This window comes from Rousettus aegyptiacus, unplaced genomic scaffold (assembly GCF_014176215.1).
Source record: "Rousettus aegyptiacus isolate mRouAeg1 unplaced genomic scaffold, mRouAeg1.p scaffold_m13_p_5, whole genome shotgun sequence".
NCBI classification, from domain to species: Eukaryota; Metazoa; Chordata; class Mammalia; order Chiroptera; family Pteropodidae; genus Rousettus; species Rousettus aegyptiacus.
Window position 1 is genome coordinate 106441159 of NW_023416308.1, and position 286836 is coordinate 106727994.

The 286836-nt window shown below is 46.4% G+C and overlaps 4 protein-coding genes and 2 pseudogenes across 6 annotated transcripts; 3 read left to right on the forward strand and 3 right to left on the reverse strand.

Moving 5' to 3' along the window:
• Window positions 1-2609: 2609 nt before the first annotated feature.
• Window positions 2610-2728, reverse strand: LOC118603440 (annotated as a pseudogene).
• A 6517-nt stretch (window positions 2729-9245) lies between these two features.
• Window positions 9246-14001, forward strand: ACCSL (1-aminocyclopropane-1-carboxylate synthase homolog (inactive) like). The gene is given in 10 exon segments (XM_036221604.1): window positions 9246-9336; window positions 9788-9858; window positions 10203-10272; window positions 10519-10585; window positions 10686-10689; window positions 11224-11269; window positions 11369-11510; window positions 12770-12912; window positions 12999-13152; window positions 13922-14001. Coding segments are annotated over 10 exon segments (789 nt in total). The 5' UTR covers window positions 9246-9324.
• A 3614-nt stretch (window positions 14002-17615) lies between these two features.
• ACCS (1-aminocyclopropane-1-carboxylate synthase homolog (inactive)) lies at window positions 17616-32795 on the forward strand. Of its 3 annotated transcripts, none has more exons than XM_016146833.2 (15): window positions 17616-17758; window positions 18948-19238; window positions 20479-20538; window positions 22383-22453; window positions 23552-23621; window positions 24110-24176; window positions 26146-26243; window positions 26761-26838; window positions 27579-27679; window positions 28636-28725; window positions 29917-29962; window positions 30061-30202; window positions 31726-31889; window positions 31975-32128; window positions 32266-32795. In XM_016146833.2, exons 2-15 carry the CDS (start codon window positions 18948-18950, stop codon window positions 32361-32363), a joined length of 1530 nt encoding a protein of 509 aa, XP_016002319.2. In that variant the 5' UTR covers window positions 17616-17758; the 3' UTR covers window positions 32364-32795. The 3 variants fall into 3 exon arrangements, 2 of the variants coding, with proteins under 2 accessions (XP_016002319.2, XP_016002320.2); XM_016146834.2 differs by having other exon boundaries at window positions 31726-31868; XR_001597154.2 differs by lacking the exons at window positions 31975-32128; window positions 32266-32795 and adding an exon at window positions 30604-30733 and having other exon boundaries at window positions 29917-30202; window positions 31726-31837.
• A 2793-nt stretch (window positions 32796-35588) lies between these two features.
• On the forward strand, window positions 35589-155175 carry EXT2 (exostosin glycosyltransferase 2). Its single transcript, XM_016146832.2, has 14 exons — window positions 35589-35887; window positions 45168-45733; window positions 46705-46794; window positions 51935-52051; window positions 59838-60033; window positions 61859-61998; window positions 64591-64684; window positions 94995-95126; window positions 116004-116193; window positions 124475-124641; window positions 144124-144267; window positions 145994-146122; window positions 147910-147992; window positions 154361-155175. The coding sequence occupies exons 1-14, from the start codon at window positions 35687-35689 to the stop codon at window positions 154497-154499; spliced, it is 2388 nt and encodes a 795-aa protein (XP_016002318.2). The 5' UTR covers window positions 35589-35686; the 3' UTR covers window positions 154500-155175.
• Window positions 59403-59518, reverse strand: LOC118603734 (annotated as a pseudogene).
• Window positions 155176-171441: 16266 nt separating the features above from the next.
• ALX4 (ALX homeobox 4) lies at window positions 171442-209328 on the reverse strand. Its single transcript, XM_016146830.2, has 4 exons — window positions 208740-209328; window positions 180854-181164; window positions 174939-175067; window positions 171442-172631 (listed from the first exon to the last, which is right to left on the reverse strand). The coding sequence occupies exons 1-4, from the start codon at window positions 209197-209199 to the stop codon at window positions 172302-172304; spliced, it is 1230 nt and encodes a 409-aa protein (XP_016002316.2). The 5' UTR covers window positions 209200-209328; the 3' UTR covers window positions 171442-172301.
• Window positions 209329-286836: the final 77508 nt, after the last annotated feature.

A 286836-nucleotide genomic window follows, 5' to 3' on the forward strand; every position in this document is an offset into this window, starting at 1 on the left:
GTAGGTCTCCAGAAGGTGATTTGAGCAAAGACTTGAAGGAGGCGGGGGTGTGAGCCAAGCAGGTATCTGGGGGTCAGAGCAGTGCAGGCGTTGGGAGCCCAGCTAGAGCGAAGGTCCTGAGCACTGTCCACCCTGTGTGCTTTATATTATAGGCTCATTTTGCAGGGCAGACTCCTGGGCCCAATCGTAGACCTACTGAATCAGAGTCCCTTAGTGAAGCCCAAATATCTGCATGTTAAATGAGCACCTGCTAACGTTGGAGAACAGTCACAAGGCAGGGTGTTCTCAGACCAGGGGCCGCTGTGGGCCTTGCCTCTGTTTGCTTCAGGGAAGGCCGAACAGGAGCTAGAAACACACACAGCTAAGGGGCAGTTCTACCTGTCCTATCGTTTTGGCATGTCCTCTTAGCCTTCAAATCACCCTCTGTGAGGTAGGTTTTATGGTCTCCCTCCCTTTAACAAGGAGAAACTGAGGACCAGAAAGGCTGGTTGGGTCTTCCCAGGACCCTGGTCAGGTAGGACTGGGAGATTAGAACCAAACCTACTGGCTTCACTTCGAAGCTTCTTTGTCAAGTTGTCCCTCTGCCTTGGGCTAACCCATTTCAACCTGCTCTCAATCATGGCCTTCCCAGAAACGGGGAAAGTCAGTAACTCGTTTGTGATTTAATTGAAACTCACTTGCTCCATTGGTTCTCAAACATTGGTAAGTATTCAAATCATCTGGCAATCTCGACAGACCTTCCTGGCCCAGGCCCTAGCCTACTTCCGAGAGCCTCTTGCTCTTTCTTAGCAATCTAGGTAGTGCCGATGCCACCAAAGTTTGAGAACCACGACTCCAATGCATGGTGCTCTCCGGTGTGGGTTTTGTGACCCTTACTCTGTATTGGTGCCAAGAAAGTTCATTTTCAGTAATAGGGAGCTCCTGGGGAGATCTCCTTGGAAGGGAAAGGGTGGATCTTTTAGTTGCCCTTGAAAGCACTTGTGTTTAAAACCAGAACTGCAGACCCAGAGTAGTAAGCAAGCTTAGTGAGAGGAAGAGGGTGGTGAGAGGTCTCTGAGCCCTGATGGTCAAGGAGAATTTCATGGGACGTAAGCATTTTAGACCAAAGAAGTGAGTGGAAACAGAGACAAAGGTAAGTATTGGTGGCAGGATTGGGCAAGCTATGGGGTGTGATGTGAAAAAGGGCTTTGGACCCAACATCACCTGGGGCTTCAACTGGGTTCTGGACCCCCAGTGGAGTTGGGTCATCTATAGACTTAGCGGGCTTATGGATCCCCAAGAGTGAATGCCGAGCCTTGAATGTAAGTGTACTCTTCCAGAAAGAGGTCTTGATGAGGGATGGTTAAGAGGGTGGTGGAGTCTGAGGGTAGCGGACTTGGGTTTGAAGCCTCCTGTCCCATATTACTTGAGTGACTTCTTTTTGAGCTTCTGTTTTGTCACCTGTAGAGTGAGGCTAGTGGAGATGCTCTCCCAATAGCATCAGTGTCAGGATTAAATCACCTGTGTGATTTAATCACACAGACCTTAAACCAAAGCCTAGCTCATGGCAGTGCTCAGTTAGCCGTCACTGATAATATTGTGGTTTTGGAGGGTTCTGTGTGCCCCAAAGTAACTTTCTCCAGTCTTACTTGTTCTGAATATATTGGGGGACCTTGTTAAATTCAATGGGCTGTAATAAATGATGTCTTTAATTGCTCTGTCTGAAAGTTGGGGATACTTCTTACCTCCTAGCATTTAGAGTTAAGTCAAAACAAAGCTGCATGGGGATGGGGCTGCTGGCTGGTTGCAGGCTCACTCACTAGCTGAGTGGCTGGGTTGAAAACAGCGGTCTAATGTTTACAACCAAACTCTGGCTAGCATATATGTGCAACATAGGTGTTGCTGTGTTCTAATAAAACTGTATTTACAGAGACATGAGGTGGGTCCCTATTCTATAACCGTACTAATTCTTCTCGTAGATAGTCCATTAATTCCTTGTGTCTTCTCGGTAGGCAGTAAGAATCTACAGATAGCTATAATCAAATTCCCTATTTCTAGCTCTAATTTATTTCCTTGCCTAATATTCTTGGCTGAGACTTCTGGTGCAATATTAGATATTTAAAACTGACAGTGAATGAATGGCTTATCTTTCATTCGGGAGTTCAGAGAGATGTCTTATGTTAAAGAGGTATCCAGTCATTGTATTAAGTGATCTAAGCCAGGAATGGGTGTCTTTTTAGATCAAGTGATTTTTATCTCCCCAGGATCTATTAATGAAGTTAATATAAATTGTAGAATTTAACTATCCTTCCATTCTTAATATAACCCCACTTGGTCAGAAGGTTATTTTATGATGCCATTGGATTTGTTTGCTAAGTGCTATTTAGCTGTTAAGTATTGATTATCTAATCATCCATGAGGTTCATCCATAGTTGTTCATATAAACTTCAAATTTAATGTCACTGTTTATTTGATTATAAAACGTGGATGCTAGAACAGTGTTATTTACATTGGAACAACATATTCCTTTAGATATATGGTAGAATTCCACTGTGCCTGATGCTTTTTTAGGGAGTTAGCCCTTTGATAACTTCTATGGAAATTGTTTATTTTATTTTAGTATTTTTTAATGCCTACAACACCTGGTATTCCTAAGTGGTCTCCCATCCAAGTACTAACCAGGCCCGACCCTGCTTAGCTTCTGAGATCAGACGAGATTGGGCACAGTCAGGGTAGCAAGGCCATAGACAACATTTCATTTTATTTTATTTTTTAACACCTACAGCACCTTGTGTTCCTAGGTGGTCTATGGAAACTGTTCAGATTTTATTCCTCATCTAGGATTAGGACTAATAAAGTCCATTTTAAAACTAAATTATCCATTTCATCTAGACTTAAGCACATCCATAGAAGTGTTCAAAATAGTCTTTAGTCCATCTCATTCTCTGCATGTGTTTCTCCTATTTTTCTTGGTTAGATTAGCTTGTGGTCTTTTATTATTATTTAAGAACTGGCTTTTCATTTTCTTTACTATAAAATAATTATGTAACTATCCTTCTATATACTTGAAGCCTTCCCCCATACTGGCCTTTCTACTGGAAGGGCTAGCATTGGAAATAAATTTATTTAGCTATTTATATCCTCACAGCCTTAATAGCTATAACTGCATTTTAAAAACCTATTTAAGTATAGGTAATTTCATAAGTATATTGTTTGATCTTTGGCTAATAATGATAGCCATGTAACTGCCACCCCATCATGATATGGTTGCTGCACCCTATTTTAGTCAGTTTCCCAACCTCCTCCCTAATCAACTACTGTTCTGATTTCTGTTAATACCAATTACTTTCGCTTGTTCTATAAGTAGAACTGTATAGTATGTACTGTATCCGGTTTCTTTAACGCAGTTTGAATTAATTTTTAAAGGCAAACCTACTTGGTTGCGTAAAACATTCTCCATAGTAAATTCAGGCCCTCTAGAGGGAGGAATTGGTACTGCCTGCTGAAAGAATGACCCTGTGATGGTCACAAGATTCCAGGCTGGGAATGATCTCTCGGTATATTGAAAATAACATTTCACTGTCTTCAGATTTCCAATGTTGTTGAAGTCAGTTTTGGCTTATTATTGCTTAAAGGTAACTTATTGCTTTTTTTGGGGGGGGCTACTTTTGAGATGTTTATCTTTTTTGTAGCTTCACTGTGATATGTATTTCTTTATTCTGATTTGCATTTGTGGGTCTTGCATCCATGCTTTGTTGTCTGATTATTTGGCATTGATAAAACATCTTATTCAAACAGTTTCTGCAGCATTTTTCTCTTCATTTAGAACTCCAAAAATATTTATTATGTGTTTTGCATGTGTATATTTTAGATCTTATATCATCTGTCTCTTTCTCTTGTGTCTTCATGGCACACTCTAGAAAGTTTTTTCAGCTTCTTCCAGGTCACTAACTTTCTCTGTACCTGTATCTAATATGTTATGAAACCCTTCCATTGAAGCTTTTCAGTTTTTTGTCACTGGATTTTAACCTCTAGGATGGCTTGTCTTCTTTCAAATCTGTTGTTTCAATTTCTACTCTTCGATCTATTCCTAGTAGCTGGAGTCCAGTAGGTCTTTTTGTTGTCTGCTGGTTTTAGCTCATGCAGTTTGTTCATATGCCTGGATTTTCTGTGTGCTGAACAAAATGACCCTTTGAGAAATGCAAAGACTAAGGTAAGAATTCCAGAGTATTTGTTTCCTTCTGTCTGAGGACTTTGAGTCATTCACAATACAGGATGGCAATATTGTTGAATGCAGTAATCCAGCTTTAGAACTTGAAATTTTCTGTGCATTATGCTAGGAAGCCAGGTTGCAGTCCATGCAAAGATTGGTTTTCTGCTAGTTCACTCTTCTCAGAAGTTCTGAGCTAAAGTGGGAGGTCTAGGCTTAAATCCTTGTCTTCACTGAGCTTCAGTTTCATCACCTTGAATTAAAGCAAATACCTCCTCATCTACATGTGGAAAAAGTGTTGCCCAGACAGGGGAGATAGTTCTTCCGCATTCCACAACTGGTGTATAACCACTATAAAATAGAATCTAGGCTTCTCAAGGCTGGTTTTACCTGAGCTTTCAATTTGCATCTTGTATATAGGGATTTATATCCCCAAACACCCTGCTTACCATGCATGTTAAAAAAAACTCTACCATCCTTATCATACTTGCCATACTAAGAAGGAAGAATCCAAATTAAGAAAGAATACCGAGACACCAGGGGAGGCTGGCGCATGGCACGGGGAAGGAAGGCTGGAGGGCAAGACCGAGCCAGAAGGGATTGTAGATACTAGGAAAAGTAGCATTGGAAGTATCCTGGTCTAAACAGTATAACCACGTGCTGGATCACAAATTAACAGGAGACCATCTTCTTCCTAGTTCATTTCCCATGTTCACTTCCCAGCTTCTACTGTTTGTCTGTCCTTCAGCTCTTATCGGAGAGCTGTTGGCACCAGCTGGGCCGGTTCTAAGACACCACTTCTAGCTGCTATAGAAGGCCCCTGAGTGTGGCTTGAGAGGTAGATGCTTGGAAGCCGAGGAATATTAAAACCCAAGGTATGGGCAATTACACTCAAGAAGAAGGTTGGTATACTCCAATACCAGACAATTTGTGGAACAGCATTATTCGCAATAGACTTTTTCTTTAGAAAAGACAGGTCTTGAAAGAAATCCAACTGCCAGGTGTCTTCATGGCATTGCCACATTTTTCCTTATATTAGGAAACATTTTACAAGGAAACAAGTTACTGGACTTGGTCCCCATTTTCTGCTCCATAAACTTGCCTGGTGAGGTTCTCATTCCAACTATTTTAAACAGGCTCCTTCTTCCAATAGCCTGTTGGCCCACTCTGGCCTCCAACCTCCCTGCCCCATCTTGATCCCTGTTTTCTGTGTACCTAGAGCCTCTGGCAGAGAGCTAGGTGGGCGAGACAGAATAATGGAACCTTTGTAATAGCAAAGACTTCCGGGACAAGAAGTCCAAGAGAGTCCCTAATCTAGCCTGAATTGGAATAACTGCTTAAATTTTGGACTGTGTGATAGTGTAGCTGAAACTACAAAGGTATCATATCTTTTATTAAGGTGACATGGAACAAAGATACTAATTATCAGAGCCCATGGTGATAGCTACTTTCCTGTTCAATGGAGGTCATCTCTACCATCTCGATTCCTCAAGACCAACATGGATGCCACCACCTTTTAGAAAGCAAAATCAAAGGAATCTCACTTGCCCCTTGAACTACTCCTCTATGCTTATCCCAGTGTCTGGAATGACAGTGTGTCCTACTTACCCCTAGGGCTGAGTGCCCACATCTAGGGGTGGCAGTTCAGGCAAGAACAAAGCTTTTGCTTGTGGATCAAAGGATTAGTCCAGGCATAAGAGCTTCTATTTGTTCACTTTCTAAGCTGTGTGTTACCAACACTGGTGAGTTACAGTTGATAAAAGGTAGGCATCCCAAGTCAGAACTTGGTACATCTTTGGTCCTGTGGCTTCATCAGGCTGTTACTCTGTCTTCCAAGGTCAAAGTCCTAGGCCATGGCTAATGTGTTCACTGACTCAGCAACATTCTCATGGATGTGCCTCTCCCACTAGTTACCTATGTGCCAGGCACTGTGCTAAGGATGTAATGATGAAGGCTGACCTAGCCAGGTACTGAACAAGTAAACACATTATGTGTCATTTAGAAGAAGTACAGGTTGCTGTGGGAACATCACGAGCAGATTGAACATAGTTTGGAGAAGTTGGGCAGAGTGTGTAGTACTTTGATGTGCTGGTGCCACAAACCTGTGAAAGAAATAACCAAGATGTGATATATGTTGGTCAGGGGACTATGACTTAGAAGAAGGACTTAGAATATGGAATTTTGTGGAAGATACATGAATTTAGATTTTTAGAAAAAGAAGGATTGGAGTCAGGGATGTGAGGACTGTCTTATGAAGGAGTGGTCCGCAAACTTTTTGGCACCAGAGACTGGTGCTCCTACGAGAATCTAATGCCTGATGGTCTGAGATAGAGCTGAGGAGGTGATGCTAGTGCTGGAGAGTGGCTGCAAATATAGATGAAGCTTCACTCGCTAGCCAGGCGCTTACCTCTTTCTGTGTGGCCTCGTTCCTAACAGGGGGTTGGGGACCTCCATTGTAAAGGATTAATGATAGCTATTGGCTTCAATTTTACTTACATTATAGCTTCTCGTTATCTAATTTTCGTTTCCTTGATTTTTTTTTGAGGCTTTAAAAGACATTTCTTAGATTTTAGCCAGCATTTTGTGTCCCTTTCAGACAGAAGGTTGGTCTGAATAGTCAGGGGTCCTCAAATTATGTATTGTCCTAGGTACGTATTAGAACTGAAAATTCTCAGGCCTCATACCCAGACCTACGGAATCTAAGTCTGGTGATGAGGTCGAGCCATCTCTGCCCTGACAAGCCCTCCAAGTGATTTTTGTGGGCTTTAAAGTTCAGAAAGCATGCATCCAGCTCATGGTTACTAGTGATAGAAGTCTAAGGCAGTTGCCACAGTGAGCGGGTTGAAGGCATTTACAAGAAGTAACGCAAGAAAGGAGGATAGGAGGACTGAGCGTTGACTATCTAGCATAGCTAACTTGGGAAAAACAGGCGAAAAGAAGGGCTGATGTTCTAGAATGGGTTGTCGAAATTTGTAAAAGCCCAGATAGTAAATATATTAGGCCTTGTAGGTTATATAGTTTGTGTCACAACTATTCAATTCTGCCATTGGAGTACAAAAGCAACCATAAATAATACATGTAAACCAAACAAATGTGACTGTGTTCAAATAAAAATTTATTTACAAAAAGAGGTGGCAGGCTGGATTGGGCCCTTGGGCAGTAGTTTACTGCTCCCCTATTCTAGCAGAATGATTTACTCAGTATTCTTTCCCTTCCGTTCCCTTTCCTTTCCAGTATCAGAATCCCCTTTCTTCCTTAGGATCTTAGAAAGCAGGCATTACTCTGGTTGAAGCACAAGGTGGAGAACTTGGAGCCTTTTCCTCACAGTGATCCCTAAGGCTCTGCCTCAGGACACATTTTAATACCAAAAAGCATTGGGGCCATTTAGACATTGCTCTTGAATGAATGGGTAACTATTACTGAACCAATTAGGGCCTATAACCAAGGCATGGAGGTGGGAGGAATCAAAGGCCAGCCTGAGAGCAGGCCTGGATGTGAGGGTCAGGGGGAGTTTCCTCTGCTGCAGTGCAAGTCCCCTTTCTTCTCTGCAGGTTCAAGGCAGCCTGTTGAGGCTAAAACACCCAGATTATGAGCTCCCGATTGGACACCGACTATAAGAGCTGTGGCCAGATAAGCAGCCGGGGCCTCAGAAACCAGAGCACTCACACCCAGCTGCTGAAGATGATGCTGTGCTTGCAGAAGACCATAGAGGACTACGTCGTGCAACTGAAGACCCAGCATCCACAGCAGGGTCTGGCCGCTGGAGGAGCAAAGGCACAGTCAGACCACCAGGGAGCGGGAAGCCATCCTTGTCCATTTAATGTGCCAGGCGGCCAACCTCTTACACTCTGAGGCCACTGGTGGAACGGGGCTCCCTTCCCTGGGCTCTTGTGGTGATGTTGGAGGTGGGCAGCAGGCCCAGTCATCCAGGTGGCCTGACCAGGGAGGTCACCTACTGAGTGATTTGGAAGCTACATTCATCGGCTGCGACCTGTCCAACCGTGGGATTGACATGTTTATCTTATAGCACTCCACCTTCCAGGACTTTGACAACTACCGAGAAACAAATACCACAAGGATAAGAATGCCTTGGTGAGGGTGGGGTGGGGGCATACTCCCAAACCCTAGGATTTAGAGTCCTGTGCCAAGTACTGTGCTCTCTCACTTACCCTTCCTGGCCCCAAAAGTAGGTGCTGTTATCTCCTTATAGATAAGAGAATGGGCGCAGAATAAAGTGTCACGCCAAAAAAAGGTGAAGAGCCGGGTCTGGGTTCCCTTCCTCCTCTCTGCCTACTTTCCTTACATCCGTGCTCTGACCCCCTGGGAGTCACTGTGGTCACAGGCAGAGGTGAACCTACCCACATGGAACTCTGTCTAGTAATGACTGCCTGCAGTCAGCCATTGGGAAATGAACTTCAATAATGTTTCTGGAATCACTAATGGATGCCCACTTTGGGTGGTCTGGGAAAGCGTCTTAAAGGCTCTATGGTGGTGATTGGAGGCTGGGTCCTCCAGGAGGGAGAACAGCATTGTGAAAGCTGTAAGATGGGATATGGCAAGAGGAGGGAACGTGAGCACTGCGATGAGAGGTGTGGATGGGCATAGGCCATTGTGAGGTGTGAGGATGTTTATTCCTTGGTGATAGGGAGCCAATGAAAAGCTTCTGGCAAGGGAAGTTTGCAACAGATCTCCAGCCAGAGGGTGGAGGACCGCATGAGTCATACCTTCGCTTCTGTTTCTAGCTAAGTGATCTGTGGTTGGTGGCCATGTGCTTTTCTGAGTACAAAGCGAGTTAGGTAACCCCAATAATTTGAAAAGCCCTTACAAGGAAGTGGAAATTGCAGAGAAGGGTATGAGGCAGTGACTGTGGTGCTTAAGGATCCAGGCTCTGGGGCCAGGAAGGTAGAGTCGGCCCATCACCAAGGTCACGTGACTAGTAGGTTATTCCACCTTTCTGAGCTTCACCCCCTTTAAAGCAGTGAGCTCTCCATGTGAAATTGTCTAGGGTGAGTACTTCGTGACATGTTTTAAGGAGTCCATCTAGGGGCCAGGCAAGAGGACTGACGTTGGATTCCTTCCACTTCCAGGGCATCGTTAACCTTGGTGTCAGTGAGAACAAGCTCTGCACTGATCTCATGATTGAAAGGGTAAACCAAGTTCCTGGCCATGCTGGGACCACCAGCAGGCTCAGTCCCCCTAGACTGTTCTTCAGCACATGGTAAATATAAGTCTGGGATTTAAGAGTTTGGGGAAGAAAGTGGGGGAAATAGCTTCTAGAATAGCACATCTGTCCTTCCGAATTTGCTGTGTTCAAGGTGTCTCTGGATGGGTTTAGGGTGAGTAGGCTCCCAAGGGAGCCTCGGGCCCAAGTGTAGGGTCAGGGAGGTTCTTAAACACTTTTCAGTAAGTAATCTATTTGTGTAATCTGAGAAGATTGGGATCCCCATTCATTCAGGAGCATGCGGCTTGTGTCCTCATTGTCTTTCTGGGAGGCCCTGTGTTATAGGGCAAATACCCACACGCATCCTAGGAGCAGGGTGAAGACTGATGGGTTTCTCTGGTCTGGTCTGTCTGTCCTTACATTCTATTTGTCAACAGTTAAGTCGGAGTGACATGAACTATATTGAAGATGACCTTTTGCCATATGTCGAAACCAGAGGACTTCCATAGTAAGTAACCTCAAGATCTGTGGTCTCCTGGCCCACAAGCACCTGACCTAATGCAGGGAAGGTCTCAAGATGCTGGATTCTTGGTTGGCTGCCTCCTTGTTTCTTTAGATAACAATTGTAGAAAATACCTAGAGGACATTAGGAGGCAGCCTGGTGTAGTGAAATAGTACTGCCCTATAATTCAAAAGTCCTGAGTTCTCGTTGGAGTTTATTATCTGTTCCTGGGAAGTTGATAGCCATAGTCAGTAATGCTATGCACTGTGACATGACTGGATGCTTTGACCTTTGGATGACAATGAATTCTAGACCTGGGAACCACAAGGTCTCTCTGGATCTGTTCACAGCCTGCAGGAAGAAGTGGCCCAATTCCTGACCTACTACTGAAAGTCACCTATCCAGTTTGATCCAGAAAATATGAGTCTGTCTCCCAGCCTCACTGCCATTCTGGAGGAGGGCTGTTTTCTTGAGGGACTCACTGTGTTTTCTGGACGGTACAGGGAGAACATGTAGAGACCTTCAAGACAAGGACATAGTGAAGGCCAGTAGGTCCCAGCTGATGAGGATCCTGGTGCCCATCCCTCCAGGGGAGGGAGACAAGAGGGCTAGCATTTCTTTCATGGGGATTGGTTTTTGACTCCTGCCTACTATCATATTCTTCAGGTGGTGATTCTAAGTAGCTGCTGGTCTGTCTTCTCTGCACTGGCCATGGTTCTGTGTGATTCAGGTGGTAAGTCAAAGGGCTCTGCTCTCCCTCGGAGAAACAGCAGCACATGGCCACTGGGCTGAAAGGAAGATGAGCATCTTGACTCAAGATCTGTCCCCTATAGCGCTGTGAATCTCTGATATGATAAGAACATCTTCCTGCTATGTACCTAGGACAATACATAATTTGAGGACCCCTGACTATTCAGACCAACCTTCTGTCTGAAAGGGACACAAAATGCTGGCTAAAATCTAAGAAATGTCTTTTAAAGCCTCAAAAAAAAATCAAGGAAACGAAAATTAGATAACGAGAAGCTATAATGTAAGTAAAATTGAAGCCAATAGCTATCATTAATCCTTTACAATGGAGGTCCCCAACCCCCTGTTAGGAACGAGGCCACACAGAAAGAGGTAAGCGCCTGGCTAGCGAGTGAAGCTTCATCTATATTTGCAGCCACTCTCCAGCACTAGCATCACCTCCTCAGCTCTATCTCAGACCATCAGGCATTAGATTCTCATAGGAGCACCAGTCTCTGGTGCCAAAAAGTTCCTGTTTTGTCTAGGAAGGACCTCAAGTCTACTTTTCCCTTTACTCCATCTAGCCCTAAGTATTCATCCTTCAAATATTTCTCCATAATCTTGATTGTACTCTCTTCTCTCCAGTTCGCCTGACCCCAAGAAGACCCATGTGATCTGGGGCCCCAGTTAGGTGAGTCCCGGCTGCTTGTTATTGGGTAGGAAAAGGAGGGGAGCCAGCAACAGCAGGCAGATGAACCAGGTATTCCCTCCCCTAATTCTCATCCCCTAGGATTTTGGGATCTCTGGTTTTCATTTCGGCGCGCTGTACACCCAAAACAAGAAGGTGATCTCTGCCATAAGCACTCTTGGCGTCTTCCACAGCGTCTCTGGCATTGCCCAGTACAAGCTGCGTCAGCTTCTCCATGACAGAGGTACTGTGCGCCACCCAGGTATCTTGGCAGACTCATGACTATGGAGAATTCCTGGGTCTCCTTGGGCTTCTGATGTGCCTTCTGTACACTGACACCCTGTTCACTGTCTTGGGTTTTATGGTGGAGGACGAGAAGTTTGAAGGAAGGCAGGATGCAGCTCAGCTGGTACAGTAGGGTGTAGACAGAAGAGGAAGGTGCTGGTCTAAAACACAGGATGGGCTTTAATTTTGGGCTGCCTGGTAGCTCATGTTCTGCCTGGAAAGGGGATAGGCAATCCTACTGTGACTTAATCAAGATGGGAACTTCAGAAACCTGATTTCCATCTCTGACGCCCTGCTTGCTCACACAAAAATTGTGAAGAAATGCCCTGACTCCTTAAGTGTGACTTGATTTCGTCTTCTAAAGTGGCCAAAGGAGAACTCCAATATGAGCAAGTTGGTGTAGCTACGTCTGTGGCACCCAAATTTACCTGCCCACTTTGATCTCACGTGAATGCTGGCTTCAGAGAGAACTTCTTTTAATGCAATGGCCCAAACTTAGACGAGGCCCCCTTTCTTTAATTCCTTGTAGTAGAGCAGATGCCAGGCTAAAGGATTTAAATTAAGAGCTGGGATATAATGAAATATATGAAAATAACCAGATAAGCTGGTTTAGAAAATAATTTCCTTTCAACTTCAGGTGAGTGAATGAGTAAGTAGGAGAACTCCAACTAGACACTTCCCTACATGAGACCAGGCCCTTTGATATTTGGCAGAAACCAGGCACCCAGCCCCTTGAACACTGGTTCTCAATCTCAGATGCACAAGGGAATTATGTGGGCACCTTAAATACTGATGTGCGAACTTTACCCCAGAGGTTCTGATTTAGACAACCTGGGGCTGCAACTGGCCCTCAAGCATTTCTAGGTTCCTCAGAGTCCACCGTGTAAGGCTGTAAGGCAGGAGGTAACAGGAGCTGTGAGTGCTCGCTACTTGCTCAGTTGACAACAGCAGCGCAACCCAATACAGAGGAGAATCTTCGAGTCTCCGGAGTGCTAACTCAAACAGAACACTCCTACTGGTTTATCGAGAAGCCCGATGTCTTCAACAGTGCTGTAGGTAGATTAGTGTTGGGAATGGATGCCACCAGCTCAAATATAATAGAGTCAGTCTTGGATATAAATAGTTGTCGGGAAGCTCAGATAGGGAACATTTGGTAAGGAACTCTTGGCCGATTTCTGCCACAAAATCTGTGAGAGCATTCTTCCCCCACCCCTCCAGAATGGATTGACAAAGTCTTCCTGCCTACCAATCGTTCCCGGCTGCAGGCAGCTCACAAGTACATCACCAATGAGTTGAAGGCGCTGAAGATCCCTTTTCTCAGTCGTGGCTCTGGTCTTTATATCTGGATGAACCTGAAAAAGGTGAGCTCTAGGGGTGAGGACAGGAGTTCTTGGGCAGACTCTGCTGAGGAGTCTCAGGCTCATCCCTGTCCCTCTGCCTTGCCTAGTACCTCGACCCGTGCACATATGAGCAAGAGGAGCTGCTCCATCGCCGCTTCCTGGACAACAAGCTGATGCTGGGCTCTGGCAAGGCCTTCATGTGTAAGGAGCCTGGCTGGTTCCGCCTCGTCTTTGCAGATAAGCCCTTCCTCCTGAAAATCGGTGAGCAGTGCCAGGTTCCCAATCCTGGCATCTTTCAAAGGTGCCCCATCTACTTCTGTAACCTAATAATTGAGTCTTCCTTATTGGCTTTTAGCAACCTACAGCTACAGCCTGTTTACCATAGAAGGTTTACTCTTTCATATTTTAATTAAGTTCCTTTGCAAACAGTGAGTATAGGCACCTACTGTTGAGCAGGGCATTGGGACTCTAAGCTGATCACAAGTGGCACTTTGCCCTGTGGGGCTTGAAGTCAAGTAGGCGAAAGAGACAGGTAGATGATCATGGAGGTCCCTGTATGTTATCCTGCGGAGATTCTCCTCTGAAGGTTGTGGAGAACATGACATTCATTTAACAATGATCTCTTGCATCTCACCACCTGCTGGACACTGTTGTATCTACTGGGAATAGAGCAGTGATAAAGGAACATTGATGCTACAGAAATAGATTTTGAGCTAATGTGTAGAATAGACTGAGTGAAGGGACACTAGAGGCAATAGAAAACTTGATGATGTCAAGGCCAAAGCCAGGTTACAGGATTTGATATGAGACAGGAAGGGTCTGGCAGGCAGATGCTGTGACAATGAAGCTGAAAAAGAGCCATTGGGGATGAGATTGGTAGACTTGGAAATCTATTTCTAAGAAGGGCAGTCAGAAGTTCAGCATCTCTGACAAGAGGCTCCATGATGGTCTACCGTGACCTGGGAATGTTAGGGGACCACCTGACAACCCACTAATTCTTTCTTTCTCTGTCCCCATTTGGACCCTCTAGCCATGCATCGATTTTCTCAGGTACTAGAGCAGAAACAGGAGCAGACAGAGAAGCAACTGAAGGATGCTCTAAGGGACTAAGCCGTCGGCCTCCCAACCAGCAGCTCCAGATCAACACATGCTCAGGAAGTCCCTGACATAAACCTCTGGTCTATAAGGCTGGGGACTTGGCCTGGTGCTTGGACAGAGAAAACAGTAGGCTTCTCCAGAAATTAGCTCATCTGGCCCAGCCATCACCTTTCTTAAGTTGTGCATCTGTCATTTTCAGAAGCCTTTCCTCTTTTTGTTCTTTGCTAGCCATTGTGTGTGTGTAAAATGCTTTCATGAGGGTCAGAGTGGGAAAGCCTAGAGAAATAAAGCATTCCCTGCATCTCTATTTACATGGGGTTATTCTTATATTCTATTACCTAATAAATTCCATATTCTCTTAAATTCCAGGCCTGTTTTTTTTCTTCTTCATTCTTCGTAATCATGTTGGGGGGAACTATTTAATTTTTTTGTCCTTTTTACTTTTAAATTCTAAAGCAGGTTATATATGAAGAATACTGTGAATGTAAGTTCACTGGATGAATTTGGGAGCTCATGGGACCGGAAAGGTGAAGAAGGGAACCAGAAAGGCTCTTGGGAATCTCTGTAATGGGAGACTGAAGGCAGTTTAGCATACACATATACACACACCTATATACATATCATTGTATATCCTTGGAAAAGACAGCCTAGAACAATGGCGGCCAGTGCCCCCCACTTGTAAGACAGGCAATAACATGAGAGACCCAGGAAGAATCATCTCCTGACAGTGACTGTGACCTTGCCGAATTCACTTATTAGCCTTTATTGTTTTGGAGGGAATTTATTTATACAGTCATGTTACCTATAAATGAAAATTGTTTTTCTTCTTTTTCAGCATTTATCTATTTTTCTATTCTAATTGTATTGCCTGGAATCTCTAGTACAATGTTGAAAAGTGGTGAGAGGAGACATTCTTGTCTTGTTCTCACTCTTAGCAGGATTGAGTTCAATCTCTCACTCAAGCATAATGTTGCTGTATTTTTCATACTGCCCAGTACTAGGTAGCAAAATTTCCTTCAGTTCTAGTTTGCTGAGTGTTTTACCATGAATGGGAGTTCAATTTTGTCAGATGTTTTTACCTGTACCTGGAGAGATATAATTCCTTAAAATTATTAATGTGGTAGGTTACATTGACTTTTTAAATGTTAAGCCAATGTCATGTTCTTGCCATAAACCCCATATAGTTATGATGCATCATCTTTTTATATATTGTTGGATTTTATTTGATATTAAGAATTTGTGTGTGTGTGTGTGTGTTAAAATATACCTAACATGAAACAAACCATCTTAACCATTTTAAGTGTATAGTTCAGTGGCATTAAGTGCATTCACATTGTTGTGCAGCCGTCACCACCATCCATCCCCATGACGCTTTTCATCTTGTAAAATTAAAAATCTATACCTATTAACCAATAATGCCCCATTATCTCCTTCCCTTTGCCCCTGGCAATCACCCGCTACTTTATGTTTCTGTGGTTTTCATTACTCTAAGCACTGCATATACGGAATCATTACAGTTTTTGTCTTTTTGTGACTGGCTTATTTCACTCAGCATAATGTCTTCAAGGTTCATTGGTGATGCAGACTATGTCAGAATTTCCTTCCTTTTTGCGGCTGAATAATTTGTTGTATGTATATACAACATTTTGCTTCTCCATTCATCTGTTGAGGGATACACGTTGCTTCCATGTTTTAGCTATTGTAAATAATGTTGCTATGAACATGGCGTACAAATATGTCTTTGAGATCCTGCTTTCAATTATGTTGGGAATAACCTAGAAGGGAAATGGCTGGGGTATATGGTAATTCTATTTTTAATTTTTGGAGAACCCTCCATACTTCTTTCCACAGCAGCTGTATCATTTTACATTACCACCAACAGTGCTCAAAGCTTCCACTTTCTCCACATTCCTGTAAACACTTGTTTTCTGTTTTTTGGATAACAGCCATCTTATGATCGTTAGTTACATGGCTTATTATTTTCCCATTTTACTTTTAACCATTTGTATTTTTATTTAACATGTGTTTTGCAAACACCATATACTTGTATCTTGGTGTTTTATCCAGTCTGATTTTTTAATTGGTCCTTAGTCATTCTATTTCATGTAATTATTAATATGGTCGAATTTAAGTAAACTATTAGCTATTTTCTATTTGTGTCATTTTTTTCTTGCCTTCTTTCAGATTAATCAAGCATTACTTAGTATCCCATTTTATTGTCTTTTTTTGTTTGTTTTTTTTTGTACCTTTCGATTTTTAAAAACATTGTTTGCTCTAGGAATTGTGTGTGTGTATAGTATATCTACATGGACACAGACACACACACACACACACACACACACACACACACACACACAATTTCCAACGCCTGAAGTGAGAAATCCACAGTCCTTATCATAGTTTATTTATAAAGATTCATGACCTGACCCCTGCTTGTATCTCCAGTCTTTCTCCTAAACCTGGCAAGTTCCAGAGGTGTTGGATTTGTACTGTTCATTAATGTTCTACACTGACTCTAACCTTCAAGGCCCTATCGAAATATTCCAATTGCTCTAACATCCCATTGTCCAACTAGCTAACTAGAACTTATCGTTCAGAAGTTAACCATCACTTCCTAAGTGTTCTGCATGAATGGATGCATGTGTAGTCCACATGTTTGTGGGGTGGGGTTAAATCTTCCTGCTGTATGCTTCCATGGCACTCAGCAATTCCTTTCTTAACAGTTATCACATTTGTATGTCTGCCTTCCAGTCAACCGTGCAGGCCCACTGTTCGATTTGCTCATAGCTGTATCCCAGCACTTTGTAGAGATCTGGCACAATACAGGCGTCAATAAGACTACTTACCTGAATTATTTAGAATTCTATGACTTAAATGAACAAAATGCTGAGGACAGCAAAAGTCATGAGAGTTGCTCGAGGTCACAATGTTAGTAAGTGGCAAGGCAGAAGTGAAGACCGTTGACTGGTCAGAAGACAGTCAAGTTTCCCCAGCCATACTTTTTTTGGAGGAAACCTGCGGCTGTCCTTTCAGGAGGCAAGACTTCTACTTAAGGCTCTGCGCATGCCTGAGCCCCGGATAGTCTAGCTCACTGCCAGAGCCCCAGAATGTGTAGGGTCCGTGTCAGAATGAATTCAACAAGTGTTCTGTAGATCGAAGAAGGGAGAAATTACAAACGCCGGGGGAAAAACTCCCATAGGGGAAGGATGTTGTAAGGACACCCTCGCTTTAATATGTTCAAAAGCCACAACCGGGCATACATTTTCCAAGAAACCTCAGTGGCTCTAGCGGCCTCAACGTTGGGGAATTAAGGACTAGGGATTAGGGCGCCCCCACTAGCCAGCTGGGGAGACCACGGCCAGGAGGCAGCCCCAAGCGCTCAGGCCACAGAGCGCGGAGGTGGCAGCGGGCCGCCTTCCTCTGGGGGTCTGGGTCCTCTACCCATTCCCCTCCTCCGGCTTCTCCTCGGGTCTGGGCGGTCAGCGGGCACTGGGAGGGTCTGGGAAGCCCTGGTCCCAGCGGTGCCACCGCCTGTGCGCCCCCTATCGTGCAGGCCACACGGAGGCGTCCTCCAGCCTCGGTCGCTAGGGGGCGAACTGAGCCCCACCAAACCCGAAAGCCACCGCGCGCGGAAGTCTCTCGGTCCCCAGTCCCGGTGCCCTGGGGCCGCGTCCCCCGCACATAAAACGCCGAGGGCGGGTCCTGGCAAAGGAAGCGACGCTGACCGCGCGTCTCCTGAGTGCCCGCGACGCTCCTCCAGCTCGGCCAGGTCGGTGTGATTCCCGCTGTGCAGACAGGGAGCCCTGCCTTTGTGACGGGCTCGAGGACTCTTGCAAAAGTTTTCGTCTTCCCGTCTCGAAGCCCTCTGCTCGGATCACGCTTCCTCCTCCTGGAACCCGGAGCGGTCCCTAGCGAGGGTCCGCCGCCTGCAGAGGCGCTGGCGCTTTTCTGTTCGCCACGTCCGCCTCGCTGCGAGATCCGAGGCCTGTCCCCACTCGGGGGTCGGGCTGTGGACTAGCCGCCGCCCCGCCGGGGCTCCCGCGCGGCACAGGACGGGTGTCCGGCTGCCCCCGAGCCCAGGCTGTGCCCCCGATCCCCTGGCCTCCGCTCCCTCCAGGCCTGGGCTCTGGAGGGACCGAGGGGAGCCCAGCCAATAGGGAAGGACCCCAGAGGAGACTTCGTGGAGCAAAATTGAACCGGGGAGCCCCCAAGGTCCCTAGTTACCCGGTTATTTGTGCATTAGGAGTGGGGAAATCTACGAAGAGTTATATAATAACAGATTTTACTAAACTTCGACTACGAGCCAGGATTTGTTTGAGCGCTTTATCTACATTGACAGAAATTCTTATACCCTCACTGCTACCCTGTGAAGTAGTTATGATTGTACCCATTGTACAGTTGAGTTAGCCGCTTAATTGGGAAGGAAGAGGGGGCCCTGGAGCTCTGCCTGGGCGCCTGCACTTGTGGAGATCCGCACTCTCCACCCCTCAGACCCCACTCAAGGCTTGCTTCAGACCACATATAATCTCATCTCCCTGCAGTCACCACAAGGTCCCTCTTCCCGCCCGCCGGACTCCAGGCTCTTTCTGCTTTAAGTGAGAAAATTTTAACCTGGCCTTTCAAAACTATAGTTAGCAAAAATGGAAAAAGACCATTGGTGACCCCTTAGGTTGCAGAATGAAAAGCCCGCAAAAGTAAAACAAATTAAAGCAGCTGCATAGTAAAGTCATGTCAAAGTAGCAAGCTCAGACCCTGGCACGGAATAAATCCTTAACAGAATTTACCCAAGTGATTGCATACATGGTTACAACTAGTCAGGGACACAGGATGCGATTAGTATATAAAATTAAAGGAAGAGACAGAGCGGGGAGAGGGCCCCATGACTCCCAATTCGTTTTTGATGCTTGGTCCCATGGAAGGGACTCCTCGGGCATTGAGTGTTTTTCTTTTTTTTGCAGATGTCCACCCTCCCTCAGAAGGAATCCAAGGCACCTACTGCCTGTGTGGGCCTAGCCTCCACACAGGGCCTGGACAGCAACTGTGGGGATGGTCTGGGAAGGGAATGCTCCAGAAAACTTCGCCAGAAGCTGCCAGAGCTCTGTGGAGTGGGTGGTCCCACCACCACATTCTCCTCTTATAGCTCCCACCTGTCCTCCAGAGGAAGCGTCATTAAATGGTTCTGGGATTCAGCTGAGGAGGGCTACAGGACCTACCACATGGATGAGTATGATGAGGATAAGAACCCCAAGGTGAGTGAAGCCCTCCTCTCTAAGGGGCTGTAGGGTGGGATACCCCACCCTGACCCATAGGGTGGCACCCAGCTTGGTCTCGTCAGGTTGGACTTATAGTCCTCTGACCGCCAAGAGGGCTTCTAATGTGGCTTAGGGAGGCCCCAGTTTATTACCTGGATCAGAAAATGCCCCAAATCAAGGGGACCTTGATTTGTGAAGCAGGACTTCAAGAACCATGAACTGCTCTAATATGAATTCTGACCCAAAGTCCATTAACTATTCAACTTTAGAGCTGGGACAAAACTAGGGCTCGGGTGACAACTGTTTCACTTACGGGTTGTGTATTCTTGAGATAATTTAACCTCTTGGAACCTCAGTTCATCTATAAAATGAGATAATGACGCCTGCTCTATAGAACAGGCACAATTAAACGAGATCAGGTATGTAAAGTTATTAGCACAATGCTTCCACATAGAGCATGCAGTAAATGGTAGCTGCTATTTTTATGAATGTTACCAGTTATATGTTAATATGTATAATTTTATAATATATTTATCTATTTTAATAATTAATGTTATTATAAATTATTGTTAGTAATAGCTTCAGAGGACAGAGAACTGTCACTAATAACCCTTTAATAATTTTTATTTGTCAACCATCTACCCAGTGCTAGGCACTGTTCTAGATGCTGGGGTTATGGCATTGAACAAAAATAAAGTTTCTGCCTTTGTGGAGTTTAGAGTCTAGTTGAGGGGAGACAGACAGTGAACAGACAAAAATATATATATACATATATATAAATACGTATATATATATATGCTGATAAGTGCTGTAGAGAAAAATAAAGTAGGGTAAAGTGCATAAAGAATGATGGGGTAGGCTGGGCATTTGCTGTTTTATGTGAAGTGGTCACAAAAGGCTACTTTAATAAGGTGATATTTGAGCGGATACCTGAAAAAAGTGAGGGTTTGTATTAGTTATCTTTTGCTGTCTAACACAGTACCTGAGCAGCTTAAAACAAACATTTCACAGTTTCTGGGGTTTGGGGAAGGTTTCCTGGAGGACATGACGTTTGAACAAAGCTTTAGAAACCGAGAGACGGGATCGGGGAGCCGAGAAGAGGGTGGGGACTGAGCTAGGTCAAGGAGGAGTGTTTAGAAGGTCGAGATTGCAGAGAGCTCCTGCTTTGCTGCTTCCTTGACATTTAATTAGCCCCCCTCTGCCATGCTCATGCTGCCTCTGTACCTCTCCTCTCCAGGGCATCATTAACTTGGGTACCAGTGAGAACAAGCTCTGCTTTGACCTTCTGTCCTGGCGGGTAAGCCCCGGTGCACCTCTGGGTGACATCACCAGCTCCAGGGGCTTGTCTTCTCTTGGACTCCCTGGGATGCTTCCCTCACAAGAGCCTCCTGCTTGCCTCAGCAGTCCTGAGAGTCAGGAGTCCTGGGAGTCAGGAGTCCAGGTTCTAGATCTGCCTTTCGGGGCAACTTTCCATGTGGTCGTGGGCTAGTCACTTCCCTACCTTGATCCTGTTTCATTTCTTCAGGCTCTTCCCTTCACTCAGTCCCTCCAGCCAGCTGGGTCTCTGCTTTCAGGGGAATCACTCAGTGGTGCATGGTCAGTATTGAACAACTGGCTCGGGATGCCACACTGATTTGTAGCTTTTGTTAGTTCCCATAGTGCAGATACTCCTACCAATGGCCAATATGGCCATTTTCAAGCCACCAATGTGACATCACTGCATGCAGAGTCGGGAAGAGAGGCGCGGTGCCACACTTGTACAATGTCCCCCTTCCAGACACATAGACAGAAATAACCTCAAGAGCACAGATAATAGTAAAATGGGCAAACGTAATTAGGAGCACTATTGTTTCCACACTTACTACCTTTGTTTTTAACATAATTTACTTATGTAATTTATATATAATTTGTATAATTTAATTTTTCAAATGGCCGTTTGGAACACCGCCTTCACAAAGCTTGCAAAATTTCTGAAAATTTAATAATCAGATTTCTTGAGCTGGTGCAAGCCATGTGTAGCAAATCAGTGGAAACACCTGGTAAATGTGTCTCGCGAGACCTAGGAGTCAGAGTTGGGGATTGTAGAGAGAGTGATGCTTAACCCAAAGGGATGTGTCCAAAGGCAACAAATTCAGTCCCTAAGAGGAGAGAGGTATAGGAAGGGGCTTGCTCCCCAAAGCAGCTCCCCGCCCAGGTGGCTCAGTACATTCCAATAGAAATAAAATGTGAGCCACGTATATAATTTTAAATGTTCTATTAAATAAGTAAAAAGAAATGGGTAAAATTCATTTTAATAATATATTTAGCCTAGTATATTTAAAATATGACCATTTCAACATAGAATCAATATAAAAAATTATCAATAAGATATTTACATCCTTTTCTCAGATCAAGTCTTTAGTAACCAGTGTATCTCAGTTTACTAGCCACATACTGAGTGTTTAATAGTTACGTGTGGCTAATGACTTTCATATTGGACAGTGTAGCTCTAGGGAATGAAGGAGAAGGGAAAGGCTGGAGTTTATACACGCGGCTAATTACCTCTCTTCCTTTGGTCCCCCTGCCCAAGTCCCCTACCTTTCCTTGCTATTGTATGCGTGATGACCTGGGAGTCACTAACTCAGCACCTGGTCAGGGTAGGGGTGACCTAGAGATGGCCACATCTTCCAAAGTGTGAGGTTGAGCTGAGCCTGCAAGAAGATAGTCGCCTGAGTCCCTCTAGAAGTTGGAGCAAGGACTAAGGTGACGGCACTGAATTCTGGGGCCTCTTCTGTCACCCCGTGAAGGAGCTGAGTAGCACCATCTCCCAGCACTGCCTCTGCAAATCCACTCCTCCGGTTTTTTAGATAGCAGTATGGTATAAAGAGCACTAGACTAGGAGTCAAAAATCCTGAGTGTTGTCTCATCACTGCTGCTTGCTGGCTCTGTGACCTTGGCTGAGTCACCTCACTTTTTTGAGTCTCTGTTTCCTCATCATCAAAATGGGCATGAGAATACTGTCCCATTTTCACAGTTTCTTTGATGGGGAGACCAAGCCCTTGGCTTTAGAGGCCCTGGTTCCAGGTGGATGTGGGTGGCAGCGCCGGCCCTCAGTGTGAGGGTGTGCAGCCCTTAGTCTTGCTCTTCCCTCTCTGCCCCCAGCTGAGTCAGAGCGACATGCTGCGGGTGGAGCCGTCCCTGCTGCAGTACCCTGACTGGAGGGGACATCTGTTGTAAGTAGTTGCCGTAGGCCCGTGGTTCTCAATCCCAGGCCGGTTTTGCTCCCCAGGGGACATATAGCAATATCTGGAGACATTTATGGTTGTTGTAACTGGGAGGGGAGGTGCGACCGGCATTCGTTGGGTAGAAGTAAGGGGTGTTGCAACAAAGAATTATCAGGCTCCAAATGCCGATAGTGGCAGGCCAAAGAAACCTGCGCTAGCCTGAGGGCCTAGTCCTGGACGTCTGGTGATCTTGGGGTCTCCTGGAGCATCTGCACAGAACTGGCACCTCTCCACCCCAATTCCCACCCAAGCTCAGGAGCACCCTAGCTTGGTTTCTCTGGGTCTGAGGCATGGGGAGGGTCTTTGGGTGACACGTCTTTGTTCCCATTTTCTCAATAGCTTTAGAGAAGCCAGATTCAGCTTAAGGGGAGCTGGCTGGAGCCTTCTCCTACTGGTAAGATGGGAGATGGTAAACGACGCTAGAACGAGTTTGTGCTTACTGAGCACTTACCAGGATCAGATGGTGTCCTGAGGGCTTAGTGACCGAGTAGGTCTTCATTCCAAAGCACGTGGTGTTCTTACAGTAATTAGGATGGTGGGCCCTTGAGTGAGACTACTGGGCGTGAGTGTGGACTGTACATACCACTAACAGAAAGTGACCTGATTCCTACAGGTCTCAGTTCCTTTGTCTGTAAAACTGTAATAATAATAACAGTAGTTGCATCATAGGGTTGTTATGAAGATTAAATGAATGAAATTCTCCAAATAACACCTGTGTAAGGTAAATGCCCAATAAATATTAGCAATAATAACTATGATAATAGTTATAGTAATAATATTTGTTATTATTAGCTAGATCTACATATAGAGGCTGCTGATTGGGTGGCGTCAGCTGTCCTAGAACTGAGAATGGAAGTTTCTGTGCCTGCGAGTAGTGTTTGGGCTGGGGCAGTGGGGTGGGGCGGGTGCCAAGGAGTGGAGGCAAATACCCATCACGGTGCCCTCTTGGGAAACAGGGAAGGGTAATGGCAGCTGCCAGAGGAGCTTCGGGATGTACTGTGGGTTGAGGACCCTCTGACAAGCACTGCCCATCTGTCTTATCTCCAGCCTCAGGGAGGAAGTGGCCAGGTTCCTGTCTTTCTACTGCAAGAGCCCCTCACCCCTTAAACCGGAGAATGTGAGTAGCGCCCCCCTTCTCTGCTTTATCCTGTTCTTCTGCTCCCTTCCCCAGCTTGTGTCTGGCCGGCGGTAAGGTGAGGCTGGGACCAGCCTTTCACTTGGTTTTGATTAGTTCCGAGTGGAATTAGGAACGCCCCCTCCCTTCTTTCCCCCTCATCTGAGATACTTAAAGTTTGGGTATAATTTCTGCCCCACTTTGTGCTGCGGCCCTTCTTTGCCTACATGCCTTTGCGTAAGACCCTCCGAGTAAGCAGCTCCCTCCTCTTTGCTCAGTAGAGCCAGGTCCTCAGGAATGAGCCAATGAGCCGCATGAATGAACTTGACTATTAGTCAGGAAGGGTCTGTGGCTTTGTTGTGACAGGGCCCCAGAGGGCACTGAGTTGCAACCTGGCTCTCTCCCTCCATGCCATCCTGGGACAGAGGCTACAGGTTCTTGATCCTTCCTCAAACAGATTCATCTTTGTCCCATCGATGTGTCGCCCTCAGGTGGTTGTTCTGAATGGCTGTGCCTCTCTCTTCTCCGCTCTGGCCACCGTGCTGTGCGAGGTGGGGGGTAAGTGGATTACAGCCCGCTCAGCAGTGGGAGCTGTCCCTGTGCCTGCCGTGCCCCCGGCTACGTGTCCTCAAGGGCTGCATCAGGATGCTTTTGGCCTTAATAGTCTACTAGCCTACAGGGGGCTTAATTCAGCGGCTCGACAAGACACCCAGGCATCAGCAGTTCCAGGTGACGTCAGCGTGGTGCCAGAGTTCTGGGTTGTCTCTGTGGCGACCTTGGCCTTCCCCCATGCTCACAAATGGCTGTCGCATCCTCACATAGCAGCATGTCCTAAAGCAGGAAGGAAGGGAGGTTGTGCCTTGCCTGTCTCTGTTTCATCGGGAGGGGGAAATGGGGATATTCTTCCCAGAGGAGTCCCAGCTGAGCTCCTCATGCATCTTAATGCCCAGAACTGACTCACAAAGGGGAAGAGAATCGTGTTTGGTTAAAACCAAACTTGGTTTATCCTCAGGTCTGGGGATAAAGGCCCACCCTCCCTGGACTTATTGCTGGTCATATCTAGAAAATATGGTGCTCTCTTAGCAAGGAAGAGAATTGGAACAGCTGCTGAGTAGGCAGCCAGAATACCTGCTACAGGTGCCACAGTTCCGTGGAGAACACATTGACTACCGCTGTGGTCAGCGGTTTTTAAATGCCAGGAACAGAGGCCCAAACACAGCTTAGTTAATAATGATAATATTATTGACCGCATACTACATTCTAGGCACTGGCCTAAGGCTTTACACTTAGTCTGTCATTTAATCCTCACAACAACCCCTGTGAGGTAGGTTTCGTGGTTATCCCCATTTAAAAGATGAGGAAATTAGGGCACAGGGGGTGAAGTAACTTGTTAGAATCACACGCAGAGAGAGGTAGTAACCAGGATTTGAACCATAGGAAGAAGACTCATTGGCAGGATATTATATGCAAGTTCCTACGATCTAGAGCAATCAAGGGCGAGATCGGCATCAGGCTTTATCTGTCACTGGGGTACGCCGTCTCCCTGCCCCTTTTTTGATGCAGGGCTTTCTCCGGACCTTCCTTGGCTCTGGTGTGGCCCCGTGGTGCTCACCCAGGCCCGATTCCACGCGACCTTTCTATTCATGGGCACGTTCTCATCTCACAAGCGTCTGCGCTTCTGAGAGCTAAGACTTGAGAGAGAAAACGTGTTGGGTTTCTTGCCAGTCACTGGATTGGCTCCCTTGGGTCATCTGTCTACCTCTGGCCCAGTCTCTGTGGCTGGGGAGGGGAACATGTAGGACAAAGTCTGCCCCTTCCAGAGCTGTGGGGGAGGAGGGTGGACTGTGCTAAAGAGAGGCTGGGAAGGGAGAGCAGCTTGACCCGATGGGTCCTCTTCAGAAGTGGATAAATGCCTTCAGCTCTGTGTTAGAGAAGAGCTTTCAGGCATCTCATCAGCCCTCTTCCACAGCTAGAGGCTCTGCAGTCACCCCGTCCCCACCAAACTGTCTCAGCCTTTTGTTTGAATGCCCCAGGCGTGGTGAACTCACTCCGCCTGAAGCCGCGTATTCTATCTCTGGGCAATTTTGTATGCTGTCAAGTTTTTCCACTTCTTGAGCCCGGATCATCATCACCCTATAGCTTCGACTCATGGATCCGAGTCTCCTTGGGGTGACTGCGCCTGTCAAGTGCCTCAGCGAGATCCTCAAAGCTTTAGTTTCCTCACCAGTAAAGATGATAATAGCACTTAACCTCATTGAGTGATTATGAGGATTAAATGAGATAAAATGCAAATAAATGTTTAGCATGATTCCCAGCAGGCAGTAAGTGCTCAATGAGTGTTAGCTTCTAATTATTAGAAAAGGGACTGATCTTGGTAGATCCAAGCTTTTTTGGGAGTTGAAAGAGGGAGTATTTCCTAAATGTTCTCCAAGATCATTGAAGGCTTGGAGAGGCATGGGGCCAGGGGCCAGGGCATCTGGGCATTCCAGCCACAGGGTGACAGATCTTGGCCCACTCCTGCCCCCAGAGGCTTTCCTGATCCCTGCCCCTTACTATGGAGCCATCAAGCAGCATGTGTATCTCTATGGCAACGTTCAACTGGTCTGTGTCTCTCTGGACAGTGAGGTAAGAGTTCCTGGAACCCCAGGTAGGACCTTGACTTTCCTGCAGGCCAAGACTTTCCTGAATCTGAATTTGAGGATGGACATGGGATGAAGTCCATGCTGAGGGCTCAGGGGTTATGGCTGAAAGGGGAGTAGAGGCTTCTGCTCCCCATGGCCTGTGCTTGGGTTCCCCAGGGGCTCCCCATCTCCCAGCTCTGAGATCTTTGAGGTTGATGAAGAAGCCAAGGGAAGCCCCAGAGAGGCCACACCGAAATGGTGGGGTAAGGAAGGGGCAGAGCACACCTCAACATGGAAGTCCTTGGACCTCAATCAGAGGATCTCTGGGGCCTCTTCCTGAAACCTGAGTGATAAGGATGCCCCTGATATGATGGGGTGGGGGTGGCTGGTGGTGAGGAGGGAGTGACCCACCTGTATTTTTCCAGAGACTCTTCCAAGGGCGATGGAGAGGCCCCCAGAGTTTAGGTTTTTTGGGGGGCTGGGGGAGGTTCACTAAATTTGACTGTGGATCTTTTTTCCAGGTCACTGAGCCAGGCACACGCCCCTTCCAGCTCACAGTGAAGAAGCTGGAGATGGCCCTGCAAGGAGCTAATTCTGAGGTCTGGGGATCAAATCAAATCCAAAGCTGGGAGTGGGTGGGTCTGAGTAGGGTGCAGGGTAGGGCTGGCACTCTTTGATGGGGCTAAGGGTAGACACGGAACCATTCTGGGGCTTAAATAGGAGCCTGCGCACAGAGGGGCTTCTCACTACGGGAGGACTCTGAGACCTCGGTGTACAAAGAACCAACTGGGGAACTTGATTAAAAATGCTACCCTCCCCAACTTCGCCTGACTCTGATTTAGCAAGTCAAGGGTGGAGCTTAAAAGTCTGTAGTTCAACAATCTCCCTGGCGATTTGAGGAGGTAGACCCTCTCACTTTGAGGGGATCTGAGGCCCCCTGAAGAAAGGCAGGGAGCAGTAGTCCTCCAGTGGTTCCTTTCCAGTCTACTTTTCAAAAATCTGTCAATTTTTTTTTTTTTTAATCATAGTCATTACGTATTCACTGTGGGAATCTTAAATGTGCAAACCCCCACCCATAATTCTACCTACAAAGGCAACGTCTACTGGCATTTGGGCATGTTTCTCTCCGGGCTTTTTCTCTGTGTGTGTTTGTTTTTTTCATGGCTGATGCTGCAGGCGTGGTTTTCTGCCCTTGTGTGCTCCATGTTGGGTGGTGACTAGGGTCCCATCACACCGTCCTGGGAGCCTGCCCAGTGACCAGCCCCGTACTGTGGGACCATGTGGCTCTCGCCCTTCTGGAGGAATTGAGGGTCTTCTCCTGCCCCATGGACTGTTTCAGGGCGTGAAGGTCAAAGGTCTCATCCTCATCAACCCCTGGAATCCTCTGGGTGACATCTATTCTCCAGGAGAGCTGCAGGAGTATCTGGAATTTGCCAAGAGGTGAGACATTCCACACACCCTACAGAGCATTTGGCAGGTCAGGGTTCTGACGGGGGCTTTGGGGGTCCTTTCACCCTGTGTTCTCCTCTGTGGCTCCCACTTTCTTTGACCTCCTCCTGGCAGTGCAGTGCGGAAGTACCGGTTTGTGGAATGCTAGTTCTCTCCCTTCTTTTCTTTTCTTTTTTCTTTCTTTCTTTTCTTTCTTTTCTTTTCTTTTCTTTCTTTTCTTTTCTTTTCTTTTCTTTTCTCTTTCGTTCTTTCTTTCTTTTTCTTTCTTTCTTTCTTTCTTTTCTTTCTTTTCTTTCTTTTCTTTTCTCTTTCTTTCTTTCTTTTCTTTCTTTTTCTTTCTTTTCTTTTCTTTCTTTCTTTCTTTCTTTCTTTCTTTCTTTCTTCTTCTTTCTTTCTTTCTTTCTTCTTTCTTTCTTTATTCTTTCTTTTCTTTTCTTTCTTTTCTTTCTTTCTTTTTATAACAACAGCTATAGTGTATTGTACACTCTAGGGGCCAGGCACCCTGCTAAGCACCTCACATGCTCCATCTCACGTAATCCTCCCAATGGCCTTGTTTGGTACCCATACTGCATACCGTTAGTACCCCCAGTTTGCTGAGTCTTAGAGTGGGGGTGGAGCCAGACTTGAACCTAGATCTGTTTGCATTTAGCTGTCTTGCACTTAACTGTGGGGTGCCCAAGGGCTCAGCTTCTTCCCTCCTGGGCTTCAAAATCCCCACTGTCACCTGCTTTGTGTGTGTGGCTTTCTGTGTCTTTGAAAAATATAGTCAAATATCCAGATTGTTCCTGGATAAAGCAAGTTTGGTAACCCTGGGCTAGACCGGGCTCCTCTGGATTTCTGATTCACTGCCCACCGCACCGCCCCCCCCCCCCCCGCCGGAAGGGGTGCTTCTGGCCTGTAAACCAAGCTCTCTCCTCCCTGCCACCTGCCCCCACCCACCCGCCCAGGCACGAGCTGCACGTGATGGTGGATGAGGTCTACATGCTGTCCGTGTTTGAGGACTCAGTTGGGTATCGCAGCGTCCTCGGCCTGGAGAGGTGAGGCTGCCCCACCAGAGCTGACGTCGCCACCACACCCACCCCACTCATGGTGCCCTGGCCCCTCTGTGGCACTGCCCACAGGACACGGCCTGCCCGAGGGTGATTCCTCTTCCACCCAGCTGATCCCACTGTCCTCAGAGCCCGTAGCGAGAAGATGAGAGGGTCGGGCCAGATCAGTGGTTTTCAAATTGTTCCGTGGGGTTTCCGAGAGCTCCAAGCAGGATTCCTCGAAAAGCGGGTGGGAATCTGGCCATTGCTGTTTTCTTCATCCCTGTAGTAGCTTCAGCTTCATTATTTCATTTACTCATTCACTCACTCATTCAGCAAATATTCCGGAGCCCCTTGCATGTATCACACACTTCTGGCTATTTGGGTTTTTTTTTTTTTTTTTATTAGAATTAGTTTGAGCCAAGAATTTGTGGCCAAAACACCTTCAGAAACACCTGGACCAGGTCATCTGTAAAGTCTGTGAATCTGGCATTCAGAGATTCTAATGCTGTATCTCACACAATCTCCCGACAACCCTTTCAGCCCTGCGAAGTCCTTCCTCTCAGCTAACCCTCCCAAAGAGCTGCCAGGTACATGGAGCATGAGCTCTTACTCCCCTTCACTTGTGGATTAGAAAAGCAAGACACACGGAAGTAGTGACGTGTCATCTACTCTGAGCCAGACACCGCGAGGTGCTGGGGATACAACAATGAACAAGGAAGACATAGGCCCTTTCTATGTGGAACTTTTAGCAGCTAAATATACAGATAGTCATTTCATTAAGTGCTGAAAAGAGAAGTTTCTTAGGGAGCCGTGAGAGGATTGGCCTGGTCCGCTGGGAGGTGGTCAGAGGTCTGTTTGAGGAACCAACACTTGAGCTATGCTCTAAATCAAACATTTTAAGATCCAATGGCAAATACTTTAGGCTTCACAGGCCACATGGTCTCTCTGTCATTGTGGCCCCAAAGCGGCGTAGACAGTACACACATGAAAGCGTGGCGGTGTTTATTTAAAAAAACAGGCAGCAGGCCACATTTGCTGACTCCTGCTCTAAGGAATGTGTGCGAATTGGTGATTCAAGAAATGAAACCAGGGCTTGACTCAGAACCAGATTCATCTGTCCATCTCCTCATGGGTTCAACCAAATGGGTGGGCTCCTGCGGGTCTGTCGCCTCTGTTCCCACGTTGTGCTCTCTGCAGGCTGCCTGACCCCCAGAGGACCCACGTGATGTGGGCCACCAGCAAGGTGGGTTCCTGGCCGGCCTTGAGGGTGGCAGGGAGGTGGGGGGCACTGGCTCCCTCCATGGAGGGCTGGCTACTGCCTCAGGCGCCTCTCTCCTGCAGGACTTCGGGATGTCCGGGCTCCGCTTTGGCACGCTGTACACGGAAAACCGGGACGTGGCCACTGCAGTGGCTTCCCTCTGCCGCTATCATGGCCTCAGTGGCCTGGTCCAGTACCAGATGGCACAGCTGCTCCAGGACCACGGTGACTGCCTGGGCCTAGTCACCTGAGAATCTGGGAGGGTCGTAGTCAGTCTGGGACTGGCCAGGGATCAAGGATGCTTTGAGCACTAGAAGAATTTAGGGTGGTATCTGAGAGTTCCAGCCATGGGCCCAGGCCAAGTTCATGCCCAACTCACTTACATCCCGGCTGCATGGCACATCCCTTCTCCTCCCCGAGCCTCAGTTTCCTCATCTGTAAAACAGGGATCATAACGGTACCTGTCTTGTAGGGTTAATAACTGTAATTTGTCATTCAATTAGAATCGTACCTGGCATATAATAGGCATGGGTCAGTGTGAACTCATTATTATTAGCTCTGAATATTTAAAAAAGAGCGGATGCTACTAAGGAAAAATGTTCTAATGGGACTCTCTCTCTATGCAGATCTATCTGTTCCCAGGTTCAGATAGCAAGTTTAGATAGCAAAGGGGACCTGTACTTGCCACCATTTGTTGAGCCCTACCAGATGTTCTCAACGCGTCTTCTCACTTGTCCCTCCCCAGAACCCTAGGAAGTAGGTATTCCTGTATTTTCCCCATTGTTTTTATTTATGAGGACAATGAGGACCAAAACCTGCACACCTGCTGTCATGGCAAAAACTTTTAGAATAGTGACAGCATCGAGCGTTGGCAAGGATGCAGAGCAGCTGGAATGCTCCTGCACTCCTGGTGGGACTGTGTAAAGTTAAGCACACACTAAATGGCCCAGCAGTCCTACCCCTAGATATTTCCCCTTATGGTCACACAAAATCCTCTATGTGGGTGTTCATAGCTGTTCTGTTCACCGTCACCCAAACTGGAAACAACCCAGATGTCCTTCCACAGATAAATGGAGAAACACACAGAGGTACGTCCACACAGCGGAGTGCTACCCTGCAAAGGTATTAGGCCGCGTGGAGGAAGCCAGCCTCAAACTGCACTATTACTGTATATGATTCCACTTTTATGACAGTCTGGAAAAGTGGTGGAGAACGGACCAGTCGTTGTGGAGAAGGGGATGATGGGACTATAAACAGAGAGCGTGAGGTCATTCTCTGGGGAGAGGGAACTGTTCACTATCCTCTGGTGGTGGTTAAAACAAATCTATACGTGTGTTAAAATTCATGGAACTTGACGCCAAAAAAAAAAAAAAAGTTAATAAAAAAAGGAGGATGAGGGAGGTGAAGATGCCTAAGGCCCCACATCTCATCACTGGCCACCTGGGGTCTGAGCCTCTCAGCCTGTGTGACTGAGAAGCATCGCTCTGTGAGTGGATTAGCCTTTGGTTAGGGTCTCTGCCTTCAAAGGGACTTTGTCTGTAGGACCTGGAGCTGTCAAGGTCAAGTATCAGATTTAAGGTGCTTTATACCCAATACTGAATATTCCCATCACCCCTCAATCAACTGCTTAGAGGAAGGGCTCACCTGGTCTTGGCAGCTCACGGCCTTTTTCTTTTCAGCATTTGAGACTCACAGGGCAGAGTTCAAGGTTGATGGGAGACTTATCTTTGGGATTCTCTTTCATCCAGACTGGATCAACCAGGTATACCTGCCGGAGAACCACGCCCGGCTCAAGGCCGCCCACACCTATGTCTCTGGAGAGCTCAGGGCCCTGGGGATCCCTTTCCTGAGCCGAGGGGCAGGCTTCTTCATCTGGGTTGACTTGAGGAAGGTAACGCAGGCGGAGCTGCAGGTGGGGAAGGAGTTCAAACCTCCCTCTAGCAGGTGAAGAACGAGGGCATCTTCCTCAGCATCCTGAGCCCTTTCTTTCCTCCCAGTATCTGCCCAAGCTCACCTTTGAGGAGGAAATGCTACTTTGGCGCAAGTTTTTGGACAACAAGGTGCTGCTGTCCGCTGGCAAGGTCTTTGAGTGTAAAGAGCCCGGGTGGTTCCGCCTGGTCTTCTCAGACAAGGCCCACCGGCTTCGCCTGGGTGAGTAGTCTGCCTTCCCAGCCCCTTCCTTGCTGTCCCCTTCCTTCTGACCCACGTGTGGCCTCAGCCACCTCAGCTTGTTCATCCCCACCCACCCAGCCATCAATGCTGACAGAGCTCTCACCTCCCTTTCCCAGGGATGCAGAGGGTCCGGCAGGTGCTCGAGGGCCAATCCCAGAAGGCAGAAGACCCCTCTTCCTATCAGACCCAGGAGCCCAGAGGCCAGCACAGGTGAGCCGGTTGTTACCTCGTGGCCACTGGGCCTGGCAGTCACTGCCGACTTGGGTCTTCAGAACTGCAGAGACTGACTGTGAATGAGCCATTTGCCAGGAAGATTGCCTTGCCCATGAAGAAGAACTGTTTGTTCCTTGCTTCTTTTGGTGGGAGTGGGAAGCTCCTTAAGTTGTGGCTCGACCTGACCATTCCCCTCCCCCTTTATTAAACAAAACTGGGAGAAACCAGAAGCCTCTGTTATGAGTGATTTACAGAACGGAGGAGTCGTGACTGCCCTCAGTTCCCTGTGGAAGTGAAAAGAAAACAAACAACCTGTACCACCTTTTTAGTAAGACTTTTATTCTTCCTCTGCTGCCAAGGAAACAAGTCTAAGGAACAACGCATATGAGGAAGTATGCCCCCCAAATAAAAAAGAGTGATAATTTCCAAACTACAAGGAGAAAGGAGTGAATTCTAAATATTCACATTGTGTTGCACACACTTGGGATATGTGAGCCTAATGCACACCTACCTGGGGCCTGAGACAGGTGAACAAGACCATGTGAGAGTCAGGAGGGGCGCCTCTGACTCTGAGATGCTCTTCTTCCTCTTCTTTCCTGGGAAGAAGCCACCTTCACTGATGATCTCAAATCAGAGTGACTTAGTCATGACTGTGGGGGGAGACACAGGGCTGGACCATGAACTGAGGCTGCTGTGGAGACCAGCTGACCCAGGCTGGCCTTTCTATCCTAAGAATGCAAAAGGCTGCCTACTGCATTCCCAGGGGTGCTTTAGTTCAGACCCAAAGATGCTTTCTGTTCTGACCTTAAAGCCATTTGTTGAAGACCCTTCTCTGGTGCTGATGCTCTTGTTTAGGAAAGCCGTCTCTTTCCTTGCTCCTCTTTTAAGTGACTGTGGAATCAGTGTTTCTTTTCTATTAACCATGTTGTTTGGTTTAGAATTTGTTTTCCTTTTTCTTTCTAACTTTCATTCATTCATTCCACTTCCCTGTCTTCTTGAATACTGTCTATGTGCCAGATGCTATGCTGGGTTAATTACATGTGTTATTTCTAATTCTTAACAACTCTGGGAAGCTGACATTATTATCCCTCATTTTAGAGAATAGGAAACTGAGTCTCAATGAAATGGAATGATAGGCTCAAAGTCACATAACTAAAATGTAACAGAGCCAGGAATCAAAGTGAAGTTGGTTTGGTTCAAAATCCTGTGCTCTTTGCACTCAGATGATGCCACTTTCCTCGGAAGCCACGCCCTTTCTAACTTTTATTTCCATTTCCTGACCCACTGAGTTAGCGGGTCTTGTGCCATCTTTGCTTTGTCCTGTACTTTTCAATGAAGTAATGTAACATCTTTCTACAGCCTCTCCTCTATTAAGCACTGAGTACTAGGACACTTTTCTACCTTCTCGGGGATTTCAGGTAGGTCCTGGCTCCTATTTTCTTTCCCACTCTTCTCTGCAGTCATCTTCTCCTTTAACATCTTGTAGTTTCTGATATCACAGCTTCTGTACCTTCTCACCTCTAATTACGTGCATGGTTTCTACCCCTAGAAATGTAATCATACTGTTTTAGCCACACTGGATTAAAAAAAAACACTTTCTCTTTCTGATTGCTGCTTCTTCTTGATCACATCTGTGCCTTTGCTCATGTCTTTTTCCTTTGCTTCAATTGCCCTATTCACCTCTCTACTTGTCAAAATCCTAGATATCCTCCAGGACCAGCAAAGATACCAGCTCTTGCATGAAGTATCCTTACATCTTCCCAACTGGGCGTGATTGCTTTCTCTTTTGAGCCCTGTGGCATTTTCTTTATATTCTCTGCCACTTTCACCCTCTTCTTTGGCTCATCTTACTTGTGCATTTGTCTGCTTTCTGTTGATCTCCTCGAGCGTCCGGGCATTCTTTTGTATTCACTCAGAAAATACTCACTGAGCACTTACTATGTTCCAGGCACTGTGCATGCCTGGGGTTGTAAAGTGAATAAGATAGGTAGGTTCTTCAAAGGCTGTGCCTGATATAGGTCTTTAATGCAGGAAGTCTTCATTTAATTAAAGAATGAATGGTTAATTAAAAACATACACATATACATTTAATACAGAAAAAGACAAAGAAGAAAGCAAAATGCTCTCCAGTTAGTTCTCAAATGGGGTTTACGTGTGCTAAATTTCCAATCATTTATGTGTGCGTGGAGGTGGGGAGAATGACTTTTGAGGGCAGGGCAGTGCTTTTACGGATGTGGAGACACCGAATGTGGGTCTCCTATCTCTGGAGTACACTGGTCCCAATCTCCCTGGATCGGTGACAAGGAGACATTAACTCACGAGAATATTTCTGAAATCGCTATTGCTGCAGGAAGCCCCATGGATAGTTAAGCTGTAATTGTCAACTTCCACCAGATGGCGCTAAGATATAGTTGGGACCAGAAATGGATTTGGATTCTGCAGCCAGTACCAATAAATTGCATAGGTTCAGTGGGGTCGTTTCATTAACCTCAGTAACATTATGCTGACTTTTGATTAACTTTTTTAGGGTTTACTGCTACCTTATGACAGGATTTTACTGTGCATCTGGAAGGCTAAATCATGTAAATAATGCAGAAACAAAATAAAAATAAATCTCTCTCCCCCATTTCTGCTTCCACAATTTCTCCAAAACTTAAGTGGATTTTTTTTTTGGATTCTTTCCAGAAAAAAATTATACATATGCCTGAATATCAGCATGTACACATATATTTTATCTTTCCTGTTTGTCTTTCCTGTTTGTGTAGCTACTTTTTTTTTTTTTTTTACATAAAAGAGATCATACTTGCACAATTTTAGTCCATGCTTTCATGTGAACATATCTTGAAGATATCTCCATACCAACATATATATGCATTCTTGCATTATTCCATTCTAATCATGTTTCATTATTTGGGCTGTGTCCAGTTTTCTTATTATTAGAAACAAAACTGTAATAAATATTTTTGATAAACATTGTTGAGAATATTTGTAGGGTAAACTCCATACAGAGGGATTATTACTGGGGGAAGCTTACTGCATTTTACATTTGATAGGTACTGCCAAATTGACCTACAGGAATGTTTGCACGCTCACCAGTACTGATTATAATAAAACATTTACATTTTTGTCAGTTTTATAACAGTTTTTTAAGTCAAGCATGCTGCCTCGTTGTTTCGGTCTGTAGTTTGTTATGAATGAGGCTTCTCAGCTTTTAATTGAGTTTCTCTGTGGAACCTGAGCTTGGCACGTCTGCTTGGAGAAACCCTTAAGTGGTGTCCAGACTCCTCCTGGCCAGCAGGGGGCGCGGACCCGGACCGCTCCCGCATGCGCAGTGCGCTCGGTGTCAGACGCCGAGCCCGGTCGCAGGCGCCGAACTCCCCGCTCGCTCGCTCGCTCGCTCAGCCCCGGCGCGGGCGGTGGCGGCCGCCGACTCGCCGCAGTCTTACCCCTGCAGCCGTGGCCCGCGCCCTGCGGCATGAGCCAGTGACCGAGCGCGGGGCCGAGCGGGACGCAGCCGTGGCCGAGGTAAGCGAGGCGCGGGAAGGCCGGTGGGCACCGAGGTGCAGGCTCGGGCCTCCCCGGGCCGTGGCGGAGTCCGGCCCTGGGCAGCGGGGAAGCACGGGCGGTGCGGAGGCCCGAAGTCTGGGAGAGGTGCCCCGGACCCCCGCGGGGTCGCTCTCGATGATTTACCACTTTGGGACCAGTTTGATTGCCGCATGGCTTTCACCTGGTCAACCGCCGCGCTTGGTTCCCACCTGTATCCCCTTTCCACTCCAATCGCCTGTCCACTCCTTTCATTTTTTCTGGGACCCTGCAGCTTCCTTTTCCCGCGGTGTTCACCCTCCGCCGCGACCTCTCCCACCTCCTTCCCGTTAGCTGCAGGCATCTGTTCCCTCCCACGGGGATTTCTTGTGCCTTGGGTGCTCTGGTGGCCTGTGGCATCCTGAGCAGTGCCGGATGCCTGGGGCAGGGTTTGATGCCCCAACCAGCTCCGAGAGAGGACTTGGTGGGGAAGGTGGCCACGGGTGCCTTGGCCCTGGGCATGGACTCGAAGCTCAGGGGCTTTTGGAGTTTTCTTACGGGCGGTAGGAACTAGATCTATGTATATTATTTTGGAACTCAAATAATTGCTTCTTAGGCCAGTTTTAAATTCTAAGACCATGGAGTGCTCTAAAGAAAGAAAAACTGGACGTGGCTTGTAAATTTCAGAGCTCAGGGGCTATTCACGGTAATACAATATATGATTCAGCTTTCATCATTTCTCACTTCCTCTGACTTAAGTCTCTTGGTTGTGTGTGCTGGTATGAATGGATTAGATTTTTGTTAAGTAACTCTGGCCTTGCTAATTAAGGAGTGAAAAAGGTTGTTCTAATCCAGGCTTTTAAAGGTAATCAAGAGAAGCAGCTTCACATGTGAAGAGCCCAGGCTCCAGGCCCAGAGTGTTGTCCTCCAGATCCTAGCACTGGCATTTTCTAGTTGTGTGTCATTGGGGAAATTACTTAACCTTGCTGTTGCATTTTCTCCGTCTGTAAAATGAGGGTAATAACAGCTTGTCACATGTTACTGTTAGGAAGATTAACTAAGTTAATACAAAGTGCTTAAAACATCCTGGCACAAAGGGGCACAGTTTTTTTGTTTGTTCGAATTGGAAACTATTTTTAGGGCTGGTTAGCCATTATATAACTTTAACTATAAAGAACCCTGTCAGGTAAGGCAATGAATTTCCGATTTTTCTGCTTTTGCTAGCATTTGGTTCCTTTGTTTACGGGCACAGTTGTGTTAAATTTTAGTGTAGCAGTGACCCTAGGTATTCAGCTATGTGAGCTTTTCTAAAAAAGATTAAAAGACTCACTCAAAACATTGGACTAAGTGAATTGCATACAGCCTAAAGCACCAAGGAAAGGTTATTCAGGCAAATTTTAGGAATAAATAATTCCAGGAACAGAAAATGCATCTCATCTGGACAGGAGAGTGAGTTTAAAAGATTTTTCCAGTGACTCAGTGCTTGACAGCCAGCCAGAGGATTCCAGTAATTTGCAGGGACAGGTTTGAGGCATTTCAAGGAGGGTGAAGTTTGTAGGGCTTTGTTGTGAAATTCTTGTTTCGATCCAGGTAACTGAATTATATGCGACAAACATTCATCAGTAGGAGATTCCTTTTGGTCTGTCCTCTTCAGGGAAGCTCATTGCTAGGGGATAGGAGGGTACTTAGGGTACAGAAGAAGATCAGTTTGTGGAAGTACCTTGCCATCCTCCCCACCTTCGGAAACTAGAATCCAAGAAGGAAAATAATCAGAGTTATCACCATATAATAACTCAAAACTTGGACTCTGAACAGTGTGTGCACTGACGGAACTGGGGAGGGTGGAGACATTCATTCAACAGACATTTACGGTTACGTGAAATGAGTCCTAGACACGGTATTAGATGTTTGGGATCCTGAACAGGGAAGAAAAACTCTACTAGGAAATAATAACCAACAGAGGAAACAGACTTATAATTACTTAACTAATTAATATGATATGATAAGTGCTGTAATGAAATATGTAAAAAGTATGTGGATGCTCACAGAGAAGTTTCTCTGTCTCTGAAGTATCTCTTAGGAAGGGGCTTTTTTCTTCTTTTCTCATTCTTTTCTTTTTCACTTAAGGCTTTTCACCTCATCTATTGAGTTTTTATTCTACCTCAGGCTCTCACCATCTCTCTCAGCTGTTAGGAACAGACTGGTGGAAGCTCGCTTAGCCTGTGGGGCGATACCTCAGAAATGTGAGTTTACTTCTCTGGGGACAGCCCTCAACCAGTAGGGGATGGGCTTCGGTGGCTGAAAGCCATCTCTCCCTATCCTTCAAAGGGACAGTTCTAGGGTGTATTTTTCAGAGGGACCCTAGCAGGACTGAGGTCCATATGCCCCGCTCAGTATGGTAACCAGCTCCACAATGCACCCTAATGGCTCTGTTCTTCCCTGACTCCTTACTCCTTCATTCTGGCTTTCTGGATTCACCTTCTGCAAGAAACATGCACACAAGTCACTTTTTCTTAGTTTGGCAGAACATAAAGTAAGACAGCTGGTACTACAGGTGCCTCTAGAGAGCGAGCCCTGAGACTAGTACTGTGAAACTGGAATCACTCATCCTCAGATGCCAACAAGGACCCCTTGGCTGGTGCTAAGTGAGGTGTCGATAGCCGCGGTACTACTCTCTAGCATCACAGTTGTAAGACTCACCAGCAGTGGGTTGAGATGAGATTGAGGTAGAAGGGAAAGCAGTGACCAGTGCAGTAGTTCTAGCATGTGGACAGTGGTAATGATAAAGGTAGCAGAAGTGGGTGGCTCCTGTTACCTCCCTCACAGGCTTTGAGGTAAGAGCAGGCTCAGATCAGCAAGGTGTCAGGACACACTGTGGAAGACAGAAGTCTCCATGGCAGCATCACCTGCGGCTGGAGGGCAGACTGTGTTGAAAATCAGGCCCAGAATTTAATCATAACTGGCAGAATTGCAAAGGACGTTGAATCCACAGCCTTGACAGGTTGCTTCTGCTCAAGTCAGGGGTGAGACTTGTGATGGAGATATTTGGGTGGAGGCACTGAAGACTTTGAACTCCCAGATTTCCTTAGCTCCTCTGAGCCAGCAGGAGTTTCCATCTCTCCGCTGTAGAGAACAGCTTCTGCTTGCCTGGACCCTGTGCACAGATCTCACTTGGGGCACATACCTTCCAGGATGGTGCTTATCCTCCTCAAGATCTGCCTCCCCATCCCTTCAGATCTCAGCCTTGCCTCAGCAGGCATTGCTTCAGCAAGTACTGTCCTGCTATGGGTAAGTCGTTTTAGTATTGAAAGAGTTGTAGGACCTGATTTACATGGACCAGCTGGAGTCGGGGGAGTGCCGCATACAGCGTGGCCCTGGAAAATAATCCTGAGTGGGAACGGTGGGACATTGAGAAAAGAAAGACAGAAAGCTGGGATCGGGAGGCCCACTATCCGCTGATGATGGAGTAGAGAGCGATTTTATTTGTGCAAGTTGCTTTTATACAAGAGCATACATTTGCTGGCTAAAATGAGATTATCCCACCCAACCTCCACATTGTACTGTAATCATTTCCATTTCCATAGGGTAACCCCCACCCTACACAGCCCGCATTGTTCTCTGATCAGTTCCTACTTCCCATTCTTAGGAGGATTCATAGATGTGAGGCAACCCTTGGTTGGCCTCACAGATTGCAAGGACCTTGTCAGTTTGCAACCCATTCTCCACAGGAAGCACATGTGGGAGTGAATCTTGAGGGTGTTACACCAAGCTTGAGGGTACTGGTGGACTATAAATCTGGAGGGGAGAGACTGTTGCCTTGGGGGTTCTCGCATCTTTCAGGATTTAAGGACCTAGCAAAGATGACTAGAGCCAGTCTTGATATGCTGCTGAGTTGGCTCCTTGAAGCTTGGACGAGGCAATGGCTGATGTCAGTTGTTCTCAACTTGGGGTGATTTTTGCCTCCCCAGCTGAAATTTTGCAACGTCTGGATATATTTTTAATTGTCACTATTAAGGATTGCTTCTTCCTTCTGTTGAGCAGCGATGCTCCTAAACTTCCTACATTGCACAGAACAGCTCCCCACAAAAAAGAATTACCTGGCCCGAATTGTCGTTAGTGCTGAGGTTAAGAAACTCTGCCTACATTAAATGAGGTGGAGGTGCCAGAACGGTCTAGGCGGAGTACTGAGGAAAGGATCGGAAGGAGATGGGAGGTGGACATTTGAAACATTTATTTCGTAAGGCCAGAGATGCGCTACCTCCCCAAGTTTCTAGGAAGGCACACTCCCGTCACTCGGTAATATGGAATGTTCAGTAACGGGACCACTTTGAGAAGCTCAGTGTTGGCTGTCCTCTGTAGGCCAGGATTGACTTTAGGAGGTATGACCATGGAACTGGGTTCCCAAGCATCTATGAGGATAATAGGATTCTGAGATAGCAAAGGCTGTTGGTGCCACTGACCATCCGAAGCAAGGCAGATGCAATACCCATGTGGGCGTCCAGACCCAACTCACAACCTGCGTGTTGCGAGCCACTGCAGTACAGATGGGTGGCTGACTAGGGTGCTGCTTGACTTGTATAACCAGGAAAAAGGAGCTGTCTCATCACCTAGTTTTCAGATTTGAGGGCTCAGACCCATAGCCCGTGGATTGAGAGGGAGGCTGGTTCTCTTTGAAGAGGGATTTGCAACATCCCTGCTGCAAGTACAGACAAATGGTCCCTCTGTTTTTTCTCAAGGGAACCTCAGCTTTTTTGTCAGACTAACTGTATATCAACGAAAGAATAATATCCAGATCTTTTGAGGGCTGTCGACCACAGGCTCTGAGCTAATAATAGTACCAGGCAGGCCTCAATCAATAGCGCATAGGAGTTGGCAGATAAATGCCCAAGTTTTTCATCTTCATGAGCAACCAGACTAGTCTACGTGGTTCCTCAGAGGGTTCCCAGAAGCCCTAAGGCCCCTGTCGCCCACAGCAGCGACCAGCTTAACACATTCCTTATTGGCCTTCCTGTGTTTCCCTGTCTCTTTCTCCTTGCTCGGTCACTCTGGCTTCCTGAGATCACCTCCATCTTTGTCTTTGGTTCTTTATTTGGGGAGGGGCAAGGACAGATGGACTTGCGCTATGATAGATAGGACGCAAAACATGATGCCTGGGACTCTAATGTAGTGGGTATCAGCCCCCCTCTTCTTTCCAGTCCTTCCAATAACCACTTGGAACTCTGGAGCCAGGTCATACTCCTGCGAGGAGAGTTCCTGTGGCTCTGGGTCCCCCACCAGCACTTGGCGGTGTTGGACTCTTACATTTAACTATGCGGGTGGGTAGAAGATGTTTCATTGTGGTTTTACTTTCCCTGACCATAAATGAGATCAAATGTCTTTGCAAATGTTTATGTGCCATTTTTGTTTCTTCTTCAGTGAAATTTCTGTGTAAGTCTTTTGTCCAGTTGTCTATTTTTTGTTTTGCAGTTTTTTGTTTTTATTGCTTTGTAGGAGTTCTTCTGGTTACTAAGCCTTATTGGTTGTATGTATTGCAAATATCTTCAGGTTTGTAGACTGGTATCTTTCGATGAAAAAGTTCTTAATTGTAACCCTGAATTTATCATTTTATTTTTTTATGGTTTGCACTTTTTGTGTTGTTTTAGAAATCATTCTCTGCCCAGAAGTCATAGATATTCTCTGTTGTGTTCTAAACATTTTATAGTTTTGTCTGTTATGTATAGCTTTTTAATCTGCCTTAGATAGATTTTTCTTCCCTCTGGTTGCTTTTATTATTTTTCTTTGGCTTTCTTTTTAGTGGTTTTACTTTGATTTATCTATGTGGGGTTTTCTTTGTATATATTTTGGTTGGAGTTGAGGATTTTGAATCTGAGTTGATATTTTTCATTATTTTTAGAAAAAGCTTGATAGAAGACAGCTGGATTCTCAATATCTGCTTTTGCATTGACTGTTTGCAATATCACACATCAAGTAGCCTCTGGAAAATGAAAGTGAAAAAAGTCATGTCAATATTATTATAGACCCTTCGAAAGGATCGTGGGGAACCCCTGGAGTCCCAAAACCACACTCTGAGAACCACTAGTCTAAGATTTTGGTATTAAGATCATACTAGCCTCCTAAAATAAGCTGTAGAGTATTCCCTCTTTTTTATGAACTCTGGAATAATTTGTGTAAAATTGAAATTATTGTTTCTTGAATGTTTAATGTTAGTAAATCTTCTGGGTCTGGAATTTTCTTTGTAGGAAGGTTTAAAAACTTTTGATTCATTTTCTTTAATGTTATAGAACTGTTCAGGTTTGCTATTTTTCCTTGTTTTGTTAAGCTACACTTTAAAATATTTTTTTTGTTTTTTCTCAGTTTTCAAATATATTTGCATAAGTGTATTGGTATCATCTTATTTTTTAAATATAGGCAGCAGATAGAGTTATGGTCCCCTCCATTACAGATGTTTATTTGTGCTTTTATTCTCTTTAGTTTGATTAATCATGCCAGAATAACGTTAAATGTCCATTTTATTTATCTTTTTTAAAAAACAACTTTTAACTTCGTAGAGCCTTTCTATTTTATTTTTAAATTTCTGTTTCATTTTTTATTTTCTTCTATTATCTTTGGGTTTATTTTGTTATGAAAATGTCTTTTCTTATAGTTAATCTGCAGCTCATGAAAATTTGTAAAGCTCATGTGTAAGTAGATTGTATTTTTTTTTCTTTAACCCCAGTTTGTTTGTTTTTTTTTTTTAGCATGCAGACTGTATTTTTTAAACTTTAGGTGACCCAATATTGGGTCTTATAAATGACCTAGTAGGTTATGGCCAGAATTTTTTAGAAAGCAATAGAATAACAATAGAAAAATAATAGTGTTCACCAAATGTTCTATGGCTAGTACTGTGTACTAAGATTAAATGTTGTTTTGTTAAACTTTCATTTCAAATACATATATGCACACACACATCTGTGTCTGTATTGGGTCACAATATAAAATGTGTTTCTTTTTGTAGATTTTGCTTTAAAAAAGAAAGTTTGAAAGTCACTGTGTTAAAAGGTAGTTTGACTAATTTTAGTAAAGATGTTAGATCTGGTTGCACGAAACAAACATCTATCTGGGGAGCTTGCTAAAAGGGCAGATGCTTTGACTCTATTTTAGACCTACTAGTACAGACCTCCAGTGCTGGGGCCAGACTCCGCTTTAACAGGCTTCCTGTGTGAGCCTCAGCCTTTGGGCGTTTGACAACCACTGATTCAGGATGTAAACAAACCTGAGGAGCCTGTGGGAAGTTCTGACATGGAGCAGCGGAGGGTGCAGCTCCTTGCATCCTTTCATCCTGAGACCTCCTGTCCTTGAACTCTAGGAGGGACACTTAAAGTGGCAAGAAAGCTGTTGGAGCGGGCAGAGCTGGAGGTAGTAGGGGGTGAGGGCAGGCTGGGAACATCCTGTTGGTTGGTAGAATGACAGAAAAAAAATGAAATAGCGCTCATGTCTGAATTTCTGTCATAGAATCAATAAGCACGTGTTGAATGGCTGATGTGTATGCTCCAAAGATGAGAATCTTTAGGCTTAAAATGTATGAGCTTTCCTACATTAGTCTGTGGTATGCACATTTCTTATGTTCTAGCTCATGGTCTTAGATACAAACAAATCATTCACGACTGTCCACATTTTATCCAAAAAGCTGGAAATGATTCTAACATTCACGGCTAGCCAGGACCTCGCTAGTTAGGCAGGAGGCAGTTTTACAGTGTGGGCAGTGACTGGGGAGAGCTCTCTTTAGCCAAAGTAAAAATGGTTGATAAACCCTATGATGGTCTGTGAGCTTTCCAGTTATTTTCCTTTATATTAATAGCTTTTCTGAAAGATTAGTCAGTAGAATCGGACCATTTTGTAGATTAGGACTTTGACATGTCGAATGCCACAGTAGCTTGTGTAACATGGCAAGTCTGTGACATATGATGCAATCACACTCAGGGCTCTACCCTCCCCACAGGGTATCTAGGCATCAGATGGGTGAGGTTTATTTGGTAAGGATCTACAGGGGAACTCTGCAATTTCAGTTGAGGACTAAAAATTTTCTTTTATCAGTCGATGATCCTTACTGGCTGTTTCATTTAGCTATGGCTGGGTAACAAACCAACCCCAAACTTAGCAGCTTAAAAGCAACTACAATCACGTAGTTGCTCAAGATTCCGCCGTCCACGTGGAACTTGGTGGATGGCTCTTGTCCGCTTCACATGGCTTGGCTTTCACTGGGGTCTCCCTGAGGTTGCCTTCAGTCAGGAGCGCCACCGCCTTAGAGATGGCAGCTGGGTTCCAAGAGGACAAAAGCAGCAGCTATAGGGTCGTTTAAGGCCTGGGCTCAAAAGCCCGAGAATGTCACCTCTAACACATTCTCTTGGTCAAAGCTGGTCATAAGACTTGCCCAGATTCAGGGGGAAGGGGGATAGATTCTACCTTTTGATTAGAAAAGTCGTCTGCACATTCGCCGAGGAGAAGAATGGTTGGCATCAGTCTTGGAAACCGATCACCACACTGGCCTTTCTTCTGCTCCCTCTCTCCCTAACCTCCCCTCCGTTCCTTTCCTCATTCCTTCCATCTGAGTTTGTCAGCCAGCGCCTTCAAATACAACGTCGGTGTGTATTTTATTTAAAGATTACTCTTTTCTTCTCTAATACCCTTGCCACTTTATTGATATTTTTCTAGTGGTATTTTTTATATTTTGCATTTTGGTACAGTTCCGTTTGTGTTATCTTCCTTAAGAGAATGTAAGTTCTTCAGAGGTGGCGTGTTTGCGTTCTTCTTTGTTTCCTTCGCAGTGCGTGATGGGTGCTCGGCAGAGAGCTGAATGCATAAATGAATGAAAACAGATTTTAGAGCAACTGTCAGTTTGTCCAGACAAAGCATCAGTTTATGTTACGCAGGTGTTTAACAACAACAAGACAACTGTCTTTAGCTATTCCACTTTTGATTTTTCTTTCTTGGTCAACACCTGTCTTCCTAGGCTCCACACATTTTCAGCTCATGCTTTCGGTGAAGGTATGTTTGTAGAATATAGTTATATTTTTATATTTCATATCAATATTTATATTTAGTATATGTAGTATTAAATATTAAAGATATTATATAGCATATATTTATATATGCAAAGGATGGTCAAAAGTTTCTTTTTTATTATTTCATCAAATCACTTTAGGGAAAGAAATAGGTATATATTAAAAGTCAAATAGTTCTTTCAACTATCATTTGCTACCCTAAATATTTCTTTTTTTTTTTCATTTCTGTGCCTGGTAACTAGGAGTGTAAGGAAGAGGCTGTCTGTGCCATTATGTGTGCGTCGGTCAAGTACAATATCCGGGGTCCTGCCCTCATCCCAAGAATGAAGACCAAGCACCGAATCTACTACATCACCCTCTTCTCCGTTGTCCTCCTGGGCCTCATCGCCACCGGCATGTTTCAGTTCTGGCCGCATTCCATTGAGTCGTCAAATGACTGGAGCGTAGAGAAGCGCAGTGTCCGGGACGTGCCGGTGGTCAGGCTGCCGGCCGACAGTCCCATCCCCGAGCGGGGCGATCTTAGTTGCAGAATGCACACGTGTTTCGATGTCTACCGCTGTGGTTTCAACCCAAAGAACAAAATCAAGGTGTATATCTACCCTCTGAAAAAGTACGTGGATGACTTTGGCGTCCCAGTCAGCAACACCATCTCCCGGGAGTACAATGAACTGCTCACGGCTATCTCAGACAGTGACTACTATACCGACGACATCACCCGGGCCTGCCTGTTTGTCCCGTCCATCGATGTGCTGAACCAGAACACGTTCCGCATTAAGGAGACGGCGCAAGCGCTGGCCCAGCTCTCTAGGTAGCTAGCACTTTTCAGACCTGAGCCAAGTGCTTCAGAGAATCAAGGGCAGGGCAGGGAGAGGAGCATTTCTTTCCCTAAGCTGGCTTCCAGCTGCCTTCTCTTTTCTCATGGGATGGAATGTGGATGGGCGACTGACTGGTAGTGTGAGCCCAGCGGCCCCTGCCAGTGAAGAGCAGTCTGTCTGCCATCCGTGCTGCTCCTGCGGCCTCCCAGCTTCTTAGAGTCTAAAAACACATGAGGATGGTTTGTCTTCCTATATTTTTCCTTTTAAATTTAAATACTTTCCCTTTCTCTTTATTACTCTCATAATGTATGTTCACTTTAAAAATTACTGAAAATGCAAATAAACAAAAAGAATATAAGACTCATAACCTTGCTTCTAAGAGGTAATCATTATTTTAATGTTACTTTTCAGTTTTTTATATAAAAATATACACATATGCATTATATATACATTTTTGTATATAAATATATACATATGCATGTTTATATATTCACTTTTGTCAAGAATGGGAGCACACGGTACATATTCCCTTGCTACCTTTTTCTCTTAATATATCATGAATGTATTTTCAAATAATTTCATATTCTTTTACTGTGTAATTTTAAGATTTATATAGTATTCCACACGTCCCATAATTTATTAACCAGCTTTTTATATATTTTATTTCTTTTTGTTCCTTTAACCAAATGGTAAACACTCAGAGAGCTTTCAGATTTTCATTCCCGCAAGCTGTTCTGTGAGGGACAAGCTTCAAGTACACATCCATCCATTGTTCCTTTTGAGGGGCCAGGCTGGTGCCTGACCTGCTGCTGGGATTTCTAGGAACTCACTGTGTGTGTTTAGAAGTGGCCCTAATGGAGACTGGGAATACTTGGTACTTGTCATTCAGTAGCTGATTCTCGTTTTCGTTTCTTCATCAGTGACATGACATGTGAATTCTCCTCCCTGTTTAATTTCTTAATAGGTGGGATCGAGGTACAAACCATCTGCTGTTCAACATGCTGCCTGGAGGTCCCCCAGATTATAACACAGCTCTGGATGTCCCCAGAGACAGGTTGGTGTATTTGACATTGTCACTTAGTGGGTTTCTGTTCATATGAAGTCATATTCCTAAGCCTACTGGGACTTACTTTGTAATCAGAATTTTTTTCAATAAAAAATTGCCCTAGGCATTTCCTTTCTCAAGAGACCTGCTTAACTCCGTTGTGGAGAACCAATGAGAGCTGCTGTTCTAGCATAGCGTCTTAAAAACTATCTTTATTTGTTAATCTGGGTTATGCCGTCCTGAGTGCAGCACTCCCACCCCCCAAAGGCCTGGTTCATGATTAGCAAACTCTCTGAATTTGGGAGCTTTTGCCAAAAGTAGAGCCACAGCTTGCTGAGGGAAGAGGGCACGGGTGAGCGAAAAGGATGTTTAATGCCTATAATGTCGGGAAATGCAGCCACTCCGATTATCATTTACTCTGTTGTTTCATTCACTTCCTTCCTTCCTGTTTTTCTTTCCCTCTTAACCTGCAAAAAGCCTTTTTCCCTTCCTTCCTAAAAAACCTTCCAAATATGCAGATGTGGCTTAGGGGGCGCCGTAATTGCATGGTTATGATTTTGAGTTCTCTTACTATATTTACCAGCCATTTTGTGCATCAACGGACTCACTTTGGCTGGAGGCTTCCTGGAAAGCTCAGGAATGAGGTGCTGCGTCAAGTTCTTCTCCTAGTCCTGGGGTGAAGGCTTTGAGGAGAGCAGATAGTCTGGGCCCAAGATAAGAGTCTTGGGCAATACTCATGGGACAGGATTGTTCTAAGTTTATGTATGAACGCATTTATAACAGATTTTATTACAGTTGATGTTTAACTCTTAAAATCATAGATACTGAAAAAGGTGAGCAAACAGCCTGTTGTGTTTTCAACGTTTTAGGAGCTAATGTTGTTGTTTCTGAAAATCTACACTTAGTAGTACTTTACCCCAGAAGAGTAAACCTAAGCTCTCTTTGGCTCTAAGGATTATCTAGAGTCAGTGTTGTGTTTCTATCGGGAAATACAGTTGTCACTAGAAGAGAGGGACATACCAGGACCACTCTTCGGCTTAGGTGTAGAAACCATTCCAGACGATAGAGGGCAGTCAGGCCACACAGATTCGGTAGAAACCAGCTAAACACAAAGCGATCCCCGATGTGGCGCTCCGCACCGGTGTGCCTGAGTGGGCTACTGTTTTATGGATTCGGTTGTTCTGGGAAAGGGAAATCGAGAAGGGAAGGAAAAGAGCTGCTAGGAATGCAATGTCTTCACCTGCTGTTCTGGGTTTATTTTGAGAAGGGCTTGTTTCTGTTTGGGACATTTTGCTGTTTGCTGACATTTTGGTATATGTATCTGCGTGGGAGAAGGATTTTATTTTTATCAAGTGCACATGTTTAATGGGGTTTCACTTCTCTGCAGGAAAGTGTCAAGTAGTCAGGAGAAAGTTTAAGTTTTTGCTAGTTCTTAGGTGTTAAGGATTAGGAAGGTTAAATTGTTTTCCCTGTGCACGTATTTTTGTAAGTGATTAGAGGCAGTCCTATACCAAGTAATGAATCACTCTGTAGTCCTTATCTTTGCATATGGGAAATTTCATTTTAAAACTTAGGTGGCCTTCTGGTTGAGGTAAGGAATAGTAAATTTGTTTGCTCATTTTTCTTATCCTTTGTCCTTGCTCCTGATTTCAGAGGAGGCAAAACCATGAGTATGCAATGGTTTCAGCAGGAGCTGCAGATCAGATTATTCAGAAATTAGGAAACAGACGGGCTAGATGAGACTGCTTGTTTCTTAGCTCTCCTGAAAACGAAAGTCACAGGTGTGATTACTTAAGAATTTTCTCAGGGAAATGCAAGAAGGAAACGTCTGTTCAGTGAATATGTCTTTTATACTGCTTAAGTCTGTTTTTATTTCCATTACAATTTAAAAAAATTATATACATGATATACCTTCTTTGTAGAAGGTTGGAACAGTGTGCAAATGTATAAAGAGTACAGTATAAAAATGTGCTTTTAAACCCTCCTCTCTTTTCATTCCCTTTCTGAAAGGTAATTGCTGTTCTCCAATACCATGTATTTTTCTAGTCTTCTTTCTTTGGATTTATGCATTCACACACACGCGCGCGCGTGCACACTCATTTTATTTTAACTTAAATGGGAGCAAACGATACCTCGATGCCTTGCTTTACTGATCTTTGTTTTCTCAGATGTGTTCTGTGATATTATTACTACCAGGGGTTTTCGTTGTCCCGTCTTTGCACATATCCCTTAAAAATTTCTGTTTTGTGTGGGCGAATATTTGTTTATGTATAAACTCGTGGAAAATTTCAAACCTGTATTAAAGAAGAGAGATTAGTACAGTGAACGCCAGGTCCCCGCCAGCTTCGGGAGTTGTCACCACGAGGCCAGTCCGCATTCATCTGTGCCCCTTGCACTCCCACCAGAGTATCTAGGGACGAACTCCAGGCGGTAGATCATTACACATGTGAACATTTCTCCTTGAACCTCTGCGTGATAGGGCTTTTTGAAAAACCTAACTACAGTATTGTTATCATACCTAAAAAAAGTAGTAGTAATTTTAATGTCACCAAATATTCACCATGTATCTAGCCATTTCAAAATTACTTGTCTCATAGAATTTTTTTTTTTTTTTTACAGTTTAGTTGATTCAGTAAATAAATATGACCAATAGAATTGGTCAGCTTCCCTCCCCCGCAAACCTGAAGCTTTATATTTGAGGAATTTGCGGGCCCGATTGCATGCATGGTTAAAAGGAAGCAAAGGGTAAACTTGCAGACTGAGTTTAGGCATTGCGAATACTCAGATAAGAGGAGGAGAACTATGAGAACGTCTGAGGACATAGCCACACTAGGCACTGTGGAGTACATGGGACCATGGGAGGCTTCAGTGACAGATGATGTAGATCCAGAAGTCCTGGCAATGCTAAAAATGCCGGAGAACACTGGGTGATATAACACTTAGACCGGCATTAGTCTGATTATCATATTAATACCTTTTTAAATGCAGGTTTTCTATCCAGTCTCTTGCAGCTTTGAAACTGATCTCTGATTTTGGGATATATAATGGGAAAACAGAATGCGCTTCCCAGAAATTCACTTTTCAGTCAATGTAAAACACGTGTTCTGTAAAGCAAAGCATGCTTACAATATTTTCTCCATTATAGTATTATGGGAACATTGGCAGAAAAAGATAAAGTGACTTAAAGTTGGAGCCTTGTGAATAGCAGGGCTGCTGTGAGGCCTGTTTGACTAAATGCAGCCATGGCTCTTTCCGAGATCACAAATGGAGATCACACGTGTACAATCTGTGACATAAGACATGCTTCAGATTGCATGCTTTCCTACTACCAGTGCATAGCCCCTCACCCTGCCCCCCCAGGGACAGAATAACAATAAAAGTTAGTGTGATTTATACCTGCTTCCTTTCTCACCACATAAGCAAACCCCTCTCCTCTGGGGCTGTGGGTGTAACTACCTAATCACCCACTGCCCCGGCTTACCTGGACTGTCCACTGCCTGTATTATATTGGATCCATGTTTGCATCTCTGCACAGAGGTCATGGGGGCCCATACAGTCTGCTTGCCATCATGATCATGGAACCTGCCCAGATTCATGCTGGATGGATTCATTGCCGAATGCTAATCAGGAAAAAATAAGACCGTATGTTTGGTGCTAAGGATAGTCATTAAGTTTTACGGAGCAGACTGGCAGCTGGGAAGATTTTCAGCCTGCACATTACCTCACTAACCAGTTCTTGGTTTCACAAAGCTTAAACAAACAGATTGGGACTCCCAGGCGTGGGCTGAAAATCTTTGAACTTTAGCCGGTCGTGTTAGGAGAAAACGTCCGCTGTCATCAGGGCAGGGAGGGGATTGGCAGCAATCAGCATTGCAGAAAATGTGGTTTCTCAGTTTCGACATTTGGCTCAGACTGTGTAGTGTGTGGAACTGGCAAAACTCTGCCCCAGTAAGTGATTTTGATGGGGTTGGGGCCCCAACGACAGGATAACAGTAAAAGTTGGTGTGATATACACCTGCTTCCTTTCTCTGATGAAGTGTCGTTGTACTACTCGCTGGATCCAATTAAAACAGCGTGTTAACAGCTTTCTATTTTAAGGAGAATAAAAGCTAGGGCATGCAAACTGCCAGAAAAGCACTAAAAGTCCAATTCTGGATTCTGCTTCCTGGATAGGGAATTGGGTTAAAAAGACTGAGTAACTGGAGGAGACGGTGATCGCTGGTCGAGGCTGCGTGATTCACACATAGCTCTGGGGGAACAGCGGGCAGAACTGCTTACAGCAGGACTTGGAGAGAGGCGGGGGCATAGGCAGTGTGAGACGCGATACTTTGCTGTCACCGCTGCTTTCTGTGCCCATTGTCTCCTGAGATTCTAGTCAGTGAGTTGGTAAGTGGCTGCCCAGCCAGTCTTCCTGCGCAGGCCTATTGTTACGCCTGTTATCGCACAGGCACCTAAGAGTTGGGTATGACTTTGTCTTCTGAGCTGTGATGTATTTTAAAAAAATGGAAAGGAAGGAAGGACTACGTAGGATCCCAGAGGCAGACAGGTGACTCAGGAATAGAATGCAGCTGATGTCCAGGAGATATGAGTGCAAAACATGTAGCACAATGTCTTTATAGAAAAATGACTCTAAACATTAGTTGTTGATATTACGACTCCATTAAACAGGTCCTTGAAGAGTGTCATTTCATTCAACTCTGTTTCATTATAACATTGATGAGATGCAGTAGGAACTTAACTCTTGTTTGTATCAATTAGCCCAGCGGTCCCCAACCTTTTTGACACCAGGAACCGGTGCTCTTGTGAGAATCTAATGCACGATGGTCTGAGGTGGAGCTGAGGTGGTGATGATAGCGCTGGGGAGCAGCTGCAGATACAGATGAAGCTTCGCTCGCTCACCCACTGCTCATCTCCTGCTATGTGGCCTGGTTCCTAACAGGCCATGGACGGGTACTGGTCTGTGGTCTGGGGGTTAGGGGCCCCTGAATTAGTCTGTGGTAAAGTCGGTTTCATTTTATGTCATTTCCTTAAAGTCACAGAACCGGTCCATGACATTAAGATAGGACTTAACCATACTGCTATCCCTTTCCACGGAGCTTATCAGAATGAAGACTTTTTTTTATTGTTTGACAACATTTTTTGCTTTCAGGGCTCTGTTGGCTGGTGGCGGTTTCTCCACATGGACTTACCGGCAAGGCTACGATGTCAGCATTCCTGTCTATAGTCCGCTGTCAGCCGAGGTGGACCTTCCAGAGAAAGGATCAGGGTAAGGTGCCTTCAGCACAGGCAGGTTCATGTGAGGTTCATCGTGGGGGGTATCACAGCAGTCAGCATCGAATATAGGTGAGGGTCCATGAGTCTACCATCTTCCTCCCCCCAACCCCAATCCTGTTTATCCTTCAGTATTCTCTATCCCAGTAAATTTACACTGCTATCTACCAAGCTTTCCAAATCAGAAATGTGTGTGGTGTCCTTAACTCCATCCTCTCCCTTACTTCCATATCAAAAGAATAAGTCCCGTTGATTATACATCCTAAATATTTCTTAGATCTGTCTTCTTCTCCATTGCCTCTGCCCCCACCCTGTACCAGGTTGTCATCATCACTCCCTCGGATTGCGGAAATGGCCTCGCATTTGGTTTCCCTGCCTCTATCTTGCTGCCCTCCAGTCTGACTGTCGGCTTTACAGTGCCCTTGGGGATAAAGCCCAGACTCCTTAAAATATCCTTCAGCACCCTCTGTCACATGACCACTGTCTCCATCTTTAGCCTTTTTTTCTCTTTTGGTTCTTAGAATGAGCTTTGTTTGCTCTTAGAGTTTTTCTGGGCTATAAAACTCCCTTGTCTGGAAATCTTTTTCTTCATTTTTCATCAGACTAATGCCTTATTCTTTAGTTTTCAACCTGAGTACCTGTGACTTGAGGGGCACTTTCTCAGCCTCTGGCATGGCCCTTCTGCTTTATGCTCCCATTGCAACTTGCGGTTCTCCTAGCGTACCACTCATTATGCCCCTTTGTAAGGACTTGCTCAAAGCCTCTCTGCTTGGGATTTTGTATGAGTGCAGTGAAGCTGGTGCCTCTGTTTTAACTGTCATGTCCTCTGTTCCTGGCACATAATTGGCTCGTATTATCGATACGTGAATGAGTAAATGAAAAGAACTGACAGCATGGATGTGTGAGGCATTTCGTCTCACCTCTTTTGCTGTAGTCTGTATAAAGTTGTGCTAATTCATGGTGAGAATCTCAATGAGCTTTAAACAAATGTGACGATAGTAACAGTATTATTTACATGTGTACCAAGTGCTCATGTATGAAGGTGACCGATTCGTATATTGCCACACTAGCAATGTCATACTGTCTGAGCACACTTGTTGAAGATACTGTTCTTTTTTGTATGATCTTGAATGATCTTGGCGCTGTTGTTGAAAATCAACTGGCCATAGAAATGGGGGTTTATTTCTCGACTCTCAATTCTGTTCCATTGGTCTATAGGTCTGTCCTTCTGCCCCTACTGCAGGGTCTTCATTGCCGTAGTGTCGTAGTAAATTTCGAAGCTCGTAAATGTGAGTGCTCCAACTTCGTTCTTCTTTTTCAAAGGTTTTTTTTTTTTTTTTTTTTTTTTTTAGCTATTTTAGTTCCCTTGAATTTTAATTATTATTTTTTTAATAATGCAACTTGAATAAGTACAAATAAAAAATCATCTAAACTCTGTGCTTATACACCTACAAAACTAAAACATTTACAAAGTAAACAAGTCTACAAAACTGATAACACTCAGATCAGCATAACACGATAGCTTGGGCTTTTTCTCTGAAACTGAATCATATTCTTCCAGGAGTTAATTATGGTTTTTTGGGGTTAGCATGCCTATACTCTTGCGTGCTGGGTAATGATGTGCTTCTCACTACCTCTTTTTCTATTTGAACAGGAAGCTTTTTATAGCATATCGTGACTTCATTTATCTTCATCTGGTACAGATGCATGATTCATATTTTTCTCTCACATTTTATTATGAAGCTCTTCAGATAACAAAATTTTAAAAATTTGTAGTAAACACTTATACCCATCACTCAGATTTTGTCATTAGCATTTTACTATACTGTACGTGATTTACATTTTAAGTCTTCCTCTTTTCTCATTAGCCCACTAAATACAAATTTGAACATTGAAATATTTTTAGTATTATTCATCATTAAATATGAGCAAAAATATGCATAATTTTTTGGGGGTCATTATAAAATGAAAATACAAAAATAATGCTTATACAGAATTTGTAACTGGAGAAAGTGGTATAGTTCAATGCCATGTTTCGAGATTGAATTTCCGTAAATTGAGAAAGGGTGATCTGTGTTAGACCAGTTTGTATTCTTCAAAGTGGTACAAATTTTTGTCATTTACATAGGATCTTAATTTGGCACCTTTATGTAGCACAAGATATGAATAACCATAATAAGTAGAGAAAAATCAGTTGGAGTTGAAAAAAAGATTTATTCTTCTTGCTGTTTCCGTGAGCATTTACTTAAATTTAAATCACTTGTGTGATTTTTGAAAGTTTTATTCTAACCCTTTGCTTTCCACTCCCTTTTTCCCCATTGAAGTTGTTCTGAAAATTGTTTTATTCAGTTCAGTTCACTTCAGTTCAACTCAAATCTTTAATGAAGCCTATTCGGACCAAGTATGTCTAGGCTGGTGGTTCTCAACAGAGGGGATGGTTGAATTTGTTCCCCTGGGGACATTTGGCAGTACATGGAGCTATTTTTTTACTGTCACGTCTGAGGTGGTATGTCAGGGTTCCCCAAGATCACCTCCAATTTCGATGATTTGCCGAGAGGACTCACAGGCGTCAGCATGTAGTTGTACTCATGCCGTGATTTATTACGGCAAAGGGATACAGAGCATAGTCCGCAAAGGGTAAAGGAGCATGGGGTGAAGTCCGGGGAAACCAGGTGCAAGCATCCAAGGGCCCTCTCCCAGTGGGGCCACACAGGATGTGCTGGATTCCCCCAGTAATATGTCGTGACAGTGTGTGTGAAATGCCGCCCACCGGGAAGTTCGTTAGAGACTCAGTGCCCAGGTTTTTTATTGGGTTCTGATCACATGGGCAGTCTGTGCTTGGCACGTGCCCAAATTCCAGACTCCCAGAAGGAAAGCAGGTCTTCAGTGTGAAACATATTGTTTGTACAAACAGTTTGGGCACAGTTCTTTTTGGTTCTGGGGATAGTGGGAAATCTCCCAAAAGTGGAGTGCCCATATACTGGCCAGGTGCCAACCTTTCAAAGGACAACTGTCAGGCCTGCTGTGTGACCTCTGTGCTGCACAGGGTGCCCCTGGCATCGACTGGGTGGAGCCCAGCAATGCTGCTAAACCTCTTCAGTGCTCAGTGCTACTCCCCACAACAAAGAATGATTGGGTCCAAATGTCAGCAGTGCTGCTGTTGAGAAAGCCTGGGACAGGCTGAGTGAGCGATGAGAATCAGGCCTGTCAGGTCCCCTTGGCTGTCCTGGGCCTCTGCCTTTCTTAAGACTGCTTGAAATAAACTCTGTTATCTAATCTCTTTAGTATAATCTAGCTCTCATATATTAGTTTAAGATTCTTAATTTCCTTCAGATTTAAACCAAAGAAGAAAATATACTGAAAAGAAAAAGACTTAGTAAACAAAGAAGAAATTACTCTGAACAGTAAAAATTACTTTCAAAAAATTAGTTCAGAGATTTAAATTGCTATATTGGTGGTATTTTCTTAATAATTAGTCTAATTATTATGCATAATTAGACTGAAGCTGAGGAGATCCTTAAATATATCACCTAAAGTATCAGTCAGTTTCCAAAGTTCTCTGGTTCCAAAACTAGATAAACAGTGTATCTTCGAGTAGAGAGTTCAAGGCCACACTGGGCATGATCTTCCCTCTGCTGGCCAACTGGTGGATTTCTACATCCCAGCTTGATCCCACTCTTCTCCCGCAGCCAGCAGTTTGGCCCTGCAGCTGTGGTATTTCTTCTATAAATAATACTCCCCTCCTTCCCCTACATCCCCCCCCCCAAAAAAAAAAGTCAAAAAATAAAAATAAAAAAATAAGGCAAAGACAAGGCTCCAGACTCATCATCCTTTTCAGGGACTTGGTAGGAGGCAGGGTGGGTGACCTCACTGCCGCATTTTGGATTTGTTGCTCTTTGTGAGAGTTACTTTTTAAGGGAATTCCCACATCTCTTGAGGGCTACACAGAGTAGCGAGAGCTTTGTTTTCATTTTTATTTTAAATCTCTCTCAATATTTTTTCAATGGGAAGCTGAGGGTTGTTGCTATTGATAGCTTCTTCTCACAGCTGTGTTGGCCTCAGCTGGAATTCTTGTCATTTTCTCTCTGAAAAGAACTAAATTGGGAGTTTACAACTGTTACTATTGAGGGAAACTTCAAGTTCTCAGCGTGATTTTACTTAAACTTAGATGTCAGCACTGCTGGGAGGAAGCAGGAAAATCATAGCTAGTGATTTCAGTCCTCAAAAGAAAAACAAATCCACCTTAACATTTCGTTTGTGTAAAACTAAAATGGGCAAATGGGCACAGCCATCCGTCAGGTCAGGGAGGACCAGGATGCAAGCAGAGGGCACGCTGTCACATTCTTGTTCACATCTGCACATTTACGTTGAAAATGGATTAGTGGTGGAGTAAGGATCCAGTGGTCCTGGCGACTGAATGTCTGAAATAGAACTTTGTTTCTTAACAGTGAAATCTAACCCAGAATCCCTCTTTACTCGAGAGTTTCTTTGAGCACCACACATTAACATCTGTATTTATTTCTTTATCTGTGTAAATGAATCTCTCGTTCTCTAAATATATGCGTATTAAAAACCGTGCATTCATATCGATGCCTCTAATTTCATCCAGGAGCATTCTCGTTTTCTCCGTTTTCCATATTTCTGACTCCTGTGTCTGACAGTGAGAGATCTGGTTCCCGTTATCCTCAATGTCTTTACTTATTTGATCAACCCTCTCGTATGTAACCAAAATTCCGTTCCTGCTGCCGCCCCCACCTCGCCGCACAGGTGCCCTCATCATCCCCGCTCAGACTCCAGCATCCCCCACATGTTGTGCTTCTGCTGCTGTCTCCTCCCCACCTCAACCCCCAGCGTAGACACCCTCCTCACACTATTCGGGTTCCAACACTGGATGCTAGGGTGACATTACCATTCCGTTACCCTCCCACAACTGGGGCACCCTTTTCAGCCTTCCCAGGCTTTAACCCTGTTTTGGGATTCCCAGATGCCCTAACCTTCCCAGGCTTTAACCCTGTTTTGGGATTCTCTAACCTCACTGGGTCTTCAGCATCCCATGCTGGGTTGTCACAGCTACCTCTACCCCTGCCCCCGGTGCAGAAATCTTAGTCTCCCTTTTAAAACTCTCCAGCCCTGTGCTAGGCCACCTCCCTGCTCTTTCCCAAGTAGAAGGTCTCACTCTACAAGGGTTTCAACACTCCATGTGGGCCACCCTGTCATGTAGAAGCACCCTCTTACCTCTAGGACTCCAGCACCCTCCCGCATGAACACCCTCTTGGATGCCAACGTGTCTATCCGTACTCTGGGCAGTATAGAGCATCAGTTTTATGCTACCGGCTCTACTTGAATGGAAAATCTACAGCAATATCCGTCAAGTACCAAGTACCAGCATCTTAGGAATTGGAAGGATCTTTAGAGGCCAGGTAGCCCTAACTTTTCATGATAATTTTTTAATGAAAGGTTTATTAATTTGTAATTAAAAAAAAAAAAACTTCTTACAGTCCATTTCATTTTCAGGTAGCTTTATCCATTAAGGTGGTTTTCCTGCTTGTCTTGTGAATTTGACTAATGCTTTCTCCAGTTTAAGCAGACAAGTTTGATTACAGAAATACTCGAAGGTGATCTGAGAGTGATCTCTGTAAGTGTTCATCCATCACTAAGTCATCCCTCTGAAAATGAATGCTTTCACAAAAGAAAAATCGGTGAGGCTCAGAGCCGGAGTAGGATTTGAGTCTGTTTTGGGATCTAGAAGGAACACTCTTGGCTATAAATATTTGGTATATTGTGTAATAACTTGTAATTTAGGGGGAAATTTCTCAGGATGAGCAGAACCAGTCTGTGCAGCTAATCTAAACTGCCTCTCTGATAGGTTGCTGTTCTTTGTCTTCTCTCCACTTAACTTTACCCTAACCTCTGGGTCTAAACTGCCATCGAGGGCAGGCGAGGAGGTGGGCTGTCAGGTACCCACGAGCCGTGTATGGCCACAGAGCATTTGAAATGTGGCCAATGTGACTGAGGGACTTAATTCTAAATTTTATTTTATTTTAATGAATTTTAAAGTAAAGGGCCTGATGTGGCCAATTGCTATTGGACAGTGAAGTTCTAGGGAACTGCGTCTTCCTTTCTTTCCTCACTGTAGTGTGGGGAATGCCTTTTGCTTTTAGTTCAGCTGTACAAAGAACTAGCAAGAGAAATGGTTCTGAGGTTTTAAAAGCAATTTAGCTGTAGTGTGTGTTGCTCTGTCTTCTGGAGTTTGTTTAGCTGGTCTGCCTGGCTAGGCCAGAGTTCCCTTTCTTCACTCATTGCTCTGTGTGTTTTGGACCTGAAGCTTAACGCCTGGTAAAAGATGACAACCTCAGTAGAGAATGATTGGTTTATTCTTTGGCAGTAGATGTATGAACCTTTAAATAAGTCTAAGAAACTAAAGAAAAATAAAACAATTGCCCTTCCTTTCTCTCCAAAGCAAGACAAAAAAAAAAAAAAAAGATTCATAGGTTTTTGGTCCTTTCTTACTTACAGATTTATATCAGCCCGCTTGGTGACATTGCATATGAGATGTGTAGCCCTAGTATTTTCCCTGGTCTATACCAGTTAGAGGTAGATTTAAGTAAGTACTACTTCTAGATATGATGGTATTTCATTTCTTCTTGAAACCTGCTTTATTTTATTCTCTTCTTTGACAGTAATCTCAACCTGTATAGTGTTTATGCTCTGTAACCTCTCTGTCTTCTGGGAATCTTACCTTCCAGGAGGAAATTACTTACTCTCTGGTCACCCGACAATCTTCCCTTCGACTTCTGGCTTACTACCTTTGGTTCACGTTTTTGTCTCTTATGGAGATCTAAATAGCTCTAGACCCTTGGCACTCTTATTTTCTAATAAGCATCCCTGCTATCCAGATGTTAAGAATGGTTCCATCCTCTGGTGAAGATAGTTTTTTCTACTCGTTCTCAATTACCAGTTCAGTCTTCCTAATGTCCAGGTGTCTTTGACGATGGGAGCTCCCTTCCCTGGAGTGCCTTCATAACATAAGGATGCCATTCAACAGCCAGGAACAGTCTTTCATCTCTTCTGGTTTTATAGCCGATGATGCCCATTAAGTTCCCCTTTTATTTGAAGGATGCAGCCTGCTCTCAGTTCCTTTTCTGAACTCAGGTATAACTAATGATAACATGTTGATCTTTCTTCTAATCAGTCAACCAATGAGTTAATTTCTCTCTTTTTACATGCGCGCGCACACACACACATACACACATTTGTAGCATGCTCTGTGAGCTTGGCATATTATAAGCATTTCCTCAAAACATTAAGGACTTTTCTCAAATTAATTTTTTTTTTTTAATTATTTATGCCTACAGCCCCTGGTCTTCCTAGGTGGTCTCCCATCCAAGTACTAACCAGGCCTGACCCTGCTTAGCTTCCAAGATCAGACATCGGGCTTGTTCAGGGTGGCATGGCCATAGACCATGGACCATGGCTCCACTGGGGCGCGAACCCAGGACTCTCTGCATGTAAAGTAGATATGCTAACTGCTACGCTATGGAACCATGTCCCCAAATAACATTTTTAACAATTGCATATTTCAGCATGTGAATGAGTCATACCTTACTTTCTTATGATATTTTAAACATTCAACAATGGTGCAGAGTCTAATTTCCCCCCAAAAGCAAAGGACGTGAAGACCGGTAAGAAAACTCTGCCGTACCTTTACTATCAAAGCTTGTGTTACCTTGACTACCATTCCAGCTGCAGCTCTCCCGCCATCTTTTTTTTCTCTTTTATAGTCCCCGGCGATACTTCCTCCTGTCCTCCCAGATGGCTCTCCATCCTGAGTACCGAGAGGACCTGGAAGCCCTCGAGGCCAAACATGGAGAGTCAGTGTTAGTACTAGATAAATGCACCAACCTCTCCGAGGATGTCCTTTCTGTCCGTAAGCGCTGCCACAAGCACCAAGTCTTCGATTACCCCCAGGTGCTGCAGGTGAGTGTCACTCATTACCTCTCCAGAGGCTTGGTAGAGGTCACCTCCGCGAGGTAAAATTGACCCTGACAACGGGAGTTGTTCTCCCCCTGCAACTAGAATTCCCCAGGGGGAAAAGAAGATGCGCCGTTGCTTTTCCCTGGGTCCATGGAGCTTCAGGTGCTTCGCCGTCTGACATGTCGTTTGTGCAAGGCTCCTCGGCCTGTGAGTGTCCATACTCCTTTCAAAAATTCATTATACTTCAGAAATGAAATCTGATAGCTATACAAAGAAGCCACATAGACAAAGCAGGCAAATGTATTTTGTTTTTGTGCCTGTATTCATTAGCCAGCCCAGGGGGCAACTTGAGTCCGCTGACTGTGTTAGCCCACAAGCCCACAGTCAGCTGTTCCTGGGAATGGAAGGTTTTTTATTTTTTTGTTACCGTTTTGTCTTTTGGGGCTTTGCCACCCGTAACAGGTCCTACTGGTGGCATGTCCTATACTTAAAATCATGAGAGTGACACTACTTCCTTACCCAGAGGCACAGCAGTCCTTGTAGGGATGTTTTATTTTATAAGCAGGATATTTGAAATTCCAAGGGCACGGGGGCTAGGAAAGGAGACGCTGAGTTTTGTTCACTTAAATATTTAAAGCGTAGACAGGTTAGTTTAAGGAGAAATATCAAGGAGCTGGTGTGATTTATTTATTTATTTATTTTTATTATTATCTCCAAAGAGAACTGGCCCATGCTGAGATTGTTAAAATACTTTCTCTCAAAAAGTGCTGCATCGCCTCTGGAATGTCTGACCGATAACAGTGGTGATGTGAACAGGAGTATTTTTAGTAACCTTTGTCTAGACAGGAAAGATGGTCATCAGCGCGTGTGTGACCGCATCTGGGCGCCGACTCTCCGGCCGGGCCGAGCGGGCCGGCTGCACCTCCAGGCGCCGTGACTGGTGCTCTTCGTTGACTCTTACTGCTTTTCTCATTTATCCGCAGTGGAGTTTCTCCATGTTTTTTTTCTAAACTTTCCTTTTCTCTAACTTTAAAGATGACATGGTGTTTCCTTAAATTTTTTTTTTTCTTTTTAATTTTTTTTTCCTTCTGAAGAGGCAAAAACTGGGAGAAATTGAGTATTAGACCCAGGGTCTTTTGTTATTTTGGTTTGCCTATTACAACTACTTTTTTCTCCTGTATGTCTCTCATTTTCCCAAATTTCCCTCACGTTCAGGGAGTGAATGGGGAAGAACTCTCTTGAGATTTTGCTTTTTGTTTAGTTTATTCTTTATATCTGTCTTAATGTGTTTTCAAAAGCGTTGCATTCATGAAGTGAATATCTTCCGTATGCAAAGGATACTGCTTGTGCCATGGAGGGTAGAAAGATGAAATGAGAATGACATTTAATAACATTCCCTTGAGGGGGTCCTCTGGAGACCCTGATATGGCCAGACAAAATACTTCTATTACGAGGCGGGCTGTAGTAAGTACGACGTTCAGCCTCTGTGCTGCGATGAATTTACACGGTATGCTAGGGCTTCAGGAAACTGGTCCGTGGGAGGTCATATTGCTGAGTGTCCAGAGGAAGACTTGGATCTGGGTTTCGAACATTTTCAGAATGCCAGCAGTGGAGGCATTGAAGTAACACTGAAGAGTGGAACTGCAAAACATTACAGCCAATTAAGCTTTTCAGGTTTTACCGGTTGTGAGATAGCATTTTTGTGTCAGGATGCCTCAGTATTGCTTTGCCTTCAGCCCTTGGGAGAACTTCATGGTCTACAGGGATCAGAGTAAGTGGGTTAGTGAAACTGGTTTGTAATCCACTACTTCTGCTTGTGTTCCTACAGGAAGCTACTTTCTGTGTGGTCCTTCGTGGAGCTCGGCTGGGCCAGGCGGTATTGAGTGATGTATTACGGGCTGGCTGTGTCCCAGTTGTCATTGCAGACTCCTATATTTTGCCTTTCTCCGAAGTTCTTGACTGGAAGAGGTGGGTGTTACCTTCTAATAAACTTTACACCAGTCATTCTGCATGTATTAGATTTTAAAAGCCCCACAAGTAATTGTAATTGAGAACTACCCTTTGAGACTGTTATGCTGTGTTTTCCAGCAGGAGAGTTAGCCCATCGGCCTAGAGCAGAGGTTGGTAAACTGAGGCCTGTGGGCCAAATATAGCAGATTGCTGGTTTTTGTAAATAAAGTTTTATTGACATACAGACATACCCTTTCATTTACATATTGTCTGTGTCTATTTTTGTGCTACAGTGGCAGAATTAAGTAGTTGTGACAGAGATTATATGACCCACAAAGCCTAAACTATTTATTCTCTGGTCCTTTACAGAAAGCATTTACCAACCCTTGGCCAAGAGCAGTGGTAGAGACTGCAGAAAATACTCACTTGGAGACTTAAAAAAATGCCTAGGCCCTATCCTTGGGAATGCTGGATTTTAAAGACCTCTGGGTATCATTTGTAGCCCTAGTTGAGAACCATTGCTCTAGAGTCTTTACTGAATTTGCATAATGTGACCAGCTGGAGATGGATGTCATCCACACGGATGACAGCCTAGAAACGTCCCCAGTGTAGCCATGCACATGCATAGGTCCTGCTTGGTCATGGCCGTCAATGCTGTAATTAAAAGAATAGCCTGCAAGGCTCATGCTGTTTTATTTCCCTAGGACTTTGGAGGTTAATGATTACTGGAAATTGGTTCCTTTTGTATATCTTTCTCAGGCTTGACTTGGTCTTAAATGCTTAATTGCTTTCTCCTCTCTCAAGTCTGGTCACCACAGATATTTGAACAATTTGGCATTCATTCATATGTACAGTCATTTATCTCACGTTGATTGGAGAGCCTACTGTGAACAGTGCAGTCTCTGCTCTTAAGGAGGCTAGAATCTCGTGAGGAAGACAAATCAACAATTACAGGGTTGTGTGACAAGTGCTATAACAGATGCTTGCACAAGGGACAGTGGAAGGTCGGAACAGAGGAGGGGGCCTCATTCAGTCTGCAAGAGGAGAGTATGCGATTCTTTCTGTCTGGGAGCAGTGCCCTTTGTTTGCCAGCTACTGTGTTAGGTATGGGGATACAAAGCTGATCATGATCAAACCTTGTCTTCAAGAAGCCCATAGTCTGCTGGTGGAAGATGGATAAGTAAACCGGCAATAACCAAATACTGTGATGAGACGCAGCCCTGGCTGCGTGGGGTGCGTGAAGAGTGAGAAGGAGACAGAGGCCGTTGTGGCAGTGGAGTTGGTGAGGGCAGTGACTCTGAGCTGAGTCTGAGAAGATATTCCTATGAGAAGCTGGATCTGCTCGGGTAGTTGTAGTTATGGTGCAGTGGTAGAGGGTCTGGATTTGGAGTTAGAAGGCCTGGGTTCACGTAACCAGCTCCGTTACTGGCTAGCTTTGTGATCTTGGCAAACCATTTAATCTTTTTTGAGCTTCAGTTTTCCCATCTGTATGGTCGAAATCATTTATTTGTTTAGCAAATATTTATTAAGTGCTACCCGTGTGCGCTAAGCAATGTACCAGGTGCTCAGGATATGCTGGTGAGTGGAACCAGTCGTGGTTTCCATCCCAATGGACTAGTCTACGGTGGGGAGGGGAGTTTGGATTTTAATAAATTAATCTATACAAATACAATTACAAATTCTGCTAAATACCACAAAGTGTAAGTCGTCGCCGAGTCCTCCTTCCCTTACTCACCACATCTAGTCTGTTAGCACATCCTGCCACTCTCTCCTCTCATCCCTTGCCTGGGTTTTGCAGTGGCCTCCAGCTGCTCTCCCGGCTCCTGGTCTTGCTGTGTGTAGTTTGTTCTAGCGCTTTAGGCAGAGTAATCCTGTTGGAACACAATCAGCCCATGCCAGCTTTGCCTGAAACCTTCTGATGGCTTTCTGTCTCAGTCAAAGCCCAAGTCCTTACTCTGGCCTGCAGGACCCCAAGTGCTTGGCTGCGACGCCCGCCCTTCTGTTTCTCTTCATCTCCTGGTGTTCTTCACCTTCCTTACTGTCTGCCGGCCACACTGGCCTCTTTGCTGTTGCTGGGACATTCCTGACAGGTGCTTCCTCAGAGCCTTTCGCTTGTTAGTCCTTCTCCCTGGAACACTCTTCTCTCAGGTATTCTCATGGCTCCCTTGCTCCCAGGCCTGCCTCGTCCGTTCCGTTCACTGTCATGTTACCAGGACTTCAGGGGCTCCATAAATAACTGCCGAGTCAGTGAGTGGATTTGGGCATTACAGGATAGCTAAAGAACGGGCAGTGGAGGGCGAAGGGGTTTCACACGCAGAGGTGTGCTCAGGTGACTGAAGGGGTGCCCATGCGGCTAGAGCACACCGATAGATGGGAGGGAGGACGAAAGATGAATGCGGTAGCCGGGGGGAGGTGAGGAAACAGCTGGTGAGGGAGCCCCTTCGAGAAGGCTGGCCACGAGGAAGGGAGAAGGAAGAGAGACTGCTCACGGCAAGGAATGTGAGGCTGTAGGTTTGGGTGTTGTTTCTGCCTGTGAGAATTAAACAGTGTATGTAGATGTGCTTTGCGAAAAGGGCCGTACATATATAATTGTTTTGCTGTCATCTATAGGGCATCTGTGGTTGTGCCAGAAGAAAAGCTATCAGAAGTATACAGTATTTTGCAGAGCATCCCCCAAAGACAGATCGAAGAAATGCAGAGACAGGTAAGAGGCAAGCAACCCTGAGAGGGAGGTGACCTGGGCGATGTGAAAGGGTGGCCCTGACTGCTCGGATATAGTGACAGCAGCTGGACGTGTGAGTGGGGTTCGTTCCCTCCACTACATCAAGCAACCAGACTGAAAAGAAGAAAACAGAATTAGGTGAGTTGGTCCAGCGAGGTTTGATAGAATAACTCTCAGATTTAATAAAGCTTCCGAAGTAAGCCTCCTGTGATGTTAGGCTCATACCATTGCAGTGTGTTGAGCACACAAAGCTGAGCCTCTTTCCACAACAGGTGCTAGTTCCGGAGGCTGAGACAGTGACGGAAGCTGGGACAGTTCAAGGTTATGCATATGAGTAGCTGTTGACCTTCAGGATGTTGTTGGATAAGCTGGCCTGGGATCCCCGTTCACAGGGCTTCCTCGGCCCTGGAACATGTTCGTGATCCTTCCCCCCTTTCCATTTCTTTTACCTTCTGCGACCCCTTTCCCTGGGCGGCTCGTGGTGGTCTAACCCTAACTTTAAGGTCACTCCGCTGGGCGTCCCATTTCATCCTACTTCCCTTTCTTTCTCCTGAAATGGGCTTAAATGTCAAGCAAGTTTTGAAAAAAATTAGAAAGACAATCTGATATTGGTACTCTTTTTTTTTTTTTTAAAGGATTTAAAATTATTTTTATTGTCTGTGTAGAAGATGAGCAGCAAAAGGGGTTTGGAGAGTTCTCAGGATTAAGCATGTAATCGTCACACGCATCTTCCGTTTTCGGTTTGGCATCCCCTCCTTAGTTGTCCTTGTCCAGAGAACGGGTCTCAGGCCTCTGTCCTGGTGAGGGCAGGAGGGCATCTGGGCTTCTAACAGCTTCTTAAATGCGTTTCAGGCCATCCTCCTGCCTTTAGCCCTCTTTTCCTCCCCCTTGGGGCTCGGCAGTGGCCGGCTGAGAATCATAGAGCCGTTGAGAAGGAATGAATGAAGTTCATTTAAAACAGTGTGCTTTTAGGTTACTTGAGTTCAAAGAGCACACTTGGAGTCAGAAGACTTGGGTTTGAGCCCTGGCTTCGTCCCTATTAATTATACAACCATGACAAGTCACCAAAGCTCCCTGGGCTTTCATTTCCTCATTTATGAAATGAAGGGGTTGGCTAGATCATCTCTCATTTTCCATTCAGCTGTTTGAAAACTCTATGAAACTCTTGTCCTTAGCAAGACCATTACTCTCCTTGACAACAATAATTAAGTGGTCATCTCTTCTTCTCCTGAACACCTCTAGACATGAGGGGCAGTTGCCTGCTCTTTCGGTGATTACCCTACATATGTCGGCTTCCAAAATAAGGTAGTCTTGGCACTTTCCTGCTTCCCTTTCTAAATCTCTCTTTGCTTCCTGTTGCCCTTTTTCTCTGTGCTGCCTTCAGGACTTCTAAGGCACTCCAGCGCAGTGCCCCACGGGGACTTACGCCGCCCCCCTTCTCCGGGTATTCTGTGTTCCAAAACTGACCTCTCTTCTTCTCCCAACCCCACATTTCTAGACTGGATTGATCTCACCTAGAGGTGAGAGTATCTAGTTGAAGTAACTCCCAGGTAGGTAGGTATAAGAATGACTGGATGCCAATAGCACACCCTCCTCCCAAGTCGTGACAGCCCAAAATGTCTCCAGACATTGCCAAATGTCCCACGTGGGAAGAAATTGCTTTGCTTGAGAACCACTGATCTATTGGTAGTTAAGGTCTCACCTCTCTAAGATTAGAGGGAGCTTTTTTGTTCTGTAGGACCCTTTCCAGAATATGCGGGACATTTTGCCCTATTTACATTTTGCCTTGATTACGGCTGTCAGTTTAACCTGACCTTGGCAGGAGGAACTGAAAAAATAGCATACACCTGGTTCTGAAGAGTTTCTCACCTTAGCAAGTTCTCTTCAGGGAGGTCAGATTTGGATCTTTTTGTAAGACAGACATAAACTTTTAGGGGAAATCCTGTTGCATCGGAGTTGATACCATGGAGCCTTTGGTCGATCCCTCAGAATGACCTGAGACTGAGGAACAGAGAGAGTGATTTTCTTCCTGCGCACCTCAGAACTCGCTTAAGGAGCTGCATGGACAGTTGTGGCCAGCAGAGGTCTCCATCCACTTTTAAGTGACTCTCTCCATCTGATTGTTTCAGTGTGTCCAAGAAATCCTAAGTGCCATTGCTTCACACTGACATTGTCCTCCTAGCTGCTCTCTCTGGAGACTAGTTCTTTCCAATGAGGAAGAAATAGTGCTTAGTGCAGGACTTAGCTCTCCCTAGATGGAATACGGCTGAAGTTTCTGAACTGACCTCAAAACTGGGGGTGGGATCTTGGTGATGAAGGTATTGCAGCAACATTTTGCAGCTTAGAGTTCAGGATCGGAACTGATCTGACTAATCTACAATCTGACTGATGTATACTGTGGCCCAAGTCCTTATCATGACTTGAGAGTTAACATGTACCAAGACAGAAAGATATTTTGCCTGGCAAGAAGTAATTACATTTTCCTCCTGACCTTAGAAGTGATAGTGAAGCTGCCATAGAGTTAAACACAGACCAGAGCCTAAAGTAAGAGCAAGCTGTAGTTAAGCTAAGATTTCTGAAGAAAGGTACAACATGTGTCTCTGTTATCTACCCCAAAGGCCAACAATGAGAGTGCCAGCATACATGGCATTGGACAAATGAGGGGTGGCTTATAGGGTTCTTTTGTAGGTAAGTTAAAAGCCAGTTCCTTCAAGTAGAGGATAATAGTTATAACAGTATAAGGCCAACTAATTAGTCTCTTATTGTTCTATGAACTCAGTTAACTAGTTAATTTAGTGAAGCCCTATTAACTTATTTTCCCCAAGGGGAAATGATGGGAGATAATAAGAATCTGTGATTGTCACTCACAAAGGCCTAATTCACCTTGGGGATATATGAGTATAAACACAAAGAAGGTTAAGAAGGTGGTACAGATTTTCCAAAAGTCCATTAGGGGTCTGAAATGAAAGAGAGAAGGTATGGGACAGGGGTTAATTTATCGGGGAGGTAGCATTTGTGGTAAGATGAAGAGTCCCATAGCCACCTTTTTCACAATGGAAAGCAAGGAGTATGCAAGGAAAAATATTTTTCTGTAGTCACATGGAGCATTCATAACCCCAGTCTCTCATGAATCACAATGAAAAAGAAAGCAATCTAGGATCTTGGAAGGCCGGGTAGACACTAGCCTGTGTAGTTAGAACTGTTTGTGTGGATAGGGGGGAAGGTGTAAATGGATCCCCAGTTTATCTGTTGAGTGGAGTTTCCAAACATTCTTTTATTGGTCAGTGGCTCCACCAGCAGTGACCTCTAACCTCATCCACACTAGGAGGTGGAAGTCAGGAGCCTGCCTTGCCTTTGAACTCTTCTTTGTACTCAATCGACTAGGAGCCTTTGAGGTGGCAGAAATAGTCAGCATCTTCTTTTCACTCTCACCTTTAATGCTTGCGTAGGTTACAATATCAGTTTCCTTTCAGTGTGTTCCACTAGCTCATCTCAGGTTTGCCTTCATATTTCCCTTCCAAGCATACCAAATATTTGTGCTGCAGAGGAATACTTGAAGATATAACGAGCCGATCAGGAAAAAGACAAAAACCCTTCTTATTTAAGAAGACAAAATCCCAGGCACGTGGTACCCCTACCTACCCAGACTGTAGTTAGGCCTAGCCATGGTAAAGGGGAGGGCAGAACAGACCACAGCACAACAGATGTGTACACACACACACCAGCGTTTGTGCACTTCCTTCATAGGAGGGCCCCTAAAAGTCGGCTCTTATTTTATCTTATTTATAAATAATTTCAACACATTGAATTTTTCGTTTGCCATCGCCGTAATGGTTTGAAAAGTCACAAGAGGAGAAAGTCTATAAGTGAGGATCTCCGGGATGGCCCATCTCTGCCAGTCTGGCATGAATGGAAAAGGCGGGAGAGCTGTTTTAAAATAGAACTCTCGGCACACGGACATACTGCAGACAACTCTGCAGGCTGCGCCATACCCTGGGCATGTCACCGTAAGACGGCAGAATCCCTCGAGTCAAAAAAGAGTACGTTTGTTCGTTTTTCATATTTTGGATTTCTGACATCCAAATGAATCTTACCAGTAGTTTGAACATCGAGCATAGTTTTTGTGTCTTCTCTTTAAAGCTATTATTGATGGGGCATTTACAATGGAGGAAATATAGAAATTACTGTACTTGGTGGTACCCTTGAATCTTTAATTAGAGGTTTAAATTGTTTAGCTTATATATATTTATATATGTATGTGTAGGGGTGTGTGTGTGTGTGTAGGCTCATAGATTTTAGCAAGTTCCCTATCTAAAATTTGTGTTTTTATTTTTAATAAGTGTTTTGTGATTCACTTAAAGGTGTCAGCCTTCAGATGTGTAGGAAGCTCCGCAGCCCAGGTGGGCACATTCTTTGAGGGTCCCCCGTGCTGGAGGCTTGATTGTTGTCCTTTGGCAGTTATATAGCAGTCTGTGTCCATTTCTCCCTCACTCCTCCACCTGCAACACACCAGTTTACAAAGCACAGTCTTCGAACAGAGTAGTGACATAGGCAAAAGAGTAAGCTGGATTTTTTTATTGTGAGGAAACGGAAGATAAAAAGACGTAACGTAACCCTCGCAAGACCACGCAGTGTGCGAGGAACAGATAGGGAACAATCTATTTTGCTGCCCACAACTCGATTCAAATCGCTGCGTGGCCTGGACTGAGGCTGAAAATCAGGATGCACTTCCCAATAATTCAAGCTAACTGCTTATTGGATAGCCTTCTTTAAAAAGTGGTTACTTGAGACATTCTGACCGGACACATCTCTGGAAATATGTTATGAAGACTGTGGAAGAAATTTCACTTCTGATTTTTAGGTTCTATATTGTAATGTCTGTCATTCTTACCCCCGCGACCGTGAAGTTGAAAATTTTTTATATATATAAACTGAACTCTCCGGGTGTGTTTTGTGAAAAGTGCCTAATATTCCCTGCCTCCCTTCCTCCCCCCACCCTCCAGTCCCAGCATGCTATTCCAGGCTGTGTTTCCCACACTGCTTTGGTACTTGCCCCCAAAAAAACTATTGGGTCACTTACGCTTAAACAAAACACACTGACCTGATCCCTGGAGTCCTTCCTGTGAAACAGACAGCCGTGGTTCAAATCCCAAGCCAGGCTCCCTGGCCAGGTGGGAGAACCTTGGGGATGAATGTAATCACTTTATGGGATATTTTGAATTTTGTAATTTTTTTTTTCAAAAGCACTGTGTATACTCTGTGTTTGAGTTTTCCTGAATGTATAAATCTATACTGTGAAGGACACTGGCCAATATATATTGTTTAAAGCAGCATGAAATAAGGACTCATTTAGTTGGAACTCCTAAAGAAGAGCATTTTTATGTATTTCAACTTTTTTTTCTCCCAACTATAGTATTAAGAACCTTATTGGAAAAAGACTTTCGCCAAGTATCTGATGGGAAGCCAAGAAAAGCATTTTAATAGAACTGTCTTAAATTTATAGTGCACTGGGGCCTATAAGTAAATTTTCCTGTCTTTAAGGTTTGAGCTGATTTGCAGTTATTTTGTATAGCTTCTGAGATTTAAACCCTCACAGTCCAGATGGAGAGACCATAAACTTGCTTTCCTTGGCAGCCTTGGCATACCGTGTCCACGGGCAAACATGAGTGAGTAGTGTATGGAACTTAGTCTGTAAATGCTCACTTATCTTACCTTAATACCAGTTTTAATTGTTTTTGTGACTTTTCCTAGAGCCCCCCCTAAATTTAAGAGAATTAGAGTCCTTAATTTTATAATGCAGACCAATCAAATAAATATGTATTAAGCACCTGCTTAGTTCTTAGCATTACACATTATTGAGGGAGATCAAAAAAGTGGGGGACCCCATTTTTAAGAAAGTCCTCAGGGTACTGGGTACTGTTTTCGGTAATATATAGATTAAAAGGCCAGGAGTGCAGTGCAGTCAGTTGTGGGGGGAGGTGGGGAGAGGGCAGGGGGAATGCGTCTGGAGGAGAAAGGAATCTTGAGGACTGGGCAGTCTCAGGGTGCAGGGGAGAACCTCTCTTAGGGTGCTGACCTCGGGATGGGGCGGAGGGGGAGGCTGGCTCTGTGACGCAGACTCAGGAGGTAAGATGCAGCAAGGGGGGGTGGGGTGGGGGACACTGAATACAAGCAGCGGAGAACCCCGTAGAGAATTAGGAGGAAAGGATGACTCGAGAAGAGTAACGAAAAGATGTGTGATGAAAGGGGAAAGTAGTATCAATTAAAAAAAAATACCAAAGAGCCGGAGGGAACCTTAGAAATGATTCAACACTTTCTTCATATTTTACAAATCATAAGTAAGCCCTAGAGTTTAAGTGATCCTGAGAATGAATTGTTAGGGCGAGTTGAGCCTAGCCTGAACCCAGGTCTCCTGACTCCCATTCCGATGAGTTGTTGGTTTGTCGTTTTTTTTTTTTTTTTTTTTTTTGCGTTGTCTGCTGCAGTATTTTCCAAACTGAGGGTCATGATTCATAACATGATCATGAAGTTAAATCACTGGTTCATGACCTGTATTTTATTTTTTGAAAATGAAATAGAAAAGAAAAGGTCAGCATATTACCTAGTAAAGGCAAATGTTTCCTGAAACCTCTGTCTCGGTTATATGTGTAGTGCGTTGCAGTAGAAAATGTGTTTACAGTTCTCAGTGTGTGGCTCTCAGTCCAAAAAACTGAAACAAGTTGGTAGTGGAGAGCACATGGGCTTTTGAGTGGAGAGACCTAAATTCAGGTCCTCAGCTCTGCTGTCTGTCTACCAGCTTTGTGAGTGTGGCAAGCTACTTTACTTTTCTGAGTTTTAGTTTTCTTATCTCAGACCTGGGGCTAATAATACTGTAGGGCAGTTGTATGATTCAGAGAACTCATTTACTTAAAGCATCAAGATTCTGGTCTGCCTGCTTCATTCTGGCAGTGATTTGGGACAGCTCTGCCCGGGTCTGTGTTTGAATGTTGAAAGTAGCCTCCTGGTTTGGAGCTTGGTCTTAAGGAACCGCAGTGAATTACCAACAGGGATGTATTATGCATTTGCTTCTGGGCTTGGAAGCTGGAAACAGAATTTATTCCTGTGGGTTCTGGTATACTTTCTACATCTTGGCATGGAAGGAGGCTCACCTCTCTGTTTTTCTATTAGGATCAGAATGGCTTATTAAAATCAGTGGTTTTCTAACTGGCCTTTAAAAAAAATTCATTGGCACATTCAGATAACGTACCATTACTTTTCCCTCTTTCCAGTAAGAAAAAATTTTGTACTAAGTCTTTTTTCCCCCCTCTTCTCATGTATTCTCTGCCCAATCATGATTTTATTCATTTTTGAAATTAAAAAAATAAACTTACGGAGAGAAGTTAAAACCAGAGTTGACATTTGGGTGGCAAACAGTTGAAGAATCAGAGTTTACTAGGTATGCACTAAAAATAAAGGAAATTTTTATGTGCATTGAAGAGGGCCAGTGAGAATCTTTTAGAAATAGCCGATGGTCACATCCTACTGACAGGAGAATGAGTTCTAGTATATGATCTCCCGCTGCCCTCTGCTTCTTCCCTTCTCCTCCTCCGGCTACCTCTGCCTCCCTTCCCCCATTCCCTTCTGGCCAGCTCCATCCCCTGTTTGAAATCCCGCTGGAGAGCAGAGACTGAGAGCTTCATCCCAGATGATTTGGGCCAGGGGCTAAAGCACCGCCATAAATCTGCAGCTCATTTTAATGCCACGTTAAAACAGTGTGAGCGGCTGGTTTCCGTGGCCCCTGCCCTCTTTCTTTATGGGCTTCTTCGGCTCTTCTTTTTAAAGAGGCCCTGCGGAGTCATTTTAAAGTTCTTATCAGTTTGCTGACAGTTATATGGGCCTTTCTGCTGAGTCCAGGAGCTCAGGCAGGCGTGTGAAACTTCTGATATTAAAATTGAAGAAAAATGCCAGGCAGAAGGGATTGGGTGGTGCGACTGTGATTTGGAAGGAAAAGACTAGCAAGATAATTAACCTTTGCAGGTCCAGAACTTCGCCATTAGCTGAATAAATTTCTCTTTGTTAGTAGGGGCAGGGCAGTAGGGTTAGGCAAGGGAGGGTTTTGCAAGGGCTTTTATTTTTATCCCCTGATTAGAAATACCACTCTGTTGACAGTTCGTGCTTTCAAGCTTCAGCAAGTGAAGTGGGCAGCCCTGAAGAGTTAGGCGGAGCCAGGTTTATAACGTATTTTTTTTTTCCTAAAGGCCGTCTGGCTGGCTAGACCTCTGCTTACATGTCTTTGCCAGCTCCAGCTTGCTGTCTCTGTGTCCACAGCATCACCGTTATCGAATTTAAAGGGACTTTCATCAGTCTGCTTTGCTGCCCCTTTTAGGCCAGCTTGCTAACCCCCAGTAATCCTCTCAGAGTGCTCCATGGAAGCGCCAGGCCCTCTGTTAACGTCAGCTGCCAGTGCTTGGCCCTTCTTACCCTCTCAGCTGCGGAGAAATGGACTGGAAGCTGCTCCTCCCTCTCCCCTACCACTTTTCCTTTCTCTCTTTGCTGGAAAACTCTTGCAGCAGACAGCTGAGGGGAAGGAAAAACCATTACCTGGATCCAGGCCAATAGCTCGATGGGAGCTTCAAAATCTCTGGCATCTCCTGATCAGAATGTTTTTCCAGGCATTTCAGAGAGTGCATCCCTGCCCTCCTTCTGCTCTCACCTTTCCAGTCTTGATTTCCAAAGGGCCCGGGGTGGGTCGGATACACCCCAGAATGTGTTTGGTATCCACCTGCTCTTTTTTCTTCTAACTAAAGCTTTTAGGAAGAGGTTAGTAGAGCGAGATAAGCAAAATCCAATGGTTCTATATATTTTAGCTGCTGTGTACCCTTTTGGCCCAAACACATTATTTTTCCTTTTTCAGATAGTTTTGGACATGAGCAGTTTTGCAAGTGTGTTCAGTGAAACTGCCATTTAACTTGAGGTTGAGACAAAAGCAAGGAATTTTTGTAGTAAGTTAGTGAAATTATATAGCTGTTGATCTAGGATTGATGATTTTCATTGAGCAAACAATAAAGAATACTGGTCTGTTTGATTACTCATGTCGCCCCTGTGGGGAGAGTAAGTAGGTATAAAAACCAAATGAGCAATAAAACAAAATAAAATGCCCCAAACTCTAATGCAATAGAACTACTTTTTTATACATTTCTGGGGACTAAATCAATATCCTGTAATTAGTTAAGAAGTTTAATGAGCTAGGCGCTATTATTTACGGTATAATTTTAACAAACTAATTCAAATTTTTAACAAATAAGTATATTGGAAGTTCTTAGTAAATATATGACTATAGATAATCATTACACAGTCTTTACAAGGAGTCAGGGTAGACGGATGGTCCTGGTTTCTTTCTGGGCATCGTGGGTTAGAGAGCTCTCTCTAAAGTTATCCATCGGTTAATCTTGCCTAATGAGTCCACTAAGTGGGGTGTTGCTTCATTAAATGGCTTCTCTAATAAAAGTGTTAAATCAGCTTATAGTAGAATTGTGTGACTCTTTGGAGTTTGTTTCCCACAGGGTGGGACTGTTCATGAAACATTTCTGAGAAATAATTGCTCGTTATGGGAAATGCAGTGCAGCTTTTGTGAATTCATTGTATACCTACTTAGGAAAATATCTAAGTTTGTTTAAAGAACAACAACTTGTAAATTATCAAACGTTGATATGTTTAGTAAAGAATTCATTGTTTTCGAGTCTTCAGTAAGGCCTAAACTGATCCATAGGATTCTGCTTATATTTAGAAATATTAATATGGATTATTATGTATTTTTATGTATTCTGTCTCCCTCAGCCTTGCAGAGGCCGAGAGAATTTGGAGTTGCATACTTATTTTTGCACGGCATAGTTTTCAGTTTGATAATAACACAATCTTATAATTCCACACTGCTGTCCTTGAGAATGTAAAACAGCAATCATGTTTATCTTTTTTCAAAGGCCTTTAATACTGCATTGCTACAGAAGCAGCTTTACACACCATATCTGACAGCAGTGTTACCTCTTTCTTTGTAGTGTAAAGGCTAATTTGTTATATTTAAATGTGCACTTCCATTTTATTAAGGACTCCAGTACGTTTTATTACAAGGAGCAAGTGTTTGAAGTCCACATAGGTATTGAAGTATTTTTAGCTTTCAAGTTAAGTTAACCAGGTGTTGATGATGTTCTGTATGTATCACTTGTATTTTAGAAAGATCTTGGGATTTTTTTTCTTTTAAGCTGCAGACTGAGCCTTGAGTTTGGCGGTGAGGCATCTCGGCATCTGATGGGAATGAGGAGACCTAGAAGCTGGTGACAGACTGAAGGGTCAGAATAACATACTCAAGGATTGCAGCGCAGTGCAGTGGGAACAGTGGACCTGACTATACCTCCTTTAGCTTAGATTAACCACAAATCAGTGCTCTCCCAAGTCTCTTTGCCTAGCAAGTTGTTGGTAACTTTACATACGGCATAACAGCAAGCATACTCTTTGGGAATTTTTGGGTATAACTCGAAGATTGGAAACTACATAGAAGAGAAAGATTCCAACCGTCTAATCAGCTACCGTAGCAGTTTTTAGCTGAGACGTGAGGGAAGGATCAGAATTCCCTGTGGAGATTTTCGAACTTTACACATCTCTCTCGTTGTCACTCAAATTCTTAAATGCTTCCTGGGGTGGCGGATGGGGCCAAGGATTTCTCTCGAGAGTTGCTGCAGTGATGAACCTCAGTTTTCTCTTACTTGTAGGTGTATGTCCTCCTTTAAGTGAGAAGGGGCAGGGAAAAAACTGAGAACCACCAGCAGCATTCATAGCTATTTTAAGTGTGTCTCTTTGTTCAGAGTTCCAGTTTGGGAAATGTACATTGGGGTTTTTCTCAGGATCAACAGGAGAGATTGTCTTAACGCTTAATCAGAAAATGGGGCTTTCCAGCAGCAAGTAGCTTGTAGAGGAGTCCTGAGCCTCTGGTCAGCCAGAATGGTGATAAATGGCATTGCGCCCTCACTAGTCTCAATTTCTCTTTTTCTGGGAGTGGAAAGGGCTCCCCTATCCACAGCCCAAGATAAAGAACCTGCCCAAGATTATCTCCTTAGCGTTCTTTGGAATCCTTACTACATGGGAAATAGAGGAGGGAGCGTCGCCTTCATGTGGCATGACATGATGATAGCTTCTAGGATGAAGCAAGCCTTCAAGTTCTGTTGTCTTAGTGCCTTCACATACTGTGTTTGTGTGTGTGTCTTAATTAAAAGGGGCAGGCCTTTCAAGTGTGCCTGGTTGGGGTGAGGCTTGTTTTGCATTTGCCTTCTCTAATCAAACAAACTTATGCCTGCTTTCTTCGAGTTTGAGCATAGCAAACATAGGAACTCTCACCCCAGGCAGATTCCTTTGCAGCAAGTTGACCCAAGTGGTATTCTTATTTGTTTATATTTGATGACAGATCTTGATTAAAGGTTTCCAGTCCACCTTCAGCTGTTCCATGGAACCAGCCAGGAGAGAAAGCTGGTTGGCTGCTAATCACCAGAGAAGCTCCCTGATCTGACCTAGGGAACGGTGGGACCGAGGCGTGGCTAGCTCAGAAAACTGGGCACAGCAGACATGAGTCTCTAGTCTCTTTGCTGAGAAGGTTTGACCAAACACTGTTTTATTGGTCAGTGGCTCCTGCTTTAGTAACCTTTCACCCCTGTGGCTCTTGGAGGTGCAAGCCACTGGCGGCCTTGCCTTTGAACTCCTCATGGCTCCTGCCACCTCAAAGGCTCCCAGTCAGAGGCTCCTGTTTTGCTTGGGATCTATCCTCACAGCAGGATGTCAGCAGTTGGGAAAACTGATCCATCCTTAGAACATTGACATATTTGAAGGTGATACCCCTGAGACTCGAAACCTATGGCTTTCTATTTCAGGAGCTGTCTGTCATATGTCAAGAAACACAACTCAGGCTACCCCTTTCCCCTCCTCGATCCCTACTTGTTTCCCATAAGGATGGGCGATCATAGCGTTGGAGTAGTCCCTGCAAGTGCTCAGAAAGTTCTCCCCCACCTTCAGGCTCTTTTACCCTTTTTTATTCTGACTTGCCCCAAGTAGCATCAGTCTTGAAAGAATTTTTCTTTTAAATAGGACTTAAACATGCAGACCACAGTCATCTTTGGTGTCTGGAAGCACAGTTGGGAAGATGGCATAGTATCATGGGGCTCGTTCAATCTTAATGCTTCCAGATCAGACGAGTAAGACAGGCTTGCTGCACTTTTCACTGCCTCCTTGATTCCATTCTGCCTTCTGGAAAAACTAGGCCTTGCACGAAGACATAGAAGTAGCATGGATTGCCCTCGCACATCTGCGTGGCTTCCTGCCTAAGGTATAGGAGTGAGCACTTTAGTATTGAGAGGCAAATCCAGGGACCCACGGATGTTAGATGACTTCGCTATAGCTCCTTGGGCAAGGACTCAGACTTCTCATTCTAAGAATTTGAGTAGATACTGCCTCTTCTACTCATGATGCCTTTAGCTTAGAAAAGGAGCAGATGATCTCCATGGGAGTCTTCTGCTTTTCTAGAATTCAAATAGAACATTACCAATGATCTTTAGCAGAAAGCATACTCTAGCAAGGTCTTTTTCTGCCTCAGAGCAAAGGCTGAGTTTTTAACAGGTACCCAGGTATCAGAAGAGCCAGCCTTAATTTTACCACTGACTTGTTCTGTGATCATGAGCTCATATTTTCCAGGTGGCAAAGGAAAGCGGAGAATTAAGATTTATTTGAACTCCTGTGTGTGGCAGTGTATTGGGAGTTTCATCGTTATTCTCATTTTTATAAAGGAGAAAAGCGAATGTCAAGGCTAATAGATGGCCTGAAGTTACAAAGCTGAAGTGGCCGACTTGGGATTGGGAAGAATTCGTGGCATGTAATTAAAAAGTATGAAGCTTACTTATAGAGCTCTATTTTTCTTTGTTTAGAGCACCTTCGAAATCTTATAATCATCTAAAACATTTATAACACGCACATCTTGGGTAAGAGACTGTACACGATTCAGAGCCGTACGAACCATAGTCCCTGTTCTCAAGCAGCCAAGCCTTGAAGGGGGAGGCACATAATCTCTGTTAGTGTCTATATTAGTTTGCGACAGCCGCTGTAACAAAACACCATAGACTGGGCGACTTACAGCAGAGTGGCTGGAGGTCCAAGGTCGAGATGTCAGCAGGGTTGGTTTCTCCTGATGCCCCTCTCCTTGCTTTCAGACGGCCGCCCCTGTGCTGCCTGTTTCCATAGTGTCTCTCTGTGCGTGAGCATCCCGGCGTCTCTCTCCGAGTCTGTTTCCTCCTCTTAGAAGGACACCAGTTGGACTGGATTCGGGCTCACCCTAACAACCTCATTTTAACTTAACCACATCTTTAAATGCCCTGTCTTCAAACACAGTCACGTTCTCAGGTACCTAGGGGTCAGGGTTTCAACATGCTGATTTCAAGGGGGCACAAATGAGCCCATACCAATGTCCATAGAAGGTGCAAGGACCAAAGCCAGTAGTTGCCATTTGGTGGCTCAGTTGAGATAGAAGGGGTTTTATGCCTTACTGTAGAATTTGCTTCCGAGGTGTTTTTCCCTAACCCCATTCTCGACTCCATGCCAGGTATGGACAGTAGTAATGACATAAGTCTAAAAAACGGGTGAGTGAGGGTGAAATGAAATGCTGTAAGTACCACCTCACTCCACAGCACATCAGAACAACTGAAAATTGGCCTGTTGGGCTAAACTCAGAATTTACAAGGTGACTCTGCCCGGGACACCATTCAGTGACGTAAGACTTATGTCATGGTCCCCGATCACAACAGGATGACACGTATGTTAGTAAAAGAGTTGATTAAGCCCTATAAAAGCTCTGTTTCTATTTTGTTTTATTTTACTATATTAGTGGAAAGATTCTTAGAGGTGAGATTGTGGTTTTTTTTTCATTGAAATTCTGAATATTATAACTCATGTTTTAATTACAGAAAGGAACGTTAAAAGTATAGGATAATGCCCTAGATCGAGAGCTTTAGGACTTTACATTTTAGACTTTAGATTTAAGAATGCAGAAAACCTCTTGTTTGTGGTAAAGGCGATTCTTCATTCTTAAGCCTGTGTCACTTAAGGTGGTTGATTTGGGAGCAAGAGGAACGGACAGTTGTAGAGGAAATAGATGTATAAGAATACCGTATTTCTATTTTTAAAGAAAGATTATTAACTTATCCTTGTGACCATATGTGCCAACTGTTTGTTGACTCAAATACATCATCTGGATCAACCTCGCCTCAACTCATACACATACACCTGGCCTTTGGAATCAGGCAGGCTGATTCTTAATTTACTAGTGAATTGTGATAAAGAAGAAATTAGTCAAACAATTTTTTTTTTCATTTTTATGATGTTTTTTAATGGCAGAAACCTTTATCTCCTCAGTCAAGATAAGTCCATGGCCTTAACTGTTTCATTTGTGTGTTTTTTGTTTTATTTATTTTTTAGCGCATTGAGGTCTCCTTGGCTTATATAAGTTCTTTAGAAAATGGAGACATAGAGGCTTCTGTCTTTTGTAAAGCATGTAAGTAATCTGTTCGGAAGTTCTCCCTACTGATCCATTAAGTAAACCAGGGTTTACTACTACCCCACTCCTTTAATTATGAGCCATAAATATGTGTCTTAAGTGCTAATGGACTAAGCAAATGACAGAGGGTAGGATTTCTGTATTTTACTGACTTTTTTCTTTTTACTCTGCATTGTTTTTCTGTAGCACATTTGGTGCCACCATTGGGGCATTTAACATTTTGTAGTTTTTAGACCTGAGAGGTGAGGTTTATCTTTAGTTTCTTTCATCTGAGTAGCTCAGCTACTTCTCAGGTGGTAACTCTGAAGGGAACTGTGAGGGTGCACCTCAGTACCGTCACGAGCGCGAGCGTCTGGGTTGGTAGTTGTGTGCATCTGTTTTCATTTTCTCCTTTTCACTGATCTTTAGTTTGTGACTTTGGGCAAGTCACTTGCCTTCAGATGTCTTCAATTTATCATGATTGTTTTTATAATCCCTACTAAGGGCTAAATCTTAACCGTATATCAGTAACCAATGAAAGAGATGAGAGGTGAAGGTATTACATTGTCTAGACAGCTACTCTCTAAATGTTACTGAGGAAACTTCTGGGTCATGCAGATATTCTCAGAAGGGTTTTCCAACATCACTCAAGATAAACTTTATAACAGTTCTTGCAGCTGTGTTGGGTCGGAGTTCAAATGCTTCTCTTAAATTGGCTAAAAAGCATAAATGACTGTCTATGGCTGGGAAAGGCAGGCTTCTGGAGAAGTTGAGCTTTGCAGACAGTTAGGAATCTTGAGGTCATTGATTGATTCCTTTCGTAAGCTGTGCCTGACCACAGCTCAGCACACGCTCCAGTCGTACCTGAGGTAAGTCAGGAAGTCTAGAGAAAAGCAGGACCAGTAAACCCTCATAAATCTTTCAGGGCTTCATTTTCTCATCTGTAACATTGGGATAATGTCTTTGGGTTGCGAGGATTAAATAAGTTAACATAAGCGAAGCACTTAAAATAGCACCTGGTACATAGTGTCTGGGTGAATCAACAAATTTTTGTTGAGCTCCTCCTTTGTTCTAGATACAGTTCTGAGTCCTAGTTAAAAAAAAAAAAAAACAAAAACAGATGAAATTCCTTCCTGCATGGAGCTTGTGTTCTTCTACGGGGAAAAAGTATTAGGTGGTGGTGGCGGTGGTGGTGATGATGGTGATGATGATGGAAGCAGAATCAACTATGAACATTGAGTTTGCTTTTATCACCCTTTCTCCAGGGGCATTTGCCTTTTTACACTGAGATAAGTATGTCTTTTGGGACATTCCTGTATTGCTGGTTTATAGGTTACTTCTCCTTGCCTTCATTTTCTGTTTTCTTCCTAATAGCAATTGTACTTCTCGCATTCTAAGTTCTGTTGCGTGACTGAGAGAAAAAAGAAGTTTGAAATCCTCATTCTTTACTTGTCTCTCTTTGTTTCATGTTTTAGCTCTTTCTCTGTATCCTTTCTATGGTGATAACTCATTTTTAAAACTTTCTAGGAATCAACCATGTAATCTGATGCTATGTGAGGCTATACAGAGCCTATAAATACATATTGGCCCTTGAAAAACACACCTCGTCTAATTAAAAACTCTTGAGAACTTCAGTGAGCACACTAATTTGCCATTACAAAGTATTGCTGTAGACTTCATCATTCAGACCTCTGCCTTACATTTTTATGATTACTAAGAAATATTTGTTGTAGCCATTTTCTTTGGTAACTACAAGTAGAACTAAATGCATGTTAATTCTTTAATCACTCCTCATAAATATAAGTATTGAGATGAGACTGGAGGTGAACAGAAGGATGCTTCTAAACAGATGACATGCTTATACGGGCTTTTGGGAATTTTCCTACGAGTTCTATTTCAGAATAAGATTTAGGTACTGGTCCATGTACTTGCCCGTTCTAGATTTATTCTTACATCCAAGTACATGTACTTGCCTGTCCTATGAGACACAGTGTCTCATAGTTTTGCATGTAAGAATAGATCTGGAACTCCTAGAAATTAAGCTTCTCAAGGGGGAAGTTGTGTATTCGACTATTCATGTGAGATAGGGCTGCTGCTGATGAAGGGAGCCCTTTAGAAATTCTTGGGCACATGCTAGGGAGACATGGCCTGGAAGACTATGTAAAAACTTCTTCATTGCAGTGCCGGGAAAGTGGGGGAAATGAAGAGATGGTTAATAAAACTCTAGGAGTAGGGAAAGTTAGATTTAAAGGAGCAGGTACTCTGCAGCCAGCCAAGGGCAAGGTTGTGAGCAGGTTCTCGAAGTCCTTGAAGGGTGAGAAAGGGGAAGAAAGGGTCCATTTAGTATGGCATAGAGTTTCATAACCATGTTAATGTTAAGATGATTTTTTTTTCCTTTTCATTTCCTAAGTGCCAACTGGATAGAGACTATTTTAAACAAGACAAAACTAACAACAAATCTGTTGTAGATTCTAAATTCTAATGTATTTTTAGAAGCCTGGGAATGTGGGGTGAGGAAAAATGCAATTGAGATTAAATCCTAGGAGATACTAATTTCAAGTAAGAATCATTGGGCCCTATATGAGATCCTAGGAGAAGAGCAAAAAATTGTTCACTAAAGTGTGCTACGTTAGGTCTTGCACTGGGCAGTGGCTACATTTAAAATATATCTCAGCTGTTTTCTCAGAGCAACACAGCTTAAAATAGAGACCCTACTGGTCTCACATTCTTCTTAATCTACTGGTTAAGCCAAGTCTAGTCCTACTTTGTTGCTGCTATTGGGAAAAATGAGTTGTGACACTGAAGATGGCGTTCTGCCTTCTTAATTCTTCCAGTTTCTAAAGACACCTGAGTCTTACTCTAGAGGAACTGCAGGAGACCAGTATAAAGCTGTGAGAACCCATAGAAACCCAGTGCCCCAAATCTGTAGTGTTTATTGGCCGATTTCTTGAATCCTTGCCCTTAAGTAGAGGCTAGTAAATTTTTAGTCTAGCTGGGAAGAGAGTCCTTTATAGAGTCCCACCCCCTGCCTTTGAAATAAAAAGGGATTAGAGAATAGATGTTCAGCTTTGTGTAAAAATTGTCAGATGAATTAGAAAAGAAGGTAATGGATGTTGAGGGTGCAGCTAATGTCTGTCAGAAGGACTAAGAATAATCATTTGGACTGTGAGAAGTTGGAGTAATAGGAAGAGCTCTGCCGTGTGTGTGTGTGCGCGCATGCGCGGACAAAATCTCACTGGGTATTCCTGGGATGGAATAGTTTTGGTTTTTAATTTTAAGTTATTCTGTAGCTGGCTATTTTACAGGTTTTTTATTTTAGCACTGTTAGGCTTTTAGCTGATTCTCAAGGGTTTTCTTAATAGCCAATCCTATGGAAAGTACTTGAGTTTATTTTCAAATTTCTTACCTTTTTCTGTGCTCTTATTACTTCTACTAATTTTCTTAGGTTTATTTTATTCTTTTACAAATTATCAAATTGGATACTTTATTTTTGTATAATAATTCTGTGTCTACACCAGAGTAGGTTAAAGTATGAGACTAGAAGCAATGAAAATTTCTGAAGTATTTGAGAGCTCAATATATTTCATCTCTTAAGATTTTTAATAAAAAGTGGCTATATGCTTTTCTTTTTTAAATAGATGAGCTATGTTATCAGACTTCAACTTAACATTTAAGATGAACATCAGATTTTTAATTTTAGTGAAATTACTAAGGAAGGAAAATGTTTGAATGTTTTCTACTGGCTACTAATCCCCAGATATTTAAGGATTTTATTAGACTGCCATACTGTATGTACATAAACTAGGGTAAAAAAGTTTAATTGGCGAATACAGTTTTATAATTTTTATTCCTGTCAAAGTACACTAAAAGTAGTGTGCTAAATTTTTCCTTCCTCCAGGAGGTGGAGTTCAATTATGTTCCTCTTGGATATGTATTGAACATGGCGATTTGCTTCTAATGAATAGAATTTGTAACTTTATAATGGAGAACTTTGGCCCCGCTTTAGCCAGGTGACCAGGGCTAACTTCACCTGTAATAAGTCATGTTGATATCATATATCTCTTGATGTCATGCAAAGAGAAGGTGCATGTCACCTCTAGTATTCTCCAAAATCCATGACCTCCGTCTAATAATTAGGAAACATCAGACCAACCCAAATTGAGGGACATTCTACAAAATTTCTGACTGGTACTGTTTAAGAGTATCAAGGTCACGAATGACAAGGAAAGACTGAGGAACTGTCACAGATTGGAGGAGACTAAGGAGACATGACGTCTAAATGCAATGCAGCATCCCGGATCAGGTCATGGAACAGAAAAAAGACCTGCGCAGAAAACTGAGACCATCCAAAAAGAAAAAAAAAAAAAGTCTGTAGATTAATAGAATTCACTTAATGTTGACTTCCTCATTTTATTCACGGTACCATGGTGATAAAAGATGTTAGTGTCAGGGAAGCTCTGGGCAAGGGGTACTTGGAGCTCTGGGTACCACCGTCACCACTGTGCTCTAAGGTTAAACTTATGTCAAAATAAAGAATTTTTTTAAAAAGCAATTTCAACTTTGTATGGTGAGTACATTATAAAAAAAATTTACACCTACCAAAAAATTGTGAAACGAATTCTGCTACATGAACAACTATGTCTGTGGCATTGTGTACAATTACAGTGAGTGAGATATGTAGGTTCCTAAAGTGCCACGTTCAAATAATTGAGATGACGGGATTGGGGAAACTGCTAGATGAAGGGAAGGTGCCTCCAGAGGCATCAGCCTCTCCGGTGGAGGATGCATGTGATGCTACAAATAAAGGAGCTTTGTGAATCAGGAAGGGAGTGAAAAAACAAAACACTCACATTTTGTGTAATAAGATATTTTAAACATAACTAAATTAACACAAGAAATATTTAAAGAAAAAAAAGTGGTGTGCTCATAAATCCTAGGTGTATGTATTAACCTTGTTTGTTTCAGACTCTCTTTTTATTTTAAAGAAGGTAAATTCTACTTATTGTTGTTTGTTGAATCCTTGAGTAAAGGTGTATCGAATGTTCATGAACTTCACTCCTCCAGAAAAACTGGTAACATGGGCACAGTACAGTTTTTAAAATTTTTTTTTTTTTTTTTTATGGTGACATTGGTTAACGAAATCCAATAAGTTTCAGCCGTACATTTTAACAGTACGGCATGTCTGTGTATACACTGTGTGTTCACCTCCTATAGTTAGATTTCTTTTGTTACCGCATATTTGACCCCCCCTTACTCTGTCTACCTTCCCTCTCCTTCCTCCCCTCTGGTAACCACTAGTCTATTGATTTTCAACTTTTTCTGTCTGGCTTATTTTGCTTAGCATGATTATCTCGAGGTCCATCCATGTTGTCACAAATGGTAGTATTTCATTTCTTCTTATGGCTGAGTAATATTCCATTGTATATATGTACCACATCTTCTTTATCCAATATCTATTGTAGGACACTTTGGTTGCTTCCATGTCCTGGCCAATGAAAATAATGCTGCTATGAACATCGGTGTGCAAATATCTTTTTGGATATGGGTTTTCAAGTCTTTGGGGTAAATACCCAGTAGAGGGATTGTTGGATCATATGGTAGATCAATTTTTAGTTTTTTGAGGAACCTCCATACTGTTTTCCATAGTGGTTGTACCAATTTGCAGTCCCACCAGCAGTGTGTGAGGGTTCCTTCTTCTCCACATCCTCTCCAACATTTATTATTACTTGTCTTGTTGATTATAGCTATTCTAACAGATGTGAGATGATATCTCATTGTGGTTTTGATATGCATTTCCCTAATAGCTAATGATGTTGAGCACCTTTTCATATGTTTTTTGGCCACTTGTATGTATGTCCTCTGGGGAGAAGTGTTCAGGTCCTCTTCCCATTTTTTGATTGGATCATTTGTGTTTTTTGTTATTATTAAGTCGTATGAGTTCTTTGTATATTTTGGATATTAGGCCCTTATCGGAGGCGTTGCTTGCAAATATATTTTCCCATTCGGATGGTTGTCCCTTTCCTTGTTGACGATTTCTTTTGCTGAGCAGCAGCTTTTTAGTTTGATGTAGTCCCATTCATTTATTTTTGCTTTTATTTCCCTCGCCTTTGAGGCCAAATTCATAAAAATCCTCTTTAAGTCCACAGTCCATAAGTTTAGTCCCTATATTTTCTTCTATGCATTTTATTGTTTCCGGTCTTATATTCAGATCCTCAATCCACTTTGAGTTAATTTTGGCATGTAGGGATAGACAACAGTGTAATTTCATCCTTCTGCAGGTGACCTTCCACTTTTCCCAGCACCATTTGTTGAAGAGGCTTTTCTTTCTCTACTGTATGTTTTTGGCTTTTTTTTGCCAAAAATTACTTGCTTATATATATGGATTTACTTCTGGGCTCTTGATTCTGTTCCACTTGTCCATGTGTCTGTTTTTTGCCAATACCATGCATTTTGATTATTGTTGCTTTGTAGTGTAATAGTACAGTTTTATAAAAACCTTCATTCCCTGAGAAGTGCCTCTAAAGGGTTTTTGATATTCTTTTTCCTAATATTTAGTTGTCATGTAATCGTTCTGTTTATTAAAATGGAGTAAGGAAAAGAATTAACAGAACCAATCTTGCTTGCGGTAATTCTCAAATAGAAATCAGACCTCTTGGGTTATAATTTGGTCTCACCATAGGCTAGAGATTTTTAGAGCCTGTTGTCCCTGCTACTTCCAGGCTGAGACGAAATTATTTGTGAGGGGAGTAGGCTGCCTGCTCTTCCACACTCACCTTCACTGCAGGGTCGTGAGGAAGCGGCCCAGAGGAGCCCTGAGGAGCCTGCTGCAGAGGAGACTTTGGAAAGGCTGGGGTGCTCATGGGTTCCATTTTGTCACAGCAAACAAAGGAAAAGGACATAATGTGCCTTTCGTACATGTGTTTGGAAAGACTTGGAATCCCTTTGGAAGTTTCAGATTCATCTTCAGACACAGCTTTGAAAAATTAATCCATGAGGTGTGGAAATATTTTCCAGCCCTTCGCCTGAAATAAATGGTGCTGTCAATGTTAGTGTGTTAAGAGAAAGTTTCCTTTAGCTCATATCTCTTAAATCTCCTAGGCTGTTCAGAGGCAGAAGCACTTTTGCATCTTTCATGGTGCAGCTGTTTTTTAAACTCTTTGAGTGAGAAGGTGAATATTTTATTTAATCTGTCTCGGTTCACTGAGCTTCTTGAGTGTATGTTTTGTTGTTTTTCATTAATTTTGGAAAATTCTTAGCCATTACTTCTTTAAATACAGGTGTTGCCTTGTTTCCCACCCCCTCTTTGGAACTCCAGTTATGGGTGTGTTGGAACATTCGATATTGTTCTATAGTTCTTGGATGCCCTGTTCTGTTTTCTTCCTCCTTTTTTCTCTTTGCATTTTGGTTCAGGTCATTTCTTCTTCTATTTCCAAGTTCACTATCCCCCCCCCCCCCCGCTGTATGTAAATATAAGCCTGTCAAAGGAATTCTTCATGTATTTTTTTTATATTTCCAGCATTTTCATTTTACTGTTTTTTTATAGTTTCTCTCTCTACCGATTATTCCCTTCTATTCATGTAAGTTGTTTACCTTTTTCACTAGATTCTTTAACATATTAATTACAATTGTCTTAAGGTCCTAATTAATAGTCCTGACATCTTGGTCACCTTTGGGTCTGGTTCTATCGGCAGCTTCATATTATGACAGTGGGTTGTTTTCTCTTGTTTGGGGTTTTTCCCTGGTAAATTTTGATTGAATGATGGACATTCTGTCTAGAAAAACAAGAGACTAAGGCAAATGTCATGCCCAGAAATAGACAACTCTCTTCTGTCAGGCCATTACTGCTGGAGGTTGATTCAGTCTAGTCGGTAATAGTGGTGGGTTTGGGTTTTTCTGTTGCTACACTTGACCTTCACACCACAGACTTCAGATGCTGCCAGTGGTCAGATGCAGCTACTGTGTTATTAGCGTGGGGCCTGAGGTTCTGAGGTTTTTCTCAGAGGTCCCCCCTCACCCTCTGCTCTTAGCAGGCCCTGCCATAGAGGAGGCCTTTCCCTCCTCAGTGATACTTTCGCTGCCTGTCTGTGGTGCTGGGCGCTTGGTTGGGGCAGTGAGATCCTCCCTTCTTCTGGTCCAGCCTCAGGCTCCTTGGAAGAGGGGCTTTCTCAGTGTTCCTGCTTCTTTCTGCTGTGGCTGCTGTATTCTGCTCTTTAATCTGGGGTGGGGTGGGGTGTGGGTGTGGGTGTGGGTGTGGGTGTCTGTGTGTGTCTGTGTGTGTCTGTGTGTGTCTGTGTGTGTCTGTCTGTCTCTCTCTCTCTCTCTCTCTCTCTCTCTCTCTCTCTCTCTCGTTGGAGAGAGTTTCCCGCCCCTCCTTTAGTGATAGCTGACCTCTGCTTTGTGTCAGTGCAGGATCCTGACCCGAGTAAGTTTTCTTGCTTGTCCTCCAGAGACAGATGGCTTTTGCTTCTGCTCCTCCCTTAGGGCAGTGTACCTTTGTCTGGGATTGCTGGCGAGGGGGTGCCCTGCCCCTCCCAGAGCAGCAGAGGCTCTTGCATCAACCCTCCCCAGTGGCAAGCTGCTTTTCCTCTCCTCTCCCAGGGGCGGGAGATCTCTGGGAGGACCTTGGGAACCAGAGGGGTTTCGCCACTCCCCCAGCAGTTTAAAGGCTTTTGCTTTGGATGAAAAAAAAAAAAAGTCCCGGAAGTGAGCAGAGTTTTGTATCCGTGTGCTGTGAGGAGGACTCTCTTTGGGTTCCTTACCTGTCCCTGTCTTTCTCAAGAACATCCAGCAGAAAAGAGCTTGCAAGTAAACGCAGTCTTCCTTTGTGCCTGGAGGTTCCAGACTGTCTTGCTAGCTCACACTCAGTTTTAAGAATTCTTCAAAATTCCTCTCGCTGTTTTCTTTGGCTGCTTTCGTGGCAGCCACCTCTACCTTCTGTGCTCTTCCAAAGCTGAAATAATTTGTGTGTCCCATCGCTCCTGGGGGAGCTTGTCAGCCTTTGAAATTTGGTTTTCCTTCCTCAAATCCTCTTCCTCCATCCCTCACCTTTTAAAATTCTGTATATTAGATGCAGTCATTATTACTAAATGATGACTTGCCTCTTTAACCTCGTGGATTGGAACTTGGAAGATTTGGAAAGTTCTGTGGAACGCCAGTGGTGCCTGTGGGGCAGTGTTGTCGAGTGGATTTGTTCTTTCCACAAACGTTTGACTGTCTCATCTTTGACAGGCACGGTGCTAGAGGCTGGGAGTCCATTGTGCGCAAAACCAGATGTATTCCCACGCTTATGGTTTCTGGAGTAGCGTCTTCTTCCTTGGAAGCTTAGGGATTAAGCTAGAAGGCACATGTTATTGGTTGCTATACTTATCATTATAAAGTCCCGTCACACTCCCACTTGATGGATTTTTATTATTTCTAACTCTCTTCTCTGACCAGTTGGATTTCTCTACTGTCTTCAAGAATTGAGAGGGGCGGAGTGTAACATTGGGATTCCATTCTGTCTCTCCTCCTCCCCTTTCCCCATTCCCACCCCCAAAGGGTTGAAGGTATTCTGTTGTTAGTGACAAAGACCCTAAAAGGACAGAATGGATGTATGTGTTGAGGAGAGAGCTAACATTTTCTGCTTGTTCCGCACCAGCACTGAGCAAAGAGCTTCACAAACCTCATCTCATGGAATCGTCACAGCTTCATGGGATCCGTGGTATGATACATCTATAGCCTGCAGATTCAAAAAACAGGAGAGGTTAAGGAATTTGAAATTGTGTGCGAAGCTCATAGCCATGGTTCTTTCTGCTGTACCACACAGGCTTCCTTTAAACACTTGTTTTTGCTGATCCTGTTGGCCTTATGTTACTGAAAATCAAAGAAATGAAGTAGCAGTTACAGTTTGAAGTACCTGTGTTTTAAGTTGGCCCAACCCTTGCCCTTTATGAGTTTATCATTCTTGGGTTTGAAAGCGTCATAGGAACTTTACAGTTCCTATGCGTTGAAATCCGCATGTTTTGTGAAATTATTGTGGTATCTGTTTGATGAAAGGTTAAACGCTTTGTTCTTGATGATAATGGTATGACCAATACACATGTGACTTAACTCTTCAACTGTGTAGCTTCCACAGTGTACAGTGACTGGAGAATTTGCATAGTTGCCGTAGAATCCCTCATTTAAACTTTCAGATAGAGATAAATGTGGCCCATGTTTTAGGAGGAAAAAAACCCAAAACATGACAAACTTTTGAGTTTGCTCACTGGATGAGAACTGTGATGCTTTCGGGTATTGCCAGTGTAGCTGAAAACTCCTTCCTCTGCAGACACACGGCTGACAGCGCATCCCGGAAGTGCTTTAAATTAAAATGCCTTCTGAACACTTCAAGGTGTTGCAGAGCTCTCGCAGAAACAATTAAGTCTGAGAAGTTCATGTATCCTCGGGCTGAGGCACTTGAGCTATGATTATTGGCAAAGCTTGCTTCCTTTTCCAAGTGAATCTCTATTTGGTGGACAGGGTGAGATGATCTGAAACATCTTAAATTAGAAGCTCTGTCCTACAGTTGTGCCCTTGGCTGGCGTTCTAGGTGGATTTGTTACCAATCCTTATTTCCTATAAATCTCAAAGGCTGCCGTCTCCACTCTGATTAAAGATGAGCTTAAAGCTTTGAAATGCTTGAATGTGGTTTGATTTGAATATGATTTAAAATAAAAGATGATGGATCCATTTGGCTAGAAAGGCAGGTAAATATTTAGGATGTGTGTATTTAAGCTTCTTAGTGAATTTTTACACCTTTCAATTTCTTGAAAAAGGACGGTTTCCTAAAACTTACCATGTGCTAGTACTCTTAATTCTCTAGAAAGGAGTGGGGAAAGGTCTGGATTTAGAGTTAAGATTCATATGTTTGAGTCGTGACTCTGCTACTTAACATCTTTGTATCGCACATATAAAATGAAACTTGTATCTGCTTCACATAAGGGATGAGCTGGTTACAAAGAGCAAATGAGATCAATGGCACAAAAGTGCTTTGCAGCAGATAAAATAGTCTGACATTTGCAGGGATGCTACTACTACTACTACTACTACTACTACTACTAATAATAATAATAATAAATACCCAGTTTCTACACTCAGGGAACTCATAATCTAGCTGGAGAGAGAAGTGTCATCTGAAATAACAGTAAAACAATTATAGAACAGTATATAGCAGAAATAACTCATAAGGTAAAGGCTGTAAGTGCTGTGGGATTTCATAGTAAGGGGGGATTGTTGCTATTTGGGGTGATCAGTTATGGTTTCACAGAGAAGGTAAATTTTTTCACGTCTCAAACTGTAAACATTTTGACTGGAAGAGGAGAAGGAAAGCAGCAACGTGAATTTAAGCGGGGATGAGATTGGAGTGAGCAGGGTGTATCTGAGAAGCAGCAGCAGGCAGCCAGCAGGCCCCCAGGCTGTGCCCGTCTGGGACGCTCCAGGGGAGCTTAAGTCAGACGGCCTTGGAGGCTACATCTGTTTCAGCTTTCCAGTGAGTAGGACAAATTCTCATCGTAATGCTTTTGCCTTTTTCATGTAATTAGTCAAAAGAATAGTTGTCACATAACTCAGAAATTATTCTGGGCTTTAATGAATAAAGAGGACTTGCCCAGCAAATAGAACCAAAGTTGACAAGTCAAAACCAAAAAGTGTCCTTTTTTTCCACCTCTTTTGGATACGCTTCCAATTTCCTCATGTTAAATTTTCATATTTTCACCCTCTTGTGTAAATCCTAATAGCCTCTGATTTCGAGTGGAATTATAAGTCCGAATGAAGCCGGAGAGGTCATCTAGATCAGCATCCTGCTTTGGTTAGGAAACTAGTTTAAACTCTGCTTGGATAAGAAACTGTCTTCTTTGGAAAGAATGTACTGAACTAGGACAGAGTATCTGGTATTGAAGTAACCCTCTTGTCAAGAAAAGAAGAAGTATAAAAGCTTATGAAAATAAATAAAACAACAGTCGAGAGGCAGTGAAGAGCAACCGGTACAGTCAGTACTTGAGGGACTATGCATGATTCCCGAGGGAAAGGAAGCACATTGAGGCTAGCGGTGTTTTCACTACTATAGTTTTTCCCCTGTGGGCGTGTGCTAATTCACAGTACATGAGTGTGGAGTCCTAGCAGAAAGCGGCAGACCCACAGGGCTGAGAGGTTGGAGTTAGGGGCTACGAAAGTATCTGGGATTTAAAGGACAGAATCCCAGGAAAAAGGGGACTGCAGGGAAGTAAGCAGAAAACAGGTGTGCAATCTCCCCCTGAGGTGTTTGCCAGCTTCTAAGGTGCACACGATCAGAGCAAGACTCCCAGAATCCCTGCAGAAAGAAGCAGCTGGAAGCCTAACAAGCCGTGTGAACATTCCGGCAACCATATCTAGAGCTGATGAGATGATTGTGTTCAAGGCCTGCCAAGATGGAGGGGTCCTGGTAAATAACCAAAGCTTTAACTGAAGGCTCCAGGGAGCCCTATCTTAAGAATAAGGGAAAGCTGGAAAAAGTTGACCCTAACAAAACTTAAAACTAACCACCAACAGGGTTAAAGTGGTCCAATTGCATTCAGTGAGAATATATTACAGTTTTATGAAGAAGATAATCTAGATCACCCAGAACGTCTACAGTTTTTAATACAGAATGTCTGGCATCAAATAAAAAATTAAGAGGCATCCTAGAAATCGAAACCAAATGACCAAAACAAAAAGAAAAACACAGATAATAGAAAGAGACCTACAGGTGATTCAGATACTGGAATTATCAGTCAGAAACTATGTTCAGTAAGTATAGAGAATGGAGAATTTAAAAAAAAAATCTTTTTAAAAAGTCAAATGGAAATTCTGGCACTGAAAAATATGAGAACAAAGTTAAGAATTTAGTACATGGCTTTAAGACACACATACACAAACAAGAGAGGATTATTGGACCATGGAGAAAATTGGTAGGAAATACCCAGATTGGAGCACAGAGAGGAAAAATACAGAAAATAGAATAAGAGATCTGTGGGACACAGTGAAAACATTTCATATATGTGTATTCGTAGTCCTAGAAGAAGAGAATGTGACAACCAATATTTAAAGAAATACTGGCTGAGAAATTTCTGAAAACAATGAAAGACATAAAGCCACAGATTGAATAAGGTCTGTACTCCTTAGTGGAGTAAGTGCAGAGTCATACCTTGGCACATCATGTTGAACTTCTGTAAGCCAAAGACAGAGAAAGCTTAAATGCAGTCAGAAACAAAAGATATGTTACCACAAGGAGCACCAGCAAGGCTTACAGCTAACTTATTAGCAATTATAGGATGAAGCCAAAAGACAATGAAATTGTATCTTAAATGTGCTGGAAAAAAGATTGCTAGCCTCGAATTCTCTACTCAGCAAATGTATCCTTCCAAAACGACTGTGGGGGAAAAAAAAACTTTCAAACAAATAAAAACAGGGCATTTGCTGTCAACTGGCCTTCAGCAAAAACAACAACAATAACAAGTTCTTCAAGCAGCAGGAAGATAATTTAAGATGGAAGCTCAGCTATACATGAGGACTACCATAAAAAGAAATCATATGATAAATATAAGTGAAAATTTACTTTTAAAATCAATAATAGTGATGTGTTAATTGGATTTAAAATATGTAGAAGAAAAATATTTTGCACTAAAGCACAACAGATGGGAGAAGCTAAAGAGAGGTTCTTAAATTGTTTGGTAAGTTGTAAAATTACTAATTTGAAGTATAACATAACTCGATGATGCTTATTTTAATTGCTTAGATGGCTACTAGAAGAATAACAAGACTAAAGAACCAGTAAGCTCATGAAGAAAAAAAACAGGGGGTAATAATAAAATTTGTTGGATCAATTCTGAAGGCAAGAAAGAAATAAAGGAACAAAGAACAGTTGAAACAAATAGAATGATCACACATTTAAACCCAGTCACATCAGTAATCACATCAGATGTAAATGGGACTGTATGTACAATCGGAAGCCAAAGACTTTTGGATTTAATAAAATATTAAAACCATTCATATTCCTCTTACAAGAGACGATCTTGAGGCAAACCTTGAGAACACAAGTTTGAAAGTAAAAGTGTGGAAATAAACTTACATGCAGATATATACGTATACACGCACAGGCAGAAAAAAATCAGTAGGGATTTAGAATATTTAAATAGCACTTATAATCAACTTACTCTACTTGACAATTATAGAACATTATACTCATCAATTGCAGAATACACTTTTTACAAGACATCTAGATTATTTACAAAAGTAAACAATGTGCTGGGCCATAAATCAAGTTTAAATAAATTACAAAGTATTGAAATAATATGTATAAATTAAGCTTAAATAAATTACAAAGTATTGAAATAATACTATATGTTCTCTGACCACAGTGCAATCAAAGTAGAAATCTGTAACACATAAATAGAAATTCTTCAAATGTTTAGAAATTAAGCAATATACTTCTAAAAGTTATCACAGTAGATATCACAATAGAAATTAGACTATTTTGACCTGAATTATAATAAAAATATATAAATGTGTGGGATGCATTTAAGATAGTGCCTAGAAGTAAATTTATAGCTTTAAATGCATACATTAGAAACAAAGAAAGATTGAAATTATCTCAACTTCAATCTCAAGAAACTAAAAGCAAGATGAGTTAAAGTCTCCCAAAATAGAAGAAATAATAAAACTAATAGCAAAAATGAACAAAATAGAGAAAAAAATATATGATAAAAAAATCAACGAAACCAAAAAAATTTTTTTTGAGAAGGTTAATAAACATAATAAGTCTCTAATAAGACCGATCAAGTACAAAAAGAAAATACAGATTATCAATATCAGGAATGAAAAGTGTATTACTTTAGATTCCATAGGCATTAAAAAGACATTAACACACTTTTAGTTTAATAAATTTAACAATTTAGATTAAATAAACATGTTGCTTGAAAAATACTACTTACAAAACTGACACACATAAAAATATATGCATAATCCTATGTTTATGATTTAAAATCTTTAATCCACAATTTATAACCTTCACACACTAAGGAACACCTAGCTCAGATGGCTTTTATGATGAATTCTTCTAAACCATTTAAGGAAGAAATAATGCTAATCATGCATAAAAAAGGAGGAACACTTTTCAACTCATTTTATGAGGCCAGCATAACCTTGATACCAAAAGCTGGTTTAAATATAGGTGTTGAGCAAAAAAAAAAAAAGACGGAAAAGAGTAAATATCGTTTGATTCCATTTGTATAAAATTCAGTAATTGGCAAAATAGAAATCAGAATAACGAGTGACTCTTAGAAGGGCGAGGTACTGGGAAGCGGCATAAGGGAATCTTGAGGGCTAGAATGTTCTGTATCTTTATCTTAGCAGTAGTGATAAGCGTATGTACATATGTAAAAATTCATTGAGCCGTCCACTTAAGATTTGTGCCTTTACTGTATGTATGTTATAACTAAAAAAAAGATTGTAAACTTGTTCTGATATAACCATGACGTTTTACCACATTTCTGTTATATCTACATCAAATCCAGCGTGCACTTCCCTTGCGCACGTTCTGCTTGATAAATGCACACTTGTGATGGAGCGGGCGTGAACAGCGGGGAGTATTTGCCGTAGGCTCCTTGCTTTGGGGGGAATAAAGGAGTTACCCAGCCCTGGAGTTGAGTGTGATCGAGCGTCTAGTTCCTCCACTCTTGTCTCGCTTGCTCACTTAATGCAGTATCATTTCCTCCCCAGGCACGGTGGTTCTGGGAAGCGTACTTCCAGTCCATCAAAGCCATTGCCCTGGCCACCCTGCAGATCATCAACGACCGGATCTATCCATACGCTGCCATCTCCTATGAAGACTGGAACGACCCTCCGGCCGTGGTGAGTGAATTCCAGTGCTAGTAGCCACGTCATGCGCAGTCCAGCTGTTAGGATGGGACAAAGGAAAATGTACTGCATTTGGAAAGGTTATTTCAATTCTAGCTCTCTAAGATGAACATGTGCTGTTCTACTTGGGGTCTGATAAGGCCGGCTTAATTTTGAAATGATGACAAAAGTAGGATATACAGAAGCTGCAGCTTCTAGTTTGTTTCAAATGTGCTTGGGAAGGCAGTATGTTTATTTATTGCAGAGCTAAATGGGGACACTTGGGTCTTCTTGGAAATCAAAGACTTCTTGATGACTTTCACAGTCGTAGTGCTTAGTACTCTTGAAAAGGTTCTGTAAACTACTTACTAATAATAGTTTATATTTTAAGTGCTTGCTCTCTGCCAGGGACCATGCTAAGTACTTTACATGGATTATTTCAATTAAGATTTCCAGTACCCCATGAGGAAAATAATCAGCAAAGGTGATGTAGAGGCATTATGGATTGCCAGTCACTCTCACAATGGCTGAAGCCCCTGGTATTTCCATCAGAGAGATGGGGTGCTCAGATGCTGCTTTCAGGGCTTCTTCCTTTGCTTGAATGAGTCACAAGGCCCTTGTGGCATTGTAGGGATCGTGGAGCTGCCAGACCTTCTATTTCACTGAAAATGCCTAAACCTCTGGGGTTGGCAGTTATTGCTTCCTGGCCGCAGTGGAGCGCACCTGGCTGTCTAACTCACAGACCCCAAGGCTTTCATTTAAGATAACTAGACTCCATTCTTCATTCCAGTCATCGCTCTCTTCCTGGCCAGTCCTCCTTGTCTCCTGATTCTACCTTCTCTCAGTAGTGCTGTGTATACTGCCAGCTGGTTAATCTTCATATAGGATTCTCTTTCCCTCCCTTCCTCCTTTCCTCCCTTCTTCCCTCCCTCTCTTCCTGCAAATTTTATTAAGCGATTACTGTGTGTCAGGCACTCCACCAGGTGCTGGAAACGCAGAAAAAGAAACCAGTCCCTGCCTTCAAAGGAACTCTCCAGTAACTTGGGAAGCCTGCAAGTAAGGCAACGATTGTGTGAGAAGTGCTGTAAGAGCTTGTGACAGAGCCTGGGGGAGCACAGGGGGGCACCTCCTGTTTGGGAGGGGTCAGGACACTTCCTGAAGTGGGGGTGCCTGAGAAGTAAATATATGCTCAGGGTAAAATCAGATAAAACAACAACAAATACCTTTCTGTTTTGCTTGAAATAAAGTCTCCTTCTCTCCAGTCTTCTCTCCCTTGAATCCTTTGCCTAAGGTAACCTTCTAGAATGTTTCTATTTACATGTAAGCATAATTATGTGATTATAGAACACAAATGAGATCATGCTATGCACATTGTTCTGCTCCTTGCCTTTTTTACTTAAATAACAGATCATGGACTTATTTCCATTTCATTCTATATAGCATACAGTTGACCATCCATATCTGTGCGTTTGAATTCTGTGAGTTCCACATCTGTGCGTTCAACCAATTGCCAATCAGAAATATTTGGATAAAAAAATCCAAAAAGCAAAACTTGAATTTGCCAGTGGTGAGCACCAAGTTGAATCTGCTCAAATGAAGTGATATGTAGGCATACCCTGCTGTAGCATACATGCAAATGTAGGTTATAGGCAAGGGACTTGTGGCAGGAGTGAGAGAAGCTTAAGGCAGAGCATGAAATCTGGGAGGGCTCAGATCACGAAACGCTTTGTACCTCATGGAAGGTGTTGGAATGTTCTTTGTGGAGAATAGGAAATCACTGCAATATTTAAACAGGGAGTAATATGTTAAGATTGTGTTTTGGCTCAATCTGACATTATGGAGAACGGACAAGACTGGAGTCAGGTGACTAGGTCAGGAATCCAGGTGAGACTTAATAGAGGATAAATCTGAGTGCTATCTGGGAGAATTGACTGTTCAAACTGGCAAATGAGGGAATTTAGGAAAACTGAGGTACATGGTGTAGTTTATCCAGATGGAGAACGTGGGCACATGGGGGGTCCTCGGTGAGGATGGTACTGGAGTCCACACTCGGTGTGAGTGCAGGGCCTTCCCCAGTCTGGCCCCAGTCTGTCTTGTAGCAGAGGGTGCTGGATTTCTGGCAACACAAGTCTGTTCTTGCAAATACTCCATGCCTTTCCAGAATTCTGTGTGGCCTTTGTGACTGTTGGTCTTTTTACTAAGGTGCCTTTCTTCACCAGTGCCTTTAACTGTCCACATTTTATCCAGATTTCGGTGGTCCGCTCATATATTCCTTCCTTTTTGAAGTTTTGCCAGATCCCCTGAGCAGGAAGTAATCTTTTCCCTTTGTAACTCTTAGAGCCTATTATCTATGTTTCTTTCCTGTCACTTAACATGCATAGAAGTATAATTTTCTGTAAGGTTTTAACTTTCTTAAGGAAATTTCTGAGCTATCTTCATATTCCTCATAATACCTGGGACAGGTTGATTTGTACAGGAGGCCCTTGATAACGCGAAGGAAGGAGGGAGGGAAGCCAGAAGATTGGGATCCTAGGACTTGCGCCATCCAAGGCTCACTCACATACTGATGTGACATTCACCTGTTGGGAAGGTGGGGAAATTGGTAAATCCTTTCTCATCTATAAAGTGGACATAATGAGACTCCCAGTGCCTAGCAAGTTGTCTAAACAAGTGAGAACCCAGGTCTTCTACCTGTAGATGATCTGGAATTGTTCATGAAGTTTTAAGGGAGCTGTTGAGCCTCCTCTGGGCTTAAATATTTCCACTATTCCAAGCATGTGGTCCAAGCTCGAGACAAAGCTTATCACATCTGTTCCTCTTCAGGAGAATTCATACAGGTGGGATGGTCATGACCCAGCCAGGAAGTATGGAAACAGTGAGACCTTATGCCGCACTTTCATCTAAAGCTCTGAGAAACATTTAATAAGACTAAATGGTTGGAATTTTCATTCTCTGTCTGTCATAAGAATATAAAATAGGAGAAAACAGTACATGAAACTTTGCAGTTTTTGAGATATGATTTAATTCAGGACAAAATGGTCAACGTGCTGGACTCTATCAATTTGAGAAAGAACATACATATAAAACATAAATCTGAATATGCAATTGGAAAATATATTCTACCTATTTTTCTTTAAGTCTTTCTTAAATAGTTCTTTTTAGGGTAATTGAGTGTTTACCGCATTTCTAGGGGCTCAGGTGATGAGAACCCTGATTTAAAGCTGTGGGTTTTCCGTTCTGTATCTTCCGTGAGAGCAACTGACAGAGGCCTGAGTAGCACTGATTTATTTATAGTTGACTTTGCCCCTCCCTATCAGAAATATTTAACCTACTGTAGATGTGATCACTAAGAGTCCAACTTGCAGGGGAGTCTCCCCTCTAGATTCCATCAAATTGACAATTTCAGAGATCCTGAAGTGGGAGCAGGTGTGAATCTAGGTCAGCAAATCAAGGTATGGTCTGTTTTTTTCAAAGATACGGTGTCAGGGCCTCCGGCCATGCACTAACCCCGCTCAGACTAGAGGGGGCAGGAGGAGAGCTGAGAGTCCTATTTTGGCCAGATGCAGCTGCCTTAGTTTAATGACCTATCATGTGAATTACGAAGACAGCGACGGGTGGCCTTGCAGAAACCCAATGTTGGTGTCACCTGATGCTTTGCCATTCTCATCTGTAACCAGATAGGAGACTGATTACATTATGCATGTAGGCCACACTCTCAAAACTTGAAAATGTTTGACAAAACTATTCATGAGCATAACTGTAAAGTAACAGATGTGTCTGGTGCGGGGACATTGGCCCTTTGTTTTGAATCTCTTCTTTGGAAGGAATTTCTCACCAAGTTAAGGTTCTTCATGAAGAGATGAATTGTTTTTATCATTAATTCCCTTAGCTCCTCATGTCAAGGCTGCTTGTATTTTACTACATTTTCAGTCTCTCCACGCTTTCATTTTTTTCCCCCTTTTTGCAAACATCAGCAAAACTTTTATCATCTCCCCAGATGCCCCACACCCGTATCACTTCTAACATTAGTGTCACTGCTGGTCTCACCCTTTGGCAGGCCTGGTCCCTACATCCGGGCCTTGCCTGTGTAGCTGGGGATCTCCTCGGACACCCTCCTCCACCTCGCTTACGGTTCTCGGCGAGGTGTGAGCATGTCTGGAGGACAGAGACTGAGCAAGTGAGCACTAAACGTGATATGAGATGGGGTGGGCCAAGAGCCGTGAATTTGTGGATTCCTGGTATTTGTTGACAAAACCATATTTTCTCAGCAATCATCGTTTAAAAGTATATGTAATATAGTCCTAAAGTTGTGTTGTAGAGTGGAATATTTTCCCATTATTTTTCTACAAGGTTTATTTAAAAGATTATACTCCACCTTACAGATATGTCAAAATTTTATTTACCCAATTCGATTTGACAGGTCCCCCCCCCCCAAAAAAAAAATTTGCTACCATAGATGTAACACCAGTAAAAATACTCTGGGTTTTTTTCTTTTCTATATTTGACCATACCAGACCTAGAATAGAAAGGGAAGATAGATAGGAGGGGTCCCTTGGTCATTGACAAAAATCGATGAGAAAAATGGGGAAAGTGACTTAAAATGTATTATTGTACCCAGCGTAAGAATGAGTTTGAAAAATGAGAGCTTGTTCCTATGAAATCTAGCCAGAGTGGCAACTTAGCAGAAAGGCCTCAGACAAGGATTGCGTACTTACTTGGACTTCCGGTAAGCCTCAGTCCAAATCCTGTTTTTGAAGACTTCTAGAAAGGGAGGGGATCGGGCAGAGTATCACATAAGAGCCCTTGACTGGCAGTTACCACCCAAGAGGAGCAGGAATCCGAGTTGTGGGTAAAATGTGGGAGTTCGCAGGAGCCCCCTGAGTTCCTAGGGAAGTGGTTCTCCTTCAGTGAGCATCAGAATTTCCTCGAAGGCTCGTTAAAACACAGATTGCTGCCATTTCACTCCAAAGTTTCAGATTGATTAATTCTGGGTGGGATCCTAGAATTTGCATTTCTGGCAAGTTCCCAAGTGGTTTTGATGCTGCTGGTCAAGGAAACATACTTTGATGTGGTATTGATTCACTGTGTGTGTCCTAACTTAGTGACTGGAGAAGGCTCTCCCTCTCTCCCAGTTCTCTTTCTGGACCGCTAAGGCTTGGATTAGAAGCATCTAGAGACTGGGTTCAGACTGCATCTGTCTCAGCTACATGAAAAATTCAGGGCTGCTTGTACTTAGATGTCCGGACAGCGGCTCTCACTCAGAAAGGTTATAGTTGTACCTGCAGCTGAAAGTATCACTTGTAAACACTAACAAGCGGCAAATCACTCTGCAGACTGCAGAAGCACCAGCTCAGATGCATGAAGCAGAATTCTAAGTTGAAAAGATAACGGGTTAAGAGTCTGTTTAACTCAACTCAGTGCCCTTTAATTTCCAGCTTATGGAATGTTTCTCTGGAATTTGAAAGCCTACCCAGCCCCCCAGGAGGCCTTCTGGGCTTATTCTGCCCTTCTTCCTCCCACTGCCTAGACATAACTAAAGTATGTATGGAATTTAGAAATTTTAGCTTGAATTTTAAGGAAGTTTAAGCTTTTTGAAGACCTTTTTTTGAAGTTTCACGTTGATAGGATCACAGTAGCACAAGCAGTTTATTATACTCTAAATTCCAAACCTTTCCTTGAGTAGTAGCCTTTGCCTTTGAATTGTTTTCTAGCTGTAGTTACTTCTGTGGAAACAGGCTAGAAAGTCTCAGGTCATCAGTAGCCAGAGAATAAAGCTGAGTTGGGTCTGCGGATGGAGAAGATGCAGGAAGATCCAAAGAGCTTGATCTGGGGCCCCGAAGAACTTGGCCAGTTCTGATGGTCAGACAGAAAGTGGAAAAGACGAGCTCACCACCCAGATCCAGATGGGGAGGAAATAAGGAATATAAGACAAACTCAGGGGGATCGTTAAGACGATCGTGTCAATCAGGTCTTTTGCACAAGCATCCTAGACCCGCCTTGATAGAGACAGGTGTGCCTGTGCAGCACACATCTGCATGGCAGCTCCGCGGTGGTGGGTGCATCTGCACATGGTGCTTCCCTGGACGCGGTCCTCCTCCTGTTGCTTAGAGTCCCCTCTCACGGCTCCAGCATTCACGAGTCAACCCAACTGCTTCCTTACATCACACAACTTGTGGGAGGGCAGAGAGTAGAACAGTTTTTTGGAGTCTGTGGGAGTTTGATCTGGCAGCAGATTAATTAAGAGCGTGTTGAATGTCTGGCAAAGCCATCCTTCATGCCCCAGCTATCACTTATTAACACATCAAAATCACTTCGCCCTTGTTTCAGGGGCCATTTTAATCCTTCCTTGAGGTCTGCTTAAATGATTCTGTAGTAGAAGTTACTAGGAAAATGCAGTTTTGGGGTATTTCGATGTCAGGGTAATGAATTTTGTTTCTATTTCTAATATCCTACTTACATGCCTTCTAAGTAATTAATATTTAAGTGTAATTTTCTAATCGATCGGTCATTACAGCTGCAGAGTAGACACTTTTCCTTGTTGCTCTCTCTTTATCTCAGCTATATTTCTTAATTTTATATTTTAAAAAATAGTACGGCTTAACACTTGCATGGTTTTAAAATTCAAATCGTAAATAAAGCATATAACTAAAATTAAGGCCGTTCCAAAGTGGCAGCTGCTTTCAACCCTTTTAGCTTTCCTTCTGTCCTTACCTGCCTCTCTTCTCATAAATGCTTATAGAGCTGTTTTTTGATTTTTCAATCATAGACTTTAATTTTTTTTTACTTCCTTTAACTTAGCACTTTTTCTCCTGTTCTCCCCTCTTTCTCTACACATTTCTCTTTCTCCCATCTGACCAGTAGGGCTGTGTCATTATTTTTTATTAAAGCGGTATGTATTGTATAACATTATTAGGACTATAGAAATACAGTTTTCAATTGAACCAAGTAAACCATGATTGTTTCCTATCTTGTGTAACTTTATATCTTCCAGGGAGGTAACTGCCTCTCTTTTTCCCCCTCTCTTAGATGTCCATGTTCCTATCACTAATTTTTTCCTAAACTCTCCAATGAAAGAATAAAGTGGTTGAGCATAAATAAGCTATAAGATGTCTCTGCCACCACACCTCTCTCTTTCCTTCTCTCTCTCTCTCTCTCTCTCTCTCTCTCTCTCTCTCTCTCTCTCTCTCTCTCTCTCTTTCTCTCTCTTCCTGTCTCTGTCTCCTGTCCCCTGTAGCTCTCCGTCTTTAGCTCCAGTCTTGATTGACGGCCCTATAGGTCTCCTCTGCAATGGTCATACTGAATTCTTGGTTCACCATGATTTGTGAATTCCCTTTTTCTATCTTCTTTATTGGATTATTTATTTCCAAGTTCTAACATCTTCTTCATTTTCGTTTTATTTTTTCCAATAACTTCTTAAGAAAGGGACTATTGGGAGATACATTTTCTGTTACCTTGCATGTCTGAAAACGTATATTTCTATTTCACATTTGATTAATATTGGGGCTAGTGTGGAATTCTTGTTAAGGTGAGTTTTCTTCAGAATTTTGAAGGCATTGCTCTATTGTCTTCTAAGCTTCCCATTTTAATCTCAAAAAGTGAGATGTCATTCTAATTCCTGATCTTTTTGTGTGATATTTAATCTTCCTGGGAAATTCTTTTCTGAAATTTCATGATGATATATCATGGTATAAATGTTTTTTTGTTGTTGTTCACCAAATACCAATTTGGGCCGTTATAAGTTAGAAATTCATGTCCAGTTCTGAGAAATATACATATTTTATATCTTTGATTATTTTCTCCCTCTGTTCGCTCTTTTCTCTCTAGCCTAGATGATGAATGTGCTAGATTGATCCTTATTTTTCTTAATCTTTTCTATTTATTATCTCTTTTTGTTTTACTGATTTTTTTCTTAGATATTTTCTCAATTTTATCTAATAACCTTTATTTTTTAAAATTTTGTTCATTTAGTTTCCAAGAGCGTATTTCTTGACTTCTAGTTAATCTTTTTTTATGTCTTCCTATTCTTGTTTTAAGGATATAGCACTTCCTCTCTCTGAACATATTCATGGTTTTGTTTTAATTTTTCTTTAACTCCTTATATTGTTTGTTTCCTTGGAATTCCTTCTTCAGTTCTTTCCTGTCTTTCACATTGGAAACTTTCTTCAAATACCTTGTTTCTGAGGTTTAAGTCTGCTCTTCTCTAAGAGTGAGGCACTGAACACCGATTGGAAGCTCTTGTACATAGAAAAGGCTTGTTGGCTGATGGGCTTTCAGGTTAAGAGGATGGGGACCAGACTGTTTGCCCAAGTGTTGGTATTCATGGGTTATTTCTTTTGGACTGGTTCATTGATGCAGAGAATCATCTTTCTGCCTTGGGACTGGGGGAGAGAGTGAAAGTCTGAGCTATAAGCATTTGGGGAGCTGAAGGGGGAAGGGGATGGGTTCTCATCTTTCATTTTATAGATGATCACTTAATCAGCTCTGTTAGGTCTGGTGCCTCTGAGTTTGGAGTCTCTCTAGTTCATTTTCCCTAGAAAATAAACCTCCCTTCCCCTGCTCAGGTGGTAGAGACCGGGAGGACAGGGTTGGCCTGCTTGTGCGTGTCAGTTTAAGGGATGAGTACCTCCTTTTGGGACACTGAGTTCCTCCTATTTCTGAGTCTTGTTATCATCCTTGGAAGGTTTAGCTTTTTTTGGTTTGCTCAGTAGTTTATGTTCCTCTGTCTACCTTTTGTTCATTTGCTCAAACGGACCGAAAATTCTCTGTATTTTTGTATTTTAACTTTTTATTTTAACATAATTTCAGACTTAAAATTCTAAAAATATTGGAAATATTTACAGAGAGTTTCTGTACACCCTTCACTGACATTCCTCAAATATTAATATTTTGCCACATTTTTTTAATTCTGTTCTGTGTGTGTAAATATATGTATAATTGAACTATTTTGAAGTTGCAGGTATGATGCACCTTTACTCCTGAATACTTCTTGTATAGAATCAGAGTTACCAAAATCATCCAGAAATAAGCACTGATAAAATACAATTATTTAATCTGTAGACCTTAGATTTTGCCAGTTATCCTAATAATGTCCATTAAAACAAAAGAAAATTTCGGACTATACATTGCCTTCAGTTGTCATGTCTCTTTAGCCTCCTTTAGTCTAGAAAAATTTCTAAGTCTTAGTCTTCGACATTGACGTTTTTGAAGAAAACTTGTCAATTATTTTGTAAGATGTCCCTCAATCTGAGTTTGTCTGATGCTTTTGCATCAAATTATGTATACATTCAATTTCAAATTATTGAAATTCAAAGTATGCGTTTTTGACAAGAATATCACAAAAATGATGTGTTCTCAGCGTGTCGTATTGGAAGACACGTGTCAGTTTATCCCACTGCTACTGATAGTTACAGGTTTGGGCTGGATTCTCCTGATGCAAAGTTACTATTCTTTCAATGTGTCTTGTGGGGAAATACTTTGAGATTCTGTAAATACGCTGTTACTCCTCAAACTTTCACCCGCTAGACTTAGCATCCATGGATGATTTCTTGCCCAAATCACTTGTTACAGTGCTTGCCAAATGGCGATTTTCTAAACCCCATTCTTTTACCTACTTTTGAGAGTGATTTTTCCTTAACCTTAGGGTTCATGCTTTAATCAGTTTCGGGAAAATACTCATTTTCTTCTTAATGTTGCATAGTTGTCATTCTCACGACTGTTTCCTTTCGGACTTCTATTAAATGTATGTTAGACTTCTTTTGTTCCGTTGTTATATCTCGCAGGTCCCCCCTCCCCCGCCCCCACGTACGTTTTCCACCTTTTTATCTCTCTGTACTACCTAGTGGAGAATTTTTTGCACCTACTTTGCGGTTTTCTTCAGCTGTGACCAGTATGTTTTTACTCATCCATTGAGATTTAAATTTCAGAAGTTATTTCTAGAACCTCTTACTGTTTTTCAAATCTGTCTGCTCCATTTTTTTCATAATGTCTTTTGTTTCCATATGTCTTCATTTTTTTTATATCTTTAATTATTTGAAACCTTTTATATTCCCCAGTTTTCCAATTTTTAAATTTCTTATACGGTCTAACCCTATCATTTTGCATTGTTTTCTTACCTGTTTTGTAATTTTAGAATGTGGGTTCATCTGTGGAAGTCTTTGCCACCGGGGTTAATGGGTGTTTTTCCAGAATGTTTGTTCTCGCTTTTGTTTTCTCTCTTTGCTTTCTGCCAGGTGCTCCAGAGCTATTGCTGAGGTAAATCACTTTTTTTAACATTAATTTCTCAGTACGCTATTTCCATACTACACAGGTAGAGTTCATTTAACCCTCAGGCAGAGTTTCTGTTTACCAAACCAATGAAGTCTTCCTGCATACTGTAGCTACCTCTATGATACAGTCGGTGGGCTGCTAGCAAACATTTTTATGCCCAGACCAGAGAACAAGTCTCTCTTTCAAACTGTCAGAGTATTTTAAGTACGAGATAGTCAGATGAAATCATAAATTTGTTTTACCTCTCATGAGAAGTAGTGGTTTAAATCACCATTAACATTCTCGAATAGTTTCGATTATAGATCAGCTTTGTTCGTTCGAATCATATAAGTTGCTAGTTTTTTTTCAATGAAGCATTTCTTTTAGGGTTTTTAGTATATTTATTAAGTAACAGATTCAGGGATGATGACTGTGTATTGAAGACCATGTTCTGAGGATAATCCAAATCTTTTGTACTATCAAAGAACTGAACTGTTATTTTTAATGTAGCAAATTATGAACCATTGTAAATCAATGATGCATTTTTTGGGCTTTTACTTTATTGTATTCACTCATTTAATTGATTAGATAGTATCTTAAACCATCTTACCGTAGATGTATTTAGTGACATTTATTACTTGCAGACTGATATAACTCATGAATTATTAAAAGCATCAGCATATGGAACCTGCTCTTTTCTTATTCCAAATTCTTTTAATATGGCTTATGTTGAGCCATTGAACTGGCTTCTGTCCATCCCACTGATGGAAGCCGCAGCCAGACGAGCGTTCTTATAAATGATTGGCTTCCCTTCCAAGTAAGAGGAGGATGAAATGTCAACTTTTTCCTTTACTACCTGAAAAGCGATCAGTGGCAACCCTTCCTGCTCTTCTTGACAGTAGTTTGGCTTTATGGAAGCAGGGTGGGAATTTAGCCAAATGTGAATTTCAGTGCTATATAAAGAAAAAATTTAAGTAGCTAAACCTCAGATAATAACTGGAATTTCAGAGAGGCATTCAGATGGGTTTAACCTGTGAGCCTTCTTCAGTAAGCTAACTGTAGCTCAAAAATTCCTGAACTGCAAATTTTAATCCCTTCTTTCCTGGTGATGATCTGAGTATCCTGAGGTTACCAAATCTCTCTTTGCAACAGTTTGCTCATCTGTAGGGCTGGGTTTAGGGATAACCTTCAGAAGAACACTGGAACGACTAGCGATTGGTTGCCAGTCACTAATCAAGGCCACTGAAGAGAACATTTTGGACTCAAACTTGGCTTCAAGACTATTTATTAACTTGACCTTGTGCTTTTGTATCTCTGAAATTCATTATCCTTATCTGTAAAATGAGGACATTACTTATTTCACAGGATTATTATGAGATATTAATGAAATAATATATGTGGAAGCATTTTGTAAGTGGTGTAGCGCTATAAAAAGTGTTGTTAATATAAGGCTGACGGTATAATGTTTTATCACATGGAAACATAAATTTTAGAATTGGATGGGACTATGGAGGGGGGAAAAAAATTGAAATTTACAAGAGGGTGTTTTTTTGTACCCAGACAGGCGCTATTATGTATTTTCTGTTCTTTAATTCTTACAACCCCAAAGGTAGCATATTATTGGCTCCAGTCTTACAGATGAAGAAAATGAGACTACTTATTTTTAAGATCTACCTCTCCATCATCCTATTTTATAAATGAGGAAATGGAGGTCTGAAGAAGTATGAAGACTTACATAAATCATAGATGCTTAGTTCATCATTCCATCTATAATATATCGTCATATTTTCTTAATAATTGTTTTTATCTTGTACACAAACTCAACCACAAACTTAAGTAGAAAACATAATAGCACATAATTAGATTGACAATGTAAATATAGAAAGATTTCTGTCACTGGCTTTATGATGGATTACATATGCTAAATGACCTTCCCAACTGAACAGCTAAACTACTGGTGAAATATTATAAAGCAATTTTAGCCTATTGCGAAGCTGGCATGAAAGTATGGTATTTGCTGACTCCCTAGACAAAGTGAAACTAAGTATCCGGGGAGGTGAATGGGAGCCAAAGCCAGCTCGTGCTATGGAGACTTTCGCAGAGTTTGGCGACCTGGAACTTCTACCTGATAACTGTATGAAGTAGGGGACATGGTTGAAAGCCTGCGAGTTGGAGCATCTAACAACAGCCTTCTGGATGATGCCAGGAAAGTAGAAGACTGTATCTTCAGTGAAAGAGTAAAGAAAAGTAAGTCATAAGCCACTTCCCATGGTTCATGGTCCAAATTCATACTACAAGTATGGTCTAAATAAACCTAAGAGGACAGTTTCATCAAAAGTGGCCCTGAGTTGATAGGGACTAGCAGAAGTAAACACTCTCGTGAGGAACTCAGCTTCAGTCCGGGTCTCAAATAATTCCTACGAAGTGTCAAAGGAAAACGAGCAACTTACAGTTAAAAACTACAAAACCATAAAGGAATAAGACGATATCATGAATGAGAACCAGCAGAAACACGCCTACAAGGACTTCAGATGATTGGATTAGATTATCGGATTCTAAGAAATTACTCAGAGTGAAGGCCAAAGAGATGGAAAACACAAAGGAGTTGTAGAGCGATGTGGAGAACAGAGGGACAGGGTCCAACATATGTCTAATCAGCTACCAAAAAAGAGAGGGAGAAAAAGAAAAAAAGATTCTAAACACATCTAGAGGACTGCGCGACTAAGTAAGACAAGTGCCTCATGGGGAAATACAAGTAAGACTTACAGTAGGAATATTTGGCCTGCTCCTCTGACCCCGAGTCAGCCTCTGTGGCCCAGTGTCTTTGGATGTCAGGGTGCCACAGTCCTCGTTCCTGCAGTGTCCCCAGACGTGGTCACAGACATTCCAAGTCCACCGTATAGAAAACTTACTTAGGAACAGATTAGTCGTGGGGATCCTAAGGTGATCATTTATCCTCTCCCTTCGTTGAGTCTGCAGCACTGAGGGGATTTCTAGCCTCTGATTTTCTTCATCTTTCATGTGTCTGTTTAATGTGAAGTCAGTGAGATTTAGCCATCAGTCATTTTTTTTCAGAACAATCAGTGATTTTTAATGCAGCGAGCAGACTTCAGACTCGTCTCCTGAATCTTTTCTCTCTTGATCTAAGGGAGCCTGCTCGAAGACATCATTAGGTCTCTAAATTCTCCGGTGCCCTAAGTCGGTGCATGCCCAGTAGAGTGCTGTGCTGTGAGTGGACGGGGCTGCAGAAGTTTAATGGTTAAGGCAACATGGGCCACATTACCGATTGCCCCTTTCAAATCTCCCAGTAACCATTAACATAAATATCATCTCACCGTTTTGGACAGGGGACACCACCCTTGTGCACGTTAGTAATATGATGCTAATGCTTAACCCTTTCAATCACTTCGTTTTCTTCAAAGGCCTGGCCCGGCATCCATTGAGAAGGCGTCTGTTTGAACCTAGAGGAGAAATGGAAGGGTTAACTCCTTTCGGTTTTGCCCTTTGACCACTTCAGGATGAGAGGCATGATGAAATACTTTTCAAAGTCTTCAGTGGAAACACATCATGCATAATTGGAGCAAAAAAGAATAAATCAAAGCTTTTTCCCCCTTTTAGTCTGGTAATTCATAATTGAAACCACATTGAGGTAAGGGTTGATAACTTCAAAACAACCAAGAAAACTGCCCTTTCTCTCAAGGTATGGGTAGGTAAGTCTGCTCATTACCAGGGGCTCAAAAGCTTCTGTGTAACAGGCCTGTCCTCTCCTCTCTTCCTTTCTTCTCTGATTTCTCACTTTTCTACTCAGGCAAAATACCTTCATTTAAATCAAATGTGGGTTGACTCAAATATCTGCTAATTCTCTTCTTGTCACATAAAGTTAGACATAGTGACATTTAAAAAAGGCTCTGATGGTGAGTAACAGCAATTAAATTTTGAATCATCCCGCTTTGAGCTTGATTTCTCCTGTCTGGAATTTAGGTGGTTTAGGCTGAAAGAGTCCTTCAGTTGGTAACGGAATGTGGTTTTCTTTGCTCTTGATTTTTATAATCGTCAAGTAGCTCCAGCAAGAACATTTCGGGGTGGTTAACAAAGGCCATTTGCCACCTCCCTCCACTTGTTGTGTGGTGGGCAACCTATATGGTTAGGCTCATAGAGGGCTGCCAGGACCTTTCAACTAAAAGAGAGCAGGAAGGGCCCAGACAGCTTCCTTTGCGTGTGAGCTTGCCAAAGGCACACCCCGTCATTGAAGGAGAAAATCTCTTAGAACTGGTAGTTGACTTTAAGCCTAGTCTCTCTCCCAAGGCCTCGCTTTCAGGGCATTCTGAAACCGGAACCCACAACTCCCTCTTGCTAGTTTGTCCACTCACTCCTAGCTCGTTCACCACGGCTTCCCAGAATAAGCAATACGAAAGAACCTTTCTAAAAGCTGGCATTGTGACCTAACAGTTATCGTGGCTATTACGGGTTACTTTTATGTGATCGCAGCTTCCGTAACGAATATTTGTTGTAGGAGTAAGTAGCAAAGGGTGGGAGGAAGGGCGAGAGATGAACAAGGTGTTTGGCTGAAGGCCAGTACTCTGTCAAGATGACGCACACGTCTCCCCTTGGTATCTCCTTCCATCTTGGAGCAAACAGTATATTTGGAAGTTGTATTGATAACCAAGATCCCAAAGGTGCAGCCGCAATAGGAACAGCTTTTTTTCAGGCCTCTGTTGCTGGGTGCCCGGTTCCACGCCGTATCTCGCCATGATGGAAATTTAATCAGGCAACAGAGTTAATTGCCGGCATTGTTTGCCTTTTCCCTGGCAGAAGTCAGTCTTGAGTAAATTATGGAAGTTTAAATTTGCTTGATTTCCTGCAGAAAGTGGGGTCAAGAGGTCCCAGACTGTAGACACTCTCTTTGGTCAACCAGCAGGGGGTCAGGTCTTAAAGGTATTTCAGAGGTGACTAAATGCTGTTTTGAAACGTCCTTCTCCATACGTTCTTTTTTCCTCCGAGGTGTAGTTCGTTGACCTTACCACAGTGGAGCAGAGTGTCTGTGTGAAGGCATCCCCCCAGGTCAAAGCTGCCGTTCTCCATGCCATCGCCGTGCCGCGCAGGCAGATGGGATGACGTTGGAGGGAAAAAGGGGTTGGCACAGAAGCCTCGTTACAGATCTGCATTTCCTGTGGCTGGCCTTTTGAAAGAGAACATAAAGATGGCATGTTAATTTATCAGCAAAACAACACCCAGGAAAAAGAAATCAACAAAAAGCTAACCATGCGACTTAAAAAACAAAACAAAACAAAAACAAACATCATACAAAGCTTTTTCATAATGTGGCTTTAGCCTCAGGATGACAGAGGTGATTCTGTAGACCTTTATGTTCCCACAGGACTTTCTGTTTTAGTGCTTTTATTTTTCATTGTAGTTTCTCCTTTTACCTGGCCGTCTTCCCCACCCGATTATGAACGTTTTGAAGGACAGGAATCTGTTTGTCTTTGCGTCTTTAACACTACTCTAAGGCATTAGTATTCTACGTTCAGGAAATGTTGTCTGAATGAGTACCAGAAATAATATTGGTAGGAATGGTTGCTAAACGGCTGATACCATTGTCTTAGCAGACAGGAAGAATACTAACTGGGCAGAGCTGGAATTTTTTTTGTGTTTGTTTTAAACTCCATTGTGGAGTTCTTTGTTGAACCCTCTCCTGAGTGCATTTGTGCATAAACTCACTTAATCATTATCACCCTAGGCAACAGATACTATCATGCTCCCCATTTTACAGATGAGGAAATGAATACTCACAGAAATACAGATCACAAATCTGGTAAATGGCAGGGCCCAAATTCAAACTCTGTTAAACATCCATATCCTACACTTTTTCAGAAAAACTTAGCACAATAAGACTCTTGGTAAGTACTTTAAAATGAGTGAAGTAAGTTGGAAATGATTTCAGAATTCACGATGTCACTCACATGAGTGTACAGCAGCTACTTACATGTGTGCACGAAGAGGACGGAAGGAACGTGACTTGGATCATTTGGCTTTAACTTATTCACCTTTGAACAAGTTTTTATTATGTAGCACGGGGCGCTGTAGCTGGTGCTGGGTGTTACATTTGTGGCTCCTGCAGTCATGGAGCTTTCAAGGTAGTTAACATATAAATCGGAAGGAAAAGAGAAAGTCGTAAATCAAAACAGTGTATCTGGAGGAGAAGTATAGGTAGAGAAGCCAGGCAAAGCAGGGCCCTAAAGCATGATAAAGTAAAAGCAGAGAGGAAGAAGGTTGTCATTTAAAATTCTTGGTGCTGGAAGAGACCTCACTGCTTAGGCTACTCCAGCCCACTTTTGAAACACGCAGAAAATAAAGCCCGGAGAAATTGTTCCTCCCACAAGACCCACTGTTGGCTGTCACTTATCGAATGCTTGTACACATAAGTTACTTTAAATTTATTGCCTATTTACTTTTATTAACAACCTCTGGGTTAAATAATAATTAAGAAATGTTAATAATTAAGTAATTATTATGTCAAGTCAAACCCCTCAGAAAACTAGTAGCAGCATCATGATTTTGTAGATAAGGAAACCGAGGTGCAAGAGAGGTTAAGTACTTTGCCAGAGTTACACTGCTGGAAAGTGAAAGAACTCGGATTCAGACTAAGGACTCACTTTTTCAAAACCGATTCCAAACACGCCGACTCACTTTTTGAAGTCATCTGCATCCTCCCTCGTGGAGGATTCTCAAGCAAAGCATCAAGCCCGTATCATCATCATACACTCAGGAGCTTATGCCGCCTCCGTGTTCATCTCGGCATCTGCATTTCATTGGAAAGGGCTGGCAAGGCTGCAGCCCTGTTATGCTCCTTGACGCGCCCTGTCTCGCCAGTGCATGGCCTTTTCTGCCTCTCCAGTTTTCAAGCTGTATTTGGCATGTAAGTGAGTAGTGCAGAAAAATCGAACACCAAACTGAATTACTGTCTGCTTCCCACCCACCCATTACTTCCTCTCCTCCCCTCTCATCATCATTCCCTTCCCAAAGGGGGCTGGCAAATGAGATGAGACCATGTCTGCCACTTGCCAAAGACCCTGGTTCCTTCTGCCTAGCAGGGCCTTTAAATCAGAGCTACAGTGCTTTTTGGGGGCGCGCCTCCTTGTAAACCCTAAGGAATTCGTTTTCTGAAAGTAAGCTTTGCATCTCTCAGGGAACTCTCCTTCCTTTTAATGTCACTAAGGCGTTCAAATGTGTTGACAGTTTCCCGCTTCTCCTAAAGAACAGACCTTATTTTGTTGGAGTTTTAATAGTTTTTCCTTCTGTATTAGAGATGTATTTACCTTTTTTAATTTATGTGTTCCTTTTGTGTCAATATTATATATTCGGTGTGTTTTTATTCCGCCTACCCTCTGAAATCACAGTTGTGGGATGGGCTCTTGCTTATTGGCATAGATTTGATTGTCAACGATAAATAACTTTCAGCATTTTTGTCTCAGAGAAGAGCTAGAAATAATGAACTCTGGAGTTACCCAAGTTCCAGTTTCCAAAATCTATAAAATAGGGATGCTTACCCAGCCTTGGAGTAGGAGTGTGGAGAAGGGCCGTGAACCATCACCACCTTGTGTTCTGTAGTCGACAGCTGGGGCTGCTTCCCACTCTGTCACCTACGGGTTACGTGACCTTGAACATCTTTCTCTACCTTTTCCCTCTCTCTCTCTCATTCCTTTCCCTCCTGCCTTCTCTTTCTCCCTCCCTCCCTTCCTCCCTTTCCTTTTTTTCCCTTTCTTTCTTTTGACTGGTAAAGAGATGATAAGACATCATTCACTGTTTTTAATTCTATAGTTTCCTCATCTGTAAAACGAGAATAATGACTGTATCGGTCTTGCAGGTCGTCGTAAGGCTCAGGTGAGATAATAAATGTAAAGCATAGCGCCTGATACTTAGTAAGTGTGTACTCAGTGAATCTTGATTGTTTCAACATCACACATTAAATTATTTAACACACTTCTTTAAAAAATCTTTTTGGTTGCTTTTCCATTTAAATGGTATTTTTGAAGCATGAGAGAGTATTGTGTCAGGAAAAGTAGATGAGCGGGTCGAGATGGTGATGGCAGAGAGATCCCTTAGGGATTCATTGTGATTTAAGCACAGGGCTACTTATTGACTTCAGTTTCCATAAAAGTCAGGAGGATATGAAGAATAAGATTCAGGGTAGCAAAACTAAAACATGGTCCTACAAATGTATCAGATATTAGGATACAAATACTGAAATATAGGCATCTTCCTGAAACTACAGCTTAATGTCAAAGTGCGACGTCATGGAAACGGAAATTCGGCATTGACAAGATAGCCTTCCCACTGTGTCTCTTGGTTGTGAAATCTAATTATGGCCTGTTAGGGACATTTTGGCTTTAATATCCTGATTACATTAGGACTCCAAGAAAGCCATTCGGTCTCCTTGAGTTCCCATCCCATGTGTATTCCATGTGTTTGTGTACATTTCCTGTCCCACACTGTTACATCTGGCAAACAGCTGTTGTCATGTATGTGGTGACGGGTATCCATCAGTGATATGGATGAGGTTGATGGGGGACCTCGGGAATCCCAGAGTATGAAAGACACTAGGGAAGTGGAAGCAGCCAGCCTAGCAGGTAGGATATTTCATATTCACCCACCTTCTAGCAGAGATAAGTTAGGTCCTGGGATTTGCACATAATAACGTATGAATGTGAACGTAATTAATGCCACTGAATTATATACTTAAAATGGTAACAATAGCGAATTTCATGTTAAATTTTACCACAGTTTTTAAAAACCATACATAATATACCAAAAACCATCATGTACTTTAAATGAGTGGATTATATAGTATATGAATTATATCTCAATAAAGCTGTTTTAAAATATAAGAATGTTTTAACACTCTTTTCCTATCATCATTACAAAAATATTTTTGCTTATACTGCTGCATTAAAAATCCCTTAATATTTTAATGGTAGCAAAGAAATTGAATTTCCTTTATTACTTTTTAAACTTCATTTTGAAAAAATTCAAATGTACAGACCAGCAAGTTCCAAGAATTGTGCAGTGAACTCTCATGCTGATCACCTAGATTCACACGTTCTGTTTATTCGTATATTTTATTCTCAGCATTCAGAAGTGATATGCTTTGATACGGCTATAGTTTTGTTTCACCGTTTTGTCTTTTGGTTTGGTTTCTGTCTTTTTTTTTTAATTCCTTGTGCATATTACTTATTGGGTCCTTTGTGTCTGAAAATTTGTGTCTGTCGTATCTTCTGTTCTGAGAACTTAGTTTCTTTAGTAGCTTTGTTCCTTCCGTATTCTGTGTTTTCTTTTTCACGAATCTCCTATTAGATGGATGTTGGACCTCCTGGATTTTTTTTATCTCTTCTATCCTATGTGTTTTTCATCTGTCTTTTTTGTTTACCAGACTGGATTATGTTATCTTTATCTTTCATTCTTGCTTTTTACAAAATTTTAAGGTATCAAGTTTTAATGTCCGAGAGTTCTTTCTTGTTCTTTGATAGATCTTTTAAAATAAAAATAGCAATTTATTCTTATTTCATGTATGAGAAAGCGTCTCTCACTGAGGGTATAATTTGTTGTTGACATCGTTTTAATTTCCTTCTGCTGCTTCTATTGTCTCTGTTTCCTCCGAGGTCCTGTCTTTCTGTTTGTTTGTTTGGTTTCTGTCATTTGTGCTGAAGAAGTTCTTGAAATGTCTGTGATTCTAGGATCTGTTCATAATTAAGAGGGAAGCACTAAGAACCTGATCAGAAGTTCTTTGTGTGAGGACAAGCTTACTGCCTGGAGGGCTTTACTGTAAGATGATGGAGTGGCAAGCCAGCCACATGGCTGCCAAGGCTGCCAATATTTTGGGAACTACAGGGGGAAGAAAGAAGGCTGTAGCATCATTCAGAATATAAACTTTAACCTGCATTTTCCTCTCAGCTGTGCCTGTGTTTTCAGGTCTGGAACTTCATTTTCTCAAAGAGTAAACCTCCCTTTCAGCCGGGGCGGGGCGGCTGAGTGGGTGGACAAAGGGAAGGTTTGTGACTCTGGGTCTCTCACTGTTCCTTACACATGTTTTAACCAGTCCTCCTGTTCCTCTTACCCTCACAAGGTACCTGCTGAGCTTAATTCCTGAGCCTTCGTGGGGTCCAACAGTTTGACCTTGAACCTAGTTGGCCCCCGCTTTGTAGCTACTTAGGTTTCAGCTTCATTCTCCTACCCCGTTGTCATTTCTCTAGCCTCTTTCAGTCTTTCAGAAACATGTTAATACTGCTCTTCTCCTGTTTCATTGTCATTGTAGATTTGTATGCTATATTTATTAGCTGTCATTTTAGTGGGTTTGGGGAGGGAATAGAGATAAATGCATGTGTTTAATCTGCCATGTTTAACTAGAAATCTCTCCTCAGCTGCCGAAATTCTCTGCTCTGTTTTCAATGGTATCTGAGCCAAAGTTAATTAAAGAAAGTCAGTATGAATTTCGAGGAAGGGAAGACTTTGAACAGTTGCTTAGCTCTTGGATCGGTCATGATAAAAGCTGCCAAACTTGCCGTGTTCAGGTTTACTGATGACATTGGGAAGGCGATCAGTCCCACTGTTGCTAGATTCTTCTCTGACCCACATAAATCTGTTTTCTTGCAGAAGTGGGGTAGTGTGAGCAACCCACTCTTCCTCCCATTGATCCCACCGCAGTCTCAAGGTTTCACTGCCATCGTCCTCACCTACGACCGAGTAGAGAGTCTCTTCCGGGTCATCACTGAAGTGTCCAAGGTGCCCAGTCTATCCAAGCTGCTAGTTGTCTGGAATAATCAGAATAAAATCCCTCCAGAAGGTAAGAGTGGGGAATGTGTTCAGGAAGGGCCTGGTTTGGGTATTAGTTTAACTCTCAGCTGGATCCATTATGGATGGCTAAGTTATTTGCATTTTTTGTTTTAAATGAATTTTCCTGCTTTGTCAGCAGTAATGCCATTTCTGAGGCAGCGTGACCCCTGTCGTCTCCATTTTGGTATTCTCGTTCTACGGTGGTCCATCTAACTGCATTTGAGGGCTTTGGAATCAGTGGGGTCAAAGGCCATCAGCCTTGGAAAAACAGATCTCGGCTTCTCGCAGCCCTCTCAGCCGAATTGTTTACATGAAAACTCAGTGTAAAAGGCATTAGTTTTCTCCTTCCTTATCTTAGCTCTGATACTGTGTTCTTCTTCTTCCAAAAGAGGACGACCTCACCTCTGACTGAGAAAGTCAGCAGCGCATGCCCTGTCCAGGCCTCAAATCCGTTCCTCAAGTGAACACTCGCTAGAGGTTCCCATTGGTTCATCTTTAATCACTTTGTTCCGTGCCTCGGCCACCCCCGCAATCTGCTGGCCGGCAGCTAGGGTTGAGGACTGTTTGATTAATTGGATTTGTTTTTAATTCAGGCCGCACAGAGCATGTTCCACCTGCATTTAGTTTCTCATTCAGTCCGTCTATTACGGATCCTAATCCCAGGGACTTCAAAGCTCTTGCCCTTTATAGCCTATTAAAGCCAGGAAGTTTCTGATGGATTAGAGCGAGGAATGGGTTTGAAGTTTGTAATGTGCACCACTATCACCGATAAGGTCTAGTTTATTGCCTGACAGTAGTATCTACACTTTTTATGACTATCCCCTTTTAATTGGTTATACCGAAGTCAGCAGAGTCAACCCTGGAAACCACCAGTAGTAGGTCTGTTGTCTAGGCCGGAAGAAGACCATATTTCTCTCTGTTAGGCAAATCAGAATTTGCCTCAATAAAATTCTGTAGTTCCTCCTGAGACGTTTAAAATTTTTTACTCAGTGGGATTTTTGTTCTCTGAGAGAATCAACTTTCTTTTTAGATCTTAGGAGCCATGGTGTGTGACTAAACAAAATCGCGTTTTAAAAGAATGTCCCATATTGTCCCCTGATGCACACTGCTTTTTTTTTTTTTTTAAATTATCTTCTTATTAACTATCTTTTTATGCCAAGGATTTTTTTATTCTTAGTGTCTAGGTGCTTTTTTGTTTTTTTGTTTTTGTTTTTTTTTTTTGCTGCTCTTTCGTCTGATGCTCACTAAAGGAGAAGGAAAGAGGTAAAGAAAAAGGAAGGTGTTTCACCTCCTGAGAAGGAGGGAGGAAGAGCCTAACAGGAAGGAAAAGAGTCCGTGAGGAGGGACATGGGGATGACCCCTGAAAGCTGACTTGGATTCATCAGTTCTAGTCGCCTCTCTCCTGAGTGCAGCGAATTGGATGGCCCTGCGTTGCTAATCAGTCTCTTTGCTCTTAAAGGACAGATCCTGTTTAAAAAAGGAAGGCTGCGTATCCCTCCTCGGCTCCGGTCATGTAATGCCGTATTTGCTCCTGCTTGCAAAGGCCACCAGCTTTCAGAGAGAGCCTTCCAGCCCCCCTACTTTTCCCAGCCCACCTCCGGCCCAGAGAGGCGGAGTTGCAAAGCCTGGTGCTAAACGCAAAGGAGGTTCTTAGAAACCTTGGTTAGCCACTTCGGGGTTAGGGCGAATTATTTATTGTGAGTTTGAGTCACTTCTTTTGGCCAAGTATCGTTGCAAACTATGAGAAAGGAGAAATCTTTTTCTTCCTTCTTGGTCCAAGCTCCCACATTGACATAACTGAATGCAATATAGCACAAACCTAGGTTTTTGGAGCAGGGTATTCAGTTTTAATTTTTGGTAGACCCCACTAAAATGTAGTGGTTAATTTTATGACCAAGAGTTTAGTTTATTTTTGAAATATTTTGGCTCTAGGGAGGAAAGGGAGCCCTCAGATGATGAGGCCCTAATTTTGACACGTTTGGAGACTGGACCAGCTTTTCTCTAATGGTGGTTTTTGGGTCAGGGCTCCGGCTCCGGCGATGTGGTTGTTTGGGGAGAACATGAACCGTGTTTAATCCTCTGTGGGGTATTTGTTCACTTGGTAAATGGGGCTGTCAGCTCTGGCCCTCATGCCAGCAGAGGCATCTTATTTTTCATGTCCAGCATTAGTAACATATATATTTTTTAAAAAGCGAGTTCAAGGCTTTGAAATGTTAGAGGCAAAAATGATGTTTTTCACTTTCTCTACATTTACTAAAATAAATACTGTGGTTAACATGTCTGCTGCTGAGAGGATTAGTGTAGGCAGAATCTCCCCCTGCCCCCAACTTTTTTTTTTTTTTTTTTTCCACTTTCCAACCCAACCAAATACTTTTTTTCTTTTTTGGTCACATTTAAGTCTAAATTGCTGGGTTTGAAGTTTAAGAAAATACTTAAACTAGGCAGTAGAAATTTCCAGTGAGCTTTCGTCACATTGGTTTCGAGCTCTGTCAGAAAAAAAAGGCAAGCCACTGCCTTTCTCTCCGCCAACTCTTCAATTTCCAAACCTGATGGATGGATATGGGAGTTATTTACCTTGGCCCCTGGCCTCGGTCTGAAGGAAGCCGTTACACTGTCCACTTCAGATAGGTTTACCTCAGCCTTCTTTTTAACTGATTTCAGTTTTAAATGTGAATTGGTCTCAGGATCCCCTCAGTTTCGGCTTGCTGCTTTCATAGTTCTCAGTAGGCAGGATAGGATTGGCTGAGAGTGTCAGGATGCTCAACCCAGAAGAGGCATCAGGGAAGTAGAAGCAACAGCCACCTTCCTTTTGAGCCGATTTGTAAGACTGTGGGAATTAGGGTGATGGGGACCAGATGTACACCAAGCAGCTTGAGCAGTCCCGAAGTGAGCTCAAGGTCTGTGTGGGAGTGATATCACTTATTTTGTGGCTCTGTGATTGCGTTTGTGACAGTGATTTGCCAGGATGGGTGTGGGGTCATCTTCAGTCAACTTGAACATTTTATGGTACCTTTGCCAAGCTGGAGGAAAATTCTCTCTGCTCACATCTCTCTTGGCATCCAAAATGGAGAAAACCATTAATCAATATAAATTTTTTAAAAAAAAATCCCTAGCACAAGGAGTTCTTTTTCTCCCTTAAGCCGGACTAGAGCGCATAACTGTAAAGTTATCAGGTCACTTGGCCCAGCTGTTTGTTTTTCATAAATTTAGTGTGTTTGAAAAATCCTAGTTTGTAGACGTCTTTGTGTGAATGCAAGGTTGCATTTCTATTTTGCCAGCTACAGAGTCACAGGATGAGGCGCAGGATACAAGGGCACACTGTTCCATTTAGAATTTAAAGGGGTGAGGAAGAAGAGCCCTTGCCTGGGCTAAGCAATGGAATTAGAGCCTGAAGATTTCTAGCTATGGCACTTTTCCCTTCCGCATCCTGAGAGGTCACCCTCTATCTCTCTGTCTATACCTCTTCAAGTTGTCAATAGAGAAGTGAAGTTCATAAGATTTTACAATAACCCATTTGTGAAAATGATAATAATACAATGCTATTAACCATGTGTTGTATACCTTCTATATCTCCGGAATAGAAACTACGTTAAGTGCTTTGTACATATTATCTCCTGTCCTTACGACAGTCCTGCAAGAAAGATGTTGTTATACCCATTTTATAAAAATGAAGCTCAGATTAGTTATTCGCTTGAGTCACAACACTGCAAATAGCAGAGCCAGAAATAAACAGAGGTCTCTCTGGATCTAAAACTCTTGCTCCTCCGTACTTATTTAAATTACCATTTCGCAGCAGGAAAATCATCATGCTCCATCAGTTCTCTGATTTGGGGTTGTGTAGAACAACTAGGTCCTTGTCAGGGACCCAAAGAGACGGGAAAGTAAATCTATTCTTTGAAAAATACTAATGGGGGGGGGACTCTTCCTTCTTACCTTTATTTTTCTTTCATAACTCATGCTTCTCTCCTGATTTTCTAAACAGAATCAGAATCCCATATCAGAATCGTCTAAATGCTTATTCTTTGATTGATGCTCCCTTACCTTTGTCCTCCACAGAAGGGGTGCTAAAGCCTGAAAGAATGGTGGTTCTCTTTCTTGGAGGCCTATTTTATTTAAAAATGTGAAGAGAAGAAACTGGGAATTCTATTTAGAGTCCTGTCTTGTGCTAATGATGGTTCATAGACAGCTGACCATTGAGATGGAGACTCTTTTGTCAGTGCTGACTTTCGGCCACCCAGGCCCAACTCAGAACAGGGAAAGTAATCACATTTCAAAAAAACCCATGATTCATTCTGTGTTTCCATTTGTACCTCACATCATCCTCTTTGTTAGATTTTTTAGAATAGCAGAGGTTCTCTTTATTCAAAAGCGGACATGGGAGGTACCAACTGGAGGCACGTTTCTGTATTGTCAGAGTAGTGTACCAGATCTAACATGTACCATCTTGCCATCACTACCTAAGGTTCAAAAAAAAAAAAAAAATCCTTTGATTTTGTAAATAGACACAAACTTTCAAGGAAATCACAGCTAACATTTAGTGCTTGTCTACCATGTCCCAAGCACTGTGCTGCTAAATGCACTCATGTTCATTCTCACAGTCATTCGGGGAAAGATGGTGTTATTATGCCATCTTCCTAGTCAAACAGATTCAAAGTGATTGACTTGTTCAAGATCACATGGCTAGTAAGGGGAACACCTGTTTGAAGCTGTTTCTAAAGACTGTGTTCTTTCTGTGATATATAAACTGCCTGATCCTAGGACTCAGAGGCATCTTGTTTGGTCTCTCATCTGATGTCAAGTACAAATCTGATCTAAGTTAGTACATTTCAAGAAAAAGGGCATATTATGTTGTTGAAGGCATTTCATTCATCTTAAGACAGTTTATACCATTAGAAAACTCTTGCCTATTTTGAGTCGAAATCAATTTTCCTGTGACTTTCACCAAGCCACTGCTCATGGATCTAACTTTAGAGGCTGCAGAGAACAAATCTCTTTTCTTCTGATAACCCTTCCGTTATCCCTAGTGTATTAGTCAAGGCCCAGGTAGGAGACAGAAACCACACAGTAACTTGGAACAGGAGACATTTCATATAAAGAATTATTAACTAGTAACAGGAGGTTGGTGACTAAGGAGTAAAAAGAACTGAAGATTACAGGAAGTAAATTTGGGAGAACCCTTTCTCCAGCTAGGTCTGAGATTCAAACCTTGTTGGAGAGTGCGTGACTATAGCCCACTGCTGAGGTGCCATAGGCCAAGTCTGGCCGGCAAGAAACCAGCTGTCCCCTTGGATACCCATAGAATTCAACAGGAAGCTGTTCAGCAGGTGTTACTAAGCTTTCTGGGAAACTGGTGAGGGCTTCACTGGAGCTCCCTTGGAACCACCTATGGACAGAACCTCAGCTGAATTGCTCCCGGGGTTGCTGCTGAACTCACTGGGAAGCTAGTCAGGGTGTCTGCAGGACTTTCTGGGAAGCTGCCCCTGGAGGTACAACTTAAACTTGCTGGAGATAAATGCCACTGCCTGTCTACCTGCTGGTCAGGTACTAGAGGAGCAAGAAGTAACAAAAGCACACCAGAACCAGTAAGAAAAGCCCCCTTCCTCCTAAAGTGTCTCTCCAGCACCCTCTACTGAAAGGGTTCAGCACTGGGCCGGCTGGCAAAGGGAAAGCATTTCCAGTGTCACAGGGTAATGAAGGGTGAATTGAAACTAAGAAGCAATAAATTGACAACTTGTACATATAGTTTCTTTAAACATTCTATAGCTATCCCGGATTCAAGTGTCTGCACTACCCTCATAATACCTCCCAAACTGTTTTTTCAGTTGTGGGTTCTTTCCCCATATTGTGATACCCAAATCAGAATACAGAGTCTAGCATAGGAGTTCTCCAAGTATGGTCCAGGGGCCCCTGGACATCCCTAAGATCCTTTCAAGAGGTCTATGAGGTTGAAATTATTTTCATAACAGTACTGAGTCACCTCCCTTTCCCACTCTTTTAGTCTTTCACAAGTGAACAGTGGAGTTTCCCAGAGCTACGTGACATGGGATAACATCGTCACTCTAATGGCTAATGGAGAATATCTGCTTGTGTATTCTTGTGTTTTAAAATTCCCTCAGTTTTAATTTCTAATACAATAAGTATGTGTGTGTGTGTGTGTGTGTGTGTGTGTGTGTGTGTGTGTGTGTTGTATCCCACATAAACAAACTTTGGGGTTCTCAACAGTTTTAAAAGCACGAAAGATTCCTGACACCAAAAAGCTCGAGAACCACTGGAATGGTAGGTAGGGCTATAACCTCTTTTAGATATTATAATCGACTCACATTTTGTAAGGATTTGGACAGTAGATTTATGACAGATTTCATTTATCTGGAAGAGGGAGTGGGAAGCAAACAAAAATAAGGGTGGTTGCTGGAGAAAATGGTCGAACTTCATTGTTTTATTCCAGAGCTAGAGAAACAGGAGCTTTTCAAGCTGTAATCGGTGGTACAGGTTCTATTCGATCTTTTATGCTAAACAGACTTAGATTCCAATACTAACCTTATCATGTATTAGCGCTGTAACCCTGGCCAAGTTACTTAACCTCTCTAGCCTTGTAAATGCTACTTTGTAAACTCTGCCTGATAGGGTTGTCAGGAGGCTTGAAGGACATTGCCTCTGTAAAGTGTCTGGTATATACTAGTGCTTCATAAACATTTCCTCCTCTCTCGCTGCTTATTCTTACTCCAAGGAGAAGGGATTTGCCTAAGATCCCATTGATAAGGCAGAACTCAGGTCTCCAGTATCTCAGTCCTATGTCCACACATTTATTCCAAAGATATTTATTGATTATGTGATTCTGTACCAGAAGTGAAACTATAATTATCTACTGTTATTGATTAAAAGACAGCGGCCTATAGGATCATTTCTGGTCTCCAGTTTAGTCCTTTCCCAAACATGCTTCTTTTGGAGTTGACCACATTTTTAGGCTCTGTGCTCACTCTTTTTTAATTACAGGGCCTCTCACTTGCACAGGCTTCTTCCAAGACTGGTAATGAATGCCCCAACAATGTGGTACATGGACTTTCTGTAAAATATGTAGAAGTAAGATACTTTGTCTGCAGTTAGTTAAGACAGCCTTTTTTTCTCTCCTGACTTTCCCTCTGTCATACTTGTCTTTATTATGGTGACTTTGGAGTGGCCATGGCATTTTAGGGCTTCTAGATCCACAAAAACTAGATCGTTCCACCACTACATGATGGACTTTTAGGAAACAGTATGATACCTAGCTTTCCTATTTTCATGTGACAAGTGTTGTGCGAAGAACAGACTGCCCTCTGTGAAGAACTCTGAGACCTACAGATAAGGTACTGCACCAAAGAAGTATTCATTTCACGCTGTGCTAAAAGCAGCATTTTAAAATAAGGAACCTGCGGTTGAATTGCTTCAGTCATCTCAAAGTAGAATGGCGAAAATGTAAGGCAAGTCATGGGTTGGTGTTTCTTTACTGTACTAGAAAATCCCACATAATTGAACCTAGAAATTTGATATTTACTCTGTAAATTGGACATGATGAGAGCCAAACCCGGTAAATCACAGGGGAGGGGCTGTCGAGCGGATAAAGTGCTCAGTTGAGGAAGCTGTACTTGTTGCACCGGTGAAACAGTGTTGTGAGGGGCGCGTTTTGCGGCCTGGATAAGCTGCCTAAGCGCTCGGAGTTGGGCACGTCGAGGCGGTCATCCTCCACACACGATCCTGTTTCCTAGCAGAGCCTCAGGGCAGGTTTCTACCTGGCGTGTACTGGTTGGGAAGTGTTTTGTAGACGTGGTACAATTCTGACATCAGAACTAATCACTATGCTGTACAACTGAACTGATATGCTATTGTATGCCAACTGTAACTGAAAAAAAAACTCATTGAATTGTACAGAGTAAATATAAACAACTAATTATTATACTTCAGTACAACTGAGGGAAGAAACAAAAACAAACTATGGGCCTGAGAAGGAGGCAGTCAAGATCGAATTTCTCTTCTTGTCATTGTGATCCTGGTCATTTTGCTTCTCTGTCTCTCTATTGTGAGTTGTGAGTTGAAGCCAGTTTGTGCATTCTGATTAAGGCAGTGTTAAGAATTAGTAGTGCCATTGTAAGGACTTAGAGAGGATAGACATATTTATAATATATTATAAAACCGCATTTGTAAGAATTCCCTTGCACATTTGTACGTGTGGATTTAGTTGATTCTTCCATCTCATTTGTGGTATGATACTCTGAGTACTTGATTAGAGATGAATACCGTGATTTTTCTTTTCCCAGAGTCTCTCTGGCCCAAAATCCGGGTTCCATTAAAAGTTGTGAGGACCGCTGAAAACAAGTTGAGTAACCGTTTCTTCCCGTACGATGAAATCGAGACAGAGGCCGTCCTGGCTATTGACGATGATATCATTATGCTGACCTCTGATGAGCTGCAGTTTGGTTATGAGGTAAGAAGGTTTTCAACAGTTTATTTACATATTTAATATTCACGCCCTAGTATTGTTTGGTGTTCCTAATAAAGAGTATTATATCTCATTCTCTAGAGTCAGAATTTTAAAATTCTAGTAGGGTCCAAAGCCGTGCACTGGAGCGTGAGTTATGAAGCTTTTCTTTAAACCTTTGGGGGAAACCCTATTCCCGAATGACAGCTGTGCCCTCCACTCGTTTTTGGGAACTCCCAAGGAGAGTCCCAGGGGCCGTTTTCAAAGGACCAGCTATAGCGTTTAACAAGCACGTAATTGATGTCTCCTTTTGACTAGCACTTCCCCCGATTCAAGCAGCTGGGCACCGCAGCAGTAAAAACACCGGTAAGCGAAGAAGCCGGCGACACTGACAGACAGACAGAAAGCAGACCCCGTGGATGGCTTTTCCCCTGCGTTTTAAGTGGAGGGGCCGGCTGCCTGTCTTTAGGGAGAAACACTCGCTATCAGCGTTCGTTCAGTGCGGCTGATGGATTAGGCCGGGTTCAAGGGTTAAGTATGGAGACCAGTAAAGGTCTCCCTTGGGGAAAGTGCCAGAGCCCAGGCCTGGTGAAAAGCAATAGGAATTGATGAGCTCTGTCAGGGAGGATGTACGGGAGATGCATGGTGGCTGCAGGGTGTAATGGGGGTATCAGACCTAAGCAAAACAGGGCGTATAAATCAATTAGCTGCAGCCGGCACAGGGGAAAGTGCTGAAATTTATCCCCAGCAGTCATCTCGCCTTTGGGAGAAGGGTAACCCACCATCTTCTTTAGTCGACTCAGGATTTGTTGGATTTGAGGTTCTACGAAATCAGGAAATGTTATGAAGTGAAGTCATATTTGGTACATATATTTATTATAGGAATTTCTTTTCTAACCCTGAAAAGTGGACTTTGAGGGGAAGAAATAGGAATCTCCCCCCCCAAAAAAAAAATTAAAAGCTCAAGTTTTCCCAGGTTTGTTTGTTTTTCTCCCAAATATATATGTATATAGCTCCATTTGGGTGTAAAAAGTTGTTATAAAATAGGCTGGAATGTCAATATAGTTCTTGGCCAGTGGGAGGCTTGAGAATAGCTCATAAAGCATACATATATCTTTTTTGGACTTATTTTCATTCGTAGAGATATCTTATGCATCATCATACCTAGGGTGTTGAGTGATTTTTATTACAGTCTCATTCCCATTTTTTAAAAAAGCAAATTACCTTGTTCCTCTAGCCAGTTCATGGCTTAATGACCAGTTTTTTTCTGCCAGTATTTTCTCTCTTCATTGGCTGTAATAGCTTCAAATTATGCCCATGTGTTTGTTTTTGTGGAAAAAGGGAACACTCAGAAGAATGGTGTAACGCAGACAGAGTGCTCCCTCTTCATGTAGAGTCTCAGCTCCAGCATCACAAAGCAGGCGTGGGGTTGAGGCAACAGCTTAATGACTAGCACAGTCCACCCCTTTGGCTCCTCGGTGTCCATACACACCCTTCCACAGGGATTTGAACTTCCATTCAGCAATAGTAACAACTTTATTCTTCCACTTAGAAGATGCAGCCGTCCCCTATACAAATAAAGTCCTCTCGTTCCCTCCCCCAAAGGGGAGACACAAAGTCCCAGTGGTCCTAATATTAGTTTCTGGGTAATTATCAGTTCCTTTTTAAATTTAGTCATAATTCTATTTGAATATTCTGTCAATGAATAAATTGTAGATTTTCACTTCTGCAGAAGATCAAATAAGCACATTTCACTCTATTCCTGGAAGAAGACAGACTGGCTAGGAACGTCAGGACTTGAGGGATGTCCCAGCAGTGAGTTCCCATGAGTTTTTTCCCTCCCTTTCCCCCTTTTTCCTTCCCTTCCTTCCTCCCTCTCTCACTTCCTTCCACGGTCTCAGTGCTAGAGAAGGCTATAACAATTACAGGCATAGATTAAAACAAGCAAGCAAGCAAACAAACAAGAAAACCCGACTTTCTCTTGCCAAAGACCAGGAAGAGGGCAGCCCTTACATATGGAACCCTTTTGACTATGCACACTGTGCACCAGGGAGACACCACAAAAGAAGCTTTCCATACCTCTGCCAGCTAGATGTCGTGACCTTGGAGATTGGCATGCAGAGCCCTGTTGACCTGTGGGGTGGAACCCAGTTGCCCATGCAGGCCCTGCACTAAGTGAACATCAGCAAAGAGGCAGCTATGGAGATGGGTTGCGAGGCGTCCTGCCCACTGTTCCCAGATAGCAAAGAGCCAGAGCCTCATCCCATCCCAATTTAAGGGTGGAGGGAAGATCCTGGAAAGAAGAAGCTGAAAAAGGAATTCTTTAAATCCGTGTTTGAGGTCCTGGGGACATCTCCTCCCCACCCCCCACCCCTCCCTTCCATCAGCCCATGCGTATAACTGACTAGAATCAATACAGCAAAAGCTTTGAGAAATAAACTGTGGTGTGGTGTAGCCAACACCAAGATGACACAGATGTTGGAATTATTCGACATAGATTTTAGAACTGCCATCATAAAAAAATCCTCTAATAAGCAATTATGAGCACTGGAAAAATAGAAAGTCTTGGCAGAGAAACAGAAGATATAAAGAACCAGATGGAGATTTCAGAACTGAAAAATTGCAATAACCTAAATCTAAAACTCAATGGGCTCAGTAAGTGAATGGAAATGATAGGAAAGAATTGATGAACTTGAGGGTAAGTCAGTAGGAATTACTCAGTCTGAACAGAGAAAATAGATTTTAAAAAAGGAAACAGTACTTCAGAGACCTATGGGACAATCACAAAAAATGTAACATCCACATCATCAGAGTTCCAGAAGAAGAGAAAGAATATGAGGCCGAAAGAATATTTGAAGAAATCATGGCTGAAAACTTTCAGAATTTGAGCAAGAACATTAAACTTATCAGGAAGCCACAAACATCCAAAGAATAAGTTGCATAAATTTTTGTATACACTGAGTAATTGTAACATTGATCCTTACATAAAATAGAAATAAGAAAAGAAGAGGAGACAAATAAATTCTTGTATGTATGCAAGGAAAGGAGAAAATATGCATGGCCAATACATTCTTTGCTTCTGTAGCTTGGTCATGAGACCGTAGTCGATATTTGTAACTTTCTTATTATACTACCCATTCTATGTTCCCTTTGTTCTCTAGCATGTTTGTTACAGGCCCAATTTCTTTAATGACTCCAGTACTATTCAGACTCTCTATTTCTTCTTGTATTAGTTTTTAGTAGGTTGTGCTTTTTGAGGAATCTGTTCATCTAAATTATAAAATGTATTACTATCAAGTCATTTGTCTTATTTTCTTAAAAGTCTGTAGGATTTGGAATGATGTATTCTTTTTCATTCCTGATACTGGTAATTTTTGTTTTTCACTCTTTCTTGATCAGCACTGTTAGAGGTATATCAATGTCATAATGTTTGCAGAGAACTTCTGATTTGGTTGACTTTATATTTGCTTCGTATTTCATTAACCATTAATTTCTTCTACTTTCATGAGTTTAAGTTACTATTATTTTTCTAGCCTTCTAATTGGATAGTTTAGATCATTGATCTCAGTATTTTTCTAACAGCATTTAAAGCTGTAAATTTCTCCTTAATCATTGCCTTGTGTACAGTCCCAAGTTTTGCTATATTTTTATTATCCTTAAGTTTAAAATATATCCTACCTTCCACTGTAATATCTTCTTTGACCTGTAGTTATGTAAAATTATACTGTGTACTTTTGCCACTTTTTAAAATTCCCCTTTTCTTATTAATTTCGGATTTGATTCCACTGTGGTCAGAAAACGTACTCCATATGATTTCAATATTTTGAAATTTATTGAGATTATACGGCCCAGTAAAAGGTCTATTTTGTTAAATATTCTGTGTGCACTAAAACAGCATACATTCTGCAACTGTAGATTTAATTATTTTACTAGGTCAATTAAGTAAGGCTAGTTACCTTAGCACTTTGAATTTTAATTGAAATGTCCCCCTGCTTGTTCCTCTCTAAAATAGGCATCTCTATTTCTTGTTTATCTTTTCTATAGCCTTTATCATTTCTGTCATAGTTAAATTCATGATCCTAGTTTAAATTAAAAAAAAAATAGTTTAAACATACTATCGAATATGTGAGAATCAAAGAGAAACCATGCAACAGACCTTTCTTGTTGTGGCTCCAAAGAATCTTTAGAGAAATCTGAAGAGACAGAATTCCCCATTTGGGAATTTTTCAGAAAGGGGAAGCCAGCAGTCTTCCAGTAGCTAGAGTGGTTTTACTAGTCCGGCCTGGAGACAGAAGAACAGACCAAATGACGTCCTGCAGCCCCTTCAGGCGTAACCAATGTGAGAGACCAGACGTGCAGGCCAACCTGCTAAAGCGGTTCCAAGGGGCAGAAGCACCGGACTTCTGCGCGCATAGCACGTCAGACGCCTTTGCTTCCCTGTGAAGCCCAGCGAGATCACATGTGTGAGGATCCAGGGGTATTTGGAGGCGATGGCCAGCAGCGTGTTAGGAGCCAAAGGGCGAATACAGCTGTCATGTTAATGGAGGACAACCAGGGCAGAGTGTGCTGGACCAGGGCTCGTTTCGGTCATGGTGCTGCTGATGCCTCTTCTGAGGCCTCTCCTGTCCACTCTAGCAGCAGAGTTTCATCCCGGTTTACACAAGCACAAGGGCGTTTTAAGGCCGTGCTTTTGTCAAAGGTTAGAAGCATGGATTTGTAGAGATTTGCCATTTTTAAAGCAACAGGCTTCATGGCTTACTTAAGGGACATTTGAGCAGAGACTAAAGGGCAGCTCACAGGTTTGTCCACTTCCCAAAGCCATGAGAAGAAAATGTAGGCCTGACATAAGAGTTAAGAGATGCAGGAGGAGTGATGGGGGAAGATCAGCCTGAAAATGATAGCGAACCCCAGAATCCTTTCGGGAGGAAGTCGCTAGAGCCCCAGCAGTGCTTTCCACGGCCTTTGTCAGACTGTAGCACAAGTACGTAATGTTAGTGCCACGTGCTGCGGTGTGTAGACAAGGCTGCTGCCAAGAGGGGGCCCACCCTCAGGCCTCCCTGCTGTTCTGGCCAGAGGATCAGAATCTCAGCATGCCTCTTAACCACTCGTAGCACCGCAGTCCAAAAGCTCAGAACGAGAAGGGACCCAGAGATCATCCTGCCACTTTGTGCTTTACTGCTGAGGAAACTGAGGTGCAAAGAGGTTAAGTTACATCTTTAAAGTGTTAAATGTACATTAAATATGACCCTTACAGGCACAACACAGCAAGTTCTTGGGAGTGAAAGGCCGGCCCATGTAGGAAAGGCCTTTTTTCTTCCACTGTCTGTGACTTGAGCACGCAGACATTAGGATTAGAGACCTAATACTGGGTAACGTTATTTGTTTAATTGGAAGAAAACACAAGGGTCATTTGCCTGTTTAAATGGGTCATATTCCCTGTTGGAAGGCAAGGAGCTTTGGGAAATGTTACATTCCCTCTCAAGCCCTAAAATCAGGAGCTAAAGAATGATCTTCTCTGGCCTCGCGTGTTTCTGACTTGTTTGACAAGCTCTAGTGAGCTACCAGATGTTGAAATTCTTTTCAGCCTGGAATAATTTATTTATCTGTTTATGTATTTCTCCAGGAAAGTATCTATTGAGTTCTTGATACTCATTTGCAAGGAGCTCCTGGGGGAACAGTAGCAGTGTATAGTGTTACTCCAGTGTTTGATTCCCCCCCTCCCCCCAAGTCTGTCTGCTTTTATTTCAGACCTAAAGAGCTGGGAAATAAAATGCAACTTGTTCCTCCTCCCCTCCTCCGCCTTTAAAGGAGACCGTTTAAAACATGTGGCAGAAAATGAGCCATGCAGACTTGGCCGAATGTATGAACCCGTGAATTTATTTTTTCTTTTATGCTTTGATCCTCATTTCCAACCATAAAAATTATTAGTAGCGCTTAAGTGTTGAACATTTTTCACCTGAATGATGTGAAACACTCTTGGCTAGCAGTACTGGTTATAAAGTCAGTGCTTCGCGCGGGCGATGGGCTTCGCGAAGAGCGACTGGGTGTTGTTAGGCGCACAAAATGCCGCTGCCTGGGTCTCCCGTGGGCAACAGAGGCTGCATAAACCTTTTGGGTGCTAATAAATTACGAGAATTTATTCGTATTATTGTGTTCACAACTCCACAAGGCAGTGGCAGGTTATATACTTTCAAAGAATCATGGGAGGAAAGCAGAAGAGCTTGGAATGTCTCTTTTTTTCTTTTTCATGAGAACATAAAACCATCTTGAAGTGGGCTTTCCTGGTGTAGGAAGCACCGAGAGGAGAGGGAGCAAAATGAGAAGAAGCTTGGTATGCGTGGTCGCACAGGGCAGGCATAAGCAGATTGATGGGACGAGGGCGGAACTTGTTTTTTGGTGAACAATGGAAGCTAGGTTGCTTAGGCAATATAGGGCCAGCTGATGGATGGGTGAGGAGGCCATCTGAAAAGTGTAAGGTGGTAAAGAGGTAGGTTTGTAGACAGGTGTATGGTAAAAGCAGGTCGCAGGATGAATTAGAGATGACAGAGACTGAAGACAGGGAAAGCCAGTTAGGTGGTAGCCGTGGAAAAATCTATAATGTTCAAATGCACCGAAGAACCAAAAAGGAAAAGATGGGCTTACACGTAGCTCAGATTTAATTCGTGATGAGGAAGCTCAACTAATTGGAGAATTCCAGAGCTGAGGCTCTATATAACAGTTATACTTTAAATGTAATTGGTAAAATTTATAGTTATCTGTATATTCATCCAGGGAGAGTGGGAGAGATGGTAAAATCTCTCATTCTAAATAAACCATCCCACTTTTTCTCTTCTCACTAGAAGATCTGAAAGATGGAAACAACCTATCATGGGATTAGACTTCCTAAATATCGCTTTTAAAAACTAGCAGATAACTTAAAAACAAAAACAAAAACAAAAACACTATCTCTGTCTTGTTTGACCCTCTCTGAGCCTTCTGCCAGTGAAAAGTGCCACAGATACCTGGTCTGGGGAACAGATAAATGGAAAACAAGTCTTGGATTGGGTCTCAAGATTATTTCTCACAGACTTGTGGTAAAGGTCCTTGTGGTAGAAAATTAATTGCTCCTCTCCCTGGATTTAAGCCTCAGAGTTCTAAATCTGAAAATGTGCTATCTTGTTGGGAATACAGGGGGAGTCTCTTATCTCACATCCTGCCATGGGATCTAGAGCAGGCTTACCCTTTGAGTTCATCCAGGACAGCAAGAAGCTTGATTATTGTGTAGCCAAGACTAATAGGAGCGTCCCTAAGGGAGGGACATTTTTGCAGTAGATGGATGATCCAGTTATTGGAAGTGTCTCAGTCTTCGGTGAGAAAACCAGCCCCTTAGATTTCCATTCCTTGACCTCTTAGCCGACTCAGGTCCTTGAGCCTTCACAGTATCTAACCCAGTGGGTGACAAGCGAGCCTGGGAATTCCAGTCTTCTCTGCTCTTACCTGGATGATAGACCGCAGCAGGAGTGCCCTATGGAGCCAGTCAGGACTTCATGCACACGGCCGCTGCGGGGCTGCAGCCACTGAGATTCGCTGCGAGCCGGGCCCATTTTTGGCACGCACAGATCTCACCTTGCCAAAGCTGTTCGGGATCAGCACTCTCTGGGTCTGACACTAAAGCTTCACAGTGTAGCTGGAACCATTTCGCCAACACTGAGCTTTTTGTACCTCTAACTTTCTTAGGACTTGTGGCGTGCCCTCTTCATTAAGTGTCTGAAGAAGTCGATGGCTGTATGCTCTCTTGGAGCCTGTATGTTATATCTGAGTGAATGACAGTCCCCTCTGAGTACCTTTCCTGGGCCTGACCATAATTCTGAAAAGGACATCTGTCTGTCTGTCTGTCCTCCGTCATTCACTGAAGTACCCGAGGAGCTGCCTTTGTAGAGAACCTTATCTTCAGAAGAGGGAACGGGACACATGGTTTGTTTCTATGAGTGTACCGCCTCCCTGTAAGGTAAGGTCAGAGGTTCCTTCAGCAGAGACACGTGACAGGTTGTGGTCAGAGGTGAGTCGTTCTTTCTCAGAGACTTCTCTCCCGGCATAGTCTCCACATCGCGTCAGGCTCCCTGTTCTCAGCCTGTGGGAGAGCTGAGTGATCTGTTAGGTCTGTCCCGTGTCCAGCTTGCATTGATTTACACCCCCAAGGCTCACGGGACCTGGAGGGAAAATAGTTCGTGCGCGCGGCTGCCGCAGCGAGAGCTGCTGAAAGAAGGTTCAGAGCGGCGGCCGGGAGCCCGCGGAGGTGCTGAGAGAGGCTTCAGCGAAGGCTGACCTCTCGGAGCCTTTCCAAAGCGCCCAGTCCCCATCGGAGAACAAGTCAAACAAATATTAAGGGAAGGAAATCGAATATATATGCCGAACCGAGAAATAACATCTGATCGTTTTTAAAAAGCGCCCAGTTGGGAATTACAATAGAGTGACACTTTTTCCTTCCCCACTGAGCACATGAGAAATAACAAGCTCGGAATTTGTTTACACAGCCTTTCATGAAACATCCAGCGTAGGGCGCAGGACTCTGGCTCCCAAAGAGAAGGGGACACGCTTTCTGCTGCCACATCTTACCGTCAAAGGGTGTCTCCTGCGCATAGACTCCCATCCCGAATAAGTCACGTGGGTTTCAAGATGTTTTTCATAATTGCTTATTTTGTGCCAAGCAGTGCTGGTGAGGAAAGAGCTCTCGTGGCCTTTCCGCTCCCAGCCCTGTGCGCTGCCCACGGGGCCTCAACACTTTTCCATCAGGGCCACCTGGCTTCATAGCTTCCTGCCTCGAGAGCAAGTGCTTATAATGTGGGGTAGTTACTTTAAAGAGGCGTTGGCACACCCGATGGTTTAAAGAGTGCACACGCCCCTCCCCACATTCGAAGGGATGTATCTGCAGTGGTATTCTAACCCTGAAAGGATCCATATGTTTGAGGGTTATTGTTCCAAAAGCTGCCTGTTGTCTCATTGAGATTGATTACAGGCTTTTACTGCTCCAGGAATTCAGAGCTGCAGGATTTGGCTTCTGATTTGGGGATATGGGGAATTTGTCTTGCATGGGGTGCTTATCTGCCCTGCTTTTGATAGAGATGCTTAAATAAGGTGTGTGGGCAGGAATTGGCATAGGGCCAGAGGAAATGCAAGCCACAGCAGCATCCAGGCCCCACAATCACCCAGCAGAGCTCTCAGAAGGGCAGGGCCTGTGGCTTTCCAAGGAAAAGTCTGTGCTGTTCCCAAATGAGAAGCTACACTCTGCCAGTTGTAAAACTGCTTGCAAAATCACGAGTTTGAGACAGTGGTTGGTGATCGTTATTGCATTGGACATAGCAATTCCGCTTTTTGGAAGAATAAAAAGAAAGAAAACTTAAAGGATCAGAATAATCCCTTGACCATAGAAATGTCACGATTGGGAAAATGAGTCTCTACAGATCAATGTGAACTGGTCAGTGTGGTATTTACAGCTCATCTCTTAGATCACATCATTGCTTGGTGCTCAGCAGTTAGTACCTAGGATTCACATTAATTATGGTTGCAGTATATTTGCTACTATCTGTTGGGCAGTTTAGATCAAGAGTTGGCAGCCTTTAAAAGTTCCCAGCCAGCCTGGTTAAATAATGACACTCTGCTCTAAGAGAAGGAAGGAAGGAAGGGGTAACCAGGGCCATAATGAAATCCACAGCAGAGATCTGAGGCTAAATTGGAAAACTCCCTTTGGAGCCGTCTATTCAGACAGGATTTTATGTGCCTTTTTTACTACTGGCATCTCAGTACTTTACACATAGTAGATGCTCAGTAAATAATTATTAGCTAAATGAGTGAAAATATGTTTGGACATTGAATTTTCTCCTATTTAGTTTCTATGAGTAAAATTATAAGAAGTTGTTCAAAGTTACATAATTTCTTATTCTGTATTAGATGGGAGAATCCTGGTCTTCTACTTCTTGGCCTGCTAAAGAGACAGCAAAGAATAATTTTGTGCAACTCACTTACCTGACTAAGGGCAATGAGAATCTCATCCTAACTTTGTAATTTAACTTTTTTTTTCCTTTCTTCCGTGAAAATGAAATTTGTGAAGGCTTTTCCTTATTCCCTGCTTTCCCACTCCCAACCCAGAAATAATCCTACTTTTGCCTATGTTCTTATTTTTATTAAGCATTCTAGCTTTTTATGCATATGTCATTAGCTTTTCTACATAGCAAACTCCTTAATAAATATGCTTTACTTTTGTACTTGCTCTTTGAAGTGTAAGATAGTCCATAAAAATGGGGGAGAGGGCAACTGATTTTTGGCAAAAGGTGCAAACAGTTCAGTAGAGGAAGGATAGCCTTTTCAACAGTGATGGACGAACTGGATATCCACAGGCAAAAAATTTAACCCTGATCTAAACTTTACATCTTATAGAAAAATTAACTGAAAGTGAGTTATGGACTTACATATATTCATAGGGCTTTAAAGCTTTTGGGAAAAAACTTAAGGAAAAAATCTTCAGGATCTCAGGCTAAACAAAGAGTCCTTAGATTTAACACCGAAAGCATAATCTATAAAAGGAAAAATTGATAAATTGGACCTCATCAAAATTAAAATCTTGTGCTCCGTGAAGAACCTTTTGAAGAGGATGAAAAGACAAGCTACAGACTGAGAGAAAATATTTGCAAACTACATACCCAACAAAGGACTGAATATCGAGGATATGTAAAGAACTCTCAAAACTCAACAGTGAAAAACAATCCGGTTAGAACATGGGCAAAGGACGTGAACAGACATTTTGCGGAAAAGGATATACAGATGGCAAATAAACATGAAAAGATGTTCAATGTTGTTAACCGTTAAGGAAATGCACATTAAAACCACAATTGTGTATCTCTATACACCTATGAGAATGGCGAAAATTAACAATGAGTGACAACACCAAATGCTGATGAATGGTAAAGATACAGAGGAACTGGATGACTCGAACGTTGCTGGTGGGATGTAAAATGGTGCGGCCGCTCCGGAGAAACGGTTTTGGCAGTTTCTTATAAAACGAAGCATGCGATTACCATATGACCCAGCAGTTGCACTCTTGGGCATTTATCCCGGAGGAATGAAAATTTATGCCCCCACAAATTCATAGCAGCTTGATTTGTAATGGCCAGAAACAAATTGGCCCAGATGTCCTTCGGTGGGTAAATGGTTGAACAAACTAGTACATCCATACTGTGGAATACTACTCAGCAATAAAAGGGAACGAACTACCGATGCATAGAACAACTCAGATGAGTCTTAAGGGAATCATGCCGAATGAAAAAAGCCTATCTCAAGCAATTGCATACTGTATGACCTCATTTATGTGGCCTTTTTGAAATTACAAAATTATAGAAATGAAGATGAGCGGCTGCCCAAGGGAACCTGGATGGGGGAGGATGTCTATAAAGAATGAAAGAAGGGACCCTAGTAGTGCTCTGTATCTTGACCGTATCAGTCTCAGTATCTTGTGATATCACGCTATAGTTTTGCCAGACGTTGCCATTGGGGGAAACTAGGTAAAGAAGAGTATACAGTATCTGGATTTTTTCCTTCCTTCTTTTAAATCTGCAATTGTCTCAGAATAAAATTTTTAATTAAAAAAATAGTGGTAGCTCAGGTATCTGTGCGTTGAATGCGTAAACGAATTAATAAGTAGGATGACTCAAATCTCTTCATCCCGAAACTCTGCGACTGTAGCTTGCTGTTGGATTGCCTTTGTAGAACTTGATATTTAAGAGAGATGGAACATCTCTGGATTTTTTTTTTTTTAACGTTGTCAAGGATATCATCTGTTTTGACAGTTTGGATTTTATTGTCTTTTTTGCCTTTTATTGTGAGCCATCCCAAATCATTTTGGGGGAGGAGGGGAATGGATGGGTTATAAATAAATAAATAACTCAAAAGAGTCCCCCTGCTGCTCGATTCTCCCCCAAGAGATTCTGGTGTTTAAGCACACATACAGGGCACTATGATAAATTAACTCATCAAGGAATTATTTTGGAACCACATTTATGCTTTGAAGTCAGCCGGGATTGTGGAGTTCGTGGTCAATGCCATTTCCTCCCTTTCTGCAGTGAGAAGAAAACAAAAAGACTTTGCCAGTTTTGCAGTAGCATCCCTGACTGCAAGGGATGGAAGTCACCAGCACAATGACTCGAAGTAAGGAGAGTTATTTCCTCCTTGCTGGACAAGAACTAGCGTCTTTGGTCCCCAGTCATTTAAATTGAGCCTCACCAAAATCAACTCGAAATTTCAAAAGCCCAGCAATGATTATTTATGAAAACTAAAATCTCCGTTTCCATTTGTGCAGGATGTAAAGAGAATAGCCATTTGGCCTATGATCACTGTTCTTTTAACTTCATTAAACAATGGCCTGGGACTAGACTTAGAAATAGTATGCCCCCCACTGGAGTGGAGTTTGTGGAAGTAAAAAAGTGATTTCATGTTTTGTGGGTCTTAAGGAGCCCAAAATTGGAACGCCCGCGGCCCGTTCCTGACCCATCTCTCCTCCCATCCCCTCAGCCTCACATCTCCTCTTTCCTTCTTTATTATCTCTCACGGGATTCATTGCCTCATGAAAAATAGTAGTTGAGTTTAATCTTTCGTTCAGCTGCTTTCTGCTTGTGTTTCCTCTTCTGCCCCAGAGCCTCACGGATTACAAGGTTCCAGTAGGACGGGGATGTCATGTGTGGAATCTCACTCGTTTGCTACACAGCTGACGAGAATTCCTCCTTTTAATGGTGTAAGCATGTGGCTTTCCTTGCTAAATGGAAACCACATTCATGAACAGCCTTCAGCTTTTAGAAGATGAGTACTGCTGAGGGCAAAGGGTTCTGTCGTATTCCTCAGCTGCCTTTCCCTACCCCGTTCTGCGCTCGGCTTGGTCATTCAGTGTGGCGGTGTGACTCTTACGACCTCTGCCACTACCACCACAGAGCCGAAGAACATGGCACCGTGATTTAAGACATCATCTGAATTCTTTGTTTCGTAAGTAAGGGGCTGAGCTTCAGGAAATGAGATGCTCTTTCAGATCAGAAGAGTGGGAAATCCTTCTGGGAGTCAGGACTCAGCTTGAACTGGTAGTGTCACCTTGGGACAGCCACTTCCTCTCCAGCTCTGAGTTTCCTCGTCTGTGCAGTGAGGGAACTAGGTCGAAGGATCTCTGCCTTCCAAATGGTCTCTGACGGCAAATCTGAGGTAGTGTGGGCAGGGCCTCGGCAGCTCAGACCATGAAAGCGTGCTGCTTCTTGTCATCCACAGAGGCACATAGCAATGCCATCTGGTGAGATGCTACAGATACGGGGGGAGGGGGCTATTTTTAAGCCACCTTCTTCAGCCGTGTCTTCCTAATAGTGGTACCCGACAAAAGATCTAATAGCAGACATTCATTCCTCTGTCAACTGCGGCCAACTCCAGGCTGTCTTTTTGCCTTCATCACTGCCCCAGGCCTGAAGCAGGAACTTGAAAGGATTGGAGATCATGTCCCCAGCACCAAGGCACTAACCTCAAGCCAGACTGGGGCAAATAGGATCTCTGCCAAAACCCCAGAAGCCTTCCCATGATACTGGTTTTCCTGCTTGGCTTATTTTAAGCAGACTTCTGCCTTGGGTTGGAAAGGTCTCTCGGGCAGACTGACGTGATTGAACAGGTAGATCTTAATGCATAACACAACATGTACATGTGTTTGTCAAAACCAGTCAGCATTAGGGAAGTCCAGGTGATAACTTCAGGGCGCCCTCGCCCTGGATGTCTAGCATTAGCATTTAATTGTGTCCCAGATGTGGACAAAAACTCTTTGGCTTTTTGCAAAGTGCCCCCTTGACAAAAACTACCAGCCACCAGTGTAATGAAAAGCATGAGCTGAAAATGAAGCCAATCAGCCCCTTCATTCCACTTCATTTCAGGAAATTCCAAATATAAAAGGTGAGCTTTGTTCCCAGAGGGCTGAGAGTGAATCCGCTAACTGGCTCCTCTGTGGAAACCAGCTAGGAATTGGAATCCAGCCAGCTACCCCTTTCCCATCTGGGCAGCATGCAACACAAGCCTGAAGAGAAGAAGGGCCAGTAATTCAAAGACATTTGCAAGTTGGGTTCCTTGCAGCTCTGCCTTGGTTAAAATAAGCATGTGTCCACAGGGTCTGCGTTGGTTCATAGAGTTCCGTTCCACTCTGATGGTTAGGAATTGTCAAAATGCAGGGGCGTGTGCAAAGAGAGAAATGAAGCCCTGGCCCAGTTCGGTACACCCTGGATCCATATCTCCCCTCCCCGCCTCCCCATTTACCTTACCACTTCTTAGTCCATCTCTTGTCTCACGAATCCTAATATGTGTGGCATCCTTCTCACCCAGTAGCAATATCCCTGTGGAACTGCGCCTTTGAAAGTGTGATGACTGTAGCAGCCACTTCAGAGAGTTACTTTTCTCCTAGAACTGATCCATGATTTCCTAATTGTGTATCCCAGATGGGCACCACCTGTGGTTACACCTTCCCCCTTCTCCCCCCAGTCAGTTTCCTGAATCTGATTGTGGTTAGCGCACACCCTGAGTTTCGAATGCACTCTCTAAGCTGGCTTAGAATATAGTGCATTACCCCCTTCTCAGGAACGCTTATTAGCACCCATATGTGTATGGCATTTTAAACGAAGTTTAATGCTGCAGGCCACGCTCTTTAGAGACTTCCAGCTTGCAGCTGATCATGGCTCATGAGTTAGTTCCCGTGGGAATGGGTTAGTGAGGGAAAAGATACAAGATTTAAGCCCTAAGTGGGCATTAGCGGTCACCTAATCCAACCCCTCATTCTGTAGGTGGCAGAATGAAAGCAGGGTGCCTCGAGTAGGTCAGTTGCACAACTCCTCGCTGGCAGACCTAGTTCTTGAGCCACTTACACCACGTCCCCCATTGCATCTTCTGTAGGAGATGATCTCGGCTGCCTCCTGTGCCCTTTAAACAAAGGTAGAAGATCTCTGTTTGAACTTTTGTGGGAACCCACAAAAGACCTCAGGAAGCTTAAAAAAAAAGATAAGGTAACTCCAAAAACAGTCAAGTGACCCCAACTGGGGGTCCAGAGGAAGAAATTTTCATATTCCTGGAAAGAGGTGGTTACAACCAAGATTATCCAGATTAGGTCGGAAGAAGACAGTTGGAGGATGACATTATGTTGTTACAATCTCTGTTTGAACAGTGATGCGGAATAGACCCCCAATGTCAGGACTGTTCACATTATTGCGAACCCCCTAACCAAGGCATCGAATTTACCATAACAGACATAGGCTGCTGTCTTCAAAGATGTGTGCTATTAAAGATGGAAGAGGGCAGTATAAATGGAGGACTTCGGTGGTATAGGCAAACAGCTGAATGATGGCTCTGTGACTTGAGACAGCCGTGGAAGCACTGTTCCTAGAACAACAGGGATAGAATGTGAAGTTCGAAGTGCCCACACGACAATATATAAAGGCATTTGTTAGGAATGTCAAAAGGCTGACCCCAGAGCGTTTTCCTGGGGTCAGAAGAAAAAAAGTCGGAGTAGGAGGTGGGGGAGACCTTAGAAGAAGGGGCTGGAATCTGAGTTCTCACTCCTCTGGCTGGGAAAATGCTTTACTATATACATAATGAACTTCGTGCTACACTGGGGCTCGATTAGAGAGGGCCCATCCCATTCTGTTCCACTCCGTTTTGATCCTGCAGTCAGCTGCAGAGTTATAGATGAAGTGACAAGGATGGTCTCTTGATTGCATCCAGCTGCCTGGAATAAGTCAAGGGCAGAGAGGCCCCCACGTGAGGAACAGCACTCACTGAAGGCTCCAGAGGAATCTGAGATTCAGGACACCTCTGACGCTTTTAGAGCAGCATAGTATAGCATTCTGTGACCCGGTGTCATCAAATCAAGTCCCTCTGGAGAGAACATTGATAAGTGGCTTCGGTTAACAAGAAGAGGACTGAAATCTTAACAGCATTTGACCCTCAAACTGTGCCAATATTATTATTATTGCTGCAAATGGGGATTTGGGAAGAAGAACCCCTTGGGAAAGTGATTTGAACTTCCTTTGCAGAAATCACAGAGCTGTGTCGATTCAAAATAAATGGGAAGGGGTGGGGGGTGCAACTTGCATCTAGCGGAGGTGCCAGCTGCATGGGCGCCTCCCTCGCCCCACCCACACCTTTTCCTCCACCTCGCCCCATCCCCGGTGTTCAGTTTAGTGCTTGTACTTGGAGCGCTTCAGAAATCTCTAATTCCACTGAGGTGAATCGGTGAGTGGTACTGGTGTGACCTGAGCAGGCAGGTGCTCCGTGCCGAAGACAGGAAACTGGCAGTGCATCTGATGGAGTCTGCCCAGGCCCACAAACCGAACCAGGGTTGTGGCTCACATACTATGCTGTTGCTCTGGGCTCTATAAAGCTGTAATAGTATCATATTATTTTAATCTGCTGAAATACAAACCCCAGAGTAGAAAACACAGCAGCAGCATTACACATCTGAGGAAATGTTTGACATGGATTCATTTGTCTGCAGCTATTATGATGATGCCTGTGGCCGGTTAACTCTGTTGGTTACAACATGGTGTTAATGAGGCCAAGGTTGTGGGTTTGAGAGGCCTGTTAGGTGAGCTGGTTTCACACAAAGGAAAGCTCTTTTCACAACTCCAGACCATGTTCAAGACCCCAGTCAGACATCACATAAAAGCATGTAGATGATCACAAAGACGACTGGGCAAGACAGGGTAATGACTCAGCAAATATCCCTTCACTCGCTTCTGGAAAAGCAATTTAAAACATGTGCCTTAGTGATGGTGAATTATTACTGTGATCTTCACGCACAAAGGCTATCACATTATTATTAATGGTACCGGTTGATCAATACTGTTGCAGACATCCTTTCTGAATTAGGGAATGTACTGCCCCTGGCTGTGAAGAGAAGACAAGGGCCCTTTGGTCTCATTCTCTCTTTCTCAGCGTTCGCCTGCTGAGAGTCTGCGCATTCACGGACTCAGCACGTGTGTGTGGAGAGCTGGCGTGTGTCCAGCCTGTTCTTTGTGCTTCGGATACCGCAGTGGATGAGGCAGAACCACTGTCCTGGTGGAGTTTAAATTCTCCAGGAGGGAATTAGATAATAAATAAGTAAACGATAAGTAACCAAAATAGTTTTTGTTTTTTTTTTAATGAAATTTTGGTGAAGGAAAGCATGGGGCAAGGGGATGTGACAAGTGTTGGTCGGAGGATGATGTTTGCCTTAGGAAGATCTGAAAAGGCCTCTCAGAAGTAGGTACATTTAAACAGAGACCTGACTGATGAGCAGGAACCAGCCTTTTGCAGAATTAGAACAGTCCAGTCGGAGGAAATGGCAGATGCAAAGGGCTTGAGATCTAGTCCTGGTTAAAGAACAGAAAAAACACCGAAATCTGAGAACATGGTAAAAAGAGGCTGGAGAGTGGGGTAGACCCGTCGGAACAAGCTGCAGAGTTTGGTTATTGTTGTTAGCCAAAAGGAAGCCCTTTTTGTTTTGTTTTAGTGGTAGGAAATTTCTTAAAGATTTTGGGGCACATGTCATGGGTTGAAACATGTCTTCCTAAGGTAGATACGTTGAAGTCCTCACTCTTAGTGACCTTATTTGGAAACAGGGTCTTTTCAGAGGTGATCAAGGTGAAATGAGGTCATTCGCGTAGGCCTTAATCCAATTTTGCTGCTATCCAATTCGGCTAGTAAAAAAGGAGAGATTTGGACACAGAGGGAAGAAGGCCATGTGAAGACAGAGGTTTGGAGTGATGCATCTGTAAGCCAAGGAATGCCAGAGACTGACAGCCAGCCACTAGAAGCTCAGAAGAGGCGAGGAAGGCTCCTTCCCCTGCAGGCTGCCAGCTCCTGGATTTCGGACTTCAAGATTCCCGTTGTTTTAAGCCACCCAGGTTGTGTTCCTCTGTTACAGCAGCCCTAGCACACTAAAAGAGGGAAGCGCTAGCACAATGGCCCTGCTCTTGGGAAAGCAACGAAGCATCCTCCCTGGACCCAGGGACACTTGGGTGTTGGGGAAGCCTCTAGTTTCTGTAGCCTATGACCCTATGACTTACACATGTGGGTAAATAATGAAAATAATATAAATTTTAAAACGTATGGGTGTGTGTGTGTGTGTGTGTGTGTGTGTGTGTGTGTGTACATGTACAACATGCCCTAATATTCTTTTAGGAATGGTCCTTTTAGGGTCACTCTTTAATGGTTTAGAAGAGTAAGAGTGGAAGCAAGGAGATAGGTTAGAAGCCTGTTACGGTAGTCTAGGCGAGAGATGATAGTGGTTAGAGGTAGAGGTGGTACTAGAAGTGGTAACAAGTAGTCAGAAGTAGAGTCAGCAGGACTTGCAATGGATTGGATGTGGGGGAAGAAGAAAAGGACGGAATAAAGGCTGACTCCTAGGTCTTGGGCTTGAACAATTGGATAGACAATTTATCGAGATGGAGGAGATTGAGAGAATGGCCTATCTGGGGATATGGAACCGAGAGCTATGCTTTGGACATGTTAAGTTTGAGATGCCTACTATTTATTCAGCTGAAGATATTAAATAACTAGTTGGTTAAATCAGGACCGTTCAAGGCCAAACATAAATTTGGAGGTCATCAGATTATAGATGGTATTTAAAGTGGTTGAGACTAGATGAGATTACTTAAAGTTTAGAGGAGGGACTGACTAGGGGCCTGAGCAGGGTTTTCAGGAGCTCTGCTGTTTAGCGGTCTGGTAAAGGGTGAGGAACTGTGCCGAAGAGCCACCCCACAAACAGCTGGCAGCTTGTCAGTGCTCATTAATGGCATGAGCATCTTGTTTAAAGGTCAAACTAAACTGTACAGAAATGCACGCGAATTGGTATCGGAAGTACTCCACCCCCAAATTACCAAATTCTGTTTAACAAAACAATCCAAGAACCTTTTCAAATATGAAAATCAAGTTTTTGTTTTCAGTATATTACAGATTGTAGAATCGAACAAATTCTCTATATTAAATTAAGGCTTCCAAAAGGTCATAACAATAGCTGTGTACCCTGGAGAAATATAATTTTTTTTTTTTTTTTTTAGAAACAGACTTTGTAAATTTTCACGGTCACCAAAATTTTAAATAAGTCAAGACAGTTGAGTTAGTTACAGGGGTCCATGTGTTCATCTGTGCATTCATTAAGAATGGATCCTATTTAATTAATTGTATGTTAAAAGATTACCTACATTCTCCCAACACAGTAAAGTATTACTCCGCGTTACTTGAAATTTCCAAGCAAGCACAAGGAGTTTTGGATGAAATCAAAGTCAACATCTACTATCTGAATATTAGCAGAAGATCTAGAACATGTTCAATTGAACATCTTCAAAAGCATTTGCTGACCTTAGTCTTAGACTTGAACTTCAAGAGTCTGTCAGTACCTGTTTGGATAACTTAGCACTCACTGTGCTTGACTGAGTCTAAACTCAGAATTGATTGTTGACGCATTGCTACCCTTAGGTCTGGCGGGAATTTCCTGACCGGTTGGTGGGTTACCCGGGTCGTTTGCATCTCTGGGACCATGAGACGAGTAAGTGGAAATATGAGTCTGAGTGGACCAACGAGGTGTCCATGGTGCTCACGGGAGCAGCTTTCTATCACAAGGTAAGACGGGCAGGTTTGAGGCAAGTAGGTCTGAGTTGACATAACTGAATATGATACTCATTTTATTGGCCTAATTTAATTTTTTCTGAGTTTGGGAGAAGTGTTCTACTCAGAGGGCTTAGAAAGTTCATGTTGTATGATATTTTTGAAAAAACTTAAGTTGTTAGTTTTCTAGTTATAAAATAATACATGCTCGTAATAGAAAATGTGGAAAATTTAGAACAGATTGTATCATATAAGAAAAGTCACTGTACATCACTTTGAACCGTTATTACTGTTTCGATGTTTTTCCACTTTGCCTTTTATTTATTTACTTATTCACATATATATAATTATAAATATTCTCATTAACCTGCTTCTTTCATGTATTGTGAGCATTTTCTCATGTCATTAACATTTCTTCATAAATAATTTTTTTCTTAACATAGTTACTAATATACCATTATATTAGTATTTCATAAATTATGTTTATTATTCTATCATTGGGTATTTAGGTTGTTTTTAACTTTTTTGCTATTTTAGATCATGCTTACTGTCTAATGCTTAAATAATGATTAATAGTCATTTTCAAAATTTTATACATTTGATCATTATGATAGATTTCTAAAAGTAGAATTCTGTCAAAGGGAATGAACATTTTGGGGAGGTTTTAACATATATATATTTATCTGTTGTTTTCAGTATTGTTTCTACCAATATGGACTCCCACCAGCAAAATATAAAACTATCTTGCCATACCCTTCTTTGCATGAAATGCAAGTGCAAATGTACCTTATTGTTTTAACTGATTTGATTACTAATGAGGTTGAAATTCCTTTTGTGTTATCTATGAGCCTTTTGTGTTTCCTCTCGTCTAAAATTGTCACTCATGTTTTTGACTCTTTATATTAGGGAGCACTTGAAGGGTATGCATTGGACTCTAGAATATTTAGTTTCCTGGAAGTATGTGGTTTAATTAAATAGTAATAATTTGTCCAGTGCAGTGGCATCAGGAACTGATGTCAGGAGAAGGATGTTGAGCCCAGCACAGTTAATTTAACATAGCTTCATCTGTATTGATTGCTTGTAGTTTTCTCTGCACTGCTGCCCTCATATTTTTCAGGGTTCTGTATCCAGAAATGATTTTTTGTTCTTAGCAATAAGTCAGTAAATAAGATTTATAATTCTTGGAGTTTATGGTAGTGGACTGTGTACATTTTTTAAAATTTTTTGCCCATAGATTTCTACCTTATTTCACATATGCAGGTTATAGTTGTTTCAGAATTGCCTCTTTTTCGTTTTACTTGGAAAGGCATATATACCTTTGCACTGTTAATTTATCTCTGTTTCTATTCGCGGTCTATGGAAAGAATAGAGAAAACAGGATTGAACGTTGGGATGGGATGGGATGGGGAAGGATTTACTAAAGATCAATATGTGGTGTGTCTCTGAACAATGTTTGTAAAACGCATGATGCATTTATCAGTCCGAAGGGCCTGCATCCTACAAGGGCTTTACTCCGTTCCTCTCCTTTGCTTACAGTGGGTGACTTGGAAAAGAATGACACTGTTAAAGATCTTGGTTACCTGACTAAGAGCATTCTAATACCTCCTTTTCCCTTTCTGTTGATACAGCCTTGTGATTTATCTTATGGGAGAAAGCTTGTCCCATGCTGTGACTAAGTTGCTCTTTACCAGGCAGAGGGAACTGCTATTTGAATTGTTCTTCTTTTTGTCTCACCCGATAGTATTTTAATTACCTGTATACCTACAAAATGCCTGGGGATATCAAGAACTGGGTGGATGCTCATATGAACTGTGAAGACATTGCCATGAATTTCCTGGTGGCTAATGTCACAGGGAAAGCCGTCATCAAGGTAGGAGGTGTCCTGGTCCAGCTCTGCCACTAACTTTTGCTTTGTGATCTTGGGCAAGTCTCTATTTTTTCTGAGCTTGAGAAGTTCTCGTAACCATAAATAAAGTGTTGGACTAGGTGAACTTTAAGCTACCTTTTCACTTTAAGATTCTATGATCGACACTGTCACGTTGTAAAATCGAAGGTAGGCTTTGATACTTTAAACATTTTATTTTTTGTAGTTTCTTTAGTATCAGAGGTAAAGGCTATGATGGTCAATCTACAGATAGTGTTTTTTAAAAAAAGTAATTTTATTCTCAAAGCTGATTTGGAATCTAGTTCTGTTAGCTAAGGGATACAGTTTACGCCTTTCTTAAGGTAGCCAATCAATCTCTCTCTCTCTCTCTCTTTCTTTCTCTCTCTCTCTCTCTCTCTCTCTCTCTCTCTCTCTCTATATATATATATATATATATATATATATATATATATGTACATACACACATATATACATATATATAATATAATTTTAAATATCAATTACCAAATAAAAATTACCTTTTTTAAATGTATTAAAAGCTGAGAGTACATAAGTATTCCATGGGGACAGATATCTATTTTTGAAATGTAGATTTCGCTCAAATCAGATCCCTAGATGTGTAGAGTACACACTGCTTGGTATGAGTGGCGCCATCTTGACCTTTTTCGTTCCGGGTTAGAATCCCGTGTATGACAATGGGCAGTACTTCTGGGCCAGATTCCTAATACCGGAATCTTCCTATGCTGGAATATGTTGGAGGAAGCAGAGTATGCTATTCCCCCACTGATTCCTCATACTATTAATTGATGAGAGAAGCCAGATTAAACCAAAGTGACTAAGGAAAAAGGAAAAGTCACTATCTGTGCTCTCCAGACTTGACCCAATCCTCACCCTGTGCCCTTAGCTCTCTAACTCCATGAATAGCTCGCCGCAGGGAAAATTAAGGAATGTAAACTACGGAACTCGTTTTAGAGGATGTGTATCTCCAAGTTTACTTTCTGGCGTGCCCCTCGCATTTTTAGCCGTGCCTGCTTACTGTGGACAGTAACTCCTGGGCCCATGTGCTTCTTAACCTTGCCTTCGTTATCTAGTTTTCTTCCCCTCCCACCCCTCTGCCGTTGGCTTCCCTTTACTCAGTTAGGATGGCAACCTCCCCAGAGTGTGCTAGAAAAAGCATTAGAAGTTTAAGGTTCGTGAGGTTGGGGGAGAATCAGGGGAAAGGCGTCAGAGGGTGAGGGACCATTGGGTCTTTTTTCTGATGGAAAGGAATTGCAAAATAACCTGGCGTCTTCAGGAGCCTGGTACTGCTCCTAGCATTTGCCACTAGCCGAAAGAAGGAAAGCGAGCGGCTGTTGGAACGAAGGTTACGGTGAAAGTTATGGGAAGCTGTATTTCATCGCCCTTATGGCTGCAAGAACAAATGGTGTTTATACAAGGACCTTGGCAGTGAGAAAACAGTCATTAAACAGGAATTAAGGAGCTTGTCATCACCACTTCTTTCCAGTTACAGAAGGCAAAAGCCCTCCAAGCCGTTTTATTGGGCCCTTGTGAGTTCTGCCGTTGGCCAGCCAGACAGAATGGAATGGAGGAGTGGTGAGGGGGGTGTGTGTGTGTGTGCGCGTGCACGCGTGTGTGTGTGCACGCATGCACGTGTGCGTGGAGGGAACAGGCATCTCCACGTACAGAACAGAAACATGCCGAGTGGTGTCACCAGCATGATTGTATTGTCCTTGGCATTGGCAGCCAGGTATATTTTTGTGCTCCTCTGGCAGGTAACACCCCGAAAGAAATTCAAGTGTCCTGAGTGCACAGCCATCGATGGACTTTCGCTGGACCAGACACACATGGTGGAGAGGTGAGTGAGCCTCTTACCCAAGGTCTGCCCTGCCTTCTGAACCCCGTTTCCTGCCTTGGGCCTGTTTATGGGACCTTTTGGGAGATATAGGGACAGCAGCTGTTAACCACAGTCACCTCCTTTTGCACTATGGGAATTGGGTTAGTTCAAGCGCAGGTCACCCAAAGAATTAATTTGGAATGCTTCTCACTCAATTCGTAATGGCTGGAAGGGTCTTAAAAATATAGCTGGCCTTAAGCTCCAGAAACCAGATTCTCCATTTGGACTAAGCAGTTAACCGTCCACAGTCATCTGAGTGGAAGCTAGTTAATTCCAAGGAAATACTGGATTGTTTTTCAGGGTAATAATCTCCGTGTTGCAGTAAAAGTTAGATTAGAAAGAATTGAACCAAACTCACCAGAGACAAATTACCTTTGCTGACTGTACTGAAACACCTTCCAAAAGCAGAATCGAAAGCACAGCTCTGTGTTACAGAGAGAGAGGAGCGGGACAGCTCTGAAATACTCCCTTCACTCCTATTCAGTCAGGTCCTCAACAAGCACACCTTTATGTGGAGTGTAATGCTGGACCTGGTAGGCGAATATATTAAAGGAGTAGAGACGTGTGTCCTCCCTAAGACTGTTACAATCTTAACATGTATATATAATCTTACATATAGTAGTTCTCACTTTTATCCCAAAGGTCCCCAGGCTTTCAGTCTCTTGAATCAAACCCAGTTCTTCCAAAAGGTAGCTCCTTACTCAAGATAGCAAGCTCTGACATCCAGCATCACTGTTGTTTAAGGGACCACAATTTACTCAGAGAATGTTATGGTAGCTTTATAGTATGAGCTATCTAGTTCAAGTTTCCTCAAGTCTCATATGCGTCTCTTTGCAGCATTCATTTCTGGAATCCATCAGCCATATTTAAAAGCCTAGAGTATTTTTTTGTGCAAAAGTTGTTTCCATTGGCCTAGATTTTTCTATAATACTTTCTTTACTCTTTACTCTTCTTATTCATACTTTAAATAATCTCTTTTTTATATAAATGTCCTATCCAAATGACATGACTTTTACAGACTGTCAATGTGAAATAATATATTGTGATTTTGGAAATGTCTGCCACTGGTGTCATAAATATTACACTGTCAAGGGCAGTGACATTAACCGTCATAGCTCTTTTGGAAGAGATCCCAACTATAGTTCTGTTGGAGTACATAAAACTGCTATTTAACCCCACCCCATTCACTGCATTTGGGGAGAATTTAAAGCATTAAGCAATTGGTTGTTGGTTGGGCTAAGTTAAGATGGTGGGGTTATATGGTCCAAGAAAGGAAAAGTAGGGAGAAAAGTGCATCTCGTAATGGCCCTGACGTTCTTGCTAAGGCTGAGCAACTCCTTCCTGGCACCACTGAGATCATAGCAAACGAAAAGAGACTTGAAATGCAGTTAGAGAGGTTTCAGGCAGAGATGTTTATTACTAAATGCTGAAAAAAGTAACTAAAGGAGATGTGTGGAGGCATCTGCCCAGGTGTTGTTAGGCTTGAATCGGATTATATCAAGAGTTTATAATTAACAACAACAAATACACAGACATGTATATGTATACATGTGAATATAATGTATGTGTGCATATATAAAATTTATTTCAAAGCTATATACATGATAAGTATCACAAGAGAGGCTCAGAATGTTTCCTCAGAGTGATCAGAGGAAAGAAAAGTGACTTCGTGCTAGGTGAGTGTTAGGAATAATTTTGTTAAAGAGATGGCATTTGAAGTGAGCCTTCAAAGTTCGCTAGGACCCCAACCAGTGAAACTCTGGACAGGAAGAGGCGATCCTAGGCAGAGGAAACTGGATGGTCAAAGGTACCGTTCAGGAAGTTCAAGGTGTGTTTGGCAATCAGTGAAGAAGTTCACTTTGGCTAGAGCTTAGAATTCTGGCCCATTAGTGCCAAACTGCAAAGGGCCTTGAATCGCTGGTTAAGGGGCCTGACCTTTTTTCTTCAAGCTCTGGTAAACCATAGAAGGTTTTTGAACAGAGATTAATTTGGAAGTAGTTGCAAAGGAAGGAATGAAGGTGAAGAGATTGACAACAGGACAGTTAGAAGGCTTGAACTAAGTTGAGTGTGGAAAGGAAGGGATGAATTAAATTGCAAGAGTTCCCCCCCACCCCCTTCTAAAGGAAGATGTTCTGGAACTTGATTTCCAACTCACTAGGTATGGGGAGGTTATGGAGAAGCAGTCAGTCCACAGAGATAAGTTTTAGATTTCGAGTCAGGAATAGTGGTCGTACCTTTAACAGTGCAAATAATGCAGTTGGGAGGAGACACTACTGAGGAGAGGAGTGGAATGAGTAGTTGTACGTTTAACAGTAAAACTAATGGGGACAGGAGGAGATTTTAATCGTGGCTGAAGTTGGAAGGCAGTAAGGTAGGCGATTTGGAGATCTGGCCTTCTGTATATGCCAGTGTAGATGGGGGGCAAGCAGTTGGAAATTTGGAACTAGAACTTTAGAAGGAAGATTAAAACAAAGATTGATATTTGGAAGCCATCTGCCTAGAGATGTCTAAAGAAAAACCAAGGACAGAAGAAAAGCCAAGTGCAGAATCTTGAGAAATTTTGTCATTTAGGGGACAGAAAGAATAACTGAAAACAGAGAGGCAGGCATCCACTGGAGAGGCCAGGACAGAGCCAGGGTCTGCAGCGCTGAGAGGCAAGTCCGAGCAAGGAACGTGCAGACGGGGAAAAGGTCTTTGAAACGAATGGTCATCGGCGACTTTGCAAAAGATAATGTCAGAGTGATGGGGCTCAAGAGTTACCGAGTGTGAGTCTGTGGTGAAGAAATAGAGTTAGTGAGTCTAAACTACACTTTTGAGAACTTTGATAGGGAATCAGTCTGGAAATCAGTTAGAAACCGGGAGTCAAACACTTTGGATTAAAGATCGAATTAATGAATTATTAAATAAGGCCCTTAGCTTGGGATGGGAAGAGGACATGATTTAAGCTATCATGGGTAGACCAAAAGATGGAATTCGAACTGTGGAATTGTTCATTTGTTATATATTTTAAATAGTTCCCTTTGCAGAGGACACATTTCACACACAGCAGTGAAAAGAGTTAGCTGCCCTTCAAGTAATAACCTTGTGGCGGGTTTTGTGGTTCAATAACCTTTTTTATTATCTCTGGGATCTACAATCAGAAATCTTAGCTGTGTAGGAGAGTAGCTTTCACTGCCCAGCATCCATTTCCAGGATCTTCAGTTGGTTCCTTAAGAACCAGGAGAATTTGTAACTGCTCTTCTCGACCAATAGCTTCAACAACATCAGGCAGTGTGGTAGATGGACAGTGTTAAGAAAACGGACGTAGTTATTTTGATTCAGGCCCATCTTTGTTCAGATTATCAGCTTGCCACGTAGTAGCTGTCTGACTTAAGGAGACTGACTTACCTTATCTGAACTTCAGTTTTTTCATCTCCTAGAATGAGGATATTTATATCTATCGAATTACAGTGTCCATTCACAGCTGTGACAAAAATAATTTGTTGAGTATCTTTGTACCAAATATTATGTTATATGCCGGTGAATGAAGTAATAATACATGAACGCTTGTAACATTACCTGGCAGAATTAGTTTCCTTGCCAATTTCCCCAGCATTAATCCTAAAGGCTCCTGGTTACTTTAGGTAATTGTATGGGTTTGAAAGGAAAACAGAAAACCATTAGTATTTCTCCCTCCAGATACCCCCAGTCTTCAGAGATCGTCGCTGGCAGTTCTTAGCTTGTTTGTACTTAATTAGAAAACCAGCCCAGGAGTACAGTTACTGACAGGGTAGCTGGAACCATGACAGAACAACTCAGATGGGCCATGGGCCACCCGCAACAAGCCAAACTCTGTGTCTACCCTAACCTGTCCCCCATCCCAGGTCTCTTGTGTGGAAAGAAAATAGGAAATATTGTTAGTACCTGGTGGGAGAGTTCAGGACCTTTACTACTTAGAGTGGACCAACCACTTCTCTGGCACAGGTTGTGTGGAGAGGAAGAAGTACCCACTCAACCCGGGTTAGCCAGGGACAGCTGTCAGCAAGTCAAGCTGGCTCGAGCCCCCGTGGCCTCTTGTCTGAGCCCAACCCTGCTGGCAGGTCTAGTTACAGAGACGGCATTGTCCTCCATACTCTCCAGGGGGCCACGGAGCCTCGATTCTCCACCAAGGTCCACGATTCTTCTGTAATACATACTCATGGGTACTTGTGCCAGACATGACTGGGCTTTGCTGGCCACAGTCTACAGGCGTAATAACTGGCAACCCGGAGAATTGGTACAGGATTACAGGCAGAACAACCTTCAAAAGTAGGGCCCCGGAGAGATTTGAGTTTGTGTGCCACTGCGTTGGACCTGCCATTTGAGGAGAGAAAAGCCGTTGTCCAATGCCCGCATCATACCGTTTTGTTGAAACGCCTCAGTCTTTTCCCCCAATCGCTCCTCAATTTGGAACCTAGGACGACTACTTCCTGAGTCTCAAAAGACTGCCAGCAAGCAGGAAGGAAACTCCTTGTGGGTTATGGTAGAGTGTGATGAGAAAAGCAAAGGATCCATTGCCCTTGCAAGCCTGGTTTGAAATCCAGCTCCACCACTTACCAGGTCCGGGTCCTCGGACAAGTCACTTAACCTCCCTCAGTCATACTTTCTCAACTCATAACAGGAAGCTGCTCTACACTCAACCTTCGGACATATAGAGGGCACTCCTTTAAGGAATCGGCAAGACGATGTACGTAAATTATTTGATACGTACTAGGTGCTCAACGTTGTTAATGTCCAGCCATCACCTTGACCCCTAGAACTATGTTAATAAATAAATTTATATCATATCATATCATAATTAAGACTTAGGCCTTGGGAGCCAGAATGTGTGGGTTCGGCTCTGCCTCTTACTGGTAACTTGACCTTTGGACATGTTGCTTAGCCTTTCTGTGTCTCAGTCTTCCCAGTGTAAAGTGAGAATATTGGTAGGACCTGCCCCGTAGGGTCTCGTGAGGATGAAATGGGTAACTAATACATCTAACGCCCTTTTAACACAGCCTCGACACAGTAAGATTAGTTGTTGATTTGTGGTGTCGTTGAACCCAATGATGTTATTAGCTAGAAGAGCTCAAAATGAAATAGTAACAAATTTTTTTAGAAACATAATGACCAAAAGAATTGATAACGACCAGCTTCTTTATTAATTGGTTTCTTCCTAAAGTGTAACGCACTTGAATAAAAACTTGTTGATTAACATAATTTGAAACAAGGTTTATAGTACCTCTGAGGACAGAAGAAGAGACTTATGGTCTACATCTTACAGTTCAGCCCCTTCTTGGTAAATGGTCCTGCCTCTGATTAGTTTGTGCTTCTTGTAGCTCTCAGGTGCTGTGGGCCTGAGGAGAGAATTGACCTTTCTGAAATCCATCCTTGAGGTCCCCTTAACTTCAAAAGCGGTTTTTGCGGGCTTCTTTTCCCCCCTGGTCTGATGCTGAAGTGTCCTCATTACCCAGCTGTCACACTCAGTTGGCCTGATGGGCCAGGACCATTTCCAGCCAGTGTGCCTGTTCACTTCTGAGGGGCGTCACTGGCAGGCTTCGGGGGTGGAGCGGAGGTAAGGAAATGGGCCCCCTCCCGCCGCAGTGCTGGGCTGCTCTGTCCCTAAGTGGGTTATTGCTGCTGGTTCTGACTTAGAAGTAGTAGTTACAATTACGAAAGCTGTCCCGTGTCGGCTTTAGCTTTCATAGGCGATCTTGTGGGAGTCGACTGACAGTTCTCAGACGTTGCCATTTATAGGCCTTCGGTGAATGTTGGCTGAGTGGATGAAGTGTTTATTGCTTCACATTGGGGTTCACCACCCCACCGTCTTCTTTCGCCTTCATGTGTAAGACCCGCGCTCCCCGCTCCTTGCCTTTTAAACTTCAGTAAGCTGAAGCTCAGTTGCAAGTGTCTTTTTCCTTTCGACCAGTTACCTTCTCTTTAGCTGGCAGAGATGGGGTTAAGGATTATTGGCGGCTAATCCACCTTGGTTTGAGGCCTGCTTGTGCTGACCTGGAAGAATGACTGGAATTTAAGGGGGAGGGAAAAAGATATCCTGACCTCTGCAGGCCCGTGGTCTCTAAACAGCATTCCCTGTTCACTTTCTCCCACCGAACTCCAGTCAGAGCACCCCCGGGTCACCTCTTTGATCCCCACCCTCCGAATCTTCTAAGAGCCTGGGAGCAGGATGGGGCTGCTTGGGCTTCTTTTGTTGATGTCGAGTATTAAGTATTTTCCTCTCATCTCTCAGCCTCTTGAACGATTTCTCTTGTTTCCCTCTCCCCTGTGCCTCTCATCTTCTCGACCGCCCTCCTCCTCCTTAAACCACACAGGTCCGAGTGCATCAACAAGTTCGCTTCCGTCTTTGGAACAATGCCTCTAAAGGTGGTGGAGCACCGAGCTGACCCTGTCCTGTACAAAGACGACTTTCCCGAGAAGCTGAAGAGCTTCCCTAACATCGGCAGCTTGTGAACCTGCCCAGGGCGGAGGGCTGAATGTTCAGCTTGGACAGAGGAAGAGAACATGTCCTCGCACATTCTGATACCAGGCGGGGGACCTTAGAGCCGAAGAGTGACATACTGGATCTTGGCGTATACCCGCCTAACCTGCTTTCTCAAGAACAGGAACCTGGAGAGAACATCTAAGCACCTTGAGCTGCGCATCCTCTGTTCTTGTTTTTCTCATGAACGCCGATGCATTCTTTTCGAAAACGCCAAAGGGAAGCCTCAGTGGCTTGCTCTGGGCGGGCATCCAGCCCCAGCTCCCTCTGCTTCCAATTCCGATGTGACAATCCGAAAGGAAACTTCACTGACTGCTAAGACTATCGAGAGAAACCTGCCCACCCATTTTAGATGTGGGGAGTCATGGAAAAGGTATCCACAACTCACTTTCAGCTATTTCAAATCATTGAGTTCTTTGGAGGAAAAGTCAAGCCCAGAATTTGGTGCAAAGTCCAAACATCGTGGTGGGATTCAATGTCTCCCTTAGGACCTGGGGCACTGGCCTCGTGCACCGAAGAGCATCAGCTACTGAGTCGGAATCCTGTAAGCTCCATGAACTATTCCTTTTCGTTTTGGCTGTTTGATGTGATTAAAATTATTTTTTATTCCTTTTTCTACTATGTCTGAAACACAGATTATTGGTGGTCCAAGGAGTGTTCTCTCTTCTTTGTGTCTTTAACTCCATCCTCCGACCTTCATTCCACCCTGAAGACAAACAGCAGGAGGAGGACCTGGTGCTGTGTGCACAGAGCAGAGAAAGATCCCCAAACTAAACACGCTAAGAGAAGATGTGTCCCAAAACCTCCAAAGGAAGTGGTTTGCTTCCTTACTAGAGCCAGTCAATCTTTTGTCCGTATTCTCAGGGAAAAACAGGGCGCTTCTCATAGCCATGCGCTTAGTCGCTCTAGCCAGTTCCATGGTGTAAACGTTGAAGGAGTGGTGACTCCAGCCCAAGGGGATGCCAGGATTTCCCTCATTCTTTTGGTATAAACGTAACATTAGCCAGGGAGGTTCTGGCTAATGTTAAATGCTGCTATAACAACCGGTTTGCAATAGTTGCTGGTATATTTAAATCGTTAAATTTCAGCATTTAGTAATACTGCACATGTGTGAATTATACCTCTTTAAGCCCAGTTGATGAACAAATCTACCCTGGCAAATGTTAGATGTTATGGATTCGAAACAGATTTCTCTGGCTCTAATATTAAGATTAGCCACAGTTTGGGCTTTAGCCATAACATGTGTCCCCAGAACACAAAATACATAACAATTTGCTTGGAATATGGATATAATTACCGAAACCTAGTTGTGTGCCAGTCGAAGTCCCTAATATTACCACCCATTGTTCTGTTGAGTGACATGAAGGTGAGCAGTTATTATGCTGTAGTTTTAAAACTCGTAGTTCTAACATGAGTCCCCTTAAATGTGTTCCTCCAGACTTTGAGAGGTCAAAGAAAAATTTCAGAAGTAGTAAAAACTGGAAATGGAAATCGTGAGAGCTTCATCGTTCATATCAAGGAGCAATGGACTCGGGGACTGTCACAGGGGGAAGGAACGAGAGAGCATCTCATCCTGTACATTTGTTTTGCAGTTGTAGACACCGATTTTTTTTTTCTAATGTAGTGCAGCTACAAACAGGTGCTTAGTAAATTTGGGGGGGGGGGGTTGGGATAATTATATAGTAGTCAGTGGGGGGTATGGAAGTCATTTTAGTCTCATATTCATAATCCGGGGGACGGCATAATGGAAACCAAGAGAAAGTGATTTCTGATGTCTCCCAGTCACAAGCAGCTGACACAGTGAGTACCTCTTGGGGGGGTTGTCTAGTTTGTTTCCCAAATTTGGGGTAAGCGGAGGGGACGGGCCGTACGTTCACGTCCCTGCCGAAAGCGGGAACTGCGCCGCCGTCCTTCCGGGGCCGTATCGGCCTCCACCTTCTGCCCTCAGCCGAGCTTCTTCCCGTGTTTCTGCCCTTTTCACATCCCTAGTGTCCGGTGGCTCATCCAGTTCTCCCTCCCACAAGGCACACTTTTTCTTTTTTTTCTTTTTTTTTTTTTCCCCAACTCGTTAGCCCTTTGATTTTGGAAGAGGGACTCCTTAATCTGAGGCCACTGGGAGCCCCGGGGAGCTATGTTAGTGAGATTTTTATCACCTTCTTAGGAGTTATTGGACTTCAAGGGCGTTGAAACGCCATTTAAAGTACCTCATTACCCCCAGAAATTTGGGGGGTTTGATCAAGATAGCATAAGAGGATTTATATTACAGAGTGAGTATTATATCGTAGGCACTTGAAAGCTCAGTTTCTACTCTATGAACAGACAGGAGGTACAGGTCACAGGGAGAAATGCAGGACGAGAATACAGAAAGTGATCGTGATTCAGGGATTCAAGGGGGGACTTGTGACTCCACCCCCTCATTAGTGTGTTTCTGGGCTGCTCAGTAAGCCGCACCCATAAGCTTGGGTCGGGGTCATCTGTCCTTGGGATGCCATAGAGCTTGGTCTCAGAAGTGGAACAATAATGCTAATTAAAATGTCATGCCCTGGCCTATAGCAGACAACAGCTGGTTTTAGAGTAAGAAATCATTTTTAAGAAATTACATCCTACTGGCCAGTACAGATGAACCTGAGCCGATCATAGCCCTGGCCCAAATGCGTGCCCTCAGGGCTTGCCTTTGCCCTCTGAGGCCTAATTGGGAGGAGCCCGCTTAGAATGCCAAGGCTGGAAACACCTTAACTGGTTAACATTAGGTAGCTGTTAATAGTCTTAAATCATGTATTTTACCAAGAAGCCTCACACATATTTAGGCAAAAACCTTCCCCCCACTCCGGGGAAAATTAAAGAGGAAAAATATAAATTTTGTTCTCAAAATCTCTTTCCTACAAATGGTGCCATACTGTCTCTTTTTACTCAGGTGTCATGACATTCAAAACTCTGACAACTGGCTTCTCTGCCAAGCCTTCTGTACCTCCATCTAGGCTTCCAACTCGTGGTTCTTAGGAGCCAGTTTCTCTGACTTTTGAAAGAAAGTTACCATCGCACTGGCCGGTGTTGACCAGGACTAGGAGCTGGAAGAGGCAAGCCGCCTCTTTGCTCTTGTTCGCCAGAGGAACTGCCAGTGACCCCGTGATGCCAGCAGCTCCCTACGACATAGTCTCAGACTGGAGTATTCTTACCGCTGAAAGACAGCAGGTTTCTAGCCACGAGTTCTGAAGATATGATTGATGGGTTAAAACCCCAGATCCTGTGATGGTTTTCAGGCAAGTTAGAATTAAGAAGAAGGTGGAGCAGAGACCGGGCTTAGGAGGTGGTTTAGTTCCTGTGAGACTCTTCCTGGCCCTGCAGCTGGAAGGTCCGTGGGTACCCGGCAGAGAGAGGAAAGGTTTGGGGTATTGGAAGTTTCCCATCAGCCACCCATCCCGAGCCTGGTGGGTTTCCTTTGCTTTGGGGACAGTGGCTTCTTTTTGGGTAGGCTGGTTTTTCCATTTCTCTTGGCCCAGGTAATCTGTTGCAGCAAAAGAAGCCACAGCAGGCTGTTCCCCACGCAGCCCTGGCGCAGGGCGGCAGAGACAGAGTGCTAAACTGGCCCCAGCCGCCTCAGCCACTTCCTGAGGAGCAGCTCTGGCAGGAGTGCTAACCAGATTGGCAGGCAGCTTTGGAAGCAACTTGAGCTTTCCACCGCAGGGCCCGGAGACAGATGGAATCCTGGGGCCTATCTGCTCACCTCACTCCCAGGCTCTGTTCCCAGCCCCGGGGCTCCCATCCTAGGCCAGTGTTTGATAGGCGCCATTTTCTACTCGTGAGTAAAATCCAGGACAGCTTTTAACCCCAGGATGCCAACCATGCAGAGTCTGACAATCTGAACAGGCTTCCTTGAGCTTCTTTGGCAGAAGACAGACAGGCAGGCAGGAAGGACTTGACTCTCAATTTAAGATTTTTCCCCTTTCTTTAGAGTAGGAGCCTTCTAGGTTCAACCCACAACCTCTCTTCCACACCCGTTAAACGGACCCTCAGGATCGCCAGCTTCAGGCTTCGTGGCCTCCAGCCTCCCAGGGAGCGTGTGTGCACGTGCCGGCAACTTTGCGCCTGGCTCTTTAATGCCAGGTTCACAGGGCAGATGACAGGAGACCGTGACCCCCTTTCCCAGCTTCCTCGGCCTCTTTTTGGAGAGAGATGAGTGACCGTCATCTGGGTCTGGTATTTTGTTTCCTCAAATTTACAACCTTTCCGGAATAGAGGATTTTTCCTTTCTTTTTCCGATGGATTGAGCTCCTGGTTGCATTCTTCACAGTCCCTCTGGAGGGCACAGAGCTGTTGGGTGGAAGGAAGACAATAGAAAAGATGTCTGGGCGGTTCTCCTGAAGTACCAGGTGGTACTTGAGAGGTACCTTAGCAAAGCACCGTTTTCTCTACGACCTCTCAGGAGCTGCACGTGGGGTGAGAGCTGCCGACAGAGCCGGGACTGGGACCCATGTGTCTTAGACCCAAGCCATCAGGGAGTCCATGCCGTCATGCAGAGCCTCCCCGTCAAATGCAGACAGTCGCTGGCCTAACGGTGGGTTGACTTACGATTTTTTTAACTTTATGATGGTATGGAATCGATATGCAGTCAGTGGAAACTGTACTTCACATTTTGAATTTTGATCTTGTTCTGGCTAGCAATATACAGTACGGTACTCTCGTGATGTTGGGCAGTGGCAGTGAGACGATTTTGCCCAACCGTAGGCTGTTGTAGGTGTTCTGAGCACATTTAAGGTAGGCCAGGCTAAGCTGTGATGTTTGGTAGGTTAGGTACATTAAATGCATCTTTGACTTCACGATATTTTCAAGTTTCAATGGGTTTACTGGGACATAACTCCCATCCTAAGTCGAGGACCATCTGCAGATCCACTTGGGCTTTTCTTTACAGCCACCAACATATATCATTGGCTACTCTGCCCAAAGATAAACTCAAGGATGTCTGGTTTTCTGGTAATCACAGCTGAAGGACAACCACCTAGGTACCGATCCAGGTGAGGTAAGAGCATTTATTCGGTCATTCAGTTTTTCTAATTGTTCGTTCATTCATCAAAATACAGCCTTTGCCAGGCCCTGTGCTCCGCCTGGGAGACCGTTGAATGAGACACTGCCCCGCTGTCCTGGAGCTCCGGTTCCAGCAGGAGTTCTTGAGCTCCGTAAGACAGCGTGAGCCCGTCGGTGGCCTAGGACTCCGCACGCGTACGTGTTAGTCCCAGCTGTAGATGAGCATCCATCAACGCCGTCTCCTTTGGCCCCTGGAGGATGCGGGATGGCTTTATTTCCCCTTCTCGTAGCACCTTCCCTTGAGTTGCCCCCTTGCCCTCCCTTGGCCTTGAAGGAGTCCACTCCGAGGCCCGTCTCCCCAACCAGAAGCCGGAGATAGCAAGAGCCCTTAGGTCGGGGTTGGCGAGAAGGAATGATGTATCAGATCTCTGCCCCTCTTCACCAGAGCCCCTACCGGATTGGAGCTGGCGATGCTGGCAGCCAGCCCTCTTCCGGCCCCTATTTTTGCTCACCCTGTTACCAGAGAGCTTGGGGGTCTGGATCCTATCTGGCCCCGTCAGGGTGGATTACCGAGTGAGCAGTTCTTTTGCCCCAGTCCCTTTCCTGTGCTATAAATAAGCCCCGTGTTTATTTTCTTATGTTATTGAAATGAGCACTTGGGATTTGGGCCTCTCGACGAGTCCCGAGAGCGTCCATCCGGTGCCTGGTGAGGGCCCTGCCTGCCTGGCTGCTGTCTGAAGCGATTTGGAGTTCTCCCCCTGTGTTTTGGATGTGGCTTAATCTCAATAGTAAGGGCTGTATGCAGCCCCGTATCTGCTGATTTTCAGGTTTCAGCTTTCTGCCAGCCTCACTGCCTGCTTAGAAGTGAAGTTGTGTTTCTCATTAAGGGGATAACAGCCACAATTGAGGTAATTAACGAAAATTGTGTATTGGTGGCAGCAGCTCCTATAGGATTACCAATAGTCTCTCTCTAGTAGGTTCGGAGGGGCTTACCTTCTTCTCCCTTCTGCCTACCCCGCACCCAGCTCTGTTCTTGTTTTCTGGACATAGGCCCAGTAATTTCTCTCCTCACAGCCTTGTTCTTGTCACCAGTTTGGTTTGATGTATCGGCAACTTGGCCAAAGGAGGATTCCATTAACTTCATCTTCTCCAAAATGCATGGAAGACGCAAGGAATTTTTTCCTCTCATGAGCACCTTCCAGTTGTCAGTTGTACCTTGGCCTTCTTTTTAGGAGTTATAAGGAGGAATATTCATTAATAGCAGGTTGGCGCTTCTTTAGTTCCATGGCTGCACCACCTCCGTGGAGAGGGTGACCTAGAACAGTGTTGGGATGAAAAGGACACGCCTGGCATCCCAGTGCGATGTCTCAGATGCCACGCGAAGTCTGGACATGAGGAAGTGTCCCGAGTTAGGACGTGCTAAGGAACGATTTCTGGCTTCTTCAGGCTTTGACGAAACATCAGAAGTATCCATTGAGATTATGAGCAGGACACGGCATTGTCTGTTAGAACTTGGGCTCAAGATCATTATCGGCTTCTCAGGATGGATTAGCCCTGGTACATCCCTCAGTCGAGAAATCTTTTCATGGACACAACCTGAACCTCTAAGTCTACTAATGAAGAGAATTTCATCTAACAACCAGATTTAATTCACTTTCAGAGAAGGGACTAGGAGAAAGTGAATTTTTACTCATGTGTTTTTTTAGTCCGTTGACTCCTAAGGATTCTCTTCCCTTAAAAAAATAAAAAGCCTGATGAGGTGGATTCATTTCATCAATAAGTATTTATTGAACACTTATTATATACCAGATACTCTTCTGAGTGTGAGGATGCTGCATTGAACAAAAGAAAGTACCTACTCTCATCCAGTTTACCTTCTAAGAAGGAAGACAACCAAAATAAGTAAATTAATGTAATTTCAAATGGCAATAAATGCTATGAAGAAAATAAAGCAAGAATAAGGGGAGACAGATAGTGACTTAGGCACAAGGAGGTATTTTAGATGGGCTGGTCAGAGGTGCCATTTAAGCACAGGTCTAAATGCGAAGGAGTGGACCACGAAGACAGCGGGCAGAGGGAAGGGCGAACACAGAGGCCTTCGGGCAGGTGCAAGCTCAGCTTGTTGTAAGAGCAGCAAGAACTCCTGCGTAGCTGCAGGGCAGTGAGAGTGGAGAGCATGGGGGAGTTGATGCCAGAAAAGGAGGCCAGGGCCAAATTGCGTTAGGACCATATGGGCCAAAAGGATTCTAGATTTTTATTGTGAGCGTGATCGGAAGACACCGAAAGATTTTAAGCAGAGGAATGACATCGGAACAGTATTTTTTGTGTGTTTTAAGATCATTTTGGCTAATGCGTGGAGAATGGGCCGTAGGGAGCAAAAATGAAAGAAAGGAAATCGGGAGGCTATTTTAGGGAGCCCAAGTGAGAGTCTGTGGTGGCGGCAAAGGTGGTGAGAAGTTCCGTTGGGAGTAGAATCTATTGGGTTTACTGATGAGTTGAATACAGTCGAAAGCAACAGAGGAATTACAGCTAACTCCTAGGTTTTTGTCCTGAGTAATCGAGTGATGCCATTAACCGAAATACGGCAGGGGTGAAGGCAGGGAAAATCAAGAGCCCTGTTAGATATGCTAAGTTTGAGATGTCTGTTGGACACCTAAGGGGCAGGGTCATTTAAGCAGTTAGATAGCTAGAGCTCAGGGGAAACGTTAGACTGAAAATAGAGATGGGATTTAGAATCAGAGGACTAGGTGAGATGCCCAGAGAGATACCCACAGGCAGAAAAAAGGAAGAGGACAGGGGTCTGATTACTGAGCCTACTCTACCCTTCATAGGTAGAGAAGAAAAGGAAGAACCACAAAAGGAGACTCAGGAATTGCCAGTGAGTTATGGGGGGGGGGGGTGTGCAGGTAGGAACAACCAAAACCCAGAACAGGAAGATATCTGTAAGATAGATTGTGATAAATTAAAGACGCACACTTTAAAAGAAGCATAGCTGATAAAGCCAGTACTGGAGATGGAACACCAGGAAATCATTCAATCAAAAAGAAGCCAGGGCGAGAAGAAAGAGTAAACAAAGAACAAATGGAACAAATAAAAAAATGAGAGTAGACTTAAAACCATATATCAATAATTATGTTAAATGTAAATGGTCTAAACATTCTAAATAAAGGGCAGAGATCACCTTGAATTAAAAAGCAAGGGTGATCATATGCTATCTACAAGGAAAACACTAAAATACAGTTTAAAAAGTAAAAGGTAGAAAAAGATAGACTAGGTGAATATGAATTATAAGAAAGTGGGAGTGATTTTATTAATAGAGGACAAAGTATCTTTTAAAACAATATTACCAAGGAGAAAGGAATCTTTCATCATGATAAAGGAGTCAGTTTCAAGAACACAGAACAGGTCATTCTAAATGTATAGTCACTGAGTAATAATAGTGTTTCAAAATATATAAAGTAAAAACTAACAACTGAACAAAATAGAAAATTCACTGTTATATTTGGTGTTTCAACAATTCTCTCTTAGTAACAGAAAAACAAGTTGATAGGAAAATCAGAAATATACAGATGACCTGAATAACACTATTAACCATTCTTAAGTGTACATGAAACATTCACCACACCCATGTATTGCACCATAAAATGTCTCATTAATTTTAGAGGAAATGAAAACAAAAAGTATGTGCTCTGATCACAGTCAGAAATCAATAGATATTGGGGAAATCCCCACTAGTTGGAAATAAAATAACATATTGCTAAATCATGTATGAGTTAACAAAGACATGAAGGAAATTAGAAAGTATTTTAGGCTGAACAAAATGAAAACATTTTATCCAAATGTGTTAGGTAGAGTATTTGGAGAGCTATAGTTTGAAGTTCTTATATTAGAAATGAAGAAAACTGAAATCAATGATCTGAGCTTCTACCTCTAAGAAACTTGAAGAGCAAATCAAATCTAAAGTAAGTAGAAGAAAGAATAAAGATGAGAGTGGAAATAAATGAAATAGCAAATGGGCAAACAATGGAGAAAAATCAGTTCAACAAAACTGGTTCTTTGAAAAAAATCAGTAACTTCTATAGACTGCCCAAGGAAAGAAAAAGAGAAAAGACAAATTACCAGTATCAGGAATCAAAGAGGGGACTTTGGTACAGACTCTAAAAATATTAAAAGAAGGATATACTGATAAATTCTACAACATACATGAAATGGACACAATCCTTGAAGACACAATTTGACAAATTGCCTCAAGGAGAAATAGAAAATCTCAATAGTCCTGTATCTGTTTAAAGCAACAAAGCTGTAATTTAAAACTTCCCACAAAGAAAAATCCAAGTCCATATAGTTTAACTGGTAAATTCTATTACACAACTATGGAAGAAATAATACCAATGTCATACAAACTTTTCAGAAAATAGAAGAGGAAATATGTCTCAACCCATTTTATGTGGCCATTATTTCCCTGATACCTAAGCCAGACAAAAACATAATAAGAAAACTGAAGACCAATAGCTCTCTGATTATCGACACAAATCCTTAACAAATTATCAGCAAATTGAATCCATCAGTACATGGAAAGGGTAGTATACATGTGACTAAAGAATACCAAGGTTGGTCTAATGTTTGAAAATCAATGTTAAAGGAGTTTAACCATGATTATTTCAACAGAGCTAGAAAAGACATTTGACAAAATTTAATACCAATTCATAGCAGCTTTATTCACAATAGCCAAAAACTGCAAACAACTCAAATGTTTAACAACAGATGAATGGATACACAAATGGTGGTGTATCCGTACAATGAAACAAACATACAACCAAGCAACAAAAATAATGAACTACTGAGACACACAACATAGATGAGTTTTCAAAATAGGCGAGTAAAAGAAGCCAGCTACGAAAGAGTACATGCTGTGATACATGGCGTAATACATACAGATGTCTCCTATACAGCTATATCCCTCTCATATGAAATTTTACAATAGGCAAAACCAATCTAGAGTGACAGAAAGTAGATAGACAGTGCCCGGAGCTGGAAATTGACTGGGATGAGGCCCAAGGTACCTCGGAGACGAGGGAAATGTTCTATATTTTGATCGAAGTGATGGTTATGTGTGTGTATATATTTGCCCAAGCTCAACCAACTTCTAGACTTAAAATTGGTGTGTTTTCTGTTATGTAAATTATACCTCAATAAAGGTGATTTTTAAAGTGGTGGTTAAAAAACTCATCTTTCACAGTTCTTCAATTTTGTCGTGTACCGGTACTCCTTTCTCTCCGTGATCATTCATGATCGCTTAAGACTTCAGGATGTAGGCTACCTACAGTTCCAGTGCCTCAGTTTAGTGTTTTATATTGTGTTCTTGATGTGCACTTCAGACTTGCCAGCCATCTGGCTGACATTAAGTGCCTGCCATGACACTGTGCCAGGTGCTACATAGAAACAGGTGAAGAAGACATCACGTTCACTTTCAAGGAGCTGATAATCGTATTAATAAGAACAAGAAATAAGCCACCTATAGTCCTATGTACTGTGTAAGACAGTGCACAATTAAGGGTGAATTGCACACGTTCCCCGCTATGGAAGGGAGAGTGTGATCTCTTCTGGCTTGGTGAAGGAGGTGGCGCTTGAGGTGGGCTTCGGAGAATTAACAGGTGGAGATGGATGTTAGGATTGGGGTGAGTGGGGAGTGGCCCGAGAAGAGTAAAAGGAAACAAGATGATGGGAAAGTATGATGGATGTCCTGTTTTGCACGAACAGGCCGGGTTGGGGAATTAGAAGAGATGAAGCTGGATAGCAGTTTAGGGCTAAACACAAGAGCTGAAATGTCTGTCTGTTGGCAGTGTGAAGGCTTTTCAGATGATGGTTCCGGTTAGGGCTGTGGTTGGGGCTGGTCCTTGGCACCGTCACGTTGACATCAGTATCTATGATGGAGAAGAATGAGGATGTGGAGATGAGGAGTGGGATGTGACCACTTAGCAGTAGCCTAGGTAGAAAGTGACGAGGCTTTGGACCAAGTGGCTGCTGAGCCCATTTGGGAGCTTGGACCCACTGAGACCCTTTCGGACCTGGGGCTGGGCAGAGCAGCCACCTGTCCACTTCCGTGCCTTCCTCTCACCCATATGACACATACCAGCTACGCTGCTGTTACAGACTGAGTTGTGTTCCCCTGCAAAATTTATACGTTGAAGCCCCAACTCCCGATGTCACTGGGTTTGGAGATGAGGCCTATAAGGAGGTAATAAAGGTTAAGTGGGGTCATAAAGATGGGGTCTTAATTTGAGAGGACTGATATCCTTATAAGAAAAGGAAGAGACACCAGAACTCTCTGTGCATAACAGACTCCAGGGGAGGGCACTTGAGAAGGTGGCCGTCTGCAAGCCAGGAAGAGAGGACTCACTGGAAACTACCAGCACCTTGACCATGGGATTCCAGTCTCCAGACTGTGAGAAAATCACCATTATTTAAGTCACCAAGTGTGTGGTAATTTGTTATGGCAGCCTGAGCAGACTAATGCATTTCTCATCACAAGATCTCTTGCCAATCCCATAAATATAATATTGGGGGTTCCCAGTGCCTCATCGTATGGTGACACACTTTGTGAAACAGTATCCCAGCCTTTGGCATCCTGCCCTTAGCCACGCGGGTGGAAGTCAACCCCTGTGGTCCTTCCCAGCCACCAGCGTGCACGATTCCTCCTGTCTCTTCGCTATTTCCACATATTTTAACTCTTTTTGGACTTTATAACCACCTTGTGAGACAAGCAGGAAAGGGTCAGTATCCCTATTTTACAGATGAAGACATTAGAAATCAGAGAATTCTGGTGACTCGCCTAAGATGACAGCTAATAAGTTGCAAAGTCATTTCTTAAATTCAGGTCTCCCATTTCTCACCTCACCTTATGGCTTCCTGGCCGACGCTTTTCCATGCTCTGGTGTGAGCAGAGCTGTCTGTCCGAACCTGTCTGTCTTGGACAGGAGATGTGGGCTGCCTTTGAGTTTCATCCTTCCTCAGACTCTTCCCCTTCCCTTGTCCCCCCAACCCCCACGTGCACACATACACTCATTTATTTTCCTTCTCCCTCCATAGTGTAGCTTGGCCTTGCTGTCATAGCGACAGGGAGCTCCTCCTTTCCCACAGATCTTGGAAATTAGAGAGAAACCATGTGGGTAAAAGACAGGGGGAGCTGGGGAGGGGCGGAGAAGTCCCAGGAGGCGTGACAAGAACACCGCAGCCTCTGCACATCCAAACCACGCCCTGGCCAGGCGCCATGGACACCCCATGCAGGTCCCACCGTGGGTTTGCCTCCAAGCACTCAAGGAGACACCTTAACACATGGTATGCACATGGTCAGCTCCTTTCGAGGTTTGCCCTTCCTCAAGCCTGTTGGTCTGTGTTAAGCTAAAAAAAAAAAAAAAAAAAAAAAAAAATCTGTTTGGAATCACAGAATTCCTGGGAAAACGTCAGCTCTCAGCACCCATTGTCTCTGGAGCTGGCGTGCATCTTCCCGTTTCCGAGCACAGAGACGGTTTGCAGGAAGCTGTGTTTGGGGGAAGGGGCTGTTCAGGGAGGGCCTGTTGTTCCTTAGCTGCTGAGCACAGAGGTCGGGGCCCGTGTGAGGAGGAAGACCACAGTACCGCACCAGCCAAACAGGCTTTCTGCCGATTCGGGGGCCAGCGAGCTCGTGTGTACCCATCCCATCTCATTCTCCCCTTGCGTCGGTAAACTGTCAAGGCTTATGCCCTTCCTTTAGATGGGGCTGAGCATCAGGAGGTTTGGGGCACAAAGATGACTCCCCTTGTCCCTGGGTCCCTGGAGGCTAACCTGCCTCTTCCTTGAGTCTCCTGCATGCTGGAAAGCAAGTGAGCACCGATTCTGCAGCGGAAACTGGGCCCACCCCGCGTGACCATTTTGAGTGCTTTGCTTTAAACATCATCTAGCTGTACCTCGTGCCACTAGCAGAGAGCCGGGACCTGGAACCTGCCTCTCCCGGAGGCCTGTGCTGTGCTCTGCGCCAAGCAGCCCGGCCTCCCCGCCCTGGACCTGCATGCTCTGGCTCTCCCCCTGCTTCCAGAACGGCACCTGGAGACACAAACCGGCACTCGGTGACATCGAGGGGCTGCTGTGCCATGCCGGCTGCGAAGCCCTGAGGACATGGTGTGCGCCGAGGACACCCAAGTGCGTGGGGTGTGAAGGAGCTGCTGCCGTGACCCCTCTTTGCTGCCTGCGAAGCGGACTTGGTAGCTCTGCTTCTCCCCCACCCCCAGCTTGCCCGCCTTGCAGGCAGCTCCCCTGGGAGGAAGGGGGACTGTCCCAGACCCTCGCAGGCCATGCGCCCCTCTTTGTGCAGGCATCCCGGCTGGCCACCTGTTGTTAATCTAGCCCTGGTAATCCGCTCTGTACTGTGTCAGCAGTGCAAAAGGGCACTGTTAGTATTTTTTGCCGACTTCAATTAACGTGAGATTTCAGAGGCCCCTCTGATCACATTTCATCTGTCACAAGTCAGGAACAAAACAGACAGGTTCCAGTTGAGAGGAGGAAAGAGAAGGAGTTTATTGCAAACAACAACCAAACAGACAGTTTGGGCTGTGCCCAGCCAAGGGCGCTCTGGGAGAGTCCAGCTGCTTCCGCTCTCCATTCGGCCCCAGGCCTAGGCCCCTAAGTCCCCTTCTTACTGACATTCCCTCCTCCCCAAAAAAAGATGTAAGTGCAATAACTTACTTTAAAAGGCAAGAACGTTTCTATTAATATTTTGCTATAATGTAGTTACATGGTGATAGGCAGTAAAACTTTATGGAACTGACCTCATTTTTTTTTATGCATTTTTCTGAATTTTAATGTATTTTTAATATATATTTTAATATCCACCCCAGGCCATTAAGCTAAAGGAGAAGTTGCGTTCATACAGGGTTAAAATATCTTACAATGAGAACAGTCAGTATTGGTTGAGGTTCATGTTCCTTCTAGCGCTCAGCTCTCTGCAACCACCGCACACCCAAACAGATTGTTAGACACTGAAAACTGTCCTTCAAAATCAGTAGTATAAAGGCCTAGCTCTATGTACGTGAGTGAAGGGGGAAGGGAAGGGGGGGGGCGGAACTGGGTAACGTTTTGTTCACTGGGACACCCGTCCTCTCCACGGCATCCTTCAGGAAGTGAGGCGGGGCGGGTGCGACTTCGTGTCGTCTTCTCGTTCTCTTTTATGGCCATAAATTATTATCCTGGGGGCCAGTTTGCCAGCCATCCTCCCCCAGCTAGTCCTGTTTGCACCTGCACCTGACAGCCAGGGCCATCGAGCAGGCCAGAAGCCCTGGAGTGCCTCTCGAGAGGTTGTCCCCACAGCCCAGCCCTGAGAGAGAGTGGCTGCCTAAGTAGGGTACATGGTCATTTTCATGGAACATTTCCTCTTGTCCGCCCAGCTGAAATGAGGGCAGAGAGGGCACTGGAGCTGGGCTCGGTGAGGCCACAGCAATGTGTGCTGGGGCCCCACCTCGCACCTGCTGCCCCGACCCCTCCGCAGCATCTTCAAATTAACCTGGCCACGTAGTAATGAGAGCTGAGAATCAAGTATAGTTGAAAGAACTCAAGGAAAGTTCCAAAGCCCATGTCCTCCAAGTGCCACTGAAGACTTGGGGCCAAGCCTCTTCGTGTGCCCCCAGAGCCCTCGCCTCCCAGGCCCCGGGAGTGGTGACGGCATCTGAGGGTGGTAGCAGCACCGTAATGTCAAGCCTTGGCCACAGGGACTTACCCCAGCGGGACCAGCAGCCCAGCTGGGGAGGCTGCCTGTCGATCTGCCCGCCACCCGAGCCTTCGGGCTTGCATCGCCATCTCTGCCGAGATCTCAGGCAGATAGCCTAAGGAAACCCTCACGTCTTTTGCTTATCCGCTTAGCAGTGACCACAGAGCAGGTCGATTCGCCGCTCTGCCTGCCTTCCTAAGGAAGCCAGCCGCGCCTCGGAGGGTCACCCAAGCTTGCTCAGTTATCACATGAGCTGCAACAAGAACACCTCCCATCCCAGAACACAGAAGGCCTGAGCCTAGCCGCCCGCCTGGGAAGGAACCAGCGAGGGGAGGGAGTGGCTCGAGCAGGGAGCTGAGCTGCTGAGTGAGGCGTGGGGCCCAGGGCGTCACGCACCCTCCATCTAACTCCCACTAAGGCCCTCGTCAGAGCCTGGGCAGTGTGTCCGGGCTCCTCTCTCAGCTTTACTTCAGGTTAAAGGCAGCTGGGGCAGCCACTTCTCCACTGGGGGCCCGCATCTGCTCATCTCCATGGTCAAGGGATTGGGCTAACCAGAGGGTTTCTAATCCCCTCTACCCTGCTCAGTAATTCTGTGATCTCAGAGTGGGACAGGGCGAGGACAGGCCTCGGAGTGGGTAGCCACCTGTGGGGAGATGAACAGGGACACTTTAATCATGGGTGACTGGTGTTTGTTGGGACAGGCAGCCAGAGCCACAGGGCCTTCTTCTACCAGAGGCTTTTTCTTCTCAGGCCTTTTGGTTGAAACTTGCCTTTTGGTTGAAGTCTCGCCAAGCCATAAAGCAGACACACAGAGGTGCAAGGGGCCCCTTCCAGAAGAATGCATTTTGAGCCCTCTCCCTCTGCCCTCCTCTGGGGTGATCCCAGTTCTCTTCCTCTGTATACTGATTCTCTTCCAGGCGAAGACATACCTATGGTGAAAGTTCTCATGTCCTTCGGCCACTAGAGCGATTAAGGAGGAAACAGGACTGTTCCCAGCCTTAGGTGGTCTCCTCCTTTCCCTTGCTAGGCTGTGGGGAGTCTGAGTTATTTCAGTGAACCTCAGAACTGGAAAAGGCTTCCTTAGAGTGAAACCCTTAAAGCCGAGCCTTCGGGAACATCTAATTCAACATCTAAGACCCTCGTCACTTCTAGAAGATCGATTTCAGAGCTATGGTTCACAAAGAGGTCTGACTCTGATCAAGGGAGGCCAAGGCCAGACCCTGTCCCTAGTCCTGTTTCCGGATCAGATGAGAACACAAGGCCAAGGTCAACCCTGAGCAGCTCAAGGGCAGAAGACCTTGCTCCCCCCTGCCCCGCCCTAGAGGCTGCCTGGTGTCCAGGCCTCCTGCCCCATAGACCTGGCCCTACTCACGGACAGGATCAAGGCAGAAGGAAAAGGCAAGTGCTTCTCCCCAGGGACTACCTGCTGGGGATCCCCCAGGGCCCTGAAAGGCCTGCCTCGGGGGATGGGCACTGTGTGCCACAAGCTTGGGTGACAGATGAGACCCAGTGCCAAAACCCAAGCTGCAGGTCTCAGGTCAGGCAGATGCAGAGTACCCCTCCCCCAGCCCCCACAGAAGGAGGTGCCTTCCAGGGGGGAATCCTGCACCCACATCTGGAACAGAGCAAGCAACTCAGGAGAGCTGAGCCCCTTGAGCCCTTCCAGAGGCCAGAGAGAGTGACTGAGACTTCTCATGCCCTCAGGGGATCTGCCCGCTGCCAGGGTGACTATGGAGCCCCCACCTGCCATGGAAGGCTCTGGAAGGTATGACGTACACCAGAGACGGCCGATGAGGGAAAGGCAGTGCGGAGCCGTGTAAGGGCTTCCCTCTCTTCCTGGAGGCTGAGCATGGCCACACATCCGCTAGCAAATCCTGCACCCGACTCTTGACCCTCTGCCGCCTTGACCCCAGGTCCTAGCTTATATGTCCTGGGTGTAAGTCCTTCCATGCCAAGACACCACTCAGCAGCCCCAGCAAGTGACCAGGATGGGCAGGGGGAGGGAGATGGATCCTCCTGGAGAAGCCTGACCGAATGGAGAACGGAGCCATCCTGACCTGCCCACTGCCACCGCCGCCCTGCCCCGGCAGCGGGATCGGGCATGCCGGAGAGCAGAAATGTGAGCAGGACCCCCCCCACCCGCCCCTACCTGGATACCTCCCTGCAGGCCTTGTTTTCTCTAGAAGCTTTTCTTCCTCCAGCGCCGTGGGCACCACGGGTGGTCTGCATCCTCCCCCTGCCGTATTCACCCAGACCCAGAGTCTCCGGGGTGCAGGGGCGTGGGAACGTGTGCCCCTGGGCACTGTCCATCCTCCTGATGCCAGCGTTGCTGGGTAACAGCAGGACTCTTTGGTTCCAGCTCCTTTGCTCCTCTGCCCATTACCTCTGGGTGCGTCCAGCACAAGGGACAGCCAGGATGGGGCCTCCTCCATTCAGGGCAAAGGTGAGGCAGGTGCCCTGGGTCTAGTAGGCCAGATTCCGTGGGCTTTAGGAAGAGAAAAGGAGACGGGAGGGCAGGAGGCTGACTCTGCGGGGCAGCCTGTTCTTCAGACACAGTCACGGGCCTGGCGAACCACCAGGGACCACACAGAAGAGGGAGGGACGGACGGACGTGACTGCACTGTTGCCGCTGCTAAGGCTGGATGGGGATCTAAACTTGACTCAATGGTTAAACCAGGCAGGATGGAGGAGCAGGAGTGGGGAGAAAGGGTCTTGAGCTTATAATGGACGCAAAGCTGCGAAATTTGGCTACCTGGCTTCCTCCACCACCTCTAGCCAGGAGCAGGGGTCTCGGCCTCGGTGCCAGGGAGAGGCAGGGGCCTGCTGCCCCCTCCCCCCCAGCAGTCCACAGGGCCTCAGACTTGGGGCGGCTGAAAGTGCTGAGGGTCAGGCCCCTGGCCCAGGCCAGGTTCCTAAGAGGAAGGTCGAGTGGGAGGCTGGGGGCCTGGAAAGCGTGGGCGTGGCCAGTGCCCCGAGGTGGGGGAGGCACGGGGACGGGACTGGAGGGGCCGTGTCATGTGGCCCAGGAGATGGCCGCACTGTGCTCCTTGGCCTTCATGCGGAGGGCCGCGATGCTCGAGGTCTTGCGGTCCGGCTCGCCGTTGAGCTCGTAGCCGTTGAGGCCTGGGCTGAGGCCCGCGGCTCCAAACAGGCCGCCCATGTGCGTCTGGCCCACGTGACTGCCAGCCCCGGAGACGCTCAGGAAGTCGGTGACGCCGCTGGCCCCAGAGCCAGGGGGGTGGGCGTGAGGGGACATGCAGGCTGGCACCGGGTCACAGGGAACCACGCAGGCTGGCACTGGTGAGGCGGCCCCGTTGTTGCCGATCCAGGACGGGTTCTGGATCTGGGGAGAGGGAGGAGAGAGCTGTCACAGGCTGGCGGGAGCACATAAGGGGTTCTCCCTCCCCCCGAATGACCCCTCCCCACGCAGGAGCCCATCACTATGATGAAACCATTCTCAAATGTTTACTTGGGAGCCTCTCAATACTTTTAAGGCCATTCACATGCCCCCAGGAGGGCCTAGGTTTTATACTTTGGCTCCTGTGTTCCCTGGGCCAGGCCGGCAACAGATAGAAATTCCACTTTAAGGCCTGAACTTCAAACTTCATCAAGGGTCCAGTGAAAGGGCTGCCCTTGGACCGCAGCTAATAAGCTGATAGCCTCCGCCTCAGCTGGCTGACTTCCTGGCTCAAGACACAGTTGCAGACTCTGTCCCTCCATCCGTGGGCTCCTCAGGGTCAGTCACTATGTCTTGCTCACCTCCGGCCCCTCTGTACCTAACACGTGGGAGCTAACCGCAATTCGGGAAGCCTTAGCACCGGAAACACAGGCTCTGGGCTTGCAGGTTGTGGGGTGGAGGGGGTAGGAGTGGACGCTGGGGGCTTAAATCTCCCAGAAGCCAAGGGCAGTGGCCGAGGTTCTAGGCACTGACTCCTCTGAGGCGTCAGAACTCACTCCAGATGGATGCGGCTGCCTTAGTAGATGGTGAATGGCAATGAGTGAATGATGGAGCCGGCTGGACGCCCACGTGGCTTGGGGTGCAGAGAAGACCCAGGCAGCAGTGGGGGCTGAACTGGGTCCCTCATCTCCAATCTGTGCAGCTGTGATCCCTTCCCCTCCCTAACTTCTACCTCCAGACCCCATTTTCCTCTAAGCACTTATAGGGAGGTAGAGCTCGGGACTCAGCCAAAAATACGTCTTTTCAAGTGTCCTGGGTGGGGGGGCAGGGTGAGCAGGACAAGCCGTGAGGAGGAGAGTGTGCGCCTCTCGGCTACGCGCAGGGCATTCTCGGTGGCCACCAAGCAGCCGGCTGGCCTGCCCCCCGCCCCCTAGTGTTCTGAGCGCACTCAGAGAAGGTGCCTAAAGGCAGAGTGAGGCGGGAACTCTGTCCCCAAATCCCACAGGTGTGGCAATAAGAACTGCTTGCAGATCGACTTCCTCGTCGGGCGATGGGGATTCGTTGGCTCTCCCCCACCCCCTCTTTCAAGAGGTCTGGGGCGTAGGACGCGTGGTCCTGCGGGTGAGAGGGACACGCGTGGCTCTGTGTTGTTTTTCCCCCCTCCGGTGTGTGGGCAGCAGAGATCAAGCCAAGGACATCCGCCCTCCAGGGGACAGAGGGATGCTGGGATCGGGGAAGGAGAGAGAGGAGGAGACGATGAAAGGACATAGCAGGAGTTGAGGCAAATGGGGTGAATACATGAGACGCCCCACGTTTCTCAGCCTCGACCCCAGGCCCAATCCCGGACCCGTTCCACAGGCGTCCCGGCGAGTCCCAGCGGGGGCCCAGATATGCCAGCACGGAGAGCGAAAGGGGACTTAGGAAGGGCTGGGCCGCTGGCTCACGTGTGGGTACGGCTGGGCTTAGACCTGAAGGCAGAGGCCATGATAGACGGCCTGAGAGGGAGAAACGGCCACCTCCCCTGCACAAGGTAAGGGGTGTCCGGAGTGGGCTCGGCCGAAAGTACATCTCTCCCAGCATCCTGGTGCCTGGCAAAACTCATATCACTTCTCATCTCTTTGCACCTCATCGAGGACTCAAAGGCCTCTCACTGGCTGGCACACATCTGAGAAGATGCTCCGGGGAGATGGAAGGAAAAGATGGGGACGCAGAAGCCTGGGAGGGCTCACAGCACGCAGTGCAGCCTTCGTGAAATCGTATAATTCAAAAAGCGCGTTTGCAGTATCTAGCTTACAGGCGAGGAAACTGAGGCTCGGAGAGCTGTGACTTGCCTAAAATGAGAGAGATCTGAAGCCGGGATGACAACCTGTTCCGGGACTCAGAGCTCCATGTTCTTGCCAGCCTCACCTCAAGTCTTCCCGATGTCAGGACTCTGTTTCCTGGGGGCACGGATGTTTCCTGATGGCTTCACCCTGCCCCAGCTCTGATGCCCATAGCAAAAGCCGCAGAGGACAGAGCCACCCTCATGGCCCCGGCTTTCTCTTCCCTAAAGTCCAGCCAGGCCTGGGATCAACGTGTGGAACAGAAATGGCTCCGACCCCCCCACATTCCAGGCATGTGCCTAGAGGGGACATGGAGGGAGCACGAAGCCACGAGTCCCATCTCAGAGGACCTGGGTTGTTCTCGGAGGTGCCCATTCTCAGAGGGCGTGGAATCGTGGGTTGGAGCAGGCGGCTCAGGGCAGGGACTTACTTGGGCGTAGTTCTCAGCTCGGGTGAGGAGGGGCAGCTCATAGGCAGTGGAGAAGTGGGTTCGGACCTGCTGCATCTGCCCGAAACGCTCCCTCTTCCTCCACTTGGCCCTCCGGTTCTGGAACCAGACCTGCAGGAGAAAGCAGTCGTCACCGGCGTCAGGCCGCAAGCTGGAGGCACAAGCCAACCCCCTGAACCCCAACAGGCCGTGGGACTACCCATAAGCACTGCTTCGGTCTTTGTCCTCGAAAGTTTGCAGTCTGGAACGCTCGACACAGAGAGTCAGGAAGGCAGCTTACCCCCGACTAGCCATGGCTATGACCTTGGGCCAGGAACTTCATTTTTTTCCAGCCTTTAGAATCTAGAGTTCTAAAAGCCACTGCAACAGACAAGTGTCTTGAAACATGAAACACATCACCGGTCACTTAGCAGTCATTCGACCAACCCCAACACAGAATGGCCTAATCTTCTGTGGGCCACAGACTCTTGTGGAGAACCCAATAAAAGCTGTGAATGCTCCTCCAGAAAACCGTTCTACTAGACAATCGTGCATGGTTTTGCCACAGTTATCCAGAAGGTTTATGGCTTCCTGGGGCCTATCGCCCCGGATTCCTGACCTTCCTCAGTCCTCTCTGCAGCCTTCTTGTTGGAAACAGTCTCCCAGCTCAGAACTCCCCGTGTAGGAGGCCCTGTGGATAGCGGGGGTTCGGCTGGGCAATGGGCAGTCAGGGACGACTTCCTGGAGGGGAGGTCTGGAGCTGGGCCTCGAGAGTTGGCTGGAGGGAGGAAAGCCCAGGCCTGGGTTTGGAAACAGCAGGGCACATTCGGAAGACCTCAAGAGGCCACACGACCCTGCCGCAGGGAATGGTGGGAAAGAAAGAAGGCGGACGCAGAAGTCAGGTGGCCGAGGGCCGTGAACGCCAAGTGCAAGGGTTTGCCCTCGGTGCTGTCAGTCAAGGCCGCCACGCGAACTCCCGCACAGGAGAGTGGCCTGATGCTGAGCAGGGGTGGAGGCCGTCCGTCACTGAACGTGGGAGGGTGGGCGCCGGCTTGACGGAGGATGACAGGGAGGGTGGTCTCTGAGTCAGGCGAGGGAGCTAGAGTCTTTGGTGGGGTGACGGGGGAGCATTTTCTTTGCTAGCGCGTTTCTGGCAGGCTGAGGATTTTCCCAAAGTTCATGGACAAGAGCTCACCTTGGGGCCTGCGTCCCCTGCCCATGACTTGGGATCACAGGATCGGGGACAGGGTGAGGCTGAGCCAAAGGCAGACCTCGGAGCTCCCCAGAGGGAGATTTCTGTCAGCTTGACGTGTGCCTACCAGTCGACGAAGTTGTAAGCGGGTACACCCCAAACCACACCATCAGCAGCCCGGGGGACGGGGAACACAGCAGTGACAAGGACCTCGGCTGCAGCGCCGCACAGAGTCTCGTCAAGCTCTTGCCAGGCTAGGCACTGAGAAAGCCGGCTTTCCTCAGGTACAGGCCCAGCCGTGTGGGTGGACATTCTTCCTGTCCATTGTGACCAGCCCTGCTGCAGAGCGAGTGTCCCCAGAAAGAACTCTCAGTTATGAGCGCCACCCTTCCTCAGAGGAGGGACGCCAGAGCTGGGCCTGAGGGGGCGGACGGGCTCCCCATGGGACACCACAGAGGCTCCTAGGCGTGACGAGGCTTCAGGTGTAGCCAGGGAACGGAGTGCACATTGGAGCGGGGGCCATTGCCAATGGCCTCAGTTTCTGCATCTGGAAAATGGGCCAGTATCTGTATTGATGTTCCCACGGGGCTGGCGCCCCACAGAGCAGCAGGTGAGCTAGAGGGGACATTTTGTGTTTTTAGAGTACTTCGCACTTGTTTATTAATAGCTCCTGACCATTCTGGCTGTCTCGTGCTAGAGGAAAGGAGTCGGAAAAAGATGGAATATGTGTGCCTCAGGTTAACATGGGAGGGTGGGGGTGAGGAGGCAGTTTGGGACTACGCTGCACTTCCTCCCCCAGTTCCAAGTATACTTGTGCACGAATGTGGACACACACACACACACACACACACACACACACACACACACACACTGGCTGACACTACTTGCAGAGTCACTTCATTTCTCTCTCTTGGCTCTGCCTCTCTGGAAACTGGCCCTCTCCTGGGCTTAAGGTCTCAGCCCTGCCCCAGAGCCTCCTGGGGCCCCTTTGCCTCCGAGGGCTGTGGGGTCCAGGCCCAGGCCGCCCCCTGGGAGTCAAGGGCGGATCGGTCTCATCTCTGTGCCGCTGAAACGGGATCCCCCTTTATCAGTGGCCTGGAGTTGGGGGCTGGGGGCAGGATGAGAGAACGCATCAGAGGAGCTTGTTTTCATTTCATGTTTAATTTCCTGCAGGCTTAGCTCAGTCTTTCCGCTCCTTCCTCCACCTCCCAGGGTTTTCTGTGGGGGGAGCTGGGGAGGAGGGGAGAAGCCCGCTGGAGGCATCAAGATGCCTTGTTTCTTTCTTTGGGGGTGGGGAGAAGGCAAAGAAAAGTTTACATAGCCGTCACTGCGGGGGTTTCCCTGAGTCTCCGTGGGCTCTGGTCCCTGGTCCCTGTGTGGGAACGTGGAGGTGGAGTGGAGCTGGCGGAGGTGTCACGCAGGCTCTGGATGGGCTGGGGGTGGGGGGGGGCGCGGAGCAAGGAGGAAGGAGGCCAGTGTCCAGAAAGGGGCCTGGGATTGAGGGGAGGAAGAGAGTGGGGGGTGATGGAATGTGTGTGTGTGGGGGGGGGGGGGAGTTAAGCGAAGTGTGGGGGAGGAGGATGCGGGGGAGAGGGGAGACCCGGTTATCTAGGAAGATAGATGAGCAGGCGGGGGAGAGGCAGCAGAGATAGCACTGTCTTTGGGAAGAGGGTGAACTGGGGTCAGGCTGAGGGCTTTATTTGAGGGCTAAGGATGCAGACTGTGGGAGGCGGCCTAGCTGTGGGGGAGCAGGCCAGTGGGAGCAGAACTGCCCCCGATCCGCCCTGGGACTTACCCTGTGTGCAAGGCTGGAGCTTTTCTGCCCAGATCAAGGCTTAAACTAAATTAGCCTCTCTGGTCTTCGATCTCCTTGCATGTAAATTGGGTGGTGGCAGGGGTATCCACAGGGCCCCCTTTTGTGCTGACGTTCACGGGCCCTGAGGCTCAGAATGTCCTTCCGTTTCTGACCCCTGGATCCTGGGCCTCTTGACAGCTCCGTGCCTCCCACCCCCAGATACTCCGTGCCCCGGGCCTGTCTCCACCACACAACCCCAGGAAGGAGAGCGGACCGCGAAATCCTGGTCTTCCATTCTGCACGTCCCACCCCAGGACCACCCCGTTCCCTGGCCCACCCTGGCATGGGCCCACTCAGCACAGGCCTCTCCCCAAGGAACCAACCGTGTTGGCAGAGGCCTCGCTAACCGCAGCCCATCTGGGGCCAGGGTGGGGTGGCCCAGGGCGAGGGAGGGAGGCCTCTGTCTTATTGTCTTCAGACACCAGCTGCGGAGATTGGAATCCCAGACAGCAGAGAGAGGCCCCTTCAGCCCCCTGGAGTAGGGCCAAACCCCAGGCTTCTTCCCAGGAAAGGTCCTTCTAGGGGCCCCCATCGCCTCCTCCCTGTCCCCACCATCACTCTATGGCAGGCACCTGGCTCCCCACCAGCCGAGTCTGGGCCCTGAGCAGACTCAGCGGCGGCAGGCGGGCGGTCCCGTCGGCGCGCCTGCTGCCCCGCGAGGCACCGCCAGGCTCAGGACTCAACCCAGAGGTCTGACGCACATGAAGATCCCACCCACCCCGCGGCCTGTGTACAAAGAAAAGTCTCGAAACAATCTGGCACATGTCCTGGTACAGCAAACTAAAGGGAAAGAAGCACTCGGGTGGAACTCAGGAGTCCCAGATTCTAGTCTCGACACTGCCACTGAGTCACCATTCCTGAGTCGCGAAATGACTTCCCACTTCCGGGCCTGTCTTTCTTTGTCAGCAAATGAGAGGACCCCGCGATCCCTTCCGGCACTAACGTTCTATAATCCCACTGTCCTCCCCTTAGATGATAGGATATGCAGCCCCATTAGGGTTTCCCTTTCTGCCTTGGCTGCCAGGAAGCTCAGGGTTGAGATTTGTGCCCAGTGACAACTGCAATCCTAAGCCTAGATTTACTTTCCCATTTCATGAAGTGGTTCTCGTTCTTAGATGAAAATAGTACATCTTTAATTGTGACTTGCTTCAACCCCTCTTTGGAAATAGGCGTGTGTGTGTGTGTGCATGTGTGTGCGTGCACACGTGCAGAGAGAACAGTATTTTAGGTGGATGGTGGTGACTGAAAAATGCCATATGTGCCCCAGTGCCGTTGCCTTGTTTTGTACTGGAAGGGCCATCTTTCTTTCGATACCAAGCGAATTCTACTCCCGGGCACCCCCATCCATTCCTTAGTGACACACGCATGCACACACATACGTCTACACATCCTACACAGAAAAATGAATCGATTTATCCCACACCAGCATAGCCCTGGAGAGAAATAAAACAGACAGCCTGCCCTTGGGAGCGTAGCAGTTAGACAACCTGAGCGTTCAGGATCACTCAGGATGGCTGCATCTTTACGGATACCGGCCAGTCCTTTTTCACTTCTATTGACACCTTAGAAAAACTCTGCCAAAGATTCTTTAGTGAACTAATGCATCAGGGGGCACCCCAGGGTCCTGCGGAGGAAAGGAGGCCTTGCTTGGTCTTGGCACTGAAAAAAACCCCTCTGAGCGGAGCTGGGCTGAACCGAGCTTCTTTAAAAAACAATTCCTCTTTTCCTCTAGCTGTGTATTTCCCTAGCCCACTGACAACATCTTATTCGCTATTTCTAACATTCTCTAGGGGAGAAAAGCAGGCTGGGCATGACGTTTATTCTGTGCTAAGCTTCAGCTTCAGCTTTAATGCATGAATTTTGTCACCTGTTTTTGGGTACTCAAAGGTATTGGTTCCTTTCTGGTTATTTCTTGGCTGCGTTTAATGCAGAGAGGAACACACCTCTCTGGACAAAAGAGGCCAATCGGTCCACATATATTTATTTTTTGCCCTTGTTGCTCTGAGTGCCACTTTCTTTAATTGGTAGGATACAGTGATGAACAATCAGACAGTACCTGCCCTTAAAGATTCACATTCTAGTGAGAGGAGACAAACAGACAGAATAATTTAAGCCAGTCATAAATTCTACCAAGAAGATAAAACAGGGTACCGTGTTAGTCGGTAACCTGGTTTGGTTGAGCTGTGCTGTGTTGAATTGTGTTCAGCTGGACTGGATTGGGCAGTGTCGAGTTGTGTTGCGTTGTGTGGGTCTGGGGAGAGCTGGGTTGGGTTGCGCTGTGTTGGATTTTGAGTCGGGTTGGATTATGCTGTCTTATGCTCCGCTGTGTTGGGTGTTTGGGAGGTTGAGTAGTGGTAGGGGCCACTGCTTTAGCCGTGTTGGTCAGGAAGACTTCTCAGAGGGGGTGCATCTAGTCAGGGTCTCAAAGTTGGAAGATCAGGCAGCCCTCCTGGGCAGAAAGAAGAGCTGGATTGCTCTCTGTTTCTGCCCATTGGGCTGCTGTGGATGTCTTTAACTTTGTCCCGTTTCCTTTCTAGGGGACGGGCCTTGCAGATCAGAGACCAGTCATCTTCTCTTTAGTGAAAGGGCCTAAACTCGCACACCACGTAGAGCCCAAAGTACAGCTAATAGGCTTCCTGCCCGTCTGCCGAGGGCCCTCCTCTATTCCAGCCCCACTCCAGCAAGAGCAAGAAGCCTGATATTAAAGCCAGCGAAAGCAGATTGGCTCCGGCCGAAGCTGGGAGCCTCTGGGGCTCTCCTTGGACTGAGGTGAAGGACGTGTGGTTGAGGGACAGTCAGGCAGTCTCAGCCCACGCCACCAGCCCAGGGGCCAGGCCTGCACCCCCGTCCCACCCCAGACACCCCACTGACCTGCACGCGGGCCTCGGTGAGGTCCGTCCTCATGGCCAGCTGCTCCCGTGCGTACACGTCGGGGTAGTGGGTCTTCTGGAAGACCTTCTCCAGCTCCTCCAGCTGGTAGCTGGTGAAGGTGGTTCGGTTCCGCCGCTTCTTGCCCTTGTTGCTCTCCGAGTCGGCCTTCTCCAGCGGGCTGGGGAGGTCGGCGCTGGCCCGGTCCTGCGGCCCCTTCACCCCGGCCTCCTTCACACTGAGGTAGCTGCTGTCCATCCCCACGGTGTCAGAGTCAGGCGGTAACTCTGGCTCGCTCAGGGAGCTCTCTTTGGCTGACGAGGGAGGAAACAAGGTCAGAAACTGATGGTTGAATCAAGCAAGAGAGGAGGGAGGGATGGGGGTGGCCACCCCTGCCTTTTCTCTCTCAGGGACACATTGGATTCGAAGTCAGGAGGCCTGTGTTCTAATCCTGGCTTGTCATTAACATGCTATGTGACCTTATAAAGTCTCTTTCCCTCTCCGAGCCTCTTTGCCATCATCTCAGTTCAGCATCAATGTTATGTCACCCTCAGTCAGCCAATCTGACCTCTATGACCTTTAATTCCCACTTCACTGACCCCAGGCTTCACCTTTTAGAAAAACCCCCTTTACCAGAACTCTGTGGGCATGGAAGCTGCTGACCCAGTGCTTGGGACTCCTGGGGTGGGATGGGAAACTCATTCAGCAGCCATGTCTGGCTCACCTGGGCTTGCGGGGAGGAGGATAGGCCAGCAGCGAGGCAGACAGGAATGCCCCTCCTTTCCTGGCCTGGTCCTCTTTAGGATTCAGCAGGAGCTGTGGAAATTCCGCCCCAAGAATCCAGTGTTGAGGAGTCACATCCCCTTGCCCTCCATACTGGTCTCACCTGCTGGCCAAGAAGCGTCCTGCCCCCTCCTCGTGGGCCCTGGTAGGTTTACACAAAGCTCAAGGCCCAGGCCCACAGCCACTGCCATCCGACAGAATGGGGCTTCGCTGGCCAGTTCCTAGAAGCTCAGAGCTGGAAAGGACAAGTCAACCCATGCAGGTCAAGGATGAGGAGACAGAGGCTAAGGCGGGAGGGGGCTGGGACAGTAGCTGGTTCATGTCCACATGGCCCAGTTAGCACCCTGGGCAGACAGGCTGGCCTCAGAGGCTAGAGCACGGGCTCCAGAGCCAGGCACCAGGGTGCGCCTCCCACAGGCGCGACTCTCCAGCCGGGCGCTTCGGACAGCTCACCCAGCCGCCTTGTGCCTCAGTTTTCCTCCCTATAAAATGGGAGGTGAAGATGCCTGGAGGATAGGTGTCCTCATAGTTGTGGGGTTCGAGAGGCCCACATGCGAAGCACTCAGCACAGTGCTGTGTCCGTTTCTGCCCGCGTCCTTATTCCCCGTTCTGGTCTGGACTTGCGAACGGCAGAAGACTCTGCCCCTGGAGAGGTCCTCCTAGTGAGCAGACCCTCCCCGGAGCCCCTGAGTGGCCCTGTGGGAAGGGCGTGGGACTGGTGCGGAGACAGGGGTGTGGGCCCCCCTCCGAGCCACATTCCCTCGTCCGTGACTCTTGTGGAGTTGGGTCGCGTAACCGATTAGTAAGAGGCTTGTGAGGAGCATTTGACAAGAACTTTCACTCGCACACGGTCTGACATCACAAGCATGCGGGTCACTCTGACTCTCAGTTTCTTCTTCTGTGAAGAGCTCCCAGCGGCAGGCATCCCGCGTCCGGATGGTGCCTCTAGCCCAGGTCTCCTGACTCGGCCCAGGTCCCGGGGGCCGAGACGTCAGGTTCACGCGCCTCCCTGGCTGTCTGTGTGTCCCGGAGGAAGCTGAGAGGGACGATTTGCCTTTGTCATGTTCACCTCCCTCTCCAAGGCAGCAAGAAAAGGGAGTGGAGGGGAGTGGGCCTGGAAGCAGCTTCAGGGGGACGTTTCTGAGGGGTCACTACCGGTGCCGATGCCTCCGGGGTGGTGGGCCAGCCCGCAGGCATCACGCACGACACCCATGTGAGCCCAGGCACTCGCAAGCTGCTAGGGCTTCAGTGACAACGTTATGCAAACTGCAGCTGGCAACTGGGGCCGAGAGCTTTCAGCAAAGATATTTATCTTCCTGGCAGACAAATAAATTTTATGTTTTGGGATTTTTTTTCTTTTCTTTTTTTTTTTTTAAGAGAAGAAATCCCACTCAGCCTCACCAAAAATAAACATTTCTGTTATGCAACTTCCTGGAGGCCAGACTGGGAGGGGGCAGTGCTCACCCCTCCTGCCCTTGCCCTGCTCCCTAGGCCTCATCTCATGACCTTGTGGACCCTTACAGCATCCTCTGGCATCCAGCCTGGGATTGGGACCACCCCACGCAGCCATAGCGGCCGGGGCTGCACAGAGGGACTCCGTGTTATAGAAATTGAGGGTTGGTGGGGAACAGCCCAAACACCTCATTTTAACTAGGGGAAACCAAGGCCAGAGAGAGAAAGAGCAGAGAATGGGTGCTAATTGGTGAGAGAGTGTGGCCTCTCAGCTCCTGGGTCTTTGCCCCAGGAAAAGCAGAAGGGGCAGAGAATGCAGGGGCCTCACATAATCAGGGAGCCCTGCTCTGCTCATCCTGGCGGCAGAAGGACCAGCTCCTGAAGAGGAGGGAGTGAGAATGCCGACCCCTGAGAGAAGCCCCTGGGTGCTGAGCCAGTTCTAGTCTTAGCCCGTGGGGAGGTGGCAGAATGTCCTGCGTGCCACGGTGAGAAGTAAGAATCCAGTTCCCCCACCTGCAGCCTCCCACTGAGACTGGGCGAGTCGGGGAGAAATGGCGAGACAGCACCGTGTGTGTGAAGACCACCAGACCAGGAGTTGGGAGATGTGCTCTTGGTCCAGCTCCGGCACAGACTATCCGTGACTTCAGATGATTCGTTTCGCCTCGCAGTCTCATCCACAAATGGGAGCAGGCATGTCCCATCTGGAGTGTGGAGACCAGGCAGGGCGGTGTCACGCTTCAGCCTGGTAGAGTGTTCTTCCCATCTTAGTCACCAGGGGACCGCCCCTTAGGATTCCGATACGAGGAGAGAGGGGAAGGTTGGGGGCATGTCTGTGTCCAAGCAAATGGAGAGATGGAGGAGTTCCAGCACATTGGTGTTTCTAGTCCTCAAAGAGGAAAAAAAAAAAAAAGCCTCCTAATCTCAATCTTGATCACTGCTCATCTTGCTTTAAATCCAGAGGCTGGGGCCCCTGATTTAGCCAATAAAGAATTCCTCCAAGGTTCTGTGGCCCACCCGACTGGTCAGAACAACAAGTCAAGACCCTCTCAGGTTCTCAGTTCAAGGTCCCAGACTTGGGGGCATCTGTTTCAGCCTCTTCCCCACCCCACCCCCCCCCCCCGCTACATCATCTTTGGTGACAGAGAGCTACTGCCCCCAGGACTCCTTAGGTCCAGCGCATGTCTGTCTCCTGCAGGGTCTGGCTTGACACCTCTAGGACCTCCCCCGAGACAGCCCTGTGGACATTCGGAGCCAGCCGCCACACCTCTCTGAGTCTTCCATCTCCCGAATCAATCCCAGCTATGGTTTCCACTGCTGCTCCTCAGGTGGCCCTGAAGTTTATGGGGCCTTATGAGACTGGTGGGTGCCAGGGATGGGCTGGGTGACAGTGCTGGGCTTGGGCAAAGCTAGCAGATTGCTCTCAGAGTAGATGACCCTGAGGGGCTGGGTAGAGAGTCAGCAAGGTGACCTGAGGCTTGGGTGCTATCAGGATCCAGCTCTCTCTGTGGTGCCCTCCTCCTTGGTCCCTCTCACACCCACCTCCAGCCACCCACCCGGAATGTCCCATCTTTCCAGATGAACTTCAAGGTCCAGTCAAGCACCAGCTTCTCCGGGAAGCCCTCCCAGACTGCAACAACCATACGGATCCCTCTGTCTTCCGCTCAGCCGCTCCAATTCCTGAATGTCCAGCTCCTCCTATAGAATGTCAGTTCCCTGAGGGTTGGGACCTCGTGCCATTTGTCCATTTTCCAGCCCAGGGCTTAGCCCAGGAGGCGGCAGGCGGCAGACATGCAGTAAGAAGTTGCCGAAGAATAAATGGACAATTTCTAACAGACACTGCTGAGCTCTCACTCTGTCCAGCTACTTTTGTGCCCCTACTGTGTGCCAGTGTCCTACAGCGGACATGCAGAAAGTGTTGCTGAGCACGCGAATGAACCAATTCATCCTGGTAGACAATGAGAACAGTGTATAGGACATGTGAAAAAGAGGCACTCGGCGACTAATGCCTCCAGTAACGTCTGACAGCTGAAGCAGGGGAGAGAGGGTCACCGAAGGAGAGACGGTGGAGGACCAGGATGGATTTTGAAGGATGTCCCCATGCAGGGAGCAGCGGGGAAGTAGGGAGGGGCCAGGAGGCTGAAGGAAAAGCAGAGAGGCAGGCTTCACGGAGGGGGCTTGGGAATTGCAATGTCTAGGAAGCCCAGTCCAGTATCTGCCAGGAACCAGCTCCACGCCCCCACACCACCACACTGGAGCAGAGGAAAGGTCACCGGGAGACCCTCAGCAGGCCTGCGTCGGGCCAGCAGCAGCACCCAGCATTGGCATGAGGCCGAGCGGCAACACGCCCCGCCTGGGTCCAGGCCACCTGCCTGCAGGTCTGGCTCTCCCGGGGCCTCGCTGCGGCAGCTTCCATACGGACTCTGCTCACACCTCTCCCATCGTGGGCTTTGGCTGTGGGGCCCAAGACAATGTAATTCCGACCTGCATCTTCCCCCCAAAAAACGCGTTGATGTGGAAATAAACCCCAGACTGGCCGGAGGAATCAAGGAATGTGCGTAAAGCATCAGGTACGCACACCAGGGCGGCCACGACGGTTTCCCACGCCCTTCAAACAATCCTCGGTAAGTGCTTTCCTCATCGACCACTTCTAACGAAGTGGAAGACATTGGGTTCAAGGTTATATTCTTAATCAGGAGCCACAGAAGGCCCTTCGGTCTCTGCCTGGTCAGTCTGCCGGACAGTCCTGGCTGTCGGATTTCGAGAAAACCTCTCTTTATCCCCTTAACCTCTACCCTTTTGTTCAACCAATGGTATCTCTTTAATCCAATATAATCTTTTTTCTTTTTTTTTTTTTCTCATGAAAGCCCTTAAGAAATTTCCAATGGTGATGTGATTTTTTTTTTTTTTTTTTATGACCGCTATTTAAAGAGAAGGAACTTCTTAAGCCATTTGGGGAGAGGGTGCTGGAAGCGTCTAGGAGTGTACTCCTTCCGTGTGTAGGGGTGTGCACCCTCGGGCCTGTGATACAGTCAGCAGCTGTGAGCAGAGTCGCCTATGGAGTGTGCATGCTTGTGTGGTCAAGCGCAGGCGCACAAACGGGGTGTAAATGCCTGCGGGTGTGTGTGCCATTGTGGGTGGGTGTATGTGTGAGTAGCATTAGCCTGCAGATTCACATGGGTGGGTACGGACATGGGTGTGTGTGTGTGTGTGTGTGTAGCTGTACATAGGCCCTTGCATATGGAGTGTATGTCTAAGGGGTCTGAGTAACTTTATCCTCCATGGTTTTGATTACATCTATTTTTCCTCCAAACATCTGCTTGGTGGGGGACATGCCGCTTGCTCTGTTGTCGGGTGAGCTGGCCTCACACGCCCTGTGGCAGAGTGCACAGCGTCGATGTAATCTCCTTAAACAAAACAGGCCAGCATGAGGCCCTTTCATGCTATTTAAAGGGCACTGACGAAACCCACTGCTGTCCAAACAGACATGTGGAGGTAGGGTGGAGGTTAAAGGGGAGCCATTGATCATGTCCCCAGCCCACCTCAGCCGCCACTGGGCTCTGTCCAGTGCTCAGCCTGATGTCCCTCGTTTAGCTCCAGGCCCAATAAATAAGGCTGCAGGGACAGCAGTCACTGGGGTGACATTTTGGTGAACATGCATGGAGTCCGTCCCCGTGCACTGGTGGCACAGGCAATGTCCCTGCCTCAAGGAGCTGCTGCCGATCTGCAGAGGGCGAAAGCACCAGGGCCTGGGCCAGCCTCCCACCGGGCGGTCCGTGGCTCCCGTTCACCAACCCGCACAACCCAAGCCCTGAAAATGCTTCTCAAAGCAAGGGATGTCCAAGGAACTGTCACCGACCACAGGAGGCTAAGGAGACTTGAGGACTAAGCGTAACGTGACATCCTCGATGGGGTCCTGGAAGAGCGAAAGGACATTAGGGGAAAACTAGTGGATCTGAATGAGGTGCGGAGTTTAGTTAACCGTAATATTCAAAAATAAATAAATAAAGACGGGCATAATATGTGAACAGACATTTCACCCGAGAAGATACACGGGGGGTAAATGAGCACGAAACCATGCTCAGCGCATTATCCGCGCCAGAAATGCAAACTAAAAGTCCAGTGAGATATCACCACACAACTACTGCGACGGAAATAAAAAAACCTGACAGTACAGAGTGATGGCGAGGACAGGGAGCAACTGGAACTCTCGCACGTTGCTGGTGGGAAAACAGTATGGCAATGTCTCGAATCATTAAACACACACTGACCGCGTGAGCCGGCAACCAAACTGCTAGGCACTTACCCTAAAGAGACTAAGATGTTTTCGGGAAGGAAAAACACCACGCCAGGATGCAAATGTGTATGACAGCTTTGCTCAGAATCTCCCCAAAGTGGAAATAACCTAAACGTCCTTTGACAGGTGACGGGCTAAGCACATTGTGGTGCAGCTGTGGGATGGGATACCACTCAGAGATAAAAGTAACGACTGTCCGTATAAGCGATGGCACGGGTGACTCTCCAAGGCAGCCTTATGGTCCCTAAAAGAAGCCAGTCTCAAAATCTGCATGATGTATAACTTCGCTTGCTTATCCTATGACATTCTGGGAAAGGCAATGGTATCAGGATGGAGAACAGATCACTGCTTGCCGGGGGCTGGGGGAGGGGCAGGGAGTGCCCGCAAAGGGCTACACAGGTGTGTGGGCCCATCTTGTATCTCAGAGGTGGCGGCGAGCCCTTCGATCTGGACGGGAAGGCATTAAAATTCATAAAACTGTACATTTCCCCAAGTTTAATTTTGTAGCATGTTATTTTAAAAATAAAAAAGATGTAAACCATAGAGAAAATACAAAATTGTGTTTAAATATATTTTTTAAAAATTGATTAAGTAAAAAGCTTATATGCCTTTGCCCAGAAATCCTAAAGAAGTAATTATAGCTGGGCACAAAGAATTAACCAGAGAGAAAGTTCATCATGACATTATTATATAGAAAGACTGAAAGCAACCAAATATTAGGTAATAGGAGATTGGTTAAGTAAAGGATGGTATTTCAATACATGGTGTTCTTCATTCTTTGATATTCTTTATTCTTCAGGCCCTTTCTTCCTTGGCATTTAACACACATTAGTATGTATTTATTTGGTTTCCCCTTTGTTTGTTTATTGTCTCTCCCTTCCATAAACTAGGAAATATATATGAATATATTTGGTTTGTTCATCCTTTCTGTCTAATGCCTAGTATTGTGGCTGGCATATAGTAGGTGTTCAATAAACATTTGATGAATAAATGAATGAAACTGATGTTACAGAAGAATAGCATTTTACTACCTAGAAAGATGTTCACAAACTATTAAGAAAATCTCGTTTGGGAAAAAAAGGGGGGGGAGGGGTAAGTGGGGGGGGAAGAGTATCCGTCCTTAGAAAATATTACGTTTCTAGAGATAAGAATATGGGTATAGGGTCCTTTTTTTTTTTTTCTGGTATGAATTAGTTTCCTATTTGTCCTACCATGAATAGGAATTACTTTTATCATTTTGAAACATTATTTGAAAGCCACTGTCAGAATCTTGAATGAGGCCTCCTTTGGTTAGTGCTGGATGCTGCTGTGAGAATCTGGGAGGCGGGAGATGAGCCCAGTTGGAGTGGGGTGGGCATTGTCCACTGTCCTCACACACTGGGCGCCCCATGACCCTGAGCCTCCTGCATACTGGAGACTCCCAGAGCTAAGGCTAAAAGCTTTCTCTACTTTCAGGCTCACAGCCCTCAGATACAACAGGAAAGAGGGTCTAAAATCACACATCCGATCATATGACCCTCTCCGAAGAACCCTCACTAGGAAGCCAGATGAAACACAGGCTGCTCCATTAAATTAGAATTTCAGAGAAACAATGAATCATTTTTTTTGGTAAGGATGTCCCAAATATCGCATGGGAAATACTTATACTAAAAATGATTCATTGTTTACATGAGCCGCCTGGTTTTGTTGTCTGTTTTTTGTTAGGTCTGCCAACCTTACGAACAAGGCTTACAGTGGCATTCAGGATTCCCAAGCAGGACAGGTCCCCACCTGTCTCACAGACTTATATGCCCTCACCCCCAACCCCCCTCACGCCCAGCCCCACAGACCTGCCCCCACGCCCCACTGCGTGCACCAGTGGCTTCAGGTGTCCGCGTTTCTGCCAGCGCTCTTCCTGCTAACCGGCGTGTCCTCCCGCCCCTCATACGTCTGGCCGAGTAACTATGGCTGTCACCTGTCTGTCATTCTCCGTAACTTCTGTAGCTTCTTTTTCTCATTACACGCAGTTAACTGTGTTCTATATGAAACTTCTTCAAAATCAAGACAAACCAAAAGAAGAAAACTGTAACCCTCTCCCTCTGCCTCTCTCTCTCTCTGTCTCTCTCTCTCTCTCACACACACACACACACACACACACACACACACACACACACACACACGGAACACATTTTTGTACACGTTTTTGTTAACCTAACACTGTCCTGTACATCTCTCCACGCTGTTCTATACTCTTCCGCCACACCGTTTTTGATGGCTGCTCTGTATTTCAGCACATGGACAAACTATTTTATTTAATCAGTCCTCTACTGCTGGGCACACAGGTTTCTGATTCTTTGAAATTATAACAGGCCTATGAATGAACATCCTTGTAAAATTCCTTAATACATTCACGGCAATAACTTTGGAAAAAGCTCCAAGAACTAGAAATACAGAGTCAAATCATATACGCCTCTGATACACATGGCCAGGCTGTCTTCTAGAAACAGGCCAGTTTTCTCTGCGACCAGCGCTGTGCCCGCCTGCCACAGGGCCAGGACTGGCCATAGCGTTTTTAAAATCTTTGCCAGTGTAACAGATGAAAGCGAAATCTTGTTTGAATGTACATTTTTAAAATTACCAGTGAAGTTAAACTTTTTATTTGTTGTATTTCCTCTTTTGTGAATTGCTTCTACAGGGTTTCCAAGGTTCATTGTGAGGGCGATCCCTTCTCCCTACCACCCCCACCCCATCCCTGGACTGGGCTTAACCTCTTAAACATTGAATTCCCTGCCGTAAAGCACCGGTTTACTGGCCTGCTCCCTCTAGACTGCAAGCGGTGCACAGCAGGGCCTCCCTGATGCACTGTTGGGTCTGGAGCCAGGACCTGGGCTCCTGCTGTTGGTAGCATGGGAGCAACTTTGCACACCCTGCCGAGGGTGACAAGGGCACCCATGGGAAAGGGACCCAGACCTTGGTCCCTCAGCACACACTGCTTGTGTGCGGTAGCTGCAGCATGGGGGTAGGGGAGTGGACCTTGATGAGAGGTCCAAGGATGAGAGTGCTCAAGGAAAGCAGCCACAGGACAGGGCACAAAGGGCCACAGCTGGCCCTGTGGGCAAAACTCTTGGCATTTTTGTTTCCTCATTTCAATCAGTATTGCCTGAATCCCTGCTGAGGGATGGGCGAGGTAATGGAGAGGGCTCGGCCAAGATTGAAGAGAAGTCCCTGGTTCCTGCTCTGCTCACCACAGGGTGGGTTCCCTGGCTCCTGCAGGAGGGTCCTAGGCCCACACTTCCTGTTGGCCAGGATCAAGACTGCAGTTTCTCATCCTGGCCACCAGGAGGCACTGCAGTCCCAAGAAAGTTCTTGCTGAAGGTGGCGCCCCAGGGCCCCAGTCCCTGATTGAGGTTTCTAGAATTTGGTGAAAGACCAGAGCCTACCTGAGAGAGTATGCCAAACAAGTAGTTATGCAGTCCTACTATGTATCTGCTGCTGTCTTAGCACTACAAGGGACAGAGTTGGGTGAGGTGGGTCCTTGCCCTTGCACACAGAGCTCTTTCCTCCTCTAGGTCTGAGGATTTTCACATTCTTGACTCATTTCAATCCCTTCAAAATTCCCACATGGTGGCTCTCATGAGCATCCTCATTTTACAGATGGGAAAACCAAGGCTCAGAGAGAAGGGACCCATCGAATGTCACTGGCAACGGAGTGACAGGCTTGACCTGAGCTCCTTTAATTCCTTAGAGTTGCCTTCCTTTGTGGAGAGCCCAGGGGGGAGTCCTGGCTCTCCAGCTGCTCGCAAATGAGCTGAGCAAACAACCCCCGAGACCCCCAGCGTTTTGCCCAGCTGGCTTTCTATGTGGCTGGCAGATTTGTCACCAACGCCTCTGTGGGTTCTTCCAGTGGGAGGCATCAGCAGAGAAGCAGGGCTGAAGCAACCCCCCCCCCCCATTCCTCCATCCTCAGGCAGAAGCTGGCTCTGTTCTTCCCACGTGGGGGGTGGGGAGGGGAAGTCTTTCTCTGGTGCAGAGGATGGAGGGGGTTTCCCGGAGCCAAGGACGGAAAAGGACGCAACACTGCGCTCTCCCTGAAAATCGGGAACTGCTGCGTGCTTCACCGGGCATCTATCGAGCCACCACTGCCACGGTTACTGAGTCTTTACAACAACCATGGAAAATATTCGCAGAAAAGGAGGCCAGAGGGAGTAAATGACTTATCTAAGAGTAAACAGTAAGAGACCAAGCTAGGGTTTGAACTCCAAGCCTGGGGCACTTCCTCTGGACCCTCCTGGGGCAGATACCCTATGTGGGCCAGACAGTCAGGAGAAAGGTTCAGGGAGGGAAGGGGAAAGATGGAGAGTCACAGGAGAATGGCTGCTCTCAGGCGTCTCTAAATCAGCCCCATCGCATCCCACCTTCAGTGCTGGGCCTGATAAAACCGCCTGGATGGAACTCGACTGAACACCTGGGACCTCAAATGTGGATAGATGCCTTTTTCCAGGGCTTATTTTCAGGGCGTCCTTCATCCCCCAGCTTCCACCCCCTTAATTTTTTCTTGTTACCTCTCTGACGCTGTCTTGGTTTACATTAATTTTCCTCTAAATACTGAAGTATTTAGAGGTAAAGAGGCATCTGTCTACAACTTTCTCTTTTAGCAGTTCCGAAAGAAATAATATGTATAAGTGTATATACATATATATCAACCCAGATACAACATATACCTAGAGAGAGAACACACACAAAAAGATTGATACTGCAAATACGGTAAGATGTTAACATTTCGGAATCCACATAAAGGGCATCTGGTAAGTCTTTGTATTTGTAACTTTTCTTAAAGTCTGAAATTATGTCAATTTTTAAAATATTTTAAAAAGAAGTATGTTGATAAATGGGAAGAAACCACGCTATCCAGGAATCCCAGTTCTGAAGCTGGCATTTGTAATACTTCGAACAGGACCCGGACCGGAGTTTCGTTAGCGACCTCCTGCCTACCCCTCACCATCCATGGCTCTGCAGATGGCCTTGCACACTGCAAGGAAATCACGGTGTAGATGCCAACTCGGGACACACCTCGCTTCCCCAGCCCCTTGGAAACCGTCGCTTCCACGGAAGGACAGAAGGACGAGGCGACTCAGTGAGGGCACACAGTTCTGCAACCACTCCGCTACGGCCTGTAGGAGGCAGTATGTTGTTAGACAAGGTCAAGTTACTGCTGGAACTAACAGCCTAAATGAGTAAAGTTTCCTCGTATTTAAAAAAAAGGAAGGGGGATTAAAAAGAAACCCCACTGACTGTAGCTAAAACATGGGAGCATCCAAGTGTCCATCGGGGGTGAATGGATAAGCAAACTGTGCTAAATACAATACAACGGAATATTATTCGGCCGTAAAAAAAGAAGGAAATTCTGACACATGGGTGAACCTTGAGGATACGCAGAGTGAAATAAGCCAGTCACGAAAAGACAAACACCGTATGACTCCGCTCATAGGAGTACGTGGACTATTCAGCTCCATAGAGATGGAAAGTGGAATGGCGGTTGCCCTGGGCTGGGGGCGGAGAGTGTGTGCTTTGATGGGTACAGAGTTTCGGTTTTAGTGTTTGATGGGTACAGAGTTTCAGTTTTACAAGACAAAAGAGTTACGGAGATGGATGGCGGTAATGGTTGCACAACGGTATTATATTATTAATATATTTAGTACTATTGAACTGCATACTTAAAAATGGTTAAGATGATAAATTTTATGTTATATGTGTTTTGCCACAATAAAAAAAAATGGAATAAAAGAAAAGAAAGCCCACTAGCTTGTGTCCCGTAGGGCCTTTGTCCTGCCTCTGGCCCCCACAGCCCACTGCATACGCATCTAGGTCCCTTCTACCCTGCCCGGCTCAAGCCCTTGAATTCTTTTCCTTGTCCGTCCTTCACTCTGTGTCTTGGTTTGCATCTGTTCATTCCTTGAGTCACTTGTTTGTTCATTCACCAAGTGCCTCCCCTTAGTCATGTCCTCATGGAGGGGACAGACGAGTAACAGTATGGCCCAGTACAAGCCTGGCCTCCCCAGGCACAGTGAGTCCACAAGGAGGAGTAGTTGGTTCCAGTGGAAAAGGTCAGAGGAGGCGTTAGCAATGGCATGGCCTCGAACTGAGTACTGAAAACTAAAGAGGTCTTGGCAAAGCATGTTCCATTTTTGGTAAAACAGGACACTCCCAACTCCCTGAACTGAGCTGGTCATAAATTTCCAAGTGAGACGCCTTAGGGGCCTCCCACCGGGGCTGATGACAACAATAAAAACAACAACATAATCCATTCTGTTTGAATGCTGCTGACCCATCCATTACTGCATTTTATCCTCCCCAGATGCCCAGAAGGTCAGTGTCGTTGCCCAGTTCACAGAGGAAGAAACTGAGGTCCAGAGTTTTATAACTTGCTCCAGATCACAGAGCTAGGAGGAAGCAGAGCCGGGATGGACCCCTGATGGCCCAGCTCCAAGCCTAGTGTCATGCCTGTCTCCTATCATGGCAGTGATGGTTTGTCTTTCTTACAGAGATGGACTCTTGGACGAAGCACAGCCAGGCTTTGTCTTGTGACAGGAGACATGATTGAGCCATGGGAGCAACTTCCACCTCAGAGAATTAATCTAAGCCGAGCTTTAGAGTCAGCATGAGAGGCCCCATTTATGACTAACACATGAACATCACCTACTGATGTTTACTAGGATGAGCGGGGATCATGACAGTCAGTCTAAGGGAGTCTGTGGTCCTCAACGAGACTGGAAGTGACCCCGCTCCCACCCCCTAGACCCAGCCCAGGTCTCACCCCCAAGCTCCACCTCACGTGGCTACAGGAGCTCCTGGCTCCTTGCAGGGGAAGGGGAGCTGGCCCAGGGGGGTCTACCACCAGAGAGGCAGAAGAAGTCTCCCAGACTCTCCTGTTACCCCAGCAATAAGCCCCAGATCACGAGGCCACTCTGGGCCACTCCTCACCTCACAGGCAGGATACAGAGACCACAAGTGATTGATTACACAGCCTGTCAGTGGAAGGACTTTGTCTCCCGATTTCGAATCAGCCCCGGGTCTGTCGGTCCATTGCTCCTCTCTGCCTCCACCAAACCGTGTGGCCCTGGGAATGTCCTTGAACATCTCCCACTTAATCCTCTGAACCTCCCTTTCTCTTCTATAACAGGAAGGAAACCCTCAGCCAACCACTGGGAGACATTGTTATAGCATTTTCTAACCCAAGGCAGGCAAGATGGAGAAGCTTAACCCCTGCACTAGACAAAATGAAATGAATGAGAAGTCTTTGAAGTAGGTAAGGCTTGGGTTTGGCTTGGGTTCGAAGTAGGTCAGGATTGGGTTTGACTCCTGATTCTGTTAATTATTTGCTTCATTCATTCATTCATTCATTCATTCATTCAGTGACATTTCTGGAGCACCCACTATGTGCTGGGCAAAGTTCCAAGCAGTTGGAAAACAAAGCCGAAGAAAACACGGCCCCTTCCCTCAAGGTGAAGACCCACCGTCATGATGGAGGCAGTGATTATGGTGCAGGCTGGTGGACAGAGTAGGGGCATGCAGGTCAGCCGGGGGGAGGAGCACGTGTTCTCAAGGGCAACTCTACATCTCTATATAAAAAGAGCCTTGGGTCACTGATCTAGTCGGAAGGGTCTGTTGAAGCTCCATTTAGCTAGTACTTAAAATAGGATAAGAAAATATCAGAAATGAGGGGAGACTAAAAGATTATCGAGGCTCTTAAAGGAGGCTCTTAAGCTACCCCGTGGCTTACCACTGATGGGTATCCTTGGCAAAGTGACTCGACCTCTGCCTGCCTCGGTTTCCTCATCTGTAAAGTAAAGGCGATAAGATCCACATCCCCGGATGATTATGAGGTTTGAATAAAGCCGAGTGTAAGAATGCACATCTCCAACTGACACATGGCATGCTCTCCATCTGATGGGAAACCTCCATGATATAGTATGAATGTTTGGGGGCGCGTTAGGCCAGGGCAGGTGCAAGAGCTAAGCAAAGTCACTCCACCTGTAAATGTCTCATCCCACGCGCCCTTCCTCCCCCAAGCGCATTCTCTTCAGCTCACGTTTTCCCGGCCCAGCTGCCCTGAACGTTATTTACAAACCTCTGTCCAAAGGGTCCCCTGGGTTCCCCTTCTAATCCAGGGCCATTTCGAGTCTCTATAACCAAGGCTGTAAATGGGGTGAGACATTTCACACCATTGTAAAAATCAGATGTTAACTTTAATTCGTTACATATATATATTTTTTAAACTTCTAGTTTATTTTAAAGAAAGACCATTACATATATACACTTTAACCTAACTGAGGTTGCAACTCAAAGGCATCACTTTGAAGTAAAAATTGTACTTTTAGCCATTGCATTGAACACAGAGCGGCTCACAAACCAGTTGGCAGAGTTCAGGTCAGTCGTGAACTACTTTTAAAAAACGCCTCGCTCCCACTTACATTCTTGGTGACATCTGGATGCCTTTCGTATGGAGGCACACGAACATTTAACTGCTCAAGAAGAATCGTCTCAGGGGAAGCACCCGGTGCCTTCCACCCAGAACACCACCTGAAATTTGCCAGGAACCGGGGAGGGGCACAAGGGGCCATTTCAGAAACGCGCCACCACCACTGTCATGCAGAAACTGACCTCAGTGACTCAGCGCCACGTCCAGGCCCTTTCTGCCTAGTGAGCCCGGGCTGCCTCCCAGGGCTGAGCCTAATATCATCACCTTCTTCTTCCCTGTGGCTTCCCTGTCACATGCTCGTCTGAGCTCCCCGAATAGGCCCCAATATTTAAATCTCTTATCACAAAGCATTGCAAGAGTGGATTTCAGGCAGCCTCTGAGATTAGACTATACCCCTGCCGTGGGCAGGGAAGTGTCTTACCAAGCGCGGTACCCATGTCTGACAGCCAATAAATACTTGTCGGCCTGAATTAATCTCGTCAGATTACTAAATGTCTCATTTCGCAAAAGGACCACGTCAGCCTGGAGAGAATTTGCTTCTTTGCCCCAAATCAAGTGTTTTCTTTCTTTAGGTGTCCATTTTAACCTAAAGAATCATTTATGAGCTGGAAAAGCAAGATTTTTCTCCCGTTAGACAAGGAAAAATAATGGCCGAATGAATTGTAAAGCAGAAGGTATGTTTTTTCTGAGGTCAATAAGGATGAATAAGATTCTTCGACCTTTGCTTTTAAAAAATTACACCTTGATAACTATCAAATGGTTAAAATTTTTAAATTTCTAGAACATAATTATATCTAAGCTGTTAGAGTTCCCATCTAAACGGCTGGTGTTTAGGGTGGGCAGTTTCCAAGTGTTTTTGCCCATCACATGTAATAAGTAACAAGTATAAATAATATTCAATACATTAACATTTACAACTAACATGTCAGTTGAAAATGGTTTTTTCATGGACTTTTGCTCATCTGCACTGAAGAAAAATTCAAATAAATCTCTGCTTTTAAGTACATGGCGCGTGCCCTCTATGGGAAAATCTCGATCCACAGAGGATGTGTGATGAGCACTTCTATTTTCAATCTGCTACTTCTTAGGGGAATGAATCAGCTCATGAAACAGTGAGAATGTACTTTGGGTAGCACAAAGTTGGCTTCTGTGGAATCATCTCTGAGTTACCGAGTCCTGTAGGGCTCCTAGGTAAAGCAAGGGTAGGCGCAGGCCCATAGGAAGAAAGCCTGGCCCTCTCTGTCTACCTGCCTTGCTTCTCCAAGCCAGGCCGCTCCTCCCTGGTCCAGATGCTGGTGCTGAGCAAATGACAAGGTCAATGACCATGGGTTTAGGGAGGGGTTTGTCAGCTCCTCCTTCCTCATACATAGAACTGCTACACACACACACACACACACACACACACACACACACACACACACACATACACACACACACACACACACACACACACACACACACACACACACACACGGGCCCTGCCCTCGTCTGCTTCTGAGGATGGCTCTGGAAGAAGGAGGAAGATGAGGCCTGGGCAGTCAGGGTCTGTGGTCATTATGTCAGCAGGTGAGGAGAAGATGGCATACTGTGCCCTGAGAATCTCTCCCAGGGGCACCCACTCCACAGTTTACAGAGCTCTCTCACATGCTTCATACTGTCTGATGGATGCACAGACATGAGGCCACCAAGGCCACCAAGGCAGCTGCCCGTTCCCAAGGGCAGAGGAACAGAGAGGAAAAGGTCCTTTGGCTTTAGATCTGGGATCAATTCACAGTGGGGACATGGGCAGGTTCCTGGTCCTCTGTGAGTCTCCCTTTCTTCATCTGTAAATTAGCAGTATAAATATCCCCCTCAGGTTGAATGAAAGATCCCAGTTCGGGTCTGGCCTATAGGTGACACTCACTAGATGTCCCGTAATCACAGATGGGCAAGCTGAAGTTCAGAGGGGGTACAGAAACTCTCTGACGCTCTCTATGACCAGCCTCCTGCCCAGGCAGAGATGAAGACAAAGCAGGCCCTGTCCTTGGGGACCTCCAGCTTTGGGTCAGATGAACGCAGAGAACGGACATGGGGTAGGGCAGGGAGAAGGTTATGTCCCAGCTCACGAAGCCTGGGTTCAGGCTGCAGTAGCCTGGGAGACATGGCTGTGGGGTCTGAGGGACCCGGAGTGCCCTTCTCCCCTCCGGATCCCTCCTGCCCTCATGCCAGGTGGGTGTCTAGCCTCCACCCCTTCCATCGCTCATCCATATAACAGATTTTATCAACCACACAATGTAGATTCAGTAATAATTTATTCATTTTCCAATTTTATGCACTTAAGCCAACTATAATTGTCTGTCAAAGTTTCTGACTAGTCTGACCTAGTCAGGTTCCAGCAAAATCCTATCAATGATAATAATAGCTAACATTTATTGAGCACTTACTCTGTTTCAGGAACTGTTCTAAGCTCCTTATCTATATTACCTTATTTACTCCTCACAATCGTCCTAAAAAGTAGATATTATTCTTAGTCCCACTTTACAGATAAGGAAATTAAGGCAAAGTGTTGAACCAGTTTGCCCAAGGTCGCTCAACCATGTGGGCTGTTTTCAGGTCCTGGCCGCAGTGACCTCCCCAAACCAAAGTCTTCTGAAGTTTCGGGCAGCCTTTGGGCCCAATTATGGGATGAACGAGGTTTCTACAAGATTCCAAGAACACTGGAGATTGTGCCTGAAACTTGCCTTTGGGTACCCAGCTGGGAGGCCAGGCTCAAGCGGGCCTCTGTTTAATCACCTAGACAGGGGGGGTTACAAGGCAGGAAGCACTGACCCCCCAAGGGAGCCCTTTGGGGCTCCCCATTGCTCTACCAGAAGTGACAGCCTCTTCTCTGCAGCCCCCCTCCCCTGCTGGGAGCCCCGAATCCCATGTAGCCCCTGTAGCCTGAGCCTCTGGCCATGCCACCCACTGGATGGCTGGGTAGAGTATAGGGAGTGGCAAATGCCTCTTACAGAAATCAAACAGAAAATGTTCAAGATGCAATTGTTCCCCTATCCATGGTTTCACATTCTGTGGTTTCGGTTACCCATGGTCAACTGCGGGTCGAAAATATTTAATGAAAAATTCCATAATAAATAATTCATAAGTTCTAAATGGTGCGCTGTTATGAGTAGTGCGATGAAATCGTATGCCATAACCCTTATTTTACTTATTAATGACTCCCAAGACATGCTCATAACTTTTATTACAGTATATTGTTATAATTGTTCTGTTTTATTATTAGTTAATCCCTGTGCCTAATTTATAAGTTAAACTATCATAGGTATGAATAGGAAAAAAAACATAGTACTATCTGCAGATTCAGGCATCCACTGGGGTACTTAGGATGTAACCCCCACAGATACGGGGGCGGGGGGGAGGGGACTACTGTACTCACAGGGCCAGCAGCACAGAGCCGTGGGGAATGGACTGTGAATTTCCCTCCTGGAGTTCCTCCAGCTCCTCCAAGAGGGGGCGCTGGGATCATCTTACCTAAGGGAGTGGTCCCAAATTTGGACCTCTCAGAAGGTGGTGCATGGACCCTAAGAGCATCTGAGAATTTCCTTTGGAGCTATGTTCTCCCAGGAGGGTCATCTAATGTACATGGGGGCTCCTAAACAGCTGGAGCCCTAGCTAAAGGCCAAGGTCATGGCTCTGGCACCCTGGCCAAGGGCTCTGCCTTCCAGCCTTCTCATCAGCTCTGGTTCCTGGAAAACAAAGGTGTCTCTGATTTGAATCTCTTTGGTAGTCAGTCACTGGCCTGGATGCGAGGGGGAAGGACAGGATGACATGAGGTTCTCCATTCTCTGGGATTCTGGACTTTCCCTAGAGAAGGCATGCCAGGGACAGAGACTACGAAATAGAGAATCTAGAGAAATAAGCTCTCAAATATATGAACATTTGATTATGACAAAGGTGCCAAGACCATAAAATGGAGAAGGGTCAGTCTTTTAAGTGGTGCTGGTAAAACTGCATAGACACATGTGAAAGAATGACGTTGGACCCTTATCTAAAACCTGATTAGAACACCTACCACCACCACTATTTAAAACACCCCATCATCCACAAAAGGTAGATAACGAGAGGGGGTGGGGCCCTTAGGTGAAGAACCTGAACTTGCAAGATATACCTGTAGGCACCCTACCTCTCTGCATCCTCGGCTCCCCCATGCCTGTTAGGACAGGTCTAAACGGCTCCGTTTTGCAAATGGATTGACTAGAACCAGAGAAATGAGGGGAATATTCCAAAGGCACATGGCTATTTCATGGAAACATCAGGACTTGAACTCAGATCTCTTAATTTTCAGAGAAAGCGTAGAGGGAGAAAAGGAGAAAGAAGAGAAGCAGCCAAGGGCTTTTCGGCTACCAGAGAAGGTCCACTGGGTCTGTGGTGGCAAATCCCAACTCCCCTCAACTTCTCTGAGCCCTCCTCTTATTGGGAGACGTTACAGCCACCTGTGTGTGTGGGGGGGGAGGGGGGATTCTAATGAGCTACAAAGCCCATAGATAGCCCTTCAGTGCTTCCTACCACCATATACCCCAGGGAGAACCAAGTACTTCTCTGCCTAGCCTGAGTTGGGGCGTCCCATTCCAGCATGGGACTGAAGTTGCCAAGTAACCGGTCTGTCTCTCCCTCAGGACCTGAAGGCAGGAGCTGTGTCCAGAGCTTCTCAGAATCTCCCACAAGGCCTGGCACAGTGACAGGCAAAGTTTGGTGAGCGATGAGTTAGTAGATCTAGCATTCCAGTCCTCTCGTCTGTGAAACAGGACATCTGGGCCAGCAGACATCTGGTGTCTCTTCCGGCACAGGGTGGGACATCCAACCTGACATCATGACCCATTCTATGTAGGGGGGCAGTACCAGGACTCCTGGATGCCACCGAGGCCTCCAGGGCTGGCAGATAGTTAGCTGAGAGAATAGGAGGACTGTCATGTGGCCTCAGTTAACGTTCTCCATCGCGTGAAAAGGCAAACCTCACCCAGAGAGCCCAGCAGAGGAAAGGAGTCCCAGACTTGCCTGGTCACATACAGGATGGGTCCCTGCAATCCTACGGGCACTCCACGAGTGCTCTCCCATTGTCCCTGTAACCCCCAGGCATTTATGGCAGAGTCTGCTTTATTTCTGAAGAGGGGTAACTGCAAGTATCTAGCCTATTTGATGCACAGAGAGGGCGTGCAGTGTATTGGAGGGATTACAACGAAAGAGGAGAGCGGGGGATCTCGAGCAGATGTTCCTCAAGTCCTTCTTCCTCCTCTGTCCCTAATAGCGGAAGGAGGAGAACCCGGCAGTGGTTTCCATCTTCCCATTAACCTGTCTCTGGGGCCCCTTTTCTCTTTGGGCCTCAGTTTGCTTCTCTGCTAAATGAGATCTGCAACAAGACAGAGGGTAAACTCAAGAGCCGGGGGTCGAAGGGAGGCCTCACTACAGTGTGGGTATGCTGGGCGGAAACTATGAGGGCCCCGAGATGACAGTTGTGACTGGGTGCCACCCTCACTGGCCACAGGGGGACTCTGCCTGCCACTCGATGAGTCAGCTTCCCCGCGGAGCCCGGACCACAGGCAGGAAAGGCCGCAGGCCCAGAAGCACAGGCGCTTAGTCACTGTCTCCCTGGCATAGAGTGCGGGTCTCACCCTTGAGTGCACCGAGTACACAGGGGACACAGACACACGCGCTGGGGGTCACACTTGTCTTTCGTCAAAGAGTGGGCACAAATTGGTGCACACAGTCCCCTGAAGCACATTGGGACAGCAGGACCCGACTCAATGAGTAGAGGCCGGGCGCACGCCCGCCCACATTCACGCTGTGCAACAACCCCCCCCCCCCATGCCTCCACTCACAAACAAACGTACTGGGATATACTCACAGGTGGCCTTAACCTGGGTCGCTCATTGGTGGCCTTAACCTGGGTCGGCCCACACTCAGGAACCAGACACTAATTCTTCATTCATCCTTCCAGCCAGTAAATATTTATTATCCCCAAATATATAGTCCTGGAAGAATGTAAGCGATAGGATAGCAGGCGGGCCCTTGGTTTGTTCTGCTAGGATGGGGTCTGGCACATAGTAGGTGCTCAGTAAATGCAGATATAGGGAAGACGAGTGGAGATAAGGGACGAGTGGCCCAGAGGGGCCGGGAAGCCCAGCGCCTCCACTTGAGCCTGGTCACGAGCAAGCACGGAGACACACGTAGATCGCCCCTCTCCGCATTTAAGCCCCAGCCTGGAGCCTGTGACCTGCCTCCAAACGCAGCGCTCCCGGAACGCCAGCGCACTGTGTGCCCGCGCCTTTTAACACGCTCTAGGGAACCGTCAGGACCCGTTTCTGCTTCCAAGGAAGTCTCTTCTGTCCACACTCCCCGATTTCTTCTGGACAAAAAAAAATGTACGTGAGGGTGAGGAAGGCAGGGAAACGGGGCGAAGGCGGGTCCAAACTGGTACTGGCGCAGAAACGCCTAGAGGGCCTTCGTAAATTGTCCAAACTCCAGCATTTCTCAGAGCGAAAATTCGGACCCAGGAGGAGAAGGGAAAGGGATTTCCCTAAGGCGAGGGTGGAGACCCATCGCGGTCCATATATCCGCACTGTGCGCCCTGCGCCGCGCGCGTGCCAAGCTGGACCTCAGCGTCGCGGCCCTAACCTTCCACAGCCTTGGAGCGCGTGGGAAAACAGCTGCTTCTTCCCCGAACTGTCGCCCGCAGTGCCTCTGCGAGGTGCTTGGAAGCTACGCCCAAGCTCTGTGGCCCCCCGGTTTAGAAGGAGAATCTGCTCCGAGACAAATCTGCTTTAAGAATCCAGTGAAGCGCGCGCGGGTTCCCTCTCTGTCTCGAACGTGCAGCGGCTCCGGAGCCCAGCAGCCCGACCTTGCGGTTCGAAGTACACGCGGTGAACTCTCGGGGAAGGACAGGTACTTGGCGGGTTGTGGCGCCTCCTTCACCTCTTCTCTCCCGCCAGTATCTCTCAGTAACCCTCCTCCCCTAAAAGGCACTCCGAGTGCGGCGGAGCCCCACCGCGACCCTCCTAGCTGCCTCTGGAGCCAGAATCCGAAAATGCTCGCTACCCCACATCGCCACCGCGCTCCCCAGCCTGTCGTTCCTCTGAGCCTCCACTTTGCGCGTCTCCTCTCCGCCCGACTTCAACTTCCTTTCCACTCCTCCCTTTCTTCCTTGGTGCCGGCAGTCTGCGGTGGGGCCGGGCGGGGGGCGGGGGGCGGGGGGCGGGTAGAGAAGAGGGTCTTTGCTAAGGAGACAGAATGAGCTGGGGATGAGGTGTGGGAGCGGGTCTGGTGCGTCTGGGGCCCCCCAGGACACCTCACCGGACACACCAGAAGCTTCTGCTGCACCGGGTCAGCCTTTCTGGGGATACCAGCTTCCAGGCAGCTCGGCGATTGCCGCGCCCCAGCTACCCCACACCCTTGTACTGGGTAAGGAAAGAGCATCTTGCATGGAGGTGGGGGTGTCGCTATTTGCACACCTGTGGACAAGAGAAGGTGCAGGGCTGTACCTCTGGAGCGGAGGTGTCTGGGGGAAGGGAGGTCACCAGTAATTCTGATCTCTGAGAAGCACCAGCCTGCGGCTGGGTGGGCTTGCTGGGTGGAGTAAGGTGACTCCTCTTTCCACAAAAGGGCCCTGTTTGGAAGAAGGGCCTCGGTCTCACAATCTAGTGCTATCCAGACAGCATGTGGCGCCTAAGGCCCCTGGGCATGGAACCGCTGGCTTTCACTCTGAATTCATTTGCTGGACGACTTCACCAAGTAGCCTGGCCTCGCTGTCTTGGTTTCCTAATCTGACGGTCTACCTGTCATCTTAGCAATTTCTGGGGAGCCCTGTAGCTGCGGGGGTATGTGGCCAGGTGGCGCCTGGCAGGCGTCATCCAGACGCATGACCGGGCTCTCACTGCCCCACCCAAAACAGTGCCTGGGCCAAGGTCCTTTGGGGTCGTGGGAGCGCAGTTCGCTGAAGCTCTGGGTGCAGGGAGTTCTCTCCCACCCAGCATTCTCTTGGAGCGCCACCGCCAACTCTCCTCCCTTTGCAAGGAAAGGCGCACCGCTGTATCCTGGCTTTCCGGCTCCCCATCCCATGCCGGCGGCGCCCTGAGCGCTCCGAGCAGTTTTCCCTTTCTTTCCCTTCCTGTCGCTTTGGGCACCCTGATCCAGAGATCAGCGGAGTAGCCTGAACCCCAAACAAACACGCGAGACTCCAACCCCTCTCACCCCTCTGTAACTGCCAAGACCAATGTATTTCCATTTCATATTTCAAATTGCCACCCAAACAAAGCCGTGCGCAGAGCTGCGGGAAGAGAGAAACCGGCTGAGGCCAAGATAAAGGTACGTCCCCAGAAAAGTGTGCCCAGCTGCTCTCCAAAACGAAAGCCCTCGGGGACTTTGGCGAAATTTTATGTACGGTATTTTAACTCGTTTTCCTACCGCCGGCCGCGTTTTGCAGCGCGCACAGCTGAAGGCTTCAGCAACTCCGGAGTAGCCCGCGGGCGGCGGTGGCGAGGTGCCCAGCGAAGCCCATGGGGATCTTGCTTTCCTAGTAGGGACGGCGCAAATGCCCGAGTGTACAAGGTCACCCTACTCAAGAAATACCACCATCAGCACAAACCGGGGTCTCCGACTCCCCAAAGTCTCTTCTGCAATTTTCTTGAAACAACTTACAAAAATTTTCTTCCCCAAAGTCTTTGTGTACTAACACAACACATAAGGGGGGGGGGATCTCGATCCATGTGGTAGTTATACTGGGGTTCACACACAGAACTTTCCGCTCAGCTGTGTACTTCGCTGTATGTAAATTATTTATAGGGAGGAAAACTTTCTACAAATCGATTGATTTAAAATACCAGACTTTTAATCCCGGACTTCTGTTTTTCTATATAAGAGCGTATGTGTCTAGACCGGATTGTTCCAGCAGGCTACAGAGTGAAAAATTGAAAGCATCTTCCTTCCCAGCGCCCGTTCCTTCCCCGACCCTCGAATGGACCAAGGGTCTGCGATGTCATAGCTCCTTGTTTTCCCTGGATCATCCTCAATCACCTGCGGGCTCTTACTGTTTCTGCCTGCATCTCGCTTTCTCGATGTCTTTTTGGGGGTCCCGTTCGAAAACACATCCTGGTTCTTGAACTAAATTCGAATACGCCCCGGCCCCGGGCGGAGTAGACATATTTTATGGTGTGTGGCGTCTGTCAGTGCGTGGAAATGAATATCCTCAGCATTCAAGCACTGCGTCTAATTCCTCAAATGAGGGCCAGACCCTCAGTGGTACCCCCAAGGGTCTCCAGCCTGGCCCGCGTCTCCCCAGACCTCTGCGCTGAGAGCCTTGCCTTCGAGGCCGCTGGATGCGAAGGTAGCAATCCGCTAGCGACGAAAACCTGCGTGCACCGAATCGAAAGCGAAAGAGAAGAGAGAGCAGGGTTGCTCCCCGAAGCGTCCCGGGGCGCATGGCGAAGGCCCAGCGCGCCAGCGGCGGCCCGGGAAGTCGGCCGAGGGTTTGGGGGCGAGGTGCCGGAGCCCCGGCCTCGGCCAGCGAGGAGGCTCTTCATGCAGCTAAGAAATGTCTTCTCCGACCTGGCGTGTCTCTTGGGGCTCACGCGGCCAAAATCGGGCTAGGGACAGGCAGGGACTTAGGAAGGCCGAAGTGTGGAACCGGACCCTGGCGAGGTCGGGATTGCATCAGGCGAGAGAACCCAGTGAAGCTCTTTCGTAAAAAAACGAGAAGGTCTTTGTGCGGGAGGGGCCTGCCAACTCATCTTGTTCGTCGTCCTTTCACTACTGACAGGGAAACGGGGGTCCAGCGAGGGGTACAGACGACTGCAGCCTGGGAGGATTTCTTCCCACCTCCACTTTCGGTAACTAGAAGATCAGCGAGTGGAGACCGAGGCGGCTTACTCACTCCTTTCACATGGCCCTGGCGCGCCCCCCAGGCCCGCATCTCACTGGCTGAGGACCCCTTGGGCTCGGGAGTGGCTCCCGGGCCTAAAGTCGGGGAGGAGGCCTTGGAGCCTCGCCTCCCGTTCACTCGGGTGCAGTTAAGCAGATCCAGGAACTGGTATCCGGCCCCAGGACCGACAGATCTGGGAAGGAGATTGCGAGGTCAAAGCTACCTGAGGTGGGGGCCGTGATCAGCCAAGGCCCAGCCCTGAGCCCAGCGCCCAGCGCTCCCACTTGCTCCCCGCTCCTGGGAACACCCTAAGGCTTTTTCTTTCTTTCTTTCTTTCTTTCTTTCTTTCTTTCTTCTTTCTTTCTTTCTTCTTTCTTTCTTTCTTTCTTTCTTTCTTTCTTTCTTTCTTTCTTTCTTTCTTTCTTTCTTTCTTTCTTTCTTCTGCCGCATTTCTTCCCCTTTTGAATACACACTCTGATAAATGTGGAAGGGAATAGCTGTCAACACGTGCCTCAGTTTCCCTCCTTGCTGACCGTCTAGAGAGCCAACTTCAGAGGCTCTTCTCCCAGCTGCGTCTGTAAAGGGCAGAGCCTCTTGGTGCCTTGGGCTCCTCATCTTCCACCTAACGTGCCTAATCTCTTTGTACCAGGGCCAGAACTCTCCTAGCCAGGGAAGCCGTTGCCGAGAGAAGGATGAGAACAGACAGCGCTGTCCGTTGTTTGTGGCTTTGCCCTGAGTCCTGCCTCCATCTTGGGCAGCCTGGGAGTGCGGTCCTGTCAGTTCTTCCAGGCTGCCTGCTGTCCCAACACGCAGCTTACGGATTCACTCAGAGCAGGGGCAGGCGCCTGTCCTGTCCTCAGAACTGGGTTCTCACAGGTTCACGACACAGGGGCTGATGATGGAAATGTGGAGGACAGTGGGCTAGACTCCTGCTGTCTCCACAGGAGACATTTACCACCCAGTGAGGCCTTATTATTATCTCCCCATGATGCAGATGAGGGCAGGGTGTAGAAGAGTTACTTGCTCATAGGTCACACTGTGGGTAGCTCAATGGCTAACGCAAGGAAGGCTCAAGCTGGCATGCGAGGGCCCAGTAGAGCTCAGAGAGGATACTCAGAGGAGGCTAGCCCATTCCCCTTTCCCTCTGAACCTGAAGGCTTCTCCCAAACAATCTCGATTCTGAGGGTAGAAGCAGTTTGGGATCTCTCCTTGCCTAAAATCTCAGCCTCTCCATGAAAATCCAGCACCATGGGAGAGAAAACACATGAGTCTGCTGGCTTTGTACAATGAAGCTTCATAGGTTTCCCAGTTTGTGACTTGTTCTCACCTAATAGTCCCAAATGACATGGACAAGGAGGGGCCTGGGCGAGGCCAGGAGGCAGGCCAGTGCACGTGGACAGGGCTGCGAGACCCCCACTGCCTGAGTGTGGAAGGGGCACCTGTGTGGAGCTGTGTCTGTGATCCGAGTGCCTGATCTCATTCCAACAGGAAGGTGGAGAGGAAAGGTGGAGGAAGTGGAGAAAGGCCGCCGGATCTTTCTAAATCTGTTCTCAGTCCTGTCCTCTGGGTTTGAAAGTGTGAGACTATGTTCAAGGCTACATGAATGAGTGTACTTGATGTGTGACCACGCTGGCTCATGAGTTAGGGGTTTTGTGTTTGTGTGTGTGTGTGTGTGTGTGTGTGTGTGTGTGTGTCTAGAATGCAATGTGTAGACAGGCATATGACTGTGTGAATGTTTGTGTGTGTCAACAACTACCTAATGAACTAATTCGGAGCCTGTGGGAGAGCCAGTTTGAGTGTAAGAAAGTGCTTTGCCATGAGCTGTTTCCCAAAGGTTACTCTGTCTGCCAAGGCCGCCACCGTGTTCCACCTCTGCCCCAGGCCTGATGCTTCTCCATCCCGCCTGGATCAGCTCAGCCAAAGCCATCACCCTGTCAGCACCAGCTCATCTAGGGCCCCGCCTGAAGCCCAAGGCTTCAGGGGGGACTGTGTACCTAGGGCTATTAGTCCAGAGAAAGTTTTCCCCACTTTTCTTGGTTTCCCTTGTTGCCAGCTTGGGGCTCACCAATCTCTATTCTGTGGAAGAGAAGGCCTAGGCTCCTGGTCTGCCCTGGACTCAGGCCGGCCTTGAGAGGCTGTCTCCTCCACTATGGTCGCTGCGCTCTGGGGGCCCAGGCCTGCGTTCAAGGGGGCTTGGAGGTCATTTAGGCCTTGAGTTCCTTGTGGGCCCAAATCAGGACCCAGAAACTTCACTCTGCCCCAATACTGAGCCGGCTGGAGATCTGCGGTTTCCTGTCTCCCTTTGGGGTCTGCCCTAAACTATTGTTCCAAGGTCAGCCACCGTCCTGGGCTTGCGAGAAAGAAACGCTGGGGAACTCTGGCCTGCCCACCTTCTCGCGGCGAGCCGCGCTCTGGGTCCCCCGGATTCGGGTCTTTCGTGGCCTCAGGTGTCTGTGGACCGGTATTCGTGTGCCGCCCCTGTTCCACGGCTTCGGGGCGCGCTCCGCGGACTGCGCTCCGAGCTCCCAGCTGGGTCCGCACCTGCAACGCTCCCACCTGCGGCGCCGCTGGTGGAGCCTCCAAGCTGGAGGGGCTGGGGCCTTGGCAGCAGGGTACCCAGTGCCTGAGCGCTGAGCCGCAACTGTTTCCCGCCGCACGCCTGGAGCCGGTGGGAAGCATCCGCTTCCATGCACCCGCGGGCAGCGCAGAGCGAGTGGCTGGGCACACGGCGGAGCGGGGGTAAAACAACTCCAGGTAGAGTTTAGCAGCCAGAACGCTCCGCGACCTTGGCCGTGGGTTGTGTGTTTGGGGGGTAAATATGAAGGGGGCTGGACGGATACCTTGGTCCCCTCGGAGCAGGCGATCTCCCCTTTTTCAACTCGGATTCACCCACTGCTCGGCCCCGCATTTCCCCAGCCAGCCAACTCCTGCCTCCCGCAAGCCTAAAGTGTTTCGGGGGTGCCGAAGCCACGGGCCCTGGGGTCCCCAGCCCCGAGGGACCTGCACGTGCACTCACCGTAGCAGGGGACCTGCAAGGCCGCGTTGTGGCTGCCGCTGCCTTCCTGAAGTTTGAGGCTGCCGTCCGGGGGCGTCTTGCAGGCGCCTCGCTGCAAGTAGAGATGCGGTTGCGGCGCTGGCGGCTGAGGCTGCGGCTGCGGCTGCTGCTGCGGCGGCGGTTGAGGGGCCGGTGTTTGAGGCTGGGGCTGGAACTTGTTAAAGGAGCCCCGCGTCCCGGCGCCACTCTCCAGGGGTGCCGCCAGGTCCTGTTGCCCCGCGCCGTAGCGGGCCCGGCTCTTGGCGTCCCCGAATCCCTGCCCTTTGGCGGCAGCGGACAGGAAAGTTGTTCCGAACTTATCACCGCTGGGGTATGCCCTAAAAGGCGACGAGCCCTCCCGATTCTGTGACACCGGGCTGTAGTAGGCGTCCATGGCAGCAGCCGGCGAGTCGCTGTAAGAGACGCAAGTCTCAGCATTCATGCCTAGCTTGCGCGGGCGACGGGCGGGGGCGCGAGCGGGAGCGCGAGGACGCCACCGCGCGCCTGGCCGGGGAGTTGGGGAGGCGAGGGAGCGAGGAGGCGGTGGCTGCGCGCTCCGCGCCGGCCTGCTCCCTCTCCCCCTCCCCTCCCGGGACTGACTCTCTCTCTCTCTCTCTCTCTTTCTCTCTCCTTTCTCTCTCAATCTCTCACCCCCCTCCCTCCTCTCCCCACACCCCCAACAGCTGGCTCAGGGAATGAACGGAGTGCTGTAAAAAGATTCAGATGTTTCGGAAAGTTGATCAGGTCTCCCAAACCCTTTTAAGGTGTTTTTTTTTTTGGGAGGGGGGGGGAGGCAGGTAAAGGAGAGTGAATTTTTTTTCTCGATTCTCTCCTTCCTTCTCCATTCCTCACCTTCCTCCCCTCTCCCTACTACCCTTCCACTGTCCCTGCCCCTTCTTTTTCTCTTGTGGAGATGCTACTAAATCGCTCACAGAGGATTCCACCCAGAGACACCCTAGGACTTTTCCTATTCTAGGAGGGGCGGGGAGGAGTCAGGACCCTCAGGGCTGCTGAGGCGAGGCTGAGAATTATAGGATCCCGGTTTCGGCCTAGGGGAGCGGAGCATGCAAAACTTTAGCGACAGATTAAAACAAAAAACAAAAAAACCTAACAGGTTTTGACATTCGCAGTCAGATGGGCCCCTAGCCTCCGTGCACACGCGTCGTGTGCACACTTCCTCACGAATTTGGCAGCGCAGCTGCGGGTCTCCAGACTGATGCCTTTTCCTCTGTATTTCCAACCCCTCTTCCCCATTCTCGGTTGGTTCACGAAATTAACACACACAGGTAGCACTCGTCCTGTGTGTGGCCATTTTCACGTCTGGTTTCCTATTTCTCTCCCCTGTGGGGGCGCTGGGTAGGGGTGCCAACGGGCCTGCGTTCACTCATCCACCGGGAGAAACTCCGGATGGGCCAGGCTTCAGAAGCTCTAGAGCGCTGCCCCTCACTTCTCTCAGCCTGGGACACAGACGCTCACTCCTCAGGTCTGCGTCCTGACCAGGGGATTTTCTGGCTGGCTGGGTTGAGAGTGTGGAGTTAGGAGACCCATTGGCTGTGCCCCAACGTCACGCTGTCACCTGCTCACCACTTGGGGTGAGGCAGTCGCTAATCTCTGATTTGATCGTTTGTGGTTTCCCTCGCTGACGCATAGACGCGGACGTCAGGGCCCTGGGACCCGCCACAGCAAGGGAAAAAAAACTTTAACGGTTCGTCGAACCCCTTCCATGCGACCAATCATCGACTGCGCCTCACAACAACCGTGAGTGGTGAAGATTAGGGTCCCTAATTTTTCTATGAGCCAACTGAGGCTCAGAGAGGTTCCATCACCTGGCCGAGGTCACACAGCTCATACGTAGCAGCTCCCGCCTTAGAACCCATGCTAAATAAAGTTAGCCCCCTCCACCAAGCTGGAATAGCGTTGCCGACAGCGAAAACGCAAAGAACAGAGGAAACGGATTTCCAACTGAGGAATGACTCCGTCTGAAGAACACCAGTTAGAGCAGCCCTCAATAAACTGCAGAGAAAGTCTGCGGATGGAAGACAAACCTTGAGGGAGTCTGGCAGTGGGGTGAGAGGTGAAAGGGCAAAGGAGAATGAGAGAGGTCCTGAGCACCCGAACCCAGGAATGCGGGTCAGAACTCAATCTTCTGCACCTAAGGTCTCCCCCCCAAAAAAATATACGGAGGTCGTGCTTCAACCCCCAACCTCATCAGGGCTAATTCTCGCCCCCACCCCATTCCCTTGGTATCTCTGCTCCTTGCTCTGCCTCTGACTGTGAGATCCCACATCTGGTTTTCATCGCGGGTTACCTTGAAGTGCTCGTTAATAAAGATATTCCGCAAACCATGGCCTGGGGTGCAGTAGACCCTCCCCCACCCATCCGGACCACGCCTTCTGGCCCAAAGACCTTAAACCATGTAAGGATCTTAAATTTTTTTGAGAGCCTCATGTGCCCAAAGCCATAGGTCTTTCTCCTGGCCACCCCAACAAACAACAATCGAGCGATGCTCATCTTATGCCCATTTTGCAGGTGGGTAGACTGAGACTCAAAGAAACAGCTAACTTTCCAAGCTCAGATAGCAAAAAGGGGGTGAGCCTGCCATCATCTCAAATGCTCCTGTTCAACTGAAGTTTCTTTCAGTTCTTTCTTTGAACCTTCCAAGTTCTGCATCCCCTATTCTCACCGCTGCTCTTTTGGTTGGCTAACGATTTGGGGTTCGGCCTAAAGTCTTATTCCAGAAAACCCTCCCATCTGTCCCAGTCTACTTTGGTGCTTTCATTTGCCGCCCTGCATCCTGGACTTTGGACTTCGTGGTTGCCTGGTGTTCATCTTGACCTCACTAGTTGGAGATTCCCCCAGGGCAGCCTCTGCCATGCCCGGAACCCCACAAATCTCTGTGGAATAAAATATTAAAACCAGGGCTGTGGGACCCTGGGTCCTTTCCACTGCCCAGCGAGGCGCCAGTGCCCAGTGCCCTTGGTTTCCTCCAGCCAAGGACAATGAGTTGCTCTCCCTCTTTATGAATCAAGCAACAAAATCAAGAGCATTCGGCCTCTCCCAGGCTGCACAGGAACTGTGAGTTCTCTCAGAGCAGGGGCCAGGCCTGTCTTGTTCACTACAGGGCTTGTCACATCATAAGCACTCCTAAAATGTGTGTTGAATGAATGAATGAAAATGCCATGTGGTCGGGGCTTGGAGGTGCATTTTTTTTTGCCCAAGAGTTCCAAATGAGCAGTCTACTCTGGTCCCGAGTGCCCAGAAGCTGCCTGCAAGCACTCAGATGGTGGCAGCACCCCACCCCCCCCCCACTTCTACTCTCCCTCATTTCAGGCCTAGACACAAGGGGAAGACTATGCGAAGCAAAACACAGAGGGTGGGGTGGAGGGAGGAATGACCCCAAGACAGGTACAATTGTGCTTACCCGATATTCTTGGTAACTTCTTCACTGTCTGCACTCAATGCAAAGAACTGCCATGTTCCAGGAAACTTTGAGAACTGCCTCTCACCACCTACCCACCCTGCGCTTTTATTACCTGCTTAATTATTGCCCCATTACTTAGCCTTTTCTCAGCCACCTGGAGATTTAAAACTCCCTGAGCACTCAGGCATAGCATTTGATGTTGTCAGCGGGAATCCTTTCTGGTGCAATGAGGTCATATGTCCTCAGAACCATCACGAAGGCCTTCTGCCTTTCTATATTGTACCTTAGAGTTGGACTCAGAAAGAGTGAGCGTGTGGCTGAGTGAGAACGTGAATGTGGGCTTGCCTGGAACTGCATGAGAACATTCTGAGCGTGTCATTTGCCTCACAAAAACCACCACCTACCTCCACTTCTAAGACCCTTCAAACACACCTTTCCGAGGAGGATGCTAGTAAGCGTAGCTGGTTATTTCTATGCGCATTGAATCGTTTGTCCATCGGCCCCTCCATCCATCCTTTCATCCATCCATCCATCTATTGTTGAAAGCTAAGCCACTCCCGCTCTGTCCCTCTTCCAGGGTGCAGGTCGCCCCTGAAGCCATCTGGCGATGCCAAGGGCGGTGAAGCCTAGTTCTGGCCCCAGCCTCTGCGCTGTGTTCTCTCTCCTGAAGCTAAGGCTCCTCCTGCTTTGCTGTTTGTCTTTAATCTCTTTCTGCTGCTCTTGCCAAGCCTGGCCCTTCCTTGCACTTCCAGTCACTTCTCTTAGGCCCTGGAAAGGTGGGGGTCAGCAGGGCCCTCTGCTTCAGGTCGTGCACCTCCATCTCCTCGGCAGGCACCCTCTTAGCTGCCCCCTTCCTCCCTTTCACATCTCCCACTCAGCCCTCCTGGAAGCAGCTTCCTCCTTCCTTGGGGGCTGAGCACACAGCCAGGGAAGGGGAAGTGATGGAGAAAAGTCTTTCGTTGTCAAGGCTGAGTGCTCAGTGTCACCTCCTCTGGGAAGCCTTCCTTCAACACCCTCGCTGCCACTCTGTCACATCTGCTCGTTTATTTCCTCTGCAGCATCTACCCTGATCTGACATTATCTCTCGTTTTGGTTGATTTAGTTCGTTTAGTGGCTGTCTTCTCACTAGAATGTGAGTCCCTGGCTGCTGTCTCTCAGGTAGGAAGTCTAGTGCTTGGCACATAGCACGTCTCAGTAAATATCCGTTGAATGAATAACTAAAGAGTGAATGTACCAATAAATGAATGAACTGAATGAACGCATGAATATCGGAGGAGCATTGCCCCAGGTCTGGAGAGAAACGTCTCAGTCCCTATGGCTCAGAACTGGAGCTCCTGAGGTCACAGTTACAAGACTGAGCTGGCCATGTCCCTGACCAGGGTGTGGGGGAGGCGCTCAGATACTAGTTTCCTTCAAGGGGAAGGACAGACCCGGAAACACCTTCTTTGGTCTGAGCTCCTGCCACCCCTGTCCCCTACTGCACTCTCTCCACTCATCCTTTGGACAAACCATGGAATCAAAGTTGGAGACACTCCAGCTCCACCCAGCGGACCCACTTATCTTCTCTGAGACCTCGCCTGACTGCCCCGAGCCTCGACTTCCATGGGGCCCTACTGCCTCTGCCAGCGTGAACGCTATGTGGCTTTGTAAATTCCAGGAGGCAACAAAGAGTGCTCATAAATTTGGGGATGCCGAAAGGATACTTTGGACAGCTACGAGCGTTCAGGAAGAGTGAAGATATAAATGGGGGGCGGGGGGCAGAGATCTTCGCAGGAACCTCTCCGCCCTGCAAACCCCGTACACGAACCTCGCATTCTGTACGTAACGGTACTGCCAATCAGTCATGTGTGGAACAACAGTGACAAGTCACCTCTTGCACATTGAGATTTTTGCCGTCCTCACATTAGCCCCACGGTGGTACCGTTAGCCTCATTTTACTATGATTAAAAAAATCGAATCACAAAGAAGTCAAGCATTTGCTTAGTTATACGGCACAGCAGAGGACTTGGGATTCGAACTCGAGTGATCTGACACCAGAAGCCGCGCTCCTCGCCACTGAGCGTGGTTTCGGTACAGCCAAGTCCGGCCCTTAGAGACCTCTGCGGACAGGCGGGTTGAAAAGGTTACAGATCCCTCTCGGCCTGCAGGGCGCGGGGAAGCTCCCACTTCTCCAGCGCCGCAGGCGCGGGCACCACCGCGGCGAGTTGGGCCAGGGGCTCGGAGCGCTCGCCAGTCCCGGCCACACGCACTGACCCACCGTGTCCCACGCTAGGCGGAAGACCAGGCCGCGAGGTCCGCACCGGTGCTCGCCCCCAGCACCCAGTTTTCCAGACCCTGCCCCAAGCCCCTCCGGAAAGCAGACGTCGCGGCACGTCCGCGCGCTCCGCTCCAGGGCGCGCGCTGCAGTCCCGCGCCGCACCCCGGGTGGAGGCGGGCAGGGAGGCGCCGTCCTAGCTAGGTTCTTCTGAGGCTTCAGCACCGCGCTGGTGTGGGCACAGGACCAGGCAGGTGCGGGCAGAAGAGCGCCCGGCTGCTCTGCACAAGGACCCCCTGCGTGTGTGTTGGTGGCTGTCACTTAGGCGCCTTGAGCCCCGCGGCGGGACCTCGCCAGACAGTCCTTGGGACCAGATCTGCACCTGCGCCGGGTCGCCTGCTCTTCCCTCTCTCTCATGTCCCGCAGCTCACAACAGGACCTACACAAAGAGTTTAGGTGCTTAGCCTTTAAAGGAGCCCCGGCCCCCCTCGGCCCCTGGCAGGGAGAGGCCTTTGCAGGCATCCACAGCCCCGCCTACCATTCCCCGTGTAATGAGGCCGGGCAGCCAGGGGCTTGAAAGGAAGTCTGTGCTCAGGGGCACATCTTCATTCACCTGGGAACGGCGCAAACTCCCCGGGTGCAGGGTAATCCAGGCGTTCTAGGGAGTTGTAGTCGTTCACGCACTGTTCGGTCTTGGGTGTCAATGATGCACAGAGGGATGGATGGAGGTTTTTTCAAATGACCAATCCCGCTGCGTGCGCCCGTGGGAACGCCACCCCGACCCCCGATGCGCTTCTGGGACCTGTCTCCCGGTACTTGTGCGCGCTGGGCTGGGGTTCCCGCCTGAAGGTGCAGGCCAGGTGCGCGACGGAGCCTAGTTTCCCCACCCTCCTTCCCTTTTGCAAGAGCTCTCAGGGCGGGGATCTGGCGAGGCCCAAAGAAAATAGGGCTCGAAGCTCGTGAAACTAAGTCTCCACTCTGCGTGGCGGTCACTTTAGTACGAGATCCAGGAAGAAGTCGTTGGAACCGGAAGTCCTCCTCTGGGGTCCTAGCCGAGTACCCCTTGAATATCGGTTACGGCCCAGGAGATCGCAGATAACTAAAATCCACAGATAATTCACATGTCACTAGCCGCCCCGCCCCGCCCCGCCCCCCGCCCCGCCCAGTCAGGCGTTTGCACTGAAGCCCCCGCCGCCCATCCCTGCCCTCGTCCCTTCTTGCTTTCTCCCCTGTCTCTTGTTTCCCTGGAAGCAGCTCCTCTAAGGTTTAACAACGTGGCTAGAAAATATTGGCTCTGGGAAAATGGAGGCCAAAACACACCACCTCACACCCTTCTGATCCCTAGGAACCTCCTGGGATGAAACGAAAGAAGCATCTGCCCTTGTCAGCCTTAGTTTCAGGAAAGTATGTAGGCACTTTCTACCCATTTCTCCACTGGGGAGACGGAGGCTTCAGTAATGGAAGGAAAGGAGTATTGATGGCCAGGGGGAGCTCTGACACTGAATTCCCAGGTGCCTGTCTCTGGGAAGAGTGTTCAAAACTTTCAAGTCTCAAAGGAGGCTCTAAAGCCCAGGAGGTTAAATTCCACTGATCAGGGCAGAGCTGACCCCTTGGGACAAAACAGGACTCTCCCCAAAGTCCTCTTTGTTCCCTCAGGGTAGACTTCACCCCTTTCTCTCTCCCCCTACCCCGTACCCTTTCACTCTGCAACAGAGAGGCCTACACATCCAACTGACAGGCTATGGGGTCTTTTCTAGGTCCGTGGCACTGCTGTCTAGTAAGGGGTGTTTTTTCCATCCTATACCCAGAAAACTAAGCTGGGAGATGGGAAGAGGTGAGGGGCCAGGATTCCATGGGTGCGGGAAAGGGCCGGCTTCCTGATTCTCTCCTGCGTGGATCCTTGAGCTCAGCCCCCACTTTCCCCTCCTTTCGCCACTTTCCACTCATTTTCTCTCCCCCGGTCCCCAGAGCCCACTGGCACATCCACACTCCCTCAGAGCCCTGGCCTCATTCTGCTCCTATCACGTGAGAGCGCATGGCCCATAATTCCCTTCTCCTCTAAGGTTACATTTGTCCACTTGCTCCCTCCCCCACCCCCAAGAGTTCGTGGGCCGCCAGTAGCAGCTGTGTTGACTCCTGTTCCAACCCTCCACGCCCAACCCAAGTGTTGTCCTCATGGATGGTGGGAGGGGGCTCCTGGATTCTCTCAGAGACAGAGCTGGGCTAGGGAGCCTGTCTGTGGCAGAGAAGAGGCCTCTGAGGCTGGTAAAGGGGAGTGCGGGGAGGAGGAGGCAGCAAAATGCCCAGACAGCAGTTCTCTGCTAGGGCAAGAGCTCAGCTTTAGATTCAAGTCCGAACCCCAGTTCCGCCACTTTTTGGCTGTGAAACGTGGGCAGAGTGACTTCTTTCATGGACCTCAGTTTCATTGTCTGTAAAATAGGGATAATAAGAGCACCTACTTCATAGGATTAAATGAGATCATGCTCACTTAAGGCATTTTTCAGCAACAGCAATAAGATTTCCTTTCCATATCAGAGACTATTCAAACATTCTAGCCCAGCCTTAAAGAACCAGAAAGGACCAGTTGGGGTTCCTGCCCTTCAGCGTTTGGAAAATGGGTCATTTCCATCCTACTCCTCTGAGCACTACTCCTCCCTGGGTCAGGGTCCTTTTAAAGCACCAAGAGTGAAAAGGCCAAAGGAATTTGGAGCTCCCACGGGCAATCTGCTCTTTTAGTTGGTACAGGCAGGAGATGAGATGTATGTGTGTGTGTGGGTGGGTGGGGGCTGGAGGGTTTTGAGGAGGAGGTCCCCGCTGCCCTCCAGCTTCTGGCTCCCCCGCCCCTGCCTCTCTAACGTTGAGCAGCAGCAACGTTTTCACACCCCGTTGATTCTCTTTGTAAGCTCACCACCGCCCTAGGGGTTAGGGTCCATGTCCTCGTTTTACAGTCACACTGTGAGCCAACCAGAAGTCGGGCCTGGTATCTTTGTCCTGGCAGGCACGGTTCGCTGGGACCTCACCAGGGCTGGGCCTGGCATTGGTGTCCCTGCCTGCACCTCCTCCCACGCAGCTCACTGTCTGCCTCGGGAGGGAGGGATCTTGGCCCTCGCACCTGTCATCGTAGGAGGCAGCCGGGGGGCACATTCTCATCCACATAATCCTGAGGCTTGTGATTGGCAGGGAGGAGGGCTGAGAAGAGGGAGGATGGGAGGAGGTTGCCGGGAGGGCAGGGCAGAGGGGAATGCAGGAGACATGTTCTTGAGTAACCACTGACACTGGAGGCGGAAGAAGAGACAGCTATAAACAGTGCCTGGCACGGTGCCCGGCACATAGTAGGTGCTTAGCGAGTGGTGGCAGTGATTATCTTACCACGGTTTCTTCCTCATTACCTGTCTCCCAGCCTTCCCGACACCCTCCATCTGGCCAGTAGTAGCATGCGAGGATGCCGGTGTTCTGACCTCTACCCTCTGCCACCCTTCTGCTGTCCTCTCCTCGGGAACCTTGAGGATGCCTCCTCACACCCACCCACACATCCGGAGCCTGGTCCAGAGCGCGCGGCTGCGGTCCGACTGTGGACACCTCTCCTCGGGTCGACTCGTCAGCTTCCGGCCGGGGTGGGCGTAGGGAGCAGGGACCTTGGCCAGCTAAGGGTTGAAGCGCAGCGCAGCCTCGTGGTTCCCTAACTCCTAGCCCTTGGCGGAGCCTACAGCGTATGCCCCCGGAGGGAATCGACTTGGAAAACCAAAAAGGCAGCCGATGAGATGAAAGAAACAACTGAATATATAGCCTTGCTCCAGGCTTGGGCCACAACCGAGAGACAGAGGCGAGGCCCAGGAGCCGGACTTCGGGTGTTTGTGATAGATGGCGCCTTCGCCACGTTTATTGGGTGCTACCGAGCACCTGTGCTGACCTGCGCAATGCGCCCGCCCTCGGTCCTCGCCCAAGTGCTGAAGCAGACAGGGCCAGGTCACGAAGAGGAGCCGACTGCTCGGAACACCCAGGGAAATGCAATCCCTGCAGAACGGAGCGTGGACCGAACGCTGGCTGGAGAGCCCGGCGCCTGCGTTCTCGTTGCTTTCGCGCTGCGGGGTCTTGGACGCCGAGCTTCCTCTCTCAGCCTATTTCCCCCAGCCGCTCTGCCATCCCGCAGAGCGGGAAAACTCCTAGCTCTTTTCTTTAAACTGAATTCGTTTCCAGGTCCAGTGGAGTTTTTCAAGGGGTGGTCGAAAGCGCGGGGGCTCTAGAGCACGTTCTATCTTGGGCAAGTCTTTCTCCTCTCTGCCTAAGTGTCCTCATCCGGGAAGGGACGATGGTTATTTCCATCTCTTAGGAAAGTTGTGAGGATTATAGATCACGCTGGTAGGTGCGATCTACTCCAGTCCTTTCGCTTGTTTGGGACAGCGCGGGTTTTGTGAGGTTTGGAGCAACGCACAGTTAGTTAGTTCTTGCAGCCACACTGACCTCGTGTCCAGTGGGTTCAGATTGCCAGTCGCCAAGTTTCTGCAGTCCCTGATCCTCGCAGAGGTCCTGGGACCACGTGACTTTACCTTTTGGATGGCCCCTGGGTCCCCCCAAGTGTGGCCCATCCAGTCCTTTCAGGATTTGTCTCCTTTAAAATAATTCACCGATTTTATCATTACCTTTGCCAAACTAACTGATAAGATTTAAATTTCTTGGGAACGAGGTGGGGGCAAAATGAGCTTTGCTAATTATTGCACCTAGAATACCAGTTGATGCCTCCCTATTTCCTTTTTTAAAAAAGGTGAAATCTACATAACACAATTAGCCTTTTAATTAATTGTGAGAACAATTCGGTAGCATTTAGTACATTCTAATGTTGTACAACCACCACCTCTATCTAGTTCCAAAACATTTTCATCACCTCGAAAGAGCCTGTTTTCCTTTTTTCAGCTCTGTCCCCAAAACTGAGTTGTGTGCAGACAGACAAATTAGACATCAGGTCTCCATGATCTTTTCAACTCCTCTTTTCAATGCCCTTAACAAGAGCTCAGTTTCCCAAATGATTAAAGTCGATCTCTGAGGACTAGAGAGGCAAGGAGGTGGGAGTAAGGGGATTTCGGAACCCAGGAATCAGTGTGTGTGAGAGAGAGCAGGGAGGGAGGGCGATGGGGCAGGGTGCTGAAGAGCCAGGCCCAGGTAGATGGTCCTTGAAGGCCCTGCACGTCCAAGCCATAGGCACAATACTCATCATGCAGGAGTAAGAGCTCTACACATGTAGTTTCACACAAACATTTATACTAGTTGCCTTTAACCACTTTAGGGGGTCTGCTTCTTCAAGAATCTGATGAAAGCTGAGGACTCTCCTTCTGGAAAGATGTAGGTAGGTGCTTTATTAGTTTCCAAGGGCCTTTGTAACAAATGACCAAACACTTGGTGGCTTACAAGAACAGAAATTTATTCTCTCACAGCTCTGGAGGTCAGAAGTCTGAAATCAAGGAGTCAGTGGAGCCATGTTCCGGGAGGATCCTTCCTGGCCAGGACCTGGCGGCTCTAGGTTTTTTTCTTGTGGCTTCGTGACTCCCATCTTTGCCTTGGTCTATACATGACCTTCTCTGTGTTTTCTCTTCTCCTATCTTTTATGAGAATACTTGTCATCAGGTTGAGGGTCCACCTGGAGAATCCAGGATTATCTCATCTCGAGATCCTTTACTTAATTAAACTGCGAATACTCTTTTTTTCCAAATGAGGTCACATTCGCATGTATCGGGGGTTAGGACCTGGAAATATATTTCTGGGGGAGGGGCTACCATTCAATTTAGTACAGGTGCATGCATCCAATTCCATATACATCTGCAAGGGTGCCCGAACTCCTGTTCAGGCTAGGAGTCTCTGATTTAATGTCACAAAGGATTTCTTTGATGTCACTGTTAGAAAGGTGGAGAGAAAAGCCATCTTTGCTGTTGCCACGGTCCTCTTTAAGGAAGGACTCTCACATGTGGCTAAAAAGAGAAAATGAACCTACCATTCTGCTCCTGCGATATCATCTACCCTTTTGAGGAAGGACATTCCAGAACAGAAGGCTAGAGACAGAAACTGGTTGCCTTGTTACAAAGAAGCCCTTGAAAACTGCAGCATCAGCCAGAATCTAAATTTGTGAAAATGGACCAACAGGAAATTTCACCCTGTCAGACAAACTTCATAAAGGCCCTGTAGGGGCTCCACTGCTCAGAGAGGCCTTTTAAGAAAATTACAACTTTTAGTCAGACCCTGAGGGAAGTCTGTCACAAAGATCTTTACACCCCTTTGTGGCTTCTCCTCCTGGGGTGGTGGTGAGGGAAGGGCTAGTTCTTTTTCAAGGAATGAGAGAGGTGTGGAGAAGGAGGAGAAGGATCAGGGCTGGCGAGAGGTTATTCCCAGAGCCGGGGAACAGGACAGGCCCCAAAGATAGAAGCGACAGCTTCCTCAGCCGAGTCCCTGGGTCACCACCTGTGTCCTTCCTGCAGATTGGATTTATAGAGTGTAACATTTTAATAAAAAACACACACACCTTCCCATTTTGGTACATTAAGAGATTTCTAACAAAACACTGTAATGTTGCTATAAATTTTTCTCCCAGCACCCTCACAAGTAATAACTCAGCTCTGGCATTTTGCATTTAATGTTTATTTTGATGGCTACATTCCAGCCGGAGCAGGGGCTCAGGTTGGGGAGAGAGGAGGCAAAAATGCCTCCTCTTTCCTAGCCATTAACTGTGTGTTTTTAATAAAGTCCCCACAAATTGGGGAGCCAACACTTGGAAAGGAAGGAGGGAAATCATGACACCTTATCAGGAAGTGCCGGTGGCCTCAGTTCTAGGAAGTAGCTGGGGTGAGGCCTGGCTGGGTGCTGCCAGTACGGGTCCCCAGAAGGTTTCTGGAATGTCCCTGTTGCCCAGGCCATATGTTCAGCCTGAAACACCCTTCCCTTTTCTCCCTAGTAGCTTCTGAGGCACAGCTCAAGCCTCATCTTCTGGAATTTTCCCCCACACCCTTTCTGTACTGGAGTTATGAACCTCTCCCCTGAACAGCATTCGGTCTACCCAGTTATCACCTGTAATGTAATCTTTGGCTGGAATGGGCTCAGACAAAGAATGTTCAATGAATGAATGAATGAAATGAATGCAGTAGAACTGGTTGGAAACTTTTGTTTCACTACATCTGAGTTACTTGCATGAAAGCAGCTACTTTGGGAATTGTTCATTACTTTCTTCTTTAAAAAGGCATCTGAATAGCTCAAAACCATGTGGAAACTGGTGATTGTTTGTATACAGAATTCCTTTTTCATTCAAAGTTACTGTATTCCAGTTGTCTTGCACCCAGGACACAGGTCAGAAGAGAGCTCAGTTAGGCCTTCTAGTCCATTCCTTTGCCTCCAGGAAAAATGGAAGGTGGGATGGTCCTCTAAATCATCAAAGATGTGGGGGCTGCTTCCTGGAGGTTGAGGCTAAGGATTCTGATACCTGATACCCCGTGCCTGGCCTGTGGGGCCTCCCCAGTACCCTCTCGCCACCAGCATCTCCTTCTTAGGACCTCACAGCCCACCTGCTTCTTGTCCATTGGGGTTGCTGATTGAAGCCTAGGTTCTGGGTTACCCTATTCCAGAGGCTTGCTCAAATAGTCAGTGGAGAAAGATTATACACCACGATCAAGTGAGCTTCAGCCCAGGGGCACAGGGATGGTTCAACATACACAAATCGATTCATGTGCTACACCACATAAACAAATTAAAAAATAAGAATTATATGATCATATTAAGAGTTGCAAAAAAAAGTCTTTGACAAGATACAGCATCCATTTATGATCAAAACAATTCACAAAACTGGTATAGAAGGAAAGTACCTTAATGCAATAAAGGCCATCTATGACAAACCCTCAGCCAATATTATACTTAATGATGAAAAACTAAAAACCTCCCCTCTAGGATCAAGAACAAGGCAAGGCTGTCTACTATTGCCACTGCTATTCAATATAACATTGGAGGTCCTAGTGAGTGCAATCAGACAAGAGAAAGATATAAAAGGCATCCAAATAGGAAACGAAGAAGTTAAACTGTCACTATTTGCAGATGACATGATTCTCTATACAGAAGTCCCTAAAGACTCCCCAGGAACACTGCTAGAAACAATAAGCAAATACAGTAAAGTCTCTGGATACAAAATCAATGTTCAAAAATCCATAGTGTTTCTATACTCTACCAATGAAATGTCAGAAAAAGAAGTTGAAAAAATAATTTCTTTTGCAATGGCAACAAAAAGAATAAAATACCTAGGAATAAATTTAATGAAACATGTGAAGGGCCTATAGAATGAAAACTATAAGACTCTATTAAAAGAAATCTAAGAAGATACAAAGAAATGGAAAGATATTCTGTGTTCTCGGATTGGAAGAATCAACATAGTTAAAATGACCATATTACCTAAAGCCCTATATAGATTTAATGCAATCCCCATCAAAATCCCATTGGCATTAAAAAAAAAAAAAAAAAAAGGAACAAAAAATCATCAGATTCGTATGGAAGCACAAAAGACCCAGAATTGTCAAAGCCATCCTGAGAAAAAAGAATGAGGCTGGAGGCATCATTCTGCCTGACTTCAAATTATATTACGAAGTGAAGGTAATCAAAATGGCATGGTATTAGCAGAAAAACAGACACACGGACCAGTGGAACAGAATCGAGAGTCCAGAAGTAAACCTATATTTATATGAGCAAATAATTTTGACAAAAATGCGAAAAATGTACAGTGAGGAAAGGAAAGCCTCTTCAATAAATGGTACTGGGAAAACTGGAAGGCCACTGCAAAAGAATGAAACTAGACTATTGTCTGTCACCGGACAACAAAATTAACTCAAAATGGATTAAGGACCTGAATATACGACCTGAAACAATAAAATGCATAGAAGAAAACATAGGACTGAAACTCAAGGACCTTTGGACTTAAAGAAGATTTTATGAATTTGACCTCAAAGGCAAGGGAAATAAAAGCAAAAATAAATGAATGGAACTACATCAAACTAAAAAGCATCCACTCGGCAAAAATAAAAATAAAAATAAAAACTGTCAACAAGATAAAGAGAGACTCATCCGAATGGGAAAATATATTTGCAAGCAATGCCTCCAATAAGGGCCTAATATCCAATATATACAAAGAACTCATATGACTCAATAACAACAAAAAACCAAATGATCCAATCAAAAAATGGGCAAAGGATCTGAACAGACACTTCTCTCCAGAGGACATACAAATGGCCAACAAACATATGAAAAGAGGCTCAATATCGCTAACTATTAGAGAAATGCAAATCAAAACCACAATGAGATGTCATCTCACACCTGTTAGAATGGCTGTAATCAACAGGACAAGTAGTAACAAACTCTGGGGAGGATGTGGAGAAAAAGGAACCCTCATACACTGCTGATGGGACTGCAAATTGGTACAGCCATTATACAAAACAGTATAGAGGTTCCTCAAAAAACTAAGAATTGGATTTACCATATGATCCAGCAATCTCTCTACTGGATATTTACCCCAGAGACTTAAAAAATCATATCCATAAAGATACTTGCACAACAATGTTTGTAGCAGCATTATTCACAGTGGCCAGGACATGGAAGCAACTGAAGATGATAGATGATTGGCTAAAGAAACTGTGATTCACATATACCATGGAATATTACTCAGCCATAAGAAGAAATGAAATACTGCCATTCGCAATATGGATGGACCTCGAGATAATCATGCTAAGCAAAATAAGCCAGACAGAAAAAGTCAAAGTCACATCATAACACTTACAATGTGAGATATAAATCTAAAAGCACCAAAGGAACAGAACAAATAAACAGAGACTCATGCACATGGACTATAGACTAGTGGTTACCAGAGGGTAGAGGGTCGGGGAGGAGGGGGGAGGTAGGTAGGGTAACGGGAGCCAAACATAGGGGAGGTAGGGGGAGAGTGAAGTGAGTAAAGGGGATTAAATATATGGTAGCTGAAGGAAAGCGGACTTTGGATGGTAAACACACCATAGAATATACAGATGTTAAGTTATAATGTACATCTGAAAATTATATAAGTGTATTAACCAATGTTACCCCAATAAACTTAATTTTTAAAAAATCATCAGTGGAGATAATGAATGGAAAAAATATGTGTGAACTGCAGAGTGCCTTGGACGTGGAGGGTGTACTTACCGTGGTGTGTGTTTCAGGGACTGTGAGTCACATGAATAGTTAGGGGGTCGGACCCTGGAGTCAGGATGAGTTGGGCTGTGCCACTACTGGCATGAGACCTTAGTTTTCTCATCTGTAAACAGGGAATAACTTCGGTAATTGGGTCTTGGGGAGGAGGAGAGAGGATTATTTGAGAAAGTTCATGGGAAGCGCTTGGCATAGGTAAGTGTCCCACTCTCACTGGCCAGGGTGGGAGAGGACCTGGCTGTACACCTGCCATCCCCTGATCTCCGGGCACGGCCAGCTGGCTGGGCAGGGGTCCTCTTCCTCCCCCTACCCCCACCTCCACTCTACACTCTCCCCAGAAGGGAGCAACAGTACCTTCCAAGCTGCTTCACTTCGCTTTTTCTATGGGTAGAAATGTTTTTTTTCATCAAGGGTTTGAATCCTCCTTGCTGTTTATTTGCTGGTGGACCTCTGGCGAGTTGTTTAACGTCTCTGGGCCTCTGTTTCCTTATTTGGTAAATGAGGATGATAATGCTTGGCCTTGATACACTGCTGTGAGGATTGAGGGAGATGATGGGAAGGCCTGATACCTAGCAGGCATGTGATAAATATTTTTTCTTTCTTCCCTTACCCCATGTCGATGACAAGCAGATACTCTACCCGCTATTCTGGTGCCTTTCCTAGGACCTGCACACAGACGGCGACTAATAGTTGCCGTGGGTGGATGGACTGGTGGGAAACTGCATTGCCCACCCTGGGGAGCTCTCGGAAAGACCACCTCGCTCATCTCGCCTCTGAGGACCATATGTGCTTTTCCCTTTTACAAACTCTCAGCCTGGCCCATGGCATTTTAAAGCTGAGTTAAACAGTTCCAGGACACAGCCATGGATCAGGGCTGATCCTGACTCTTTCCAAAGTGTTTCTGAGCCTTTAGGCAGGATCCCAGCCCCCACCTTGTAACCTCCCTAGCTTTAATGGGTGCTGAGCACTTTACACCCCGTGAAACCCGTGGCTCATGGTCCTGGTCTCTGATGTGCCGGCCTGGCCTGGCAGCGGGGTGCTGGCACTCAGCCTCAGCCTGAGGAAATGAAAGCCCGATGGGAGCTGGAGGAAGAGCTGGCTCAGGAGCTTCCAGAAACAGCACGGGCTCCTGGAGCAAGCCAGGCCTTTCCCCTAGCCGGCGCTCCCTCAGGCATCTCTCCTTCTCTCTTCCCGAAGACCCGCTCCTGCTCTGTCAGCTCCCAGAAACCCTTCCTGATCAAGCTGCGTATCTGACATGTTGTCATAACCACCAACAATTTGCGCCATTTATCGAGCATCTATTATGAGCCCGACCCAATTCTTGGCTTGTTCTATGGATTCCCTCTTCTAGGCCACCCAATCCAAATTTGCTCCCTCCCCGGGGACTTACTGTCACTAACTTGGCTTTAACTCTTCAGAGCACTTATCACTAGCTGTAATATCTGGTTTATTTATTTGTTTACTTGTCTGCTGTCTGCGCCCCCCCCCCCATTCTAATGCCAGGGACATTGTATGTTTATTAATGCTCTATCTCCAGGGCCTGGAGAAGTGCTTGGCACAGAACAGATGGTCAGTAAATATTTATTTTTTGTTTGAATGAATGAGTGATCTTCAGAGCAATTTTATAGGAGGATACTATGGTTATCCCCATTTTACAGATAAGAAAACTGAGGTAGAGAAGAAGCCAGGAGCCTTGAAAAAGGGTACGCATCATCAGGAAGGACAGCACTGGGACTGCACCCCCAGAATGTTCGACTGAAATCTGTGCTGTTCTCCTACTCCACACCACCTCCCCTGGCCCACCTGGCTTTCCTTAAGGTGAATATTATGTTGGAAACAGAAGACCTTGTCCAAAGCTCAGAGAGGTTGAGTGCTTCCCTAAAGACACACAGCGAGAAAGTGGCGCAGATGGCATTTGACTCTGGTTCTGGCTGGAAAGGCTGTGCACATCTCGTCTCTCAGACACGTGGCCTTCCAGGCAATCTGAGCGACCCCTCTGGGCTCGCACAGCCAGGGAGTGGTAAGGCAGGAGCCAGGCTAGGAGGTCCTGGGATGCCACTCCAGTTCACAACCCCAACTCAGTCATGCAGCCTGGAAGCCAGGCGCGCAGCAAGAAGGTGTGAGGGTCCTGACTGAATACATGGTATGGATGCCCCGAAGGCCAGGGGTTAGCAAAGGACGATTGTACCCTCTAGCAGGGAAACTCACAAGATCATCTGTGTGGATGTGCACGTGCACGTAACTGTGTGTGTGCGTGTGTGTGTGTGTGTGTGTGTGTGTGTGCAAAACACTAAGGCCTGAGGAGTCATAGCTTCTCGTCCCACCCCCACCCCACCCCACCATGGATCAGAGTAATTGTGGGGAGGGAGGGTGAGGGGCAGAAAAGCTAGAAAACCTGACCGCATTTGCGCATTTGTGTGGGGAATCCTGCAGAGACGTGGGGAAAGGATGAAGGTGCGGGAAGGTTTGGGAGAGTGAGGTTTTGAGGGTCTGGATTCAGAGAGAAGGGAGACTAGGAGGAGGGCTGCCAGGGCCAGCAGCTAGCTGGGCAAGCAGAGAGGAGAGAGGGGCTCGAAGTCTTCAAGGTGTTTCCAGGGAGGCTGTCCTGGACTTTCCTCTTTCCTCCCACCACGACTCCCAGAGAAGTGGGGTTGGGGCCCTCTGGGAAATAACAGCAGCACGGGCTCTGCAGCTAAGACGATGGGCACGAGGTGAGAGTCTTGAACTTGGACCCAAGAAACTGGGTTCTCATGCTGGCTCTGCTCATACTGACAGGCTGTGCAACCTTGGGCAGATCACTTGGCTTCTCTGAGCCGGATTCCTCACGGTGACTCCCACCCGTGGGGAGCTGGGGGGACTGTGTGGGCCGGGGAGTGGGAAAGTGCACTGTGAGCCCTGAGGTGCTGAGCACATGCGGAAGCCGGGGGTCTGGGTTTCTTACTGTAACTGCCAGTTATGACCTTGCTCTGGGCTCCCAGGGAATTCTGGGTCTGGTGTCCAGAAAAGTGGGTTACCTATCCAATTGTCTCATAAATCCTCTCAGCTTTAATTTCATTGTATTTAATCTTCCTAAATTTGACAAAGTCAGTCTAACTCTTTGAGGAGGCCGGTCGGGGTGCCAACACAAGTGTCCAGATGGGGCGCTGTCCAGCTGTCCTCTTTTCTCTCTTTCGGTGCCACGGAGCGGGCCGATGGCTGTGTCTGCCGCCTGCTGGTCTTGGTGTTAACTTTACAAGGCTGCCCTTGGTGTCCCCTAAGACCCAACTCTTGCCTCTCACTTTCTCCGGGTCAGATACCATGCCAGGTGTTCTTACCCATGACATCCGTAGAATGCACGGAAGTACCCTTGGCAGTAGGCATCACAATTGCCACTTGCAGGCCAGAAAACCGTGATTCATAGCACTCAGCTAGTCAGTGGTGGAGTTTGCAGGCTGAACTCAATGCCTTCTGTCTCCTGGTCCCATCTTGGTCGCAATAGTACATTGATGATGAAGTTATTTGTCGACCGCCTTACTCTTTGCAAGCATAAATCATCTCCAGCTGACATCACTGAATGTATTTGTTAAGCTTTGTTTTTCCGGCTGTGCTGATGGATGCACACTGTTCTGAAACCCACCACATGAAGGTCACACACGTGGCACGTCTCCAAGCCCCTGGAGCAAGCAGTTCCTATCAGCACCACCTTGCAGAAACGTGTATAAACAGTACCCCAAGCCTTGCTGACTCCCGCCTTTTTCTATGCTGTTCTCTTCTGTCTCTGATCATACTTTTCCTCAGACCCTCCCTCTCCTCTGCGTTCCCTCCCCACCTCCCTTTCAACCTGGCCTGCCCCCTCTCCCCCTCTCCCCGAGGCCAGCCTCTGGAGCCAGAGCGTGGCCGGGATGAAAGCCACTGGCCAGGCCCATAAATCAGTGTACTGTGCCCCTTAACCTTCCCCATTAACCTCTCACACTGGCCAGCATTAGGTGTTACACTTGGCTGCCATAAATTACTTGCCAATGAATTTATGAGCGTTCACCCATTAAAGGCCGCTTCCTTGTCCTCCCCCCACTTTCCCTTGGGGTGTTCCAGAGATCAAGTCCAGGGCTTACGGGCTGTGCCTGGTCCTGGCCCATGACTTCCCGTTTGGCGCTCTGTACCAACCTCCTATTACAGACAGGGACTAGAAGACAGAAGGGGTTGAGGGAAGGGCGGGGCATGTGCGAAAGGGACCCCTGAACTCCGCTACCCACAATTCCCCTCCCCTGAGGTCATTACCTGCAGCCTCCACACATTTACCTCAGAAGGTAAACTGATCCTTAATAATAATAACGCCCACCATCATTTATCGTGTTTCTACCGTTTGCCGTACACTCCTGTAGTCACTGACTCTAATTCTTTTAACGACCCTGTGGGGTATGAGTTATTATCTCATTTCACAGATGAGGAAAAGATGACATGAAGAGCCTCCCAGAATGACAATGACGGACAGCAGCCATCACTACACTCTCCTTTCTTCCAGACCACCATCTGTGAAGGGAGGAGGCCAGTATACGGCTGAGAAAACCGAGGCCCCCAGAGGTCGGCTGACTTGCCCAAGTCGCTTAGCTTATTAGCTTATAAAGGGCAGGGCTGCGAACCACTGGGACTGACAGTTAATGAATTTCATTATATCCTACTCCATGAAAATCCAGTTCCGCAAAAACAATTCCACGTACGGAAACCATGACGACTGTGAATCAGAACCTCTGTCTCATTCCCCTGTCGCACTGCAAGGTAGTTTACAGTAGTAATGCCCATTACGTGATAGTAATGCTGAGGACCATGGTGATGGTGACCGACACGTGGGACGTCCCCCCGTTATTACGCCCGTGTTACGCCAGGCGTTTTACACGCAGAAGCTTGCTGAATTTTCACCACCACATGAGGTAATATTATGGCGATGCCTATTTTACAAAAGGAGAAACCGAGGTGAAGAGAGGTCAACTAATTTGTTGAAGGTCACTCAGCGAGGAAGGGCCAGGCTCAGGAGTCGGACCCCAGCAGTCAGCCACCAGAATGCTCACTCCTCGCCACTACTAGAGATACCGATAACAAATGTGATGATGCACAGATGACGAGAGCAATGGGTGGCCAACGGCTGTCCGTCTACCGGGACTTGGGGCAGGAAAGTCCTCTGTGGGTAACCCAGAAGACGAAGGCTGTCTGGTTTTCACTCTTTCTCTTTTTCTTGGTGGCATCAGAGGCTGGAGCTTTAAGCTTCCCCTAGATGAGCCCAGGTCCACTTGGGGTGCCCGTCCCCAGGCGTGGCCCCAGATCTGCCCCCCTGACTTCTGAAGTCATGGGGCCTCCGCCGTAGCTTCCTAATGTGGTACTGAAGAGAGGGACAAGTGTCTGGGATGATAGGGAGCAGCCGAGAAGGGGACAAGGAAGGACGTGTGGGGCCTGAGGTGGGACATGACAGCAGGAATCTCGGAGGAGACCTCTGGGGCCAGCTGCCACCAAGGGCCATATGCCACCCCTTGCTGTCCCCCCAACCCTGGGCTCTGGCACGTGCAAATACCCTCTGCGCAACTTGGCCACAACTTCAAGAAAGGTAGACAGCGACTTGTGTTCCTCCTGGTTGTGTATAACCTTGAGATAGAGGGAAAAGGATGGGTCAACCAGAGGGCACCGCCGCTATGCTACCTTGAGATGGAGGATTCGGGCTGAGTTGTATTGGAAAAGGCAGAAGTGCCGGCATCATTCAGACCTAGTACGAATCCCATCTAAACTGGGTTGAATAGTGTCCCCCTAAAGTTCACATCTACTGAGACTTGTGAATGTGACCTTATTCGGAAGGGGGGGGGGGTCTTTGCAGATGTAATTAATTAAGATGAGGTCAGACTAGATTAGGATGGGTTCGAATCCCATGACTGGTATCCTTATAAGATGAGAAAAATCTGAACCTGGAAACACAGGAAAAAGGCCCTGTGAAGACGGAGGCAAAGACCGAGTGCTGCATCTACGTGCCAAGGCCTGGCAGAGATTGCCGGCCAACACTGGAAGCTAGGAGAGAGGCAAGGAAGGATTCTTTCCTTAGAGTCTTTGGAAAGAGAATTGTTCTGCTGGCACCTTGATTTTAGACTCCTGGCATCTCGATTTTGGACTCCTGGCCTCCAGAACTGGGAGAGAATAACTTTCTGTTATTTTAAGTCACCTAGTTGGTGGTACCTCGTTATGGCAGCCCTGGGAAACTAGTACACGAGCTCCATCACCTGTGAGCTGAATAGCCTTGCGTCGGTCACTGGCCTCTCCAAGCCTCGGTAAGCATCCTTACGGCAAAGATGATCATACTTGTTTCAGAGATGGAGTGTTGTGAGAATTAAGTGCAATCGCGTACACAGCCTGAAGTGGTCAGCACACAGCAGTGGCCTCTGACGACGGCATGTTTACATGCAGCCTTGTCTCAGAGCTGCGTTCCTAGTTGCTTATGGAGGGATCGAGATCGCCCTGTTATTCTTTATGGTTAATTTTGAAAATTTCAAGTTAACAATTAGATTAAAGTTGATCATATCTAAGTAATATTTATTAAAAGTATCACAAGTTGCATATTCAACATTTTGAAGAAAAAGAAAGCCATACTTTTTACTCCGTGCATACACAGATTACATGCTCGTACCAACTGAATGCACAGTTAGTTTATACCAGATGCCAGCTGACTGCCTGATGCCAACTGGAAATAAAGCTACGTATGTATATATACACTCATATAAACTGAGCTCTAACCTTGTATATAAAACCATATGTGTCTATCTCTTTTTGCATATTGGATGCCTATATATCCATAACAGATGCATACGTATATATCTCTTCAACGATTCCATCCAGCAAATATTTATTCAGTGTTCACTCTCTGCAGGGTGTGTGTGTGTGTGTGTGTGTGTGTATGCGCGCGCGCGCGCACGTGCGCGTGCAGTTATAGAGGAATATGTGTTTGTACATAAATAATATATACACGTAGCTGATTATACCAGAAGCCAGCCAAATATTAGATGCGGAGAGTGGGAACATTGCTGTTGGAAAGCGGAGGAGACTCCAAATTCCCTGCTTGGGAAATGTGCCAAAGCCTGGAGGCACACACTAGCACCCAAAAGAGAGAGGAGGCGGCACTGAGCAGATGGCGGGTGCAGGAGGGCAGGCCTTGGGGGTCCCCTCTCATGTGATCTGGGTCACACTCGGGACTAGTCGCTCCTGTAGGTCAGTTGCATCCATCTTGGTGGAGACATGGCTGAAACACCTTTTGAGAAGAGTAGCATCTGGGGAGCATGGCCATTTGTTCCCGCCTCCCACCCTGAGCATCTCATCATCCTGGATACAGGTGCACCAGTGCTCCCGGGCACCAGCCTCTACTTCTGAGGTTCCCACGTGTCCCATGTGCCCCGCCTCTTTCTTGATGATACTTCTCTTCACGAAGGGGTCAGGCCAGATAAGGCTGAATCAAAGCTCGCTGGAGGCCCCTGTGCTCATATCCTTCCTCTCATTCTTCCCCTGCCTTCTCTACTAGACTCCAAAGGGGGCTTTTGGGTCTTGTTGGCTGCCCTGCCCCTAGGACTCAGCATGCAGCATGCACCGTACAAGGCCCTCGATGAGATGCTGGTAACACGGAGGCTGAGAGAGGTAGAGGGGCTAGTCTAAGGGCAGCCAGGCAGTGGGGTGCGGCTTGGGCGCCCACACCCTGACTCAGCAGACTTGTTGCAGCAGCAATTTGTCCCGTGGGCCCCACTGTGTGTCCTGGTCCGACCCTCCCAGCAACATGTGAGCTCCATGGAGCGGCTTCGAGTCTGGCTTGTTCACGCATGAATTCCCAGTGCCCAGCCCACCAGGTCCACTAAATCAGAAGCAGGAGGTGCTCAGCAGGCTTAGGGGCCTGGGCACGCAGCTCTGGGCCTTAGAGATGGCAAGGGCACAGAGGGACAGTGTTATCACCCAGGTGGGCAGGCACTTCCCCAGCTAAGGCACTGGAGCTAACGTTGCATCTTAGGGGAGAAGGAGGATCTGCAAGGGACAGGAGTCGAGTTAACTGAAAACGAGTGGGATTTGCCTGTGACAAAGGGTCTCCGGACAAGGACATTTGCTATAATAACTAAACATTTATAAAAGGACTAAAACTTAATTGAGTTTATGTACAGGAGGGCAGTTCGGGAGCAGAGGTTATTCCCAGGCGATGGTGAGGATAGGGAGGGAAAGGAACAATCTTTCTTTAAGCTCCGTGAAGACTGACCGCTAGGAACTGAACGTACTTCGTCCTATTATAGGTAGGTAGCTGGAATGACCTCTATTTAACAGATGAAGAAACTGAGATTCAGAGAGACAAACAACTTGCTCAAGGTCACACAGCCAGGACGAGGCAATGATGGTCTGGCTCAACTCCCATGCTGGGCTCTGGGGAAAACCACTGACCCCTGGGCTGAGAGGTCCCGCTTCTGAATCTGGCATAATGATTATTGCCTGCCTTTCCCCTTTCCTTTTTTTCCCCTTCTTTTTCTGGGAGGATTTTTGCTTTTACTCCCCAGCAAAAAGGATACATTTGGGGCATTCAAATTTGGGATTCTTTTCACCTCTGGGACACCGCCTAGGAAGGACATTGGTTCTGGCCTCCTTACCAGTGACAAGGGCTAAGAGAGAGACATGGGCTTCTGGCAGTGCACCCCCTCCCTCAGGAGCCCCCCCCTTCTCTGTCTTCCCAGGAGAACTACCTGAGGCCACCGTGAGTGAGGGGGATGGTTTCTGTCGGTGGCCTCTAGGCCCCATCAGCTGGCACAAAAGCAAACCACTGCACACTTAGGTGCTGAAAAAATGAATAAAGGAACTTAAAGTGGGCTGCGCATCGATAATAACATGCTCAACACGCTCCTGGGGACTGGTCCACACGGGACTGTGACAGTGGGGTGTGGTGTGGCTGTCCCTAGGGGGTTCACTGTGGTGTATCTGTCCGCCCTGCCCCACCCCCCAATCCCGGCTTAGTGGTTGATCATCTAGGCAAACAGCCTGGTTTAGTTATTACAGAAAGCGTCCTTGTCTGGAGCCCCTTTGTCACAACCAAATTCCTCTAAACTTAGTAGCCAAGTGTAAGTAGCTGGGTGCCCTTGGGCAAGTTACTTCAGCTCTCTCTTCCTCAACTTCCTCATCCGTTAAATGGGGGTAATACTGGAGCACCCACCTCCGCACTTGCTGAGCCCTTTTAGATACAGCAGCGCTCAGCACAGAGCCTGCCACCTGGTAACCTCTGAATGAACACTGGCTGTGAAGCTATTTAGCATCACAACAGAGCAGCTGTAAAGGGGGGTGGAGGTGCTGAGGAGCAGAGGCAAGTGTGAGTGTGTGAGTGTGTGTGTGGGGGGTGTGTGTGAGCTCCACCTTGGCTTTGGAGATGCTGAGGCCTAGGGTGGACTCTAGAGGCACAGATACAGGTCTCCTGCCTGGCTGAGCCCTCCAGCAAGGAGACTTTTCTCCCCACACAGGCTGCCTCCTGTGAGCTTTGTCATTTGGGCAGGCGGCCTGTCCCTATCCTGGCAAGGGCAAAGAGGAGGCCCAGCCAGGGGGCCCTGGCCCCAGGCGGCTGGCCCTGAGCAAGCCAAGGACTCTCTGTCCCGGGAGAGGAGCAGCCTTGGGCTGCAGCTGCTCCTCCTGGGAGGGGCAGGGGAAGCCCCTCTCTGCCCTCTCAGCCCAGGGGTCAGCACCCCAAAAGGGACGCTACCCCGGAGACCCTCTGGTCCCTCAGAGCTGGTTCCTCCTTCTGTTCATTTGCCCCAGAGACCTGAGAAAATGAGCCAAGTCCTGGGGAAACGGGGCTCCAGCTGGGGGCCTGGTCCCTGTGACCCCAATTACTTCTGGTCGGGGGTCTGTCCTCTTGAAGATTCTCTCCCCTTTCCACCCTCCCACTCAGGCCGTGGCCAGCTTTCCAGATTTCTCTCTTTCCCACACTCCTTCCCGCATGATCCTTCACACACCCAGTTCTTCTTAAAGGGGCTCTAAGAAGAACGAATTTCCTATGAGCAGAACAATGCCCTATTAATCTTAAGAGCGATTTGAACTTGGCAACATTTCAGCCTTTGATTTAAATATCATTTTGGTAATGGGGGAGAAAAAAGAAGGCTAACTTTTGGACAATCCCGAGTTTCCAATACCTTCTTGAGCATGAGCCGATTTCGAGTATAAAATTAAGTCCCCCTCCCTCCCATCTCCTTCTGTCTCTCCCTCCCTCCCTCCCTCACACAAAAGCTCAAGTCCCACATACTTCATGGGGATATTTCAAGTTAAAGTTTTGTTTACCTTATAGAAAAGTTAATTAGTTCCTTTTGATCTCACGGGGAAAACCACACAGGAAATTTTTCTTCAGAAAGTGTACACACGAAGGCACACTTTACCCTCATAACCAGAGATATTCATTAAAACAATTCATTTCGATTTTTAATTTAAAGAAAACATTTTACATTTTCCCCGATTTATTAGTAAGGAAGTAGCTGTCCCTAGGGCAGAGAGCAAAGGGGGTCGGCCACAGTGTCTTTCCGTGTGCTAGCAGCCAGCGTTTGGGCACTTTATAATCTGTCCCTAGTTTGTTTTTCTACTTTGGATAACAAGAGACTTCTGCAGAGAGGCAAACTTTTAAACATGCCAGATTTCAGTCGCCAAAATATTAAAAATGCCGGGTTTTAGAGATCGAGACTGTATGGTTTAAATAAAGATATTTACGTTCTGAAATATAAATATTCAAGAGCCCCCAAAAACATATCATTGCATTAAAATCTGAAACAGGCAATGGGTGAATCCAGGGGAGAAAAATGTTTACTTTTTTGAGGTTTATCTAATGATATATAATAAATAGGACATCATGCTCTTTTTTTTTTTTAACCCCTAGAGATATTTAAACAGTACCTGGATTTGTATAATAAGCTGCTTATCAAAAGTCTAGAAAGAGAAACGCTTAGATTTTCAAAATGTGATTTTCAATCTTAAGCACATTTTCCACATCTTTTGTTGTTATAGGATAAGGGATGCCGAGGACTCTGCAAATTGTGGAATTCATTTCCAGCACAGACGGAGTGAAAAAGAAAGAGTATGGCTTCCCAAGGTTATAGGAACAAATCTAAAGCTATTGCTGGTGGAGCAGCCAAAAACTGTGGTCCCCATTACTACAATAAAAAAAAAAAATCTACGTATAGATATAGTATGGACAAAAAGCCCATGGAAGAGATGTTTTCACAAAAGAAAAACCACAGAAACATAACATCTCTGCAGAGTGGTGTTGACATCAGTATATAATTTTGAGGATATTTTAGGGTGCGTATCCCTTTCCTGCCCCTGACACAAATATTTAGAGATTGGGACTGTCATTGTTGATAGAAATTAAATTGATGCCACATTCAAAAGATATAAAAACCATGTTAACATATGGGGCGACTTTGATGATGTTTTGTACAGCAAAAGTATAAGAATCTGATGACATTTTATTGTCACCAATTTTGTGTTTTAATCCACTTCCTTTAAAAACAGCATTCGTAAGGTAGATTTCTTGATCAAAAGTTTTTACCAGAAGATAAGTATTTTTAGTTTAAATATACCCCACTCTCCAATTTTCTTTTGTCATTGTTGTTGTTTTTGAACGGGTGAAGGTGTGTGACAGGCCATTTGTGAAGTTAGGAAAGAATGCGTGTATTTTGAAGAGGGCTTTAAAAACCGCTGGCTTTGGGAGCAAATTCCTGCCAACTAACAGCCCCAGGGAGGCGGTTATTAACTCACGTTTCCAAAGTCTTTCTGTTCAAAAGCAGAGTCTAAAACCCTTTAAAAAACTGTCCTTCTAGAAAATAATTATTTTCATTTCCTTTCTAAAATACCTTAGATATTTTTTCTAAAAAATATTTATGATTTTTAGAATTAGAAATATTCTTTTTTTTTTTCTTTTTTCCTTGAGGAAAACGGTTTTATGTTAAAGTTCAGGGTGGGGAGAGACTCTTTTAACAAAATCAACGGAAAACAGAAGCTTCAAACGGATACCCAATTCCCTCTTTGGTTTGCCAAATAACAACTAAAAACCAAATACTTCCCTTGAGACCATCAATGGGGAGTGGGGGGGGGGGGGTCCTCCCAAATAAATATGCATCTATTTCTATTTTCATCAAAACAAATAATTTTCTCTGTGGCTAGAAGTTTCAAAATCTGGGGCCCTCATTTCTCTAGGGCTCTTCATTAGAAACTTCGAGAGTTCACTGTATATTTATAAAATTTTCCTCTCCATGAATCCCCACAAAGTTAACGCACTTTCTCAGAGGGGAACAGTGGGCTGCGATAGAGTCGAGAATCTGGTTCGACACCTCATTGGCCTAAACGCAAGAGGGAAAGGGGTAAAAGAGCTAAGAGAAAGACACGATCCGAAAGGAGAGAATGTTGGCAGAGTGATAAAAAGAACAAGACAAGTAAATATTTTTCTAGCGTGCTTCCAAGTTAAAACCAATGAAGCCACCCAGTTAAAGAAAGGAAAAACAAAATTCATCCCTACCTTTGTCAGATGCAAAGTAATGGGGGAACTTGTTTCCACAGTGCTTATGACCTACACAGAGCTTCTTACCTTAAATCTATACATTTTGAACAAAAACAGCTTGGAGCAATTCTCTCCAAACAACCCCAAATGTTAACCATTCCATTTCAAGATCAGGTTTCTCCTTCAGCCTAGACGGTGATATCAGTTGAGTTTTTTCCTTCTCTTTTCTTTTTCTTTTTTCTTTTTCTTTTTCTTTTTTTTAAAATATGTATTCTTATGTTTCCAATCCTCAAACGTACTTTTTTCATCTTTGTTAACGCTCCTTCTGGCCGCTGGATGGGAGGGGAGCCGTCAGGAGTCCTTTTCAGGACAATTAGCCTCCTACTTGATCATTTTAAGACAGAATGATTTGTTATGGTCACTGAGTCAGGGCTCCCCCCACCCCCCCAATATTGTTGCAGATACGTAAAGTTTACTGCGTGCTGTAAATATGTCAGCTTTTGCCAAGGAGTTTGCTAATAAAGAACTCAGAGGTATTATTGATGGAAAAGATAATGTTTTCAATAAGACTTGCAGGGGCTGAAGTTCGAGACATTCCACACCCAGCAAAGCGCAGGCGTTTGAAACGCCGACCAGACCAGCGCGGGCTGAGGGTGCCGTGCTGGGCCTGCCGGCCACAGGCCAAGCAGCTGCCCATTTCTTGGCGGTCACTGTGACTCTGTACTTCAACATTATTTTAAATGCCTGATTTTTTTTTTTTTTCTTTTTCTTGACCATCAGTAATAGCCGAGCTTATCAGAAAATCACCAGAGATCATTTTCCCATGATGATCCCTTTTGCGTTTATGGGATCACCCTGTTGATGGGAGGCAGAAAGAAATCCAACCTTTTTCATCTGAACCTCACTTTTTCATTTTAAATGGCAGCATCTGAATAAGATTCATTTTTTCTTGACGCTCATTTGTGGATCCTTCTCTTGCCTCCTTCTTTCACAAAGACTAAAAGACATCGCAGAAACTTGGTCTCCATTCTCTCACGGCCCTGGTCTCACAATCACAGTGGCTCACCCTTGGTTTTTGTCACATCGCCCCGCATGACAGTTTCATCTGGTGCTAATGTGGCCGTCACATGAGTCGGCCCTTAGGATTCCACGCTTATTTACCATTAATCAAATGCATCGTTACGAATCGTGTTATGTGTTTCGGAGGAGACCCAAGCCCCGGCTCTATAAGGAAGTGCGTTTTTCACTCATGTTCAGATGTTTTTCACTCACGTCTGCTGTGAAGATTAATGGCAAGGCCAAAGCCACATTCTTTGTGTTTGCCTAGCTCAGAAATCTACCACCCGAAATTGCAGGTTGGTAAGCAATGTCCATGTAGCATTTGTTTTTCAGATCATTCTTATTATTACTTAAGGCCCGCCACGATCTGGTAAGAAAGAGGCCAAAGTTATGGGAGAGCCTCATCTAGGCTTCCTGGGGGTGGGTTTCTCCTTTTGACTGGGATAATTTTAGTTTTAAATTGAATTTAGTCAAAATGGGGACTTGCCATTCTAATTTGGAAGAATGCGAAGTATTTGCAGGCTGAGCTCAGATGGTTGGGGGTGGGGTCCAGGAAGGTGAGAGCACTGGAGGCCTTTGGGAGCTGGGGACTGCTTTCCTGGGACTCATTTGCCACTTGGGGCTCTATGGGAATATTCTGAATTCTGGAACCAACCTCGAAAGGCCTGTATACTGTCGGTTGATGGGAACCTGGAGTCTCCCAGGCCTATAAAGAGAGTTTTTACTGGGGATTTCCAGTGATCAAAGTCTTTCCTGAGGACCGGGACCATGATTCAGGTAAAAACCCTTTCCTGAGCTGTCACAATAGTTCCAGGAGATGGGGCCTGGTGCCTGAGACTGAAGGGCCCCAGCCCTGACCCCTCTCTCCCAGGTAGGCTGGGGACACAGATCCGATTTGGGGTCGGCTCACATATTTTGATGTCTAATTGCCAGCAGTCCTCAGCACAGATCCGGCACACAGAAAGAGGTTGGTCCCGAGCAGTGATGAAAAGCGGGGTGCAGGGGCTGTGGTACTGGCTTATTTTATGACATTTCTTCCACCCCCTCAAAGCAGACAAGGCCTGAATTTTGACTTGGTCACCCTTCCCAGGGAGGTGGGGGCACATTTGCCCCAGGAAAAGGTCTCTATTGTGAGGTTTTTCTGGGCCACTCCAAGGCTCATGATATTAGCACAGTCTGTTAAAAATGAATACCTTTTTAGATTATGCTGCTCGTGGTCTGCCATGGCCCGTAGCTGAGGCTCAGGAGGGGCTAAGAATAATGAGCTGCACAGTGGGCTCAGCGCTGGGCTTTCTCGTGTGGCTTCCTGGGCATGGTTTGGGAACTCTCGTCCTTCTGAAGCCTCTGTTTCTGCCTGGAAGGTCTGGGCCACTTCCCCATAGGGAAATTCAGGGGCGCCAGAGCACGGACTTTCAGCCCTTCTTTCTTTGTCCTCCTGATTGGCAGGAGGGAGGATGGTGCAAACAGTTGGTGCAGAAGCAATATCTGCAGAAGCAGCCTCCAATTGCTGAGCCAGGTGGCAGCTGCTGGTGGAGGGTTGGGTGGCGGGAGGTGGCCCCTCTGCACACAGACCGAGGAGTGTGTGAGTGGGGTGTGTGGGCGTGGGGGACTGCCCTCACTCCCCAGGCCAAGCCCCGAGCTCTGCTTCTGTCCTCTCGGGACCTCTTTCTCAGTGGGGGAGTAGCCCCCCGATGCTGCTGTCAACTAGGCTGAGCCTGGAATCTGGACCGAGAGTAACCTCAGAGGGGAGGACAGCTGGGGGTAGCACTGCCTTCCCTCCCACCTCCATGACCTTTAAGGCCGGAACAAGGCGGCAGCGTCCAGGCTCTGAGCTCAGGCTTCTGAACGGCTTAGAAGAGGCCCGCGGGACAGTGCTTCAGGGGCGCTGCCTCCCCAGGCCTTCAGCTGCTCCAGCCAGGATTGTGGCTTAGTCTCAGGTCCACTCCATGTCCACAGCTCCTGGGGCATCCTCTTCCTAGGGTTATTCAGTCCACAGCAGTCTTGGGAGGTAGGACTCTGGTGCTCAAAAAGGTTTATTACCCATCCATGGTCGCCCAGAACCCAAGCGTTTCTGAACCTTGACCCCAGCCTCAGTGAATGATGGTCTACAGTGTCACGAAGCTATTAAAAATGCACAGCCTTGACATCCTGGAACAGATCTTCTCAGACAAAGACTTGAGGAATGGTTTAAGTGAGCTGCTTATGAAAATGCAAAGGTCTTGTCCCACTTTGAGCAGGCTCACTGAGGCTTTTAGGGAAATAGTTTGGGTCCCTTGACATTTTCGTTTTTACAAAAAATAAGGATTTGGGTCATTTTGGTTTGAGGTTTAACAAGTCAATGTGGCCTGTCTAGCTTTTTTGTCGGCCACCTGGTCTGGTTCAAGGACAGAGAAGAGTTTCTATTTATAAAACGCGCGCAGTTGTGGCTGCCCGCGGCTGGTGGTGTCCTTTCTCTCAGCTTCCGCTCCCTTTCAAGGAAGAGGTAAGTCTGGTCTTCTCCATCTTGGAATAGTTGTTTACATAGGACACACCGAGCAATGCGACGCTGTAGGCAGCTCGCGGAGGTGATATGTAAATGACATGGAAAGGCATTCACCGTATGTGCCAATTTAAACTCATTTTTAATTACGAAAGTAACATGTACACCTGGTAAGAAACTAAAACTCTATGGAAGTATTTTTAAAGTAAGTAAAATGCATTAATATTTGTACTGTGCTAAGAAAAGTGGCCGACACATAATAAACACTCTAGAAGTGCTGATTGAATAATCGCATATGAAAGTAGGAGTCGCTTTTTCTCACATTCTAGATCTGCTGGTCTCCTCCTTCAGTAGCAACCAAATTAATAACTTCTTTCATACTCTTCCAGAAATTATGCGTGCTCATGTAAGGGTGTGGGCACACAATAATTTTACATTATAAACTGAGAAGAGAAGATTATAAAACAGCTTTGAATAGTATGACTTCATTTTAAACAAGCAAACAAACGTGCATGGAAGGTCACCCAGAAGCATGCCTATTAGAGCAGGAACAATGGTTATCTCCAAAAGGTGGGATTGTTTTTTCCTTTTTGTCTCCTTTTCTCACTCTTTTTATAGTTCTAAAAATGAATTAAGGAGGAGTATAAGTAGATAGATAGATAGATAGATAGATAGATAGATAGATAGATAGATAGATAGATGATAGATGAATCCTGGTGTCGTGAGGACTAGTGTCTCAGCTGGGGGCCCAGGAGCCCCATCATCCATCAGCTGGAGTGTGCGCAGACCATTTGCTCCCTGGCACCTGTCACTCTGTTGCCCACCTGGAACCCTGATCTGCTTTGGCTCTGCCAGGTGGCTCCAGGACACCCCTCGGGCCCCCTGGCTGGTGATCACGCCAGGATAAAATGCCCGGGGCAGTTCTACACATGCTTCTAGTCTCTGCTATTGTTTGTTTTGTTGCCTCGACGTCCGTCCATCTGGGGAGAAGAGACTCTCCTCCTTCTGCCTGGTTGAGCCTGATCTCCCCATCAGAGAATGAGAGTGACACTTGTTTGAAGTCAATCTACTTATGTGTTCATCCTGAGACTCTAAGTCCCATGGCCTGGGTCCCTTGGACCTGTCAGACTGCCCCCCTGGGTGTACCTTTGAGACGTGAGGAGGCAAACCAGCCCGGCTCCAGCTTTCCAGCCTGCTTTACTCGAAGCCCTGATTCCGGCGGTGGCCAGTGGAGTGGGGTGGCTGGAGGAAGGTCCTGTGTGGGCGCAGCTGACTGCTCCTGACGCTGTGTGCGAGTCCAGGGTCAGACAGACCTAGGCCGGGAACCAGGCGTGGTGGGCACTGGGACAGATCTGTTCCCCTTTCTTAGCCTCAGTTTCCTCATCTTTAAAATGGAAGCAATATAATACCTTCTTCATAGCGCTAGCACACCTTCATTCTCAACTCACCCCTTCAGTACAGGTCGTCTTCAAGGGCAGCCTATCTGCCAAGCTCTTGACTGGATCCTGTGAGGGCTGCAGGCATATAAACCTCTTCACAGGATGCCAGGTAGAGAAAAAGAAATGCTTTCCAGTGGTGAAAGCATGGATGGGGAAAGCAGAGGAGGCCCCCTGAGGATGGATAGGGGCTCTGACAGGAGGCTCGCAGTTGGGAAGGCAGGCTCAGGGGGCTTCACAGCCCTTCCACGTATATGACTTTGCCTATTTCTCATAATAGTCTTAGAATTAGACTTTTGTTGAAGGGAGGTGAGGTTGCACTTATTTTTTAGCCAGCTTGGGAGGTGAGGTTGCACTTATTTTTTAGCCAGCTTGGATAGTAAGTAAGACAGTATGGAATAATACCGAGTCTGTCCACCCTGCTCCCTCTGCTCTCAACTGGTGGTGGGGGGGGGGCGGGTTGGGGGGAACTGGTCGCTTCTGCTCTGAGGCAGGGAGTGCTTGAAAGCCACCCCAAAGAGAGGTTTGCCAGCGAGACTCCTCTTCTGCTCTTCCATTACTGCTGCTGTCCACAGCACTGGGAAGGACAAGATCTTTGGACAGCCTCCAACCCCGACCCTGCCGCATGCACACTGGACAGCTTGGACGAGCCTCAGTTTCCTCATCAGGAAAATGAATGTAAAGGCAATATCCACCTTGCTGAGCTGCTGTGAGGATTCCAGACAGTGCAAAGCACCCACTTAATGCCTAGCACATGCCAAGACGTCTGAAGCAGGGTTGGGTCCTCTGCCAGTGGGGCTCAGCGTCTGGACTCAAGACGTTACTCTCCTCATTACAAAGCCACACACCAGCTCCCAGCTCATCTGGGGCCCGCGTGAGTCCTGGGGCTCTGGAGAAACCCCATCCTTCCACTGGGCTTTGGTCTTCCAGACACTGGCTGAATACTCCCACGCACCTGCTGCCCCACCAGACCCGCATCCGGCAGGGAGATTGGTGACCCGTCAGAGCAGAGGGAGGAGGAAGCCGTGAGCTAAGAGGCCAGGAACAGAGATGGGTTTGCAGGTGCAAGCCTCAGGAGCGATTGGGACCCCAGATGCTGTTTCTGGGTGACAGGACCTTCTGGGGGACACGGCCAACCAGGAAACCTGCCCGGGTGTTCTCCTTCCCCCAGTCTTTCCCAAATCAGAAAGGCGAAGCTGGATTTGGCGGGTTTTTTTTTCCCCCTCCCTCTTCTCATCTGTAAAATTGAGACATTACAGTCCCAAAATGGGCTTCGAGCCTGTAGAAATTAATCTGGTTTGGCAGGAGGTCTGCAAATAAACATATTGTTTCGATTGGTGTTGACATTGGATTGTGAGAAGGTTTGAAAATGTAACTGTAGTTGGGATTTTCCAGCCGATCCAAGTTTTTCCGTGGAGGGGCTCAACAAGCATAAACTGGTGGCTAGGAGAAAGGCTGCTTTAAACCAGCCTTGGGCACTGGGCGGGGCTGGAGATGTTGGAGCTCTGAGCTTGTGCCCTTTCGGGGATAGGCATTTCAGGATGCCAACCCCCTCTGGGCAGCTGGGGCCACCGACCACTCCATCTAGAGCACAGCTACGTGCCTGGCACCTTATAGTGCGACCTCCTTTCGTCCTTGCGCCAGTGAGCAAAGTGTGTATGATCATCTCCATTTTATAGAGCGGACGCTGAGGAGCTGAGAGTTTAAATAACTTGCCCAAACCACACAGGAGTCAAGGGAGGTCTTGAACTCAACGCTTTCTGGCTCCAAATGGCTTGCCTTACACGACCTACTTTATACCAGGAACCTTCCGGCAGGATAGCTCACCAAGAGAATGGCCTTTTTCCTAGGGAAAGGGCTAAGCCTGGGTTGGTGTTACCTAAATTGGCATTGTGTTGGGTTGTCAAGACTGCCAGCTCCTTCCCATTTCCAGGACTCTCACAGATTTAAGTCCCTCCTGCCACTGTGGAAGTAGGTTTTGCCTCCCTCCTGCACTCCATTCCCTGGAGCTCGTCCTTCAATGGCCTGAGTCCCCCGAGCCGGCCCTTCTCACCCAGCTCCGGCCTTTGCAGTTAGGGCCCAGCAGGGAAGTAACCTGGTTCCCTGTGAGAGGGGACAACCCTGGCAAAGCCCCCTATTCAGGGTAGAGATACATACAGCTTTCAGCCATGGATCTAGGGTGTTGGCTGGGTAGGAGGGAGAGCCACCTCGCTTTTGGGAAAAACTCGGTGATTTCTGAACTTGGTGACTTTTGTGCCCCCTACATCTCATCTCACAGCCTCTCAGCTTCTGAGCTGCAGAGACCAGTCTCCAGTGCGTTTGGTTAATCACTTAGGCTCCCTTTTCCTGTCTCCTTCCCACTCCTCTGCACTGGTTTCCGTGTGGCTGAACATGGCTGGGAAACGCACATATCCCGCCACGCGGCCCGGTCTCACTTTAACCTCACCATCAGGAGCCTCCCGGGGGCCAGCGGTGCTGACTGGCCATCCTCCAAATCCAAGCACCAGGCATCAAAGTTAGACCCGATGTAGCAAGCCCCAATGTAGGGCGGGGCTTTGATTCTCCCTGGGATACAGGGTCCCAGCACCCACCCCTCCTCTTCCACTCCCTTTGCTGCCTGGAGGGCAGGAAGTGGGACTTGCAAGATAGCAGCCCAGGTTCGCCCTGTCCCATGGCTTTGTCAGGGAGCAATCGATCCCGTGCCTGGCCATAGTCCTCCTTGTTGCCTTCTCTACAACCCTTCCTCCCCTTCCTGGGGCTCTGGGGGTAACTGACAGCCTCCTAGAGGAAGGACCTGCCTTCTCTGTTCCCACAGATGAGAAAGTCTCTACCGCAGACCCCCGAGGCTGAGAGAGACCTTGCTTCTGCACCTTAACACACTGGGGCTTCCTTTCCTCTAGCCCAGCTTCCAGTCCCCCTTTGGTTTGCCTTTCAGCACCTTCCTTCTTATATTCAAAGGCTCGAAATCAGGACCAGAAGTTTAGGGGTGTTAGGTTTGGCCTGACATCACTGTGGGAGCAAATGTTTGGGCTTACATCCGTCTGGATGTTTTTTGTTTGTGGGCTGGCTTTGCCTTTAGGAGGTGTGAACCTCCAACCGGGTCTGAGGTTCTGGAAATCAGGACGGTTTGTGTTCATTTTAAGGTTCAGAAAATCACTGTGGTTTTGGGTCATGGTTGGGTTTGATTTGCATGCTTGATGGCAGCGATGGCCTGGGGGCTCCGAGCCAGGCCTCTGCGGAAGGTCCCTGTGGGGTCTCAGTGAGAGACATTCAGGTGGGGCTGGCCCTGGGCCAGGCCTTAGTGACCGGGGCCCGAGGGAGCGACATGGCATGGTTCTGAGGAAGTGAGGTGGAGAATTCACTCTCCCTTCAAACTTCTCATCACAAAGAACTCCTGGGTATGATTTTCATGGACACATGGGAGGTGATCTGGGGATAAAGCATGAAGAGAGAGCCGGGCTGGGAGTCTGATGGCTCCAGACACTGCGGTGAGCTAGCAGCCAGGTGTCTGCTCGGGGGCCTGCATCTGCTGCACACCTGCTGGGCGGCTTGGGGCTGCTCCTTAACTTCTCTGAACTCCAGTTTCCTCAAGCCTCTTCCTAAGGCAGTTCTGAGGATTAAAGGCGATATTCACAGAGGAGGTCAGAATATATTCATTTTCATGAGCTTTGCAAAGAGGCTAGGCCTCACTGATCACGTGCTTCCCAAGTTAGCACAATGCTTGGCCCTTCTCGAAGCCAGACGGGAACTGCTCTCAGGGTTGTCGCTGTCGGTTCTAATGGCGAGCCCGTGTCCCTGACCGCAGCTCCGAGATGGAGTCCCAAACAGCCCTTGCTCCATGGTGAACCATCTGACCTGCTTTGGAAGGAGCCCTTCTCTCTAAGCACAGCGGTCTTCCTGCGATGGATACTAGCCTTTGGTCGCCTCTCAGGGGTGTTCCTCGTGCCCACCAAGGCCTAGTCACCTCCTCCTTCTGAAACTGAATCGATCCGTTCCCATCTTCCCTGGACTGGCAGAGCCTGATTGCCCTCCCCAGTCTCAAGGAGGGCCCACAGGCTTGGGGTTTTTAATTTTTGGATCTGCGTGCTAGAGTTTGAGGACCTCGGTAGAGTGCCCTTGCCCAGTGCCATTGTCCCTGTGAGTGTCAGCTTTGGAGCCTGGAAGCCTCAAATTTTGGTCTGTAAATAATAACATCGGCTTCGACTTACTGACTTCTTTGGCTTTCTGTTCTGGCACGTGCTTCTCACTGCTGCCCTACGGCGTTATAGCACTATACCTGTTTTATACAGATGAGGAAACAAGGCTCAGAGAGGTTAAGTAACACGTCCGAGTTCACACAGCTTGAACTGGCAGAGCCGGGACACAAAACCAGGACTCTTGCTCCATGGCGAACCATCTGTTCTGCCCCAAGCACAGTGTACCGATCAGAATGGAGGGAAGCTGGTGTCCAGAGGTCCCCTCAGCCTCTGTCTTGGTCAGTGACCTCAGATCTCTCAGGACCCCATCCCCATGGGAACAGGGCGAGTGAGAAACGCCGTAGCTGGCAACCGGGCTCCAGTCTTGGAAGCCATGAATGGCTGGCTGCCTTGCCAGGCTGAGTCTTTGCAGCCTGTTCAGAAGGTGCGACCGGTCATAAAAGGTGAACCGTCGGGAGCAGAGCTGCCTGGGGCTGTGTCTGAGGCCGGAGGCCGCACTCATTAACTCTCGCTGTGGCCCCTTTCAATCGCCCAGTCTGTTCTGCACCAGAACCGTGGGCCTCAGGACGACAGCCACACGCGCCACTTGCCAGCAGAGGGGGAACCCCGGTCCTGGGCAGTGCCTCGGAGTTCTGCTGGTGTTGCCCGCGTCGGTGGGGCTTCATGGGCTCGGGGTTCACTGGGTGGGAGCACAGAAGGTCTTTTGTGGCTGATTAAAAAAAACCCTGCCATCTTTGAGGATGACGAATAAGCTGTGACTAGACAGTCACGTTTGCATATGGAAGGACACAACTTAGCTTGTCAAAAAGCATGTTCGTTTCCTTTCACCCCATTGGGTGGGGGTACAATGATACGGGGAGAGTACTGTCTCCCATCTCCACGCTCTCCTAGATTTCTTCTGCTTTCTTCTTCCTTTTATCTGGCTAGCTACCCTCTTAGCTGCATGCATTAAGTCCCACTGAGTCTACAAGCAAGTAGCGATTGAAATGCGCCTGTCTCTGTTTTAGGCTCTCAATCAGTACCCCTCTGTGAAATGAGCCTGGCACCTGATCTCTGGGCTCCCACTCCTGCCCACCTTGGATCCTCACAGTGATCAGGATGACCTTAAAAAATGCCGGTCCGATTCCACTGGCCTCAGTTCCCTCCTGTCCCTCGATTGTTTTGCTCAGGTCTCCTCCGGCGGGTTTCTGGCTCAGGGCCTTTGCATGCTGCTCTTCCCTCTGCCTGGAATGCTCTTCCCCCACACAGCCACGTGACTCCCTCATCTCTAGGTTTTCCCCAGGTCCCTTTCTCAACAAGGCCTGTCTCCCTGCCCCATTTCAAGGAGCAGCCCCCTCCTCCAGCTCTCCTGTTTCCCCAGTGCCCCGTGCTTGAATTTCCTTCATCACAGCAATCACCATCTTACCAGAGATGGATTCTCCGCGAAGCTAAAAATGTTTCAGCTTCTGGAACCAGTAGGTTCCAAGACCCTGCGCCTGAATCGATATTTATAATTTTTTATTCTTTTTTCTTAAAGCGTCCACCCTTCCTCCTAATTGTATAAGCTTCAGGCCCCACAAAAGCCTAGATCTGCTTGCCCCTTCACCTGAAAGCTCACCTGTTTTTATTTTGTTTATTATGTCTTTCTCTCTACCATTAAAATATAAACTCCATGAGGACAGAGATTTTCACCTTTAAAAAAAAAATACTGTTTTCTTCTTGGGATTTAGAATGGTGGCTGCACATAGTAAGAGCTCAATAAATGCTGCTATATAGACGTAGGTTGCTCCCAGGTTCATGCTTCTTTCAGAGCCTCATGTGTCTCTTAGGATAAAAATCAGCCTTCCTAACACACCCTCAAAGCCCAACTGCTCCCAGATGTGCTAAGAGTCAGACTCAGGGCCTTTGCACATGCTGCTGCCTCTCTTTGATGGTCTTCCTCCCTTCTTGGCCTCCCCTTCCTAGGTCTCTACATGAATGCTGCTTCTCTGCCTCTGTTCAGCCCAGCCCTGGGGTTATGTGCCTTTGAAGCATCTTAGAGTTTCTCCTGAAAGTGCTTGCCACTATCTGTGCCATTGTTGGTTTAGTCTTTATTTCCCTCTAAGGACTGTCGGCTTGGTGAGGGCAGGGACTTGCTCACTTCGAGTTCGGCTGTGTCCTCAGCATAATGCCTGGCACATGCTTTTCACTGACTTAGTAAATAGCCGTTGAGGAAATGAGCGAAATAAAAAACAAGGAAAGACAGGAATCAGGCACAGTTAATATCAAAATAAACACCATCACAGCATCTTTGGCGTGTCAGAGCTGGGAGGGTGTCTAGAGATGTCGAGTCCACAACTTGCAGACTGTGCTCCCCGGAGGTGTTGCCTAGCTTGCTGCTGCGTATGTGTGAGCATGTGTGCACATGGATATGCATACGTGCATGCGCTTATGTGTGCAAATGTATGTGCACATATGTATACAGGGGGTCAGGGAGGCAAAAGGCATGGCAAAGGGCCAGATTTCAGACGCCTCAATTCCACTCCGAATAGAGCAGATCCACTTTTGTTTATGTATTTCACTTCAGCTTCTGATTTTGTTTGAAAAGAAATGTTTTCCAGCCAACATCAAATTGAGAAACTATTAGTCTGCTCAAACCCCTCACCTCTGTTTCATAGATGGGTACACTGAGGCCCAGAGAGGTAGAGATACTTGCCCAAGGTCACAGACCCAAGCCCCAGCCCAGGGTCCGGTCTCTGACACCTGGCCCACTCTTCCTGCTTTTGGCAGAGAGCATCATGTCATCACAGCTTTGACCAGGTGGCAGAGCACCTGGATGTCCTGGAGTTTACAGAAGAGCACCAAAGCTCCAGAGAGCACCAAGTTTAATGCCATCATGTGAATCAGGAGTCATTTTACTTGCAGGAGACCTGACTTCCTAGATGCACGCAGTAAAAATCACAGCGCTGGGTACCTGTACCTGGGTAAAAATCTCAACACAGAAAACTAACTCTCAAGTCTTTCTGCTCATATTAATTGGCCATGTTCACGTATCGTCTGGAGCTTGATCCTAGAAGACACACAGCAGCAGATTCCAAAGGGTTTAGAAAACTTGGTGGGAGCAAAACTTAAGAGGGAAATAATTCTCTCTGTTAGTTTCGTGGTGTATGTATATGTGTGCGCATATGAAAAAAAAATGAAAAGGACCTTTTCTCATATATTTTGATGCCGAAACAACTACCTGTGGCCAATGAGATCTCCGTGAGGGAAGAAGACCCATTACTTTCATTCTTTAAAAATAAATCTTTAATTTCTTCTTTTGTTAGAGAATGAAAATATTTCAATGCTGCACCTCTCCAACCACAGTTGAAATTCATTTGTTTTTAAGACTACTGAGTGTCGGGTTCTATTCTAGGCACTGGGAGAGCAGCAGCGAACACAGATGTCGTTTGTGCCCTCGTGGGACTCATGGTTGAATGGAGAAGAGATATGAATCATCGCACAATTCTGAAACTTCAACTGTGTTTTCCATTAAAAAGGAGAGACATGCAGGCATAAAACCGAGGAAAGGGACCTTGATGAGGAGGTCTGGGAAAGCTTTGCTGAAGGAGCCAATATGGAACTGGAATCTGTGAAGTACGGGAAGGCGGGAAGAAAGAGTGGTCAAGGAAGAAGAAACAGCTGTGCAAAGGCCCTGTGGCAGGAGGGAGAAAATTATTGTTACACGAGTAACGCCTCACAGTGAGGCAGCAGAAGCTTCTGGGGTTTGTGAGGACCATGGTAAACTTTTGTTTTATTTTTTTTTATTTTTTTTAAATTTTTTGTCTTAAAAGTAAAGGAAGCCATACGCTGTTAGAAAAATGTGATTAAATTTGCTCTCGATAACTACCCTTTCTGATTTTTCTTTTGGTATATATGGACTAATTCATGCTTCAGCAGCATGGTTTAAGCGAAAGAGATATTTTATTGGCTCATGCGGCTGCAGCTTAATCTAGGGGCTCAAACAATGTCCCCAGTTTCCCTGAGCCTTGCTATCTGTCCTACTAACTCTATTTCCAGACTCCACGTGGGGCCTCCTGCAGCACCGGGTGCTCGTATGCCATCTTTCTACCTGTACCACAGTGAAAAAAAGTGCCTGCCACTGGCAGCAAGTCAGTTTGAGCCCTGCTCTGGCCAGTGTCAACCCCTGAACTAATCACTGTGGTAAGGGGACTGAGATTCTCTGATTGGCCAGGCTCGAATCGCATGCTCCAGAGGTGGAATCAGCTGTACCCATGAGCACATGGCTTAGCAAAAAGAAAATCCATGTGATGAAAAGCAGAATAGTGGTTACTTCTTGGATGGGGGTGGGGCAGGGTGGGATTGACGAAGAGAAGGCACCGGGGGTCTTCGGGAGGGTGAAAAATGTCCTTATCTTGATCTAGGGGTAGTTACGTGGATGTGTGTATACACACACACATATACATACACATACACATGTACATATACATACATATAAATGTGTGTGTGTGTATAATATATGGAATCGACACTTAAAATGTATGCATTTTACTTTATATAAGCTATACCAAGATTTTAAAAGTACTTGGCTAGTGTTCCCAGAGAAAAATTGAGATACTGTTACCAAGTGAAGGGTGAATGAATATTCATTTTAACATATTGATATATACGCATTTGATATCCGGATGATTTTTAACATAGTGTGGATGTTACAATGCATCCTCTCATTTAATACCATGGACATTCTCTCATGATGACCACCACTTCATGCCATAGATTTAATTTCAGAAGTAAACTTTAATCAGGCAAATGAACTTGTCTCCTCAGCACTCTTTACAGGAAGGGGCTCCAAGGAAGTGTACTGGGGACCAGCCTCCTTGGAATGTCCCATAGTCTGCAGAGGCTTGGGGCTTGCTTGGTCACGGACCTCGGGCCTCGCTCTGCAAACTGGCCTCAGCTCTGCAAACTGGCCTCAGCCCTGGAGCTGGGCCCCTCCTCTGAGATTTCGTATCACTCCCTTCAGGCTCTCTGCTCTTTCTTGCTTTCCCTCTCTCAAATGTGCTTAAGGAAATACATGGTCACTCATGCTAGGCTGTTGATAACTCTGTTAACATCTACGGAATGTCTCTTCCTGCAGCAAGACACAGTAGTTTTCCTTTGTAGCTGAAGCAAAGAATTTCTGAAATAGTCTTTCCCCAAATGCTGGGGAATTGTTGGAAATGGGGCTCTGGCTCCAGATATCACCTCGCCGTTTGCTACCTGTGGGTCCTTGGGCAAATTACTTGTCTCTCTGTGCCTTGCTTCCTCCTCTGCCTATGGGAAGGGTCATAGCAGAGGAGGAGTAGAGTGCCCTGTGCACAGTAGGAGCTTTCTCTGTGTTGACTGTTACTACTGGGAGGTGCTGCTGGCAGGTTAGGGAGTGTGGGGAAATGGTAGGGAGCACCCTAGCTGTGCCCAGAGTGTTCCTCCCTCCTCTGCTTCTGGCCCACTTCAGTGTCCTCTTCTTTAACCCTCTTTGTCTGGTTTCCTCTCCTTTTATTCTTTCTTCCCAGGGCCCCTTCCCTTTGCAAGGAAGGGAATGCTTCAGGCTGTTCTCTGGGAGCCCCTCCCCCCGCCCCCCAGAATGGTGCCCTGAGCTCACATGTGCCTGTGGATAGACGCACCTGGAATCCCCTCTGTTAGCCCGTGGCCTGATACCCCCGCAACCCCAATCTCTGTTTGTGTTCCTCTGGCTCAGAAAGCCTGTTAGCATGATTGGTGAAAAGGTCCCAGGCTTTCAGATTAGACAGACTGGAATTCAAATATCACTCAGAGAAGCTTTGCTCCTGAGGGGATCTCAGTTTCCTCAGTTGAAAGATGTGGCCCAAGCTGCACCTGGCAGGGTTGGGGGGATTAAATGAGGTCATATACAGGTGCCCGGCGCACAGTAGGCCTTCAATCCATGTTTGTTCTCTTTCTCTTCTGAGTGAGCGATGGAATTCACTTGGCAGCATTGTTTAGGGTGTGTGGTCCAAATCCTGGGCGACTGAATAGGGACTGTATTAGTTTGCTGGCGCTGCCATAACCAAGTACCACAGGCTGGGTGGCCTAAACAACGAAATGTTATTTTCTCACAGTTCTGGAGCTGAGAAGTCTGAGATCGATGTGTTGGCAAGGTCGGCTCCTTCGGAGGCCTCTCGCCTTGGTTTATAGATGGTCGTCTTCTCTTCCGGGTGTCTTCACCTGGTCTTTCCTCTGTGTATGTGTGTTCCAATCACCTCATCTGGTAAGGACACTCGTCACCGGATTAGGGCCCACCCGTACGACCTCATCTGACCTTAATCCCCTCTTTAAAGGCCCTCCCTCCACATACAGTCACATCCTGAGATACTAGGGGTTAGTATGTCAACACATGAATTTTTCAGGGACACAATTCAGCTTCGAACCAAAGCAGCTTGACTGCCTGTCATTCATCGTCATAGCTTCCTTGCTTTGGGCCTGGAAGGTTTTTTGAGCGTCAGGAGTTCCCTCTCCAAAGGTGCCTGTCTCTAAGATGGAGCCTCCTCTTATCGGCCAGCTCATAAGTAAGAGCAGATCTTAGCTGAAGCTGAAGCCACTGGGAGGGGTGCCAAGGAAGACAGAGATGCAGGAGGGAAGCGCGCTGGCTGGGGCCGAGGTCCAGCCACGGCAGAGTACTACATGTGTCTTTTGGTTTATATAATGGTACCTAAGGCTGCTGGTCCTGGGCCCAGCCATTTCCTGCAGAGCCTCCTCAAAACCGACTTTGCCGTGTCGCGGACTTGTGGATGCCAGTCTCATTCCCTGCTCACTAGGCTGCCAGACTTGGGTGTGGGGCATTGGGGAGAAGACGGGCAGACTGTTCTGGTGAGGCTGGCAGACTGGCAGACGTCCCTGTGGAGAGCGGTGGGATGGTATGAGCTCGAGGCTAATCGTGTTAGCAGCCACATCCTGCAGCTCCTGACGCTCCTCTGTGCCCCACTTGCCCATAGCCTGAAGCCTCCAGGAGAAGGCGGTCTACGTGTGAGCAAAGTCCAGGCCTGGCACAGATCTCTGGAGCTCTCGAGATGTTGCCATCCTGCCCATCTCTGCTGGATCAAGCCCAGCAACTTACTTGATCTGTGCTGAGTCTCTATGAATTCATTTTTTTTTTTCTGGCTGCGAAATGGACGATACTGTAGGACTCACGACAAAGAAGGGCTACCAGCCTCCACCACCATCCTCCTGTGCGAGAAGCAGATGTGTGCCAAGTCACGAGGCGGCTGAGGCACACAGTGCTTGTTTCATGAGAGAAGGGCTTAGGGGGTGGGGGTGAGGGCCAAGGCCAAGTGGAAACACTTCAGAGATTACTAGAACATTCTGGAACATGACAATTGACCAGTACTCTGGGGCAGAAGATAGGGGGAGACAGAGCCACACACCAGTGGGGGTTGTACCTCTCAGTTGTGTGCAGAATCTGAGAAACAAGAATTTGTCCAAACAGAAATCTAATTCTAGACTTTGAATATCCATTGATGCGCAGGCATATCACGATTCTCTTTTTGATCAGATCTTATATAAAAGAAAGCACATGAGCTCATTTGATCATCAGACAATTAGAACAAAACCATTTGTCAGGTTTCCCTTTTTGCCTTGGCTACCAGGAAACTCCGGGTAAGAGCTAAGGTTTAGTTTCTATAGCTTTTGGATCTCTGGCTTCTGACACATTTCCCTCTTCTCTTCCCTTCCCTTACTTAATAGTTGTCACTTAAATTCTGTACAAGCATTAAAATTAGAAGAGATATTATACTGCATGATCCACCTGGTATGGAACCTGGAATACGACAGGTACTGGGGTATGCGTGTGTTATGGGTGGGAAGGGGGGTAGTGATACTTCCGACATTGTACATGGGGATAAGAATGTCAGTTTACATAATCTGTAATCCAATTTTATTTGACACCCACGTGCTGTTGAAGTGCTTTACAGATATGAATTTATTTAATTTCCATAACGACTCTAGGAAGTAGGTACTACTCTCATCACCATTTCATAGATGAAGAAACTGAGGCAGACAGCTATGAAGCGACTAGCCCAGAGTCACATGGCTATTAAGTGGCAAAGCCAAGATCTGAACCCGGGCAGCCGGGCCCCAGAGCCCACGTCCTCCATCAGCGCTTTGGGACTTTTCTGTGCTGTCTCATAGTGCAGCCACCACCCATAGGTGGCCACTGAACACTGAAGCCATGGTCAGTGCGACGGAGGAACTGAATTTTACATCAAATTGAATTTTAGTTTGAATGGCCACCCATGGCCAGCGGCTGCTGCCTCGGACGGCGCAGCTCTAAACCACCATGCTCCGCGGCTTCTCTCCCATCCCTCACGCTGGTGGGAGGACACTCTGAGGCCCTGTAGTGGAGTCGATCACAATTTATGATAAGTATCCAGAGCCTTAAACGAATTTCTCTTCCTCCTTCTCCCTTTCCTTCTCCTTCACCATCATACCTAACGTTTTCTGAGCACTTATGATTTGTGCTTAAGACTCCTCCAAATCCTTGGACAGATATAGATGCCCTTTTCTCATATACCTGTTTAACGAAAGAGAGAACCAGCACTCACAGGACATGAGTGTCTTATAGGAAGTCATGCAGCCAGCAAGTGGCAGAGCCAGAGTCCGAATCAGAGTCTAAATGATCCTAACGCCAAGTTATGTTTCTCCTTTTTTTTTTTTGCTTGTTTTAAGCGAGAGCGTGCTCCCCTGCTGATTCCTTAGGCCACAGGCCTGCCAGTTCCCTCCAAAGTAAAGTTTCTGTTGTCGACTAACGTCAGCACTTTTGAAGGGAGGGGAGAGGAAGACAGAGGTGGTGAGCAGAGGCGGGCGATGTGCTGGGTCAGCACAGACTCGAACAGCTGGCGAGGACGACATGTGTTGCAGTCAAGGCTAGGAGGCCCCAAGGGGTCCCTAGGGTGGTGTCTGAGGAGCCCAGGGCTAGCTCCACCTCCACTGGGAAAGATCTCACTCTGGGCGAAGCATCGGAATGAGACACCTCAGTTTCCTTGTCTGTCTAATGGGGACAAGGATGATCAAATAAGACAGTGTCTGAGAACATGCCTGGCAGATAAAAGGGGAGTGGGGCTTTCCTGTCTCAGAACTGGTCTCGAGGGTAGCAGCTCCCCAAAGCCCTCACAGAGGAGAAGGCTTCTGGGCTCAGTGCCGTCTCCGCTGTGGGCGAAAAAAGGAAAACGGCTTGTTAGCTGAGGGGTCGGGGTGGGCGGCGGGGCTGCAGCGCATGGCTGTCAGCTGAGATCACTGCTTCGCCCTTCCAGCTGCCTGGGGATATTATGAAGTTGCAGAGACAGGGAGAGGAAGCTCAAGCTTGGGGGCCTCTTGGGGAGGCTGAGGAGGAGAGCAGAGAAGGAGGACGTTAATGAAAAAAACATTCCTCGTTCAAGGTGACTGAAAGGGTTTGGGGCTGGTTGGGTCAGGGTCTGGCTCTGGCTGAAAACAAGTTCCTCAGATGCAGAGGGGCCAGGCTAGGGACAGCGCTGAGGAAAAGGCTAGCCCAAGCCCAGCTGACTGACCCTCTCAGAGACTAGTGACCCCCAGAGATCCCAGATGGGGCAGCTGTGAGGTGCCAGGACCAGAAAATCCTGATGGACTAGGGCTGTCCTCTCCGTGGCCTTCCTCTCATTTTGCAAATTCCACACCCTCCTCTCCACCTGCCTCTAGATATGTTTGGCCCCGGGGGGTGGGGAGCTGCTGGAGGACCCCATCCTGACCCAGAGATGACACGTGCAGGGCCCAGCCTGAGAAATGGAAGAACCTGCCAAGACAGGAAGGCGAAGATGGGTTTCTTAGGGCAACTCCTAGCTCGACTCCTAATTTTTCCATTAGGCAATTTCTAGCCTCGCAGAGTACACAATATCTGACAAGCATCTGAATAAGGGCCCCTCCCAATTAAAGAAAGCCAGCCACAGAGCTTGTCTTCACAACTGGCTTATCAGGTAGACATTCTCATTTCACAATCTCTGGGGAAACAGAGATTCAGAAAGATTAAGGCCTTAAGCCACTCAGTTGAGAAAGGAGAAGGGCTGAGACCTGGTTTCTGATCCTAGAGGAAGAAATCCCTTGCAATTTATGCCACCTCTCCTCACTTCCTTCTGAAGGCCAGGAGACCCAAGGGCGGGGGTTGGGGGGTGGAGAGAGAGAGAGAGAGAGAGATGAACCTAGCCTGGAGTGCAGCAGCGAGGAGGGGCAGAGCAGAGGGGTGAAGGGCACCCATGATTTGTCCACAGGCTGCTCAGACAAAGGTAAAGATCCTATTTCATAGAACCGAGGGTCTGGGGAGCTAAAGGGATAGATAAAAGCCACATGGAACCAAGAATAAATCCAACTGGCGCAGGGAACCCCCACTCCCTCTTCCGAGCTGGATTTCATCATAACTGTCCTTGCAGTGTGTTTTAGAAAACATGGAGACCACTTAATTCCCTTGGGAAACTTGGTTTCCCTTGAGCGTGAAGCTGTGGTTGGCTACACAGACAAATGCATCTTTCATCCCCCATAAGTGCTACCAGGGTGAACACCAAGATACCTCTCTCCTGTCTACATCAGTGTTTCCAGAGCCCAGCTGCATTGGGAACTTGCAGAAGATGCTGATGGCCATGAGCTGGCTCAGATTGGGATTGGGATGCTTAGCCTTTGGAAGTGCCCTGTTGGGCAACTGAAAGCCTTTATAGGCCAGAGTTTCACAGGCTCTGGAAGAGACCTGAGGGTCATCTCATCCAACTCCCTTATGGCACAGATGGGTAAACTGAGGCCCAAAGCGGGTAAGGCACTTCCCAAGCGGGTCCTGGAGAGGGGCTCCTGACTCCCAGACTGGAGAGCCTTCCAGTAGCCCACACTGACTTTCTGGCGAGGAGCCGATGTGAATGGGGCAAGAGTGGGTGCTCAGGGGTCTGCTCAGAGGAACCAGCTCCTGGAATATTCAGAATCGGCTTCAGGCATCTGAAGAGGCAGGAAGTCCCTCTTTCCCAGGTCTTATTCGGAGCTGGCTGAGCTCAAGATGAGATGAAGCGTCCCTTTCCTCTCCTCTCTAGAGATGAGAAAGGCATCCTGTCCACTCCGAAAATGAGAACGTTCACCACATAAGGACTTATTCCATCTCCAAGGGGTTGCAGAGAAAACTAGACAAGAGTGTTCTCAAGAGAACCAGGCCCTAAAATAATCTCGGGGGCTGACAAGGACACCGTTAATTCATGTGCCACTTTCTGGCCAGGGACTGGATGTCACACACATGCCAGGCACGTCCTCATGGGTCACCTCGAGTCCCATGGGAAAATGGAGGATACAGAGTCACTCAGAGTGCAGTGACTTGCCCAGGTGCACGGAACTGGGAGATGGAAGGGGGCAGGGCAGGTGGCATCCCCAAGTCTATCCTAGATGGCGAATGTACCTCCTGCTTCTTTCAAAAACAGTTATCAAACTCGTACTTTAAAAAATCCTAACTGTCCATTTTTGCCTCCTTCAAACACTATATTCTTCTTTTTCTTTCCATTTTAAATTGAAGTTGTTAATCCATAGCACCCCCAAAAAACTAAAAGCCAAACAAAAAAAAAAAAAAAAAACAAAAAAACAAAAAAAAATCTCTAAGTCCAGAGAGAGAAGATGGGCCCGGACACCGGCTTCCTGCATGTTCCAAAGTACAGGACTCCCGTGTTTCTGTTCAGAAGCAGAACGGCTTTTTTTCTTTTTTCCTCTTAGACAATGTGGTTCTAATATATATCAACAGAGCCAAAGAAAAGGCCTTTTTTTTTTTTTTTTTAAAGAAGTTAACTTCATTTCAAGAACTTGTGTGTTTCTCATTAGTAACGCTGTCTTTTGAAATCCAGCCGAGGGAGGCGATTCCAGTTGAAATCAAAACTGATACGCGAGGCTTTGACTCAAATGACGCTCTGTCCCCCGCTCGCTGCCTTGTTGGGGCTGATGGATGCAGGGACGGGACAGGCGGGGCTGGCGGCCAGCTCTCTGCTCCCTGACCCACGGTCTCATGTCTGGATGTCCATGTGGCTGGGAGGGGGTCTTCCAGCAGGCAAGGGGTCTTTCAACCTGCGTACTTTTCACCTGATGAAGAGGGCTGAGAATGGACTTGAGCCTTGACACCTTGAAGGAGGGCAAGCAAGACCTCTCAGCCTGGCGACTGGGACCCCAGGGGTTTGAGGGGAGCAGAGGGTTCCAGCGATGATCAGAGCCACAAGCTGAGCAAATCTTTCATATGAGGGCATGATCAGCTGGTCCCAAGAGGAGCCATGCTGACCACCAAGTTCTAGGGTTTTGAGTTGTTTTAGTTGTTTTAAGTGGAAAACTCTCTTTTCACTTTTTTGGGGCCAGTTTTTGGCATGTATTCCCCATGAGCCCAAACTTCCTGGAGAACATTAAGAAAATGAAAAAATGTTTCACGGTCAGCCAAGGGGCCGCTCATCTGTCTTGCCGTGGGGGCCACTTTCTTCAGATGTGTCATTTTCTGAATGGACGAGGAAGACCAAGGGCATTCTCTCCCAGCTCTTCACTTCTGTCCACTGACCCCAAGTTGGATTTTTTTTTTTCTCTTAAAAACCATCTCGTTCATAGGAGAGCTGATGTGGCCCACTCTACGTGTCAAAGGGATTTATTTCAAAGATGACAGACGCCAAAGGATGGCTCCCCCACCTCGCCCCCCGATCAAATTGCCTCCATCCCTCAAGACCTAGCAATGTCCTTCCTTCCATGGGAAACCTTTTGCCACCCACCACCCTTCGGTGACAGCTCCACCCTCAGGGTTCGATTCGAACCACTCCCTTTACAATTAATGGGCTCGCAATTAAAAAAAAAAAATCAAACTGTCCCTTTTTGCCTGTATTATTTAAATTTCCAGGCATCCAGACATTTCTGTCTTATCTCCTTAGCTAGGGGGTGTGACTTTCTCGAGGACCTGAGCCCTTTTCACGACTGCACCTCTAGGTCTTTATCACACAGACTTAGTGCAGGGTTTGCAAATAATAGCAGTGATGATTAAAATGACTATTAAAACGTTTTTTTTTTCTACTTTTACCTATGTTCTTAAATGATCCTTTTAATAGTGACTCTCTTAGAAAAATAAAAAGTGTTCCCAAGAGATGACCAGAATAGTTATTGAGTCACTTTCTGGTCCTAAGTTGTGACACTTAGATTGGCCACTATATGCTTGGCTGGTGCTGGAAGCTCCCTTATGCATTAATTTGTTTATAGAATTTATGGATCCACTCTGTTTTCAAGAAGGGAGGTGGAGGAACCATGTCCTTCCTAGATGCTTCTTCTCACATTAGCTTTGGGGAGAACGGGAGGCAGTGTGCCATGGAGGAGAGCTGGACAGACCTGCCTGGGTCCAAACCCAGCTCCATTTCACACCTGTAATGGCACCCTCTGATCCTCAGTTTCCTCATCTAAAAAAAAAAAAAAAGATCATTATGGTGCCTTGAACAGCTATATGGTCTAGCTGCAGTGAGCCTGCAGGAACAGTGCACTTGTTACCATTGGCTGAGCTTGGTTAGGCCACGAACTGTGCTGAGCACTTGACCCATGAGAAAATATGAGTAGCTCAAACAGCAGCTGTTCTAGAAGTCTTTTCTACCTCCCCTCCCCTCACTGCCCTCTGTGATAGGTTCCGTGTCTTCTCGTCATAGTCCCCACCCCAGTTTGTACCTACTGTGCGTCATGGGAGTAGCTGACATCACTCCCAAAGAGCCAGAGCCTCGTCTGTTTCACTCCCATTACTGCTCCAGGGCCTGCCTATGCACCGAACAAACATTCGTTCCTGTCTCCCTTGGGTCCTTTTTCCGAATTAAATCTTCCTTGAGCCTTGTATTAAGGACTAGCAACAGAGGCCACTTTATGTGCTTTTTATAGATGTTTGATCCACGCCAGAATGTTCTCTCCTGATTGAAGCCCGCAAGATCCCTGTGTCCTTGCTCCTGCTGATGGCTTGGCATTTGATGGCCGCCCCACATCTCCACATGATCAACCTTAGTCCTCCTTTCGGGATGTGCTTCAATGCCATCTCCTCTGAGAAGTCTTCCTTGCTCGTTGGACTGCAGCTCGCCATGCGCTCATTGAATCTTTGATCTCCCAGTGCCCGGTTCAAAGACGGTGACCAGTAAAGTGCTGATTGAATGAATCAAAGCAAAGCTAAATCCAAGTCACTCCCGCACTGTCTTGAAAAGGCTAACACACATCGCTGTAATTTACATAGCTCATTTATGTCTTAATTCATTGAAGAAATATGTGTTGAGCACCCAAGATGGTGCCAGGCCCCATGCGGGGTGCTAGGGAACTAGCAGTGAATCGAGCACACTTGTTCCTACGTCGTGGCCACCCTGGACCTCCCCGTCCAGTAGATTCATAGGCAAGGTTAACATAACCCAGGGAGTTGAAGAGCACAAGCCTCCCTAGGCAGTCCTAGAAGCCACCATCTCCAAGCTGACCATACATCACCCCCCAAAAGGATGAAAACGGCATCTGTCTATCTATAGAGGTGCATGGGTCCGGCTTTTTCCTTTGGCTGCAGCACCTGGGGGCCCAGAGCAGCAGACAGGCAGGGACAGGACCGTCCTGCTCCTCAGGCAGGGCTGACCCTCTGAACTCAGGGCAGAGAGGACTCAGTCCACCCAGAACCAGCTGGGGCCATCCAGCTGTGGGCCGGCACTGCTGAAAGTTCCTAATTAGCTCATTTCCCCAGCCCCGTGGGCTGCGAACAGGCTCCCTTCACCTTTTGCCCTGCCCTATCTCACTCAATTTAGCAGTTCAAGGTTCACCGTGGTGTCAGAGTGGGGACAGGGAACATGTCCTCCCGCTCCCATGCCATTAAATAAAACTATCCCTTTGTGGCAGGCTCTGCCCCCAAAGACTTTGGAAACCTTCTCTCCCCAGCCTGGTTCTGATGGCTGCATTGAAGGAAAAGCCTGTGGGTCAGAGATCTAGCTCCAAACTCTGGCTCTGTCATATTGATGAGCAGCTGTGTGTTTCTGAGCAAAAGACTCCCCTTCTCTGACCTCCAGTTTCTTCAATTATAAGGGCGCTAACACTTCAATTGGTTGTCATGAGGATTCAGTGGGATAAGGCCTGTGAGGTAAGAGGCACAGGGCCTGGACATAGCTCTCTCAGTTCCAGCCCCTCCGTCCTGTTCAACTTCCCCCAGACTGGAAACCCCTGGGGGATAGGCACGGTGACTGCTCTATTCACCGCTGTATTTCCAGCATCTTCAGAGGTCCTGGACATAGAGGAACCTCCTCATTGCTTTCTTTAGTCAGTAAGTATTTGCTGTGCCAGGCCTTGGAACCAGGACATATATGTTGGATGAATGAATGTTTTCTTCCTTCTCCCATCCCTTCTGCAAGGCTGAACCCTGGTAAAGGAGGGGCCTCTGCCAAGCAAGTAAAATACCGTGGATGGAGCATGGGACGTGCGGTCAGGAGGCCAGGAAAGAGCTGGGGCTCTGCATCCTGGCAGCCTGACTTTCTTAGGAAATGAAGATTAGCTCTTTCTTCCCTGTCTCCACCCCAGCCATGCCTGTACTCTCAACTTCAGGGGCTGATGTGTGAGCCATGCGCTCTCAACCTAGCCCTGATCCTGGATGAAGTCCGGAAATGAAACGGAAGTGAGGATTATAACGAACCCAACACAGCGCCTGGCCAGGGAGGAGTGCTCACGGCGGCTTCCTTCTCTTTGGCCAACGCCACAGCAACTTATTTCTCAAAGTGAGGTCCTCAGACCCGGGAGCCAGTTGGAGACAAAGAATCCCTGGGCACCACTCCAGACCCACAGAATCAAAACCTGCATTTTAACAGGATCCCCGGGTGGTAGAGTGCCCACTCAAGTTTGAGAAGCGCTGCTCTACTGCGTACCCTTGAACCAGCCATGGCTTCTCTGTGCCTTTTCTTTCCCCATAAGTTGGGGTGATGCTATTAGTAACTGTCCAGCCTTGGCATAAGCCAAACGGAACAAGAAAATCCAATCCGGCTTAAAAAAAAAAAAAAAGAAAAAAAAAAGATGGCATGTTCCAAAGAGACGGACCGAGGGCTTTTCTGTAGCTCTCTGGGCCACAGCTCTGTTGGTCACTAGAAGCATATGGAACTCAAGAGCAGGGCTGGGAACCGGCACTGGGGTCATCTCCTCTAACCTGTGTTGGGTTTAAAAATAGAGCTAAGGGAGCATGACACATCTGGACGGGGAAAAATGCCTTCTTATTACCGGGACTGTGCAGGGGAGGTCGGGAATCACACCCCATCCTGGGTTTACAGGACCTTTCCCTAATAAAGTCGAGGGCTGGGAGGCCGCGCATTCCAGGGGAGGTAATTAAAACCACTGAGGGTTATTTGGAATAACAGACCGTTTAGTCGGAAGCACTTGCCATGCTAATTCAAACAAGGTGATTACAGGCGATTAGCGAACCTAATGCCTTCAGTTTAAAACCAGCCAGACAGGGGATGAGTGAGTGGCCTCAGTTACTTCCTGTGGGTGGTGCAGGGGACTGACCTGGGACTGAAATTTCACAAGGTCAGTGCCAAGGGGGGCTCCCGGGCCTGCCACCTAGGTAAGATGCTCTTCCCGTGTAAACTCCTTCCCCAGGGTGGAGAAGACAGGCCTCACCTAGGAGGGTCCGAAACGAACCTCTCTAAGGTCTCTGGGAGACTGAGCATCAGGCTCACCCCATAAGAGGTGAGGACAAGGGCTGGGTCTTGTGGTCTCTGTATTTCTGAAAGGGAAGTATAGGGATGTACCTATGCACACTTCACAATAATATTTTATTTAGCACTTACTACAGGCCAAGCCCAGTGCTAAGCAGTTGATACACATCACCTCATTTAATTCATTGAAGTCAGCACTGCTTGTTGTCCCCATTTGACTGATGTGAGCTTTAGGTGCAGAGAGAGAAGCCTACTGCTCCCGGCCACACTGCTGGAAAGTGGTCAAGCTGGGCCTTCCACCCAAATCCACCTGACTCTCGAGCCCTCCCATGGCCTCGCTGAACGCTTTTATTGAGTCCGTGTGATGTGCGCTATCGCTGGGATTCCACCTTTCAGTGGAGGGAGCTGAAGCTCGGAGAACCAAGTTACACGCCAATGATCGTCGGCCGATGAGCAGCGGAACTGAGATTTGACCTCGGTGTTGCTGCTTCCATCCCCGTGCTTCAGAGTCCTCTGCTGCAGTGCTCTGGGGAGGGCGCGGAATGGCAGCCCACGCCTGGAAGCAGAGGAGGCCGCCAGAGAGGCTCACCAGGGAGGGGCTGCCGGGAAGAGGAAACTGTACACAAAATAGGGAGCTTTCAGCTGCCAGCGACCCAAACCCCTAAATCAACTGGCTGAAACTTATTTAATTAGGAATGTTTACTATTACCAGCAACAAGGAGTCCTGAGGGCTGGTTGATTTAGAGGCTCCACAGCATCATCAAGAACACAGGTCTCCTTCCTGCCTTCCATCTGTTAGATATCACTGGTACCTTCTAAGTGCCAGGCACTCTCCTAAGCTCTGGGTTACAGGGCTGAAAAAGCAGATTCCTTGCCTTCTTGGAGCTTACATTCTGTGTGAAAGACCGATAATAAACATATACAATAAACGTATATTATATATAGGCTATATATACATAAAGTATAATATGATTTATAAACATATTATACATAACTACATATAATATATAGTGTATATATACACATCATAAAGTCTGTGTATGCATATATTATATACAGTCTATGTATTCTATATAAATAACATAACGTCAGGTAAGAGCTATGGAAAACACAAGCAAGAGGATAGAGAGTAATGGAGGGGAGGAAAGTCGGAGAAGTCCTTCTGAAGAGCTGACATTTGAGCAGGGAGCTGAATGACTTGGAGGAATGAGCTCCAGGGGCAAGTGAGCTTAGCCGAGCAAACTGCATGTGAAAGGCCCTGCGGTAGGGTAGTGCTTGGAGAGGAGGGAGGCCTTTTTGTTGTGCATCCTCAGAGGGTCGGCGTCATCTCCCTATGATGGTCGCGATGGCTATCAATTTCAGGCACCATAGACAGACATGTGTGCCACTCTTTTATAAACCCTTCCTGGGAGCCCCTAGGAGGTTTCTCCTCCATCTTGCTGGTCGGAATTGAGTCATAGGCCCATGCCTGAACCAGTTATGAACAGGGGAATGGGACTACAGTGGTCGGCTTAGACCAGTGATGAAATACTCAGAGCTGAAGGTCCTGCCGGGAAGGAGGAAGTGAGATATAAGTAGAAATGACGTGCTCAGCTATGGGTCATGCCTTTAAAAGGAAGGGCATGTCTTGGCCTTCACTGGCTGGGATATGGCTTGCTGGTAGTGAATCTGGACCATGAGGACAAGGGCAGCTGGCTTGGGATGGCAGAGCATCAAGGTAAAAGGAGACTAGGAGTATCAAATCGACCCTGGAATGCCTGCACTCAGATGGTGGAGAGACATAGGGATAGAGATAGAGGTAGCAAGAGAGAGGCTTCTATCAGCTGAACTCGCCAGCTGAGTCTGCCCTTCGGCTAGAGTAGGTCGTCTTTACATGTCAGGATGCATGTCAGGCTTTACCAGAGAAAAAGTTTGGCTGCTTAAAAAAGACTTTGACAGTGACTGATATATAGTCCAACGTCCTCATTTGACAAGCTGGAAACTGGGATCCAGTAAGAGGAAGTCACTTGTCCAGGACCACATAGTCAGTGCACGTCAGAGCCCAAACCAAGCTCAGACTCTGCCCTACAGGCATTGGTACTTAATTCCCAGATAGCTCTGATTAGGCACATTCTTATTGGGATCTTAAAACTGTGTGACAGAGAGAACATGGCTGTTTCCAAGCCTCATGGTTCCTAGGCCTTCCATGCTCACGTAATCACTCCAGGTTTTACTTCCATCCTCCATGTTAACCTCTGCCAGGGCAGTGTAAACCTAGGCAGGGATAGGCTGCCTCCTGGCTTCAGTTAGCGGGTCTCAAACTTTGTGCTAAGAGTCACCTGGGGGCACTGATTGTGATGTAGACTCCTGGCCCTATGTGAAAGATTCTGATTCAGTAGGTGTGAGTGAGGTAGAGCCCAGGATTCTGCCTGGAAGTGAACACCTCCCTGGGTAGCAGGGCGGCAGGTTGTCCACAGGCCACATCCTGAGAAACATTGGCCCAAAGATTCCAGAGGAAAGTTCTCTTCATCTGAAAAAAACAATTCCAAAACCAAATCTGAGGCTCGATATTGCTTTTCCAGGTGTTAACACCTTTGACTGCAGCTGGAGATCAGACTCAATACCTGGGGGAGAAGGGAGTTGGGTTGTTCTATTTTAATTGAAACTGAAAATAACTGGAATCCTATCTTTTCTGAGAGAAGGGAGTTTTAGAAGGCACTGGTTGCCCAGGAGCCAGGAACAAAGGACAAAGCATCCCTACTCCCAGTCTATTTTATACATCCCGCCTCACCTGGCCTGCAGCAGGCGAGCCCAGGGCACTGAGCCTCTTCCTTCCTGGAGTAGATATGTTCTTCAGCTCCAGGTACCTCTCTACCTCAACATTTGGCTTTCAAAATTCTCCATGCTGAGAAAAAGAAGTAGTTAAACTAAAACAATAAACAAGAAAACCCCATCTTTGACAAAATTCCCAGTTGGAGAAACAAAAAATAAATATATTGCTATTTTGAAAATTAAGATTTCATATTTCTATTTAAAAGACCATTTCCCCTAAAGCAGTCAGGTCCTGGTATTCCTTACCTCTGGCTTAAATTTCCTAAGGTTGGGTTTCAGAAGCCCACATAGCCACTGCCCTGTTTACCTGTCAACAGGAATTCTAGAGGTCACTGGCTTCAGGCATGGCTGGATCCAGGGGCTCTGTATCATTGTCTCTTTCACTACTTGCTTCTGCTTTCCTCTGTATGGCTTCATTCTCAAGTAGACTTTCTCCCTGTGGTGCAAAAAATACCCACTAGAATCCCGAGGGCCTGTAGGTGCTGACAGCTTGGAATCCTGAGGAGGAGATACCCTGTATGGATCTTTTTCAGCATCTGCATAGCAAATCTCATGAAGGGACTCTGTGCCGCCCTGCCTGGGTTATATGCCCAGTTCTTGGAACGATCATTGTGGACTAGCTGTTGATCCCATGCACATTTCTGTCATTCAGGGATACAGTGGGCACTGAGACTGTCCCCCTAGAGCTGTGGCATCAGGTGAGGATGCCCTAATCGACAGAGGGCTCCTGCAGACAAATAAGAGCTGCCCGCCCCAGGAAGCCACTGGCCTTGCATCACTCTAGTGCTAAAAAGCAAAGTCTGATTCAGCTCAGTGTTCTTACCCACGGTCCAGGGCTTTACCCATCATGCCACTGTGTTCAGATGACACTGGGAGCCTCCTGTTAGGGCTAAGGTGCCTGTGGATGATTACTATAATGGGGTTAAGGTGAAAGTGGTCAAAGTCTTAGCCACTACCTCAGGCAGCCATGGCGTAATGGGCAGATCACTGGGTTCAGTGTCAGTGATGGAATTCTACCATTTACTTTGTACTTGGACTCTACTATTTTTGTAATTGTGGCAACTTAGTTAACTTTTCAGACTCTCAGATTTCTCATCTGTAAGACAGGATAATAAATACCTATGACTATGAACTGAATAAATTATTAAAAATCCTTGTGTGGAGGGAAGAGGTGGAGGAAGAGGAGTTTCGGCCAAGGCTGGCTTGGCACAGGGGTGAATGGAAAGAGGACACAGTATCCTGGCCCTTGAGTGGCCTTGGAAGGAGATGGACTACATATGGGTCAGGAGGATGGTTTTTGCAAGATTTAACAAATAAAAGTATAAGATACCAGGTTAAATTTGAATTTCAGATAATCGGCAATTAATTTTTTTTTAGTATAAGTAAAATGTCTGGGATATACTTACACTAAAAAAATTATTTGCTGTTTATCTGAATGCAAATTTCTTGTATTTTATCTGGCAACACTAGGTCAGGGGGAGGTAGGTGTGAGGATACCACTGGTTTAGGCTGATAAACCTGATCCTGGGGGGCTGCCTACCCAGGGCTCTAATTATTCTATTAGGGATTTGTTTCTCTCCGTCTCTTGGCTCTTCCTTCAGCTGCTTTGTTTCCTTTCCAAATGGTACAAAGGCAGCCACCAGTAACTCCAGGATCCCCTCCTTAGCAGCTTAGCAAACCCAATGGAAAGAGCATGCCCCTCCCCAGCCCCCAACTGCATGCATCCCACCAGGAGTTTCAGGCTTCATCCTCATTGGCCCAAATTGAGTCATGTGCCCTTTCCTGAACCAATCACTGTGGCCTGGAGCAGCAAAGTCTGATTGGCCAGGGCTGGGTCATGTGCCCATATAAAGGGCTGGAGAATGATATGTGTTCTGCTTATACCACATGGGCTGAAAGTTGAGGAGTTCACTAAAGGAAAATTGAGATTCTGTCTCACAAGAAGAAATTGAACTGGGCTGCTGAAAACAGCAGGTGCCCACAGAGGGGCATCTACTTCCTCCTGACTAAAGCCTTGTCTCAAGGGGCAGACCTGGAGAAGCGCAATATGGCCTTCGGGGTAGTGCACGTTTGTGTTCTCGCTGTTCCTGGCGAGATCTGGTGGCAGCATCCAACCCAGAATTGGAATGAATCCCAGTTCAGCCTGTGTTCTTTTACCTCTCTGTGACTCAGTTTCTTCATTTATAAGCAGAGAATAAACAGCAACAAATTATCAATGTTATTAAGCAAGAAGAGGGCCTGGAGCTGGGCCTGGCAGGTAGCTGGTACTCGATATAGGGCAGCTCTTACCTTTCAGGAAGTTGTTGTTTCAGGTGAGTCTCCTTTAAGGGAAAAGTGGAAAGCTTTGGCCCCTGGACTGTAGGAAGGAACTATCATTCCATTTTTGGGTGGGTAAAATGTTGGAATGGCCTTAGCTCACTGGCTGACCTACTGTTGAGACTATCTATCAGGGGTGACATAAGCAGGTCCCCTGAAGGTCCTGAGCCTGTGCACTCTTTACCCCACTGGCCAGTCATATCAAAATTATGCTGAGAGGCACATAGACCAGAATGGCCCAAGAGATCTAATGTAGGCTACCCACTCTGGGATCTGTAACCCATCCTTGGCTCAGACTGACTCATATAGGGAAACTGCATGTTTTTCTGAGCAGACAAAAAAGCCCTAAAATTATCCATTCCCAAGTCTACCACATGCTTGAAATGCCCTATGGTGGCTCCATGCCTTCAGTTTTAGACTTTCATCCTTTTAAAGATATAAATACAACTGGGAGGGGTTTAACGTAAGGCAGTTAATGACTGTTGGCCCTGCTTCGTGAATGAAGGCCATGAGAACAAGATTTATAAGGGAAATGTGAGAGGGAGAGAAGGGAAAGGAGGTGGGCTCAGGCCCTACCAATGGGGAAAATTACTAGGACAAGGAAGCTGTGGCTGCCTCCTCCAACCGGCACTGCCCCAGAGGCCCAGCTCCTCACTCTGCCTTGCTGCTTCCTGCTGCCTGGGGCTGAGCGGATGGGGGCAGAGGGTGTAATGAAAAGAAGGCTTTGGAAATGTGCAAAACTAGTGGAGTCTTGACTTTGCCACTTAAACCCAATGTTTGGCCTCAGATGAGTGACTTAACCTCTCAGGACATGAGTTTCCTCAGCTGTTAAATGGGGCTCCTACTGCTTCCCTGATGAGGTTAGAATCAGGATTTGTGAATTATATTTCAAGACCCCGCACTTTGGCTTATTAAATGATCCTTTCCGAAAGCAGTTGGGTTGCTCTAGATCTTTCCATGTTTTCATGCAACCCCACCTGAGGGATTCCCCCAACTTCCTGGCCCCAGCCCTGACTTCAGAGACAGAACCAGGCAGCCCATCAAAGCCTGGAGGACAGGCTTATAGGGTGAGGCCCGGACCTTACCACCAGGTCCCCCGAATCTAGAGGGATCTCGTGCCTCCAGGCACTACCCGCCATTCCGAGCACCACCATTTGCCTGTCAAGGAACGTGGACCCACGTAGAGCTCGGACAATAGCAGCTTTGTTTTTCCTTAAAAAATCTTAATTGACTGAAGAAGACGAAAAAAAAAATCTGAGCTCTTCCTTAAGAAGCTCATAATTTAATAGGTGAAATGTCAGGAAAAATCAATGCCAGGCTGTTTCCTGGCGGCCTCATTATGCCGTCCATTAAACAACTTTTATGTTTTGTTTATAGTCGCTCATTTTCCTCCCCCTCTTAATCCACCCCCTACTTCTTCTTATTTATTTTTTTTATATATAAAAAACATTCAAAAATTTATGATGTTAAAAAGGGACACAGGCTGAGAAACCGAGTTACGAGAAACCTACCGGCTGTCACTGGGAAAATGCGGCCACCGCAGTAAAGAGCTGGTTCCCAGGAACAGACCCTGAGAGGGCGGGGCCTGCAGAATGGGCGTGGGGGCCCGCGTTCTGAGCGTTTTGCGGATTTTGAGGGGTCTTCTGAGGCAGAAGTTTTTGTTGAGTGATGATGGTCGGAGAGGAGGCTCTGCATGGCCCGGGGGAGAGAAGAGCAAGTGGATCCTGCGACTTCCTTTTTTATCAAGTAAAGAAACACCAGGCCCCATTGTCTGGCAGGTTCTGGCAGCTCAAGAGAGGCGCTCGCTTCCGACGTGGCCTTGTATACAGTCCCATGAATGAGCAAGTCAACATGCAAAGGAAGGTCTTAGGAAGAGAGGCCTCTGGCTGTGTCAGCTGGGTCCTGCTCATTCCAAGCCACGCTCTGGCCACAAGAGTGATCACGGGCGGGGGACATCTCAATGTGAGAAATGACCCGGGTAAAAGATGAAGCTGTCCTCAGCCTGGTGGTCTCTTGACTTGGGTCAAGAGGGTGGGCAGAAGTCAATCTCTCTGGAGCTTCTAGATGATGTATTTGTGCCCCCCTATCCCAGCCCTGGGATTCTGCTGAATCAGCTCAGACATCGGAGTCTGGACCAGCTTCTGCCAGGCTATCAGGAGAGCAAAGGGGTTCTGTCCAGAGATGGTGGAAAGTTCCTTAGTGTGGGTTCCCCCAGAAGCAGACCCAGAGACAAGGAGTCTAATACAAGTATACGTGGGAGTTGATTCCAGGAATCACCAGTGGGGTGGGGGCGGGGGGGCGGGGCGGGGTTGGGTGGAGGGAGAGTGAAGTGAGAGGGAGAGAGGAGAGGAGAGGAAGCTGGTAAAGGGTGAATTATCAAGTTGATTACCATTGTGGGCAACTGGGGTCTAACTCTTCTGGGAAACAGTGTAGCACATGCACGGGGGAAGAGCACAGGTTCGGGGGCCAAAGCTTGCTCTCTCTCCATCCCTCCCTCATCTCTACCCTGGGCCAGGCTCCTGCCAGGCACAAGGAAGCAAAGATGGAGGGCAGAGGGGATGTAGCCCCTGTCCTCGAAGTTCCCTGCACACTGAGAACCAGAAGAGGACAGTTCTATGCTGCACGCCAGCGTGGCTGCTGTGAGTGCCCAGGGCTGGGGCTCTACTCACTGTGTTTGTGGCCCACATGGCACCCCAGGGCTCAGCTCTCCAACCCTTAGGCTACTGTCTTGTCAGACAGAGGTCATCATTCCTCCTTGTGGCCTGTGCTATGTCTGTAAAGTTTCTGTTACAGAGGTTAACTCTGTGTTCCAGACTGAGTTGCAGCTGCACCCCCATCCTGTTCAGCTACTCTCACCCAAATTCCTACGTTGAAGCCTTAACTTTCAATGTGACTAAACTTAAAGATAGGGCCTTAAGGTTAAATCAGGTCATAAGTGGGGCCCTAATCCAAGAAGACTGGTGTCCTTATAAGAAGAGGAACCAGATCTCTCTCTCTCTCTCTCTCTCTCTCTCTCTCTCTCTCTCTCCCTCCCTCCCTCCCTCCCTCCCTCCCTCCCTCCCTCCCTCCCTCCCTCTCTCTCTCTCTCTCTCTCTCTCTCTCTCTCTCTCTCTTTCCCTCCCTTTCCATGCACAGAGGAAAGATAATACCAGGACATAGTGAGAAGGAACCCTGACGGTACCTTAATCTTATTTAGATTAACAGCCTCCAGAACTGTGGGAGAATACATTGTATTGGTTAAGCCTTCCAGGCTGTGGTATTTTATAACAGCAGCCTGAGCCAACTAAGACACTCCTGAACCCTACAACCAGACCATGGGGGTTTGAAATGTACCTTTGTTTACCTGCAAGCTATGGGATCTTAAGAAGTTTCTACTTATTCTCAATTTCCTTACATGTAAAATGGGGAGAATGATGTTATCTGCCCCTATCAGTAAACTATCAGTAAGCTGTAAAGGTTCTGTTATAGAGGTTACACAGCTCAGTGGCTGAAGACAACGAGCATCGATAAGTGCTCATGAGTCTACACTCCAGCTGGGTGGCTCTTGCCTCGGCTGCATGTGTCCACATTCAGCTGCGGTTGAGTGCGCAGCTCTGCTGGTCTTAGCTGGGTCCTCACATAATTGGCGATCCGCCGACTACGAGCTGTCTTGAGGTGGCCTCCGCTGCCATCACCCACATCACTACAGGCACCAACATATGAAGACGCTGTACATGCCACCTCGCATGCCACACATGCAGAGTGAAGTCTCGCATCCTCCAGCATGCTGGTCTGGGTTTCTGCACAGGAAACAAGTGGAAGCTACCAGGCCCCCTGGGTCCTAGGCCTGGAGTAGTGCTAAGTCACTTCTGCCACATTCTATTGGCCAAAGCAAAAGTCCCCGGCCAACTCAGATTCAAGAGGAGGTGAAATACACTCCACTTCTTCATGGGAGTTGCTGCAAAGTCATATTTCAAAGGGCACAGATTCAGGAGGTCATAAATGCAATCGCTCTAATCTTAGGACATTTCGGGGATGAAATGTAAAGTGCTTGGAAGGGCTATGGCTGAAATGATGCTCTCCTACTGTCTCTCTGAACAAACCACGACGCTGCCAAGATACAACTCTGGGCCATGAGTCAAAATCCAATTACTTCAAAGCCATGGCTTCTGCTTGTTCAAATCTTCCCCTAAGAGAGTAAACATAGGGATATGTCTTTCTCTCTCTCTTTCTCCCTTCCTCCTTCCCTCTCTCTCTCCCTCTCCACCCCCCCTCACACACACAAACACACACAACATATGCACTTAACACAGTATACGCAGACACATGCAGATGACCAGCTCATACATGCCTAGATACACATAGGCACAAGTGCACACAAATGCTGTGCTCCCCACCTCATGCACACCCATATTCGACATGTATTCTCACACATGCGACATACACAGGCATAGAGGACACATGTAGGCACATGTGCTCACACACACTTAGACACGCAGATGGAGCAACAAACACAACTGCCCCGCACACTGTCGCAGATCTAAGTGTGCACCTCCAGGGCCCAGCAGTCCTTGGTGTCTCAGTGCTAATCTCCACGGGGCCATGTTCCCTCGGGGACTTTTTGGCAAGGCCTCTTCGAAAGGATGAGAAGAGGAGAGGGGAGGCGGGGTGGGTGGCAGGCATGATGACTATTCCGGTCTGGGCCCCAATGTCTACTGGGTTCTGAGAAACAGCGGAACTGCGCTGGCATTAGTGCCCGTGGGCAGGCCCCAGGATGCCCTGCAGATGCAACCAGGGAGGGATGAGTCTTGAGAGGAGAGGTGAGCCTTCCCTGTGTGGAGCCCAGGACCTAAGAGCCCAATAACCCCCTCTCCCGCTCCCTCTCCTGTTCTGCCTTCGAGGGTTTTACGGGACTCAAACAAAGCAGGCCAATTGCTACCCAGACCCAGCCACCCACTACCAGGCATTTATTAACAGGCGATTTGAGGTGACAGCGATGACGAAAGCCCCCCACCAACTTCATACATCACACAGACTATGTCACAGCTTCTTGGCCATCACAGTCCTGGAGCTGTGGCCCAGGGTACATGTAGTAGACTTCTGAGGCTCTGTCTTCTGCCTCTGAGATGGTGACCGCACCGGAGGCAGCAGCAGACCTCCCCTGCAGGTCGTGGCTATGGTTTCAGAGGGCTTTACTGTTACTTGCATCACTGAGAAGACTCAGTCCCAGAATCCAGCTTCTCTGAATTTGAGACGTCCTAGGGGCAGAGTATGAGGTACTCCTGGAAGCTCCTGGTCCTTCCGATGGAGTTAGCCTGGCAAAAAGATATGCAGGTTTGCTTGTCCGTTCTGAGCAGCTAGTTCTAAACACTTCAAAGAAGAAAACTTGCGGGACCACTGAATGAAGGTGGAGACTGGCAGCTATGTCCGTGTGGGCAGGTCTGTGAGGCAACCTGGAGTTATCTTCATGATCCTATTCTTGTTCCTGTGGCTGGTGGGGGTGACGGTGTATGGGAAAGCTTGTGAACATGCTTTCCTTCAAGGATCAGCCAGCTATGGCCTGTGAGCTAAATCTTACCTGCTGCCTATTTTTGTAAATAAAGTTTTATTAAAACACAGCTATGTCCACTTGAGTTTGTACTGCTCATGGCTGCTTTAGCACTATAACCACAGAGAAGAGCAGTTGTGATGGAGGCCTAATGGCTCACAAAACTGAAAAATATTTATTTGGCTTTTGACAGTAAAGTCTACCCATCCCTGCTTTATTTTAAAGACCATGGGCTTCAGAATGAGAAAGACCTGGCATTGAATGCCACTTCCCAGCTCTGTGACCTTGGGCAGGCCCCTTAACCTCTCCGAGCCTCAGTGTTTGCATCTGTAAAACAGAAATAAGCACATCTCACAGTGTCGAGCAAGGGATTAGAGCACTCAGCCCAGCCCCCTCAGGTACTCGGTACGTGGCAGTGTTTATTCAGTGGTTTACTAGAGGTTCCTTCGTCAGTGTTTCCCCAGGTGCCTGGTGATAAAAATCTCTGGTTGGTGGGGCTTGATAAAAATACACAGCCAGGAGCCCCACCCCAAAACCGCCAATCAAGCTGTCCAGAGGATGCGGCGAGTCGATCAGAAAGAGAGGGCGGGGCCAGAGTGGAGGTGGGTGTGGCTTAGAGGGACCAACTCATCCCCGTTTGCTTGGGAGTAAGGGGCTTCCCTGAGATGCATTACAACCAGGAAAGTCCTGGGCAAACCAGAGGAGTTGGTCATTCTGAGTGGCTCATTATAGCTATCCAGTGAGGTGGCCTGGCAGGCGGAGGCCTGGACCCTGACGTACAACTCAGTTGAAGTGACTCCTCCCCGCCCTCAACCCAAACCAGCACCAGAGCCTGGGTCTTCAGAACTCTGCGGAGGGAACACTTCACAGCATCTGTCAGAGGTGATCTTACCCCACACGCCTCCCTGCCTGTCTCTTCTCATCTCCTCGTAACGTGTATGTCTATCATTTTAGGGTGTCACACCTCCCTTGTCCCCATCAAGCCTGACTCTCTCAGAAAAGGGCGAGCTATCAGTGATTAACACCTTACAACTAATTTCAGTAAGTGGCTTGCCTTTCCTGAGGCTTTGCATTTGAAACTTCATTTTAAGAGTGCAAGGAATAGCTATTTTTTTTTCTTTTTTTTGGGGGGGGGTAGTCGGGAGGAGATTTATGCAATTAGGTGTCAGGCACAGGAAAGAAATGTCTGGACTCACAGGGAGAACAACACCTACTGTTGCAAAGCCTGCCCCAAGAGCGCCCCCAAGAAGCTCAGCGGGCGTCTTCTCACCGCCGGAGGGAACGTTGGGCCCTGCCGCCTTGGCCAGCCTTTGTCTCTACTCCCCGGAGAATGGTGAAATCTTAGCTTTTGAGCCCGGAATATTGTTTTGAAAAAAATAAAATGCCCAAAGAGTCCCTATAGTCCCCAAACCTCATTTTAAAGGGATTATAGCAGCTGGCTTGCAAATCCTGTTTCTTAAGGTGGGGGGCTTAGAGCAGGGCTCAGGCAGGGACTGGGGGGAGGGAAAGAAAGGAGGTCATTTCATTTCCTGGAAAGGAAAGCACAGGTTCTCCCCACTGAGGTGCCTGGGACTGGGCTTCCTGCCTTTCCTGGGGAAAAGAGAAGGGGCAGGAAAGGGCACTGGCCTTGGAATGGGGACCAGGGTTCATGTCCCAGCTTTGCCATCAATTTATGGCTGACCTTGACACTCCTCCCTTACCACCTCTCGGCCACCGCCTCCTGAATGACAATGATTTAATACTTTAGAAGAGTTTTGCCATCCTCCCTTCTTTTTTTACCCTCCACATAGGGGTTTGTCTCCGTGGGCTGCCCAGCATGGGAGGGTCTGACAGAGGTAAGTAAAAGAACTGGGTCAGAATGCTCTTCCCAGGGAAGGTGTGAAGCTTTCTGGGGACAGCTGCGTGGCTGAGAGATTTTAAAAACTTTAATTAAAAAAATATGAGGCTTATTTTGGCGGGGGTTGGGGAGGTTGCTGGATGGAACTGGGGAAGAGATTTGACATCTGCCAGTAAGTGGGACTAGGGAAGGGACAGGTGTGGAAAGAGGATTTTAAGTAAGTTTCATTGCATGAAATTTCCAATTTCCCTCCACTGAGCCCCCTGCAGAGAAGCTTCAGTTAGGGTTGACCAGCCACCATAGAGTTCTGGGGTCAGATAGGTGGTTTTTTTTTTAATGTGAGTGCTTATACAGACACGGACCTCATGGAAAGAACTGGAAGGTCCACCTCTAATTGACTAGTGTTTCTAGAATGCCAAGACTAGTCCAGACTGGTGATGGTCCGAGTGTGGGGGACAAGTCACTAGTGATATCTGAGATGATTTTAGGTGGCACTCAAATGAATTAAGAAAATTTTTACATATTAATAATTTAAATGGGTCTTGGGAGAAAACAACTTATACATTAAACCCGTAATTTTGAAGATATTATTGCAATGCAAAAGATATTTATGTTAATAAACTGTGAGTTGATTCGAGGAGAATGTTAATGGATGCTCTGACCATGAGGTCCATGGGGAAAAGGCCAGTAGTCGCCTTGGTGGGCATCAGCTAGCTCACCTTCAAAAGGCCTGGCTCTGTGTCCACTGCCCACTTACCTGCATGCCATGAGGTTATAATCCCCTTCCCCAAACACCCAGTCACTATCTTAAGAGGAGTAGGGGGAGCTCGAGGAGTCGAAAAGAGTGAGTACAGGGAATCAGTTGATGCTAAGAGGTTGTTGAAACGAATAGATTGGGATGAATTTTAGATCAGACTGAACAAAACTCAGCTTTTCTCTCTCCCCTTCTTCCTTTCTGCCCTTCTTTCCTTCTGGACTTACTAGGTACAGGCTAATAAGGTGATTTAAAGTAATTTTAGAGAAATAAACTACATATTCTTAGCAACCTTGCTTCATCTGGAACAGTAATGTGACTGGATGCCACACACACACACACACACACACACACACACACACACACGCACATATCCATCACATTAAAATAAATTTTTCGTCAAAAACATTCCATGGCCCTTCCTAGATAGTCATAATATTACATGTACAATTTTAAGGTTCTGAGAAATTCTGCGCTTAAAAGGAATACACTTGACTGTGAGCATTTCTCAAATGCATTTGACTCTGGTGGGTTACCTCCGTATAGCATCTGTTGATACCAGCAGCATTGGTTCCTGAAGAACCCATTTTGAGAAATGCCACGCTGGAAGCCAGTGAAGGTACCTTCCATCCTTAGAGTTTATGCATGGATGATTCATAAACCCCGTGAGATAGTAGGCTCCCAGACCAGCCTTTCTTGGGTGGGCAAGAGGGTTGGCTCTTCTGTGAGAGGCTTCTGGTCAAAATCTGCCCCCAACTCCATCCCCATTTCCACCAGGGAGAAGTCGGAATGACCTGCCAGCTGAAGGGAGGGCTTTTTAGAACTCCCAGCTTTCAAATAACGCCTTCCCACTGCCCAGGCTTCCTCTTGCCTCTCTTACTGGGATTAGAAAGAGAACAACAAAAATACAAAACACCAAACAACAAAAGCTCCAGACTAAACAATACCCCAAGCCACATCAGAGGAGCCCTTTCTCTGCTGGCCCCGTGCCTGTGCAGAGTTGGGATGTGTGGGTAGGGCTCCCAGCTCCGCCCCATGGTCAAGGCCAATGTACTCGCTGGGGGCCTTGGTTTCCCCAACTCTTTCCTCCTTCTGGGCCACCCTCCTTGGGTGGTGTGAATGAGTGAGAGGCCAGGGCAGGGCCCACAGTGAAATCTCAGCCCTGAGATGGTTGGAAGCTCTTTATTCAAATATTTAAAATTCTAAATAACCTGAATACCATATTAATCGCCATTCGTAAGTAATCATCTGTTCAGCGTTTGACTATTTACAAGGAGTTATATAGTCATTCCTAAGATGAGCCCAGGAAATTAACAGTGCTTCTCCACTCCATCAATGAGGAAACAGAGGCACAGGGAGGATAAGCAGCTTGCTCGAGGTAACAGCCAGAGTGTAGCAGACCTGGGATTTGAACATAAGTCTCCTGATTTTAAACTGGGCATTATTATAGGGCAGAAGGCATGGTCCCTAACCTTGAGAGCTTTTAATCCTGCTTAGAAAATCAGGCTTATTCCATTTCATTTCTGTTGTCTGTTTTTTTGGATGTTTGTGAATAAATTAATCTGTGTGAGTACTGTAGACACTGTCTCACTCAGGAGATCTGAATTTAGAGAAATCCTGGGCTAGGGTGGTCAAGGAAGGCTCCCTAGAGGCGGTAGACCCAGAGCCAGGCCTTGAAGGATAATACGCAAAACACAGAAAAAATATCTGATACATTAGTCATTTACACCATAGTGTAAAATTCACTTAGTACCCCATCTCCAAATACAGGACGAAAGCAAGACTTTTTCAAATTCACTCATTCGAGGCAATATTTGAGTCATTACAGTGTGGCAACCCTAGGCTAGGAGATGATGCCAGTTTGTTCCCTGGACTAGGTCCCTCAGGATCAAGATATGCCTCTAAATGTAAAGGGGAAAGAGGCAGGGGTCCCCAGAGGCGGTGGGTCAGTAACTGCATCCATCTCTCAGCCTATGCTCTGAACCCACTTCTATCCAAGTGGCTGGCTTGCTCTCCTGGGGAGCACAGCTCAGACTGGGCTGGGGACTCAGGTGCTGGGCATGGGGTTTTGGTGGGAGAGTGATGAGATCCAAGGACCCAGGATTTGAGCCTCTGGATAAGGAAGGCTGGAGTTGGAGCCAGTAGGAAGAAGTGTCCAAGTGTCTGGTCCACCAAGAAGGCAGAAGAAGGAAGAATGATAGAGGAGCGATTAGTGAAACCAAAAGGGGTCAAGAGGTCAAGAGGCGGAGCAGGATCCAGAGAGGCTGAGCCTGTGGGCACTGAGGAAAAGAGCTATGAGGGCCCTTGGTCAGGTTGGACAATTAGCGAACAAGTTGTTTCTAATTACATTTTTGTTATCGACCTGTTCATTTAGTGAGTGAAATGAAGTAGTGATAGTAGATGAGAACTTGCTTCGAAAAGTGGAATAGGCTTGCAATGGAGAGTGGCGTATGAAATCCTCATTAGGGGCTGTTAGCCCATCTCTCTGCTGTTTATTGGTGTAGGTTGCAAATAGGGCACTAGTGCCTGAATTTCTTCTTTTTGCTTTCTATAGGGGCTCTTGCAGGGGCATCCTGATGTTTGCTCACAGCCTGGTTAATCTCTTCTGTCCTGTGGCTTTTAATGTCCATCTGTAAGCTTGACATAAGACTTCATGGCTCTGATGTACCCTCTGGGTTCTATCTCCACGGCTACCTCTCTAGTCCAGGCCCCCACATGTCTCCCCTTCTCTCCAAGTCCAGTCCAGCCCCTCTCCTTGCTCCCCACACAGCACACACACTGGCTTTTCTGTCTCTTAAGCATACTAAGCTTTGTCTCTGAGCCTTTGCCTGTGCTGTTACCTCTCTCTGTGGCTAACACCTTGTCATGTAAGTTTAGAGATCACCAACTCAAAAAGGCTTCCAGTGACCACCCATTTCGAGAAGTATCCCCACCAACACGTCATTCCCATTTACTACCCGCCTTATTTTCCTTATGGTGTTTAACGATACAAAATTATCTTATTTATTTCTTATTTTCTTTTTTGAGATGTAAAATCGATTTTATTAAAGTAATGGACATACATTTGCTTTAAAAATTAAATAATAAAGTTTCTATAAAAAAAAAATCAGTCTCCCACCCCCTCCATTTCTTTTTAACTTTTCTTACATTAAATATTTTACTTTTGCTCTCATTTTTAATTTCAAAGAGCTGTTTCGAAATGTGTTCCTTTTTAGGGCTGCCTAGTTTCACGGATGAAATATCTTCCCATATGTTGTGAGGATATAAATGATAATTTTTTGACGTTTTCTTCTGCTCTGTGAATTATCTGTTTCCCCTGATCTCCTTTCTCCTTCTCCTCTCCCTCCTCTTCTTCCGTTTGTTTTGTTATCTGGTTTTCATGTTGGAGGATGTCTCAGTTCCTTGGTGATCGTGGCTGTCTGTGTAAGAGCAAGCCTCTGTAAAGATGATTGAAGTCTGTGTGAACAAGCAAGGTTTGTGTGAGATTATTGGGGAAGAACCCAGAAGTTTTGTTGGGAGTTCCACAAATCAATATCTCTGAGATTCTTCCCTTGGCTGAATGTCCCTACAGAGATGAAACATCCAATCTTTCACCTGGTTAAGAGTTGAGGAGTCCTTGGATTCTGAGAGTTGAGTAGGGAGGAGATGGGAGTTCACCATTCTGGCGGTAAAATTCCAGCCTTTCCTGGATTTGGTGGCTCACACTGGCTTCCTTCTTTCAGGCACTCTTGGATTTCAGTTCCTCCAGCCTACAAAGTCAATTCCCACTATCCTTCTACTTTCCGTCTTCCAAAAGTTTGCTGACATCTGACCTTTGGTGGCCTTTCCTCTCCTTTTCTCATTGTGCTTGCTCTTTGAGTGGCGTTTTAGGAAGGAGTGGAGGTAAACTCATGTATTTCAATGCATGTTCTCTTTATTCTGCTCTTGGCTGCCTCCTGGCTGCTGGGCTCCAGGGAGGCAGGGAGCTTGTCAGTTTATTTGTGGTTTTGCTTCCATCCGAAGGAGTAAGACAAATCCTGGACATAAAGCTAGCCTAGGAGAGGGATTCAAGGGGCACAGTGTGGTTGGCATTGTGCAAGACCTTGGAGAGACAGCAGTGAGCAAGACTGATATAGCCCTTGTCTTCATGGAGCTATAGTCTAAAGGTTGAGTTGTTACAGTCCAGTTGAGTGAGCACTTTGAGAAAAAAACAGACCTCACTGTCCAGGGAACTGAAAAAGTGATGATTAAGGTGATACCTGACAACCAGCAGAGATTAAACTATCCTGTTGAGGAGGAGCCTGGCTGGAGAGTGGAATGTCCTGGGCAGCAGGGGAAGCATGAGCAAAGCATGATGTGTTAGTTAGCTATTGCTGCATAACAAATAACTCCCAAAGTTTGTGGTGTAAAACAACCACATTAATTATTTCACAGTTTCTGCAGGTCATAAATCTAGATGTGGCTTAGCTGGGTCCTCTGGTTCAGGATGTCTCACAGGCTGTAGTTAAGGTGTTCACTGGGGTTGCAGTCATCTTAAAGCTCAACTGGGAGTGGATCTGCTTCCAAGCTCGCTCTACTGGATTTTTGCAGGATTCAGTTCCTCATAGGCTATTGGACTGAAGGTCTCAGTCCTCCCGAGCAGTTGGCCCAGTTGGTTCCTTGCTGTGTAGATCTTTCCGTAGGGCAGCTCACAACACAGCAGGTAACTTCATCAAAGTGAGCAGGTGAGAGAGCAAGACAGAAATCACGGTCTTTCATGACCTAATCTCGGAAGTGACACCCATCGCTTTCGCTGGTTAGAAGGGAGTCTCTGGGTCCAGCCCAGTCTCAAGGGGAGGTGATTTCACAAGGGCATCAGTCCCAGGAGGCTGTGATCGGTGATCACTGGGAGCCATTTAAAAAAAACCTTCATACTCGAGATGTGAGACGAGTGTATATATCTAGCGGAGCTGGAACCAACAACGTGAAGGAGGGAGCGGTGAATGAGGGCCTGGAACATTAGACAGAGACCACTGAAGGTTTTTTAGCAGATGTCTTAGCTTGGGCCGTCAGAACAAAATACCATAAGCTAAGTGGCTCAAACGACAGACATTCATTTCTCACAGCTCTGCAGGCTGAGAGGTTCAAGATCAAGATGCAGGTAGATATAGTCCCTGGCTAGGGCCCTCTTCCTGGTTTACGAATGGTCACCTTTTTTCATGGTGGAGAGGGAGGAAGGGTGGGGAAAAGGAGAGAGAGAGGAAGAGGGAGAGGGAGAGAGTGGGAGAGAGAGGAAGAGGGAGGGAGAAGGAGGGAGAAGGAGAGAGAGAGAGCAAGTGAGCTCTGGTGTCTCTTCTTAAAAGGGCACTAATCCCATCATGAGGGCTCCACCCCCATGACCTCATCTAAACCTAATTACCTCCCAAAAGCCCCATCTGCAAAAATCATCGCTTTGAGGAAAGAAATGAATTTGGGGGGGACCACAAGTCAGTACACAGTAACAGGTGAGGTTCATGATCGGATAACGGTTTTTGGAAGGTCAGCTGGGCTGCTTTGAGAGGTTTAGAGAAACCACACTGTAAGACAGAGATGAATTAGGATGAGAAGAAATGGGCAAAAGAGACAGAGAAGGGACAGTCAGTGAATTTGGAAGAAATCCTGGCTAGGTTAGTGGCCTGAGGCCAAGGAGAGAAAGCATTTTGAGGAGGTGCAAGCACAAGTCTGGCCTACCAGCCCACCCGCCCTAAGTCCAACTTTCTTGTAAGTTGTCTCTTGTTAAAGGCATCCATGGCTCAAAAACCCTGTAAAACAACTGCTTGGCTCCAATTCCCCCATTTATAGCTGAGGACACTGAGATCCAAAGCAGTGATTTCGGTGGAGAGCAAGACAGTCTGCTGTTGACAGGCCAAAGGTCACATTTAGCACAGTGGTTTCCAGGTCTTGTCAAGCGAGCAAGTTCGGGTTCTCCCTACCCTCAGCATGTGATGGAAAGCTCGGTGATTTTGTATGTGAGAGAGGCCAGGGGGTGGGGGGAGGCAGGAATGGTGAAAAATATCTCTTTGCAAGCCTTCCAGAACATGAGCTGATGTGGTTCTGACAGGGCCATAGGAGATCTCCATCAGGGGCACACAAGGGGAAGCAGAGCTCAACAGAAGGACCAGCTCTGGAGATATTAATTGTTCTGCTTTCAGTGTTCTTGGCCACAAGTCCCCATGCCCAGCCCAGATTAAAGCCCCATGTTGCTGCAATCCTGGGCCTCCAATGAAGAGATTTCCAATAATGCAAAACCACTGATGGAGCAATCCTGATGGAAGGCATGGGCCCTCCTCCCTGGATGCCCTCTTAGGTCTTGGCTTTGAAATCCCATCCAGCAAGGGGGTGGGGAAAGGGGCCATGGCTCTGACTGTCTGGAGCTCCCTCCCCCTGGTGCTGGTGTTCCAGGACCAGCCAAGGGTGGGGAGTGCTCCTTGGATGGAGCTCGACCCCTCCTCGACCTCCTGCTCCTGGCTGTGCTGCCACGAAGCTCACTTTCTTGGCGGGTTGTGTCTGTTCCAGGCGTCAGATCCCACCACGGAAACTTCGCTGGTTGGGGCCACCTTGCCAGATTGCACAAGCGTTTACCACACACAGGCAGGCTGGGAGCAGCAGGGGGATCTGGGATTCCTTCTCAGAAAAAGCAGGAGGAAGAACCACTGTCACTCTGTTGTGCTTTGGTTTGGCCTGAGGTTGAGGTGACAATTTTCGGACCCCTTGCCACACCCATCTGGCTCACCCAGCCTTGCCTTGGAGCTGCCAGGTTACGGGGCATTGAGATGAGCCACAGAAAAGTGGGGCCTCATGGAAACTCCCCACCTTTGAGTGGTGAGGTAATAATGGAGGGGCATCTCCAAGACCATCGAAGCAGGGCCAGTCGCGGAAACAGGATGTGCCCTGACCCTGTTCTCCCAGGTTGTCTCCTCTCAGTGTCTGAGGGAACTGGGGCAGGACAGGGGCAGAAACCAGGTAGTGTGGGGAGGCCCTAGCGGCCCCTTTTCTTATAACCTCCACAGCAGATATTGAGTGTAGGAGGGACACCGAGGTGTGGTCCATGATGAGGGGACAATGGCAAGCCTTCTGGGAGCCCACCTTTGATGCCATAGAAAAGAGGCTCATCCTTTCTGCCCACTGAGCTCTTAAGGCAAGAGGCCAGGTCAAGGGGCCAGGGGAAGAAACTGTCTAAAGTGGTTTTCCTGGCATGGAAGGTGCTAGACTTTCTGAAAGATGTCCCAATATTCTCAAGTGATTCAAGGACGAAATGAAAATATGTTCACTATGTATGAAGCACATTACACTCAGTATTACATTTAATCTTTCGAGAACTCTGAGATAAGTCTCACTATTATACTCACTTCATAAATGTGGACACAGGCACAGAGACGCTAATGAAGATCCTCCAGGGAGCACTGACAGGAAGTACAGAGCTGGGACTCGGACCTAGGGCTGTGTGCTGCGTGGAGAAAGAGGCAGAGGTTCTGCTCCCTGTCCTGTCGGTTCTAATGGTGGTGGCTTGAGTCACAAACTGCTGCAGTGATGCTGTGGAGCTGAGCTGAATTCTAGGAGGTCTCCTGAAACCTAGGGCAGTGCTCTGGCTAGGATCCAGCCTCTCTGGAAGTGCCTCTCTTCTCCCCACCACAGTAACTGTTTGGATAGTTGAGAAAGAAGTCTGGGTTCAGTAGCTGCAGAGTCCCTAGGTGCAGCCTCCAAACATTAGTTTCTCTCTGCCGACTTACCCCCTACTCCCTCCCTACACACACAATCCCCACGCACCCTTTTACGCTCCTTGTTAGCTTCATGATCTTGGACAAATGACTTCATCTCTCTAAATGGGGATCTTAACAGTATTCAAATCTCAGGCTGTCTTGAGGGTTAAATGTGATAATGAGTCATTTTCATTTTCTTTCCTCTTTGCCCCAAATCAAGCCTAACTATTATTATCATTCTCCACACACTGTCCTCCTTTTTGGGGGAGGGCGTGGTATATGGTACAGGGCCTTTAACTACCATACCAGAAACTTCACCCAGGCCGACTTAGTCATATGCCAACACCCAACATAGAAGTTTTGAACATTCCTTATTTTCCTTGCCCTGCATTGTTTCTGTTCCCTCTTTCTTTTTTCCTAGTGATAGGATTCAGATTTTTCTCTGAGAAGGTGTTGGTCCATGAGGTTTAGATAGACCTGACTTTGTCTGAGTTCCAAGACTGGGTTTGTGAGCCTCAGGCCCGCCCAATCAGAATACTGAGTGCTCTGGCCAAGTGATTGGTTCAGAGACGGTCATGTGATCCAAGCTGGGCCAATGAGAGCCTTAGCTGTGACTTCTGCAGGATTTACCCACCCTCTTTCTTCTGGGATTGCTCAGCTGATAGGATGTAAACTTGAAGAGGCCGACGGGTGTCTTTGACATTACGTGGGGATAACCTGCCTAAACTAAAGCCATGAACCCACGTGGTTGTCTCCTTTTTCTCAAGAGAAACCCAGATGAAGATAAAGAGTGAGACATAGGTGGGAAGATTTGACACCTGTGGCTCTAGACTATAGAAACTGGTTCAGTAATTTTTAAAAACTTCATTTTCATTTTTTATTTTAAAATAATTTTAGTCTTACAGAAAACTCGTAAAACATGCAGAATTCCCATATACCCATCACTCAGCTTCCCTTAATAATAATGTCTTCCATAACCATCGAACAATGAAGCAAATGAAGGGATTAACGTTGGTAAAATAGTAGTAACTAAACCATAGGCTTGATTTAGATTTGACTAGTTTTTCCACTAATGTCTTTTTTCCTGTTTCAGAACTGAATCTAGTATACCGTATCGCATTTAGTTGTCGTGTCTCCTTAGTTACCTTTAATAGTGACCGCAACTCTCTGGTTCCTTTATCTTGACAAGTGTATAATATTCCACTCTGTGAATTCACCATGCTGATCCATCCATTGTGAGCATTTGGGTCGTCTATGGGGTTTTGCTGTTGAGACCCATGTGGCTATGAAACCACTCATATGTGTGTCCTGTTGTACAATTGCAAGAGTTTCTCTTGAATGAATACCCAGAAACATTCTGGATCATAGATTTCAGTGCTGGATATTCTGGATCATAGGTTCACGTGTTCAACTTCAGGAGATAATGCCAGAATGATTGCATCAACCTACACGTCTACCATCATCATGAGTGGTCTGTGACCTCTTCCCTATTTGGTAGGGAGAGTCTTAATGTTTTCCACTGAATGGGTCTAGGTGGGCTTGGTTGCTCTCAGAACACACACTGTCTTTTCCCACTAAGAACCTTGGGTGAAGCCCTCTCCCAGTGGGCATGTCCCTCCTTTCCAGCTCTCCATTTGGTTGCCTCTTCTGCTCTTCAGTTCCCTTCCTCCACCACCCTCTCCAAGGCTCCCCACCTCCATGTTCCTTTTGGCACCTTGTCCTTTTTCTCTGATCATAGTGTCAGCTTCGTGATGGTTGTGATCACATCACTCTTCCCCATCCCTGTTCCCACCGGGCACAGAGCCTAGGACCCAGTAGATGTTCAACACGTGTCTGTTAAATGAATGAATGAGTAGATGGAGTTTGTCTGTACAGGATGATTCTTATTGAGAATCACCCTGGCCCCACAGCCAGTAAAAGTAAAAGCTTCATCTGGTTTCCAAACCCAGCCTCCTGTTTTCACCAGCAATAATTTGCTGCAAACCCTGCCAGCGAAGGGCAAACCATTTGGGATGCATAAAGCAAAATGGAATCATGTGCAAGATCTTTGGGGTGGGCCGTGCTGCTCATCTGGAGTCTGGGGAGCCACGAGGGCATGAAACAAAGCTGGAAGAGGAACTGGGGTGGTGAGAGAGAGGAGGTGAGGGAGAAGAGCATCCGTCTCCTCGTTTGCCTCTTTTTTTCTGAGAAATGGGAGGAGGGTGAAAAGACCCGTCTTCCAGTGGGAACTTCTCTGATGGTGGGTGGTCTCTTGGGCAGCCCTGCTGATGGGGTGGGCTTGCACACTAGCTTCTCATGACTGGAGAGCTGCTGGGGGTTCTGGGAGGATTTGCGGGGTTCCATCAGGAGTATTGCTCATGTTTTAGAAAATACTTACTATTTTACTGTTCGTTTACTCTGATCGTAAATAAAATACATGTGCGTTATAGAAAGACTGGAAAATCCAAAGAAAGTATTAATATCATTAAGCTCCATACCATCACCCAGAGATCTCACTGGTTTTATGCCACCATATTTCCTTCTGGTCTTCCCTTCTCCTCTCTTGCTCCCTTAGGAGAGGCTGGAAATTAGAGTGGTTAAGAATATAGGTTTTGCAGACTGACAGTCATAAGTTCAAATCCTGACTTTGACTCTTGCTAGCTGCATCACTTAAGACAAATTTCTTAAGTGTATTTTTCAATTTATAAATTAGAGCATTAACCCACCAATAGGGCTGGCCCACCTTTTAGAATGGTGGCGAGGATGTCATGAGTTAATGCATTAAAGCACCTGGTCCATGATAAGCACTGACTCAGTGTTAACCACTGCAGTATCAAACTCATTTAGTCATTTGAAAAACATTTTTTGAGTACTATTTAGGGAGCTAAGTATATAGAGATGAACAAATTAAGTACCTCATCTGCCCTAAAAGAACTTATAGTCTCTTTGTGGTGAGGGTGGGAGGCAAACACAGTCCAAATCATATGCT

Bases quoted from the DNA above. Each gene is read 5' to 3' on its own strand.
- ALX4 (XM_016146830.2), bottom strand. From the start codon at position 209,199: ATGAATGCTGAGACTTGCGTCTCTTACAGCGACTCGCCGGCTGCTGCC. The intron at 175,068-180,853 runs GTCAGTGGGGTG...TTTCTCCTGCAG, and splicing joins TCACCGAGGCCCGCGTGCAG to GTCTGGTTCCAGAACCGGAG. The intron at 172,632-174,938 runs GTAAGTCCCTGC...CCCTCTCCCCAG, and splicing joins GAGCTGAGAACTACGCCCAA to ATCCAGAACCCGTCCTGGAT.
- EXT2 (XM_016146832.2), top strand. From the start codon at position 35,687: ATGCGCAGTGCGCTCGGTGTCAGACGCCGAGCCCGGTCGCAGGCGCCG. The intron at 45,734-46,704 runs GTAGCTAGCACT...ATTTCTTAATAG, and splicing joins GCGCTGGCCCAGCTCTCTAG to GTGGGATCGAGGTACAAACC. The intron at 64,685-94,994 runs GTAAGAGGCAAG...TTTCCTCCCCAG, and splicing joins TCGAAGAAATGCAGAGACAG to GCACGGTGGTTCTGGGAAGC.
- ACCS (XM_016146833.2), top strand. From the start codon at position 18,948: ATGTCCACCCTCCCTCAGAAGGAATCCAAGGCACCTACTGCCTGTGTG. The intron at 20,539-22,382 runs GTAAGCCCCGGT...CTCTGCCCCCAG, and splicing joins TTGACCTTCTGTCCTGGCGG to CTGAGTCAGAGCGACATGCT. The intron at 22,454-23,551 runs GTAAGTAGTTGC...TCTTATCTCCAG, and splicing joins GACTGGAGGGGACATCTGTT to CCTCAGGGAGGAAGTGGCCA.